At 46.7% G+C, this 238,378-nt stretch overlaps 2 protein-coding genes across 2 annotated transcripts; one reads left to right on the top strand and one right to left on the bottom strand.

Annotated features, from left to right (window-relative positions):
• Window positions 1-88,762: 88,762 nt before the first annotated feature.
• LOC147737938 (uncharacterized) lies at window positions 88,763-218,419 on the bottom strand. The gene is made up of 3 exons (XM_086925000.1): window positions 217,842-218,419; window positions 210,779-211,461; window positions 88,763-91,357 (listed from the first exon to the last, which is right to left on the bottom strand). The coding sequence occupies exons 1-3, from the start codon at window positions 218,417-218,419 to the stop codon at window positions 90,264-90,266; spliced, it is 2,355 nt and encodes a 784-aa protein (XP_086781126.1). The 3' UTR covers window positions 88,763-90,263.
• Window positions 94,092-118,024, top strand: LOC147737939 (uncharacterized). Its single transcript, XM_086957704.1, has 2 exons — window positions 94,092-95,822; window positions 117,902-118,024. Exons 1-2 carry the CDS (start codon window positions 94,092-94,094, stop codon window positions 118,022-118,024), a joined length of 1,854 nt encoding a protein of 617 aa, XP_086813830.1.
• Window positions 218,420-238,378: the final 19,959 nt, after the last annotated feature.

The following is a 238,378-nucleotide window of genomic DNA, read 5'->3' as shown; positions in this document are numbered from 1 at the left end:
ACTATGTGACAACAATTGAATTGATTTTACTCTTTTGATCTGTCCTTACGATGTAGCAACTCTTATACAATTATGTTCAAAATTAGACAGTGCAGCTATATAGAAATAGGCAATGGATGAATGTGGAAGTATGCCTGTATATTTTCAGTAGGGACCGTGCACCAACTAAGTGCTGAATATTGATCATCTCCATCGCAATTGCATTGCAAATGCTTTTTTGATACACTGTTTTTTAAATTGAGTATCTGTCTCCGTGATACATTGTTCTCTAAATTTTTGGAAACAAAAATATAACATGATATATAAATAATATAAAAAGATAACATTGGTACCAATAAAAATATATTGTAGAAAACTCATTATACTTGGTTGTTCACAATTTGTCTTTTCCTAATTCAAAGGTTCACTTTGTTATTATATTTCCTAACTGTTTTTTTCACACTTGTAGAACAAATGATGATCATAGTCCCAATTACCGTCTATGAGCCGTACTCGTCAGCACATTATACAACCTCGCATTTCATTAGCGGCAAAAAAGTTAAAATCTCATAGAAACGTAGCCCTACACCTGGTTAGGAAAAACCCAGGCAACACAAGCTTATTTAACAACTACAAGCAAACACGAAAAGCCTTCAAATCATCTATATACAGGGAAAAACATATGGCGTCTGATCAGTTCTGGCTGAAGCTGGTTCACGTAAGCAAGAACTCCAACACAAAGTTATTCTGGTCTCTAGTTAACTTGGGTCCTTTAGGTAGAAGTGGGCATGGTAGCGCAAATATAACCTCAGAAGAATGGACTCCGTTTTTATCTAAACATTTCCGCGACAACTCAAACAGGGACGGTCATTCTAGCCCCCATCAACTAATTTAGAGTTATTACCTTCTGAAGCCAAACGCATTGGTAAGACCTAGCCTAACAACTTAGCTAATCAGCGAAGCGAAGACCCCATGACGGAGACCTTGATGACATCAGAATTGTTAAGAAACAACATTGCCCGTACAATCAGGAAAGCAAGGTCAGAAGGAGCTCCTGGGCCTAACAGTCTTCCTCAAGCTCTGTTTAAATCGGACAAAGATTTGTGGTCAGACCTCTTGGCCTCCGTGTTTTCATACTGTAGGATAAACCATTACATCCCGGAGTCCTGGAAAGGCGCTATTATCCACCCAATCTATAAAAGTGGAAAGAGAAATGACCCTAAGAACTTCTGAATGATAGCTCTCCTCGACATCGAATCTAAATACTATGCCAGGATTTTACTGGAAGAGCTGTCGGCCTGGGCCGAATCAACAAAGCGCCTTCCCTTCAACCAGATTGCCTTCGTGGCAAACTCCGGAACAATGAGTAACCTACTTGCATTATCTCTTTTGATGCAGAAAGCGGGAGTCCAAGGTATCCTACTTCACTGCTGCTTTGTGGACTTCAAAGCGGCTTTTGACTGGGTGCAGAAAGACGGCTGTGGATAAAAGTTAAAGAGCTGGGGCATACATCTGGCCCTCTTACCCCCTTCAGTGCGGCGTGAGTTTTCGCGCTGTGCTGAAGGTTCTATTAAGTGGGCAGGGCCGTGACAGAGCGGTTCCGTCATTAGCACAGCCCACCCGGCACTCATGATGGAACCGCTCCGTCATGAGCACCGAAGGGTTTAACAGCCATAATTCAACTTCATTCGAAAATCTAGATAAGAATAAAGTTGGTAGATGGGGGTGCCATGTCTCAAGGGAGATTTCGCCAATAGCGGTGGTTCCACTCCTTTTTAACTTGTTTATTTCAGACCTATCTCCTTTACTTACCAATGTCCATTCTTATCCCCCCTCAAATAGACAGACCCCGCATTAGCAGTCTGTTATATACTGACGACATTGTGTTACTGAGCCAAACAAAAGTAGGACTTTAGAGGTTACTTGATCAGCGGCTCCCCTACACAACAATAAAGTCACTTGATCTGAATTTGCCAACAAAATTATTTTCTTTTGGGAAGCGGAAGCAGCAGAGAGGTGGTTGGTCCTTTAATAATAAAAACATTGTAACAGTATATCATTAAAAATATTTTGGAATTTTTTCGGACGCCAGAGGCTCCTTTGTAAAGCAGAAAGAGGCAGTATCCTATCCGCCCCCTTACAGTCAGCATGTGCCGCCTTCCATAAAGAAACAGGGCTAATGTAGCAGTGCATCAGTTTCGTGTTCCTGTTTCCTCATGTATCCCCTAATCCAACATCATGGTTAATGTGGTCTCGTGGAATGTACATGGTCTAGGTCACCCTGTGAAACGTCAAAAGGTATTTCTGAAGTAAAAATTAGCTTTCGTGCCGGAAAGGAGAGCATTCCTGGTAAAGCCCCAGGACTTGACTCCATACCAGGAGACTTGTTCAAGCACGATGTTAAAATTTGGGGACCTTATCTTAACTACTTGTGTAATTATATAGCTACGGGTGCTAGTATGCCTGATACTTGGAGGGGGGCGTAAATTATCTGTATTTTTATAAAGGGCGACAGGAGTGATCCTGCGAATTATCGCCCGATAAGTTTAATAGACATACAGCAAAAAATGTATGCAAGGCACCTTTTAAATCGGATCAATGAATGGATTGATGAAGGAGACGTCCTTACAAATACCAAGCAGGCTTCAGAGCAAGAGTTAGTACTATAGATCAACTTTTTAGGTTCTGCTGCCTATGCTGGAAATACGTACGTTTGCATAAGGGTCATTTGTATGTGGCATTTGTTGATCTTAGAGCCGCTTTCGACCTCATCCCCAGACACCTGTTGTGAAAAGCGCTTGCCAAACAGGGTTTACCCAAAAATATTTTGGAGCAGGTACAAAGACTCCACCATAACAACTTTGCGAAAGTGAGGTGGGGTCCAGATGGCGAACTCACTAAAGCGATACCAATAAAAAGGGGGGTTCGCCAAGGCTGTGTCCTTGCCCCAACCCTTTTTTCCCTGTTTGTTAATGATATGCCCACTTTCCTAAGCAAGTGCAAAAATGAATCCCCAAAATTGGGGGGTGAAATTGTGTCTTCCTTACTATTTGCGGATGATACCATCTTGATATCCCAAACGTCGAGAGGGTTACAATCACTGCTTGATACCTTTCACTCATATTGCAATACAAAGGGTCTCGAGATAAGCACCACCAAAACCAAGTACATGGCAATAAATCCACATAGTTCTTTCAAGGGAAACTTGGTTTTAGAAAATCAAAAGTTGGAACATGTTAAAACTTTTATATATTTGGGTGTATCCTTTGACTCCAAAATGCAGTGGAAATCTCATATAGAAAAAGGTAAGTTACTTTTAACACAGAATAGTCGCCCCATACGAAAAAGACATAGGGATAGCTGGAATAAAGCTGTGCTTCCGGCACTTGAAGTTTTTCGGGCCAAAGCACAATCGGCAGCCCTATACGGGGCTGAGCTGTGGGGATCCCTCTGTAGAAAATCCTTTGAGCTCAAAGAGAATGAATTTTATAGAGCACTTTTAAAATTGCCAATGTATACCCCAACAACACCAATGCTCCTTGACCTAAATATGAAGCGGACAGACCATCATGCCATACTAAGACCGTTAATGTTATGGGTCAGGTTATGGACTATACCGGAGCTGATACAATATAGAGCAGCTCTAGTTGAGTTAAAAGACCTGGATATTTTTAGCCGTATTGCATGGTACGACCATATCAGAGCATGGTTAGTGAGGGTCGGACTAGCCCATTTTTGGACACATCCGTCCGCACTAACCTCGTGTTCAAAAGGATCCTAAAAATCTCCATCTGGGCTTATATGAATGAACGGAGAACTAGTGATTTAACTAATGGCTCTCTAGCTAAATAATTTTACCTGTTTAAAACAGAGCCTTGCTTCGAGCCCTTCTTGAATGAAGTAAATCGTCCCTTAGCAAAAACATTATACCTAAAGCTTAGATATGGATCATTGATGATAAAAAGTCGTACAGCAAAGTGGAGTTCAAACAGCAATGATAAATGTGGTATGTGTAGTGAAGGTATGAAGGAGGATTACGCACACATACTATTTTTTTGTCCCGCATATTTGGCAGCCAGGAAAAAATGGATCAAACCCCTTTGTATGAATATTGATGTATAGAGTTGCAGAAAGAATTTTAATAACTGGCACACGACAAGTTATAGTTTTCTGTATGTGTAGGTACCTGCTTGCTGTATATTTTATTAGGAAAAAAGCGGGTGAAAAATTGTAAAAGGTGTAAAATTAATTGGAAATTTCTGCTGATTTTACGGACTTGATTTTATGTGCCATTTTAATTATTTATTTATTTTAAATATAGTACGCACTCCCTCCAATAGATGTTATCTATACTGCAACCCACAATGGTCTATGTAAAATAAAAATGTTTTATCTTCTATCTGTACCTTTTATGATATTTTATCGAAATAAAGGATATAAAAAAAAAAAAGAGGCAGTAAGGGCAAAAGCCAGGTCACATGAGGTTGCCTCAGCAGAACCTTTGAAACAACTACTTGGCCCGAGCCTTACCCCATTGTTAAAGGCAAAGATAACCAACTCCCTATCATATGGGCATGAGATCATGATGGGCGCAGTAAGTACCCCTCTGAACAAATTAACCACCAACATTTTTGAACAAGCATTGCGCCTGCCAAGATCCTCGTCGCCAGCCAAAATCAGACTTGAACTTGGACTATAAGACCATCATGGTATCGAGGTCGGCGCGTTTATCAAGCTTTGCAGTAGACTGTGTAATTCCCAGGAAGGCAGTTGGAGGTTAGACTTTGGGATTAAATATTGACCAGCCAATCTAGCCAAAAACATCGACATCATCTCAACCATTCCTTGCAGCTACTCGGCGTCAAGGAATACTGGGGAACAAATCCATTACAGCCGGCGTTAAAGACTGTTATTAAGAAAAGTGTCCGGCTATGGTCCTTTCATTCAGACAGGGCAAAACTGTCCAGAAGGAAACATGCCTGGGGTGGGTATTTCTGACTTCAAACCCGGGTTTGAATCATCTTATTTATCATGCACGTTCGTACTTTTTTGGAAGTTAACATTTATGGCCCTGAGATTGGGAGAATTGCCTTTTTTAGAGCATTTACTTAAATGGCGGCTCCCAAATGTCAGTACCGAATGTAGAAAATGCGGTTACCACTCTGAAGCAATGGTGCACATAGCATGCGCATGTCCCCCATTGCTCAATGACAGAAGTAACTTACTGCGTTACGCATGGAAAAATCTCGGAGCTCGTACATGTCGCCAGGCGATAATAGCCGCCATGAGCTCTGAAAATACAAAGCTGAACATTCGGTTCACCAAATTTGCCACCAGAGCGGACAAATCACTGGGCAAATAACATAACATATGTATTTGTTAAGCGCACGTTCACCACTACGGGTATCTTGGTGCTGAATAACAGATGTTTGTTGTTACCCAACTCAATGGTACTCATTTTATCGACCTCAGATGGATGAAAGGCTGAGTGGACCCGCTGGGATTTGAACCTGTGACCATGAGGTCAAACACAGGCCCCTGCAGTAGACGCATAGTCCACTGAGCCACCAGACCCGGCTTATATACGGGGCTGCAAACCTCCCTTTCTCTGGTCGTACCGTTACGCAGCCACACGATGAACTCATGAACTTTTGATCACACAGTATAGTTGACTTGACCATTGTTTTTACCTAATACTAATTGTTCTTACATACTGCTTGAAAATGTATGTCTAAGTCTCCCTCTCCAGCTTTTTAAAGTAATGCTATGATTGTCTGGTCAACCAAGACTTTTAGCATTTTAGGCAATCCGTCATGAGCCGGACATTTTAACTACACCTCACTTTTTAGCAGGATTAATACACCTTTTTAGCACTAATTATGTCTTTTTAAAAAAAAAATCCTATTATACATGAATTATGTGATTTTAAAATGGAATGTTTGAAACTTATGTCTAGGGTGGAGGTGTTCAAACTGGGGTTGTGCCCCCTTTGGGGGTTCTCTGGTGATCCCAGATGGGGCGCCAGGCTCTGGCCCAAAACAAATTATACTGATAGCAGTGCTTTATTTTAAGCTAAAATAATGAGCGACAGTGGGCCATCACTAACATGTTTTGTCATTTATATCCTAGCTGGGATGATGTGTCAAAAGGCACAGGACTCCAAATGTTCTTCAAAACCGCCACCCCCGATTCAAATAAACTCACTGTCGGTACTTGTACCCATTATAAGAACATTGGAATGTTGGGAGCTCCATCGAAGACAACCGAGTAGCTCCGGGCTTGTAATGGCTGGTATAAGTCCGGAGCTATAACTTTCCAATGTTTGTCTTCATGTTTCTCCCTTTTGAATTTAAAACATTCTACCCTCAGTGGGTGGAATGTTCTAATGGCCTTATAGTCTTTCTGCCTCAGGGTATACCGTTTGTTAAAGGCCCTGAACCTGTGTTTTGGGCCCGAGCCGCAGGCCCTCGGCAGCGGGCTATTAAGCTATAGTAAGGCCTGCCTGACTAGAACAGTATGTTGGGCAATCATGCATTTGATTGCATGTTTAAAACAGAACTTAACTGCAAAGCTTAAATAAGTCTAGACATATTTAAACATTGCCAATTGAATAGAATAATTGAGAAAAATTCTAAGAGGCGCCCTATGATTGCTGGGAGGAAGGGGGGCATGTGATAATAAAAGGTTTTAAGACCACTGGTCTAGGGTGTTCCTCATCGGAGAGTTGTGAGGGGCCTGATGTAACACTGTTGGTTAGTCAAATCTTAAAGTTAAGGGCTCAGAGACTCAAAGCCGATAGATTTCAATGTCAAACCTGTTCATCACCTCTTAATCATCCTCACTGATCGCAATATGTAAGTGACTGGATCAGGCTCCCTCCTACCATGTCCAGATGCGCTGCCAGCTGGGTATCTTCAGCACAGGTATGTAAATCAGATGAAAGTATTTGAGATGTATTTGAGATGTAAAACATGAAAGTAATAGAAAAATGCAAGCTTTACAAAGGAATGGTGAGGGCAAAGCCCTGATCAACACGGTTAGTACTATTTGTTTTTGTTTGAATATGTTTATTGCATTTTTTGACAAATCACAACATTACACATATAGAAAAAAAAATGATTAATTATGCCGTAGTACAGAAGACGTGTCAGAGGTCGCCGCAGTCATTCATGCACATGAAGGAGTTCAACCGTAAGGATCAACTTAAAAGCAGCTTAGTTAAGATAGCGTGTCTACATCATTAGCTACAGGCATATCCAAGAGAGATTATTGATCTACATAGGTGGTGATAAAGCAATTGTTGCTTCCCAATTTCACATCAGATATTTGTTCAGTTCGGAGCGGAGGCTATGCCATGGCAGTGAATCAAAATAGGTTGTGCACATCAGCAATACAACATATATCCAAAGCTTTGTTACAAAACTAACAAGTGTAAAGAACAATCTGAAAGGTGCGGAAACGAAAGACTGAGCGGTGTCCAACAGCGATTGTGTGTGTATGTGTGTTGCTCTCGGGGCAGGCGGGTGGGAAAAGGCATGTATCATGTTGTATCGACAGTGAGGATCCAGCTACAAGATCTACCAAGTGCGCAGCGGGGGGGAGGAGGGGAAGAAGGGGGGGAAGGGAGAAAAGGGGGAGCTCAGTGGGGAGAGAGGGGGGAGAAAAAGTCTAGCCAGGACCATGCGAAGAGAGGCACTAGCGTTTAAACAATGCCACCCTGCAGGCACACCTGATGGTAGGTCGTCAAGGTGCTATCCCAGTCTGTCGCTATGAGATACTTGCGGAGCCCCGCTGTCTCTTCTCTATGTAGCACTACACTTTCCGCCCTTGCCCAGTTGTCAAACGAATGATGCCAGTATATCGCCTGGGGGGGCGCGTTGTTCTTCCAGCGCTTGGTAATGAGGCACTTTGCAGTTATCAGCCCCAGGTCCCAGAACCTCTCCCGGACCTTTGTCTGTTTCGTTCTTCTGAACAAGCCCAACAAGCAAGCTTCCCATGTAAGTGGCAAGCTGCCTCCCATCGCTTTTGCCAAGGTATCCGACAATGCAAACCAGTAGGTATGCAGAGAGGGGCATGTCCAGAGTGCATGTAGGAGTTGTGCATCTACAAGTCCGCATCTGGGGCAGGCTGATGTAGTAAGTCTGAAGTATCTATTGATCTTATCAGGGGACAGATAGGCGCGGTGCACGATGTAATATTGAATAATCTTAAAGCGTGCGTTGCACAGTATGTGTAGTGTCCCCGCTAGTATCTGCGCCCATTCCCTGTCAGTCCAGTCCCGGCCTCTATCGGCTGTCCATTTGTCTCGCAGCCTCTGTGATGAGAACTGCGTGTGTGTGTGTAGCGCCTGGACGAGCCAGTGTACCACATGAGAGCCGATCCCCATCACATGCAGATACTGAATTAGCAGATGCGTGGGGGGCATTTCCATTAGCGTTCCCCATGCTTGCGTCAATATATGCAGAAGCCTCGCATGTGTCAGGAATTGCCCAGCCGGGAGGCCCGTGTCAGTCGCTAAAGTCGCAAAAGGATGCAGAGCGCCATCTTCAAACAAGTCGCCCAGGCTCTCCAAATCAACAGCCGTCCAGCTGTTCAATGCAGGCCCCGCGAGTGCCCCCCCCCCAGGGTGTACCCAGTAATGGCAGGTTAGGTGCGTATGGCTTGGTACGCCCTTGAGCTTCAGACTCCTCACATAGCACTTTCTCGCCACCGCAGGGTGTAGTTGATCAGGGTAGCGGGTCTTAGTTAGGGGATGAAATAACGTGTGTATTTGCGGGGCTGTCATAACCGCGTCGTCCGAGGCAGTATCTCCCAAATTCTTCCCACACAGCCAGTAAGTGACCCGCTGCAACTGCGCTGCTAGATAATAAAGCTTGTGATTAGGGACCGCCAACCCTCCGCTCTCCGTCGCAGCATATAGAGTCTTTAACGCAACTCTGGGGCGCCCCTTGTTCCAGATCAGGCGTCTGGTTAGAGTTTCCAGTTCGCGGAAAATGCGAGTAGGGACATATATCGGTAGATTTGCATAAACGTACAGCAACCGGGGTAGGGCAATCATCTTTGCCAGTGTAATACGACTGGGGACGTTCAACGGGAGGGAGGTCCAAAAGGACACTTGAGCTGTAAGTGACGAGATTGTTCTCGTGAGATTACCATCCAAGAGATCAGCAGGGTCACGATAAACTTGGATTCCCAGATATCTAAACACGGTTGGGTACCAAAGGAGCCGTTCACCCATCACCGTAAAGTCGCACTCCGGGGTGACTACAGCGAAAGCGTACACCCCCGATTTCACCTAATTAACACTAAGTCCCGACACGTCTCCAAAGTCTCCAAAGTCTCTCTGTCAGTGAGCGTGCACGGAAAACGGGTCAGGTCTCTAATCAGTAGATCGTCAGCGTATAATGACACTGAGTGCACCCCGTCAGCCAGGGGGATACCCCAATCCGCGCCGGAGGCACGCAACTGCGCAGCTAAGGGTTCCATCATTAGTGCAAAAATCAGGGGGAGAGGAGGCAGCCCTGTCTGGTGCCTCTGTGCACTCGGACCGGATCAGAGAAAAGTCTGCCCGTGCGTACACGCACCACAGGGTCAGAGTAAAGGAGTTCCACCATACGTAGGTAGGCAGCTCCCATCTCAAATTTTCCCAGTACTTGCATGAGGTAGGGCCATTCCACTGAATCGAACGCTTTCTCAAGGTCCAGAATTACACATCCCGATCGTGGCCATCGGGACACAGCCAAACTCTGCACACGAAACAGCCGCCTGATTTTATAAGACGTGCTGCGGGTGGGCACAAAACCGTTTTGGTCAGTGTGTACTAGTGTGGGGACCAGTGGCGCCAGTCTCTGAGCCAGTGCGGATGCTAGGATCTTGTAGTCCGTGTTAAGGAGGGCAAGTTGCCTGTAAGATCCTATATTGAACCCGTCCCTACCAGGCTTCAGAAGCGATATCACGTTCGCCTTGTTAAGAGTGGATGGAAGAGTGGCATCTTCTATCGCCGCCCTATACATCCGTATAAGTTCGGGGATGAGGATAGTGGAGTAGGCCTTGTAAAACTCCGCAGGCAAGCCATCAGGGCCTGGGGTCTTACCGTTAGAAAGGGAGAATATAACAGTCCGAATTTCCTCCGCCGCCAGCGGCATGCCCAGTTCATCGCGTTGTACATTTGTGGCTGTTGGCAGTGGCAATTCCGATAAGTACCTGGAAATGTCATCACCAGTGGCTCGCAAACGGGAGCAGTACAGATCCACATAGTGGCTTGTAAAAGCCTCATGTATGGCCCTCTGTGTGTATACCACAGTGCCTTGTGCGGTACGGATTGACATCACCAGTAACGTTTGAGTGTCCCTCCGTATCAGCCAAGTCAAGAGCTTGCCCGGCTTGTCCCCAGCGTGGTGTGTGCGCGCCGAGTGTGCGGCATAATTCAAGTTATTCAATCTGTCCAAAAGCTGCGCATGTTGTTCACGGGCTGTCACTAGTCCCGAATCGTCGCCCTTCGCTGACTCTCACTCGCCATCTAGTAGGGTAGATTCACCCTCTTCAAATCCCTGTCCACCTGGCGCCTCATGCCCGCCTGCGTGCCCAGACAACGACCACGTGTGACCACTTTAAACGCATCCCACTCGATCTGCGGTGTAGACGCATTGTCAGCATTATCCTCAAAATATTGTAGAATGTGAGACGAGAGCGATTCCCGGAATGGGGCGTCTAGTAAGACATCCGGCTGGAGTCGCCACGTGGGGATCGGTGGGTGCGGGTGTTCCCAGGTAAAGTCAAGAGTGTGAGGGTTGTGGTCTGAGTGAGTGCAACCTAGATAGCAGGAGTCCGTGATATGAGGTAGCAGGTCACTAGATAACATGAATCTGTGAAGTCTGACATGTAGTGTGTGTACACCCGAGTAGTACGAATAAACCCTCGTGTTGGGATTTAGATTGCGCCAGGTATCCCGGAGATTCCACTGTGTTGCCCAGTCGGCGAATGCTCGCGATGCTCCGATTATCGGCGCATTTGCCAATGGGGGAAATGAGTGATGAGTGAGTGATGAGTGTTGGTATTTATAAATCGCACTAATGCCAAGGCGCCTTGGCGCTGTGCAAGGGAACAGGCTAAGAGGGATGACCACGATCCTATCTAGTAAAAAGCCCCGTTTTGATTTCCCTCCTGAACTGCAAGTGGTTGGAGATCTGCCTGAGCTGTTGAGGTAAAACGTTCTAAAGCCTTGAAGCCAGATGGGTGAAACTCTTCCCTCCCCACTGTTGTCTGTTGATCTTAGACACCAAAGCCAGCCCGTGGGAGGCAGACCTTAACGGGCGGGTTGGTGTGTACCTGGAAAATAGATGTTGAAGATCGAGGGCCCCCATTCCCGTCAGTGCTTTGTGAACTAGGCACAGCGCCTTGAAGTCAATACGCCTCTGGACTGAGAGCCAGTGCAGCTTCCTGATGGCCTGTGAGGTGGAGTGGTATTTAGGCAGACCAAGTAGCAATCTGGCAGACGCGTTCTGAATAGACTGTAGTTTGGCCAGTTGTGCACACCCCTCTCCCAGGTAAAGGGCATTGCCGTAGTCTATTCTAGAAAAGACAGTGGCCGTTATGACCGTTTTCTTGAGATGGTAAGGAATAAACAGCCAGATCTTTCTCAGACCCTTAATCACAAAGAAGCATGCAGACACTACCTGGTTTACCTGTGGCTTCCAAGCCAGATCCTTATCAAAAATGAACCCAAGGTTCCTTGCTTTCACCGCTGGAACCGGACAAGCTCCAGCAGACGAAGGCCACCAGGTATGGTTCCAGAGGGATGCTTTCTGTCCAAACTCAAGAACTTCTGTCTTTTCGGTGTTCAATTTCAGAAAGTTCGATTTCATCCACTGCATAACTGACGACATACAGTAGGCGAAATCAGCTGACTTCGAGTCTGAAAGATGGGGCATAGAGACGATCAGCTGAGTGTCATCAGCGTATGACACCAATTTAAAACCCATGTTCTTTATTATTTTAGCCAAAGGGGAGACATAGATATTAAACCGGGTAGGCAATAACGCCGAACCCTGAGGAACTTCTCCAGGAAGGGTAAAATTATCTGACTGATGGCTATTCCATGAGATGGTTTGTTCCCTATCTGACAGAAAGGAGGAGAGGAGATCTAATGCTAGGCCCCTGACACCGATATCCTCCAACCGTTGGATAAGTACCTCGTGGCTTACGGTGTCAAAGGCCGCCGTAAGATCCAGTAGAATCAGCGTGACCCTGCCTCCCTCATCCATCCCCTTCCGGATTTCCTCGGCTGCCATCAACAGGGCAGTTTCAGTTGAATGATTAGCCCGGAAGCCGTGCTGAGTGCTGTCTAGAGTGTGCCATGTCTCAAGATAAGAGGATAATTCCACATTCATGGCTTTTAACACTAGCTTAGCTGGCAACGGCAGGCAGGAGATAGGGCGATAGCACTTCTCATCAGAAGGGTCTAGCTTGGGCTTCTTTAACAGGGGCCAAATGCAAGCCTTCTTCCATATTAGTGGAAAGACTCCCGAGCTCAGCACCTGATTCAAAACCGGCAGTAGTAGGGCACAGATTTCTATTGGTGCCAAATGAAGCACAAAAGGTGGACAGGGATCTATTGGAGAGCCTGACTTGGTGCTCAGCAATAAGTCAGCCAGCCTAGCAAGGAGAAATTAGCGGTCCAGCTGGACATCCAGCACACAATTGTAATCGCCCCCAAGCAAGAGGGGGACGCCTGGCCATGGCGCTAGTGCTATCGATAATCGCGTAAGAAAACGTCCCTGTTCATTGTTAGGGGCATACACAGAGGCTATGACTATCTGTTGTCCATCTAGTCTACCCTGAAGTATCACATATCTACCCTCAGTATCTAGCGTACTTTGAGTGAGAGCAAAGGGAACCCATGGGCGAATCCATATCAAAGATCCACGCGCATATGCTGAGAAGCCTGTGGCGTACAATTGTCCCCTCCACCGGCGCCGCAGTGTGTGTGCCTCTTGTTCTGTCAAGTGTGTCTCTTGTAGCAGCGCTACCTGTACCCGGTGTCGCTTGAGATAGGAGTATACCTGGTAACGGCGCGAGGGGGTGTGCATGCCACGCACGTTCCAGGTGCAAAGTTTAACAGTAGGCATTGCAACTCCGTCTATCCACCCCCCGCCCCCACCACCCACCTGTAACACCCCAACCAGCAGCACAACAGATCAAATTGCCATACCTTGCCCATTGTAACATCCGCATTGACCCACCGCCCCGCAAGCACACATTAAAGGGAAAGAAAAAGAACATCAGTCTCTTAAACTTGGGAAACATAATCATAATTCCAAAAGAACAACAGCGGAATGTGCTGTCGTCCAAACGCTCAAGCGAGCAGTAAGTTCAAGGGGGATGCACTGAGGTTGTAGTATTAAATGTACGAAGGATTCATGAAATCAGGGTGAGGGTGTAGACTCCCCATCACAGGCAGTCATTGTTAGACAGCCCATCACCAGTGAAAGTTTCCAGTGCATGGGGCAGCCAGTCCGAGCAGGCCAGGAGCCAAGTATTCGGCCGTTGTGGTAGGCGTGGCGCACATAGACACTCACCTTTGGGGGGTACGTCCACCCCCTCTATTCAATCCCGAAACTTACCAGTAGTGGGAACAACAATGGCTGAATACAAGTGTTAAGCTCGGTACTCAAGTTCGCAGCAAGCAAATCCGAACCCCGCCGTCTCAGCAGTGTAGCACCCAACAGCACATCAGCAACCTGAGGATCCTGTAGAACATCAGCTGCTAATTGGTTTAAATCCAGTGGATGTTATATGTCTCCAGGAGACACATGTGCCTTGGGATAGGAAATCCTTGATAAATGTATGGGGCTATAATTTAGCAATAGCTTCAACCCAAACGTCAAATATTAGAGGGGTTGCAATATTAACCAAGACACATCTGGGAGAGGCATCACGCTATCTCTCCGATCCCCACGGCAGATGGGCTATAGTCAAGCTCACACTTGGTATTACTATATGCAATGTGTATGGATCCAATGATGACGATCCTGCTATATTTGAACATTTAGAAGCAGAATTAGCCACCTGGCAGGGACCCTTAATTATATGAGGGGACTTTAATATTTCTCTTAATCACTCACCTAAAACCGGCTTCATGACAAAATATGTGGGCCGAAAACCCAAAGTTTATAAAGCAATTAAAAGGCTAGTCAACAGTTTTGGTTTAACAGATGTCTGGGCTCAAACTAACAAACAAGATCCAGGGTACACTTATTTTTCGCACCCACATCAGAAACACGTACGTATAGATTACATTTTTGTTACCCAGGAGTTAGCCCCTCAGTCTTCAATTGTTAAATGTCCCCAAATAATATCAGACCATAATGCCCTCATCCTTTCTACTGAATTTTGCTCCTCACAAAAACAACCTAGACACTGGTCATTCGATCGTAAACTTTTGGTTAACGCTGATTACATTATGTATATCAAGAAATGGACAGAAGAATTTTTTAATATGAATCGTTTCAGTTCTTCAAGAAATATTGTCTGGGATTGTTATAAGGCAGCACTTAGGGGAGAAACTACTAGCTATCAAAATAGGATTCGAAAAAAACAACTTAATGAACATAACTTGAAAATATCCACCCTAGCTAAAGCTGAAGCAGATCACACCAGGCTAATTTCTTTGGGGCAGGATGCCAAGCAATTAATGTATCAAGTAATCACATTGAAATCTGAGATTAACACAGCTCTTAGCCAGAAAGCGGCGCAAACATATAGGGCCCATAGAAAAGATCTATATGAGAACGGAGAGAAAGTAGGCAGACAACTGGCTCTAACCACCCGGCAAAAAAATGTTGCCAGTAATATCAGTTCAATTCAGGAGGGTGGTCAAACATTTACTAAAGCGACTGATATAATACAACTATTTCAGCAATACTATCAAAGCCTATACACTGAAGATCTAGCTACCACTCACACCCAAATAAATGTGTTTCTTAACAACTTTTTGGATAATGAAGAGAAAGTTCTCGATGAGGCTACTCGTGAAGATCTGGAAGGGAAAATCTCCATCGAAGAAGTATTAACAGCACTTACTGCACTACAAGCAGGAAAAGCAGCGGGGCCTGATAAAATTCCAATAGATCTGTATAAAATTTTATCTGAACAACTAGCCCCAATTTTGCTTGATCTTTTTCTAGGCATACAATGGAACGGAGTTTCTCCAGCATCTTGGTCTGAAGCCAGTATAGTTGTATTTCCTAAAAAAGGAAAATCACCCGTACTTCTTACTTCATATCGCCCCATATCCCTTATTAATTCGGACTCCAAATTGTTTGCTAAAGTAATGGCCAGCAGATAAAGCAGGGTTATTGAACATCTGGTCTCCCCTTGGCAGCATGGTTTTGTCCCAGGTAAAGGGACTACTGATCATACCTGCAGAGCTCTGGCCCTCTTTGATGCCACTGCTGTTAGGGGAGGGCAGATGTCAATGATCCTGTTGGACGCCGAGAAGGCCTTTGACCGGGTGTCATGGAAATTTCTCTGGGCGGTTATGGCAAGAAATAATTTTGGCCTCAAATTTTTAAAAGCTATGAATTCTATGTATATGTCCCCCAAAGCAAAATTACAAATTATGGGTTCCGAATCTGGACAGATTAATATATCAAGTGGTACCAGACAAGGCTGTCCTTTTTCACCACTGTTATTTGCGCTTTATATTAATCCGCTTATATTAAAACTCTTAGAGCATACACTTATTACCCCCATCCCGAGTCATTCATTTGAGACTAAAGTATTAGCCTATGCGGACGATATCGCAGTTATCACCGCTGATCCAGTAGTGGCCATGCGCGAAATCGAAGCAATAACTTTGGAGTTTGGCTCATATTCAGGCTACTCCCTGAATAGGGGAAAAACTATTATACTGGCTACAGCCAATACAGTGTGTAACGATCAAAGAAGGAGTCCTAAAGCCACCTATTTGGGAGTCATTTTAAGCCCTGACACCAAGCATATCGTAGCTCAGAATTATGACCCTCTCATTGCCAAGATTAAACAAGACCTAGATCGGGTCAATAATTTACACCTCACGATCATAGGAAGAGCTAACTTCCTTAAAATGAATGTCTTACCCAGATGTTTATATCTATTTCGTGCAATACCGTTAGTAGTAGAGTCAAGGATATTAAAAACACTCGACTCACTTATGTCGAAATTTTTATGGCAGAACGGAAAGATTAGGAGATCACATAAACTGCTCTCTCTTCCTATAGAAAGAGGGGGACTTGCTGTTCCAAATTGTACGCTCTACCACTGGGCTTCGATCTTAAAACTCTCAACTCTGATGTTTTGTAATAGCAATGGAACTACACATGTTGATATTGATTACATTCCTTCAATATATGAGCTGGTTCTCGGTAAAGAAGTAAAGGGGCTTTTCCTCCAGGCAATTGACACTAAGTATATGAAAAAGAAATGCAAGGTTGAAATTATGTCTAGCGCTTGGAAAGTCTTAAGAAACTTAACAGGTATACGCTATTATGGAAACATAGTACTCTTGGTGCACCATCCTATGATGTGATAGCAAGAAAATGGGAAAGGATGGGTATAATCACAATTGGCGATTTCTTGATTAACGATTTTGAAACCACTTTTAACGACCTAAAACAGAAATATCTACTCTCAAATGGCGACTACATTAAATTTGCGCAGGTAATAGCGTATTTAAGAGCAAAACGTCTCTCTATTTATTTGGGGAGAGTAGAGATAATTGAAGCCCTTCACAATACAAACAATAGAATAGGAGCATATTATAGGCTACTACTAATTAATATGTCGGATGACTTGGAAAAAACAGAAACTAGCTGGGTTACAAAATTAAATAATCCTGATGTGGATATCGATAGGATACTAGAGATGAGCCAACTTTTGGTTATGGCCAGTAATTTAGAAGCCCAAATATATAAAACAGTTTTCAATCTCTATTATACACCCGCCAAGCTGTTTCTATGGGGGAAAAGGGAGAATGACATCTGCCCAAGATGTTCGAAAGGTCCCGCCACCCTGATACACATGTTTAGTAGCTGTTCCTCACTTGTTTTAATTAAGAACATGCTTTCGAATTTTTGGGAAGAGCTTTTTGGGCATAGGGTACCACATTCAGATACACTCTTTGTTTTAGGATTCAATACTACTCTAAAATTGACTAAAACAGAGCAAAAAATACTATATATTGGGACCGCTGCCTTTAGAATCATTCTGGCAGCTCGCTGGAAGGAGCAAGAAGCTCCTAGTTTCCAGATGTGGCTATCCCGTTTCCTTGCAATCTATAGCATAGAGACGGCTATATATACTACAAAGGGAAAGAGAGCAAGGAAACATGGGGAGTCACTCTTTCTTCCGATAACTAATTGGAAATCTAAGCATAATCCTATGACTATGTAAGGCTTTTAGTTTGCTCCATTCTAGCTGCTTGCTCTGATGTTATGTGAAGTATTTCTGTTATTCCTTTTCTTTTTAATGAATCTGTAATGTTTTGCTTTATATGTATTGTATAGATTCTGTCTGGCTCTGCCTGTGTTGGGTTCGTAATAAAAAAAAATTAAAAAAAAAAAAAAAAGAACATCAGCTGCAGGTGCGGACTTGCATCGCGATTCCAGGCTGTGTAGATTAAAGCAATGTCATTGGAGCAGGTCAGCGGTCTGTGTTGTAACATCTGGAAGATCTCCTGATATCTGGGAGTCCGTCAATCCGTAAAGGTACTCATCATCGCTCACCTGTCATTCAGGGCTGGTTCTTGGGTCAGGGTCTCCTGACAACGATCCACTGATCTCCGCCACCATGCGGAGAGCCTCCTGTTGTTCAGTTTGCCGGTGTTCAGGAGTATAGGGCCGCGTCCGTCTCTGCACGCGATGAATTTGCCATTGAGGGTCTCCTGCGCCGGCGCTGTCGAATTCCTCTGTCGCGGCGCATCTTCAGGGGCATCCCACCAGGTTCGTTGTCAACGCCCTAGTCGAGCCAGGCCTCAACCGCCTCCGGGGTGTTGAAAAAGTGTGTCTTGTCCTGAGCTACGACTCGTAGGCGAGCAGGGAACAGCAAGGAATATTTGAGAGCCAGGCGACGGGGGCGTTGTTTCGCTGCCAACAATGAGTGTTGCTGACGTACCTGTGTAGTCCGGGAAGAACATAATTTTCGCATTGTCAACCCTGTCTTCGGATAACTTCCTAACTTCACGTAGAATAGTGTCGCGATCACGATAGTTCAACACACGGATTAGCATTGGCCTCGGGTTGGAGCCCTCAGGGGGAGGTCGGGTTGGCACACGATGGGCTTGCTCTACAACAAAGTGCTGCGAGAGGGTGTCCTCCGGAAGAATGGCTCTGAGCCACCGCTCCACATGTTCTGGCGCTTCTCTAGGCTCCCACCGCTCCGGCAGGTCCACTATGCGGATGTTGTTCCTTCTAGCCCGGCCTTCCGCATCCTCTGTTGATCTTCTAGGAACTCCACCCTATTAAGAAGATCTTGAACATGTTTGTCCATCTGAGTGATCTTGGGAGTCAGATCTGTCATTGCGGTCTCCAGGGTGGTTGTCCGTTCAGAGAGCTTTTTGTGGTCGGCTCGGAGGTGCGTCAGATCTATGGCCACACTGTCAATTTTATTCTCTAAAGAGGTGCGGGTCAGTTGCATCGACTCCTCCAGCCTTTCCATTACTGTCAACATCGTGTCCAGTTTGGAGGCCGTTTGGTCCTGCTCATCCTGCTTCGACATTTTACCCTTCGCCTGCGCGCCGCCGGTTACAGCTCTTGTTTTAGGCCCTGCAGACATGGGATGCTCCGCAGTGCGTAGACGAGTGTACGTGTCAGGGAGCCTTTTTACACAGTCCACGGAGGAACAGCTCAACGAGGGGGCGACGCTATTAAGCTGTAAGGAACTTGAGTCACTTGTGCCCCGTAGGAACGCTGTGGATAAGCCCACGGTGGGTGCGGGATCCGCCAGCAGATGGTTCAAATCCAAGGCGACCGCACCACATCCCAGGCGCGAGTGAGAGGCAGCCGCATCACCAGGCGTCCTGGGAAAGGATACCGTGCAGGAGGGGGGGGCGCAGTCCAAGAGGGGCGACCCTATACGCCAAGTGCACACCCGTCCGACACCGCAGACAGTTCCCGCAACCACCAGAGGGTCCCCTTCACTCTTCTCCTGCTCCTCAGGGCACACAGCGGCCTCTTCGTGTACCTCGCAGTCCCGGCTGTGCTCGGGTCCGCGAGTGCCAGTGTCGCGAAGAAGATCTCAGTGTGGATGGCAAGTTCCTCAGCAAAGTGCAGGCCCCCACAGAACTGTGTGCAACGGATGCAGCACTCAGAGCACAGCCACGTCTCAATGTCAGGGAAGGCCGTCAGCATGCACCTGGGCACAGGGGGGGGGGGGCGTGCATTGAAGTGCCCCATAAAACGCATCAGCATCAGGGTCGGGCAAGCGGCAGGGCAAGGCGGCGAGCGGGTCCCAGCGCTGTCCCCCCAGTCGTGTCGCCAACCTCAACAACAGTGCACGTGGGGATCTGGTCCTGTGTCACTTCGCTGGTCGATCAGAGGGGGGCCAAGCGCAATCCACCCCGCACCTCGCCACCTCCGGCCCAGTCCACAGACGGCTCCAGGCTCCTGCCGCAGCGCGGAAGTCAGTGATCGCCCACCGCCGAGTGGAACACCCGGCAAGGTCCCGGCCAAGGCGTCACGGTGCCTATTGAACTTTGGCGCGCCGCGCCTTCATAGGGCCCAGCAGGCAGGCTGCGTCCCCGGCCTCAGGTAGCCTCCAACATCAGCCGGAAGCGGTCTCCGACGGGGACGTCGCATCCACAATCCAGCAGCGCAGAGTGGGGCAAGCAGGCAATCTCGGCTTCCGCCGGGTAAGGGAGACGCACCGCGGGTCCCTCTGCCGCAAACCTCAGTCCAGAGCCAGCCGCGCCAATGCTCTGGGAACCCGTGGTCAGCGGTCTCCGACCTCGAGTCCCTCCGCGCAGCAGCCAGTCGGGGGTCGCTCTCACCACATCTCCGCAGACCTCTCACTGGTCCTCGAGCATGGGTTTTGGTGTTCTTGGCCACAGGGCCTAGCCGGCTGGTTGGATCCTCGGCCTCAGGTGTCTCTCCTCGCCGGCCGGAAGCGTCCGCAGGCGGGGTAGTCAGCGTCTCTCGCAGTCCCAAACTCAGGCAGTCGAGAGATGGGTACTTCCCACATACTGGCTGGCGGTTACAGGCCAAAACAGGCAATTCTGACGGAGAAATGGCCAGTGGTAGGGGAGCTTTTTACGGAGCTCTGCCCAGGCACGTCGGCCACCATTGAATGCTCAGCCACGCCCCCAACACGGTTAGTACTATTAGCAAGAGTGTGTACATTTATCTGCTAACAGCGCCCCTCCATGGAAAAGGTCAGCCATACCTTGACTCTCTCCCTGTCAAACGCAACCTATTTTACACTCTCTCTAGCAGCACTTGTTGGCGGCTGGCGAGTGAACACTGAGCACTCTCTCACAAACCCAACCTATTCTAGACTCTCAAGCAGGACCTGCAGATGCCTGGTGAGTGAACACTAAGCACTCTCTCACAACCGAACCTATTCTAGACTCTCTCAAGCAGGACCTGCAGATGGCTGGCGAGTGAACATTAAGCACTCTCTCACAAACCCAACCTATTCTAGACTCTCTCCAGCAGGACCTGCAGATGGCTGGCGAGTGAACACTAAGCACTCTCTCACAACCCAACCTATTCTAGACTCTCTCCAGCCGGACCTGCAGACGACTGCGAGTGAACACTAAGCACTCTCTCACAAACTCAACCTATTCTAGACTCTCTCCAGCCAGACCTGCAGACGGCTGGCGAGTGAACATTAAGCACTCTCTCACAAACCCAACCTATTCTAGACTCTAGCCAGCAGGACCTGCAGACGGCTGGCGAGTGAACACTAAGCACTCTCTCACAAACCCAACCTATTCTAGACTCTCTCCAGCAGGACCTGCAGACGGCTGGCGAGTGAACACTAAGCACTTGTTAGAACTGGCTATTTCTGGTTGGCTAAGGCTGACGCCAAAGCCAGGCAGAAACCACCATTCTAGTCAGGGCAAGGGAGTCACACGCCAAGATAACCCCTGCTCACCCCTTGGTAGCTTGGCACGAGCAGATGGGCTTATCCCGGAGGCAATGAGTAAAGCATTTGCGCCAGCACACAACAGCAACAACATCCTAGGCACACCACAAAAGGAACTCCACACAAGGTTATATAAAAATAACTTCTGTATTGTAAAAACACATCAGATAGAAGTCACACATGTACATTGTGCCAACTGGCACGGGCGGTATTCACAAGGGATTATTTACAGGACAGAGCCACATGGGCCACTGTCAGAATCAACACTTTTAGAAATAGCACTTCTATAACTTAGAATAAGTATTGCACAAAACAGTTATAAATCACAACCAGTAACTACTGGGAACAGGTAAGTACCACCTACGCAACCCTAAACACCTTTGGAGAAATGTCACGCAGGGAACCAGGACCTCACTAGGACCACCTGTATTTGAAAGAACAACCACCTAAGTATAAAATACATCTAGGGGTATAAGCAAAAACACATTACACATGATGCATCACAACATTCAGCGGTGTAAGGAAAGAAAACACATGATGCCTAATACATTAAGAGGTGTAGGGAAGGAAAACACATGATGCATAAAAACACCTTCAGAGGTGTAAGGACAAGGAAGACACATGATGCATAAAAACATTCAGAGGTGCCAGAACACAACTCAGTAGCGCAAAAACACATGATGCCTAAAAACATTCAGAGGTGTAAGATCAAGGTGCGTAATCATATTAAATGCATTACATTTCCTAGCACCATATCACATTGCGCAAAACTCACATTAGGCAATTACCATCACATAGATAATCACATTACGCCTAAATAAAATCACATACCAGCCCCCATCGAATAAAGGGACTAAAGAGCCCTGTGTCCAGAATGTCAGGGCGTGCTGCCAATGCAGCGCCAGTCAGGGGTGCGCCACTGGCGCAAAACCTAAACATTGCAGTTGCCCACTACTTGCTGGGCACCTGGGAACATCCCAAAACCTAAACTGTGCAGCTGCCCACTAATTGCTGGGCAGCTGGGAATCAAAAACTGCGACAGGGTCCTCACTGACCCTAGAACAGAACTGCTCCAACTGTTGGAGCCACACAGGCTCTGAAAACACTCGTATCACATTGCGCAGAACGTTGGAGCCACACAGGCTCTTAAACTGGTGGGGAGAAACACAGCGTGGGAGCCTCGGGGCTCCGACCACCTGACTGTGTCCCTCAAGAGCCTCTCAGGGCTCACAAAACAATGGCCCATCGAGCCTCGCTGGGCTCATAAATCAAAATATGGGCAGGAGCCTCTCGGGGCTCGAAGAACAGAAAATGCCCCCAGAACCCTTGTGGCTCTAAATCCATCATGTGGGCAGGGAGCTTCTCAGGCTCAACGAATATGCCCCCACGAGCCTCTCACAGACTCGTAAACGCGGTGGGGCAGCCCACTGCCATCCGGGGCCGCCCTGAATGCACCCGATGCAGTACCTGTCTCTGGCACCAGCACTAACCCCTATGGAGCCCCCGAGCCCGTGTAACTTACCGGGCTGCTCTCTTCTGGTGGGGGCTCCTCGCGGCGGCTGCACTCCTCTTGCGGCGTGGGGGCTCTCTACCTCCGGGGCTCCCTCCAGCTCATGGGAGCCCGGCAAAACTCCGGCTGCTTCGCCCGGTCCCCCATCTCGGGACCTGGACTTAGGGTGGAGCCGAAAGGCTCCGGGTCACACCTTTTCCTCTGGGGCTCCCTCCTGGTCATGGGAGCCCCACGACATTCGGCGGCTTGTTCCTGGCGGCCCCGGGGCTCTCCCCAGATCACGGGTGCCTCGGGCGGCCATCACTCCTCTCTGCCTCTTCTCCTGACCGCACTTCCGCCTGATGGCAGGCCCCGCCTTCGTCACGGCCGGGCCTGCCTGACTTCCGGTTTCGAGGGCCGTCAATGGCAGCGCGGCCCCCGGTGGGGAGGCGGGCGCAGCGCCTCCTTCAAGATCTCCAGGCCGGCGGTTGTGATTCCACGAGGCACAACATGAGGGGTGGGCACCCTCGATAATAACAATGAAAGCGCTACTAAGCGCTTGGGGGGGAAAATAAAAGCGCTCTCAGCGCTATAAATGAAATACAGCGCTCTCAAGTGCTATCGGGACCCAGGCAGCACATGAAGCGCTCCCAAGCGGAAGAAGCCTCAGGCAGACCCCCAAGAAGCGCTCCCAGCGCTAGGGCAACCAAAGTCCAGCAAAAGGTCCTTCAGGGGTCCAGGACAAGTCCATCAGGGGTCCAGGACAAGTCCATCAGGTGTCCAGGGGCTAAGCAGGGATCAGGGAGGCAAGCCTTCCCCTGAGCCCAAGCAGCAGCACGCCCCTGGCAGGATTCAAGTCCAAAAACAAGAACATTTTTAGAGTGTCACAGCACCCTTTTTATACCCAAAATCCTTTGTCTAAAGGGTGCAGGCAGTGTGAGAACCAGCTAGAACTGGTTATAGGGAATTCCTTTCACTGACCAGGCTAGGGACATCAGACGCACCCCAGAGGGTGGAGCCAGCATTGTGTGGGGAAAACCCAGCCTCATTCAGGACCCTCGAACCAGACGGTCAATCCACAAGCAGGCCCAGGCTCACTCCTCCCCTCACATCAGCATGCTAAACACTCCATTCACCACCAGGGCAGACCCTCCCAGACTCTTGGAGCCAGGCTCACCAGCCAGCCTCTGCCAATCACACGCCAGACACAAATTACACAAATATGCCAACTTCTAAAAGTGGCACTTCTACACTAGACACAATCATGCCGCATATACCATTGCGCAGCATTCAATCTCACGAGTTCGCACATACCCAACTCGACCCTGCACTCCCCACACATCAGGAACTACCATGGGCATACATATTCCCCATTCATTCCTATGGGAGGGCAGGTCACTCTCACACATACACAGAGAGCTCACGCACTTTACACTGTACCACAGTGAAAAAGTGCGCAGAGACCTAAAATCACCAACACCAAGTCACAGAAACAGGCTAGGAAAAAGCAAAAAGTTTCGGGGTAAACCTGCCAAAAGGGCCAGGTCCAACAGCACTCTCTCACAAACTCAACCTATTCTAGAATCTCTCCAGCAAGACCTGCAGACGGCAGGCGAGTGAACACTAAGCACTCTCTCACAAACCCAACCTATTCTAGACTCTCTCCAGCAGGACCTGCAGACGGCTGGCGAGTGAACACTAAGCACTCTCTCACAAACCCAACCTATTCTAGATTCTCTCCAGCAGGACCCGCAGATGGCTGGCGAGTGAACACTAAGCACTCTCTCAAAAACCCAACCTATTCTAAACTCTCTCCAGCAGGACCTGCAGACGGGTGGCGAGTGAACACTAAGCACTCTCTCACAAACCCAACCTATTCTAGACTCTCTCCAGCAGGACCCACAGACCTCTGGCGAGTGAACACTAAGCACTCTCTCACAAACCCAACCGATTCTGGACTCTCCAGCAGGACCTGCAGATGGCTGGCGAGTGAACACTAAGCACTCTCACAAACCCAACCTATTCTAGACTCTCTCCAGCAGGACCTGCAGATGGCTGGCGAGTGAACACTAAGCACTCTCTCACAAACCCAACCTATTCTAGACCCTAAAGCAGGACCTGCAGACGGTTGGCGAGTGAACACTAAGCACTCTCTCACAAACCCAATCTATTCTAGACTCTCTCCAGCAGGTCCTGCAGATGGCTGGCGAGTGAACACTAAGCACTCTCTCACAAACCCAACCTATTCTAGACTCTACAGCAGAACCTGCAGACGGCTGGCGAGTGAACACTAAGCACTCTCTCACAAACCCAACCTATTCTAAACTCTCTCCAGCAGGACCTGCAGACGGCTGGTGAGTGAACAAAAAGCACTCTCACACAAATCCAACCTATTCTAGTCGCTACAGCAGAAACCTGCAGATGGCTGGTGAGTGAACACTAAGCACTCTCTCACAAACCCAAACCTATTGTAGACTCTCTCCAGCATGACCTGCAGGCGGCTGGCGAGTGAACACTAAGCACTCTCTCATAAACCTAAACCTATTGTAGACTCTCTCCAGCATGACCTGCAGGCGGCTGGCGAGTGAACACTAAGCACTCTCACATCCCAACTTATTCTTAACTCTCTCCAGCAGGACCTGCAGATGGCTGGCGAGTGAACACTAAGCACTCTCCCACAAACCCAACCTATTATAGACTCCATCAGGACCTGCAGATGTCTGGCAAGTGAACACTAAGCACACTCTCACAAACCCAACCTATTTTAAACTCTCTCCAGCAGGACCTGCAGACGGCTGGTGAGTGAACACTAAGCGCTCTCACACAAATCCAACCTATTCTAGTCGCTAAGCAGAAACCTGCAGATGGCTGGCGAGTGAACACTGAGCACTCTCTCACAAACCCAAACCATCTAACAGGACTAAAACCCCACTAATAGACAAAAGTCTGGCGGTTTTATGTCTAAAGGTTAAATTCAGGCAAAAGTCTTTATTTCAAAAGTCCCGAAGATGATCCCCCTATAAATTGAGCTTGGGATCGAAACGCCCTTCGACTGCTTTTAGAGTGTCCCATACTTAGAATCTGTTTTATTAATGTATGGATGATTCACTCCAGGACACACTGTTTATTTGAATTTGTATGAGTGGCCTGTTAGCTCACTTTTGTTTGCCTGATATTGTTTGCACTCACTGTCTTCTTAATTTCCTTTCTCACGTACGGCACAGGACTGTGCCCTACAGTAACCTTCATGTCTTTGGTTACCTGCTTTACTTATGCATCGAGACAACTTATTTTTGAATAAACATTCCCTGCCCGGCTGGGCAAGGGAATTTCTGTACCATATAGCAGCCCATTGTGGTTTATATATTATCTTTAACTCTATCTGTTTATGCTGAGGACCACTTGTTTCCCTCAATATACTTGATACCCAAGGTCCCAGGCCATTCATTGGGTTCCCCTTGTTCCCCCAAAAAAGTACATGTTTCGTGAGGCCACAAAGGTAATACCATTTGGAGTGTCAAAGGTGAGAGTAGTGTTACATTCACTTCTTCCTACTGGGATTGTACCTTTATTTCAGACACACAAGTCGGCTTTTGTATCAATAGCAGTAATTATGTGTAGATTAGACAAATTTACATTTCTTTGGTTACTATAAATTCGTGGCGAGGATACATTGTCGGGACGGTACTCTTCCCATTCAAACTTAGTTCCTTCAGCTTGTGGATAACCATCTCAATCATTAAAACAGACTTTATTTAGTCGGAAAAGTAGTCCACCTTTCGTTGGCCATCGCAAAGTAAACAAGAGAGTATACCAAGCATTGCAAGAACCATTATGAGAAAACGGGAGTGGGATAAGTGGAGTGCCTCCTTTCTTTTGATGTCCAGGCAACATCCCACATACCCAGCAGTTTGAGGTGTTTTTCATGTTATGCGTATGATGCAGAATCTGGATGAAGCTGTTATTCAAATAAGTCTGTCTGTGTCGTTCCTCATGGTAAGGCAGAGTAAAATGAAAATGTTCAGCCGGAACTGGGGTAGTTGGCAATAAATGTTCTCTTGCCGGCACCAACAACTCTACCACCCAAGCTATAACTGCAATCGCCACAATTGTTATAACAAAAAGTACTGCACCAAGAATTCTCTTATTTCGCATTGTAGTAGATGCCATAGTTCAATGTTCAAAATGTCTTTCAAAAAGCAACTAAAAAATAAAAATATGAGTGCTGAGCTCCGAGGTAGCCGTTGGTTTCTTCTCCGAGATTCAAGACGGGTGTCTCTACACTTGGCAGAACAGATCCCCCCCCCTTGATATTCCCGGCTTCTGTTTCACAAACCTGGAGTGGTAACTCAACCAGTCTCGCACAAAACAACTGCTTTCCTTGGTCGCAAATTGTATCTTTCCTTTCCGAAAACGGTGTGGTCCGGGAAGGCTCCCTCCGATTCAGTAGACGTAACAGCTGGGCTCTTCTCCTCGTCCAAGATGTCTAGATAATCAGACTGCACAGTTGGGCTCACCAGATCCGGAGAGACACGGCGGCAGTGAGTGGAATGCACCCAACGCTTCCTGTTGGTAACTCGCACAGCCGTTCGAGTTGCAAGCAGCACTTGCTCGGGCCACGCCACCTCAGCTCCAAGCTGCTGGTTCTCTCAAAGGACCGGACCATTACATGGTCGCCAGGACGAAGATTGTGAGCCTCTCCAATGGAATTGTCGGGGAGCGCTTCTCGAACCTGTTGATGAATGGAAAGTAAATCATTTGTTAATCGTGCCAAATAATCGTTCATCATTATACAAGGCACATCATGTAACAATCGAGGCCTAGGAACTCCCCATATATTTATAGGCCTTCCAAACACCACTTCATAGGGTGTGAGGCCAGTTCGGGAATGGGACACTGATCTGATGGATAACAATGCCAGAGGCAGAGCATCCGGCCACTTCAAAGACGTGGATGCCACGATCTTTGCTTGCTTCAATTTCAGAGTAGCATTATACCTTTCCACAAGACCTGCTGACTGCGGATGGAATACAGCATGGAATTTCTGCTGAATTCCCAATCCCTTCATCACATATTCCACAATTTTCCCGACAAAAAGAGGACCATTATCACTCCACAGAAATTTGCAAACGCCGTAGCGTGGGAAGTACTCCTTGAGCAAAACCTTTGCTGTTGTCAGCGCTGTATTATCCTTCGTGGGGAAGGCCTCAATCCACTTACTGAAAGCACATACCACCACTAAGACATACTTAAGGTTATTGCAACGCTCTAGCTGGATATAATCCATTTGTAGTACCTCGAATTGTGCAGTAGGTGGAACAAAACCTCCTTTCGGAGTATGGGTCCCCTTAGCAGGATTGTGCTGTAAACATATCAAACAGGTCTGCACTACTCTCTTGGCCGTATTGGCAATCTCAGGATGCTCCCAAACTCGCGTTAGCAATCGAGTAATTGCAAGAGCTCCAACATGTGCCAATCCATGTGTCATTTGAACCATCGCTTGCAAGTAAGCTGCAGGCAATTTCCATCTTTCCATGTCTTTGCTTCTCCAACAATCCTCATCATCCAGCACTCCCTCCGCTGCCCAGATTGCGAGTTCTGCTTCAGACACTGATTTCTGAATGTCTAGTATCTCCTTTCTAGCATCATGCCATCGCTCAGCCTGTGATTTCACTACATACATTGGCGAGGCATTTCGTAACATAGCAGTTTCCCTCGCTATGCTATCTGCAAAAGCGTTTCCTTGTCCCACTTTGTCCATCACTTTCTTATGTGCACTGCATGTAATTATCGCCACTTTCTTTGGACAAAGTAACGCATTCAAGAGATCACGCACTAATTCTCCGTGCATGATATGCACTCCATGTGAAGTCAAAAACCCTTGCTCTCTCCAGATTACGCCAAAATCATGCGCTACTCCAAAGGCGTACCGGCTATCAGTGTAGATGTTCACACACAAGACAGCACTCAATTCACATGCTCTTGTTAAAGCTATCAGTTCCGCTGCCTGGGCCGATTTCTGTGGTATTCGTGCTGCTTCTACCACTGTCTTAAGTGTCGTGATCGCATATACTGCGGATGTTGTACCATCTGGAAGCCTAAAACACGATCCATCAACCCACAGTTCCCCATCCACATCTGGAAATGGCATATCCTGTAAGTCAACACGACCCTTTGTTTGTTCTTCAGTCAGGAAAACACAATCATGGTGTTCTTCCTCCTGGCCCTCAGCAACTGGATACGGCAATAAAGTAGCAGGGTTCAGGGTAGCACATCTCTTTAGTGTGATGTGCGGCGCCAACAGTGTGAGCTCATATCCTGTTAAACGTGCGCTCGTGAGATACTGAGTCTTTGTTTGGTTTAACAGAGCATCTACCGCGTGGGGAACTAACACCAGCAATTTATGTGACAAAACTATTCCCTCACTCTGCCGTCTAGCCACTGCTGTTGCTGCAACTGCTCGAAAACACCCAGGTAATCCTCGTGCTACGGGGTCAAGTATTGCAGAAAAATACGCGCAGGGCCTCTGTTTATCCCCGTGTGTCTGCACTAGGACTGACAATGCACACCCATCCTTCTCGTGTACGTACAATGTGAAAATCTTCGTATAGTCTGGTGTACCTAACACTGGTGCAGAACAAAGAGCTTGTCTCAATTGTTCGAACGCATTCTGACATTCATCTGTCCATTCAAGGGGCATTGGTGTAGTTTTTGACAATAACGCTAACAAAGGTTTTATAATGTGTGAAAATCCCATTATCCACTGTCTACAAAAAGACGTTAAACCTATGAAAGCACGCACATCTCTCTGGGTGCGGGGGACTGGTGTATCTAAAATCTCTTGAATTCGATCAGATGTTAATGCACGCCCCTCCTTAGACAAAAGATGACCGAGGTAGGTCACCTTTGGTCTACAGTATTGGAGTTTCTTCCTAGATATCTTATGATTGTTCTGGGCAAGAAAGGAGAGCAAAGCAAGAGTACTCTCCTCACACTGTGCACGCGTGTCTGCAGCAAGTAGAATGTCATCAACATATTGGATGAGAGCCACTCCAGATTGCAAATCGAAAGAATCAAGCTGTCTTTTTAAAGCTTGGCTATAGATGCTAGGACTTTCTGTATAACCTTGAGGAACTCGACAAAATCTATACGATTTAATATTTAATGTGAAGCCAAATAGATATCTGCTATCGGGATGGATGGGAATGGAAAAGAAGGCATTTTTGAGGTCAATCATGGTAAACGTGGTGGCAGTGGGCGGAATCAGAGTAAGTAAGGTGGTAATATCAGACACCACCGGGTACTGGGGCACTACAATCTTAATAATTTCCCTCAAATCAATAATAAATCGATAGACCCTGTCATCTGTATCTTTCTTTAAGATCGGAAGAATCGGGCTGTTACAGACATTATAGGGAACTTCCTCCACTACTCCTGCAATAATCAAGTTGTGTACAATGTGAGTTAAGGCAATTTCACCTTCCCTAGAGATTTTATATTGCGGCACACGCGGCAGAGACACTCCCTCCTTAACAATTATACGAATAGGAGGAATAAGCATCTGTCCCACATCCGTATCCGAAGTAGCCCATATCGTTTGTGGGAGGGATGCCAGCGCTTCAATTTCCTGCATAGTACACAATCTCTCTACATCTGGGTAATTATCATTCAAAATAACCCGCACTCCTTCAGGAGCGCAGCGTATTGTTGCTCGGAAATATTTAAGCAAATCTATTCCCATAATATTGTCTGGAGTATTCGGCGACAATAAAAATGGGCATGGACCAAAGAATCTATCAATGTAAAATGTAAGGGGTTGTGACAATGGGCTAAGAGAGGGTGTTCCATCAAACCCTATGGATGTAATCGTTTCGCCGGACAGGGGAGCCCTTGGAACCAAGTTTTTAGACAGAGCACTACGAGTAGCTCCTGTATCCACCAGGAACTGATCAGTAGAACCCAAAACGCCCGCTGATACATATGGACCTCTTTGATCTACTGGTACTTTAACCAATTCCACACCCCATCCTATGCTATCCTATGCATGCACATAGTCCTGAAACTCCACATTCTCACCCTCCGATATCTGATACTGGTTCCGTCGATCAAAAGTATTACGATCATCCTGACCACGACCCTTCGCCTCAAACCTGCCACGATCACTTGCTCCGCCCCTCACTCCTGAATAACTATTCCGTGTCCTTCCACCTCCTCGACCACTCTGATTACGTTGTTCACGGAGCACCGGACAATCTGAGGCCCAATGTCCAAACTCTTTACAGTATGCACACTGATCCTCAGCAATGTCGGTACGACCAAAAGACGCACCATACGTTCCACGCCTGCCTCTATCGTTCCCTCTCGGCTGTGTAGCACGAACCTGAGCCAACATCACCTTTGTCTTCAATTCCTTCGCTTTCTTATCAGTACTTTCTTTGGCCTCTAATTCCTGTCGCTCATAATACTGAGCCATAGTCAATAAGGACGCAGGGGTCGCCTGGTCCAGGAACTTTCAATAGTCTTTAAACGCTTTGCAATCTCTGGCAGGAGATTAGCCACATACTTGTCGACAAACAAGTGCCTACCCGTATCATCTGTTAATAATTGCCCACTGTAATCATGAAATGCTTCCTCAAAACGCGAAAAGAAGTCAGAAACCGATTCATCTGGTTTCTGTTTGCAAGAAGCTAACATAGTCCAATCAATCTTTTTAGGGGGGACAAGCGTTTTTAATTTGTTTAAGATAGCCGTCGGAAGATCTAAGATTAATTGACACGGCTTACATGCAGGCTCCCTATCTAAATCAGCTTGGCCTAAAGTTTTCCAATCCGCTCCCAAGGTCGCTTGATCATCGAACTTACGAATTGCTCTCCATATATCAGGGGGCAATATCATCCCAAAGAAAAGATCAATATCAACTAACGTCATAACGCACGAAGAAATAGCCCCTTCCACTCCTTCATAGAAAGCTGCCGGATTCTTACGGGGATCAGGCAAAGCATTTTTCAGTGCCATAACATCTGCTCTATTCCAAGGTGTATAAACCCAATTATATACGAAATAACCCTTGGCATCCCCAGACAATTTATCGTCACTTGTACCTTGCCCTTTAGGAGGAACATACAAAGGTGCAGCTTCACGCATAGGCATAACATGAATCGTAGAATTCTTATCTGCTCCAAAGATAGAACACTCTTTGGATATCTCTGTCGACCCCGGCGCAGGCACATCTGATGCTTTTCGTGCTTCCGGTAATCTTGACGCCTCATCCCGTAGCTGGACCAACCGATGGAAAAACCGATCCGCATCTGCAATAACAAATAAACCTTTACGCATATTCTCCATATTGACCAATATATCCTTAGGCTCTAGATCAGTCAAACTTTTCCTAAATCGTTCTACAACTTCATCTCCAAACTGATTCAAAAAATACAACCGTTCTCGTTCAGACCACCTACTCATTTGGTCATTAAACTCTGGCATAGTTATTTTATTCAAGTTAAATTTACGAGCAAAACTACGCAGTTCCGCAGCCTCACTGGCACTTAACCTCACGCGACTACCCCCTTGACCATCTCCGTCCGAATCCTCATCTGGGGCGGTAGGTGGAACATACGGAGGCGGGCAACGATCTAATAATGAAAAATCATCAACTTCCTTAGTAAGGACAGGGTAAAGAGGACGTCGAATAGGGAATTGACCGTTTGTTTGCAAATTACGTTCCTGTGCCTCCCTCTCTCTCTTTTCCTGCAACTCCTTCTCCTCCAGGTGTAAAGCCTTATCCCGAGCAGCCTTCCGCTGCTCTTTGTCCGCCAAGGCTATTTCACGCTTCATTCGTTCACGCACCACTTTCTCCCACATTCGTGCACAATCAAACATATCTTGTCTAGACCTACGCTGAAACAAACATTGCTCCACATACTTTACCTTTCGTAAATCAAATGACCCATGTAGTGGCCATTGCAATTCGGGATCAAATTTTGTGTACTTATGCCACAATTTACTGTATAGAATAGGGGGACGGACGAATTTCATATACATTTCTCGATTAGGAGTCCCCTCTGGGGGAGCCGGCTGAGATTCATTTAATCGATAATTGGTACCTTTTCCAAGACAGCACATTCCTTGGAGTGTGCTTAAAACAGGCATGTCAAAAATATCACGGAAACGTGATATCACAAAATGGCACTTAATATACTTCACACAAATGTGCCGTTCAAACAAAGACAATTTTTAGAGAAATATCTCTAAATGCCCGCCTATGTGAAGTGCACTGCACATATAATTCAAATCATAGAACCAAACGTTAGCTAACTCAAAACATATTCAAAAAGCCACAGTAAGCGTCCGTAGACTATCTTACCAATCACAAGCTTACCAAATTCTCAGATATCCAGATTCCAACTGCCAAGTTCTTTAATCGAATCAGCCAAACCGGCACTGTACGACAACTCAAGCGAGCAGGATCTCAGTCGAGGACCGGCGCCACCTGGAAGGTCAGATCAGAAGGAAAGGAAGAAAACACCGTGGGTGCCAAGACTCGGGTCACTGAGTGGCAGCGTACGCGTCCATGGCGAGTTTCCAATCCTTCGTCACGACCTCTCCTTCGGGCATCCGAGTCGCTGATGAGGCCCTTCGTGGTCGCCAATTTGTGGTATTGGGTTCTCCAGGCCTACATATTCCGCAAAACCCGCTACACCATAAAAAGATGTTGGCACGGAAACTGGAAAATGCAAAAGACAAGTTTATTAAGACCCCATGGGGTGGTGGTACATTCCTACAGCACCCTTCGGTAATGCAAGAAGTATCACACCGAACATCGGTGCGAGACATCTTTTATACAGTTTTACAGCAATAAAAGAGTAGGCGGAACACATTTGCTCAGTTTTAGGTACATATATGGTCATTTTTGGAACACAGCCAACTCATGGGAGGAGTTACAACATCACTGGTCAGTTTGGAGGGACATTCCTAAGTGATGACTGTCCACTAGTACAGAGGGTATAACTGCGCATGTGTGAGCTTGACCAGTACTAAAAATACTTTCATCAAAAGGGAGGGAAGAGGAATTGAGGTCCATTCAGTTCCCCTGGGTAGATCATGAAATAATCAATTGTGGGAATGGACACTGGTATCTACAATAACCATTGGTTATTCTTTGACAACCCTCATAGACGCTGATTGATTCTGATATAAACTGTGTGGTATATCTTTTCGTCCGCCCCTTGTCAAGCGTCAGGGCAAAAGTTAAAATACGCATAGGTGAGCACAGAAGCAATGTGAGACTGAAGAAAAATACCACGAAACTCTGTACACATTTTGTGGAGGCTGGACACACATGCGATGACCTGAGTTGGACAATCCTTGAGATGCTCCATGAGAAAAACCAAAATGCTGAACAGATCCTCTTCGAAAAGGAACAGCGATGGGTCAATCGCCTCAAAACCCATATATCCGGGTTGAATGACAATATTCCTTGGCACCAGTTCTCCTAATCTGTTCCCTATAACTCCTTTCTGATCACTGAAAAGAGTATCCCCTGAGAAACTTGATCCTAGAGAATCCGTATGTAACATCGACCAATACGAATCTCTCCAGTAGAAACTGTTCCTCCATTCTCTAAACACAGGTTTCATATATGTTTACATTCAATCGTATACTAATGAGTGCACTACCTACCTCCGCAGACCCACCATCTTTAAGTAGGTCATTTCTACCTGGTAACCCCTTTTCTATTTTTCCGCTATAAATAGTGACCTGAGTTGATCCTCCTTACTTTCCAGGGGCAGAGTCAGCACTAGGAGCAAATGCCATCCTACACGTGGGTAAGAATGGCGGCTAGCTCCGTTAACAAACATCTCTAGACCTTTGGTACTAGTATACACCGTGAGGCCCTAACCTTTAAAATACTTTTTGTTTATTTCATCTTTGTAGCAAAGACCTCGTTATTAGCGACTCTATTGAAACCTGATGTGGAGAATTTAACTATTTACGAAGGTATGTGAGATATTGCTACTCTAGCATTACCTTCCCCGTAGTGCTCTACCTTAGACATGTCGAAACCTGTGACCTTCCTTAATACTTAAAAACTTGCAGCTGCGCACTACCTAACTACCTTTACAATTGTCCTTAACTCCAGTGAACTGAACCTCCTAACGTTCTACTCTTCTAGACCCCCCTCCCCCTTCAGTGCCCTCAATAAGGTGCACTTTACTTGAAGAACTATTGTTCTTCGCTCCTAGCTTGAAGCCGTAAGCTGCGCAAGCGTGCTTTATGCCATTATTTCATGTAAACGTTCATTTGTATTATCTTTTGTTCCCATATCACAGGAATCTCAATATGAGATCTTCGTACAAATCCATGAAAACTACACAAGTTGTGTGAGTACTTTCCAACCCATTTTCTTTGTCCTGTTTTTTTGTTCTTGTCTGGCGAAAGCTCCGTAGACCTTCTGGCCCTAGGTGAGCTGAAACATGTCGACCTGTCTTTAAGAGTAATATGGTAATCCGGTAACTCGATTACTTAATATAACAAACATTTTTTTAACTAACGGTACTCACCTTTTTTCTTTAATAAATCTTGTTTCTGGGGAGTCACCGTTTTTTTAAACGTTTTTTCTACCCACTACCTCCTGAGATCTGCCCCCCAATCTCTGGACACTTCTACACTAACTTGAGGTTGCCTCGGGTGAGGCAGGCATATAGCACGATATTTGACAACCCAATGACTATGCCCTGACGCTTGACAAGGGGCGGACGAAAAGATATACCGCACAGTTTACATCAGAATCAATCAGCCTCTATGAGGGTTGTCAAAGAATAACCAATGGTTATTGTAGATACCAGTGTCCATTCCCACAATTGATTATTTCAGTACTAAAAATAGCCTGTTGCTGGGCAAATTCGAGTGGTCAGTGGTACAGAGAAAGGACAAAAGGGTATGCTGGCCACGAGGCAATGCATTCATATAAAATGGCCGCCAGTGTATTCAAAATGGCTTCCGACCACCATGGTCAATTTAAGGGGAAATGCGTGTAGCAAAGCTTAACGCTAACCTGGTCATCGTCAAATTACGACAGCCCCAAAAATCCCTAATTTTTTCCTTTTTTTTTTTTGCTCCATTTGAGCCATTTTCAATTCCCTGTTTTTTGTTTCTCCCCATAAAAAATACAAAAAAAATATTAAACTGTTCAGAAAAGCCAAAAAAAGTACAAAATGTTTAAAAAAAATAAAAAAATATAAAACAAAAAGAAGAAAAAAAACAGTTCTTTTTAGAACTACCTCCAATTTATAAAAAAAGGCTACATTTTTTAAAAACTGTCATTCTTTTTTCCCCATGGTACGCTCCCCGGTACGCTCCCCGGTGCGCGTACCGGGCGCTCCCCCCGCGAAAATTAAAAAATATATATATTTTTGGCCTATATGAGCCTCCTAAGCCCCCCTCAGAAAACCTAGGGGGTCAGGGGCTGTCTACCGTGCCCCCTTCTACCCATTCCCAATGTTGTTTGTCCTCCATCTTGTGTCTAAATTGTACCGAAACACAAAATGGAGGACTCCCGTAGCGCTGCCGGTGCGCGTACCGGAGCGCGCACCAGTAAGCGCTCCCTAAAAAAATGTGGGAAGTTAATTTTCATAAAAACCACTGGTGACACTTTCACCAAGTATAGAATAGGCCCTACTACATAGCAGTCCCTACCATTTACCCAAATGTGGTGGTATTCCATTGAGCCATTTAGGCTGTAGCCCTGTCTAAATATCCTGAGGTAAACTACATGACAAAAACACATATGAAACTGTTTAAATTTACAACTAATTAAAATGTTACTTACATTTTGTATTTTTATGTGCTGACATTTGATTGGTTAAGTACATGAATATATACGAAAAATGAGAGGGAAACACAGCCATTTTGACTAATACTACCTGAGGTACCTTTGGAAAGAATTTTGACAGAAAACTTCAACTACTTTGAAAAAGGTAAGTTGTTAATTTGAAAGGAGAACTATGTTATCACTTTAAGTTAATTTGGGAAAACGTTTTCTGATAGTTATATACTGTCCCTCTGTAAGAGTTAGAGATTGAGATAGACTTCTCTGTTATAATTATGGATTGAGTTAGGCTTCTCTGGTATAATTATAAATTTACTTAGGCTTCATCACATGCACTTTTTAATAGTTCTACTTCCTGCCTAAAACCATACACTGCCCAAAAATTACTTCACTGTTAAAAACTCAGAAGTACCTTTCTGAACTTAAACCCAACAGTACCCTAACTGTACTGATATAGATATTTTTTATGCAATTTACAGAAAGAACATGGAAGGAGAAAAACAATCAACTGTTATTTCTTTTGAAGTAAAGGTGGAAAATCCAGAAGAACAAAAAGATGAATTTAATTTCATGGATGACTCTTTCGACCAACAGTTACTAGAATCTTTGGAACAAATAGAATCATGTACTAATGATTATAAGTAAATTCCGGACAATATTATGTTAGAAGTTTTATTACATTTTGAAAAAGAATCAGAAGAATAAATTTATATTTAATAATTTTTAATTGTTTGAGACATTATTCATGTTAATATGTAATTCATGAAGTAGTACCAAAATGATTATATTATAGAGTCAGACTTATAGTATACTATGCAACTTTTTTGTGTTACATAGTAAGTTTACTCATAGTTACTACCTTTCCCCCACTATATTATCTCCAATGTGTATTTTACATCTCTTTTTCATCATAAGGGAGCAGGATAGATTACCCATGATCCCCTAGGACTTCTCAGGGAGTGCTTAAAGGATCTGTTTCTGCTTTCCTGACAGACTATGGTATGAATTCCATATACCACAATAACTTCTATAACAACAGTGTACATTAAATTTAAGTCTCTGCATTGGTACCTACATGTAGGTACTTAAATAAAAATTTAAAAAAACAACAAAAGAATTTTTTTTTAAAACAGCTACTTTTTAAAAAAAAATCTGTCATTCTTTTTCCCCATGGTACGCTCCCCGGTACGCTCCCCGGTGCCCGTACCGGGCGCTCCCCCCGCGAAAATTGCTTTTATAGCCCCCACATCAAACCTAGTGGGTCAGGGGGGTCGACCCTGCCCCCTTATGGTCATTTCCCCCTTTGTTTTTGCCACCTCTTGTGTCTCAATCCTACCGAGACACAAGATGGCGGCCGCTCCGGACTGTTTTGAATGTTTACAGACACCCGAGAGACAATCAGCTTTCCACGCGCGAACTTGCGTTGCACGCTGGTACGATCCCCGGTGCGCGTACTGGGGCGCGCTTACAGATATATATATTTTTTTGAACCTAAATTACTCAAAATCCTCTGGAGCACATTTCTTGAGACATAGCAAAGGCACATCAGGCTACCAGTCCCTACAATTTTGCCAAGTTTGGTGAAAATCCATTCAGCCGTTCGGGCTAAAAGTGAGTCCAACCGCCCTATGGAAATTAACATGGGGAAAACACGTTTTGGGACCCCCCTTTTATCTCGGCCCCCGCTTGACGAATTCCTTCCACATTTTCAGGGACGGAGCGGAGAGGGCCATCTTCTTTGAGAAATTCGCGAAGATTTGTCCACCGGCCCCAAAGTTATTCCCAATAGAATGTTGCGGATTTCCTATGGAAAGTAGATCCTAACTATAACTATCTACTGGCTATCGCCAGTAGGTAATATATATACACAGTCCTGAGGCGCCGAAAACAGCAAACGGACACAACCAGGTACAGACCACAAGGCAAGGAATTAAAGATGAATGGTGTGCTTTATTCCATCAATGGGGACGGCAACATGACGCGTTTCGTCCGGGAAACCCGGACTTGATCACATATATATCTATATATATATATTGATCATATATATATATATTACCTACTGGCGGTCGCCAGTAGGTATATAGAGTTAGGATTTTTTCTCTATGGAACTTTTGAAAATTCTATGTCTAATAACTTTGGCGTTTGTGGACGGAATCGGCTGAAATTTTCAGGAAAATGGCACATTTTGTTTCTGAGCAGCCCCTGAAAATTTGGGGGGGTTTCGTCAAGGGGGGGCCGAGAAAAAAGGGGGGTCCCAAAACGCATTTTTCCCATTCATTTTTCCATAGGGCGTTTGGCCTCACTTTTAGCTCGAACGGCTGAATGGATTTACACGAAACTTGGCAAAATTGTAGGGACTGTTAGCCCGATGTGCCTTTGCTGGGTCTCAATATATGTGCTCCAGTGGATTTTGAGAAATTAACGTTTAAAAAAACAGATATATCTGTGACAGCGTCCCGGATAGCGCTCCAGATCGCGTACTTTTCGCGTAACGGAGCTTTGCGAAGCGAAGCTGATTGGCTGTCTGGTGTCTGTCAACATTCTAAACAGTCCGGTGCGGCCGCCATCTTGTCTCTCGGTAGGATCGAGAGACAAGAGGAGGAGAAAAAGGAAGGGGGAATTTAATGAAAGGGGGCAAGGTAGACTCCTCTTGACCCCCTAGGAATGATGTTGGGGTTATTAAAGGGTCCCGTGGGGCAATTAAAAAAAATTTGATTTTTCGCGGTAGAAGCGCTTCTCGGTTCGCGAACCGGGTCGCAAACTGGTAGCGAAACGGGAATTCGCCATTTTGTTTTTCGATTTAATTAAATTACAAGATGGAGGAAAAGCAATGTGAGTATTGGGTATAAGGGGGTATGGGAGACGTATCCTGACCCCCTATGTTTTCTGAGGGCGGTTGAGGAGGCTCATATATGTTGATACTTGTCTTCCAGCGGTTGCGCGTGAGCGTTTTTTTTTTTTTTGCCGCTTGACTTCTATTAACGTTCGATTCGAAGGAAATCAGGAAGTGTTGACCGCCATTTTGACACTGCAAGTAAATATATTGTTAAAAATAATTGTTATAAATTAATCCGTATTGATAAACATTGTCTGCGCCATCTTGCTTTTTTTCCAATGCCACACTTTTGTCGTGCACGGCAGCCATTTTAGATGCCTTGACCACACCCACTCTCTGCACGCCGCCGATCGTGACGTCTGTTAACGTTCGATTCGAAGGAAATCAGGAAGTGTTGACCGCCATTTTGACACTGCGAGTAAATATATTGTTAAAAATAATTGTTATAAATTAATTCGTATTGATAAACATTGTCTGCGCCATCTTGCTTTTTTTCCAAAGCCACACTTTTGTCGTGCACGGCAGCCATTTTAGATGCCTTGACCAGACCCACTCTCTGCACGCCGCCGATCCTCAGCATGGCTCCCCACCCTCGCAAGCATCTCCTCACGCACTGGTCACCCCTGCTCTCTCTCTCATGCATGGGCCATAAACCTCCCCCCATCTGCGCTGCTCTTCCCTGAGTATCACACCCTGTGCCCGCCCGACACCTCCCTTTCACCCTATTCACTACCGCACCCTCTGACACTCCTCTTCCTCTGTGTCTGATTGTCCAGGCCGGTCCCAGGCTATCACCTAGTCCTGCGGATGTAGTTTATGGCCCCAACTGTAAAGAATCACCCCTGTTCAAAGGAGTTACAGTAGATCAAGGCCCCCACCTCATGAGATCCGTCACACCACACGCGTTCCTACTATCTGAGAACGATCCTGTATTGTGATTGGGGAAGGGATTCTCACTGTAAGGGTGTGTGGGACCGAGCCTGAAGCGGAAGATTCCAGGGATGCCTTTTTGTACATCAAAGTCTTCACAATTATGTGTCACATTAAAAATATATAGCACTCCAACAAAGTAGTAGGATTATAACACTTTAATAACTTATAAATATGTACAACGCAAAGAAAAAACTTTTTAAACAACTATTTACATGACATTGCTTTAACCAGGATAGACAAAGAAATGACACAGTGATGTAAAAGTTTCTGAAAGAAATGCCAAGAACGTCCCATGTGAAAGTGAATTTTATCTGGCAATTTTTTTCTTTTCCTTCTCATGAAAAGAAAGTTAATGCCAGGTTCGTTACCTGCCTCATCTGCAAAAAAAAAACTCTCGAGAGGGACCGAAATAAAATATAGCTATGGTAATCATACCATGCATCGGCACATGGAGAGGTGGCACCCTTTTAATTATTCTAAAGCACAACTTCGAGATTTGGTGGATAACCCCCGACCGGCAAAAACATCCACCAATGACTTAGCAATAAGTGAGTCAGAGGCAAGGGAAACGGTCCCAAATCTGCAAAAGAACTTTGGGCAGATGAGATTGACTTGTGTAGCATGTGGAAAATTAATTTCATGCGGAGAGATGAGTATTACTTTAATAAATAGATCATATGAAAATCATCAATATCCAAAACGTCCTAGAAAGTAATTTTTGTCATTTTTGAGGAGGGGAGATAGCCTACAGTGGTACGGGGTCGTTTTCGTTCGTACTAGGGGGGCCAGGTGACATTCCTTCGGGGTGGCTTAGGGGCATTTAAAACAACTTCCCTGATACAGGTAGCATATAAAGTAGAGGCTAAATACCAGGATCTTTATCGATTGCTTTATGCTGTACAAAAATGAAAAACACATACAACAAACCTGGACCATTCATATTTTCAATGTTTCTGCGTACTATACTTTTTAACCCTTAACTAATTGAGCTGCTTCATTTCACCTGCTTTTTAAAAAAAAAAAAAAAATCGGAAACAGTGGCCATTTATTCGAAATTTACCAATCTACGCGTTACAACTACGTTTGATTTTTCAAAAACCTTTAATAAAAATGTTGGTGCCCAAATACGGGCCTACAACCCTGTGGGCCGGCCACGGAGCAGGCTGGAACTGTAAATGGGGGGGGGGTATTTATTTGTGGAAAACATAACAGAGAGTCAGTGGTCGTTGATTTCATAGTAAAAAGTGCGACAAGTGCAACAAAATCATATCGATAATTCATTGTGAGCAAGTACCAAAAGTGTCGACAATTCGAACCTTCAATAATAAATACAGTAATCAATGGTGCATTAGAACTTAATATCAATTCATTGTTCGAACGTGTAATCAGTACCCGTCCCATGTCAATTCATTGTTCGAACGTATAATCAATACCCATCCTGGATCAATTCATTGTCCGAACATATAATCAGTCTTATGTATCCCATATCAATTCATGTGCTAAAAACTGCATACATATCTCATGATATCAAGGCTGAGCAATCGGGGCACAACAAGGAGTTGAGAGTTTCATTTGTACCGGCGCCATTTTGGGTGAGGTCAGGAAGGTCCAAGTATAGTCAAAATGTCTCCACCAACTCGTGGTTGGACCGGGACCTCTTTCGGCAGTCCAAAAGTTTTCGTTGAAGGGTAGCAGAGGGGACTGCCGACATGAACCATCAGTCAAAGTGGGGTGGGAGGCAACAATCTCTCCTACCGGGTCATACTGGTGTCCCACCGGAACTGATCAAGTTGGTAGTCTTGCTGGATTTTGGTCATTTCAAGACTGAGGCCGGCGCCGGCATGAGCGTGCCGACGTCCCGCGGCTACGTCGTGGTCGTTCCGTGGGTGATCATGGCAGTCATTTCCCATCGGGGGTGTCTGCGGGGGTCGGGGGTCCCCGTGGCTCTTATAGAATCTTCAAAGTTTAGGAGAACGTTTCTGGACGCAGGACTCATTTTCTAGTTGAACTCAGAAGCGCCGTTGCACCGCAACAGTGGACGAGACCCCTGCTGGGTGAGCGGAGCATCATTGCCTCGCAATAGTGGACGAGACCTTTTGTTGGGTGAGTGGAGCGTTGGGGGTGCAGCCGAGGGGTCCCCACCTGTGGGGGTGGGAGAGGCTCGTTCGCGCCGCCTCTCCCTCCCAGCGCACCCGATGCCGACACCTGGCATTGGTATCCGTGATGTCTGGACCAGGCGATAAGAGGGGGGGGGGTCGGAGGCAGAGGCAAGACATCCCCCCGCGTGGCCTGCAGGGCGCCGCTTCAGGACCAAACGGGGAGCTCATACCAAGCCGGGGCCAGACCAGGAGATACGAGGGGAGGGGGGGGGTCGGTGGCATGTGCAAGACATCCCCCCCAGTGTTGTCGCAGCCATTATTGAAAAAAGAAGAAGATACCGTCGGCCTCGGCTCCTCTCCTGGTGCACCTTACGCGACGACCCTTTATTTGGGTGAGTGGAGCATTGGGGGTGCAGCTGAGGGGCCCCCACCTGGGGGGGGTGGGAGAGGCTCGTTCGCGCCACCTCTCCCTCCCAGTGCACCCCACGCCGACACCTGGCGTTGATATCCGTGATGTCCAGACCAGGCGATAAGAGGGGGGGGTCGGAGGCAGAGGCAAGACATCCCCCCCCGTGGCCTGCAAGGCGGCAGAAGAAGGGAATCGGGAGACCAGTACATTTCGGGCCATCCCCCCCACGGCTGATGGCGGTTAGCCGGGCCCCGCCCTGCACGTGTCGAGGCCTCATCTTCCGGATGGGCGTAACCGTGGCCCTGTTGCACTTCGGGAGTTTCCGGAATGGGGTAGGTATCTGCTGATTTGTATCTATTTCATGTTACCGTTAATGGGCGTGGCGGGCGGTGGGACAGACATGCTTGGAGCAGTGGGGGGGTGGCGGAGCCTAGCTACCTCGTGGCTGCCGTAACGTCAGGCTTGGCTTCTTTCACCACTTCCATGTTTCTTATTTCTAGCGAAGTCAAAAACTCATCAGTGGCCTACTGATTTTGTTCGATTTCTTTCCCTTCCTTTTCAAGTGTGTTTCATGCTAAAGTTTCTGTTTAACAGGATACAGTGATTACTTCGTATTTTACATATGTCTTCTTTATTAGGGGTACTCTCCGGTTGAGCCAGATGATGTACCTCTAATAAATGGTCCAGGTGGAACTAGTTTCTCAATCAGTGGGGAGTAGATGGGCATGACAGATTACAACGGGGACAAAGGTCCGCATTACCCCCCCTTCACTACTTGCAAAGACTAGACAGAATATTTCTATTCCACGTTATTTGCAAACAGAGAATACCTCGAAAGAACTATTCCTTGAACAATAAATGTCCAGCCAATCAATCAATCAGTGGGGAGAAAAACAGGCATGACGGATTACAACAGGGGACAAAAGTCCGCATTACCTATCCTTCACTATCTGCAAAGGGAGACAGAATATTCCTATTCTTCTCTGTTTGTAGACAGGGAATATCTCAAAGAGCAATAATCGATAAAAAAATAGTAGGATTATAACACTTTAATAACTTATAAATATATACATCGCAACAAAAACAGTAAACATATTAAAACATTTTTTATTAAAACAGAAGCAACAATGACAACTAACAGTAGTGATATCCTGGGCGGGTGATGGAACTGGGATTGTTAATGGAAAAAGATCTACAGAGAAAGCTATTGGTGAATTATACTTCTCCGGAAATTTAAAACTCACAAATGTTTTATTTGTGTAATCGTTTCAGGTCAAACGGATTGTGGAAAAATGTTCAGAATTGAAGAGTCACCAAAAGGCAAACAGTACACTCATGTATGAAAATCTTACTATTAATGCTTGACTGAGGCCAAGGAGATCAGAGTGCATGAGTCTCATGCTCGATCGATTGAGCTAGCCGGATCGGGCAACAAAAAGTATAAACTAGTTATGTAAATAGTTATTTAATAAAATGTTTTACCCCGTTACTTTGCTGGTGTGTTGTATATATTTATAATATTTGCATAGGGTTTGTCGTTATTTTGGGTGGGGTGCGTGGCGGAGCCGAGCTGTCTTGCAGCCATCATGGTGTGGAGCTCAGTTCATCTCACTAGTTTCGTATTTCTCATGAGGGGTTGTTCTTAATGTTTCTATTTTAGCGAGGTCAAAAAGAGATCCCATTAGTGGCCTACTGATTTTGCTCGATTCCTTTTGTTTTTTTAAACGATTTTTCACTATCTGCAAAGACTAAACAGAGTATTGCGACTCTGTGCTTGTTTGTAAATAGAGAATGAACCAAAGAGAACCAATTCTAAAACAGTAAATGCTTGGATAACAATCAATCAAATAGAGAGAGAAGCAGGCACGACGGATTACAATGGGGGCAAAGGCCTGCGTTAACTACCCTTCACTATCTGCAAAGAGAGAGTACTCCTAAGAGAAAAGTGGGGGGGGAAAGGGGTGCATCATTCATAGCACATCAGCGTGCATAAACACGAAAATGTTTTTACCTATCACGTACTTGACATTTGACAGCTTTTGATATTTCCTATTAAAAAACCATTGAAATTCACTGAAAAAACCATAGGTTATAGACCATATATAGTTAGGAATTAGCATTTACAAAACCTTGAAAATTCACTGAAAAAACCATTGGTTATAGACCATATATAGTTAGGGATTAGCATTTACAAATCCTTAATTTACTCGCACAAAACCATAGAAATTCGAATATATAGTTAGTTGCAATAACTATATATCGCGCACCCGCAATCCACTGCTGATGATGTCACATATTACATCATTCATGACATGGTCAGTGACATCACTGATGACATCACTGATGACAACTCAAATGACATCACTGATGACAACTCAAATGACATCACTGACAACATCACTGATGACATCAATCATGTGATAATACGATCAACCTCTTCAGACTCTAATATAACCTTAGATACACTCAGAGTATACAGACACTCACAGACTGTCACTCATCCATGGAGTTACTCACACACCTAGTCAGTCATGCACTGAATCAATCACACCTCCATTTCCTCAACTATACAGTTATACACACCTTACTTATTCAAACATATTCTAACACATATTTACTCTCTTATACAATCACGCATACAAGTTTTCAATGATCCATTCTGCCACTCACACATTCACTGGCTCTTATACACAGTAATTTATATATGTGAACTCTCACATGTACTGTGTTTTACATATGTACTTACTTTGACATGTAGCACTGAGATATCCATTCACTCACCAATACACTTGTACACAGTCAACCACCCATACAGCTGTTTCCACATGCAGTTTTGAACCCCTAGATCTAGTGAATCAACTGTTCACACATGTATGCACAGAGTCACACACCCCCCAGCCACCCCCACACACACACTCACTCTCCCATACAAATACTTGGGCAACCAATCAATAACCCATATAGTTACTCATATAGATACTGATCAACACATGCAGCAGTTCATAGAACAACAGATATAATGATGCACAAATTAAGACAGTTTAGTCACTAACCCATGCACTCAGTGAGACACATTTAATCACTCTCTCATACAGTCAGTCATGCACCTACTAAATCCTTCATCCAGATACTTATACATCCACTCATTCTTCAATATGTAAGACATATTTTAACTTTACAGAAACATACAGTCACTGGATGATGTCATCAGTGATGTCATCAGTGATGTCACTGACCATGTCATCAATGATGTAATATGTGACATCATCAGCAGTGGATTGCGGGTGCGCGATATATAGTTATTGCAACTAACTATATATTCGAATTTCTATGGTTTTGTGCGAGTAAATTGAGGTTTTGTAAATGCTAATCCCTAACTATATATGGTCTATAACCAATGGTTTTTCAGTGAATATATATATATACACATATATGTAGTAAGTACATTTGCTAAGTTTATAACTTCACCACACATGCCTTTGCGTTGTAAAGGCATACGTGGTAAAGTTATATGCGGGGTAATACTGCGGACTAATGGCTCATGCGTTGTAATAAATGCGGAGTCATGGTATGCGGCCTTATAGTTTGCGGAATAACGACACATATTCGTTTTTGTAACATGAAGGACAAATGTTTCATGAGAAGAAGTGAGAGCAACTTCTTTTTGAGACAATAAAGCTCTTATTCTGTTCAACTTGTTGAACTCTGCTTTCAGGGTCGGAATGAAAGGCCAAATCGAGATATCAAGCCTCCCTACTCGCTGTGAAACAGTGACAATGTACGGAATTCCAGCCAACATCCCGCAGCAAGCTTCATTATTTGAAGGCAAATAGCTACCGTTAGCTAATAGTGTGAATGTTGGTACGATAGCTGTCACAGGAATTCCATTCATAATGCAAGCTAAATTAGGAGCCTCCACATTACACGCGTCGTGCAATGATACATTCTTGCTTACGAGTGAATGATCACGTGTGGAAGTGCACTCCTCCCCTTTTAAGTAAACCTCTTAGCCATCCTCAGACATCTGTATGAGAAGGGCAGAGACCAAACATCATGGAGAAAAGCGGTACCACGTGGTTCATATCTACCCAGGGCATAGTGTTTCATACATGAACTAAACTTAAACAGAGGAAATGGCAATGTTATTAAACCTTGGATGAGCCACACAGCTGAATTAGAATCAGCTACAGAAAATGGTAATGGTTCTAATTTTTTTATATGAAATAGAGAATATGACGCATCCTTCATGGACATGAACTGTTGTTTTTCAGTTAAATTAAACGGTAAAAACACTGACGAAATATTAATGTAGTCCCAAGGCACTTTCCCAGATTTTAAAGTTTGTAAGGTCCATGCAAACTGCGTGATGGACCGCAATTGATTTTGACCATGGAACAAAACAGAAACATAATCTTGCACAATATGCACAACAGATGAAACAATATTATCCAAGGTGTAAATCCTGGAAGAGAGTGTGTTAATGCTATTATCAATAACCGCAAGCACTTTTTCCAAATTAGCTTGGTCGATTGCTCTTAAACAGGAAGCAGCCTCAACCTGCGAGTTTCCAAACTTCATAGTAAACAGCACATATATATCTTTTAGTTCTTCCACTCACAGGCCCCTAACAAAATTAGTTAAATCAACATTGTCGGTCAACAAAGATAAATGATGTTTAACAGATGAAAGGGTAGAATGTTTCAGCCAATTTTGACATAATTTCCCCACTGACTAGGTGGGAAGTTTCAAAACGGGGATCAGTTCTTTTCTGTGTAAGGCCAGGGCAAAATCCATAAAGCTATGTTGACAAGAATCAGAACTTGTTGGCCACAACAGCCAACCCTCAGGATCCAGTGACAAAATTTTAAAGGAGGAGTTAGAAATTAAAGATTGTAATTCATCAAGGGACCTATTGGTATGATTGTTCCAATTAGGGTAAGCATGCAGATTAGGAATTGCAGGGGTTTTCATGTGTTTTGTAGTGGCCAAACCAAGACAAGTTGTTTGTGAGATCATACTATTTAAAAACAACATGTGGCCCGGAATAAGACATGCTTGGCGTAAAGCTTCAGTGCCCTGCACCTGCCAGGGTCTAGAATCCCAAACAGATTTAGGATCTATGGTATCTTTCCATAGCTCGTAGCCACGCACTGCTAACTGATCCAAAAAGGATTTGGAATACAACAATTTTGTGTGACTAAGTCTCACTTTCGAATTTGATTTGTAATTTGATTTAAAATAAAATGAGCTCGGGTTAGACCGATCAAAGTCAGTAAAATATGTGAATTTATTCAAAAGGGTATTTGAGCTGCCTTCTGTGGGAGTAGGACAATGTTCCCTTTGGGTGTAATTAACCATATTTCTAAATGTATTAGCCCTATGCAGAAAGTGATGGCCATAGTGTTGGTAACAGAACAAGGCTGCGTAGTTTGTGGAGTCTAAATATAAATCCTCAGCATCAAAGGCAGCATAATATTTCAAATCAGAAAAGAGAGCTTCAATGGCTTGGGCATCCCAATCATCAGAACGTATGTTTTGTTTCACAACATCCCCCATTGAAACACGAAGTACATTAGGAACATTAACCACCTCTGTGGGTCCATGAATTTGAAAGTTTACAGCATCTCATACAATCCCATCTAGCACAGGCTAGGCTGTGATGTTGACAAAAGTCTGGTCTCTTTTCATGATGTGTGATGAGGAGTGTGGGGCCAAAGTCCTATCAATTAATATGATTTTTGATCGTTCAGTTATATAGTGTCCATTTACCAGACAAAAAATTACCATCCAAATCCAATCCAATCGACATGAAGAAAAAAATTTATTTAGGCTATTTGTTAAGCGCTCAATTACCCGTAGGTATCTCGGCGCTGAGTGAAACGAATTAGCTCATGAGGCGATTATTGCTTAAACAGCCAGGTTTTTATCTGTCTGCGAAAGGAGAGCAGAGAAGTGGATGTTTTGATGTAGGAGGGTAGACTATTCCAAAGTTTTGTGGTAGTTACTATGAAGGATCTGTCACCCCAGGAAACTCTTTTTGTCCTTGGGACTTGGAGTAGTCCAGCAGTTGATGATCGTAGGGATCTGGTAGGTTCGTAAGGACGAAAGGAGTTTTTCAGATACGTTGGTCCTTGATCGTGAATTGCCTTGTAAGCAATACAGAGAGCCTTAAATTTGGCTCTTTTCTGCACTGGCAACCAGTGGAGCTCCCGGAGAGTTCCGGAGATAGAGGCGTACTTGGGAAGTCCAGTAATCAATCTGGCCGCGGCATTCTGCACAAGTTGCAGTTTCTTTAAGACACCCTCTTGGGCATTGACTAGCAGGCCATTGCAGTAGTCAATGCGAGCCATGATAAGTGCGCTGATTAGAGTTTTTCTTGTATTCATTGGAAGATAAGGTAGAAGTTTCTTTATCATTCTTAGAGTATAGAATGAGGAAGATACTACCGTGTTGACGTGAGGCATGAAGGTGAGTTTAGTGTCCAGTATAACTCCAAGATTCCTGGCCTTGGTTACTGGGGAGGGGGGAGGTCCCAAGGCATCAGGCCACCATGTGGGAGACCAGGCAGGGGAAAGATTTCCGAACAACATCACCTCCGTTTTATCGGAATTCAGTTTTAAGCAGTTTTGTGTCATCCAGTTACTTATAGCCAGCATTCCTAGATTGAAATTGGAGGCTACTTCATCTCCGTTTTTATTTATGGCTAGGACAATCTGAGTATCGTCGGCATAGGATGTAACCGCCAGGTGATGGACTTTTATTGTCCTCGCCAAGTCCGACACATAGATGTTGAATAATGTCGGACTTAGCGAGGATCCCTGGGGTACACCACAAGGAAGAGTGAAAGAAGGTGAACTGAAATTACCGAAGGTAACAGATTGAACTCGATTGGTAAGAAATGAGGCGATGAGGTCCTTCGCCGAGCCCGTGATGCCGGCCGATTCGACACGGCCGATCAAGGTGGAGTGATCGACCGTGTCGAAGGCCGCAGACAGGTCCAGTAAAATAAGCACCGCCGAACCTCCACCATCCAAAGACCTTCTAATTTCCTCCGTGGCCCTGATAAGTGCAGTTTCCGTCCCATGTCCTTTTCGAAAGCCAAATTGTGTCTCATCCAAACAGTTGTTGTGCTCTATGAAGTCGGAGATTTGTCTGTTCATGATTTTTTCTATAATCTTGGCGGGGAGCGGGAGGCAAGCGATAGGACGGTAGTTGGCAACTAACGTAGGGTCAAGTGAGCTTTTTTTAATAAGAGGCTTGACGATGGCTCTTTTCCAGATGGAGGGGAAGGTCGTGGACAGGAACATGGCGTTGAATATCTCAGTGAGTGTAGGACAAAGGAGTTCAGGAAAGTTTTTAAGGATAGAGGGGGGGCAAGGGTCTTCTGGGGAACCGGAGTTCGTAGTATGTAAAAGTTGGGACACAAGATCAGAGGAGATCTGGGAGAACTCCTGAAAGGAGTTAGAAGGGATTGATCGCGGGGGAATGGAAGAATTCGATGCAGGAGGAAGACGGTCGTTAGAGACAGAGTTCGAATGTCCAGTATCATTGGCATGAGCTTCGAATTGGGAGAAGATGTCAGTGACCTTTTTTTGGAAGTGATTAGCCAAGGAGTTACATAGTTCTTGGGTATACGTGACTGGGGTAGATGTAGTTTGACCTGAGAGATGGGTCACTACCTGGAAAAGTTGTTTGGTCGAATCTTGAGCAAGATTAATTTGATTGGTGTAGAAATTACTTTTCTCAGTAATAATAGATTGTTTGTATTTCAGCAGTATGGATTTATAGAGGGCTTTTTGCTCAGGGTCGTAATCACGTCTCCATTTGCGTTCTTGACGCCTACACTGTTGTCTTTCTAGCCTTAGAGTATCATTGAACCAAGGTGAGGACTTAGTTGTTCTGTTGGAGGAGTGTCTCTTAAGTGGCACTGTATGATCGACAGTGTTTCGAATCCAGGTAGTATAGTTATTGGCACCTAATTCAGGGTCATCCGTCGTGGGAGGTCGTGAGGACGCGAGTGATAACTGAGAAGCCGGAATGTCAATGCTTTTCCAGGCTCTGAATTTATTCACTGAAGGTTTAGTAAGGGCTCTGGGAGGAATAGGATGAAGTAAAAAGTTAAAGAGAATGGCAGAATGGTCCGTCCAGGTGAAGGGAAGGAGATCCTTTATCACTAGGGATGTCTCGCTGGAGAATAGGCCATCCAGGAGATGTCCCGCGGTGTGGGAGGAGCCGGTGACCAGTTGGGAGAGACCTATATTGGATAGTTCAGATAAAAGAGCAAAAGTATCGGGGTTGTCCAGAAGCTCTAGATGAAAGTTAAAATCGCCCAGGATGGTGTGGTGACTTTCACCTGCCAGTGGTTCTAAGAGCAGGGGTAAACTGGCAAGGAAAGGACTGCAAGGTCCTGGTGGGCGGTAAATGAGTATACCTTTGAAAGGAGGTGCGTTTGGGACAGAGATCGAGAAGGACAAAGCTTCACAGCTAGAAATGGGAATGGTTTCTGTTCGTACTGTTAGGTTTGAACGGTAAATGATAGCTAGTCCGCCTCCCCTTTTGGGAGGAGGTCTATCCAGTCTAACGATAGAGTATCCTTCAGGAGTGGCCGTGACGAAGTCAGGTCCGCAGGAGAGATCGCCCCATGTTTCAGTAATGAAAAGGAGGTCGACATTGTGGGTCTCGATGAAATTGGAAATTTCAATTTTATGTTTTGGGAGGGAGCGCACATTTAGCAAAGCGGCTAAATAAGGTTTAGGCAAAACTTTTTTGGTGGTAGATATCGTAGGTAACAGTTGGTAATTATTAGTGACAAACGAGCAGTTTGGACAGGTGTACGGAAGGTGGAGAGGTTGATTTGCTAGATTAATACGCTGGCACTGATGGGAGATGAAGTTTAGCGCACGAAGGCGTAAGGGATTGTATCTAATGGGGATTCCAGGATTGTGAATGGTAGAACGGACAGGGGAAGGGGCCCTAGGCCCGGTCCAGGCACGGACGGGCGCAGACGGGCTTGCCTTAGGCGCGCCTTCGGCGCGCAAACGGCGCTCCCGCTGCGCTCGTCCGCTGCGCTTCCGGTGACAACACATAATGAAGCTGAAATAAGGGGCGTGGCCTGCAAAGTGGGCGTGGCCGAGGATCTCGCCGGAATGGCGTCTCAATAGTCGTTGCAGCCGGCGCTAGGAGCGCTCTGGGCTGTTTAAGGATGGAGTTGAGAACCAACCAGATGTAAGTCCAAGGTGGAACCAAAAAAAATTCTTTTAAAACAAGTAACAAAAATAGAAAACCTCAATGGTACACTCGATGGTATAGAGTCAGAGTCAAAGGAAAAAACATGACTGGTCACCTGGACTTGTCTACACACCAGGCAAAGACACATCCGTGGGATATGTACACTCAGTATCTTCATGTGGATCGCCAGCTAGTGGATTTAATAATGGATTAGTGACTGTGGACATCTCTATAGCAAGGTCAGGCCTATTGGTGTCAGCCAAGGCCAAAACAGAATTTCTCCGCATTGCTGGACAAGAGACAGCAGAAGTCATACTAAGAAGAATCGGCCACTCGTTGTAGTTTGAAATTGTCAATGGAGTCGTACCTGTTTCCCTGGAACGGGTGCATGATAAGAGCGGCTGAACTCCTTCTTGTTCTCCACCTTCTCACGGAGCCAGCTAACTACCGAAATCTGTAGATCAGCTTCAGCTCCAGATGTGGAGGGCAAGTGATCCTTTGCAAGAATGTCTCGAGTCTCTTGTAGGTTCTCTAACACAGCAAAATGATTATCTACGTCAAAAGGTACGGCTGTCGCCGCCATGTCTAGACCATCAAGGTCCGGGACAAACATTTTTATGCCAAAGAGCATTTCGTATGGGGTCTGCCCACCCAGAGATCTTCTAGGAAGATTATTTGGTGCACCTAGTACCTATAACCCTAGCTGTCAAAGATTGCTTTAAGTCACGGTTCATTCGCTCCACAACAGAATTGCCCTCAGGCCAGTATGGAGAGAAAAATTTCACCTGTACCCCCAAAGACCCCATGGCTTCCTTGTATGCCTTAGAGGTGAACGCTGGACCCTGATCAGAATGGAAGGTGCCACATGCAAAAATTCCCACAAAGACATGCAAATCCCTGATGACAGTTCGAGCATCAGCACTCCTTTGTGGCCAAACCCATAGAAAACGTGTGCACGAATCCACTGCAACTAACATATACGTATACTCAGTATCAGAAGAAAAAGGTCAGCAGTGATCTAAATGAGCACAACCAAGTGATCTATTAGATATGTACAGCTGAGTTTGTGGCGGCCGTGCAGCAGTTGAAGGTTTAATCTGCTGACATACATAACAAGAAAGGACATATTCACAAGTTTATTTATACAATCCACGCCACCAGTAACACTGCTGTAAGATAGAGACATACGCTGAAACGCCGGCATCAGCCGAGGCTATGCCTTCATGAGCGGCTGTTATCAAGGGTAGCCTGCGGTCCGCGTCGGGAATCAGCCTGTCACAAACGTTGTTAATTCTCACATAGGGAACTTTATCAGGACTTAAATGATAAGAGTATTTAGAAGGGAAACCCTGAGGGTAATTATCACCGATCTCTGTAGCAGCTAAAGCTGCCAAGATGTCATCATCAATGTTACTGTTGGACCTTGTAACTGCTGCTAATACATATGTTGCTACTGCGGTCTTTGCTGCTTCATCAGCAAGACTGTTACCAACAGCGTGTGCTCCTACACGCTGATGACCAAGAATATGAATTACATTTACAAGAGGCAGACGTTCTTTAAGTTCTGCGACTCGAACCCATAGGATCTTGTGCTTAATTGTGCCACCTTTGGAATCACAATAGTCATTCTGAGTCCAAAAGAATATATTTTTATTGAAGGACTGAACACAGTAATAAGAGTCACTCACAATTAAAGTAGTCACACGAGGGTCAGCAAACTCCAATGCAAGCACTAGAGCACAGTTTGAGAAAGGTGTGTCAGGGCAAGCTTTGTTTTTTATAGTCTATTATGGAAAAATTCCAATCACACAATGATTCATTTTTTTGTTTTAATAAAGGTGTTACTATATTCGTGATAGTACGTTAGAGCGCAGCAGAGAGAGGCACAAGCCACAAGCGACGAGCAGTCACAAGGAGAGGGAGGCGAGAAACTCCGGCGAGAAGATCCGGTGAGAAGCCCCGGCGGTCTACGGTGGGTTTGAGAGCCGTAGAGACTTGGAGCCCCAGAGCTGGAACCAGAGCCATAGATGAGAAGCGGTGAGAAGCTCTGAGCACCGCGAGGGGGGGAGCACTGATCCTGACGGCTCTGAGCCCCGTGGGGAGAGCAGTGATCCTGGCGGCTCTGAGCTCTGAACGCCGTGAAAGGAAGGGATTGGGTGCAGCTGTCACTGCGTGTGCTCCGCAAGAACCGTGAGTGATGTGAGCTCTTTGAGTGCCTCAGTTGTCTTGTCCCGATTCCGTCCCTGCTTCGCCCTACCTTCGCCCTTCGCCCTACCTCACGGCAAGACTTCACCACGGCATTGTGCTGCATCAAACCAACATCTTCGCTGTATTGACCGGTAGGAGGCCCAGCTGGGTATTGCGACTAACCCAGGAGCAGGCAGTTGTAGCGGCTGGAGAACAACGGTGCCGGCGGTGAGCGGCCAGAGAGAGGGGAAGAAGCAGCGGCTGCGGTGAGGCCCGGGACGGTAGCCCCATCAGTCCTGACACCCCTGACAGCCGCGAACTGGGAGCCGAATTGTAAAGAAAGGCGCTGGTGAAAAAAAATTGATATTATCTTGAAAACCAGGCACTGTGGTTGCTGGGGGACGCCGGTGGAAGCTCAGCTGACACTGGGCTGCGACCCGACCGCTCGCATACACCTCGAGCTTCACTTCCAAGGTGAGTGAGTTGAGGTGGGAGTAAAGGCCACATCAGCACTTGCGGTGGGTGAGAGGGTTGTCTATTTAGCCATCCAGCGTCTGCAAGTAGCAAACTAAACAGGCAAAAGCCGCACTAGCCATAAATGCTGCGAATGTTAATCCCTCAAAATTACCAAAAGGATACCAAAGCAGGAGAAACAGTGAAGTGAAGTGAAGTGAAAAAATACTTATATAGCGCGCTACCACTCCAGGGAGTATCTTGGCGCTTAGATTTCTGAAAAGACAGAAGAGGTGTTATAAGGTGGATGAGAGATACACCTGGCTACGTAGCATATCCTAAAAAACAGGGACTATAGAGTAATACTATCAGCAGCAGAAGCCGGTAATTTTAATTTTTAAGCAGCAGGAGCTGTGAATACTAGCAGAGACAATAGAGTCTCCGGTTGATTAACCGGCAGGAGCCAACAAACCTCTTACAGGCATTTAGAGCTAAATTGTGTGTTTGACTGTACTACAGTGTGAATTAGCAGTCAGCGGTAGTATCAGTAAGCCCTAAGACCTAGAGCGGGCGGCTCTGTGACAAATTGACTGCCACGGAGGATTGAGCGAACAGGCACATATTTAACCAGGCAATTTATCTCTTATGCATAGGCTAATCATCGGCTGGTAGAGGTGGAAGTGCTAGCAGGCTGAACATACAGTCAGTGGAAATCAGGGGATAAGTGTTGCGTGGAATAGGACGTTTTCCACCCCTCCCTGATTAAAGTAGGGTTATAACCCCGCTCAGAACTGTATATCCGCACCTCAAGGAAGAAAAAAATCATTCCAAAAGCAAACGTCTAAATTGAAGGTGAAATGAGGTCTGGGAGATTCAGAAAACAACTGATACAAAAAGCGGGCAAGCAAGGTGGAAAGAAAGCAAAGGAGTGCGATGGCTCACCGGAAAAAATTCAAGAAAAAATAAGCCCCTTAATTCCCTTACAATATTCAATATTCGGAAAACCGGCTACCAACAGAAAATACATGTTTTTAAAAGATCCCACGACAGCCATTTTCTCAGAAACAGGCCAACTGGAGGGTCTTCCGAACCCATTAACACCTCATAAAAATCCCTTAAGATCCGAGAATAACAACTTGAAGAGCAAAGAAACTCAGAATAATCGTCACTTAGTCATTCAAGCTCAAGTTCACGCTACTGACTTCTCTGACTACTCACATTCAACACCAAAATCAGCATTACATTTAATACCATTCAAACAAATGTCAGAAGAGATACATTTGGAAATTTCTGATACCCTCAAATCTGCAAAGACTAAACAAAACAATTCATGGTTACACTCAATTTAATTAACAAACAATACGGATCTCCTGCAGGCTCTGGAAGTTGAAAATACAAATGTCCTAGAGAAAAGAAAGAGTAAAGAATCAATAGAAAAAAGGTTAGAGCCCACGCATCCAATTATTGAAATATCAAGTACACTGACAAATTACATTACAAAAAAAGATGATCAAGAACAGTCGGTTCGGCTGCATCAAAATACTAACACAACAATTCTTACACAGAATAACAGCCTAACAGCAGATAAAGTTGTGGAACAAGGAAAAAATGAAGATAATAGTGGAGATACGCCCGCATCGGAAACAAAAGGAGGGACTAAGCAATCAGCATACTCATCACTACTTAAAGTGTTGGAAACCACAATAATAGTCCTTAATATGCAGTCTGATAAGTTAGATACACAGATCAACCTCATGAATATAATAGCCTCATATATCGTAGGAATTAACACGAAACTGGAAACCCTAGCTGATCTAACAATGAAAGACCGAGAAATAAAAACAGTACTAAGCAAAGATTGTGTACGTGGACCAATAATTGATAAGCTAAGCAACGTTCCAGCTATTTTAACTAGTATTCTAAATGATAGGAAAAAGATTAATGATGTGGGGGGAACAACAAATTGTCTAACAAAAATCTCAGAATCAAACCCACAAAGTTCTATCACCGGTGATACAAATGCACCGACCACGGCAGAAACTCTAATGATTTGTACTAATATCGAAAGTCCTAATTGTATTAAGGGTAACACCTGGGTGCTTACCGGAGGTTGCTGCGTTGCTCCTTGCCCTCTGCCCTTGGGACCGAGTGCTGCAGCTGCCTCTGGCCGCACCCGCTCCGCGGGTGGCGCTTCGCGGCTTCAGCGAGGAAGCGCAGCTTGTGAGGCGCTAGAAAGCGGGAGGAGCAGGAAAACACCAACGGCGCCTGCAGCAGGGACTCGGAAGTCCAGGAGTCCCTGCGTTCCACAGGTGCGCATGGACGCGCCCACTGCCGGACACGCCCCCGCCTGGCCAGAGTGAAAAGGCGTGAGTTACCATCGCTGCTTGGGACACCTGGGTGCTTACCGGAGGTTGCTGCGTTGGTCCTTGCCCTTTGCCCTTGGGACCGAGTGCTGCCGCTGTCTCTCGCCGCACCCGCTCCGCGGGTGAAGCTTCGCGGCTTCAGCGAGGAAGCGCTGCTTGTGAGGCGCTAGAAAGCGGGAGGAGCAGGAAAACACCAACGGCGCCTGCAGCAGGGACTCGGAAGTCCAGGAGTCCCTGCGTTCCACAGGTGCGCACGGACGCGCCCACTGCCGGACACGCCCCCGCCTGGCCAGAGTGAAAAGGCGTGAGTTACCATCGCTGCTTGGGACACCTGGGTGCTTACCGGAGGTTGCTGCGTTGCTCCTTGCCCTCTGCCCTTGGGACCGAGTGCTGCCGCTGTCTCTCGCCGCACCTTGTGAGGCGCTAGAAAGCGGGAGGAGCAGGAAAACACCAACGGCGCCTGCAGCAGGGACTCGGAAGTCCAGGAGTCCCTGCGTTCCACAGGTGCGCACGGACGCGCCCACTGCCAGACACGCCCCTCGCCTGCAACGTCCCTACTTCACGTTCTGCACGACGCTCAGCGGGACGCGAGCGGGACGCCGAGCGAAGCCCGAGCAAAGGGCGGGCAGTCTGTGGCAGTCAGGGGCTGACAGAGGCTGGGCTGGGCAACGTCTCTTTCATCCAGCCCTGGGCCCTGGTGGGTTGCGTGTGATTCTTTAAGTTGTGCCTCTCACCTTGTCAACCCGTTCTGGTAGATTACTCAGGAGTGAGGGTGAAAGGGGAGCTGCTGGTGGGAGCCCAGTGATTGGAACTATGGACCGTTTTATAACCAGAGTGGCGGCAGTTATAGAAAAGGAGATCGCCATGTCCGAACGCCGTCTCTCCGAGGTCTATCTCCCTTCCAGACGCTCATCACTGGGGGCTGTAGCCCAGGCCTTGACACCGGCTTGTGAGCTGGTCCAATCTGCCCCCCATGTTGTCCCGGGCTGCCCTATAGACCCCCCCCAGATGTTAGAAATAGGGCAAAATATAGACAGGTTGGAACATTTGGCTGCGCTTCTTCCTAGTGGCGTTGTGGAAGAGGGTGGCTCAAGTACATCACTTCCGCCTGCACCACCTACGCCCCCAAATAAAGGTACAACTCAGTCATCATTGCCAACACCACCCGTCCCCATCACAGTAAACCTAGATGGGGCGCCATCTGTACATGACTCAAGTAGGCAGAATAAAAGGGCCAAAAGCAAAAAGGCAGCCAACCCTATTAAGGGCAGACTGGTGAGACAGGCCGCGCTCTACAAACGACCAAGAAAGTCTTTTGGGCAGGGCGGGAAAGACGCAAAGGGGCCGGTCCCAGAGGATAAGGCTGGGGTGGAGGGGGATTCTGTGGACTCACACATGGGTTTAAATAACTGCCCGTCCCCTAGTAATAGTGCTGATAATGTCCCCACATTTACTGACCCCAAGACTATTGACAGCATTTTGGAGAGGGTAAATAGTCTCTTGATGCCCTTGCTGACTCAGGTTAAGGGCCTTGGGCTAGAATAGATAAACTAGAGCAATCTACCCTCGACGTTTTTTTCTCACTTAAAACTACAATTAAACAGTTAAAAAGAGTGAGCCAGGACATGGGACCAAAGGGGAGTGTGCCCCCAGTAGCTTCCTTGCCATCACAGGCAGACTCTAATCCTCCAAACAGGACAAATAAGGCTGAAACTAGCAGAGTGCAAGCTCCAGTACCTAAAATTCCTCCCCCACCCAAAGTAGGGCCCCAACCTAAGGGAACGACAACACCCACAGAGGTTGCCAAAATTACATCCAAGCCAATCCCACAAATGCAGCCCCTGGCAAGCAGAGGTAAAGTTAAAGTTAGCCAAGCACCTGGTACACAAGACAAAGCCAAGGGAACAGCGACAGAAACGGTCGCCAAAACCGCCCTCAACCTATAACCCCAGTTGTTACCACAGTGGCTCCCCGTAATTTCCCACGGCGGATCCCCCCCTGTCAACCTCCCACCAGATTGCCACCCTTTTGTTGCCGTATTAGTAAATGTCCCCCCACTGAAGGAAGACCAGTTGGAGAACCACCAGTCTCTTAAGAACAAGTGTATCCACTGGCTAAAGTCAAATAAGCCAATTCCGACTGGTGTGGATGGGCTTATTTCAAGTGTCCGCAGAGTAGGGTGGGTAGGGCAAGGGAAAAAAACACAGGAGGGGGATTGTGTAATAATAAACTTCCAAGATCCCAGAGTAGTGAGCTCCATCTGTGGCCCTATAAAAAGCATGGATTCAGTAGGGATTAAAGTAATAATAATAATAATAATAGGGGCATTTATAGAGCGCTGAGTTACGCGCACCGGCGTGTCCCCGGTGCGCGTAACCTTAACCTTAACCTTTTTTTACCCCAGGCAAATTGCTATGCCGCCTTGGGAGGGTCCTAGTACACTTGGCCTAGGCCAAAACTGGGACCCACGCTGGGTTGGGGGTCTTGGGTTCAACGGGCTGAACCCACCGTGGGGACCAGGGAGTTGCTGACTGGAGGGGGGCGATACGAGGGAAATTGCCGTTACAGATATGGCAACCGTCAATAGAATAGGCTCAATGATAGCACCATCACCCCGATTAGCTTCACCCTCAACTGAAAGCGACAGTGGGTTGGTAGTCTCTCTGCCCATTCCTCTAGATTGTAACTTGCATGTTCCTCCTGTGAGGTGTGCGGACAGTAGTGTTCTCGCGATCAGCGACACATCAGCTGTGACGGACCGAGTCTTTAAGGTTTTCAGCTGGAATGTCGCAGGGATCGCAAGAAAGTTGTCCCTCCCAGACTGGAATGCCTTGGTTGATGAGCACGCCATATGCATCTTCCAGGAGACCTGGAGTTTGGAGTCGGTACATAGGGTGGGATTCTCCTCCTACTGTGTGCCTGCGCTAATCTCGGAATCAGGGAGAGGACGCCCCTCGGGTAGCCTGCTCATATGGGTAGCAGCTTCCCTTGACTGCAGAATAGAGGAGTCACAGACAGGCTGTCCGGATATCCAAAACATTATTTTAAGAGACCCCAGGGGACGAACAATACTGAATGTCTATAATGTGTACGCCAGAGCCACTAAGGGTGGGAGGAAGTCCTCTGTATTATCTCTTCTAGAGACCCTTTTGAGCACAACTCCACACAAGTCGTGTATCCTGGTCGCGGGTGACATGAACTGTACGTTCGAACCCTTGGGCTCGGATGTTGCCCTAGACTAGGATGAGGAGGATGCTAGGTTAGGGATCCCAGCCCTGGAGATTCCACCCATTAGGAGATGGTCAGAGGTGGCGTTACAGTTATACTCCCTGAGTCTCAAATTAAACCTAAGGGCAGTGAATGGGAGGACAAATTCAGATAGGGGGGGGCTCATACATATAATAGACCAGGACACACTTCTAGAATCGACTATATCTTACTAGATATATGTCTCTGGAGCCAAGTGAGGGATATGGTTGTGGTCCCGACGATTGAAAGTGATCACAACCCACTTTCCCTGACCATGGCCCAGTGGTGGTGTTTTCCAAAAAAGGGTCCCATTAACCCCACAGTAGCTCCTCCTGATGAGTCTGTAGTCTCTCTCTGTGGAAGGCGCGGCGCCTAAAATGGGCTAAATTGGTCCTCTCAGAGGAAAGGGTTGGAGAAATCTCAACCCTTCTGAATCAAGCAGTGTCAAATCTGGGGTCTCTCCCGGAAGGGGTGGGTAGGGCTAGCGGGGTCTTTGTTTCTTTAGTAGAGGCTCTGACAAATGTGTTTACCATCCCCTCTAGTAAGCCAGGAAACAAAAGAGGTGTAAAGCAAGGTAATGGTTGGTACACACAAATATGTAGGGTACACAAATCAAGACTTGTAGAGGCAGTGAAACACAAATCCCACAGTGATATACTGGAAGCAAGGAAGGCTTACAATAGATCCCTTAAAATTGCTAGGATGGAGTGGGAAGAGAAATTTTGGGAGGACCTACTCCTTGCTAGCAAAAGTAAAGATTCAAGGGGCTTTTGGAACCTTGTAGGCTCCCGGAACAGGCCCGACGAAGCTTTGAGACCCTGTAATATTCCCCCACAAAGCTGGGTAAAACACTTTGGGGCTCTATACCTCCCGGCGGATGGGGAACTAAATGTCAGGGTGATCCCCCACTAGTATCTGAACCCCATGGCTATAATCTCTTTACACCTTTAGAGATCGAAAAGGTAATTGGATGGGTAGCCCCCTGGAAGGCAGCAGGTCCAGATGGCCTACCGGGGGATCTCATGCGGGCACATCCAGTGGCGTGGGGAAGGGTTATTGCAGCTCTCCTTAATGACATTATGAAGGAAGGGCCAGTGCCCGATTCCTGGAAGGGGGCGGTGGTGGTCCCGATTTATAAAAAAGGATGCAGAGAAATCCCGGGGAACTACCGCCCCATAAGCCTCATCGACTCCACCCAAAAGATAGCAGGTAAAGCTATACTTGGTAGGATTCTCCATTGGGTGGAGGAAAATAAAATATTATCAGACTTCCAGGCAGGTTTTCGGGCAGGAATGGGGACGATAGAGCAGGTGTTCAGGCTAGCACTCCTTGGTTGGAAGGTGGTGGAGCTAGGCAAGGGCAGTCTATATCTGGCTTTTATAGACCTGAGGACTGCCTTTGACCTAGTTCCCCGGGAGGAGTTATGGAGGGTGCTTTACGAGCTGGGATTGCCTCCTTACATCTTGTCCCTCCTTATTAGCCTTCACGCCCACACCTTTGCTCAGGTTCGCTGGGGAAGAAATGGAGAGTTAACAGAGAAAATCCCAGTGTCTAGGGGTGTGAGACAGGGATGCGTCCTAGCGCCCACCCTCTTTTCACTATATGTGAATGGGGTGGTGGTATATCTCCAGCAAGAACCAGCCGACGCCCCCTGTCTCGGAGGAGTGCGGATCCCTACCCTGCTTTTTGCGGACGACACGCTCTTGATTTCTAAGACTCCGCAAGGCCTCCAGAAGTTGCTAACCCGTTTCCAGAACTTCTGTGTTTCAAGGGGCTTAGTAATCAACGTGGATAAAACTAAGTTTTTAATCCTAAACCCTCCAAGGAAACTGGGCCGCCCTCCTATTCTCAATTCTGTTGCCTTGGAGAAAGTATCCGAATTTGATTACCTTGGAATTCGGATCACGGATAGCATGAACTGGTCACCCCACATTGCCAAGATGTCCTGAACCATAAGAGAGTAGGAGGTGCCCTTCTGAGGGAATTCCGGGCATCACAGAGGAGGTCGCTTGCCCCAGCATCTGACATCTACAAGGCTAAGGGAGTAACATCAGCCTTGTATGGGGCAGAACTGTGGGGGCATTGCTGTCTGGACTCCCTGGCAACAGCAGAGAGCAAGCTCTTGAAATCCTTAATCGCCATCCCTCCGAGCACTCCAACAGTACCTGTGCTGTTGGACACAGGGTGTAAGAATATTAAAGACCAAGCCCCGCTTCGCCCACTCCTCTTATGGACACGTATCTGGAGGGGTGAAGAGCTAAAATCGTATGCTGAAGGGTTGGCTGAGATAATGAGCCTGGGCGGCTGGGCAAAGATTAAGTGGTTGAGAGACACCAAAAAACTTTTGGAGGAACTTGGACTGGGGAACTGTTGGTTATCAAGATCGGCTCCACCAAAAGAGGTTCTGAAAAGACTATACTGGAATTGGGTTGCGGATCAGTTAGTTATAAACTCTGGACATTGTAAATCTACAGTTGCCTTTTTAACAGTAAAAGATGCAGTAGTTTGGGGGCGTGGCCAAGCAGCATGGCCGACAGGACGTGAGCTCTGCCAGCTCCCGTCCTGCGGACCCGAAAATCCTGTTGATAATCCTGCCCAGGCTCCGGTGTGCCATCCTGAGCGACCGGACATATTACGGAAGGTGTGGGGACCATTCTGGCCGAATCTCGGCTGGCGGGAATAGCGGAGTGGCCGAGGAGCAGCCCCGGTGGTTGGAGAGCGGCCGCCTCACCTACGCGAGCCCGTGGTCTGGGCCTGATCGGCCGGGAGTGGCCATATCCTAAAGTGCTTCGGTGGGCCGGCGGGGGACTTGAGGAGATTGTCCCGGGCCTAGACGCTGACCCGGGGGACGGAGCCATGAGCGGAGGAGCAGCGGACGGCGCCGGCCCGAGAGACGTCCCTAGAGAAAGCTCGGCCCAGGTGCAGAAGACCGCGAGCACCGGCTGGCGGACAAGGGGGTCGGGACCCGTGGGGACGCCCCGGCGTGCGCTTGCCCGACTGTGCGGCTGCCGGCCTGGGCGAGGGTCTACCACCCCGGAGCGGGGGACCGACTGGAGAGCTGAGGACCGGAGCGTGCCCCTCCCCCACCGGGCCGCCATCTTGGGGTCGGTCGTTGGGCCGTGGACACCGGAGTGACCGGCGGCGCCTGCAGGCCCGGGTCCCAGAAGTAGCAGCTGCGTGGCCGTGAGGTGAGAGCGGGCTGGGGGCTCAGAGGAGCGCAGATAGGCGGAGTGACCGGCGCAGTCACGAACGCAGAGCCCCTGACTGATCACACGAGGCCGGCACAGTTCTCCCGGGCCTACCTGCATCCTGGAGCACAGGGGGGAGGGGCGCAAGATCCCCCCACTGATTACCGGCGGGGGCCCTGGGCCGCTGAGGACTCTACTGGTCGAGGGGCGCAGATTGGACCCCTGATTGCGGAGCCGAGGTGGGGCGCCTGGGGGACCCCCCCCTTCCTAACTGATAGCGAGGAGATCAGGGCACACAAACTACTCAGCCCATACTAGCCGGGTGCGGAGAGTGGAGTGGCCTCCTCCCTGTGGAGCCCGGCTGGACGAGGGGACACAGCGCCGCACCCACTGGGGGCCACAGGGACCCTTGACGAGACCACGCCACCCAGCTGGCGAGGTGTGGTTACTGGATTTCTCCTTGCTGGGGCACGACGCTTCCCGACAGTGCCTGCAGTCTCTGGGCCTTGCCTGTAACAGGAGTGTTGGGGGAGTGTGGAAGCCTGACTGACCGTGCAAGGCTGGGTGCTTGAGCGCGACTCCACACAGAACTCTTCACAGACTGGGTGGAGGCGAGATTGGGCTTGCTGCTGCTTTAAAGCCATCCCTGCGTTGGGATCAACCCGAAGATGCGTAAGGACAGGGCGTCCCGATCGTCACAGGCCAACACGATCACCCAGTATACCACGCAGAGACTACAGCCCCAAAGGATTACACGCCAATCAGGCCAGGATGAGAATCCAGGGGGCTCCGGTGAGCCCACCCGTGCGGAACTCCTAAAGGCTATCCAGGGCTCCCACACAGCGCTGGAGAGGCAAATAGAAACAGTCTCCATCGACGTCAATCTCCTGCGGACGGACCTCCGCAAGGTGGCGGACAAAGTCACAGAGGCGGAGGCCAATATCGAGCAGCTACAGGGGGAGGTAGCCTCTCTCCGGAAGACGGTCACACACCTTACAGCGACGACTGGAGCCTTAGAACGGAGGGCCGAGGACGCGGAAGGGAGGGCGCGTCGCAGCAACATTAGAGTCCTAGGGGTACCGGAGAGGATGGAGGCGGGAGATCCTGAACGTTTCCTGGAAACATGGATTAGAGCGAAGCTGTGCCCGCATGGTCTCTCGGAAGTGTTTGTCATCGAGAGGGCTCACCGGGCCCTGGTTCCCCCGCCGCAGCCGGGGGCCCGCCGCGAGCTCTGATCGCCAAGATATTGAATTATCGGGATCGGGACTGCATCCTGCGAGCGGCGAGGGAAAAACCGGACCTAACCATTGAAAATAGCCGGATTTCAATATACCCAGACTATACCCACCAGGTTCAGGAGATGAGGAAATCCTTTTTGGGGGTTAAACAGAAGCTCCGGGCGATGCAGTTGCAATACATGCTGCTGTATCCCGCCAAACTCAAGGTGCTGGCACAGGGCAAGGCACACTTCTTTGAATCCCCGGAGGAGGTATGGGAATGGTTGGAGGTTAGGGGAGACGGGGTTCCACCGGGAGCCCGTGGTGGATCCAAGGAGACATGGGGGAGCCGAACCCAGCGACAGCGGAGGCCCCGAGGCGGACGGAGACGACGCTCTACGTCGGAACACGCTGAGGAACCTAGAATCACGGTTGGGGCTGATGGAGGAATGCTCCTGGAACCCCTGCTACAGGGGGCCGGGGCGGAGTCTCAAAACCCGCTGGAACCTACGGAAATCCTGGTCCCAGACACGATACCAGCTGCGGTGCCGGACATGACACCATCGGACCTGGTGATTCAGGAGACTGGGGGAGCTGGGGCCCTGGAGGTGAATGGCCCGCCCTGAGGTGATCTAGGAGCCGTATATACTTTGTCTTTGGATGGCTGCTGTGGCTCCCGGGGTGGAGAGGAGTATGGGTGGACACTGGTTTGACATTGTTCCAGGAGCCACCAGACATTGCATTTAGGGGGGGAGAGGGGGGCCGGTGGATTTGCAGTGTGGGAATTGATTAATGTTCGGGAGACGGGGGTACAACTGTTGGAATTGGTCCTGTATGGTCGACTACAGTTGGTCCGGAGCCGGGAGAATTCAATACATGCATTGGGTCATGCGGGGAGCTGGGGGGGGGGGTGTATGCAGTTAATAGTTGTGTGAGTGTGTGATGGGTTGTGAGGGGTGTGTGGGGAGGCTGTGCACGTCCTGGCACCAGCGGCGGAAGGGCGGGTTGACAGGTTGGGTTGTTGTCGTTATCCTGCTCGTGGGTGGGGGAGGGGGGGGGATGTTCTGCTGATGTTGCAATTTTGGGGGGGTGGGAGGAGGGGGGGAAACTGTTTAAAAATGTTGGTATAGGCATCATGTGTATCACTGTTCAGGCCCATAGGAGGCGGTATTTTGGCAGCAGACTGCATGGCCCGGCTGGGCACTTACAGGAAACATGGGGTACAAATTTTTAACGTGGAATGTGCGTGGGTTGGGCACTTGTACCAAACGATATAGGGTCCTATCCTTCATTCGGCGGCATGGCATATCGATTGCATGTTTGCAAGAAACGCATCTGAATGAGGAGGGGGCGCAAAAGCTTGCTAAAAAATGGCGGGGTCAGGTCTTTCACTCTTCCTTTTCGACGTATGCGCGTGGGGTCTTGATCTGGGTAGCGCCCGGAGTCCCCCTCGCGGTACAGTATGCGGAGGCGGACACTGAGGGTAGGTACCTGCTGCTGAGGGTGCTGTTGAATGGCAGGGACCTTACGCTACTTAATACATATGCGCCTAACGTAGATGACGCAACCTTCTACCCACGAATGCAAGACGTCTTAGTGTCGGACGTGGACAGCCCTCTCCTGTGGTTCGGAGACTTCAACTGCGTCTTGGACCCGGTCCTGGATAGGCATCCTCCCCGAGCGGGGACGAAGCCTCGCATGACGGCGAGACTGCGCGAGGTCCTGGCAAACTTGGGAGCGGTAGATGTGTGGCGCCAGAGTCACCGGTCACAGAAATTGTATACTTGTTACACCCCTACACACGGCACCCATAGCAGGCTAGATAGGGTCCTCGCCGCAAATATGGATGCGTCGTACTCCCTACAGGTCACCCACCTGGCCCGCTTCCTGTCTGACCACTCCCCGGTGTTGTGCGCTACGCAGGACGTCGACCAGCCTTGCCACCCTCGTACATGGCGGATGCCCGCGGACCTCCTACAGGACCCGTTGGGCAGAGATCATGTGCAGACTGCACTCACTACTTACGTAGACCTGAATTGGGAGGGAGACGACGTGCCCCTGTCGACGAAATGGGAGGCTCTGAAGGCAGTGGTACGGGGTGAATGCATGGCTCTCACCTACGGAGTCCGCCGACAGCTGACCCGCGAACTGCGAGAGGCCGAAGACTCCCTGCGGACTCGGCAGGCCTCACCAAACCCTGGGGACCCGGAACTAGCCCTGGAGCGGGAAGCCCAGGCGCAAGTGCATGATATACTTACGCGCCTCGACAGATACACGCTGGGTCAATTTAGACAGCGCCTCCACAGGGAGGGGGACAAATCCGGCCGGTTATTGGCCTGGATTTTGAAGAAGGAAGCGACCCCGGTTCAAATAGCGGCCCTGAGGGGCCCTGATGGCGTCATGGTCCATTCGGAGTCAGGTATATTGCGGGTCCTCAAAACACACCTGCAGCAGGTGTATACGGCAGATCCGCTGGTCACGGAGGCATCCTATCAGTCTTACATCCGAGGAGTGACTCTACCGACCCTTCCGAGAGAGGCCGCGGAGGAATTAGATGGGGCCTTGACACTCCACGAGGTGCGGGTGGCGATGGCAGGCTTACCGACGGCGAAATCCCCGGGGGGAGACGGGTTTCCCTCCGAGTTTTACCACGCATTCGGGGATGTCCTTGGCCCCCTCCTCCTCCAAGTCTTCCATACGGCGCTGGAGGAGGGCGCTCTTCCACCCACAATGTACCAGGATGAGATCTGCATGCTTCTAAAGCCGGGAGGTGATGGATATGACCCCGCGGCGTACCGCCCTATCACAATGATTAACACGGATGTCAAGATCCTGACCAAACTCTTAGCCACTCGGTTGGCGCCGTACATGGTCCAATTGGTCCACCAGGACCAGTGTGGGTTCATCCCCGGACGCAACACCGCGATGAATCTACGGCGATTAACCCATATTATGCATGAGGTGCGCGGTAGGGAGGACCCCCAGGTCCTAGTTTCGATAGACTTGGCCAAGGCATTTGACACGGTTAGCTGGGGGTACCTATCGGAGGTGCTTCAACGGGTGGGACTGGGGCCCGTGTTTCGCAAGTGGATCCAGATACTGTATCGGGCGCCTCGAGCCAGAGTCAAACTTGGGGCCGCACGCTCGGAGGACTGGGCGTTGGGGAGAGGCACCCGCCAGGGATGCCCCCTCTCGCCACTCCTGTTCGCCCTGGCAATTGAGCCATTGGTGGTGGAGGTCCGTACCACGATGGCCCAATGGGGAATCAAGGTGGGGAGTAATGTCCATACCGTGTCCTTGTATGCGGACAATGCTCTATTTTATTTAACATCTCCGCAGGAAGCGCTACCGGTTTTGCTTCAGATACTGGACCGTTTTGGCGCGGCATCGGGCCTGCGTATCAATGCAGGGAAGTCCCTGGTCTTCCCCCTACCGGGATGTGATGTGGACGCGCGCGGGGACTTGCCGCGCCTGGGGCTGCGATGGGAACTGGAGGCCTTCCGCTATCTGGGGATACAGGTGGCGTCGTCGGACGAACAATTGCTGGCCCGCAATGCGGACAGGGTGGTGCAGTCCCTACAACAGTCGGTGGCATTCTGGAACACGTTGCCTCTCTCCCTGATGGGACGACTGGCAGTGGCGAAAATGGTGATGCTGCCGCGAGTGCTATATGTGTTGCAGAATTCACTGTGCCCACTTCCCCCGCGGATGTTCCGCACTCTCAATACACTCCTTACGTCCTTACTCTGGGCGGGCAGGCGTAGTAGGGTTGCTTTACACACGGTTGTCCGGAGCTGGGAGGAGGGGGGGTTGGAGGCGCCGAGGTTCGACCTCTACTACTATGCGGCTCAGCTGTTGCCAGCGGCCCGGTGGTTTGCGGATGCGGAAACCTGGGAACTACGGCTCCTCGCGGGGAGCGCGGATGAAAGAACAGTACAGATGGCCCTGATGCGAGGCAGGGGAGCGGACGCGACACTGCCATATATAGTGCGCCACACCGCAGCCATTTGGCAACGTGTGGTGGAAAAAATCCTACGGAGGGCCCCCTTCCACAGGGAATTGCCGATATGGATTATGGCCCCAGTGGTGGACATGGAGGTACACATGCCATTCCATGAATGGAGAGCGGGTGGGTGTGAGCTGTTGGCGGATCTCTACCCGGTCGACACGTTTCTATCTATCGAACGGGCGACGGAGACGTTCGGTCTCGGTGAGGGCCAATTTCTACAGTACACAGGCCTCCATGCGCTGGCTCGAGACACTTGGCCGCAGTTCCCGGATGCGCCCTCTGTGTCCCATACCCTCAATGTCATCCTTTCCTGTGGTAGGGGCAGGAAGCTGATAACCCTATTGTACTCGGCCACGCGGCTGGACTCCAACCCGCCGGTGCCCCCGGCGTGGGCGGCTTGGGAGGCTGACCTGGGAACTGTGCTGGACCCGGCACAGCGCAAGCGCATCGGTACCCTCACCCGGAAGGTGTCGTGCAATGCACGGTTCAAACTGACACACTTTAACTTTTTACACCGAACTTATGTGACTCCGGTTACCTTGAAGCGTATTGCCCCGGACAAGCGCGATGACTGCCCTAGGTGTGGCGCGTCAGGTGCATCATTCCTTCATCTGGCGTGGGAGTGTCCGCTGGTTCACACCTTCTGGCAATCAGTGGTGGCACACATTCATAAGGTTACTGACCTCCGGATGGAGCTGACCCCCCTTCACTGCTTGTTAGCCTTAGTCCCCAAGCCCAGGAAGTGTAATTTGTCCTACAAGATGTTGCAACTGCTTTTAGTACTGGCAAGGAGGAGGGTGGCCATCACATGGATGGGACAGAGGGCCCCAGAGATGTCACAGTGGCTTAGAGATGTGGGGGAATGGACCCTGGCGGAGGAAACCTTTATGCAAACAGTGCGTAGGGATGAGAAGCTGCAGGACGACCTGCTTGCGTGGAGAATGATGCGAGAGGTGGGAGAGGCAGCCGAGGACTCGGATGGAACAAGTGCGGAGTTGTTCACCCCCGGGGACACAGGGTCTGAAGATGAAGGTGGTGGGGAGGGTGAGGATGGGCAGTGAGTCAGGGGAGTGCCTGACCGCACACGCACATGTAGGATACACCTGAGAGGAATTGTGTCTTGGTATCTGCAAGTGTCATGCCTAATATACGTAATGATCGCTGCTTTTTCTGCCAATAGGAGTGCCATAATGAGGTGAACGACCTGTGTACACATGTTTTAGTCACGAATGCTGAAGTTTTGGGGGGGAGGGCTCTATTGGGGAGTTGGGGGGTAATCTGTATAAAAGAAAAAAGAAAAGCGGATTAGAATATCCTGCCGCGCAGTTACATGGCTAGGTTCAAGACCTGGCTTCCTTGTTACCACCTATCGCCGCCCGGCCTTCGGGTTGTGGGCTGAAGGGCCGTGTACAGAGTAGTATGTTATTGGCCATAATGTTGTTGATTTTTTGTAACTGTTGGCGCAACTGTTATATACTATCATTGTCTGCGACGAAAATAAAGTTTTTAAAATAAAAAAAAAAGATGCAGTAGTTTACGAGCCTTACCTGGACCTAATTACCCTTCCAGTTGATCGAGCACTGTATTTTAAATTCAGAGTGGGCTCCCTTCCAGTTGGGCCCCTGGTGTCAAAGTGGAAATCAGGTGCTCACACGTCCCCTTTTTGTGCATGTTGTTCCACTAGGATAGAGTCCATTACGCATATCCTGTTCGAATGTCCGGACTATGCTAAACCCAGGAGTTTTTGGCTTAAACCCCTTGGTCGCAATATGGGCACGCGTAGCTATCTAGTAGCCCTGCGCATTCTAATGACGGACACTTCCCCCCCCATTGTTTGTGGTGTAGCCAAATTTTTAAAGCAATTTTGGTTGATCCGATGCAAGAGATTGTCAATAGCGGTTTAATTCATTTTTAGCTAATTTATTCTGGCATTATATGTCCTTTTATCTTTCTTAAATGTGCATTTAATATTGCTTTTTAAAAAAATGCTTTTTCTAGTTTTGTAAATTGCTGTATTTTGTGTACGCTTACAAGATATCTTGCATATCGAATAAAAGCTTCAACCTTAATTAAGGGTAATTCTGGGAAGGATATACCAAAGATGAGCAGAGATGGGCTCGGGATCATAGAAAAAAACGCATCCCATGTAAACGGTGAGCAGCTTTTACAAGAAGGCCAAGGCAAGATAGAGAAATGCTGACAAACCAAGAGACAGAGAAAAAGATCAAGGAAATCCAGAAAGAATAATCCCAACGTAATACAAGAAATGAGTACCAGTTGGAAATGGTTCCCTATCTTTGAAACCAAAAAAGTCAACATAGATCCAGAAAGGCAAGGTATACAAATAGATCAAAGAGCTATAGTAGAGGAAGAGTGTCAACAAGGAGATCTTACCTAATTGACGTCATTAAGTCATAGTATACAAACAGATGAATCATGTAATATGATGCAGATAAACCAACATCAAATCCTATGTGCACCGAAATGAACCCTCGCAAAGCGATTAACCACTAGCAGGAATAATCTGGCGCAAACAACGGGCACCTCAGAGATGGAGCAAAGATATCCCCCACATGAGATGGAAAAGAAGGAAAATTATACAACTAGAATCAATAATCCAGCAGGGGAATTCTCAGGAAAGAAACAAAGAGAGACAGTAGAACAGACTCAAGAGAAGCGACCTTTGGGTTGTAGGAGTAATGCCGTGGAAAGAAAAGGCACCACAGAGCCGGAGCGAAGAAATTTCCCAAAAGAAGAGGTGTTGAAGGAAAAATTGATAATTAAAATCAATACACAAATAGTTGATAGATTTGGAAGTAATCAAAGGGAAGTATCAGGACTTACCCCAATGAATCAATCAACTGATGATCAGAATAACCAAGGGCAAAAAAGGGCATTACTGAGAAGGAGCACACAATACTTTCGGTAGAAGATGTACCTAAGGAAAACATTATATTTAAAATCACCAAGCGGGCAGGTGACAGACATGGAACCAGTCAAAGAGAGGTACTTCAACGCGCTGAACCAAGAGTCAAACATCTGAAAAATAATCGAGAAAATAGTTGTAATAAACAGATCATACTGACCCCTCACTATATTTCTCTGGGGCAACAAGACCTCCTCAATAGAGGGAATTTATTAAAACTAATAGCTAAAATTCCTACCTTAAAGCATTTGACTACCTCTGATTTGCTGTCAATTGAATTTCTCAAGAAAGAAGAGAATAGTAGTACGGAAAAAACATTATCAACCTGGAAAAATGAAGACATTGTAGCACTAATACTGAATGCCAAACTGTTTGAAAGTTGGGGTATCACAATGACAAGACCAATAAAGAGACGATATCCCTCACCCCTACTAACTGAGCCAAAGATTTTAAAAAAAGAACTACAGAACTTACCTGCGTATTCAGTACTCCATAACATAAGAGGAAAAACAAACCCCGCCAAAGATGCCACAGAGAATCCTACTATACAACAAGATGGTAATAAATGGAATTGGATGGCCACAGCCTTAAATGTTCGGAATATGGAATGACTTGCCACATAGGGCAAAAGCACCATCAACAGTGCCATAAAGTTTCTATCGTGGAATATTGCCGGTGCCAAAAAGGAATTAGAGGAAGATACAGCCCCAGCATATTGGGAGCACTATGACATCATCACTCTGCAAGAAACATGGATGATGGAGTGTAAGGATGTAGCTAACTATACACTCCACCAAGTAAAGGCAACTAGAACACACAATTATGGTAGGCCGAAGGGTGGCTTAGCAACTTATATATCAACCGCGCTAAATATTAATACAGAACAATTACTGAGTACGGCATCTGATCAACAAGTAATTAAAATGGTACAGGGGCATAAATATCAAACAACAGTAATTTTAATAAATCTTTACATTCATCCAAATGCAAGGAAAAAAAGGCACAGTCCGAAAAAATAATGTCACTAGTCGCCTCTATAAGGTTTGATAATCCAGAATGGGATATAATAAAAACTGGCGATTTTAATTCATATTTAATCCATACACCAGATGATTATGATCAGCTGATAGCAGACAACGAGCAATGGTCAGTTCCTCCACAAGCATCCGCATTAATAAAGAGACAGGACTTAAAGGGGCAACAGCTGGTCCAGACACTAGAACATTTAGGCCTTTGAGTCCTAAATGGCAGAACAAAAGAGGACACTCCTCCGCGGTGGACCTATCAGGGTGTTCACGGGCAGTCAATTCTAGATTATACAATTACAAATCTTCCTTTACTTGCGCGGGTGACGAAATATAAGATCAAATATTTCACCCGAAGTGATCATGCATATCAGGCATTTGAATTGGAAATAGGTCATCAAAAACACCGTGCGGCGCCCGTTGAGTTGGGTCAGTTGACCACAACAAACCTCAAAAGAATTTGATGGCCAGCAGAAACCTTACCTGAACTATCAGCATTAGCAAAAGAAATAGTTGAAGCCAAGAATACAACAGGCAAAAACACAGTAGAGCGCTGGTCTATTTTTGCGAAAACACTATTGCATCAGGCACCAAAAATTAACTACGCACAGACTAGCAGGCTCAAGCCCGAAACAAACATGTCTAGGAAAGCCTACTTGTTAAGAAAAGAACTGAGAAAGATGGTGAGGAAAAACAATACACAGAAAATCCCAAAGCATACATGGCGGGATATAAAGATCGCCAAGAGGCAGTATAAAATACAAATCTGGAAGGATCATAAAGTACAACAGGAAATCCTCTGGACGAAATTACACAAACAAGCAAACAATAGGCTATTTTGGGAACTAGTCAATAATTTGACAAGAACAAAAAAAAGTGATCAACAACGCCTCGGTATCAGAGAATGCATGGGCAGTCCATTTAAGTAAAATATTTGAAGATCATATAACATCCACGAATAAGTCAATTACTGTGAGCAGCAAGACTTTAATTGCAGTACTTACAGGGAAGAATCATCCAGGATTGTTAGATTGTGGCATCACCATAGCCCAGGAATGTCAATGCCATGCATTAAAAGATATTGCCAGAATATTAAAAAAGGGTCGCAATGATGGAGCCCCAGGCCGAAATGGCATCCCTCAGGCCATATTCAGGACGGATCCCGACTACTGGGCAAAATCACTACTAGGTCTTTATAATGAAATCACCTTAACAAATGCCCTTCTGACAAGCTGGAAGGGGTCAATCATTAATCTGATCTACAAGGGAGGTGACAGGGCAGATCCAGCAAATTATTGGTTAATTGCACTTATGGACGTAGAAGCGAAATATTTTGCCACACTAATCCTGGAGGACCTGGTGGAATGGTCTAACACAAATGGCCTGATTCCTTTAAACCAAACTGGATTTCGTAAAGGTTGTGGCACCAAAACAAATATTTTAGCCCTTGCCACAATATCCGATAAATGCAAACGCCAGCGAAGACCACTACAAGTGTGTTTTATAGACTTTAAATCTGCATTTGATCGAGTGAATCGCTGGCTATTATGGACCAAACTACATAACCTGGGGCTTCCGGAAACAATATTACGTCCCATTATACAACTCTACACGCATACTTGGGTCCGTGTAAAAATGGCGAATGGTATTAAATTATCCCAAAAAATACCACCTGAGTTTGGATTAGAACAAGGGTGTGTATTAGCCCCCCATTTATTCAACCTTTTTATGGCCGACCTCTCACCTCGATTGGAGCACGCAAATGCACACCCGCCGCGTCTGGGAACATTGCCTATAACGATCTCTCTTATGCAGATGACATTGTTTTGTTTAGCCTGACCCGAATAGGCCTACAAAGAGCACTTAATGAACTACTGATGTTTGCCAATAGCAACACACTGGAGATTAACGAGACCAAAACAAAAACTATGTCGTTCACGACATCAGTATCATTTTAAAATAGGAGAACAGCGCCTTGGAGTAGTAAATACCTATAAGTACCTGGGGGTATACATCGACAAAAGTTTGAATTTTCAATCTCAGAAACAATATCTTGAAAAAAAAGGAAATGGAAATATCTATGCCTTCTGCGCTATCGCTAAGAAGTTATATGGTCCCTCATTCCCTCCACTAATCTCTGTGATTGCCGCAAAGTTATAACCGTCAATCACCTATGGAAGCATAGTGTTAAATGGAAAAGATGGTAAAATCTTAGACTCGTTACAAATAAAGGCCTATAAAAAAGTCTTCAGATTACCCTAGTCAGCAGCCCCGGCACAGGTCCGACTTGAATTTGGCCTCATCAAGCAGGAAATTGGGAGAAAATACGCAGCAATCAAAACATGGTATAAATTATGGCAGAATCGATCTAATCTGCTAAATGATGCCTTGTGGCAAACCCAGGAGGATCCAAACTCAAGCTACGGTAAATTTTTGAAAAAGGCATTAGATGACACCGAGACGAGGGATCTTTGGATGAAGAACCCTTCATTCAAAATCTTCCGTAGCGTAATAAACAAGGCGGCAAAACTGCAATCATTATTGGCAGACAAAGGTACCCTAGCAAAAAGATCTCACAGCTGGATGGTTCTGCAATCCTATACATCTCTTCGACCGGCGCAATACCTCGGAGCAACATACTCGCCCCACTTAAAACTCAAGGTAATGGCAACAAGATTTGGGGTATTACCAAGCCTGGCTGAACAACCGTCGTGTAAATATAGGGGCGTCAAATCTTGTGGTTTATGTGGTGAAGCCTGGCAAGAAATTATCCATCTAATATGCGTCTGTCCCACCCTAAAAATGCAATGTATGGCATTACTGAAAAAAGCTTTTAATGACAGAGAAATTCGAAAGTGTAGAGGGGCAATTATTAGAGGATTCGGCATGACAGACCCTCAGCTGACTTGTAAAATAATGAAATTCTTACTGTATTATGAGACAAACTATGTGGCACTTCCTAAACAATAATGGTTAGAATGTTATGGTCATTTTACAAGAAATGTAAAAAAAAAAAAGAAAAAGTTAAAAAAAAAAGGGGGGGAAGTTTGATGTGTTACAACTTGAAATCAATAACAATACGATGTTGTAGAATTATGTACAAACTTTAAATTGGCATCATGAGAATGACACCGCTTTTGCTCTTTTGGAATTATATAATTAACATGCTTGTTCTTGTTTTTAAATATTTTTTAATAATTTTATAGGGACATTATATTTGTTTTATGACATTGTTATGGTTTTAAATAACTCAAACAATAAAGACTTATCCAGTAATATTCGTGATAGTACGTAGGAGAACAGCCAACACGTGTTTCACCCCTTACATGGCCATCCGGCCTGGGACTTCCTCAGGGCGTTACGAATCAGGTTGAAGAAGTATATCTGGTCATTCTTTTCTGTGGATAAATAGGGATTCCCTGATTTTGGTGTAATGCCGGTACGAGTCGTTGGCATTTTTCCATAATAGTCTATAAAAAACAAAGCTTGCCCTGACACACCTTTCTCAAACGTTGCTATTATAAGGGGATAGGGGTTTCCCCATGCCGAGGGAAAGCTCGACAAAAAAGAGGGACCATTGCTCAATAAACAGGCGGTGAGGGATTGGGACCTGTTACCCCTCATGCTCACTAACCCAAGCACTAGAGCACGTAGTTCTGCAAACTGGGCGGTACAGTCAGTCACCTAATGTCTGCGTGTGCACGACATCGGACTTGAATTCTCCATTCACCATGGTACCAGCCGTGATTGTGCAGACCACTGAATAAGAATGCTTAGATCCTATCACCGGTTGCGCCGAACCATCAGTGTAAATGATACATTGGTAATCCTCAAGAGTGCGAATGGACAGAGGAGCAGGATGAACAAACTCATACTGTAAGAACTCCTGAGTTCGTAATGAGGGGTCAAAGATAAATGTGACATCCGGAGATGTCAACGAAGTTGCCCATTTTATTCAATTAGGATATATAACTTTAGAATTTGGTACACTGGCTTTCATCACTGCTTCAAACGGAGGATAAGGTGTAACAACCAACATGTGTTTTCCTTGTGACAGCGCTCTCTCTTTTTGAATTGCCATCTGTACAGTTGTCAAGACTTTCTCGACAGAAGAAAATCGCTTTTCAGCCGAAGTGTACAAGTGTGACTTATAAGCGATAGGCAATGTGTCTCCTTCATTAAACGTCAAGTACGTGAAACCCATGGCACCAGGCACAATTCTTATTACCAGGTTAGTGTGGTTATCATGAGTCAATAAGTACTTAGATTCAAGAAGATCAGACTGAAAAGATTGCAGAATAGCTGAATGTTCAGGCAGCCAGCATGACTTGGTAAAAGTTGGTTGTATCAAAGCATACAGAGGTTTGATATACTGGGCATAATCAGGAATATAAGTACGCCCGAAATTCAAATATCCCAGCAAGGATTGTAGTTTTTTCAGAGTTGTAGGAGACCGTAAACATGCGCATTTCTCCAGGAAGTGAGGTGCAAGACCTCTACCTTCATTGTTTTTCTCATAGCCCAGGAACAACACTGTGCACTCCGCAATGTGTGACTTTGCAAAGTTAAATTTATAACCGAAGTCCGTAAACATAACTATGATGCGGTCAATGCAACACAGATGCGGCCATAATTTGTCGTCCATGAGATATATATCATCAATGTACGAGTACGCATCAGGATCAATGCCATCTAGCAAAGAGTCGACACCTGCGGCAAAGACGCCTGGGCTGTTTTTATAGCCCATGGCCAACCTTTTAAATTGTTTATGTTTGCCGCCAGAAGTGAACGCTGTCCATTGACTACTAACAGAGGACAGGTTATGACTAAAAAAGCCATTGGAAATGTCTAGTGTGGTCTTAAAACTTTTTCGCACCAGACTGTCAACGAGAGCTGAACTGTGGGTGTTCTGTACCGCACATGTACGACAATGTGAATTTAAATGTCGATAATCCAAAACCAGGCAGTACGACTCATCAGGTTTGGTAACAGTGAAACAAGGATTATTCATGGGTGACACACATGTCTCAATCACACCTTGATATTCTAATTGTTCAAGGATTTCCGCAACGGGAGATTTAGCCTCTCGCCGCATGGGATATTGGGGTTGTGGCTGTGGCATAGACCGCAATGAAATCTCGTGTCTGGGAGAAAGTTTATGCAACTTGACTTGAGTACGGTACAACGCAGGTGCAAGCACCAGAGCCCACTCTTCTGCAAAGTTCTGTGGACAGCTCCTTGGGCACGGTGTGCAGAAAAGTAGGGAGGATCAGCATCTCCCCTCTCGGAGCGGCCAAAACGAAAAGCGGGGGCCAGTCTGCCTCAGCTAACAGAATGTCATATGTAAAGGTCAGATAGTCCCAAAAAATCCCTTTTATTATACGTTGGATGTCACCTTCAATTAAAAAAACTACATCATATAGTCTGTCAGGGGTAGCCACCATAGTGTCAGTAGTTTCCACTGTGATAAAAGTGTCAGTTGCTGTCGCCTTCAGATATGGACGCAGTGCTTGCCGCTCTATTGTAACCTCCGCTGCGCTGTCGAGCAGCGTTAATGCCCATGTCAGGTTCCAAAGCTGTGTTCTCACCATCCATGTCATACCTTACGGTTCACGCATTTCATTTCATTTTCATAACTTTATTTCGATTTCACAAAGAAATCATAAAAGTATACATCAATATAAAATACCAACTACAATAAAACCATGGAACATATTTACATAATTCTGATTTTCATAAACATTCAATAACGGTTTCTAATCACAAGAGCTGATCTAATAAAACTCAGAACAGCATTACAGATGTTTGCAGTTGACAAAGATAATAGATATTCATATCCTTCTTTATAATAGCACGATCCGAAGGATAATAGTAATGGTCTAATAAAAGTATTTTTCTTGGGACCTTATACAAAGTGCAAAAAAGAATAAGATGCAGGGTGTTTTGCGAAACCTAATTATTACAGGGGCAACAAGGTAGCTTCTCACTCCACCCCCCCTGCTTTGGAAAGGCAAAAAGGAAGTGTAGAGTACTAAGGCGAAACCTTGTAAAATAGAAACGCCATTGCGTATTCATAATATATGATCAATAAAAGGGTCGCCCTAGTTTGCCCCGGACACGTAATACATATTCACTGTTCCTTAAGGTGCCCAAACTAGAACTATAGGCGTTTTGATGGTTAACTTAGCATCCTTATTGATCATGCCAGGGTTTGTAAACATGTTTCCTAACCCAATTTTTTAAAGGGTATCTCTGACATATCGAAGCCAAGGAATTTCCCTATAGTACTCAAGTTTAAGGCAATCTTGTAGGATATCTTTTGTCAACTTCAGTTCCTCAGACTGCCAAACTTTAGACCATAATACTAATGGCGCTACATTTATAATGTCACTTGCAAACTCAATACCAACCTCCCCATGACAATAAATATTTGATGTGCTTGATGGGACAGATAGGAGACGTTTTATAAATGTATTCTCCATAATCTGCAGCTTTTCACAATTTTGTGACCCCCAGACACCAGCACCATAGGTCATAGCAGAGACACATTTAGCTTTATACAAAGTTATTATTTCAGCTATACGTCGTTGTCCTAATTTACTGGCAAAGCGAAAAAGAGCTTCAATTGATTGTGTAACCTTTTGAACCCGGGCTACTATCAGAGGTTCCCAGTTCAATTTTTTATTAAAAAGGTTTCCCAAGTAATTGAAGTTGTCAACTTTCTCTAGATTTGAATCCCTCACCATGTACTTGCGGATTTTAACACTTTTCGGACCGCAAGTCATGGCAAAAGATTTAGTAAAATTGACCCCAAGATCTAAGTTTCCCATAAACATATCAAAAGCATTCAGGCAAATCTGCATGCTATTGGGAGTAAGGGTCATTAGGACAGTGTCATCTGCATATGACAACATTGGAATTCTTTTGCCATTAATCTGAGGGAAATCAGCACCAGTTTCTAACAAAAAACTTTCTAGTCCGTTCGTGTAAACCAGAAATAAAAAAGGGGGCTAAAATACATCCCTGGCGGACACCTTCAGTAGATAATATAGGTCTAGTTTTCTCTCCCCCAGGGCCATATCTAATTCTCACCGTTGTGGCAGCGTGAAGCCTGCGGAGCAGAGTAACCAAAGACTCCTCAAACCCTATAGACTCCATCATCCGCCACAATTTTCCCCTACATACCGTGTCGAAAGCACTGGACAAGTCCATGAATGCCAAATGAATAGAGCTATTTTTGGCACCCATGTACTTGCCCATAATCAGTGCTAAATTTAAACACTGCTCAGTGGTTCCTTTCCCTCTTCTAAAACCATATTGGGATTCTAAAATAACCCCCGCTGACTCTGCCCATGTTTCAAGGCGAACCAATATCACCCTACCCATTAACTTACATGACGCGTCTATTAATGATACTGGCCTATAGCAGCGTGGGTCAGACTTATCACCCTTCTTAAAAATAGGTACCACAACTGCCTCTTTCCAAGAGGTCGGAATGGACCCCCGAATTATTGCCTTAAAAACATTCAAAAGTAATGGGGACCAGACCTCCAAATTCTGTTTAAAAAGATCCAAGGGTACTGCATCAGGGCCAGGGGCCTCTAAAGCAGCCCCCTTGGTCAAAGCTAACTTTACCTCTGAAAGCGTTAATGAATCACTAAGTGATTTTGCTGATTCTATATTAAAATTATAATCACCCTCACCTGTGGTAGCAGTCAACAATGTCTCATTTGGGTTAAAGATTTTACTATAGTGAGCTACCCAGGAGTCTTCAGGTATATGCACTCGAATGGTATTATCTTCCCCTGATTTTAAAAAAGGCCTATTTATTATCTCCCAAAAGAGCCTATTATCCCTTAGATCAACCGCTTTTTCCAAATCTTCCCATGCTTTGATCCGTAGATCATTTTTTCTCTTACTCAGTGCCTCCCTATATCTTTTCCTAGCTGATCTAACCAATTCTCTATCACGTGGGTCTCGGCGTAATGCCTTTGTTAAATGTGTTTGAGCAGAGGAACATTCCACATCAAACCATTTAGGCCCACGATCTTGTTTCGTCCCCCCTGTCTTTACAAGGTGTGAAGCAACATTTCCCATGAACAATTCAAAATTCTCAATTATGTGGTCTGGATCCGATATAGGTGTCAGACAAATTTCTATCTTATCCTGATTTTCCTTAAAGACATCCGCTTCCAGTTGCCTCACATGTACTTTGTCCCACCTTAAAGTAACACCCTGGTTTTGACTATATACTATAGGTTGTTCCACAAACTGGTTCTTCTCGAGAGCCAGGTTAAAACTCAAAGTTAGGGGGTTATGGTCACTAGCTGGGTTTGCCTCAATTCTAAAATCGTTCAAAAAATGAGAGTAACCCTTAGATACCATGGCAAAATCAATTACACTCATTCTGCCCCCTGTACCTTGAAAAGTGGGTATATTCAATGCACCAGGAAAGCTAGACGTATCCAAGATACATAAATCATTATTCATGAAAATACTATTTAGAGCCTCCCCTTGTTTTGAATGAGTAAAATGAGCCATAGGTTGGTCAGTTAAATCCATCAGACCACACACCCTAGATCCGCTGAACTTACATAACTCACAGTTAAAATCACCTAACCATATAATTAGAAGAGGGAAGACCCTGTTTGTCACCTTAACAATCTCTTCCTGTAGGTTATCAATAACTACGGTTACATGGGGATCAAATATATTGTAGTACCAATTTACAAGGAGAAGGGTTACCGGAAATAAGTCCTTGATCATAAGTAATTGGTACCAAGGTGATTCCACCACTCGGGTCACATGTCTTAAGTTATGCTTTACAGAGATAGCTGTCATAAGCCCACCCTTAGCTCTCCCTGCTTGAGATGGTATTGCACAAACATTAAACATTTGAAACCCATCCAAACTCTGATCCACAGTACTCCATGTCTCCTGGAAGCAGGCAATATCAAAAGATTCAATATAGTTTAGCCAGACAGGATCCTCTAATCTTCGCCCAAGGCCGGCTATATTCCAAGAAATTAAACTGAAACAACTAGCCTCCACCCGATTACCTTCATTACCCTGTAGTGATTTCTCTATAGGATGAGCTAGGTCACACCCATCTACCCTATTTTCTCTACCATTTGTTACCACATCAACACCGAGAGTATTTATATCTCTAAATGTACAAGGGTTGTTTCCACACCACTGATCTAAGTCAGGATTAAGATTTAGTTTATACATGGATCCCGTATTCCCTTGAGTAGCATTATCTCCATCTCTGCCATAAACTACAGGATCATTATGTTGTTCACAGCAGTTTTGGAGTATATCACTAACCCAAGGGTCCTCTACATCATTTATGTTATTATTAGTTATTGTCTTCACCTCATCCCACAGGGTAGAATCATGGTGGGACACTGGCGCAGGCATAACACCCTCAACCAAAGAAGAAAGTGTAAACATTTTGTCCCAAGCTGGGATTTTTTGTTGGGAGGTTAGTTTCAGTCAGTCATTTAAATCCATAGGGGTTAATGGATCAAACATATTTGATAGAGGAATATTCCAAAAATCCTTAGGATTTGTAGGGAAGTGGTTATTTGAATTAGAGTACATATTAGGGTGATTTTGCGGAGGGAATAAATTAGCATTTCTGTTAAAATGGGTGGGAATAAACTGGTTCATAAGTTGTTTCCGATGATAGGGAAAATCCAAACCATGTCCCATGCGAGGTTTAATCGAGGAGAACATCATGTTTTCAGGGTAAAAGTATGTCAAATTTCGGGTTGACACTCCTCCATTACTATTACCCGGGAACCAGTCACTAATATAAGTGACCAACCTATGATCCCGAAAGTTGACAATAATCAAATCACCCTCTATATCTTTAGGGCGTATGCCCACCAAAAAACACATTCTAACTGAGACAATGTCTCCATTCAAGTGTAAAGGTAATGGTCTATTCAAACGTAACCAGTGAATGACTTTATTTTTTAAGCTATTATTTGATTCCACATTTCCCTCTGGGACAACAGGAACGCCTGTTAAAATAACAACAAAATTATATGAGTCCGGGGGCAAATCTACTGTATTTTTATAATTAGATTTACCTCTATTAGAGGAATTTATTTGAGTAGAGGGTAATCTATTGGTGTGAACGGGCTCAAAACCACTGGACGAGACTTTTCTTTACTTGTGGCTTTCATAACTGTTGAAGCTGATGTGCCTGCTAGTGTGATAGAGTTCTTATTCGCAGGCGCGTTATTCGGTTTCACAGTAGAAGTGTGTTGCCTACATTGATTGCTTTCAGATTGTTTATTTATAGTTTTATTTTCAATTGGAATAGCTGGAGTATTTGGATTTGAGTTCTCTGATAGAGTAAGCTCTGGTAAAAGACGATCCAATTTTGTATCCAGCCTTTTAAGCCTTTCAACTAGAGGGAGAATAAGAGCCTTTAAAAGACTTTCAACAGCCTCAAGAAGCCCATCATTAAGAGTAGATTTGTGATCCATAGCAAGTTTCTCTGTTATTACTTCTTTCCCCACTATTAACTCTTTCCCGACTACATCTGCTGGAATTTCTTTGGGGACAGCTACCCGTGGCGGCTTCCACGGGTTGCCCGACCCACTTTTATTTTTCCCTCCCTTCCTCCTTCTCTTCCTAACTGGAGAGCGTACTGCTCCTCTGCTCTCTTGTCTTATTTGATTTTCACGCGGTCTACTTGGTTTAGTAGTAGATTGAGGATCAAGCAGCGTGACTATCTCAGTTTGGATCTTTAGGGGTGGAGGTAAGATGTTACTAATAGAAAGGGGAACAGCATCCAAAGGTGAGGGGGTATTAAGATCTATAAGGTTATTTGATGCGGCCGTGGGCAAGTTACTTTTGCCCTCCACAGCTGCATCCAAGTCTTCCAATAATGGTGGGTATTCTTGGAAAATTAACGGAATGTTATCAGTGTTAAACAATTCCGCATCAGCCTCAGCATACGTGCTATCAAGTACTGAAGTGCTTACAACAACCTTCTCGTGATTAAGAGGGGCCTGTCTCTTAAGGAACTCAATTGAGAGGCGACGCTCGGCCCTCCTTTCAGCTAGAGCTAACTCTCTATCAATATCTGTAGTAGCTCTAGTAAAACATTTATCAAGGGGGCCTAGGATGGATACACTCACACAATTAGGTAGAGAATTGGGAATCGGGCTAGACATTCTTTGATAATAATACAGTAATAAATAATGTCTAAAACGAAAAAGAAAAAGGGTTGCTAAACAGGAGGTGGGCAAGTTAAGTCAGCCTATAAACAATTAAAATAAGAAATAAAACACACTATTTCATGAATTACTATCAGAGGAACTCAGGGGTAGATAGGAGTACAAGCCTAATAATAATAAATAAACTAAAACAAAGCTTATCAGAGGGGGGGCCCTGCCCAAAACAAAGCTTATCAGAGGGGGGGCCCTGCCCAGCCTCCTCCGGCCCCGGACGGCCACAGACGGTCCCGCCCTTGTCCCGGGCATCTCCCGGGACGCTCCCGCACCGCGGGGTTTACACTTAACTTAAATACAGGGCTGAAGAGGGGAGGCGGGACTAGGCTAGCAGGGAGAGCGGCCAGGTGACGGGAGGCGGGGGAACCGGGGCTTCTGGGAAACGAAGTCCGGACCCCAAGCGCTCGCAGCCCAGCTAGCAGTCAGTTCGCCCACAAGCACAGTCCAGGTGTCCCTTGAAGAGGAGCAGCGCAGCGGGACCCGCAGAGCGGGTACCGCAAGTCGTGAAGAAAAAGGAACAGCTACAAGGAGCCAGCAGCAGCAACCAATACAACGGTGAGGTGTCCCAGAGAACGCAGCTTCCAAACACCTTTTCAAATGTGGAGGCGGGACTGGGCTAGCAGGGAGAGCGGCCAAGTGATGGGAGGCGGGGGGAACCGGGGCTTCTGGGAAACGAAGTCCGGACCCCAAGCGGTCGCAGCCCAGCTAGCAGTCAGTTCGCCCACAAGCACAGTCCAGGTGTCCCTTGAAGAGGAGCAGCGCAGCGGGACCCGCAGAGCGGGTACCGCAAGTCGTGAAGAAAAAGGAACAGCTACAAGGAGCCAGCAGCAGCAACCAATACAACGGTGAGGTGTCCCAGAGAACGCAGCTTCCAAACACCTTTTCAAATGTGGAGGCGGGACTGGGCTAGCAGGGAGAGCGGCCAAGTGATGGGAGGCGGGGGGAACCGGGGCTTCTGGGAAACGAAGTCCGGACCCCAAGCGCTCGCAGCCCAGCTAGCAGTCAGTTCGCCCACAAGCACAGTCCAGGTGTCCCTTGAAGAGGAGCAGCGCAGCGGGACCCGCAGAGCGGGTACCGCAAGTCGTGAAGAAAAAGGAACAGCTACAAGGAGCCAGCAGCAGCAACCAATACAACGGTGAGGTGTCCCAGAGAACGCAGCTTCCAAACACCTTTTCAAATGTGGAGGCGGGACTGGGCTAGCAGGGAGAGCGGCCAAGTGATGGGAGGCGGGGGGAACCGGGGCTTCTGGGAAACGAAGTCCGGACCCCAAGCGCTCGCAGCCCAGCTAGCAGTCAGTTCGCCCACAAGCACAGTCCAGGTGTCCCTTGAAGAGGAGCAGCGCAGCGGGTACCGCAAGTCGTGAAGAAAAAGGAACAGCTACAAGGAGCCAGCAGCAGCAACCAATACAACGGTGAGGTGTCCCAGAGAAAGCAGCTTCCAAACACCTTTTCAAATGTGGAGGCGGGACTAGGCTAGCAGGGAGAGCGGCCAGGTGACGGGAGGCGGGGGGAACCGGGGCTTCTGGGAAACGAAGTCCGGACCCCAAGCGCTCGCAGCCCAGCTAGCAGTCAGTTCGCCCACAAGCACAGTCTAGGTGTCCCTTGAAGAGGAGCAGAGCAGCGGGACCCGCAGAGCGGGTACTGCAAGTCGTGAAGAAAAAGGAACAGCTACAAGGAGCCAGCAGCAGCAACCAATACAACGGTGAGGTGTCCCAGAGAAAGCAGCTTCCAAACACCTTTTCAAATGTGGAGGCAGGACTAGGCTAGCAGGGAGAGCGGCCAGGTGATGGGAGGCGGGGGGAACCGGGGCTTCTGGGAAACGAAGTCCGGACCCCAAGCGCTCGCAGCCCAGCTAGCAGTCAGTTCGCCCACAAGCACAGTCCAGGTGTCCCTTGAAGAGGAGCAGCGCAGCGGGATCCGCGGAGCGGGTACCGCAAGTCGTGAAGAAAAAGGAACAGCTACAAGGAGCCAGCAGCAGCAACCAATACAACGGTTAACACAGCAACTTTCTTTTTCTGAAAATGAGGGCGTTAACGTGGCAAGTCGTCCTGCTTGCCTTTACCATCAGATGGGCGGGGCTGCTCATGTCCTCCGCTACTAGCTTGCGTGCCCAATATTTCCTGTGAAGAACGAGGAGAATGTTGCTCAGGAACCTGAAATCTATCAGGAGACCTAATTCTTGCTTGGTCGCGCAAATCATAAGTGCGCTCAGTAGACACTGGTATCGGCGACGCCGTACGCGACCCCTGTTTTTATTGCTGCTTCCCCTGTTTTTTATTCTTCCAATTCTGTTTGGGAAAATTTGGACGGTCGTCTTTAGTAGACTTTGCCATCTGAGTCTGCGGTTGAGTTGCCGTTTTAGCAAAAGGCTTAACACCCAAACTATTGCGGCCAATGGTCTTATAAACCTCCGCAATATTTCTCGGTAACGCTCGGGGTTTGTCGACGTCTGGGACAAGGTGCAAAGCATTCGACACCTGAAAGTTACCCGCATCTCCCTTTACATTACAAAAGATGAGATCAGCAACTACGTCAAACACTCCAACAAGCCTCATTCTGTTGTATATGAATTTGGGACCCTAGTGTAATTTTCCCGATTCATGCCCATATATAGGTATAAATCACTCTCTCCTTATATAGGCATAGAAATCATAACCATATTTAGACTTAGCCTATGCAGTACAAATACGGCATGGCTACTTCCACGAATTCCGAAAATCCACAACGATTTCTCGGAAAAACCCACCTTCAGCAGTCAGGGACTTCCCCTTGCTTGAATATTGATTTATCCGAGAACTCATGGAGTTTTCAAAGAACTGAGTCTTTGATGACATTATTATGACCAACCTTATGTCAAACTAGGCACCTTCAAGGTATAAATATGCCCACACTTGCCCAGGCAAACACACAGTGGTTTGGAGCAGTTCGACTATCTACCTACATGACACAGCTCGCCGAAGCAAGTGCCGAAAGAAGCCAACCCTCCAGCAGACGCACTGAGAGCGACACTGTCTTTTCTCTTGCTGAGAAATCCAGCTCCAGTGTTTCCAAGCTACCCCTGCGGGTTGTTAGGAATCAAGTCCTGAGAGAGAGATACCAGATCTCCTTCATTCTAAAACTAAGGTACGGAGCTGATTAGACCCTTAGAGAAACCTTGAATAGATTCTTGGCAAAAGAATACTGAAACTAAGCTACACCTCACTTACTTCTTCCCTTGTAGTAGACCTAGGTTATGTACACCGGGGTAGGCGTATTTAGAAGCACCAGTTGAGTACTTTTAGTCCTTATTTATTAATGTATGTATTCTATGTATTTTATGGCTTAGAAACCATGTCATGCTTTTACAGTATTATTTTATAATACTCTTTGTACTGTACGCATTGTATTTTGCAACCAGTATTACGATTGTAGCAGTTAATTTCTCCTGCATGAGGCAGAAGACTGTTCAATAAATACTTTTTATTGAAAATGCACGTCTCTCTATTTCTCTGCACCTCTGATGAAACGGAGCATGCACGATTGACTGAGTGAAATAACTATCTATTGTTTCCGCGACTCTAGAGATACATTTCTTATTCTTGGGAAGCAAAGTTCTCATGTTTATGCGTTTGTCAGAAACTAATCCCTTCTTGTTTATTCGAGAACGTTTCTAGTGACCTCTGAGCAAGCTGGCACTCACAATTAAGTCTAATATATTCGATAGAGACCTAGTCGACCTCAGTAATACGTCTAATCTATAGTATATGATATTCCAATGCGCAGAGCCTAGTGGGAATATAGGAACTACACTACAATTCCCAACTCGACAGCCGCCTCCGGACTGTGGTCATCCTGAACACGCTTGATCACAGAGGGCAAGACAGTCATAGACAGCGTGCCGAAACACTTCACATATACTGCTTCAAATACTTTACCCCAATTCTCACAATCTGTTACCTCTAGCAATAAGTCTTTCTGCAAACTAATTGTGAGAATCCTGTGTTTTTCCACAGGAGTGGTATTAGGAAACACTGCTTCCAATAAGGCATATCGTACTTAGTTTGGGGGTGCTTGCCCATTACCGAATTAACCAAATTAACAATGACGGAACTAATCGACATCCCGGCCGGTCCAACTTGTTGCGCTGGAAGAAACATAATGAACTAAAGCCCTATGTACCCCAACAAAAGAGGTATAAAGTTGACACAAGTCGTCAATCGGGCATTGGGATAACGTGGATATGGTGTGAACCCGGCTAAAACTGGCCAAGTGGCCCCAGGAATTGACAAGGGACCTAACCGTACCGGAGTTACGGTGTGGGGGAGGGTGCCATTAAACCAAACACGATGCTGCCATGCCGAAATTGGAATCTCTTGTGTCCTATATGGAGTATAGTTCACAGGAATCGCAGTGTGAATGTATGTATGGAACGTATCCTCATCCGCATTTTTTGCAGGAAATATAACCCAAGAGTAGAAAAGCTCAAAGGGCTGAGCTATGTCAATATCACCCATAAGGACATAGAGAAGAAAAACAATTTATAAATTGCAACACAAAAAGGGTAGTAATTCAAAACGTGAACCTTTTTATAAATCTCAAGCTTGAAATACCCTATAACACATTCATATAGGTAGGTTAATCCGTCATGCCTGTTAACCGGAAACAGTGGTAAGGGTATTGTGGACATATAAAGCACTAATCAAGATGTTGAGCGCCATGTTGCGGGGAATCTGCTCATGCACAGAACTATGCGCAGGAAACCAGGACCTCAGTGTATTGTGGTGTACCTAAAACTCACCTCAGTGCCCAGAACCCCTATCCAACTAGCATCAGTGTCTCATTCGTTCTCCGTACTAAAGCGAAGCTACCAACGATTAGACAACCCAGAACAAGTGACTTTGGGACCTCTCAGGAATAATGGGAATCAAGAACACTATTTCATTTTTATTCTCATAAATGTCCACAATGTGAGTAATCAGAGACAAGGTATAGTTTAAAATGTTTATTTCAACTACGTGCTCTAAGATGCAGTATCGTTGGTAACATCAGTAAAAAGATGCATAAAATCAATACAATCAGCATTGTTACAATTCCATAAAATACAAAGGGAGAAATCATATTATAATGATAAAGGAACCAGGTCTATAGCGCCTTGTGTACCCCCCTCCCCTTGCTAGTTGCTAGGTATTATAATATTAGAAGATCTCTAGGTTAAAACCGGGAATCCCATACCTCCAAAGTCAGCTGAAGTGAATCAAATCATCAGCACAGCTCTTTGTCGATGGAAAGGTTTTTTCCAAGTGCTAGTCTCATGCATGCAGTGCAATATTAAAAGCACCTGAGTTTCAGAAATGAGCACCTGTGTTCGTGTTGTGTCTAGAGCATGGATCAATCAACCTGCATCAACAGCATACATTGTTATTTTAACCTTGAACACTTTGTGCAGACTTGAGGTCGCAGTGTGAGTCTCGAGATATGAAAACCAGACCGTTCTCATGTGAAGGAAAAGCAAGCAGTTTGTCTTTATAAAAACAGAAACCTGTAGTGTCATGTGCAAAAGCAGCAAGATGGCGTTTGAGCAACTAACTCACTTATGCTAATATAGCAATGTGTGCAGGCAGAACCGTATCCTCACTACACTTTTACAGGTAGCATGAACAGGAACTCTTGGATGTTTTTCTTTGTAATTCTTCATCGCCAAATAAAAACCACCAGTGTTTCTTTTCTTTTATTCCACATTGTGCTAGTCTCCCAGTGTATTTCGTGTTATATCACGTTGTTTTTTTCTATGTGTACCAAAGTGAACAATCACTGGGAACAGACACTTTTATTATTATACAAATCTTTGTTATTTTTCTTTTCTTCTAGTCGAGTCTTCATTCATCTGGTGTTTGAATATCCCACATAATTATATATTTTTTCCTGTAATTCCTTCATCTCACAATAACTGCACTGTTCTGCTACTGTCTATATCCTCAGATGAGTCAATATTATTGTTAATGTTTGTAAGTTCTTTTTGAATTCACTGCATCTCTAGGATTATTTCTAAGTGAGTTAAATGAAGGTGTGTGTTTGCTGAGGCAGAAATTGACAAAAGCTCGTCACACTTTTAGTGCAATTATAAGGTTTAGCCCAGGTGTGTTTGCAATTGATCACTTCTGAAATTCATTGCAATGCCCATTTTTACTCTGTGTATGTTAGTTGATGTATCCGTAGGTTTAATAACTGACTGAAGATATTCACACATTCACTGCACATGAAAGGATTTTTCTCTGTGTGCATTAACTGATGAATCCTTAATGCAAAAGATTTCCTAAAGATACTTCTACACTTCTACACTCACTACAGTTGTACGGTATTTACAGAGTGTGTGTAAGCTGATGTCTATATAGGCTTGATAATTGACTACATTTCTTCACACATTCATTGCACTTGAAGGCTTTTCTTCTGCGTTTGTTCGCTGATGCCTGTTTAGGATTGACAATGGACTACAGCTTTTCAAGCATTCATGGCACTTAAAAGATTTGTTTCCCCTTTGTGAGCTCGCAGATGATTTCTTAATGCTGAAGAGTAAGTAAAACTACTGCCACATTCATTGCAATGGTAAGGTTTTTCCCCAGTGTGTATTCGCTGATGTCTCCGGAGGGCTGTTAACCGACTAAAGCTCTTTACACATTCATTGCAATGGTAGGGTTTTTCCCCTGTGTGTGTTCTCTGATGTGTGTGTAGGTTTGATAGTTCCCTAAAGCTACTTCCACATTCACCGCAATTGTATGGTTTTTCCTCAGTGTGTATTCGCTGATGTCTCCGGAGGGCTGTTAACTGACTGAAGCTCTTTACACATTCACTGCACTGGTATGGTTTTTCCCCTGTGTGTGTTCGCTGATGTGTTTGGAGATGTGCTAACCGACTGAAGCTCTGCACACATTCATTGCAATGGTATGGTTTTTCCCCTGTGTGTATTCTCTGATGTCTGAGGAGGTCTGTATTTTGACTGAAGCTCTTCACACATTCACTGCAATGGTAAGGTTTTTCCCCTGTGTGTATTCGCTGGTGTCTCCGGAGGTCTGTTAACTGACTGAAGCTCTTTACACATTCACTGCACTGGTATGGTTTTTCCCCTGTGTGTATTCTCTGATGTCTGCGGAGACATGTAATTTGACTGAAGCTCTTCACACATTCACTGCAATGGTATGCTTTTTCCCCTGTGTGTGTTCGCTGATGTGTTTGGAGTTCTGCTAACGTACTGAAACTCTTCATACATTCACTGCAATGGTATGGTTTTTCCCCTGTGTGTGTTCTCTGATGTGTTTGGAGTTCTTGTAACCGACTGAAGCTCTTCACACATTCACTGCAAAGGTATGGTTTTTCCCCTGTGTGGATTTGCTGATGTCTGTGGAGGTTTGCAATTTGACTGAAGCTCTCTACACATTCATTGCAATGGTATGTTTTTTCCCCTGTGTGTGTTCGCTGATGTGTTTGGAGATGTGCTAACCGACTGAAGCTCTGCACACATTCATTGCAATGGTATGGTTTTTCCCCTGTGTGTATTCTCTGATTTCTGTGGAGGTTTGCAATTTGACTGAAGCTCTCTACACATTCAGTGCAATGGTACGTTTTTTTCCCTGTTTGTATTCGCTGATGCTCTTTTAGGGTTTCTAATTGGCTAAAGTTCTTGGAATATTCAATGCAATTGCACGTTTTGTCTCCTGACCATGTTTCCTGAAGGGTCAGCATAGTTAATAAACCGCTTGCGTTATTTTCACATTCCCTGTATGTGTGTGATATTTTGGACACTTGATTTCCGATTTAACAACAAAATACAAGACTCACTAAATACCTGCCGCATTAATAATATAAGTAAGGCTTCCTTGTGGGTGATTGCATTTTTAGATTGTATAATGGCTTCGCATGCTTCGGGTAAAGCTTAATCTTCATTCCGGTAGGTGCAAATTGGGACAATAATCTGTGCTTTAGGCAGCAGAACCACTCGTTCCTTTTCCCTTCAGTTTTTTGGCTCCACTTCGTTGTGCTTTTCCCTGGTACCTGTGGTTTGACTAGAAAGAGTTTGCAATACACCTAGAGCACTGAATGATGGTCTGTTGCCAGTTTAGATAGCGAAGCACTGTTCTAGCCATATCATGATGATGAAGCGACTTGTAATGTGTACAGCTACTCCAAAGAGTGTCCAGGGGCCAAGCACAGGTCTTAAAAGAAGGTTAATCAGGTTGTTTCAAACATGGACAAAAAGCCAAGTTTTCAACTTTTTTTAAACATTATCATGTTGCTAACAGCTCAAAGCTGAAGAGGGAGTTTGTTCCAAGCTATGGATTCCAAATAGACACGAGACCTTCCTCCAACTCTCATACCGGCCTCATGATCAAAGCTGGTGTTAGACGCTTTTTTATACAGCAGGTGGTTTTTCAGTTTTGCTACCTTAATTTTGTTGAGGTCATTTCTTCGTCTTGGGGTATCGAGGTGCAGATCTCAGACTCTTACACTCACTGAATTGCCTTTGACTGCGTCTTCCTGGATCTTTCCTCTGCCTCGGATTGCACTGAAGTTTTTGGAGCATTTTATTTTTGATAATTTTTGCAGGTTTGATGGGTTATCTTGATTATTCATAATCAATCCGTGTATTTAAGGCTTATTTTCTGTTGGATGTAAAGAAATGCAATATTACTAAATGCAAATGTAATAGAATGTGAATACACAATATTTAACCAGCTGTAGAAGACATCTCTTCTCTACCATATTTGAAATTTAGTAAGGAACATTTTACCATACATAGATATTTCATTAAACTGCGTTTGAACATGTCACATCTTATTTACTTCTGAAAAGGCAGTGATTTACCATTATTCACTGAGTAACTTACTAAAGAAAGGGCAGTCACAGAGCACTCGTGCTACAGGTACAGTTTTAGGTAGATATACATGGACAAGATTTCATTTAAACAGAACAGATTGTGGAAAAAGAGAGGAATCAGGAAGCACTGCCGTTAATTCAGTTTCAGAAAGTAGCTTCCAAAGGTAGCTCTTCAGAAAGTGTATAACAAAGGTAACTCTTCAGGAAGTATTTAACCAAGGTAACTGAAATAATGTAATAATCTTCATGGAGTCAAGGTGTAGTTCCAAGTTAGTATTTATTGTAGTTGAAGTTACAGGTGGTATAGGTGAACCAAGATGGTAGTTAAATGGTCAAGAAAGTAGGTAAGTTAGCCCCACCAGGAGCTGTCCTCCTGGACACTCAGCCTTCCATCACCAAGTGAAGGCCCATCTCATAGCCAGCATTCTATGACATACATAGCATTCTAAATACAGACAAGCTGGAAAGCATGAGAAGACAGATGACAGATAAGGAGATTAAGAAACACTTTACAACATATCCCCTTTCTTTACATTAGAGAAGAGAAACAAAGAAGGAATCAGAAAAGAATGAAGCATAAGAAATGTAAATAAAGGTATACAAATAACAGGAAGAAGTGATAACGTAGAAAAATAGAACTAATAAGAATCAAGAACAGATATGTCTAGAAATGGAATGATATAGAAAAAGGTAATGAATTAAACCACAAGACACAAGACACACAAGTCCCCTTTCCTTACACTAGAGAAGAAAAAAAAACATTAATAAGAAGATGAACAACGAACACAAAGTCCACGGGATCGTCAACCACACCAATTGGCCGGACTGGCGTAATTGTGAAACCAAGTATAGAAAGATAGAACAAGAATGAATAAATATAATTCAAGTAAAGGTGAAAGAATAACACCTGACGAGAACATAAACAGCAGAAAAGTTATAAGTAAGAATAAATGAATAGAGCAATAAAAGAAAAGCAATAAAGCTCAAGTATCACAAATATAATAATACCAAAGTTCCATGTGACGTACGTCTACGCACAGGAAACAATCAGAAGTAGTAAAACTATTTTGCGCAAAAAAAAGATAATAAAAATAATAGGGCTCGAGCAAAACTATCAAAAACAGTACTCGTCCCCTGGGTACTCGTCCCCTTACCTGCACTTAATTTTCGGAAAGCGCACCGCCGTTTGGCGGGTCCGGGTCCCGGGGTTGGACTCTTGTGGGCGCCATCTTGGCATGGGTGAGTGGAATTTTAGGCGGGCGCCATCTTGGAGCGTCCCGACGCTCGAGCTCTTTATTGCGACGCCTACTTAAAGTCGTCCTCTCCCGCGCAGCGGGACCGCGCAGTGGGACGCCGTCGCTTAGCCGGAGTCGTGCCAGAGTCCTGCCCGTCTGCGCTCGTCCGCGTCGAGGAAGCGTGAGCGGGGCCGGGACTCTGGCACTTAGTCATCATACCACCATGCAGAATACTTTGACGCTCAGGTACAATCGCGCCGCTCTTCTTTCAATTAGAGAGAGGCTCTCGGTGTGTGGTCATGATCCTGTGCACCCGCTGTCGGGCCCTTATGACTGTGCCTGTGGCAGTTTGTCACTTGATACCCCCTCTGGGGTGCGCTCTGTGGAAAGGAATGCCCCAAGTACACGTACTAATATTTCTGAGCGTGTACTTAGCATATGGAGTCTGAACGTGAGATCGCTGGTCAAGCACCATCAGTCCTTACGTGATATGATCGAAAAGGACTCTCCTGACCTCATCTTCATCACTGAGACTTGGCTTCAGGATGCGGACACTGCAATAATCAATCTGGCATTCCCTTCCAACTACACAGTGTTCACTCTTAACTGCACTTCTAGAGGGGGCGGCATAGCTATGCTGATAAAATCTTGCTTCCCGGCTGAATGGAAAGCTCTTGACTTACCAGCGTGTGAGAGCGCTTCTTTTAAAGTAGCCAGTCATCAGTTTACTCTTAGCGGTATGCTTATTTACCGCCCGCCAGGGAACGACACTGTCTTCAAGGCCGCTCTTGCTGACGTGGTCAGCTCTTTAGCTCCAAGATGTGCTAATTTTAACATCGTAGGCGACCTCAATATCCATCTTGATCAGAGGTCATCAGCACCTATTAATACCTTCCTAGCGGACCTTGAAGCCATGCAATTGAACCAACTAGTTACCTCCCCTACCCACATAGGAGATCATATCCTTGACCCCTTCTTTACTACACTGGAGCGGGCTAAGGCTTCTGACCCGATGGTGGTAGGCTGGACTGATCATCTGTTGGTTAAAGTTTCATGCCCTATAGATGACCCACAATTTAAACCTGTGGACAGACTGATCCATAAAAGAAATTGGCATAAGCTCAAACTTGAGGAGTTTTTTAAGATCTTGGAGGCGCAGCCCCTGGGCAATCTGCTGAATGTGGAACAAGGATATGAGCAGTTTCGTAACTGGGTCCTAGCCGCCCTTGACTCTCTTATACCGATGCGCTGGTCGAAATGCCATGCTAAAGTTCCCAGCCCATGGTATAATGATACTCTTGCCGAGCTTAAGAGAACGTGCCGGCGAGCTGAGAGGGCGTGGAGGAAATCCTTTGATCCCACCTTGAAATCTTTGTATTTTGCCCAGCTTAAGATCTATCACAGGACAATCTGTCAAACCCGGACCGCACACTATGCTTTCGAGTTTCAGAATAGCCCCAAGCCATCTAAATTAATCTTTAAGGTTCTCAAAGACCTTATGGGGAAACGGGCCACCTCGGTGGAAATCTGCACGGACTCTCACTGTGAAAGTCTGGCATCCTTTTTCGTGGAGAAAGTGCAGGCAATCTATCGAGGATTTACGTCATCTGTGCCCGGTGCTGAGCAAACTGGTGTGATGGCTACGGTTCATGAAACCCTGTCCTCCTTGCCAGTAATGTCTGACGAGGTTTTCGATACTCTGAGCCTCAAAATTAAATCCGGCTCTCCATTAGATCCGCTGAAGCCAGAGTTATTCAAACTTCTTCCTCCCCTATGTCGTGAGCCTATATTTGATCTGATCAATTTATCGCTCACATCGGGTGTGGTCCCCTCTTCCTGGAAGCAGGCAGTGGTCAGCCCAATTTTAAAGAAGCCTAACCTTGACCCCCTATTACCAGAAAACTACCGTCCCATCTCCCTTCTGCCCTGGACCGCTAAGGTTACTGAGGCACACGTGAACTCCATCTTGTCCGCCCACCTTTCTCGTAATAACATTCTAGACGAGACCCAGAATGGTTTTCGTGCACAACACAGCACCGAAACTGCACTGCTCTTTATGACCGAGCACTTGCGAACTGTGCTAGATGCTGGGCAAACAGCGGCGCTCCTTCTGTTAGATCTGAGCGCCGCGTTTGACACAGTGTCTCACGACATTCTGATCCGGCGGTTGGAGGAAGTGGGAATTGAGGGGTCTGCTCTCCAATGGTTTCGCTCTTTTCTCTCGGACCGTTTTTTTAAAGTGGCTATTCCACCTGGTCAGTCCTCTTTCCATCCTCTGGGGCTGGGGGTTCCGCAGGGCTCTGCGTTGAGCCCTACTCTGTTCAACCTATATGTGAAACCGCTTGCTGGAGTCGTCAGACAATGTGGCCTAACCATGACATCGTATGCCGACGACACGCAGCTGGCGGTGATACTCAGCGGTGATCCTGAGGTGAACGCTCCCAGATTCCATGCAGGACTCATAGCCGTGGCAAATTGGATGCGAACTAACTGTCTGCAGTTAAATGCCAAAAAAACCGAGGTCCTGATTTTAGGAAAACAGGCGGAGCTCTGGGGAGACCAGTGGTGGCCTCCAGAATTGGGGGTGACTCCTATCCCAGCTGCCGAAGTTAAGAACTTGGGAGTCTGCTTGGCATTGTAGTTAAAGTAGAATTGAAGCAGTACCTGCGCTGAAATAAATGATAAAAAATGTACTCCATGCACATTCCGATGTGAAGAAATAGTAATTCCGAATACCATGAGAGACATGCAGATAGGATTGTACCACCACATAATTTAAGCAGGCCGAAACAGAGGAACAGAACTTGAAGGAAACACGTCTGGAAGAGGTGCAGGTTATGACGTGCTGAATAAAAAACACTTTGAAGTATTATGAAGATGGCAGCACGTTTCCTCACGTCGTGCCGGGTGGTTAAAGGCACAGTAATGTACTCCATAGCTAAAGCGCAGTGACATTGACGCTAAAGGCACGTCATCGACTCTTGTGAGGCTGCAGGCAAAATGAACGCGCTGAATGCACGCGCTGGTGCCACATTTAAATGAACTGATGGCGGTTGAACTGCCGAGGTGAACAGGCAAGTTAACAATAAATCTTTTACCGTTCGTAATCCAAATGCTTGACCTACCAATTCATTTTCCATGTCACGCTGCATATAGGAAAAACATATCAAGAACAAAGTGAAAAGCTCTTCAAATGCCTTCACTTCGCCCAGCTGCCCCATAAATCTGTAATCACCAGACAAGCAGGGTCGGAAAGGGCACAGCAACAACAGATTGTGACAGATGAAACCCATAACTCGGGCGGGTTCAGTAATGAAACCTTTCCTTTTAGAAAGTTAACACTTTAAGTTGCAGGAATCCATGGAAATAAAACACACTGAAGGCTTATGAATGAGCAAGTCAAGTACAGTCAGGCAGTCTCTTTTGAATCAGTCAGGCAGACTCCTTTGAATCAGGAGAATGAATTTTAAAATAGGAGCAGAGGCTTTAAAATCAGATGCAGCAGTAAATAATTTAAAACTTCGAAATAAGTAGAGAGCTCACCAAGCTTAAGTTGATGTTGGCAAGCCAAGGTGAGGCTGACCGTTGACAGTTGGTCACTGGTGGGGCATGGGCAGCCAACAATGTATAGTTGCAGGTAAGTGCTTGGGTTCTTAGTTGCAGAGTTAGAGTTCTTAGATGTAGTTGAAGACTTTGAATGTAGAAATCCTTTAAAATAGCATCCACGCAGGGTTTGAAGTCCAAATCGTCGCCAATGAAATAATGTAATAATCTTCATGGAGTCAAGGTGTAGTTCCAAGTTAGTATTTATTGTAGTTGAAGTTACAGATGGTATAGGTGAACCAAGATGGTAGTTAAATGGTCAAGTAAGTAGGTAAGTTAGCCCCACCAGGAGCTGTCCTCCTGGACACTCAGCCTTCCATCACCAAGTGAAGGCCCATCTCATAGCCAGCATTCTATGACATACATAGCATTCTAAATACAGACAAGCTGGAAAGCATGAGAAGACAGATGACAGATAAGGAGATTAAGAAACACTTTACAACATAAACTCTTCTGGAAGTGTATAACAAAGGTAACTCTTTAGGAAGCGTATAACAAAGTTAACTCTTTAGGAAGTATACATGACAAAGGTAATTCTTTAGGAAGTATATATGACAAAGGTAACTCCAGACACCTTCTTCCACGATGCTTTCATGTTCACACTGGATCAGCTCAAATGCCAACTCCCGCCTTTACCTTGCTGCTCATTAAGGGCCTTACTACGAGTGCGACGGCCCTCATGATCGCCGCACTCACGGTGGCGGTCCAACTGCCACCATCCTGGTGGTCTGACCGTCGTATTATGAGTGTGGTGGTGGGACCCCCACGAGGCCGCCAGCCCGCGAGGATCAAGGATCCCGCTGTGGAGGCGGCCTGCAAATACCCCGAATATGTTGGCAGTGCCGGTGCCGACATCGCCGATCATATTACGGTCTGCATATCCACCGCCCTTTTCATGGCGGGGACCCCGCCATGAAAAGGATAAAGGACATGCAGGTAAGGGGGCCCTAACAGGGCCCGGCCGATTCTGCTCCTGGGGTTGCATTCGGGGGCACATGTTGCGCCACCCCATGGAATTGCGCCCTTGTTCCTGCACAGTGTGGCATGCATGACATCGTGCAGGAACGTGCTGCAGGCACTCTTAAGGTGGTGGTATGCTGTTTAGGTTCTCTAATGAGCCTAATACAGCCGCCGCGAGACCGCTGCTGCACCGCCGACCCACCCTGGATTTAGGTCATAATCCGGCGGCGGCCTCTCAATGGGCTTGGCAGTCTGCCTGGTACCTCCGCTGTGGTAGTCCCATTGGAAGACCGCCACACTCGTAATAAGCCCCTAAGTCCCCTTCAACACATTTTACAGCCCTCCGAGCTCAAGCATTTCTGGATCCTTCTAACCTGGAAGACTGGAGCATTATCCCGAGTTGAGGTGGATTTTCTATCAGCGGAATATATATCCATCTCCCTTGAACTATTGACTGATTCTGAACTGAAAGACAACCTAAAAAGTGAGTCTTTGGTTCTTCCTAAAGTAGGTAAAGTTAGGATCCTGTTGTATTTCAATCAGCAGCTCCTTCCAGGGATTTCTATAAAACAGAATGAGGGGTTAATTCCAATCGCCCGTCTTTATATTGTGCACACAGATATGGCAAACAAACATTAAATCATGTCATTTATTATTCAACGATATCAGTCATTTATTCCTTATAGAGAATCCATCACAACCAAATTTTAACTGAAATATCCCCCAATCCAACAGATGTGTGCATATTAATAATTGCTTTTGTTTTTCAACATTTACAAGATATTTGACTTATTGTTGTCTGTCTGAAGGCCAGGATGCTACTTTGTGACTCAACAGGGCTTTGGTAGAGCAGGAGGAGGTGTCTGATGTCCACAGGTGAAGTCTCATTTCTCCCATCCCATATTTCTTTTATCCAGGTTTACCTCATTCCATGTCCTTCAGCTCCTTAATCCCTTCGATCTGTGCACTCACTCTACAGGGTTCATTGTTAGCTGTGGCAGGGGGCACTCTTGAAGCATGCACACAGCAGATAATGGCCTGATAGTGAAGAGGCCACGGTTGGCAGTACGGAGCTCACACGCTTCATTTCAGAAGCTCACCTGGGAGGTACTAACTGAGGAGGTGCACAGGAAGGGGCCTATTAGCTATAAACAGAGAGAGTGCACAGGTGGGTGCTTGTGAGGTATAAACAGATGAGGTGCACATTTAGGTACCTATGAGGTACAAACAGACCAGGTGCACATATAGGTACCTATGAGGTACAAACAGAGCAGGCGCACAGGTAGGTGCTAATGAGGTATAAACAGAGGAAGTGAAGAGGCAGGTGCTTCAGTGCCTCTGGGACTATATCTGCTGCTAGGCCCTCTTCCTATAATGCTGGCTCCTGCTCCTTTTACAACACTTGCTGCAGACATGGGGCCTGATTTAGAGTTTATCGGACAGGTTATTTTCTCAAACATAACAGATTCCATCCGCTTTATTACAAATGCCACAGGATATAATGCACTTTTAATAGGGTGGACGGGACACCTGCCACATTTATGACAGAATAAACCATCCGCCTAAATATAAATCGGTCGCATGGCAGACATTGTGTCCAGTGTCTTTTCAGTGTTGGAAAGCATCCATTTTATCAATAATAATAATAATAATAATAATAATACCGAATTTTATAAAGCGCGTACAGTTACCTCAGTAGAGGTGTCCGGGCGCTAAGTGTGCAGTGCAAGCAGACGCATGATGAGGCAGAGGGAGAGGACGCTCATTACTCAAAGAGCCACGTTTTCAGTAGCTTCCTGAACGTGGCTTCAGATGGTGCCAACTGTATAGCCAGTGGTAGAGTGTTCCACAGCTTCGTCAAGCTGGCTGAGAAGGTCCTGCCCCCCATCCGGGCATGCCTAACTCGAGGGACACAGAGTTGGAGCAAGGAGTTGGAGCGGAGATGTCTCGACTGAACACATCTGGGGAGACGAGCCTTAAGGTAGTAGGGACAGGTTCCATGTAAGGCTCTAAATGCCGGGGTTAGGGCCTTATATTTAACTCTGCTAACTACCAGAAGCCAGTGTAGTCTATATAAATGCAGAGAGACGCGTTGCTTGAATGGAATACGCTTTACCAGTCTCGCAGCCGCATTTTGAATGGTTTGTAGCCGTTGGATCAGATATTTCGGAAGGCCCAAGTATAAACCGTTAGCGTAATCCAGCCTTGAGGTGACCATAGCACGGATTACCGTTTTACGGCATCCCTCTGGCAAAAGCCGGAAAATTTCCGTAAGTTTCTCAATTTACTTAAACATCCACCGACCACCTGTTGAATATGGGGCAGAAAGGATAAGCTAACATCCCACTGTACTCCCAGGTTTTTAGCCTTAGTACTGGGGGTAGGCGCCGTGCCCATCTCTGTAGGCCACCAGAGTTCCACAGAGGGCTGAGGGCCTTTCCCAAAGAAAAGCGCCTCGGTTTTTCCGGCGTTCAACTTCAACTTGTTAGTGTTCATCCACCTAGCCACGTCGCGAAGACAACCCTTGAAGTTAGCAAATGCTGCCTCTGACGCCTCCGCGTAGGGGAAAACTAACTGGGTGTCATCGGCATATGAAATAGCCGTGACACCCCAGTTAGAAATTAAAGTAAAAAGTGGGGCTAAGTAAATGTTAAAAAGCAGCGGGCTGAGTGCCGAGCCTTGTGGTACTCCACAGTCCAGGCGCCTAGCTTTGGACACAAAGGTCCCCAATGCTACCTTCTGGTAGCATTGGGTAGACAAATAAGAATGAAGCCATCCGAGCGCCTGGTCTTGTAGTCCTACCTCCGCCAATCGGTGCAGAAACCTTCCGTGGTCAACCGTGTCAAAGGCGGACGATAGATCCAGGAGCACCAGCATAGCAGATGCCCCTGAATCCAACGACCACCTAACTGACTCGGCCACCTCAATCAGGGCAGTCTCAGTACTGAAACCTGCCCTGAAGCCCGATTGGGTTTCATGCAGAATTTTATTGTCCTCCACAAACCTATTTAGTTGTCATTGGATCAGTTTCTCCAACATTTTGCCAGGAGCCGCCAAGTGTGAGATTGGTTGCAGATTACTAAGATCTTCCGGATTTCCATTCGCTTTCTTTTTCAGAGGAAGCAGTGTGGCATGTTTCCAGCAGTCCATAAACACTCCCGAGGAAATCGATGTATTCCACACATGCTGGAGAACGGGCACAATTGACTCTGCCATCAGACTCCAGAGCTTAGGTGGACAGGGGTCATCAGGAAACCCGGATTTACATCTTTTTATTTCTTGCAGGGTCTCAGGTAGCGAGATCGTCTGGAATTGACTTAGGAACACCAGAGGACAGCTAGCCTCGGCCATATCGTCTTTTTCCATGGATCTTGGCAGGGAGAAGGAATTGTAAACTTTCTTAATTTTGTTATCAAAAAATTCTGAGATGCTATCACAGAGTGCTACCGAGGGGACAACCTCTGTCTCGATACATCTAGGTTTAAAAAAGGACTGTACTATTTTAAAAACTTCTTTGCTTGATGCAATGATAATGATGGTGCAATGGCACAGTATTATCTCACCACTGCTGTGGCTTGCAGTCATAAGGCCATTATGAATGGTCTAAGTTGTGTGCCAAAATGCCTGTGAATAGTTAATCAAGAATGTTTAGGAGGGAGATGGGTCTGTATGATGTGCAGGACTAGGGGGGTTTCCAGGGCCTGTGAATAACCGTTATTACTGTTTCTCTCTTGTGTCAGTGAGCGTATCTGTGTCCCCAGAAGAGTTGTTTTCACGCTTATCTTATTTATGCACAAAGAGTTGGAGTTTTTAGGACTAAGCAGCTCTTTCAACAATGTTAGAAAACAAAACTAGTCAGATGACATCTGCCAGTTGTACATGTTTTGCATGTGTAGAATCACACACTAGTAAATGCAGCACAGGCAAGCTTCGCCTTGTCAGTTTGTGAATGACTGCTAACTTGTGAGCAAGTGAGCATTCACAGACCCCAGTCTAACTCTTTCTGACACTGGAAACAGTTAGAGTTTCACTTCAACAAAATGCGGGAGTAACTCTCCTTCCAGGGTAGGAAGAGAAATGGATCACCCTCTAAACGTGGTGGCGAGTAGTGCTATACGGTTCATTGCACCAATTATCAGGGCAAAACTGGGGAAATGGTACAATACACTGGGAAAATGGCATGTGAAGACAATGTGACATGACATTCCTACACGTGCTTTTACACTTTTTTTGGGCTGTTTGTGTCCAGTTTTTGTGTCATACATTCCAACAAATGCCTTTACCACGTATGCCTTTACCACTTAACACCTTTACCACGCAAGTCTTTACCATGCATATGCCTTGACCATGAATAATGAAAGATTTACAAAAATGGCCCTGTCGGTAAAGGGTGGGTGCCCTTGAGCCCACCCAGGGCACCCACATGATCGTTTTTGGGGGCCAGGGGGGCTCCCAAAGCCCCTGTGATGCCAGTGGGAGCCAGCATTGTTCCTACCCGTAGGGAGCAGCTTAAAATCCTGCACTCTACGGGCAGGAGCAATGTTTTCATGTGTTTCTCTGCCCGCTTCATAAGCAGTGCATTGTGGGAAGTGCAAGTTAAAGTTAGCCCAGCTAACTATAACTGCTCAGTTTCTATGGTTTTGTGTGTGTAAAATGTGAACCTAAGGAAAAGGCCCCTGTAGCCTTTGTTTTTTTCTGTGTATTTCTAAGGTTTTTGTATGCTATTTCCTACCTATATCGTCCCTGCAACCTTTGCTTTTTTCAGTGAAAATATCTATCTAGCTATCTCTCTCTCTATCTCTCTCTTCGAGTCTCTATGGTTCGCAAGTAAACTTCCCCAAGGAACAAGGCTCTTTATGCCTTAATATCTTGGCGGGATAGTGTACTTTGTTTGCAGCACATACAGGAGATCGCCGTTTCTCATAAAGTTTTCTAAACGTTATGACATGGCCTAGAGTATACAGGCACCTATAATGCACCGGCAGCCTCTTGTAATTAGCTGTGTTCAAATTCAGTCCTGTTAGTTCAGTTCCCCCGACATCGCCATCGCCATCCCGGACGGGTACAAGATCATCAGGAGGGACCGCATCAACCAGACCGGAGGAGGCATCTCCATCGTCCACAAGAACACCATCCGCATCTCGACCGATTCCAACGAGACCTTTGCCACAGCGGAGCACCTCCACTTCCAGATACACACCGACCCAAAGACGACCCTCAGAGGCACCCTCGTCTACAGACCCCCGGGACCACGCACCCAATTCAGCGAAGACATCACGGACTTCATCAGCCCGCACGCCCTCCCCTCCGCCGACTACATCCTCCTCGGGGACCTCAACTTCCACCTGGAGAACAACAAGGACCGCAACACCGCCGCCCTGCTGGAAAACCTCGCCAACCTCGGACTCAAGCAACTGGTCAACACACCCACCCACTATGCCGGCCACACGCTAGATCCCGTCTTCTCTTCCAGCAAGCACATCACCTTCAGCCATGCCACCGACTCCACTGGACCGACCACAGCTGCGTCCACTTCAGCTTCAGAAGAACCACGACCCACCACCACCCGCAACAGGTTCCTCACAGGAGCTGGAGCAAGATCACCACCGACCAGCTCACCACCTCCCTTAGCCAGAGCCCACCCGCCAGCACAACGGACCCCAACGAAGCAGCCCGCAACTTCACACAGTGGCTGACCGCCTGCGCCGACGACCTCGCACCACTGAAGAACCCTCCCAGCAGACCCAGAAGCAAGAAGGCCTCCTGGTTCACCGGCAAACTCAAGTACTCCAAGAAGAACTGCCGCACCCTCGAGAAAGCCTGGCTCCTCGACCAGACCACAGACAACATGACCGCCCTCAAACAAGCCACCCGCAAGCACCACCAGCTCATCCGCACCACCAAGAAGAAATCACTGAAGGAACGACTGGACAACAACGCCCACGACAGCAAGGAACTCTTCAGCATCGTCAAGGAGTTCTCCAACCCCTGCACCGGCAACAACGACATCACTCCTTCACAAGATCTCTGCGACTCTCTCGCCTCGTTCTTCCACCGCAAGATCGCCGACATCCACAACAGCTACGGCGCACCATCCACGCACCCAACCCCCACCGCCACCCTCCGCACCTGGACCACGGTGACCACCGAAGACACAGCCCGCACGATGAACACCATCCACTCCGCATCTCCGACCGACCCCTGCCCCCACCACGTCTTCAACAAGGCCGACTCCACCATCGCACCCGACTCCGGAACATCATCAACACCTCCTTCATCACCGCCACCTTCCCGGAGAGCTGGAAGCATGCCGAGCTCAGCACCCTACTGAAGAAACCAACAGCGGACCCCACCAACATCAAAAACCTCCGCCCCATCTCGCTCCTCCCTTTTCCTGTGAAAGTCATCGAGAAGATCGTCAACAGACAGCTGGCCGCCTTCCTCGAGACGAACGGATCCCTCGACCCCTCGCAATCCGGTTTCAGAGCCAACCACAGCACCGAGACCGCCCTGATCGCAGCCATCCGACGACAGCCTAGCCCTGCTCAACAACGGGGAAACAGCGGCACTCATCCTCCTGGACCTCTCTGCAGCGTTCGACACGGTCTGCCACCGCACCCTAATTCAACGCCTCAGCAACATCGGCATCCAAGAGAAGGCACTGGAGTGGATCATCTCATACCTCGCCGGAAGAACACAGAGAGTTCGCCTCCCCCCCATTTCGATCCAAGGCCACCGAAGTCATCTGCGGCGTACCACAAGGATCATCACTCAGCCCCAACCTCTTCAACGTCTACATGAGACCTCTTGCAGCCATCGCATGCCAACACAACCTCAACATCATCTCCTACGCTGACGACACCCAGCTGATCCTCTCCCTCACCAGGGACCCCGACACCGCCAGAACCAGCCTACACGAAGGGATGAAAGACATCGCCGAGTGGATGAAGAACAGCCGCCTGAAACTGAACTCGGACAAGACGGAAGTCCTCATCCTGGGACCATCGCCCTCTGCCTGGGACGACTCCTGGTGGCCTCCCGCCCTGGGCACCGCTCCCAAATCAACAGACCAAGCATGCAACCTGGGCTTCATCCTGGACTCTTCCCTCTCGATGACCAGACAAGTCAATGCCGTCTCCTCATCGTGCTTCAACACCCTACGCATGCTCCGCAAGATCTTCAGATGGATCCCGACCGAAACCAGGAAGACGGTTACCCAGGCACTCATGACCAGCTGACTGGACTATGGAAACACCCTCTATGCTGGAACCACAGCCAAGCTACAGAGGAGACTCCAATGCATCCAGAACACCTCCGCCCGACTCATCCTGAACATCCCCCGATACAGCCACATCTCCGGCCACCTGAGGGGCCTGCACTGGCTCCCCATCAACAAGAGAATCACGTTCAGGCTCCTCACCCACGCACACAAGTCTCTCCATGACCTGGGCCCCAAGTACCTCAACGACCGACTGACCTTCTACACGCCCACCCGCCAGCTACGATCTACCAGCCTCGCCCTCGCCGCCGTACCATGCATCCGAAGAGCCACCGCCGGAGGCAGATCGTTCTCCAACCTGGCGGCCAAGACATGGAACTCCCTCCCCATCCACCTTCCACTGACCCAGGACCATCTCGCCTTCAGGAGACAACCCAAGACCTGGCTGTTCGAGCAGTAGCGGACCCCCTCCCCCAAGCCCCTTGAGACCCTCCCGGGTGAGTAGCGCGCTATACAAGTGTTATGATTGATTGCTTAGGCACTGCCATGCCCCCTCGATGGAACTTCCCGCCACTGATGTGCTGATAATCATTTCCAACTCTAAAGCAGATGTATTTCACGAGTAGATCAATATCCAAAGAGTCTTCACTCTTTCATACAGCATCCAGCAAGGCTAGATGACGGCAGTAGCCAGTGTGTCAGGGGCCCAAGTGAACGGAAAGGAAAGGAAAGAAATGCCGACTTTGGTCCCTGTTTGAACTGTGAAATACAGCAATAATTAGAGTTCAGTGGGCCCTAGTGCCACTGCACCTGCTGCACCAATGGAAGCTACGCCTCTAGTTTACGTGTTGTGTTTAAAAGTTGGAGTGCAGGATAAACAATCTGTGTTTGAGATAAAAATAATGATTTCAAAGTACAGTTTTTACACTGAAAATGGTATCCTACTAATTGATTGTGAATACATAGAAAATTTACTGTAATCTACATTGATAAAGACAGAAAGAGTGCTCCCACAAAGAAATACACATACAAAGAGATGCACAGATCCACAAACACACACACCACACATGAACACACAGACACCTAACAACCCATAAACACATAAATACAAATAGAAAAAAACACGCACCCACAAACAGGTATTCAAATAGATGCACACAAACATGCACACATAAACAAACACACAGGCTCAAAGACACTCACACACGTAAACCAGCACACACCTCATTGACACTGAAGTAAATAGGTAATAACGAGACACTGGCAGGCAGGAGCGTGGCTTGGGCAGTAAGATTGCAGGGGGTGAGCTGTAGATTTTCCATGAATGACGCTGATGACTTTTCTTATCTTAACAAGAATTTATACAGCGCACGTTCACCCGAGGGTTTCTTGGCGCTAACCAACATATTCAGAAAAACCACCTGACGAGGGGCCCTAGAACGATTAGGCTAAGGTCTGGACAAATAACCAGGTCTTGAGTTTCTGCCTAAACTGTAAGAGAGTGGTACAGGAACGGATCTCTTGGGTGAGAGAGTTCTACAGTTTAGTGGCAAGTGTGGCAAACCTACGGCCTCCTTTCCGTTGGAGTTTGTAGTGAGGGACAGTCAGGAGGATTTGTGAGGCAGAGCGCAGGCTATGTGTAGGAATATATCTAGGGAGGAGTGCCTGAATAAACTTGGGGCTACGTCCATGGAGGGACTTAAAAGTTATACAGGCAGTTTTAAAAAGTACGCGCTGTGTGATCGGTAACCAGTGCAGTTGATTCAGCAGGGATCTTGCTGATTGCCACCGTGGAATGCGGTATATAAGCCTAGCTGCCTGGTTCTGGGCCATCTGAAGGAGTTTACCCAAGGCGATAGGAAGGCCCAGGTAGATGGCGTTGGCGTAGTCCAAATGTGATATATAATGTTAAAGCACATTATACGACAAGTAGGGTGCATGAGAGGGGCTAGCGGGGCAATCGAAAGGAGACACATGCGGAGTGAGAGAAAACACGTTATTTTGTAATACAACCACATTGTTGAAGACTTCCAAAACAGAAAGGGAAAAGTGTTGCGTGTGTCTGTGTTGGTGTATAGATAAAATCTCCTGTTGAAATGCGACAGACATCTCACCATACCCGACTGAAAGCACCTGTGCCCAACTATTTAGTGAGATGTAATGCCCCAAATACCACCCCTGGAAGCTGCGCCCCTGCTGGCGTGGCAGAGAATGACACCGGTTCTAGGGTCTCTACGGCAGCACACAGGATGGGAGCCTAACTTGTCCTAGTGCTCTGGGGGGTGCCGTTCCCACTAAATCTTCAGCCCGATCTTGCTTGGCCAGGGATTAGGGATAGCAACGCCATAACTTACGACACACAGTGGGTCGGTAACAGGCAGGAAGCTCTGATACTTGCTACTGTTTAGCCCACTGGGCAGATGAGATGACCATGTCCCAAGAGGGGCTACTGCCCGCTAGATTAGTATTCAAGGATCACAGACTTGATCACATCCGTCCACAACAGCCCCTCGACAGAGATCACTGAACGACCAGAAGGGAAAGACAACCTGAGGCCACAATGTGATTACTGCTCTTTTTTTTTGGAGAGATGTCCAGGGAAAGATGGCAGTAGGAGCATGGCTGCTGCTTCGCCGCAGCCATGTATAGTACATCCACAGATACCGTGGTTTCACATGCAGGCCTGCTCAATCAACTGCAGATCCCTGCCAAAACATGCAGACGAGATTTGGCTCAATCTCGAAGCTAACTCTTGGGATGCCATGTTTTTAACCGAATCCTGGTTGAAATAAAGTTCCAACCCTGATGTAGGTCTGGCCATCTCGGATGGTTATAGTATGGTAACAGCTAATCGTGCCGGTAACTGGCGGGGGTGGGCTTGTAGTAATTCTTGGAAAGGATTGGGACATCTCGTAAAAAATAATTGATTTGGCAGGATCTTTAGAGGCAATCTCCTTTAGTATTAGATTCTCTCCTGCTTCCTCTTATGCGGGCCTGTTCTTCTACAGACCCCCAGACTCCCTGCCCTCTCATTGGATGGAGTTGTTTGATACAATTGCAGAATTAACTTAAAATACTCAAATTTCCTTGTTCTTGGGGCCTTCAATGTCCATATGTAATGTAATGTAATGTATGTAATGTATAGGCATTTATATAGCGCACTACTTACCCGTAGGGTCCCAAGGCGCTTCGACCGCTGCGAAACCCTTCCTGGCTTCCCTGAGAGATGGTCCCTTAATGGTTATCTCCAGGGTGAGACCAGGCATCCCCGGCGGTGGGAGTCAAATTGCCATAACACAGGGGATACTAACAACAATAGGAGGGAACAACTAACATTTAAACCAATATATGAGTCCAGAGGTCGACATGATACGCTCAATAGAGGCAACTTATTGTGCCTTTTTTCATCAGTTCCGTCTCTGGAAAAAGTGACAACTAAAGATATTGATTCTGTTGGATTCTTAGAAAATCCAGATGGCCAATTAACAACAACAATAATAACACTTGCCTCCCCAGCCATAGATGAGCAAATTATAAGGCAAGAAGACACCTTCCGTAAATGGGGAATATTGGTTAATAGAATCATGCCAAAAGAATATCCCACACCGCTTTTGAAAGCCTTAAATCTGAATGGTCCAGAAAAAGGCAAAAAGGGCCTCCCCACCTATTCGGTTCTTAGAAATCCAAATCAACGTATAGATAAAGGAGTGCTAGACCAAACAAAAAAACACTACCGATAAAACGGAAATTGGGATAAATGATTTATGGATTAAGAGTGCCCTACATGGAAATAATACCTATTGACAAGCAAAACATGAAAAAACAGTTAAAAATACAAATAAATTCACTACGGAAATAACAATTTGTTCATGGAGCGTAAATGGTATAACTAACATTAGTGAATTAACTGAGCTACTTAAGCACTATCAAATAATTTTGCTACAAGAGACCTGGGCAATAACCCCGATTATAATACATGGTTATAAAGGATACTACATATCTGCTATCAAGGAAAGCACTTATGGACGCCCCTCAGGCGGGCTAGCAATTTTTATTTCAATTGATCTCAACGCGGAACGTGCTGAAATATTTACAAACAGTACGAAGCTTCAGTCTATATTAGCGAGGTAGTGGATGTACGGACAAAAAAGATCATTGAAGCTGGTTAATATATATATCCATCCTACACTCATCTCCAGGAAAACCATGTGCGCTGCACTGTCCACGTACCTGCTTGAGCAAAGGATTGAGGACCCCTTTATGGATTTTATTATTTCAGGAGATTTCAATCTCAATCTTTTAATGCCATTTACAAGGGACGAAGTAAAGCAATCGCAAGACCACCAATGGTCAATCCCGGTTCAGGTAACAGACCCTTTGAAGAAACAAGGTCTCCAACAATTGGGTATAAAGTTTATAAAAGATATGGAAGCCTTGGGGTTACGAACACTCAATGGAAGATTTTCAACAGACTCACCGCCAGCATGGTCCTATTACACCCACGGTACTAAATCCCGCATAGATTATACTATGGTATCACTAAATATCTTTGGCAACTGTACATCATACCATTTAAAGCAAGTCTTGGAGAGTGATCATAGTCAGCAAATCATTACCACAACATTCAAAAATAAAAATCACCAAATCTATCTAACAACTGTAGGTCAAATTGGAACCGTTAATTATAAAAAGTTAATTTGGGAAACAGAATCTCAAAACAACCAACTAACAAGCGATTTGGCACTAAAACGGCTACGGGAATGCAGCGAAGAGGCACCATTTGCATCAGGAATCGAACAATGGGCCAGTTTCACTGCCAGATTGCCTACCAGTAAAGGTAATCCCAATATCTTTAGAGAAGGCCAAATGACTCAGGTAATAAAAAGGGTAACCAATATTAATCTTACACACGCAGTGCAGAAAATGAAATGAACCAGAAATAGATTAAGGAAAGAGCTGTCTAAATTCCCAAATAAAGAAGAAACTAGAACTGCCCTGAAAGTGGCAAACAACATTTAAAGAAGATAATATGGAATGAAAAAACTGAAGCCAATAACGCTCTCTGGACTCATATATTTTATGCTAGTAACCTACGAAATTCGAGGGAGTTCTGGAAGATGGTTAATATCCTAAATAGGCCGGATAAAGTGATAGTCTCGGGGCGTGGCTTGGACGCCGATCGGGATGGCGGCGTGAGCTCGCAGCTCCGCGCGGAATCCCGCTACTTCTCCTGTTTTCGGGACCCTAGGCGACCCGAAGACGACGTTCCTGCCCTCTGAAGTGTAAGGGGACAGCTGGGCGCAATCGGGGAGTCGCTGGGGGACTGCTGGCCCCGAGAAGATTGAGAGAAGAAGCGGCCGAGGTGTTGCTGAGGGTGAGAACAAAATGGCGGCGAGGAGGTCGGACGGCTCCGAACTTCAGCCCTGAACCAAGTTGTCGCCGAGTGGCAAGAGATCCTGCACTGGGCAGCCCGAGGCACTAGGATTGGCGGTGCTGTGTCCTGAGACCAGGGGACGCTGACCTGATTCACCCAGGAGCTCGGGGACCCTCGTTGGCCACCGCCCTGAGACTTATCCTTCCCCCCTCAGGCCGGAGGGGGGTGACGGAACGGAGCTCGTCCACCTGGCCATTGTCCCTGAGAGCGTCGGCGGGGACATTGAGCTGCCTGGTGCCCGGAGACCGGCACAAAATCACGGGCGTGCCCGCAAGAAGGGCGACAGGACTTGTGACGCAGCACCCTGGCATGGCGGCGATCGGAGGGCCGATGCCCGGGAGTCGCGAGGGGGACTCAGTGACATCAACTCGGCTGAGTGAGAGTCCCTCCCCGGAGCTTGATCAGGAACAGCGGCTGAACCGGCGTTTGGATGCCATCCTTGATGCGATCACCTCCACTAAGGAAGCATTGCACAATGACATTGCCCAAGTGGCCACGGGCCTGGGGCTGCTTCGCGCGGATCACGCGAAGCTGGCGGACAGGGTCAAGGACCATGACCAGCTGTTGCTGGACCTGAAGCCATCGGTGGTGACCGCGGAGCACAGGATCACGGACATTTTGGCCCGACTGGACTCACTGGAACGGAGGGCGGAGGATGCCGAAGGCCGCAATAGACGGAACAACGTGCGGGTCGTAGGCCTGCCGGAACGGATTGAGGGGGAGGATGCAGTGGCCTACATGGAGAACTGGTTCCGCACTGTGGTGGCACCGGAGGGGCTTACTCCTTTTTTCACTCTGGAGCGAGCTCACCGGGTGCCTGCTCGCCCGCCGGGGCTTGGCCGCCCCCCCCGACCGATGGTGGTGCGGCTCCTCCACTACAAGGACCGGGATCTTCTCATCCAGCGGGCCAGGATGTCGGGCCCGTATGGGGTGGAGAACAGTAAGGTAACGATCTTCCCGGATTACACTCAAGCGGTCCAGAAAAACAGGGCATCGTTCCTTGCTGTGAAGAAGGAGCTCAGGGAGGAAGGCATCCAGTACTCCTTGCTCTACCCAGCCAAGCTGCGGATCATCATGGACGGTACTACGCACTTCTTCCAGACTCCGGACGAAGTTTGGCATTGGCTCGAGTCATATAGAGCGGGGACGGACAGATCACACCAAAGTAGGCGAGACCAGCCCAAGCAGCCCCGGGTGAGGCAGTCACAACGCATCAGATCCCGCAACAGGCGCTAGCGGGAGAAACGGGAGGCTCAAATGGCGGCGGAGAAGAGGGATGCGCTCGCAGCAACGGCGGCCATTACAGGGTCGCAACAGAACAGTGAACGGGCTGAAACGGACTCGGGAGGGGAAGGCAGCAGAACAGGAGAGGAACTTTCAGAGGCGGAAAGTTCGAAGGGGCCGATAGTGACCCCACAGACATCGGATGGTATTTTCTGCGGCTGAGGTAGAACTGGGACTTGATCGGGACTTCATGGTAGGGTGATATCCTGTTGATGGAGGGCGGGTTGCCGGGAGGGGGAGCTGTGTGCTTTGGAGGGGATGAAGGTGCGGGGTGCGGGCTCCGCTAGCTGGGGTCGGCGGCGACTCACCCCCCTTGGGCCCTTAAGGTCGACTGTGGTGGAGACCACAGGGTAAGAGTGTGAGAAGTTGGTTCAAGGTTTGGATGGGGGCGGCCATTGGGTTTGTGTGCTCTGTCCTGGGGAGTGGGGTTTGGGAAGAGTTTCAGTTTTGGGAATGTTCGGGGGGGGCAACTGCAATGGGGGGGCCATGGAGTTTTGTTCTTTGATTCGGACTGTACGAAGTTGGCATGGGGACGTTACCTAACTTGAAATGCCTAACGTGGAATGTCCGGGGGCTGCGGACCATGGTGAAACGTCACAAAGTACATGCATATCTGGTACGCAGGGGGGTTCAGATTGCTATGCTCCAGGAGACTCATCTCACTAAAAAAGAGTGCGCTGCCTTACAGAAAAGATGGCGGGGCCAGGTGTTTGGCACCACTTACTCAGCGTATGCCAGGGGGGTGTTGATCTGGGTGAGGGCGGGGATACCCTTTCAGGTGCTGAACCAAGTAGTAGATCCGGATGGCAGGTTTGTGGCGGTGGAGGGGAGGTTGTATGGACGGGATGTGGTTTTCTGCTGTGTCTATGCACCGAACACTGACCAAGGCCAATACTTTGATAATCTCTCGGGGTCCTTGGCCTCGTTCCTGGCGGGTCCGATAGTGTTAGGGGGGGACTTCAACTCGATTACGGATGTTGCTCTGGATAGGTCCCATCCCCCCCTGGTAGACTCTCCGGTGCGCAGGCTGGCCGCGCACAGGAAGGACTGGCAGGAATGATGGGGGTTGCTGGATGTCTGGCGGGAGCGGCACAGGGGAGCCAGGGATTATTCCTTTTATTCCGCTCTCCATGATCTACATGTCAGGATCGATTCAGTGCTTTGCGGGGGATCCCTGGCCCCATTGATTACCCATGCGGAGTACCTGGCTAGGACTATATCCGATCATAACCCCCTATTGGTGCATATTCAGTGGCAGAGAGAGCGCTCAGTGATACCAACATGGCGGCTTCGGCCGGAGACGCTAGAGGACTCTGTGTTCAGCGATGCGGTTCAGCAAGGCATTGACAGTTATTTCGGAGTGAACGAGGGCACGGCTGCGAGTAGGTCTATTGAATGGGATGCAATGAAAGTGGTGGTGAGAGGGGTGTGTCTGGGTAGGTTTTCGAATGCTCGTACGACTGTGCTGAATGACCTAATAAAAGCAGAGGAAACTTTGAGGGACTTGGAGCGCCGCAGGCCGGCTAGGCCAGATCTACAGGCCCAGTTGCTGGAGGCGAAGGAAGTGGTTGCCACCGAGACGGAACGTTTGAGGTGCTATGACTATAGTCAATACATCATCAGGGCACACGCAGAAAGGGACAAGGTGGGTACCCTCTTGGCCAGATTAGCTAACCCGGAACTTAGGGGCTGCCCGATTCTCGGCATTAATAATGCGCAGGGAGAGATGGTGTACTCCCAGGCAGCGGTGTTGGAACGATTTAGGGGGTATTACGAGGAACTATACCGGAGTCAGCTGGGAGTGGGGGTTCAGGACATCGCGGAATACCTGGGGGAGAGGCAGCTCCCGGTCCTGGACGAGGACGACGTGAGGGAGCTGGGTAGCCCGATCACGCTCACGGAAATACGGGTGGCCATCAAACATATGGCCCGCAACAAGACGCCCGGGATGGACGGACTGCCAATTGAGTTCTATCAACAATATGTGGACAGCTTGGCGCCCAGGCTGCTGGTGGTGTACACGGAAGCCTTCGAGACGGGGGCACTGCCGGGGTCCATGCGGGAGGCCTTGATTGTACCGCTCCTCAAGCCTGGCCGGGATGCCGCGGATGTGAGGTCTTATCGCCCGCTGTCCATGCTGACGATGGATTATAAGATCCTGAGCCGAATCCTGGCCACCAGGCTGGCCCCGCACATGACGGGTCTGGTACACGGGGATCAGGCCGGGTTTATACCCACGAGGAGCACGGCGCTGAATATCCGCCGCCTGGTGGGAATAATGGACGCCATCTTGGACGGGGAGGGAGTACCGGCGGTTCTGTCCGTGGACATCGAGAAGGCCTTTGATAGCTTGGAATGGCCTTTCCTGGATGGAGTGCTAGAGAGGTTTGGCATGGGCGAGGGGTTTCGGAGGTGGACGAGGGTCTTATATACCTCGGCGACAGCGAGAGTACGATTGGGCGGCCTGGTGTCTGCGGCGTACCCAGTGGGCAGGGGAACACGACAGGGATGTTCTCTTTCCCCCTATTGTTTGCCCTGGCGATGGAACCCTTGGCGGTCCATGCGAGGTCAGGTGACCGATACGCGGGGATAGTTAGTGACGGGCAGTGGCATTATATATCGCTATACGCGGATGACTTGCTTCTGTACCTAGCTGACACCTCGGGGGCATTGGTTGGAGCGATGGACCTGCTGTCTGAGTTCGGCCGGCTGTCTGGCCTTAAGGTCAATTGGGCGAAGACTTGTGTGTTCCCGCTGCGAGCGGGTTCGCCAGCCCCTAGCAGCGATTTGGGTGTAGTATGGGAACCCTCTTGCATCACCTATTTGGGTGTCCGCATTTACCACGCGGCTGCGGACCTGTTGGAGGGCAACATCGGCCGCTGTGTCCGGGCGCTGCGGGGAAGCTTGTCTTTCTGGTCGACCCTCCCGCTGTCAGTCCTGGGCAGGATAGCACTGTTGAAAATGGTGGCGCTCCCCCGCTTCCTCTATTATTTTCGAACGCTGCCTGTCTGGATTCCCCAGGGGGTGTTTAGAGAACTGCGGTCAATGATAATTGGCTTTCTTTGGGGGCACGGCCGCCGTAGAGTAGCCCTGAGCACGCTACTTCGCCCCAAGCCAGAAGGGGGCATGGCTGTGCCCGACCTCGAGCTGTATTATCTTGCAGCGCAGTTACAGGTCCTTACACAGAACGTAGCCAGGGTGTTCCGGGGCCCGGAGGAGGACCGGGATCGGGGAATGCAACGCCACGTGCTGTCCTACATCATCATGCAGCAGCGGCTCGAGTTACGGGCCCTCACTATGGAAGAGCGGACGCTCCGGCTGTGCTGGCAACGGAGCCTTCGAAGAGCGAGGGCATCGCGGCCTTATGCCCCGGAGATCCCGATCGGGATGTTGACGGCATTGCCGCACGGAGGAGATTGGTCCCCGTTGCTGGATTGGGAGGAGGCGGGACTGCAGGTGGTGGGCGACTTGTACATAGATGGGGCTTTGGCGCCGTTCGAAGTGCTCCGGGACCAGTTCGGGCTGCCTGCTGGGGGCTTTCTCCTACACGCGGCAGTGGTGGCTGCCATACAAAAACACTGGAAGGAGGGGCTCCTGGAACCCACGACGACTATGGCGTGCCAATATGTGGTGATGGCGGCTGGTACGTTTAAAGCTGTGACGTGCCTCCATAATAGGATGCTGAACGAGGGGTTGGAACCACTCCAAGGGCTCAAGGCTAAATGGGAGGTGAGCATCGGCCGGCCCATACCGGATACGGCATGGGGTCAAATCCTGCGACGCACGTGGAAGGGCACTAGAAACGCGTGTTTTCAGCAGGTGCATTTCTATGTGCTCCATAGGGCCTATTTAACTCCTGAGAAATTACAGCGGTACTTTCAGGTGCCGGATGCCTGTTGCCCGCGGTGTTCGTCCCAGGGAGCGGACATGGACCACTTGTTTTGGGGTTGCCCACAACTGGGGACCTATTGGGCGGAGGTAGGGGAACTTCTGAATGAAGTGACTGACAGGGAGGTGGAATTCGACATGGCGGCGTGCCTATTGCTCTGGTTCCCGCATACTAAGCACACCAGGGTGACAAGCAAATTCATAGACCTGGGACTGATACTGGCACAGAGGGAAATCTCGTGGCATTGGAAGTCCAGGGGGGGACCCTCGCTGCGTAGGTGGAAGAATGAGCTGCTGCGGTGGTCTGACTGCGAGAGTGTGCTCCGGATGAAGCAAGCTGTAAAGTTGGGGAATGAGAAGGCATTGGATGCGGCGCGTGCATGGGAGTTAGTGGTACAGGCTATGCGTGATTCTTTGGTAGAGGATGAGGATGGCGAGACTTAAGCCGCTGGACACCGCGGGGCGAACACAGAAGCATAGCATCACGCACTGTAGTGGACCAATCCAATTTGACGGGACGAGGCACACACCTTAGCAGTTGCCAGGGGGGGGGTTTTGGGGGGGTTGGTTGTTGGGTGTTTGGGGAGGGCCGGAAGCCATTAGAGGGTCGCTTGTTAGGGCCTTGGATCTACTGGGACGGTGGTTACTATGTGGAGGGTAGAATGGCTGGGTAGAGCGGCCTGGTGTGACGACCCATGGCGCCTAGGGCAGGTCCCGACAAGGGCGACATCACTGACTATCACTGGGATGGCTGACGGGAATGTTGTTGTGGGTGGGGGGGTAAAAGCAGATACGCAAAACAATCTTTCAACCAGGGTCCCTATGGGACGTGCACTGTGATATGTTCCTCTTGAGCGATATAACATGCCGCCCGGCCTCCGGGATGCGGGCTGAATGGCTGTGTACGACTGGGAATTCTTATTGGACGGGGGGATCTCACAAGTGTACTGGCTGATTAATTGTATCCTGTGGTTTACAAACTCTGCAATAAAAATATATTTAAAAAAAAAAAAAAAAAAAAAAAAAAATAAAGTGATAGTCTCATCAGTGTTGACTGAAACTAAATGGGTAAATTTTTTAAGCCATCATTTAAATCCACATCCAGCAGTACAGGGAATTGAAGACCATAACACATGGAAGGAAACTGCAATAACAAATCAAGAACCAGTCATGGAGATAACACAGGAGCAGATTGTTAAACTAATAAAGAAGCAGAAAGATGGAGCACCAGGACCAAATGGGATACCCTTTTCTGTATACAAAGATGAACTGGAAACATGGGCCGAAGTACTTGTAAAGGTCTTTAAAGAAATAGTTAGTAAAGGGGAGATACCTGAAAGCTGGAGAGGCTCCTTAATATCCCCAATTCTTTAAAAAGGAGACTGGGCGCTTCCTGAAAACTATCGTTTAATAACGCTACAAGACACTGATGCAAAACTTTTTGCAGCCTATCTGCTAACAATCTTATCTGACTTTTGAAAAAGAATAACATCCTTCCGCCAAACCAAACTGGCTTCATTAAAGGGCTTGGCACATCCTCTAATATCCTGGCACTATCTATTTTAATGGAAAAGGCAATCTTAAAGGGCGAATCACTGTTTCTATGTTTTGTTGATTTTAAATCAGCTTTTAACTGTGTCAACAGAGATCTTTTATGGAAAAAGTTACAAGCACAAGGGATTCCTCAGCCTTTAATACACCTGATCAGTCTCCTGTGTACAAAACCCTGGGCCAAAGTTCGTATCGGGAACGGCTGATCATTAACTGAGGAAATACCAACGCTTGGTGGTGTGAAGCAAGGCTGCGTATTGGCACCTTTATTATTTAATCTGTTTTTAACTGATCTAACGGAAGCATTGAACAAGATAAATGCCCATCCACCGAAACTTGCAGATAAGCACATATCAAATTTCCTATATGCAGATGATGTTATTCTTCTAAGCAGAACAAAGGTAGGCTTACAAAGGTTAATTACACGTATACAGGAGTACACAATAAAAAATAAAATGGTAATAAATTAATCAAAATCTAAAGTTATGGTTGTCTCAAAAAATCCAAGAAGGAAATACAATATGAAATGGTTCTTAGGTAAGGAAAAACTGGAGGAAACTAAAACCTATAGATACATAGGACTGGTTTTTGATGACAATGGTAGCTTTAAACCCCAGAAATTGGACATCGCCCGGAAGGCGAACTCCCTAACAGGTGCATTTGGTATGATAAAAAAATCCACCAGCAATTTAACCAACCAGCCGCTACTCAAAGTCAAATCTGCAAAATTGTTACCTTCCCTAACCTATGGCAGTGATGCATTGAACGGAAAGGACGCAATAACAATAAACAAAGAAATCTCGAAAACTTTTCGATCCCTTTTCAGTTTACCTAAAAATGCCTCACAGTACCAAAGTAGACTAGAATTTGGCTTGAACAACCAACTACATTCTCGGATGGGTAACACAATTAAAGTATGGTATAGGGTAAAAAATGACAAGGACAATTTAATCTCAAAGCTTTTATGGAAAGAAGTAGAGGGCAATAGTAAATTATCTGTCTGGAAGTATCTCGAGAAGGCTTTGGATGAATTTGGGCTTAAGGAGATTTGGTTGACCACTATTTCTCATGAATCTTTAAAAAAAATTGTAAATAAGACAACTGATATTTTATCTGTAATAAGTGACAAAGAGTCCCTGGTCAAAAGGAAACATGCTTGGTCTATAATAAACAGTTACAAAAAAAAAAGAGTCCGCAACAATATTTGAACACAACTTGGACTTGGAAATATAAAAATATATTCATGAAAGCCCGGTTCGGAATCCTGCCCGGAGAATCTCATGCACTGCCATGGAAAAAGCTTGAAAATAATGTATCAAGTCGGCTGAGTAACACAGGAGAAGAAAATATCATACATCTATTGTGCCTCTGCCCAGAACTAAAAAATGAAAGATTAACACTTTTAGAAAGGCACTTCAATGAAAGATCAATAAGGACATGTAGACAAGCACTAATCCAATGTCTTTGCTTGGAAGATATACATATTAACTCTGTCCTCTCAAAATTCTTAACAAGTGCATGGAAAAAACTGGAATTTTTAAAACATTAACTATTATACTGTTTATATTTCTGAATTTTTAAATTATGAAATTATCGCTTATTTTTTTTTAAATTATCGCCCTTTTACTGTATTATTGTAACTGAAATTTTATATTGTGCATTCTCTTTTGGTAAAGATTTTAAATAATAAATCAATAAACATATCACTCACTCACTAAATGTCCATATGGATAAGGATAACTGTTCACTGGCCCTCCAACTGGCTGACACTCTCAATGGGCTAAATCTAGCACAAATGGTGATTGCACCTACCCACGCAGCCGGCCACACGTAGGATCTGATTTTCTCCAACGAGCATACCATGAAAGTGCTAGATCCTTTACCGATGACCTGGACGGATCATTATTTAGTTCCCTTTACCCTCACTAGTTTAGTCTGCACTAATCAGTCCAGTCTGGAGGCTGAAGAGTGAAGACATTGGAGGAAGGTTACACCCAAAAGTATGGGTCCAGAATTACAGGAAACGCTCCCATTACTTATAGGACATCCCAATCAAGATGTGTCTGCCTTTGATGATTGGATTATCTCAGCCCTTGATAAAGTAGCCCCCATCAAAAGCTCGAAACCGGCTAGGAAAAAAACATCAGCTCCATGGTTTTCGCTAGAACTCCGCCATGAAAAAAGCCGATGTAAGCGACTTGAGCGTCTATGGCGAAAAAGTATGACCTAGAGGCTAAGAACACATATAGAATAGCACTGAAAAGATTCCACAGGCTAAAACACAATACTCTGAAGGAATTTTTCGCAGATCAAATAAAAGCCTCAGACAACTCCTCAAGAGAAGTTTATAAGATTGTGCAGGGATTTCTGAAGCCACAAGCCTTAAAGAGCACGATTACCCCTTCAGCTAATCTATGTGAAGAGTTAGCTAGTTTCTTCGAGGACAAAATTCAGACTATCTACTCTTCTTTCCCCAAGATAGTTCCAGCAAGTCTCTTAGTCAAGACACTGCCTACGATCAAGCATGTGAAGAGCTAGTCGGAATTTCAGCCCTTTAGCCCAGAAGCCTCTATGCTGGAACTTTATAAACTTAAGTCCGGCTCACCGGCTGATACCTGCCCACCTAAGTTTTATAAACTCCTTACTTTCAGGCTGAACCCACTCCTTAATTTTATCTGGAATTCATCTCTGAAAGAAGGCATCTATCCTCCAAGATGGAAAACAGCTTTTGTGCAACCAATCCTGAAGAAAGAAGATGCAGACCCAGCAGACCTAAAGAATTTTAGACCTATTTCACTTCTCTCTGCCCCGGCTAAGATACTTGAGAAGGACGTTCAAAAACAACTGGCCAAATCCTTAGAGTCTCACAATCTTCTGCATGACTCTCAGTCGGGATTTAGGACTGAGACGGACTTGCTTGAAGTGGCAGAAACTATAAAGGAAACAGTGGACCAGGGTAGCTGTGCGATGTTGGTGCTGCTGGACTTGTCTGCAGCATTCGATACTGTGGCACACCAGATCCTCCTGTAAAGATTTGCGCTCCTGGGAGTGTCGGAGACTACCTTGAGTTGGTTCTGCTCCTTCTTGGAGGGACGGTCCCAAAAAGTGTTCCTACGACCACACGTGTCCTCTTCCAGCCCCTCAGTTTGTTGAATCCTGCATGGCTCAGCCTAGAGCCCTACTCTCTTTAATGTATCTCTGGCCCCTTCAGCTCCAATCATTGAACAACTAGGGGTGAAGGTCATATAAAATGCTGAAGACACTCAGCTTGTGTTCTCCTTCAGGGAACACTCAAAGGCTGTATTTATAAATTTTAGGCGGTGTATGCTGATAGCGGCATGAAGTTAAATGCAGATAAAACAGAGGTTATTATTTTTAATCAAGCCTCTCCTCCCAAGCCTGACCTTTGGTGGCCTTCAGAGCTAAATCCTCCACCTTCTCCGGATACATCAGCTAGGAACCTTGGGTTTAGGGTTGATTCCAATCTAACTGGCAAATCTCAGATCTGCCAGGGCTCTTCCACATGCTTTTGGAAGTTGAAAGCCTTGAGAAGATTTTTACATCTTCTGCCGATGGAATGTAGAAAGTCAGTGGTCCATGCATTAGTCATCTCACAGCTGGACTATGCAAATAGTCTGTTCTTGGGTATGCCAGATAACCTAATCAGGAAACTGCAGACTATACAAAATGTAAATGTAAATGTAAATGTAAATGTATAGGCATTTATATAGCGCACTACTTACCCGTAGGGTCCCAAGGCGCTTCGACCGCTGCGAAACCCTTCCTGGCTTCCCTGAGAGATGGTCCCTTAATGGGTATCTCCAGGGTGAGACCAGGCATCCCCGGCGGTCTGGTGGGGCCGTTAGTGAAGATGAGGCAAGCTAATGCCCAGAGTTGCCGAGTGTGATCGCTGATCAGAGTGGGCACCGAGGCGAGAGAATTATCGAGTCCGCTGACCCTGGTCCAGAAACCTGCCGCGCCGGGAATCGAACCCTGGTCCCGGGCCGTCCTCTGCTCTCGGGTCTGCCGCCTCTAACCAGTGAGCCACACTACTTCAAAATGCGGCAGCAAGGCTAATTATGAAAGTGCCATTCCGCCACCATATCTCACCAGATCTCCGAAGACTACATTGGCCGCCTGTCAAAAGAAGAATTGAGTTTAAGGCATTGGCTGTGGCTTACAGAGCAATCAGAGGCTCTGGTCCACAATACCTTACGCAAAGACTTCGGAAACAGTATCAAACGAGGGTCCTACGGTCAAACCACCAGGAGTTACTGGTGAATCCGCGTTTTAGGAAACTTGGACTGGTGGACGAGCTTTCTCTGTAAGAACAGCCTTGCTATGGGATTCTATGCCAGAACATCTTCGGAAGGCCAAGTCGGAACGATTGTTCAGGAAAGCATTGAAAACATTTCTTAAGCCCACCCAATCACCTGGCCATGCCGCTGCTGCTGCTGTTCGCTCTGGGACACCTCCGTCGGAGGTAGCCGTGCGCTTTATAAACTGCATTAATATTAATAATAATAATAACAGAGCTTTAACTATACACAGGGACAGAGCACAGAAGTCACCTTAACCAGCCATAGTTCATCCTGAAACCCTCGTGGTCCGTATTCAATGGGCCGGAAGCGCAATGGGGGTGACAAGACGGAAACGAGGAACAGCAATAAAGATACGAGAGAGAGGGAAAGCCAGGAAGAAGAAGTGTGAGGGAAGGAAGAGAAAGGGCACCTGGAGAAGGAGAGATCCTTACTTTCCCCTCCCGGCACGTAAGCAAGTGGCCTGGGCACTGATCTCATCCAGGTTAGACTACTGCAATGCGCTCCACCTGCCTATCAACAAGACTGTAAGAGCCAAACTGCAGCTGGTCCAAAATGTGTCGGCAAGATTGATTTGTGGTATTCCTAAATCTCAATCAGTTTTGGCAGAGATTCTGAAGCTCAATTGGCTACCTGTGGCAAACCTATTACCTTCAAACTTTATGCATTGTTCACAAGGCACTGCATAACATGGGGCATGGAGATATTAAAGACATGTTTCAATGATATATTCCCTCCAGACAGCTTCAACCCTCAAGTCAAAATCTTGTAATTGTTCCTAAATACCAAAAGGCAAGTTGGGGAGTCCAGTGCCTTTTCTGTGGCCGTATTCAAGCTATGGAATTCTCTTCTCCATTCCATCTCCAGTCTTCAGGCTCACACCCTATGTCGTAAGGCCTTAAAACCTTACTTATTATTCTGTCATGGATGCTTTCGGGGCTTGAGAGCATGGAATTTCTATTTCCATCTTTTTTTCCTTGTTTAGGACTAACTGCTATCAGCGCCTTGAAGCCTTTGGGCATTTGTTTGTGCTCTATAAATCCTTTTTAGTTCATACAACGTTAGAGAGACATCAAGCCATTGCGAAAGCCTTGCAAAAAAAGATATTGCAGAACAGACCGGTCTGACCCTTTTTACTTACGCTGATGATTCTCAGATCATCTTTTCACTTTCACACTCTGACCCCTACTCTACATCCTGTCTTCAGCTGGGTCTCAGGCGGATCGCAGCATGGATGAACCAGAACTATGTGAAACTAAATGGGGAAAAAACAGAGGTCCTTATCCTTGGTAAGGAGAAAAAACTATGGGGTCCGCTTCACTGGCCCGCTGAGATGGGTGCACCTCCGCGGCCTTCCAGCCATGTCCGGAACTTTGCTGTTCACATCGATGACTCCCTGTCCATGCATATCAGGCAGTCAAGGTCACAGCTGGTTGCTTCACCATCTTAAAATGGCTTGGGAATATCCTTTGGATGCTACCCAATGCCACCCAGAAAACTGTGGTCCATTCCCTCACGGCTGGACTATGGGAATGTCCTCTTTCTGGGCACGAATAAGGCTGTAACCCGAAGACTGCAGCTGGAACAAAACTCTGCAGCTAGACGTCTTTGCAGAGTCCCTAGTTCCACTTTCATTTCTGGCCATCTCCGTGATCTGCAATGGCTCAGAGTGGAAAACCGCATAAAATCCGAAGCTCTCAGCTACAAGTTTACGATCAAATGGGGTTCCGTTCCACAACACTTGCAGTCTCTTGCTCATCCTTACATCCCTACACGCCACCTTCGTTCTGCCACTCTTGTAAATTTTACAGTCCCGAGGTTCAATCTTGCTAGGATGGGTGGCCGGTCCTTTCTTATCTTGGCCCTTTGCTCTGGAACACCCTCCCGGTCATTATTCGCAAAGGAACCATCTATACCACAGGGGTGTGGAATTGTTTAAAAATGTACTTGTCCAGTGGACAAAATTGTGCAGAAAACTACTTGTCCTGCAAAGAAATCTGCTTGTCTTACCTATTCCCTAAATCAATTAAACTGAGCGCCAAAAGTGTAAGTATGGTCTTAGAGAGTGCATTTTAGACATCCGAGTGCTTGAAGCAGTGAAGCTGCCTCTTGTGAGAACAATGTAAACAAATAGAAAGCAAACAGGAATCAGAAATTACGTTTTACCCGGTGCACAAATCAGCTGGAACCAAACCGGTATCTACAAAATATCTGACATCCAAGCAGGAGTCAGAGGTGGGTATGAATGTGATCTGTGGCAATGTCTATATATGAGTGCCCTGCGCAGTGAATCACAATTTTCCTAGCTCTCCTGGTAAGGGCAGAAGACAACTTCCTTTTTTAGGGGATGGTTCTGCAGATTTCATCCCACATGGATCAAAGAATCATTTACCAAAATGTGTGAGCTTTTCACTTGTACAAATCGGACACTATGACGTTATGTTATGAAAACTACTGCCGACAATTTGGGGCGGAGGTACATTTATGCCTGAGCTGTAGAAATCATCTCAACATTCCCAAAGTAAACACAGACCGTTCTAGAGGTATTATTGAGGTGTGCATGAGAGTCAGCTGCGTTACTGGTTGGCTGGTCAGTAAATTCTTCAACAAGCCCAAATCCGAATTTATGTTAAAGAGGATTATTAGATTATCATGCTCTCTTGAAAGAGATCACAGACTGACAATCTAAGAGGACTTAAGTAGAGGCCAGGGGCTAACTGCCCTGCACCTGCTAGTTATATGGAACTGGCACACAGAAAGCTCATGTTCTGAATTGCCTATCTAAAATAACTTGTCAGTGGATGATATTGAGACCAAGGACATACCATTGCTTCTCTTATGGATAATGTTAGTTTCAGCACCCTAATGCACACGCTGCAGAAATGTGTGCCAGTGAAAGTAAGCTGGTATGTGTACATTGATACTTTGACAGTGATTGAAACTTTAACCCTTTCCATGCGGCCGCAATTCCCCTGGTGTGCTGTAAACAGCACAAACATGGGCGGGCTGTGACGAACCCCAGCCGTCATCAGCACACGAGCACCGTAGTGCATGACGGCTGGGGTTCGTCATCAGCATGGAAGGGGTTAATGTTCCCTTTGGATGGTGGCATGCTTCTGCAGCAGACTTGGGACAGAAATGTAACCATGAGAAAAGCTGTGGTGGTAGGCGTTATGGACAACTCAGAGCTGCTTTCAGTAGGCCAGGAACAGAAGTGGTTAGCACTTGCTGAAACAGCAATTTAGTAGTTTTCCAGTCATGACAGTCTGTCCTTAAATAATGATTGTATGACAGAGTATTGTTGACAAACGTATTGTGTCCTAAAGATATTTCACAAAAATATTGCTCCATTGGGTCCACAATATTCAGATCGCTCTCTGTGGGGGCAGAGCGTGTAAGGTTGCTTACATTTTGCTTCCATGAGACAAGTCTTGAAATTCCCATTTCAGGGAAATGCCAGTTACATTGGTCCATTGATAAAGTGGGCTCTGGCTTGATCTACTAGTAAAGATCATGTATGCAGTGTTATCGGGTCCCAAACGTGTTGTTAATCTGGAAAGGTCCGCTATCAAGATCTGGAACCCCAAAGACTTGCATTTTTAAATAATTTACACTGTGGGATAGGCAGACACCCAGGAAGAAACAAGAATAAGGTAACTGGCAGAACAAATCTTGCAAAAAAGAACTCAGGGGCCAGAGGACAAAAGCTAGAAGAGTTAACGTGTTTGGCCCCATATTTTCAAGTTGAGGCTTGAGAGTACTCTAGCAAAATTGTGGGGGCATTTTGAAAGTGTCTTGGGTGCATACACAGAGGATTTTGACCAGAAACAAACTTATGAATAGTTTTTACTTTGTGCTATCCAGATGTGCTCAACCATCATTTTGTCCCAGAAAGCCAACTCACAAGTCTGCAGATAGACCGAAAGGAAGGAGAGGTTTTGGGATAGGGTCAAAAATCAATGGCAACTTAAAGAAAGGGTGACATAGGTGGGTGTTAAAAACACAACATAAAAAGTCAGAGGGAGCTGGGAAAAGTGGAGATTTGAGGACATTTGCAAAAGAAGAAAGAGGAATGAAAAAATAGGATGAAAATAATGAACTTACAGTAGACGTGACAGTCACCTTGGTCAAGAGGTTAATGTGGAGGTGGCTGAAACAATATTCAGCCTCGGAAAATTGATAATGTCCCCAGTATTTGATTATTACTTCACAAATCCGTAGGTGTCTCCCTCAGGACGGCAGCCAGAGAACAAGTCATTAGAGACCACTGAGGCAAGTGTTGCACCTGTGCACTGTACACAAGGAGCGTCCTCCAAGTGTTACAAGTTCTAGGCATGCCCTGACACCAGAACATGGGAAATTCCTGCCATCACATGTATGACAGAGGTGACAACACTTCAACATTCACATCAACATTACATGGGCTCTTGAGATGGAAAAGGTGTTACAATGGGAGTCAGTGATGACCAAGAGTTTACATGGAGAACCAGTGATGTATCGGGGTGTGCAGGGTGAGTTACAGAGGGAAAATGTGATGTCCTGAGGTAGGAGTGATGTAACTGGATGAGCAGGAGGAATAGCATAGGAAGGCAATGACCCCCCTAGTCGGGAGTTACATTGGAACCACTGATGGCCCATTAGTTCACAGCTAAAAATGGGAGAGGTGTTAAAGAAGGAACCACTTATGGCTTCAGGTGAGAGCCAATATTGTGGCTGTTCTCGGACTGCAGAAGGCGATCCGTAAGTGACCGGCGGGAGCACGTCCAGTCCTCGACTTGAGTAAAGAAACGAATAATAATAATAATAATAATGAATATTCTAGAGATTTTCCGAGAATATAGCACCGATCCTGTGACCAAGTAGCTTGATATTTACGCACCATTGAAATCGTGCAGTGATAACTTGCTACAAATTCTAGGAGCCTGTTTGCTATAGCGGACTTCTGTTCTCTACAAGGGTCATCGGCTCATATCTATAAATTCGTCCTGATGATTGTCTTTTAATTAATCTTGACAAGACCGAAACATCGACCTTCACGTCCACTCCTGCTATCATTGACATTCTGCGTTCAGTGCCTTACTGCGAATATAGCAGTAGCTATTGTATTATATGTAATAGCTGGGACGTATTCTTTCGTACTGTTGGACCAATTAATATTTTCATTGTGCATTTGAATCTCTTATGTTTTATTCCTTAAACTGATGAAATAACCCTTATAACTGTTTCTAAACAACAACAATTTTGATACATAATTATTTTGTGTTGCTTCTTTCTTCTTTTCACTGCCTGGCTAGTGTGGTAGCCTTTCATTGTGACTCTTGCGTCGTCCGAAACAATTGGACTGTCTAATATAACACAGCTACTGATGATAACAGTTAGGATTTAAAAACTCTTTTGATTAGAAATCCTGCATGCTGCGTATAATAGTGTGAAACAAATCCCTTGCTGGCAATTTTTTGTGATATGGAGTGTTAGAAGGGCTGCCTGGCCCTGGATAAGTGCTGCCTGCTAAGCGCTGTGATCTAGAAGCGCTGTATGAGGAGCTGGGCTGAGGAGAAGCGCTGTCTGGTTGCTAGCGCTGCGCAGCTGGAAGAGGCTGCTTATGTGTTCCTAAGTGCTACCGTGCCAGATCCTGCCGCCTCTCAGCCTTGTAAATAGGGCAGGAGCCTACCCCACCTCCGCTCGGGGAGCAATGTCTGCGTCTGTCTGGTTAGGCCTCAGGGCACATTGTCGGTGCCTGCCTCCCACCCTACTGCCCAGGAAGCCTGGAGCCAGGAGCAGAAGCGTGGAGACATTGCCAAGAGCCCGGTGAGTGTGGGTCTCAAACAGACTGTGTTGGGGGGTGTATCGGGGCATACTGTCGGTGCCCAACCCCCGGTGCCAGCATTCCGTGGTGAGCTGCCGCCCCCAGGAACAGTATTGTTCTCCAGGTGCCCCACTTGGCAGTGGGCACCTGCAACGAAGGGCCAGACGATACAGGAGGAGACTGCTAGTTACCCCTGTGTGGGACCCCTAGAGTACCCTGTGACAGAAGAGGCCCAGAGTGTTGAGTGGCCACTGTTGGAAGGGGACATTGAATCTGGAGTCCACTTCCCCTTTGGAACTGCCCCCATTACCACTGTTTAGATCCCTGAGGTAGCCTGTAGCCCATGTGTTGCCCCTAAAGAATGTGGGCCTAGATAATGGTGACAGCTACATACTAATGGGCCTATGCCCAGGTGCTGGGGTTGAGGTCCCTCATTAAAGGTGTTTAGGCCTGATATTGAAGTTGTGCCTATGCAAATGCCATGCCCCAGGTTGAATACATTTAGGCGAATGTTGGTGCCCAATGAAACGGTTCTGCCCATGGCCCCTTTATAATGACAGGTGGTCTATTGTCAAAGGTTTGCACCTAATGTTTTATCTGATGGTATCCTTACTTGCCCCAGGGTTCTCCAGAGTTATTGATGAAAGTTGCTGGTGTTTACCCTGTTGCGTGGCTATGCCTTCATACCTGATGTGTACTTACTGTCTAATGCTTTATTTTACGCCTACAGCTTACTTCTAGGTGAGGTCAAGGATGAAGGCCTGAGTTTGCCCTGCAATATTGATCCTATGTTTTATGCATTTCCTGACATTCTTTCTATTTCAGCTGGACACTAATGGACTTCCGGAACCCTTTTTCTTACTTCTCCCATTTTTCCTTGTAAATAATCCCCCTGGTATACTTTGCTCTGGCGCCAGTTGGCTCCCCATTGTGATTACTGCTGTTATTGTATTTTACCTTTGCAGGTTGGAGATAATACAAAACGTATTCTTTTTCCAACCAGAAGCGGTGTCGTGTCTCTTTTGTGGTGTGCCTGGTGTGTCATCTGTGGGTACTGCATGCATGCTTCACACATGTCCTCTGAAGTTTGGCCTGCCCGCTCTGCTCCATGCTACCCCCTGTAGAATTGGTAACCCCTTTTCTGACACTGTGTGTGTCAGCACAAAGATTAGGTGTAGGATGCTAACGTCTGTGTTCGTGGGATGTGCATGCACCGCTACGTGGCCCACGTCGTCAGTTTGGTTGCTAGGAAGCGTACACTGCGCTCCTGTCAGTTCGCTGACCCTGACCACGCAAGGATTTACTTTGCACTCAGACAGCGGATCTAACAGAGCAGAGAAATCACTGCAAGTCCTAACAATAGCAAGCCCCTTTCACCTCTGCTACCATGCATCACAAGCAAGTACTTCCCAACTAAGCACACGGTCATTGAGAGTGCCTGCCCAAGTACCCTGTTTATTCTCTGCCATAAGCATATGCAGACCCGGATGCACGGTGCAACAATTACCTGGGGGCTCCTACGAAGCTCAGCATGTAGAGGGGGCCCAGGTGCTGAAGCATGGCTGAAGCGGGGCTGTCTGCTGATCACGGAGGAGAGCGCTGCAAGGTGCTGCCGTGAGATGGTCATGCTGCTAAATCTTTTTCTTTTTAATTACTTAAAAACAAATCAATGGATTTGCACCAAATTACAAAATGAGATCTTTCTGGTCCAAGCTCTAGCTTGGTGTTATTCTGTTCAGCGTGTATATATTTATATATATATATATATATATATATATATATATATATATATATATATATATATATATATATATATATTACCTACTGCCGGTCGCCAGTAGGTATATATAGTTAGGATTTTTTTGAATAGAGATTTCTGAAAATTCTATGTTGAATAACTTAGGCGTTGGTGGACGGAATTGGCTGAAATTTTCAGAAAAATGGCACATTTTGTTTCTGAGCGTCCTCTGAAAGTTTGAGGGGTTTCGTCAAGCGGGGGCCGAGAAAAAAGGGGGGCCCAAAACGTGTTTTTAACATTGAGTTTTCCAAAGGGCAGTTGGACTCACTTTCAGCTCGAACGGCTGAATGGATTTCTATGAAACTTGGCAAAATTGTAGAGACTGTTTGCCCGATGTGCCTTTGCTAGGTCTCAAGATATGTGCTCCAGTGGATTTTGAGAAATTAACTTTCAAAAAAATATATATATCTGTGACAGCGTTCCGGTTAGCGCCCCGGTTCGCGTACCAGACGCGTAACGGAACTTCGCGAGGAGAAGCGGATTGGCTCTCCGGTGACTCTCAACATTCTAAACAGTCCGGAGCGGCCGCCATCTTGTCTCTTGGTAGGATCGAGAGACAAGAGGTGGAAATAAATGAAGGGGGAAATGAATGAAAGGGGCAAGGTAGATCCCTCCTGACCCCCCTAGGATTGATGTGGGGGCTATTAAAGGGCCCCGCGGGGCAAAAAAATAAAATTATTTTTATTTCGATTTTTCGCGGAGGAAGCGCTACCCGGTACGGGAACCGGGTAGCTCACCGGTAGCGTAATGGGAGTCCGCCATCTTGTGTTTCGGACGAATTTAGTCACAAGATGGAGGATAAACAATGTTGGGAATGGGTATAAGGGGGCATGGGAGACATATCCTGACCCCCTAGGTTTTCTGAGGGTGGCTGAGGAGGCCCATATATGTAAAAAAAACAACTGTTTTTTTTTCAAATTTTCGCACGGTTAGCGCCCAGTCCGCGCACCGGGTAGCTTTCCGGAAAGCGTAACAAGGGGAAAACCAAGGGAAATAGTAAAATAATATTTTAGAGTGCTTTGAGGTAGGGTAGCTCTGAATACAGCTGTTGTGTTGTGTGGGTGATGTAAATGTGTGGAAAAGCACTTCATGCTTTAAAGCAATTGTATTTTTGAACTGATTGTTCTTTCCTCTTAGTCCTCCTCTTTGGTTTTATTTCCCCACACTCTTCTTCAGCATGATACTTGATAAATTTGTTCCCTCAAAAAATTTATATACATAAAAAAATTATATTAAATACATATAAAATATATTTTTCCTTAAAAAGAAGAATACATTTTACAGCTTTAGATATTTGCTATTAAAAAACCATTGAAATTCACTGAAAAAGCCATAGGTTATAGACCATATATAGTTAGGAATTAGCATTTACAAAACCTTGAAAATTCACTGAAAAAACCATAGGTTATAGACCATATATAGTTAGGAATTAGCATTTACAAAACCTTATTTTACTCACATAAAACCATTGAAATTCGCATATATAGTTAGTTGCACTAACTATATATTGCGCACCCGCAATCCACTGCTGATCATGTCACATATTACATCATTCATGACATGGTCAGTGACATCACTGATGACATCACTGATGACATCTCAAATGACATCACTGATGACATCACTGATGACAACATCCAGTGACTGTATGTTTCTGTAAAGTTAAAATATGTCTTACATATTGAAGAATGAGTGGATGTATAAGTGTCTGGATGAAGGATTTAGTAGGTGCATGACTGACTGTATGAGTGAGTGATTAAATGTGTCTCACTGAGTGCATGGGTTAGTGACTAAACTGTCTTAATTTGTGCATCATTATGTCTGTTGTTCTGTGAACTGCTGCATGTGTTGATCAGTAGCTATATGAGAAACTATATGGGTTATTGATTGGTTGTCTCAAAAATTTGTAAGGGAGACTGAGTGTGTGTGTGGGTGGCTGGGAGGTGTATGACTCTGTGCATAGATGTGTGAGCAGTTGATTCACTAGATTTATGGGTTCAAAAGTGCATGTGGAAACAGCTGTATGGGCGGTTGACTGTGTGCATGAGTGTATTGGTGAGTGAATGGATATCTCAGTGCTACATGTCAAAGTAAGTACATATGTAAAACACAGTACATGTGAGAGTTGACATATATAAATAACTGCGCATAAGAGCCAGTGAATGTGTGAGTGGCTGTATGGATCATTGTGAACTTGTATCAGGGATTGTATAAGAGAGTAAATATGTGTTAGTATATGTTTGAATAAGTAAGGTATGTATAACTGTATAGTTGAGGAAATGGAGGTGTGATTGATTCTTTGCATGACTGACTAGGTGTGTGAGTAACTCCATGGATGAGTGACAGTCTGTGAGTGTCTGTTTACACTGAGTGTATCTAAGGTTATATTAGAGTCTGAAGAGGTTCATCGTATTATCACATGAATGATGTCATCAGTGATGTGATCAGTAATGTCAAATGAGATGTCATCAGTGATGTCATCAGTGATATCATTTGAGATGTCATCAGTGATGTCATTTGAGATGTCATCAGTGATGTCATCAGTGATGTCATTTGAGATGTTATCAGTGATGTCACTGACCATGTCATGAATGATGTAATATGTGACGTGATCAGCAGTGGATTGTGGGTGTGCGATATATAGTTAGTGCAACTAACTATATATGCGAATTTCAATGGTTTTGTGTGAGTAAAATAAGGTTTTGTAAATGCTAATTCCTAACTATATATGGTCTATAACCTATGGTTTTTTCAGTGAATTTTCAAGGTTTTGTAAATGCTAATTCCTAACTATATATGGTCTATAACCTATGGTTTTTTCAGTGAATTTCAATGGGTTTTTAATAGCAAATATCAAAAGCTGTAAAATGTATTCTTCTTTTTAAGGAAAAATATATTTTATATATAATATAATTTTTTTATGTATATACATTTTTTGAGGGAACAAATTTATCAAGTATCATGCTGAAGAAGGTTTTGTAAATGCTAATTGCTAACTATATATGGTCTATAACCTATGGTTCTTTCAGTGAATATATATATATGGATTTAACCGGTGATGTTTCATGGTCTATTGGTATCAATATCTGGATTTAACCAGTGATGTTTTTCGTCTTTTTGGTATTTACCACTAGATATACTGGCACTGACTGTGGTAGTATGTTTTCTATATCTATTAAGTCACATGACTCACCATGTCACTGTGAAGGGGTGGTCACTGTTTGTAATTTGCATTTAAAAAGCATTCAGTTTGATGTACTTGTTGCAGCGTGAACAAGGGCATATCTTGCCAGAAACGCGTAGCTGCTTTCTGTTGTACAAATAAATAACAACTCTGCTGATGTGATGTGGTCCGTCTCCTTCCTGTTTGCTGGTGTGCTGCGTGTGTGCGAGAAACACCGAGAGATCCAGAGGAGTCACGTGGTTTATATATATATATATATATATATATATATATATCTTCTTCACTTTAGGAAGTCCTTGAAAACCTTACTCTTTAAAGACGCATTCCCATCTCAATAGTCGGTCACTAGATCAGACACCTCTATATCCTTATCTCATCTTTGTTGCTGTACTTGGTCAGTAGCGCTTTGAGACCTGTCGGTGAGTTGGCGCGATACAAAACCCAGTTACAAATTACAAATTACAAATATATATATATATATATATATATATATATATATATATATATATATATATATATATATATATATAAAAACAAATGTATGTCTGTTTATCTGTCTGTCTGTTTGTCCTGTATGCATTACTACACCATTCATCCGATCGCCATGAAACTTTGGGAAGTTGTTGAGTACACTCCTGTGAAGGTTTCTGGCATAATTTTTTTTTAAAATATCGGCCCCCTAGGGCCCTCATAATCTTTCAAATACTGAATTTTTCCATTTACGTAATACCAGGCAAAGCGACAGCGTATAAGTCCATAGATACTGTGATGAATCAAGACGAAGTTGTCAATTACCCAACGGAATTCTTGAATTCCCTGGATTTGCCAGGTATGCCACCGCACATTTTAACATTGAAAATTGGCGTGCCTATCATTCTTCTCCGAAATATCAATCCACCACGACTTTGCAATGGTACAAGATTTTAGGTGAAAAAGATGATGAACAATGTCATCGAAGCTACAATTTTGAATGGGAAATTCAAGGGGGAAGATGCACTGTTGCCGCGTATTCCAATGATCCCAACAGATATGCCTTTTGAATTCAAACGTTTGCAGTTTCCGGTGCGACTCGCTTTTGCAATGACCATCAACAAAGCACAAGGACAATCGCTACAAATGTGTGGACTAGATTTGGAGAATCCATGCTTCTCACATGGACAACTGTATGTGGCCAGCTCACGCGTCGGAAAACCTTCTGATTTATTTGTGTACTCATCAGACGGAAAAACAAAAAATATTGTGTATCCACAAGCACTCGAATAAATAAATAGAATTAAAACAACACTTTCAAATGTTTTCCATATTAAAATGAATAAGTTTCAATAAAAATGACACAATGTAAATTGAATGTTATCATAACGACTTTCCTTGAATATCCTTTCCTCTGAGATCGTAGCAACGCGCGACGGGTAAGCTAGTATATACATATATATATATATATATATATGTAGATTACCTACTGGCGGTCGCCAGTAGGTAGTTATAGTTAGGACCTAGCTACCATAAGAAATCCGCAACATTCTATTGGGAATAACTTTGACGCCGGTTGAGGAGTTTGCGTGTAATCTTCCAGCTCCGCTCCGCTCCTTCCCTTAAAGTTTTGGGGGGATTCGTGAAGTGGGGGCTGAGAAAAAAGGGGGGTCCCAAAGCGTGTTTTCTCCATGCAATTTTCCATAGGACACTCTGACACGGCTACAGCTCGAACTGCTGAATGGAATTATGCCAAACTTTGCAAAATTGTAGGGACTGGTACGTAGATGTTCCTTTGGTATATTTGGTGAAATTTGCTCCAGTGGTGTTTACGAAAATTAACTTCTAAAACACATATATATCTATAGGCGCGCTCCGAGCGCTCACTGGTATGCGTACGGGGGAGCGCACCCGGCGCACTACAGGAGTGCGCGAGCGGAGAGCTGATTGGCTGTCGGATGTCTGTCAATATTCCAAACAGTCCGGAGAGTCCGCCATCTTGTGTCTCGGTAGAATCGAGACACAAGAGGTGAAAATAAAAAGGGGGAAATGTGTAAATGGTACACACCCCCTGACCCCCTAGGTTTTTTGTGGTTGGTCTAGAAGGACCCTGAAGGGCAAAAAAACTTTTTTTATTGCAATTTTCGTGGGGTAAGCACTGGGTGCGTTCCCATGTACGCTCTCCGGTACGCGCACCCTGAGCGCACCACAGGGTAAAACAGTGAAAGAAAATAGTTGTAAATAAGAATTTGGATTGCTTAGAGGTAGGGTAGTTCGAAAAAGAGCTGTAGTGTTATGTGGGTGATTTAAGTACCTACAAGTAGGTACTGATGCAGAGTCTAAAATTCAAGAGAAAAACTCTGTTCTCCTCATCTGAGAAATGTACATGGTCTCCTCTGTAGATATTTTGCATGTTGTAATGCAAGTTATTGTGGGATATTGAACTCATACCATACTCTCTCAGGAAAGCAGAAACAGATCCTTTTGGGACCTCCTGAGAAGGTCTAGGCGGTGAGGGGCACTCTACCCTGCTCTCTTTTCAAGTTTTGAAGTATTACATTTCACTCTCTTCTGAAACTACACAAAATGGCGGCGATAGGGTGCATCAGAGACAGAGAGTGAGAGAAAGGAGGCAGGAGATGAAGAAGAGATGTCAAATATACATTGGTAAAAATACAGTGGGAGAAGGGCAGTAAATATGAGTAAACTTACTATGTAACATAAACATTTGCACTCATAAATTAGAAATAAAAATGAATAATATGTCAACTAATTTTTAATTTGTAATTAATAATTTATTGTTCAGTTTTTTCATAATTTAATAGAACTTGTAGCATGTCCTCATCTGGCATTTCATCTTTATTGATATAATTCATATAATTAATCTCCTTCATTTCTCTCTCCTGCTCTTCTTCTCTGTCACTGAATGTATCCATGTCATTATCCTTTTAGTAAATTGCTCTCCCTCTATTTTTTTAGCTCTCTCTGTCCTTCACCATTCCTTTGTTTCCCTTCTGTGTCCTTCACTCCTACTTTATCTCTTGCTACCCTTTTATGACTTTTAATCTCCTACTTTGTCTCTTGTATTGTGAAATATATATTATAAATATTATAACTTACTTTTTTTTTCTCTTTCACAGATATTAAATTTACTGGAAATATGTAATTAAGTTTACATTACTTATAAGGTAAGTTTGATGTACAACATTTACTTTCTCAACACTCTTTTCCTTAACCTCACTACTCTTCTCTCATTCTCTAACACCTCTGTTCCCTTTTTGCGCTTCCCTCACTTTTTCTGAATCCCCACGTTCCCTCCCCTTTTCCTCACTCACCTTCTTTCAGACCTTCTCTTTTACTTTCCTTCCTCTCTCTTCCCTTCCTTCATTCCTTCACTTTTTTCCCTTCCCTTACTGTCCTTACTCTACTTCACTAACTCCTTTTCTTACTCCCTCTGTCCTCTTACTTCTACACTCCCCTTCCCTCATTCTCTCTCTGTTAGCCTTATTCTCTTCGTACCCGTAGTCTCTCACTCCTGTTCTGTCACGCTCACACCCTATAACTCAGCCATACTCCCTCACTCATCTTGTTTCAGACCTTCTCCTTTACTTTCCTTCCTCTCTCTACCCTTCTTTCACTACTTCACTCTTTTCCCTTCCCTTACTTTCCTTACTCCAGTTCACTAACTCCTTCTCTTACTCCCTCTGTCCTCTAACTTACTCCCTTACTTTTCTTTTTCCCTTTGTTCACTCCCCTTCTCCTCACTCACCTCCCACACTCCCCTTCTTTCAGTCCCCCTAGTTCACTTCCCTTCCCTCTCGTCCCTTTCTTTGCTCGCTCACTCATTTTCCTTTGCTCTCTGACTGCACTCCACTTGACTCACTCCTTTTGAATTTATAAAGAATACAGCTCTTTTTGGAGAATTGGAGGTAGTTCTAAAAAGAACTGTTTTTTTCTTCTTTTTTAGGTTTTTTTTCTGAACAAAAACATAAACAGGGAATGACAAACTGCTCAACAAGAGCAAAAAAAAGGGGAAGAATTAGGGCTGGGGACGGCAGCGGTGATTTTCCCTTGTGCGTACACAGGGCCGGTCCTAGGCCTTCTGAGGCCCTGGGCGAAAGGGAAGATGTGAGGCCCCTCTAAGTGACATCACAGAAAGTGACTTCGCCAAGTTTGGGGTGATTAATGATTGTGTAACTGAATTTGACCTTCAACTCGAGCACCTGCTTTACTTTATCTATTAGAGCGTCCTGTTGAAGCTGACTTTTGTAACTATTTTAGAATGGCTCTGGCAGCTTGCCGGCGGCAATGTAAAAGAGTTACAAATGTCAGCTTGAACTTTTGACCCAATCCGTTCCGCTCGTAGATTTTGCGGGAAATTCGCGAATCTCGCGGATTGCGAATTTACCAAAAATCCGCAAAATCCGCGAGTGGAACGGATTTTCCGCTCATGCTTAGTACACATGATCCTGGACGCAGTCCTCAGAGTACAAGGAGGAAAGGCGAACCATACATAGTTTGGACTCTCACCTACCATAAAAGAGCAGAGATGGGGCATCTGGCATGAAGGCAAAGATGTGGCTGGTTTGTGTATTGCTAGCCATGTGCACATGCAGCACAGCGGTGCTCTAAAGTGCTGCTCCAAGCTCTTCCTTCTTTCTTGCCTGCTCTAACCTCCAGCTGACAACAAGCAGGAAACGCTCCCGGTGTCCATGATTGTACGTCGCAAAATGCTGAGGCCCACCCCTGATGCAGCAACCTTATATCCGCTGCTGTTCTATAAATGTTCTTGTTGTGACCTGACCAAAGGTTATGTATTATGCAGTTACCTTTGTAACTGAGATAAAGGTACAGTACAAATCTGCAGTATTTTTATTTAGTCAAAACTGGGTCTGTTTTTGTTTTTTAGGAAGTGAAGTGATGGGTGATAAAGGGAACCACGAGGAACTGAATGCAGATAAAGCGTGACATTCTCATGAATACCGCTAAGTCAACAGATTTGTTGTTGCCTAAAACAATAATAGCCGCCATCCGCCCACCCCCCTACGGCCCTCTGCCGCACCCAACGACTCCCGCTGGCAGGTCTGTGTTCCCTCAGCTGCATCATTTGAATCGGTGTCTGAAACATTTTAAGTACAATATTTATATACGATTGATTTGAAGCAGCTCTCGTACCTTAACGTACTATACTGAACTCAACAACGACTCAACGGGGCCCGACCGACTCCTGCCTGCAGCCCTGCACACGCGTCCCGATCCGAGTAGTGACTGACTGCTCACGTATGCGTCACACTGAGCAGGGGCTGGCCATAAAATCATGTCCAGGGCCGTCATTGGTAGGGCTTTCGCGCTCTACCAGATTGTCGGCCCTGGGACCCACTGTCACCCGCATCGGCAAGGCCGGCGTCACGTCACGTCACCACCACTAAGGCAGCACCACCACCACCACCACCAAGCTAGGTGGTGGTGTGCGTGCGTCACGGTGGGTGCGCACAGATAGTGTTTAGTGCTCCTTCCCTGCCTTAGTTACTGCCTGCGGCCCGGCCCCTGCGCGAGAGCGACAATACTGCTGTGCGCACTGCGCAGCGCTTTTCCCATGATTATTTTATTCACGCAACTACGGGGCACCCCTGAGCGCGAGGCCCTGGGCAGCTGCCCATACCGCCCAGGGCTAGGACCGGCCCTGTGCGTACAATGTTTATTATACTTTGTTCTCGGTAGCAAAGCAGTTCATCACACTGCTTACACTAGATAGTGATATCATTGAAAACAGGCTGAATATTGTGAATCAGCTGCTCAGGTCTTCCTCTCACGGATGATGTTGTTGCTCCTCCAGTGGATGTTGAGGCGCCATCTCTTGGGGGATTACGTGCCAGGTCCCTGACACTCTCCCGGGCATAGTTCTGTGGGTGCCTCAGTTGGACATGCCGAATCATTGTGGAGTTGCCAAAACTGTACTTTCTTCTAGGGTCACCCCGTGAAAGAACTGTTTTGCAAATTTTACACTCCACCTTTGAAGCATTAACCTTTTTTTCACCTGGTCGTATGGTAAAAAATTTCCATATAAAGTGCTCCTTCAGCTTGGGCTGAGGAGGCTCCTCCTCAATGAAGTCATCTGAGTCCTCACTGCTGCTGGGTGGTCTGGCAGCCATTCTTTTCACTAAATAGAAGAACAGAAAGGAACAAGTCTTGCTGTCTCTAAAGTGAAAGAAGAAGTGAAGGAAATGGGTGGGGTTTTCATTAGTTGTAAAAAAAACTGTTAACAACCAATGAAAAGAGTTATTTTAAGGTCACATGACTTGACGCGCTTACGCTGCGCGCACCGGAGCGCTTCCGGGGTCGCTTACGCAGCATGAACGTAGGCGCTTCCGGGGGCGCTTACGCGGCACGTACGTAGGCGCTTCCGGGGGCGCTTACGCGGCGCGTCTAAATGACGTTTTATTAGCATTACGGAAATACGTTTAAAGTTATAATACGGGTATTTACATTCAAAAATACTACTTTTATAAGTATGCTACTGAATGTCTTGCATTATTTTTTAGTTAAATACAAACTTTTTTTCCGCACGTGGTAATAGCGCTCTCGCTGCGCTCTTGGGTGAGCTTACCGGTGCGCGCACCCTGAGCGCCTCAAGACAATATGATTAAAAAAGAAAAAAAACCTACATGACAAATACATTGAAAAAATTATTATTTTGAAAAAAAAATCATAAAAATTAATAGTTATAAAAAACAGGTAGTTAAGCGGCGATGTGAGCAGACGTGCTCTGGTGGGGCTCCCGCTGCCGCCGGCCTACATTTGCTATCAAAGCGGATCAAGGGACATCTAACCTCCCCTTTGAGTGCCCTAGCGGTGTGGGCACATTGCTGCTGAGTGTCCAGAAGCTGGTTTGTGAGAGCGGTGCATCAGGGGCTATCCCCGGAGCGGACAGACCACACATCGTGAGCGGCGCCCGCCATCTTGAGATCCTGCGGCGGCGGCCCGATCCCCATTGACTGTCGGGTGAGCGGCGAGGCAGGCACGGAGTGGCTGATTGCAAGAAGCCCTGGGTGCTGACCGATGCTGGCGGTCCACTGAGACTCCTTCCTGGGACCCGGCTGACATACGAGCGCTGGGGAGTGCGAAGACCCGCTCCGGAGGTCTAGAGCGGAGGCCCGCCGGATCTCCCCTGCTGGAACCCGAGCATATCGGCGGCGTCGTGGCCTGGCGATCTGGTGCCCCGTAGGCGGCTGGAGCTGAGAGCGGGCAGTGCGGACCCCGGAGGAGGTGAGCGCGCTGCCGGGGATGGTGCTCCCCCCCCCCGCGGGGGCCTGTCAGGGGCGGCCCCTGCTTCTACTGTGCCTGAAGTGGCTGAGTCTGTTCCCGAGGCCTAGTGCGTGGAGACCCGCCATTTTTATAGGCCTGAGCCCTGGGGAGACGGATTGGTGGCTCGGCCCTGCTGGGGAGTGAGGTGATATACACCCCACCGAGGAGGCGGTGAGGGAGTACAGTGGCTTGGCCGGGGTTCCTCGGCGGCGGGCACGGCCTGTCAGGAGGTGAGCAGTGATGATGTGGTGAGGTCCTACAGAGTGAGACGACCGCCATTTTGTAGAGGAGAAGCGGCTGGGGCGTACGGCGTTCCGGTGGAGTGGTCTGCGGCGGGTGAACCTCGTTCACAGAGTGGCAGAAAGGCCGGTTGGGGGCCCCACCTCGGGACCTGCTGAGATCGGACCCTGGGCGGTTGGCGCCACGCCGCGGAGGGGTGCTCGGTGGCTGGCCCGGGAGAGGCGACCGGAGGTGACCTTCAGGTGACGCTGCACGGAGGGACCTGGCTGCATACCGGAGGTGAGCTGCACGGATTTCGTGGGGGGGAGGGGACCCACCGTTGCCCGGCTGCGGCCTGGGGCCTGTGCTCCGGGCTTGGGATCCTCGGGCAGGCTGGGTATCACTGTTCCCTGTGTTGCGTTCTGGCTGGTGTGGTATCCCTGGTGGGCCTAATCCCCTCCCTTTCAGTACTTGCCCGTGGACTGCGACTGTGTGGAGGCGTGGGTGTGATCGCCCCGACCTGCTGGAGGACCGACTCATCTTTTGAGCGGGGACGTACTTTTCCCTCTGTCCTGCCTGGCCTGCGGAGATGATGACGCGCTCTAAAAAAAAGGCGCCAAGACCGACCCGGCGGCGGCCCCCAAGGACAACACTGTGGTGGCCATGTGGAGCAAGGCGGGGGTGCCCGCGGCTGGGAGGGCCGGTCCCGGGCCGCTTCGGAATCCCCGCCAGTTACGCAGGCATTTATGGCCACCTTCATGACCGAGCTCAAGGTGGAGATAGGGTCCCTGCGGTCTGAGGTACACACATGCATCACTGAGCTTCAAAAGGAGGTGACGGAGCTCGAAGACCGAGTCGATGGCCTAGAGAAAACCATGGACACGCGCACGGAGGACCAGGAACACCTATGGCAGCGCCTGTTGGCCCTTTAGGAGCAAAATATTGACCTCCAGATTAAGCCGGAGGACCTGGAGAACAGGAGCCGGCGCAACAACCTCTGTATCCGAGGAGTTCCGCTCGGAGAGGAAGGGGAGGACGTGATGGACTATGTAGCGCAGCTCCTCCATGTGGTCCGGGGTGATGAGGATGTGTCGCCCTCCACTCTAGACCGGGCGCACCGAGTGGCGGCCCCGGTTGGGAGACCGGGCCTCTTGCCGGACATCCTAACCAGAGTGCACTTTTTTGTGGAGAAAGAGGAGATATGGAAGCGGGCACGTGACCAGCCTGACCTACGATACAAAGGCCACAAGATTCAAATCTTCCAGGACTTGGCGCCTAACACATTGAAGAGACGACGAGCATTCCGCCCTGTGACGGAAAAATTGCGGGGCATGAACATTGCCTATCAATTGAGACACCCATTTGCGCTCATTTTCCAATGGGAGGGAAAACACAGAGCTCTGAGATCATACTCCGAAGCGGCACAACTTCTCCACATGTCGACGTCCACCCGACGAGTCCGACCCGACCTCCTAACCGAAAGAGAACACCAGCTGGCCCAGATTGGACCACAGTTCAGAGATGGCGGCGCAACCCTCCTGCTGCGGAGGCCACATAATGTCAGGCAAAACAGGACATTATAGCCCACATTCGGTCCCTTGAAGGAGATAAGGCTGAGTCAGACGGGGGGGTCTCTCACGCCCTGACAACGGAGTGGCCCACACTGTATCCCTTCTGGTGTGCTGCCCTAGCGTCTCCTGTCACTGACCTGTGGATTGGGCTGCGGGGAGTTTATTCGTTGTGCACACCCATTTCACGATGATTGAGACCCGGGGCGGTGGGAGCCCGATGCCCAAATGTACTCTGTGATCACCACGACCCCCCCGGCCTCCCCCCTAGGGAGTGACATCCCGGAGAGGGTCCAAACCTGCGGGTGTAGGATGCCCTGTAATGGGGTCAGAGAACTACGGCCGCGATTGTTGTGTTCGAATGGCCAGCCTCTTCGGCTGAAAGTTCTTTGTCTCCTGTTTCTCTTTCCTCTCCTATTCCCCTCTGTACTTTTTTCTGTCTTCTTCCTCTTCTGTGTGGGACCTGGGGGATACTGGTGGTTGGTGGGGGGGATGGGGAGTGGACTTGTGACTGGGATGTGAATGGTGTGTGTGGGTTAGAGGCGAAGGGGGGTGACAGTGATTCCTGATGGTCCCAGATACAGCTGGGAGCGTACATGGCCCCCTGAAGATCCTGTCCCTCAACGTTAAGGGCCTTAACTCGCCTAATAAGCGCAAGCAGGTGTGGCACTATCTTACCCCCCAGAACCCGGATATTATTCTCCTACAGGAGACTCATCTTCTCCAAGCAGACACTGAGCGAATGCAACACGCAAAGTACCTTCTGCAATTTTGGGCGGCTTCTGACACAAAGACAGCGGGGACGCATCAGGTGAAGTGCAGACAGGCCTTTCAGGAGTGGCGATGGGCGCTTTCTCAGGGTGGTAGTGGAGGTTGGACGGAGACACCTCACCCTGTGTAACATCTATGCTCCTAATCAGGCGCAGGACCGATACCTTAGGGAACTTTTGGGAGAGCACGTGCCGCAGAAAGGTTCATCGCTTATTGTGGGAGGAGACCTGAACTTGGTCTGGGACTCAAGGCTAGATAGGAGCGAGGGCTCATTTAGTGGAGCTAGAGCGATGTCCTCAGAACTGGGTAAGCGTTTTACAGACCTGGGGCTCTTTCTTTCGTGGCGCTACTTCTCCCCGGATAAAAGGGAATACTCATACTATTCCATGCTCATCGATCCTATTCTAGCATCGACTTCTTGTTCATATCCCCTGATCTCTCCCGTGATGTATTGGGGATGGAGATGTCAGATATCTTGATCTCTGATCACGCTCACGTCGAATTGCTCCTATAAGACCCGGCGGCTGGCCCCCCTAAAGAGAGAAAGTGGCATCTCCCGCCGAATATCCTGCGGGGTGCGGCAGATGTTGAGGACATCCGAGAGACCATCATTTCCTACTTCGAGTGCAACAACGTCCCGGAAACGCCCTTTCCGGTGGTATGGGACGCCTTCAATACAACGATACGAGGCCACATCACGTCCCTCTCGATAGCAAGGGCGCGTGAGGTGCGAGCACTTGAGGACAAATTGACGGAGGATTTGCTGGAGGCAGAGGTGCGAGATCAGAGTGTCTCTACCCAGAAGTCAAGGAGGCATCTGGCCAACCTTAGGGGTCAGCTCAGGCTACTGCGTGCCAATAGGGCTGAGTCTTCCCTAGTGACATTGGAGCAAAAGTTCTACGAGGGTGGTGATAAAGTGGGGAGAATGTTGGCGAGGCGGTTGAGGGCCAGAGCTGCTAAGGCCCACATAGCCAACGTGCAGCTACCGAATGGGACTGGGGTTGCGGCGGCTAGAGCTAAATGCGAAGCCTTCAAGGATTACTACGAATCCCTCTACACTGAGGAGAGGCCCCCCCTCTGAGCTTATAGAGGAAGTGATGGGAAGCTATAGCGGCGCGACGCTCCATCCCCACTTTGCTCAACTCCTGGAAGAGGCGATCACGCAGGGGAAGATAACATCAGCGGTGCGGGAGATGCACTTGGGGAAGACGCCTGGGCCTGACGGCCTCCCACTATCCTTCTATCGAGTTTTTCAGGTACAGCTGGGCCCTCACCTGCTCCGGTTGTTTAACTCCTTCACAGAGGAACGAGGTCCATCCCTAGACATGGGGAGGCTGAGATTGCTCTAATACTGAAGACTGGGAAGGACCCGGCCATGTGTTCGTCTTACCGCCCGATTGCCTTATTAAAGACTGACTTTAAAATCTAGGCGAAGATACTGGTGAAGCGTCTGGACCCCCACATGCCGGGCCAGGTTGACCCCGACCAAGAGGGTTTTATCCGGGGACGTCAGGGGGCCGACAACGTACGAAAAGTGGCGCATCGTGTGGGCACGGCTCACCATTGGCAGATCCCGGCCTGCCTCCTCTCCTTGGATGACGAGAAGGCATTTGACCGCATGGACTGGTCCTTCCTCAGAGCAGTCCTCCATAAGATAGTGGTACAAAAGAGAAGGGTCCCCGCAAATGAGGTGTATTGTACACTACAAACACAGAGAATTATTATGAAATTAAATGAAACTACACAAATTGTAGCGGTGTTGTGATTTATTCAACAAAACCGCGTAGTTGCCAAAATTGCAAATTGAACAATCACACAAAATAAGTGCCCCAAGAAAGGGAAAGGAAGGGAAGGGGTAGTGCTCGAGGAAGTGTCAGGTCAAAAGGAAAATGAACACAGTTCCAGGAGAAATAAATTACAGTATTGCGAACAACATTACAAAATTCATAATAGAAAAGCCTAAATTCAAGGCACCGATTAGAAATAGTAAATGATTAGCATTCTACGGTCACATACAGTATTCTGTAATATTGGGGCCATGTGCCGGAAATCCAAGAAAGGAAAACAACCGTCGACGTTTCGACCCCTATCTATAGGCTGCTTTGAGTCCTTTCACGGGGTCTTCATCAGGACATCTACAAGGGGTAATGGGGGCAATTCTGTATAAAATAAATGATACAAAAATTTTTACTTTAGTGGGAAGGAAAATCATCGTGTCTATCAACATTACATGAGTTAAAACGGTAAATTACCATGGAGTACGGCCTGGGGAGGCTCTGTACATGGAGGAAGAATATGCCACGCAGGTAGTCGTGGTCAATCTTAAAACATAAAGAGAGGAGGCATCAATCAAACAGTTACAAGGAAATGTCAAGGAATTAATAAAGGAAAGCGTCTGTTCACAGAGAACTAACTTACAGTTGCTCGTGGTCAGTCGAAACTAGTAGTCAATGAGCGGTGAAGCTGTAGTCATCAGACGTCAATAAAATAGACGATTCAGGCGAGGGCTGTGGGTGAAAATTAAAAGGGGGTAATACCCATTCCAAAGATTCGGGCATAAGTACTATCGTTAACCCGTCATTGCAAGCCTATAGTGAAGTGACAGGATTGCTCATACATGTGGGCTATGGTGAGCCCTTATGAAACCAATCACCCATCGAAAATGGTCTGCAGTACGCTATAATGCGATGAGACGCTAAGTTGAGCTAAGCTCTAAACGTGAGGGGTACTGATTTTACCTTTTAATTAATGTGGAGTCCACATCGGAATAGTTGAATAAAATCCGGAGATGGCGAACCCGTCAAAAGGCCTGGTCTGTTGAAGCACAACAATTCAAGGGTTACGCCTTCGTTGATTCTGCCACTCTGTTAGGACAGAAACAGAGATGTCAAGGATGGCGAACCGCGTGGGATCTCCCGATATACGCGAAATCAGATGGTAAGTACTTACAATTAATCGGGCAGCCACAGCCGTCTCAACCTGTTCATGGAGAGGAACTCCGCTGAAACCGCTACGCGGATTTGGAGGCGGAGTTACAAGACGTTAACAACTATGTTAGAAAGAGAAGAGTTACTAACGGCTAGTTTGGTGCGCCAGTATGGTCCAAAAAAAAAAATGAACTAAACAGCGATTTGGACTGTATGACTGATACATTACTGAGCCCTATTTAAAGATGCATATGGTAAAGATTTAAACATTTAAACCCCGGGATGGGGACCTGATGTTTAAATACGCCATAAGGAAAAGTGGGAAATTACTCTAGGCTAACGTTGTGTGTGCTGGATCTAGGTAATTAATACATGGACACTCATATTTGTAAACCATCTAATGGGGGCATTAGTGCAACTCTCACACAGGAGGTTGTAAACTAATGCACAAAAATACAAATGCATGCTCTGGGAAAGAAAGGAAAACACATGAATGAAATTTACAACATGGATATCAGTTGGTCTAAAGTTCCCACGCAACTCTCATTGCAAGAGGTTGTAAGCGGGAGACCCACTATTTTATTGACGTCTGATGACTACAGCTTCACCGCTCATTGACTACTAGTTTCGACTGACCACAAGCAACTGTAAGTTAGTTCTCTGTGAACAGACGCTTTCCTTTATTAATTCCTTGACATTTCCTTGTAACTGTTTGATTGATGCCTCCTCTCTTTATGTTTTAAGATTGACCACGACTACCTGCGTGGCATATTCTTCCTCCATGTACAGAGCCTCCCCAGGCCGTACTCCATGGTAATTTACCGTTTTAACTCATGTAATGTTGATAGACACGATGATTTTCCTTCCCACTAAAGTAAAAAAATTTGTATCATTTATTTTATACAGAATTGCCCCCATTACCCCTTGTAGATGTCCTGATGAAGACCCCGTGAAAGGACTCAAAGCAGCCTGTAGATAGGGGTCGAAACGTCGACGGTTGTTTTCCTTTCTTGGATTTCCGGCACATGGCCCCAATATTACAGAATACTGTATGTGACCGTAGAATGCTAATCATTTACTATTTCTAATCGGTGCCTTGAATTTAGGCTTTTCTATTATGAATTTTGTAATGTTGTTCGCAATACTGTAATTTATTTCTCCTGGAACTGTGTTCATTTTCCTTTTGACCTGACACTTCCTCGAGCACTACCCCTTCCCTTCCGTTCCCTTTCTTGGGGCACTTATTTTGTGTGATTGTTCAATTTGCAATTTTGGCAACTACGCGGTTTTGTTGAATAAATCCCAACACCGCTACAATTTGTGTAGTTTCATTTAATTTCATAATAATTCTCTGTGTTTGTAGTGTACAATACACCTCATTTGCGGGGACCCTTCTCTTTTGTACCACACACTGCCCAGGTCCCCGTGACTATATGGGTCCAACCCCCTTCACGTAACGTAACGCTCCATAAGATAGGACTTGGTCCAAAGATGGTCGCTAGAATCATGGCACCCTACATTGCACCACAAGCCAGGATTAGAGTGAATGGACAACTCACGGAACCATTCGCCATAGGCAGGGGGACCAGGCAAATGTGTCCGCTCTCGCCTCTATTATTTGCCTTGGCGATCGAACCATTGGCTGATATGATTCGCCGGACCCCTGACATCCATGGTATTCCGTTTGGAGCTCTTGACCACAGGGTGGCGCTTTTTGCAGATGACCTCATCCTGACGCTCACGAGACCTCGAGAGTCCCTCCCGGCCCTGCATTCCACGCTTGGCTTATTTGAACGCATCTCTGGCTTGAAAATCAATCAAGATAAGTCCTGGGCGCTTAACCTCACCATCCCTGCGACAGACATTCCTCACCTTGAGCGGATAGCGCCCAACCACTGGACAGCACAACACATCCGATACCTTGGCCTGCAGTTGACTCCCTCCCTAGAGGGCTGGACGCATGTTAACTGGAGAGATTTGCAGACGAGCAGTGATGGAGGACCTGCGGAATTGGAAGGCACTTGTGCCATCCTGGCTGGGCAGAATAAACGCCATAAAGATGTCCATCCTACCCAAAATCCTTTACTTGTTCCAGTGCTTACCTACCCCCATCCCACTGCACTATATCAGAGCCTTGCAAAGGGACTTAGCCAATTTTGTGTGGGGAGGCAAGCGACCCCGCTTCTCGCAGGCACTCCTCTTAGCACCACGAGACCGAGGAGGACTGGGATGTCCCAACCTAGTGGAGTACTATTGGGCTGCTCATCTCCGATGCATAGTCGAATGGGGCACCACAGAAAGTGAAAAGGGGTGGCTACTCATGGATAGAGCTGTAACTGGACACACCATATGGGACCTGGCGTGGAATCATAGGGCGGGGCGCTCCCCGAGCGCCTACATAGTTGTGCCAACAAAACCGGTACTTGACATTTAGGATCGTGTGGCAGTGTGTCGGGGCCTCACCACCTTCCCCTCCCCACATACTCCAATTGAAGGGAATCCGTGGTTCCCCCCGGCCCTTCGTACCAGAGCTTTTCGTAGATGGTCCCAAGGCAACCGCAGGGTACTTACGGACCTCTTTGACGGGGGAGCCTTCAAATCCTTTGCACACTGTAGGGAGGAGTTCCGATTACCGCCTGAAGCTGAAATGCAGTATATCCAACTAAAACACTGGGTAATGGGCGATGAGACCTATCGGGCGGCCACTCGCGCTTTCACCCCATTCGAGAAATTGGCCTGCTACTTCACTGACTCAAAAGGCTTGGTCTCAAAGATCTAATATATCCTGCAGCATCCCCAAACGCCGCCTTCCCATAGCTATCATTCTCGGTGGCAGTCCCTTTCGGGTACCGACATCACGCCCATACAATGGCTGCGGTTGTGGCGCGACATACCCAAAATCTACTGTAGCATCCCGCAGCAAGAAATCGGCTACAAAATGATGACTCATTGGTACTATACTCCGCAGCGCCTACACAGGATGTTCCCGGCTTCCTCTCCTGTGTGTTGGAGGTGTCGGTCCGCGACTGGGGACTTCTTACACATCTGGTGGACCTGCCCATCGCTAACCATCTTCTGAAAGGAGGTCCTGAGCCATATCAAGGGGGTCCTGGGGTTTCCTCTGCCTGATGCAGCTAGATCTATCCTCCTTGGGATCAAACCATCTGGGTTTCTGGCGCTCACCCGTGCTGATTGGATGATAGCGCTTCAAATGCTGGGGGCAGCCAGACAGCTCATTGCCCTATACTGGAAAAAAACAGAAGCACCACCGGTGGCAACATGGTTTGTGCGCCTCTGGCATGTATTGACTATAGAGCTCCTCATGGCTAGATTGCAGGCCCGCGATACGGGCTTTGGCAAAGTGTGGCAGCCCCTGGTGAAATATTTGTGTAAAGTAGAGCACGCGCGCCATGTACCTCCTAGGTTGCGAACCCTGCGTCTGGTTGAGGATACTTTGCTTCCTACATAACCCGTTAAGAGAATGTGCTGTGAGTGTGCTGGAGTTGGTGGAACCGCCCTGCATTGCCGCGAGCCGACCTTACCCCCTTAGGCCCTGCTGTCTCTCTTCTTTGCTCACTCTTTGATCTCTCCCCTCTTACTTTACCCCTCTCCTTGTTCTTAAACTGCTGATTCCTCTATCGGCATTGTACTACTATTTGGGCCAGTTTGGTCCTACGATTTCACAAAAATGTTGTTCTTAGGTTGTACCTGGCCCCTGGGGCTGAGCGTTTAGAAACAGTGACTGTTCAGAGTGCAGTTAACACAGACAGCGAAGAACGGCGTGATTGGCCCTTATGGGGTGTAGACACTCCAGTATGATTGAAGATTCCCTTACTATGCGTTCCTGCTGAAATTATGTACACTCCTTATGACGCGGCCGGCCTGAGCAGGGTTGTAGGCTTATCGCTGTGTTTATGTCACTGACAAGATAACCCCACCTGCGGGGCCTCAATAAAAAGACTTGAACATAAAAAACAGGTAATAAAAAAAAATCAGTTTAAAAATCATAGGTTACAAACTTGATATACAAAGGAATTAACTTTTAAAAAAACCTTTGAAATTCACTGAAAAAACCATAGGTTTCACAATCGTTATAGTTAGGAATTAGCATTTAAAAAACCTTTGAAATTCACTGAAAAAACCATAGGTTTCACACCAGTTCTAGTTAGCTAAACATTTTACTCATACAAAACCATTGAAATTCCCACGTTATAGTTAGTTGGACTCGCTATAACTCACGCGCCCGCAATCCACTGCTGATGATGTCACATATTACATCATTGATGACATGGTCAGTGACATCACTGATGACATCACTGATGACATCTCAAATGACATCACTGATGGCTTCTCAATTGACATCACTGATCTCATCACTGATGACATCATTCATGTGATAATACGATGCACCTCCTCACACTCTAATATAAGCTTTGATACACCCAGTGTTAAATACAGACTACCATTCTTGAAACCATTGACACACCAATACCAGTTACTACATACACACTCACTGATTCCTAGATCTACACACACATCCACTCATTCACCCATACAATCACTCATACATACAGTTACTCATCAATACAACACTATCATATGCACTTATACACCTATACAGAGACTCACACACTGCCACTCATCCATGGAGTTACTCACACACCTAGTCAGTCATGCAAACAATCAATCACACTCCCATTTCCTCATCTATACAGTTATACACAAAACACCTTACTTATTCAAACATATAGTAACACATACTCTCTTATACAATCACTGATACAAGTACACATTGATCCATACAGCCACTCGCACAATCACTGGCTCTTATGTATAGTTATTTATATATGCCAACTCTCATATGCACTGTGTTTTACATATGTACTTACTTGGACAAGTAGCACTGAAATATCCATTCACTCACCAACACACCCATGCACACAGTCAACTGCCCATACAGCTGTTTCCACATGCACTTTTAAACCCATACACCTATTGAATCAACTGCTCACACATCTATGCACAGAGTCACACACCTCCCAGCCACCCACACGTACACTCAGTCTCCCATTCAAATACTTGGTAAACCAATAAATAACCTATATAGCCACTTATATAGCAACTGATCAACACATGCAACAGCTTACACAACAACAGACATACTTATGCACACATTCAGACAGTTTAGTCACTAACCCATACATTCAGTAAGACACATTTAATCACTCACTCATACAATCAGTCACGTACCTACTAAATCCTTCATCCAGACACTTATACATCCACTCATTCTTTAATATGTAAAACATATTTAAACTTTTCAGAAACACACAGTCACTGGATGATGTCATCAGTGATGTCATCAGTGATGTCACTGACCTTGGTAATCAAAAAAGTGTACAGAGTTCCCCACTGGGAGTTGGTTAGGTGAAGGGAATGATTCTCTCTCTCGAAGGTGTGTGGGTAGGGATTAAGGTAATCCCTTGACGGAATCAAGGACGCCTCACACAATTCAAAGGTTGGACGACTAATGCCATCCCACCCGATGATTGTTTTGTGTCATCATTGGCCTCCTGCTCCAACGCCAGGCTGGCGGTGCAATGCCTGTCGGGTAGCACTGGGTGCTACTCTTTAGTGGAGATCTTTTATTCCTCAGCCATTTGATGCCTGTGTGTGAGGGGCCAAAAGGGGAAGTGTAGTTGTGAGCGTGAGTGAAAAGTTAAAAAAGGTCAGTAGAGTCCATTAAGAACCTTTAATGATATGGCTCACTGCCTCGTTAAAAAGTGGTGAAGGGAGGGGTACCGAGGCACAGAGAGTAAGGTGATTTTGCCTCGTTCAACCCTCGCCTATGGTGCGGTCGACATGTTTCATGCCACTCGGGCAATTCTTCAGGACCTAAATGCTTATCAACATGTAAAGGTTTTTATACAACCTGCAGGGTATCGCCGGATGGGATCCTGCGTGGTTTCCCGCCCTAGGTGTTGGGAAAGAAGCAAAGAAGGCTCAGTCAATGTTGTGCCTTACACCAGGACAGTTTATGCAAGTGTAGTCAACATGTATAAGCGGTAAGGTACAATAACCCCACCAGAAGATGAAGTGTTGGTGATAGAGAGAGAAAGTTTACTTACAAAGAAAGCGGGGAAAAGGGTTTGCATTTAAGTGCCAAATGTCATCAGTAGTGAGGTTACATATAGGCGATGTACATAAAGGCTATACACTCCATGCTTAGTCACTCTAATGTGGTTTACAGCCAGGGGGTAGTGTATTCGTAAATTTAGGAGTTTAAAAGTTTAAAAATCAGAACCAGAAGCACTTCAAACGGTGGCAGACGGAAACAACAGGGCCAATTATTCTCAAGAGGTTCTTACCCTGAGTCCCTGGTAGACGGACCCCACTAGCTGTCCTTGTGGGGCCTGAGCTGAAAGGTAGTTACCTGAATAGAAAAAATGTTCCGGTTATGATAGTGGTTCACGGAGCAAGACGGATCTGAGTTGGTCCCCGGTAGTTAATCCAGGGGAAAAAGCCAACTGATGGCGTCCAGAACTATCGTCTCCGCAAACCACATCTTACCTTGTATGCTCGAGGCACTGAGCTTGTGAGCACCTACCCCTACCACAGCGGCGAGATCGCAGGACAGCCGGTGGATCGGTGTGTGGCTGAGCTACAGAAGTAGCAGAATGCCGCGGGCGCCGTGAGTGGGCGTGTGTGCAGAGCGTTGCTAGGTAACGCAGGCAAGCGTGGTGTGGAAAGAAAGGGCCACCACAGTCCGAATCAGTGTTCCAAGCAAGGCGCCATCTTGGAGTGGAGTAATCCCAATTTGGGAGAATGCTAGAAGTGCCATTCTATTGGTATAACCGGATAGTACTATGTATTGGGTAGGGACAACCCAAGACTGGATTATCTGGCTAGCATATTCCAAGGCACAGAATCATTTAGACCGTGTTCATCTGTTTGGAGACGATGCACCCATCGCTGTTCCATTCTGAATATGCCTGTTGGTTGATGGATGGGTGGCATTCAAGGATGGTCCATTGTATGTTTTCCGCCAGGTGGTTATGTTGTTTACAATGTTCATACAGCCTGGTGTGTGTCTTTTTACAGCGAATGTTGCTATTGTGTTCCATGATGCGTAGTTTCACGGTGCGCATCGTCATGCCGATGTAGATCATCTTACATGGGCATCTCAGCAAGTAGATGCATCTTGCGCTGTTGCAGTTTGTATGCTTGTTTAGGTGCCAGGTAAAACCATTAGGGAGTTCTATGGCTTTATCTTGGATGGTCTGAGGGCAAACAACACAGGAGCCACAACGGTAATGTCCCGTCACTGGTGGTAGGTCCCAAAGTGTATTAACTGGGCGGGTGCTCGTTTTCTTCGGGCGGGTATGGATCAAAGTGTCCTTGAGGTTTGATGTCCTCTTAAATGCAAAACGCGGCCTGGGTATTTCAAGGCCTGCCATATTGAGGATTCCCCAATGTGAGTTCACGGTCTTTTTAATGAAATTGGAGTTTCTTGTATAAGATGTTACACAAGTGATTGTCTCGTCTTGCTCCTTAGTATGGACTTCCAGCAGTGAGTCTCTGTTATTGTTAGGAGCCCTTTTGGATGATGACTTGAGAAGTCGAGTCGGGTACCCCCTATCTTGAAGCTTGTGTTGGAGGATATTTGCTTCTAGTTTGTAGTCAGTTGTTGATGTACAATTTCTGCGGAGCCGCAGAAATCGCCCAAATGGAAGATTGTCCTTCAGGGCTCTGGTATGGTGGCTGTTGTACAAGAGCAAGCTGTTCCTGTCTATCCCTTTCTTAAACAGCGTTGTTGTGATTGTTGTGAGTTCCAGTTTGATCGTCAGGTCAAGGAAGGATACAGACACCTCAGAGATCGTGCCTGTAAATTTCAAAAAAGGGTCTTGCAGGTTAATCCATGCACAAAATGCTTCGCAGCTGGTCCGATCACCTTTCCAAAACACTAGGATATCGTCGATATATCGACGCCAGAGTGTGAGATGTTCTCGGAACGGGTTCTGCTCGGGTGGGTAGATGTGATTTTTTTCAAAGGTTGCCATATAGATGCAGGCCAGGCTCGGTGCAAACGTCGAACCCATCGAGGTACCGCGAATCTGGTGATAGATTTGCGACTCATACCTGAAGAAGTTTTCAGTGAGGGCTAAATGGGCTAGCTCCATGATGAAGGCTATCCGAGTGGAGGAGGCCCATTCTTCCTGCCGCAGAACGAAGTCCACGGCCTTCAGGGTAGCTTGTTGCGGGATGTTGGTGTACAAGGTACACAGACAAAATATCGATTTTTAAATATCGATATACAAAAATATCGAAGTTTAAATATCGATGGGACAAAATATTGAAGGTAAGTAATATGGACAGTCTTAATATCGATATTGGTATGATATCAGTAATATCGTAGTTGTAAATATCGATGTCAATAATATCGAAATTAATGACTTTGATGTTACTAATATCAATTTTTAAATAAATTTAGTGTATATTATATTGTATTTTTTATGTTTTATTATTTATTTTTAATGTAATTTAATTAAATATTGTCTTTTACTACTGTAGCGGGTTGTGGGTTTATAGGGGAATAGGGTGGGAAGTAATTTAATTATGTTAAATTAATTAATAATTAGTAGGAATTATTAATTAATTAATTGAGAATTAATTTTTAATTATTTTTAATTAATTGATTAATTGATAAATATGTTCTGTAGCGGGTTATGGGTTTATAGGGGAATAGGGTGGGAAGTAATTTAATAATAATTAATTAATTGATATATGTTTGTACATATTTTAATTAATAACTAATTGGTAATTAATTTCTATTAATTAGTTAATTAATTAATATATTTTTTACATATTTATAATTATTAATTAGTTGGTAATTAATTAATATTAATTATTTAATTACATTCATTATAGTAATTTTTTATATATAATTTATTGTTATTCTTAATTAATTAATTGGGAAAAATAATATTAATTATTAAATTAAATTAATTACAGCAAATGTGCTAATATATTTACTTTATTGTTATTGCTAATTAATAATTAATTGGTAATTAAATAATATTAATTAATTTTGGGTAAAGGTGTATTTTTAGGGTTCAGGGTCAGTTTTCAGTTCATGGGTAAAGGGGTATTTTTAGGGTTCAGGGTCAGTTTTCAGTTTTTGGGTAAAGGGGTATTTTTAGGGTTCTGGGTCAGTTTTCAGTTTTTGGGTAAAGGGGTATTTTTAGGGTTCTGGGTCAGTTTTCAGTTCATGGGTAAAGGGGTATTTTTAGGGTCCAGGGTCAGTTTTCAGTTTTTGGGTAAAAGGGTATTTTTAGGGTTTAGGGTCAGTTTTCAGTTTTTGGGTAAAGGGGTATTTTTAGGGTTCAGGGTCAGTTTTCAGTTTTTGGGTAAAGGGGTATTTTTAGGGTTCAGGGTCAGTTTTCAGTTTTTGGGTAAAGGGGTATTTTTAGGGTTCTGGGTCAGTTTTGGGTTTTTGGGGTACAGGGATATTTTTAGGGTTCAGGGTCAGTTTTGGGTTTTTGGGGTACAGGCGTACAGGGTAAAAACAAAAAAATATTACATTAAATCAAATAAATTAGATGAAAAAAATTAAAATTACTTTAAATTTTTAAGTGTTTTATTTATTTTAAATGTATATGTATTAGTTTTAATTTTGTTTTAATATTTTTATTTAATAGTTGTAAAATTATATGTATTTAAAATTATTTTTACATTATTATTAATACATTTAAAAAAACGATATTTTTGATTCCGATATTTTTGTACTACGATATTATTTTTTCGATATTTTTGTACTTACCTTAATGAAGATAGGATTCCGATATTTTTGCTGTCGATATTTTTGCTCCAATATTTTTGCATGTCGATATTCTGTCTGTCGATATTATGTCAGACATTCGGTGTACAACGCTTCTACGTCTAGGGTGAGCAGGAGATCAACATCTTCTCTACTGTCCACTTCATTAATAAGCCGGAGGACATCTCTGGTGTCCTGTAGGTATGAAGGAATCTGCTTCACCACAGGTTGGAGGAAGGCATCGCAGAATTGAGATAGTGGCTCCAAAAGTGATCCAATACCGGAGACAATGGGTCTCCCTGGGACCGGGGTAGTACCTTTATGGATCTTGGGGAGGGTGTAGAAGTAAGGCATGATGGGTTCCGTGGTTGTCAGGAAATCAGCCTCTTTCTTACTGATCCATTCATTGGTCTCTGCTTCGATTATGAGGCTCGTGATGGTCGTCGTAAGCCGTTTAGTAGGATCCTCGGTGAGAGGTCTATAGTGAGTGGTATTCGACAGTTGCCGTCTACATTCACGATCATAGTCCTCATAGTCTTGATTGACTGTAGCTCCCCCTTTGTCTGCCTGTTTGATGACGATAGATTCATCCTTTCCCAGGTTGATAGATGCTTGTCTTTCTGCAGAGGTCAAGTTGTGAAACTGCTTGACGTATGGTTTATTCTGCAGGCTTGTCAGGACAGCTCGTTCGAAAGTAAGGACTTCAGGGGGGACCATCCCGTCAGTAGGGGTAAAAGTGGAGGGTTTCCTCAGTCCACTATCTTGGGTGGTTGGCTCAGGTTTGTTATTAAAGAAAGCACGGAGCCGTACTTTCCTAAATAGTTGCTTAACCTCTATCATTTCTTGGAAGCTATCTGGAGTTGGTGTTGGAACGAATCCGAGGCCTTTTTCCAATACACTTATCTCTGTTGGTGAGAGGACTTTCTTAGAGAGATTGACAATCAGGCTTTTCTCCCCCTGGAGGTTGTGCTCCTGGTCTCCATTGCTGTTGGTGCTGTTCGCTGATCTTGCCCCTGGACTCCTTTTTGCCCGCTTCGCTTTCGCCCTCTTCCTCTGCCCCAACCTCTGCCTTGAAAAGGTGGCGGATTAAGAGGGTAAAACTGTGGAGGGCCTTGTTGGAAGAATGGGTAATGCCAAGGTGGTGTCATATGGGGCGGGCCATGGAAGGCTGGGCCTTGTTGATAGCCGTGATGCCAGTTGGTACGCGGTGTGGCTTGAGGGTTTCTTGCAGGATAGCCACCACTAGAGTCGCTGCTTGTTGAGCCACGTCTGCTGTTGTTATCCGAGTTCTCGTCAGAAGAGTAACTGCTCCGTTTCCCTTTAAAACCATCCTTGAGGTAGGGGTAAACCTTCTCTTTCTCAAACTTGGTGATGTCTTTTTGAAGTTTGGTGGTTTTTTGATTTAAGAGAAACTCGTGATGGTCGGCCATCTCTTGGTTGATTTCGGCTAGCTTCGTAGTAAAGGCCGCTTTGTTATTCTTGTAGATGGCACTCTTCATTGTTGCTTCTAAGGCTTCCACTAAAGAGTAGCACCGGATCTATGTTGATACAACGCATGTTATTACAACGCATGCTTTTACAACGCATTTTTTACAACGCAAAAACTTTTACAACGCATGTATTTACAACGAATGTTTTTACAACGCAGGTACCTTTACAACGCATACCATTACAACGTAAGTATTGGTAAATATATATTAACTTTATAATCGTAAATTAATTCAAAAAATATAATTTAATGTAATTTAATTTAAATTTAATTTTAATTTATTTTTACCCTGTACCCCTGTACCCCCAAAACCCAAAACTGACCCTGAACCCCAAAAATACCCCTTTACCCAAAAACTAAAAACTGACCCTGAACCCCAAAAATACCCCTTTACCCAAAAACTAAAAACTGACCCTAAACCCCAAAAATACCCCTTTACCCAAAAACTAAAAACTGACCCTGTAGGAAGGGGGAGTCTCTAGTTGGCGCGGTGCAACACTAGCGACAAGCAGGGACTCTCTCTTCCTCGTCAGGGTCGAGGGTTACCTTCAAGACAACCTCTGCTTACCCTCTAGGTAGTGTGGCTTAAGCAGTCTTAGGCTAATCTCTGGGGCACATAGGGTTAAACATTTGCAATATTACACCATCACAACCAACCCACCACACAATGACACCAAACTGTATTTGTAAAAATATATATTCTTTATATAAATTTCAAGCAGGCTTGTAAATACAGTCTTGGTTCAATGTAAAACGGTTCCAGTATACTTTCAATTAAGTTGCCACAGTTCTTCCTTTAGCAATAATCAGTTCTTGGTGTTAGCGTTTCACTAACAGTTCTTATTCAGCGTGAATCCCCCGCATGGGGATTCAGGGCTCCTCACAGTACTTTCCTCGGCCTCGGTGATCTACCGGGCTTCCTCCAGCGGTCCGCTGGTCTCTCTGCGCTGCGGGGCGCGGTTGATGATGGGAGAGAGAGCGGGGGCCATGGGAGCGCTCCGCACGCAGCTCCGAGGGCTGGGCGAGGCAGCGGGAAGGAAACAGTACCTTGCGGGAGAATTGGTGGGGCGCAGGTCGATGCGGCAGTCCGCGTCGCGTTGTCTTCCGTCCGGTGCTTGGAGCGAGCGGCGGCTCGGCTCTGGCTCGTGGGTTGACGTTGCTGTGCGGGCCGGGTTGCACGGGGCCAGAGCCTCGGGGTTTCCTGATCAGGAGGGCACACTCAGGGGACAGCGCTCCTCGGCGCAGGCCTCTATCAATCCAGGCGACGTTCAGGCACCCCACGCAACAGCTGTTTCTCGGACAGTGGCGGCGCGTTCAGGGGCACAAGACACGAAGGGGGGCCAGCAGGCACCGGGCGCCACCTCTCTTCACGTTGCAAGCTGCAGCTCGGGGTCAGTCACTGTGCTCGGATCAGCTGGGCTGATCTTTACGATGCTTCTGGGCCAGGCAGGCGGCAGTCACTTTGTTTAGAGGGAGGGCAGCTCCCAGAGCGTTGCTGAAGAGCGCGATGGTCACAGCGTGCTCCGCTTTTCCTGGAGAGGCTTGCAGAGGGGAGACAGCGTCTCGCAGTGGTTCCTCTGTCAGGGGGTAGCGCCCACTGTTCCTGGGGCGCTGGTCAGGAGGCAAGTTCACAGGCAAGCCCTTGGAGATCTCTCAGCAAAGTTTGGCACAAAGTTTTACAAAGCAAAAGTCTTCTTGTAGTCTTTTCTTTCCCTCTCCTTCTGCAGCAAGGCACCAGACACAGGCCAGAGACAGCACTCCTCCTTGTCCTTCCAGGTTCTTCTCTTCGGGCAGAGTTTCTTCTGTAGCACAAACAGGATCTAAGTTACAAGGAGCAGGGCTCCTACTTTTATACCCAGTTTCTTTTGTCCTTACAGGCCAGGGGGGCCTTTGCATAGCCACTTTCAGTCTCTGAGTACTTTGTTGGGTGCAATCCGGCTTCTGCTTTCAGTGTGAGGGGCAGGCACATCAGACGCTCCACAGGAGGTGGAGCCAGCATTGTGTGGACAGGGGCAGCCAGAAGTACCTTGTTGATGGGGCTTCGCCCTTCCTGGGCCAGGTGTCGGCTGAGTCATCAGTCGCTCCCCAGGAGGGTGGAGCCAGCATTGTGGTGGCAGAGCACAGCTAGATTCAGAGATGGTTAGGCAAGAAAATGCTAACTTTCTAAAAGTAGCATTTGCAAACACAGGATATTAAAATAAACTTTACTAAAAGAAATATTTTATTATTCTGAGTTCAGGCATACTAAACATGACTCTCTACCATGCTCCCTGAGCCTGCTGGGATTATAGAGTGTAATAATTCCAGCAGCCCATTCTGGCCTAAGGGAAGCAGGTAGCCTTACAATAGTGAAATACGAATTTAGTTGTAGTTCACTACTAGGACATGCCGCGCACATCAGGGCTTGTCCTACCTTACACTTACAATGCACCCTGTCTCAGGCCTACCATAGGGGTGACTAATATGAAGTCAAGGGAAGGTTCAGGGGCTGGCAAGTGGGTGCACTTGCCCAGCCAGCATGACAGTACGAGACTGCACGCGGGTTCTGCAATGGCAGACCCTAGACACATCTTAAGGCTGCTTCTGTGGGTGGCGCAACCAGCGCTGCAGGCCCACTAGCAGTATTGGCATTCACAAGCCCTGGCACTCCTAGTGCACTTTACTAGGGACTAACAGTAAAGCCATTGAACCAATCATGGACATCAATCACATGTACAATTTACAGTAGGGAGATCTTGCACTGCGGCACGGGTCGGCCGTGGCGCAGAGCCCTGAGTATCGGAAAACCAGCAAAACATCGGAGGCACACCAGCAAAAAGTGGAAGGGAAACTCACGCCAAGGTGCCAGGTCTAACAGACCCTGAACCCCAAAAATACCCCTTTACCCAAAAACTAAAAACTGACCCTGAACCCCAAAAATACCCCTTTAGCCAAAAACTAAAAACTGACCCTGAACCCCAAAAATACCCCTTTGCCCAAAAACTAAAAACTGACCCTGAACCCTTAAAATACCCCTTTACCCCAAAACTAAAAACTGACCCTGAACCCTAAAAATACCCCTTTACCCAAAAACTAAAAACTGACCCTGAACCCCAAAAATACCCCTTTACCCAAAAACCCAAAACTGACCCTGAACCCTAAAAATACCCCTTTACCCCAAACATATAACATTTTAAATATAATTATATACTTACCAATACTTACGTTGTAATGGTATGCGTTGTAAAGGTACCTGCGTTGTAAAAACATTCGTTGTAAATACATGCGTTGTAAAAGTTTTTGCGATGTAAAAGTTGCGTTGTAATGGTATGTCGTTGTAAAAGTTGTGTTGTAAGTGATGTTTCCCGTAGCACCCAGTGCTACCCGACAGGCATTGCACCGCCAGCCTGGCGTTGGAGCAGGAGGCCAATGATGACACAAAACAATCACCGGGTGGGATGGCAATAGTCGTCCAACCTTTGAATTGTGTGAGGCGTCCTTGATTCTGTCAAGGGATTACCTTAATCCCTACCCACACACCTTCGAGAGAGAGAATCATTCCCTTAACCTAACCAACTCCCAGTGGGGAACTCTGTACACTTTTTTGATTACCCAGTTTTAGGACACGTACAGTGGACCCCGATAAACATTGTCCTCCTACTTGTCCCCCTTGTTGTTATATGTCACTGACCTTGTCATGAATGATGTAATATGTGACACTATCAGCAGTGGACTGCGGGCGCGCGAGTTATAGTGAGTCCAACTAACTATAACGTGGGAATTTCAATGGTTTTGTATGAGTAAAATGTTTAGCTAACTATAACTGGTGTGAAACCTATGTTTTTTTCAGTGAATATATATATATATAAATATACATACATACATGGCGTGCATTTTCTCACACACGGGGGTCCGGCGACACATAGAAGGGCTCTAACCTGCAGTGACTTGGGTACGTTAGGTATTTACACCTACACCACGCAGTATACGGAATACACATGGCGAATGAAATGTTGAAGGAGCGCGAAGCATTGGTTCTTAGAATCTTTAACTCAAAGCCAGTTGTGAGAGGAGACGGCGACACCAATGTAAGTGATGCCGATGGCACAACCAGCACTTTGAAACAACGAGGATTTACACTGGAAAAAATGAGGAAAAAGGAAATCGGTCAATGGTGGGAAGCCACATTGCTTCAAAATTACCTGGATTTAAACAGGATAACGAGAGGCCTGAGAAACTTTATAATCCCCACATTGGCAAATCCTAGACCTGAACTACTGAAGGATTGGACAGAAAATACTAATCCAATCAAGAGTGCATGGATAGAGCATACGGAACTAACAACTAAAATCAAGGTTATACTGGATGAATTTGAGAAAGAAATAGATCAGGAAGTCGTTAAGAAAATACTTAAGCCAATTGAAGACACCTCAAGACCCATGAAAAGGACGTAACAGAGCACAAACAACGCAAGTTCCTTCGGGATGAACTGGATTAGGCAGCAGGAAGGATTCTGACTTTTGCCAAAAAAAGTGATAAAGCCCACCAACAAATTGCTTAAGATAGAACACGGGGAGCAACGGAGCAGAGAGTATCAGAATAAGGCATGGAAGAGAGCTCTGAACCCGGATCGTTGGAAGACCTGAGAAACAAGATGGCACCAAAGATTTCATTTGCGATGCTACAAAAAGAAAACTAACACTCATTTCAGGCAAAACAAAGAGGCAGAAGAAGGGGCACAAAAGTGAAAGCCAGAGAAGAAGGCATTGTAGGCAAACAAACAAACAGTGGAATGGGAATACTGGGCCAGCAAGGAAAGAACAAGTTATGGCAGTACAATCGAAGGAAGTAACAGTAATAAACCTCTATAAAACACAATTCTCACATGAGGACATTGAGACTCTTCAACTTGGACTATCCTTTTGTCCTACATGACAAGTAAATTATGCACAATTAAGGATAGATTTACTTAAGTTTGTTACGAAGTTGAAATTGTACAAAATGCATGCATTACGTCCAAACAGGGAAACAATTGATGTGACAACAACAACCCCATCTCCCCAGACTGCCCTTACAATAAGAGACCTTGAGATATTACAAACACTACACAATTTAGAAGGAATGGAAGAGACCACAATAATATCTAGTAATTCCAATGACTCTCTAGATCCCACTAATATTGACTATATTAACAACATCCTTGGTATCGATACAGGGGGAACTGAGGCAACAAATTTTAGAATGCCATCTAGATCAATACCCCAACTACCCCAAGACAATATTGACAAATTCTCAGACACAGATGCAGAGAACATTTTGAAACTAAGTAGAGAATACTTGAAACAGAGTAACTTGAAGAAGAGACAATGGACCACATTAACTGAGTTACAGAAACATCAGACAGTAGTAATTAAACCCTCCGACAAGGGGGGCAACATAGTGATAATGTGTAGAGAGAACTATGTAAAAGAGGGACTCAGACAGGTGAGGAATAGCACCTGTTACGTTGGAACTGACAGAGAATATTTACAAAATGTAATTTCACACTATAAAGAAAGACTACTAGAGTGGCATGAACACCAGCTACTCAGTTGGGATGAGCTACAGTTCCTATAAAATGAAACAGCTACCAACCCCACGCTCTACTTGTTACCAAAGGTACTTAAGGATGCACTAAACCCACCAGGGTGTCCCATTGTTTCCTCAAAAAATAGTATTTTTGAAAATACCTCAATCTATGTAGATCATTTTCTGGCGCCATATGTACAGAATTTGGATTACTACATTAGAGATACGCAAGACTTCATCCAAGAATCCAATAATCTGTGTTGGGACAAGGAATGTTGGCTAGAGTGCTTAGACGTGGAAAGTCTGTACACTAGTATTAGGCATCAAGATGGAATGAATGCCTGTAAATACTTTCTCAGAATGAGAGATGCTAAGGTTCTACAACACACACAGATGATCATGTAAATGATCAAAACTTGTCTAAAGGAGAACATTTTCCTCTTTGAAAATACATTCCATAAGCAAATACAAGGAACAGCCATGGGACATGCTTCGCCCCCAGCTATTCCAATCTTTTGTTGGGCAGGTGGAAAGAGCACGTCCTATGGAATCAAGATCAGAATAGATTCATTGATCAAATAAGTGTGTGGCTCAGGTATATTGATGACGTCTTCCTCGTTTGGGAGGGGAGCGAGGAAGACCTTAAAATCTTTTTATCTGTCATCAATAACAACATCAATCTGAGATTCACCATGAGTTACAGCCAGGAAACAGTGGATTTCCTTGATATCAAAGTTTCACTCAAAAATGGCACACTCCAGGACTGATCTCTACAGGAAGAACACTGCTGGCAACTCGATCCTCCTTTAGGATCTATCATCCAATAAGCTACTGCTGGAGTATCCCCTATAGCAAGTTTTGTCAGAGCCAAAAGAAACAATAGCACCAATTAAGGCTATAGGAGAAGCAAACAGGACAGATCGCCTTAGTGCCAGAAAGTATCAAAAGAAAAGCCTTATAAAAGCTAGCATAAGGGCTTATGAAAAATTGAGAAATGAACTTTTACAAGGTAAACCACACATATCAAGGGAACCTGACAATAAACCGATACGATTTATCACCAAGTTTACATGTCAGACAAACAACTTATGCAAGATCGTAAAGAGTAGATGGGCAATACTAACACATGATACCACCTTGAGAACGGAGATAGGCAAACACACCCAACATCACTTTTAAGAGAAATGTTTCCATAAAAGACATGTTAGTACACAGTCATCTCACAAGTAACAGACAAACTTGGATGCAACAGAGTCTAGGTTTCAGAAAATGTGGTCACTGCAAGGCGTGCAAATTCAGCACTAGAGTCCATGAGATTACCCTAGACAGGATTAGGAAGAAATACTGTGTCACTAAACCAATAACTATAACTTATGCCTCTGCAATGCACTGCTTATGACCTCACATATTGCATCACTCATGACATGGTCAGTGACATCGCTAATGACAACATCCACAGAACCACTCACACACCCACTCCTATCCCATAGAACCTCTCAGACACCCAATCCCAACCCCACATAACCCCTCACATACCCATTCACAGACCCATACCAGTATTCACATAACCAATGACTCATCCAAAGAGCGACTCACAAATCTGCTCACGCACACAGCCACTTACATACCCACTAAGTCACCCATACAACCACTCATGCACTCACTCACCAATACAACCACTCACATATACATACAGACAGATACTTCCACACCCACTCCTACCCCATAGAACCTCTCAGACACCCAATCCCAACCCCACATAACCCCTCACATACCCATTCACGAACCCATACCAGTACTCACACAACCAATGACTCATCCAAAGAGCCACTCACAAATCCACTCACTCAGATAGATGCAGCACATTCCTGCCCTTTCCCGATCACGCAGTGCAGCTAGGCGGCTTGCTGAGCTGTGCTGTGTGCCCCTAAGTGTAGCAGAAGGACCTGTAGTATGGACAGCTTTTTGCCAGTGAAGAGTAAAGAGCGGTGCAGCGTGCCCAGAGTTTCTCTTTTTCAAACGCCCCTCGGACTGTAGTAAAAAGTCATTCTGTTTGCAGACCACAGATGGGCTCTGAGCACCCTCCACAGAATAGTCAAAGGCAGAGGAGTCTGCACAGACTTCCTCTTTTATTTTAAACCCCCCTCACAGTGTAATAAAAAGCAGTGCAGTGTGTGCACATTAGCTTTCCTGTCAACAGCCCTCATAGAGCAGGGAAAAGCAATGCAATGTACAGATTTTCTTCGTTCAGAGATTATTAGTAAGCTGAGCACGAATTTCTCACAAAGTAGCAAAAAGCAGTGCCGTTTTCACAGACATCTTCTTCAAAAGTGCAATAAAAAGCAGAGCAATGTGCACCGAATTCTCACAGTGCAGGGGGCACAGACTACTGGAAAGGGGCGACCACTCGGTCCCCCCGAACGTATGGCAGAGTGCCTCGATCCCCCCGGGAAGCCATTTTGGGCGGGAGGCGCGTCTCGGCTGGTATGCCCGAAGCGGCGTAGCCGGGGCGCGCTTTTTCCCGCCCTAGAGTGGGCTGGCCTAGACACTGACGCGGCCGGCCACGCCCTCGGGGCAGGCAGGGGCGGGTTTACGCCCGCCCTGAAGATGGATAAAAAGGGACGCAAGACCAGAAGACATCCTCTTGTTCCTGTGCTCTGAAGCTGCACCTCCTCGCTGCACGTGAGCTCGAGACGGAACGAAGAGCCAATTTTGAGCGTTTTTAATCGTTCTTGTTTGTTTTGCAGTTACTTTGTTGGAGAATGCCGAAGAAGGTGGGAAAGCGCATGACTACCGACCAGATGCTGCGTGTTCTCATGAAGGAGATGTCCGAGCTAAAGAAGCGGGTGGACAAGAATGAGGAAGGGGGTCCAAAACGTCCTTTGGCGGGAGCAGCCCCGGGAGGGAAAAACAAGAGGCCCAGGAGGGGGGCAGCGGGTGAAGACATCCCGGGTCCCAGTGCCCCGCTCGAGGCTCCAACTCCCGTGCCGGAGGAGGGGAATCCGATTCCCGTTGTGGTCACCCCCGTGTCCGAGGATGATATGCCGCCCGAGCTGGCAGCACAATTGGCAGCGTGGTTGGGTAAAGGTAACGAGGGCGCCACGGCTGTCGAGGCGCAGGCGCTGATAAAGCAATTGCGTGAGAAACGGGAAGCAGCCAAGGTGCCCGTGCCGGCTGCAGTGGGGAACAAGACACCGGGACGATTGCGACCACAGAGGCAGCGTCAGGTGCAGGTAAGCGGCCATTGCCGATCGCGAGGGATGAGTCAACACCCTCTCGGAGAGAAAAGTTGGGGCAACATGTTCCTTTGGCAATTAAGGAAAAGATTTGGGCGGGGGAATATGTGAACATTTTTTCATTGCTTGTTGATCATTATGAGGTAGAGCATGTAAAGAGTCAGAAGGATCTCATGCATCCGAGTGTTTGGCGCGCAAAAATGGCCGCCTTTAAAGTGAATGAGAATATCGGCAATTGGGGCAATGCTTGGGGAATCTTTACATCAATCTTGGGGGAACGTAGACCTGAGTTGCTTTCCGAGTTCCCAATCTATCAATCACGAATCATGGGGTACTCGACATCGCACCAGGGTAATCATTGGTTCTGTTACGATAATCTGTTCAGAAAGGAAAAGGAGCATAATAAAAGTTTAACCTGGGATTGTTATGATGCCTTGACTTGGGATAAAATGAAGGAGTCAGGAATGTTGAAAATGCTGTTGGTGGGAAGTAATGTTGGCGAATCCTCCCGGCAATATGCGGGGACGCCCTTTCGATCAGGCACGGGTGCCGACGATCAGTCGAAACTTACCGGCAATACCGGAAAAAGGGGTTTCTGCTTTAATTACAACAGAGGTAAATGTACTAGACCCCAGGGATCGTGTAAATTCAAACATGAATGTAGTGGTTGTGGGTCGTCCCATCCTGAGGCCTCGTGCAGAGCCAGAACGGGTGATAACGGGGGGAGAGGAGGTGCCAAACAGGTCTAATATAGTCCGAGGGGCGCCTTTACCCACTCCGATTGATACCCTGGCGATGATTCCTTGGCTCAGTGACTACCCGGATCGTACTTCTGCTGGGGTGCTGCGGAACGGTTTTTCGTATGGTTTCCGCATCCCGGTAGGGGACTTTCAGGGTGTGGATAAGTATAAAAATCAACTTTCCGTCCTGCAGCATACGACCGTAGTACAGGATAAGATCCGGAAAGAGGTGACTCGAGGTCGGGTCGCCGGTCCGTTTAGTGTACCCCCGGTTCAGAATTTTGTTTGTTCTCCCTTAGGGGTAGTCCCCAAGAAAGACCCCGGTGAGTTCCGACTGATTCATAATTTATCAGCTCCACGAGGTCTTTCCGTAAATGAGGCAATCGATCCAGAAGTGTGTTCGGTGCGGTACGCATCCTTCGATGAGGCCGTAGCCATTTTGAATCGCCTGGGGCCCGGGGCGCTGATGGCGAAGTCAGATATCGAGTCAGCGTTCCGATTGCTCCCGGTACACCCAGACGACCAGCGTCTCCTAGGATTCATGTTTCAGGGTTGTTATTACATGGATAGGTGTATGCCAATGGGGTGCTCTATATCCTGTGCTTATTTCGAGAAATTCAGTAGTTTTCTACAATGGGTCTTCACAAAGAAAACGGGTTTCCAAGATGTAATGCACTACCTTGATGATTTTCTGTTTCTTGGGGCAGCCGGGGGTCTTGAATGTGGCCGGGCCTTGGCCGAATTTTGTGTGTTGATGAAACAGTTTGGTGTGCCATTGGCGCCGGGTAAAACAGTGGGTCCTACGACTTGCCTCGAGTTTCTGGGGATCGAGTTGGACTCCATTGAGGGGTGTTTCCGTTTGCCAGCTGAGAAAGTGTTGAAGTTCAGGGCTGCGCTGCAAATGTGTATAAATGCATCAAAAGTTACGCTGCAACAATTACAGCAGGTGGTGGGACAGTTGAATTTTGCCTTGAGGGTGATACCAATGGCCCGCCCCTTTTCCCGTTCAATTGCCCAAGCGATGGTCGGCCTTAAAGAGGGCCATCATCGCACAAGACTATCGGCCGAGATCCGCCAGGACATGCGTATTTGGTTAGCATTTTTGGCGGATTTCAATGGTAGAATCGTCTGGAATGAACCAGCCGTGTCTTCTGAAGAGCTGGGGCTATGGACAGATTCGGCAGGAAGCATAGGTTTTGGCGCCATCTTCGGCACGAAATGGTCGGCACAAAGATGGCCGACATGGTGGCATGAGAATGGTCTGACGAGTAATATTGCTTTCCTGGAACTGTTTCCCATCTTGGTGGCCTTGAGAACATGGCCCGATGGGTTCAAAGATCACTCTGTCATATTTTGGTCTGACAATATGACCGTGGTCGAGTGCATCAATAGTCAGGCAGCACGTTGTAAACTGATTTTAAGACTGCTTAAGGAAATTGTTTTACTGTGTATGCAATTGAACGTGCTATTCAGAGCAAAACACGTTCCAGGGGTGATGAATCAGGCGGCTGACGCACTGTCTCGTTTTCAAATGCAGGCTTTTTCGGGTTTCCTCCCCTCAGCGGACCCAGAGCCGGCACCCTTTCCCGAAGCTCTCTGGTCTCTCGGTGCCCCGAACTTCGTCACCTCGTGGGAGAGAGTCTAGCACCAAGGACGAGGAAGGCATACGAAGGGGCGTTTCGGGCCTATTTAGCCTTTTTGGGGAGTGATAGAGAGCGACTTTGGGGTCACGAGGAATGGGTAGTGAATTTCCTGATGTCCTTACGTAGGGCTGGGAAATCGGTGGCTACGGCCCAGAGGCATCGTGCTGCCATTTCCTTTGTTGCCAGAGCACACGCTATTCAGGACCCAACAGCGTCTTTCGTTGTACAGAAAGCGCTGCGTGGGTGGCAACGCCTTGAGGGTCGCAGAGTAGATGAGAGGCGCCCGATAGGTTTGGATAGATTGTCCCAGTTGTTGGCCACACTCCCGGCCACATGTTCATCTCAGTTTGAGGCGGTGCTGTTCCGAGCCGCTTTTACGCTAGTATTTCACGGAGCAATGCGGGTAAGCGAACTAGTTGCAAGGAACAAACTGGATGTGGCGGGGGGTTTGTGCCAGGAACACGTTCAGATCAGGGGAGAAACAATGACTGTCTCCTTTGTAAAGTCCAAGACTGACCAAGATGGGATGGGTGACTGCGTCATCATACGCAGGATTCCTGGGTCCTCCATATGTCCGGTAAAGTGTTTAGAGGATTACCTAGCACGAAGGGTGGCATCATGGGGGGGGACTTTGTTAAGACACGCTGACGCCACCCCACTGACGAAATTTCAGTTTCAGCGGGTGCTTCCGATGTCAATTGCCGCTGCGGGCTTGAACCCGGGCGAATTTGGGACCCATTCCTTTCGGATAGGGGCTGCTACGGAAGCTACAGCCAGGGGTCTTAATGTTGAGCAAGTAAAACAAGTGGGGCGTTGGTCCTCCAATTGTTATAAAAGGTACGTGCGGTTGCACATGTTGTGAAGCTGTAATGATGTACTCACGCTTCTTGTTTTTGTTTGGTTTTCAGTTACGCAAGCCTACGAGGCGGGGCGGACTATGCAGTCGACCCTACACCGGGCCAGCGGTCAGACATCACCGGCTGTGAAAAAGGAGGTGTGGGTCGTGGGCCACTCATACGTGAGGCGTGCCGCAGACGTATTCAAAGCAGGTGACATGATTCACGTAGCTGGGGAATACGGGTACAGGATGTCCTTCTACGGAAGGGGCGGTCTCTGTATTGACCAGTTTCAAACATTTTTCGAGGGTTTGTTAGGGCGGACAAGGTCACCGCCGTCTATAGTTATAGTGCATGTTGGGGGCAATGATTTGGTCACCATCGGTAGACGACTACTCCTGGAGGCAATGCTTTCCACTGTAAGTTGGTTGGCGAGGAGAGTTCCGGGGTGCACGATTGCATGGTCCCATTTGATTCCACGAAAGGTGTGGCGGGGGGCTATCTCTATTCCTGCTTTGAACCATTCTGTTAGAAAGCTTAACAATAAAGTGAGTAGGTTGTTCCGTTCCAGGACATTGCATTCTATTTCTCATAGCTGTATTAATGATGACAGTATGTATTTGGGGGATGGTGTGCATTTGTCTTGGGTGGGGAATGAGTTACTCTTAGGAGACTTCTTAGCATGGTTAAAATCGTTGAAACATGACCTTTAGGTAGGAGTTTTGTGGGGGGTCCGGATAGCCGGTCAACTATCCGGCCTGTGGCGGTAAGGTCATGATCGGTGAGCATTAATTGGAAGATCCCTATGAGTGGGCGTCACCCAACACGGATGGGAGCGCTCGGGGGAGGTGGCCTTTGGCCCCTCAACGGGGAGGCGGTCCCTTCTAAGGATGGGTCGCCGAAAGAAAAGGAAAGGCGGTCAAGGCCCCTTCCTGGGTAGGAGGGGTTACAGCCCCCTCCTGGGGAATTTCCCGGGGCCAGTGACATCTGCGACGGCAGATGCGGTAAGTTGTGTGGGGTTGGGGGGAGGTCTACGATACCTTCTAGATACCTCACACGAGTCTTCGAACGACCTTTAACTGGCGTCGAGTTGATAAGTGCCCCCGTCAAGTCAAGGGAAATTGGTAGTAGTTGCACTTGAGTACGCCTCAGTGCTGTCGCCCCTCCCAAGTGGGGGGGGTATGTCTGGTTAGGGATCTTGACACCGGTTACGACCTTGCCGTTGGCCCTTAAACGTTAGGATGTACAATTTCAATATTTCAAGTAAATGTTTTTGTAGGATGTTAGTTCGGCTAGGAGAACCTCTGTATTAGAGAATCTGTTAAGGTTAGCCAAACATCGCAATGTGGTATGAAATTGTACATTAATGTTTAAATGTTTTAATTTTTTGTTTTAATAAATACGGCCGGGAGGGTCACTCCCTCCCACTTCCAAAAACTTCAAGAACTGTTTCCGGTTTCCCTCCTTTGGGGATTGTGTTGAGAGGGGGTGGCGGGTATCTCAGCCATATGGAAAGGGGCGACCACTCGGTCCCCCCGAACGTATGGCAGAGTGCCTCGATCCCCCCGGGAAGCCATTTTGGGCGGGAGGCGCGTCTCGGCTGGTATGCCCGAAGCGGCGTAGCCGGGGCGCGCTTTTTCCCGCCCTAGAGTGGGCTGGCCTAGACACTGACGCGGCCGGCCACGCCCTCGGGGCAGGCAGGGGCGGGTTTACGCCCGCCCTGAAGATGGATAAAAAGGGACGCAAGACCAGAAGACATCCTCTTGTTCCTGTGCTCTGAAGCTGCACCTCCTCGCTGCACGTGAGCTCGAGACGGAACGAAGAGCCAATTTTGACCCACCCACCAGCCCCTGAGGACAGCCAGTTGTTTTAATAAAGTTGATCAATTATTCTATTTCGTTTACAGGTGGTTTAGTGTTATATTGATATTGAGTGTGTAATAAAGATTGGTCTAATTTTACAAGTTTGTGATTAAAGAACTTCGGATTTAAGGTCCATTTATAAACAGGTTTTTTCGGTCATAGTGGCCAATGTAGTTTCGTTTGGTTAGCATTTGTCGTATTTATTTTGGTCGGGCGGTAAGGTCATGATCGGTGAGCATTAATTGGAAGATCCCTATGAGTGGGCGTCACCCAACACGGATGGGAGCGCTCGGGGGAGGTGGCCTTTGGCCCCTCAACGGGGAGGCGGTCCCTTCTAAGGATGGGTCGCCGAAAGAAAAGGAAAGGCGGTCAAGGCCCCTTCCTGGGTAGGAGGGGTTACAGCCCCCTCCTGGGGAATTTCCCGGGGCCAGTGACATCTGCGACGGCAGATGCGGTAAGTTGTGTGGGGTTGGGGGGAGGTCTACGATACCTTCTAGATACCTCACACGAGTCTTCGAACGACCTTTAACTGGCGTCGAGTTGATAAGTGCCCCCGTCAAGTCAAGGGAAATTGGTAGTAGTTGCACTTGAGTACGCCTCAGTGCTGTCGCCCCTCCCAAGTGGGGGGGGTATGTCTGGTTAGGGATCTTGACACCGGTTACGACCTTGCCGTTGGCCCTTAAACGTTAGGATGTACAATTTCAATATTTCAAGTAAATGTTTTTGTAGGATGTTAGTTCGGCTAGGAGAACCTCTGTATTAGAGAATCTGTTAAGGTTAGCCAAACATCGCAATGTGGTATGAAATTGTACATTAATGTTTAAATGTTTTAATTTTTTGTTTTAATAAATACGGCCGGGAGGGTCACTCCCTCCCACTTCCAAAAACTTCAAGAACTGTTTCCGGTTTCCCTCCTTTGGGGATTGTGTTGAGAGGGGGTGGCGGGTATCTCAGCCATATCAAAGTGCAGTACAATGCATGGCAGCATGCACAGATCGCTCATAGTGCAGTACAATGCATCCTCAAAACTTGTAAATATATATTGGAATTGAAATTCTTTCTACAAGTTACAAAGCCTTGAAAAATCCCAAAGGGGGCGAAACACGCGTCGGCTGTGGACCAAAAAGTTTGAAAAATAAAGGCTTGAATTTTCGACAGCGTCGTGTGTTATGAAATTGACTGTTTGACCAAGGATATGGACTGCTGATGAAACGCTAGATAAGCGAAGGGATCAAAGAGACTGTTTCAGAGGAGCACTGGTGTTTCTTCTGATAGTGCTGTAAGATGCAGTACAATGTGCACAGTTTCCTCATAGTGCTGTAAGATGCAGTGATGTGTGCGCAGATTTCTTATAGTAGTATAATGCAGTGTGCACAGGTTTCTCACAGTGTAGTAAGATGCAGAGCACATAGAATCCTCACAGTTCAGTAAGAAACAATGCAGTGTGCATAGATAATTCATAGTGCAGTAAGATGCAGTGCAGCATGTACAGACTGGTCAGAGTGCAGTATATACAGTGCAGCGTACAGAGAATTCTTACAGTGTTGTATGATGCAGGGCTGAGTGGACAGATTTCTCACATTGCAGTAAGATGCAGTGTAGAGTGCAAATATTCTTCACAGTGTTGTAAAGATGCAGTGCAGTAGCACATATTCCTCATGCAGTAAAATGCAGTGCAGCATGCAGTGATTTCCATTGTGCAGTGAGATGCTGTGCAATGATTACTCATAGTGCCGTCAGTTGCACTGCAGTGTGTACAGATTCCTCACAGTGCAGTAAGATGCAGTGCACAGACATCTCATAGTGCAGTGAGATGCATTGCAGCTTGCACATATTATTGATAGTGCCGTAGGATGCAGTGTAGTGCACAGATCCCCTCTTTAACACATATGATGCCAACAAACAACCCCCAGGGCGGAAGAAAAGCTCCCCAGGGCCCACAGATAGAAGAGCCCAGCTCAGCCACCAGGGGCCCCTGGATAGAAAAGCCCAGCTCAACCCCTGGGGCCCCCTGGACACAAGAGCCCAGCTCAACCCCAGGGCCCCCCGGAAAGAAGAGCCCAGCTCAGCCCCAGGGGCCCCTGGATAGAAGAGCCCAGCTCAGCCCAAGGTGCCCCAGATAGAAGAGCCCAGCTTAGCCCCAGGGGCCCCCGGATAGAAGGGCCCAGCTCAGGCCCAGGGGCCCCCTTGATAGAAGAGCCCAGCTCAACACCAGGGGCCCCCCGATAGAAGGGCCCAGCTCAGCCCCAGGCCCCCGGAGAGAAGAGCCCAGCTCAGCCCCAGGGGCCCCCAGATAGAAGAGCCCAGCTTAGCCCGGCTCCTGAAGAGATTCCTTCCAGGATTATTCAGTCTATTTCTACAAACACAGCAGAAGGTGCTGACAATCTCCTACCTGAACCGAGACCTGTTCAGACATGTCCAGCCTCTCTCCTCCTCATGGGGGCGGGGGGCATGGGCAGATATGGGGTCTGTGAGGGTCTGCAGATGAAGGTAACTGGACACCAGACAGGGCTCCTTCCTCCTCCACTGCAGGCTGAACACACACAAAGAGAGGCCGTAATTTATGTAATCACCACTGCTGATGCTGTCTCTGCCGCTGCTGACCCGGAAGAGGAAACCCTTCTCCCTTTCACCCGATGTGCAGCTCAGTGTTTCATCAGCAGGCGAGGAGCGCCCTCTGGTGGCCACTGACCGAACCACCGCCTCCAGTCTTTAAGAGTGAATTGGAAATGACAGCCTGAATTTCATTAAATACATGAAAATGTAAGAAAACTGCTAGAATTAAACTAGTCAAAGTTTTCTTTATATTTGATAGGGCTGTGTATATTCAAACAACTTTCCAACGATTTACCCAAATTAAGTTTTGTATTTCTCTGCATTTTTTTACCCACTCTCTCCCCCCAAAGTTTCACTTATAAAACAAAATAAAGTAGATTGCAGTCTCAATACATTCATGAGACAGAACAATCGGGTTTGACGCTCACAGATTTCTCCCTCAGTGGATGGTCCCATGGCAATGAGTGAACGGTGCCGGGTCTGAGGATGAGAGGGTATTCCAGCACTAACAAATGTCAGAGTTCTGCATACAGGCTCTCATTAGAGTTACCACCTGCCTTTTGGTCATGTTTTAAGATTTTGCAAAGGCCCGGATATTATTCTTCAATAAGAATTTGTATAAAATTGTTTGTATTCATTTTTAACATGGCTTTGCTGTCTTTATTTACTTTAACTCTCAGTCAGGATTCATTAAGGCAGCTCTAGAACACATTTTAAAGTGATTTCTGCTTATATTTGATATTTTAAGTTTGCACTGATTAGAGGAAAAATGCCAGGTTTAAGTAATCTTCCTACTTTTGTACAGGCGGGACATGAAAATACAGGCAATGCCACGCCTATAAAAGACCGGCCAGGTGGTAACCCTCTCTCCTAACATAAGACACTCTTCATCCTCGCACTCTCAATGTGCGGGTGCAGGAGGGCTTCGTAGCACCGTCAGGCAAGTTGCATTTGTTCCCTCAGCAGTTACATTAGAACCAAAAATGCACACACATCAAATCCTTCAAGTCTCACTCATCATGAGTGACACTCACACATTTAGAGGTCGTGCTGAAGTCTCACTCACACCTAGCTGAATCTTATAACTGGGAGGCGGGAGGGGGTCCTAGTACTCCATATGTGACTTTGCTCGCACTTCCACTATGTGCAGAGTAGCCGCTTACAACTAAAGAGGGAGACACTATTCACTTCATAGAGTTCAGCAAACCCACTGTCCTACATTTTAATATCACTACATTTTCAATATTTCCCCTTGCGGCTGCACATATTATACTTTTGGTGTAATGTTAATTTGGATGTGTGTATTAATGATTTGGATGTTGCCTGTGTACTCATCATTCCTATCATTTCACTAATGTCTCTTCCTCTGACATTATCAAAGTCAAATGTTATGTTACATCACTTCCTGTGAGGTCATCAATAGGATAGTTTGTTTTGGCTCCTAAGAATCTCAAAGCCTTGAGCTCTGTGAAGCCCATATATGTGCGCTCATCTGGAGTAAGGGGGAGGAGCATGCTCTTCGCTCAGAGATGAAATCGCCTGGAAGCGGTGCAGGCGTTACACTGACACGTCCCTGCCAAGCTTTGCTATCAGCATGCACACCACAAGAGTGCTGATCTCTGCAAAAAGAAATGAAATGTTTGTTTTAGTTTAATTGCACTTCATGTCCATGTTGTTCAACTTTACAATGGTCACAAAGTGGTTCCTGGCTTGAGTCCCTGTGAGTACCTTTAGTCTCTTAACTTTCACACTGTGCAGTTTCTGCAATGACATTGGCCTTGGAAGAGCAGACTGTTTTTTTCTGAGAGGGAAGGCACACTTATGTTTCCTAGTGAAGTGGTTAAAGGCACTGTCTATATTTCTGCTGATTCCTGGATTTGACTGAAGAGAGTTACAAATTCTGTGCCTGGGTGGGTTCCCTAAGAGAAGCCCTTCAAAATGTACATTGATGCTCTCAGTGCCTTGGCTAAGATCTGGAGGACAGGACCTCTGCTCCACTGGGCTGAGTCTGGCACACAAGATATTGACTTTGAACCTCCTTCAGTTCACACTGACACATACAGGGGATTCAAAGGGCGTCTGATGAAATTTCTTCATCCCACAAAGAACACAACATCAACCGAGGCGGCATCAAAGAATCTAGCACCGAAGTCATTGGGGGTAGAGGTTACTCCTGCTGCAGACAGTCTTCACCACACCCAGGGGTTCAGGGGAAACAACACGCATGTGGCAACAGAGACCATTATGAAAGGACTGAGTTCATGTTCAGCTTTTCTGCACAATACAAAGCCCCTGAAAGAGAAGAGAAAAAGGACTCTATAAGAAAACGGGCTCTTCATTCAAAGTGCATCACTCCTTTTGCTTGCTTGTTTCTTTTTTCACTTTTAGCCATTGAGTTTCACAGTTGTTTATTACATATGATTTGGGGAGACTGATGCTTCTAGGATGGAAATATAGGGTGGGGACGTTAGGGAGATGGATTTTAGTTTAGATTCTTCAGGGTTTCATTTTGTTCCCGTTACCAGGCACATGCCCCCACAAGTTGTACAGGATCATATGACTAACAAATTGTTGTCAGGCTGTGAGATGGGATATAGTATAATGTCGTGGACTGATAATAGTTTGACCATGCGCTGAAGAAAGCGACCATGCGCTTTTATGCCTACACACTGGTTGGACGATAAAAACTGCTTCTTCTATTCCGATTATGTACCATAAGGGGAATATTGAAATTGATAAAAAGCAGAGACGAATCTTCTGGAATTCAGGGACATTAGACTATATAAATGGAAAGATTCTACAAAACAACATTTTAACCACAATACACTCGGAAGACCAAATAATTAACTTCGAATGTATAATGACAATCCTTAAAAGACTTCTTCTTAACGGAGAGAAACCACGCAAAAACAAAGTCTACAAGAGCGCTAATGAAAATATACATAGGAGGAAATTAAATAAACTTATACGAGGACAATTCTTAGATTACTCACCTGTTATACAGCAAGAGATAAATAAGTTAAAAAATCAGCTTAGAAGGGAGAAGATGAGCAAAAAAAGAATGCAACAAGACAAAAACTGGGTGGACATTCAAGAGGCAGCGAAACAATACAACCAAAGAAAATATTGGTCTCTGATAGCCAAAATAACTGGAACAAAAAAGAAGTTATATGCTATACCAGTACCACCCCAGGAATGGGAAGTCTATTTAACTGACCTATATAAAGCGAACCCAACTAAGACTGGCAATAATGCCTCTGAAATTAGTCTGGAGAGCATCCTAACACCAACAGAAAAAATTACAGCACACTCTATTGAAAATCATATAAGAAATGCCAGGAACACTTCAGCGTCAGGTCCTGACCTGATACCGATTAAAGTTCTGCAGTCAAATCCTAAGGAATGGAGTTTGATGTTAACATCACTTTTTAATCTTATTTTCTGTTCCAGGAGAATACCTAAATCATGGCAAGGAAGTACAATAATCCCTATTTATAAAAAAGGGAATCGAAATGTTGCTAGTAATTACCGCCAAATTGCACTAATGGACGCCACTGGTAAAATATTCGCAGCTGAGGTACTGAGCAGATTAAAAGACTGGTGCTTCTCGAATGGAATAATACCTAAGTTTCAAGCTGGCTTTCGCCCCCATCATTCAGTAACAGATAATATCTCAATACTTCAGACTATTCTCGATAAATACATTGGGAGGAAATCACAACCAGTGTATGCTGCCTTCATAGATTATTCCACTGCGTTTGATCGCGTAGATAGACCAACGCTATGGAAAAAACTGAGAAGACTGGGGATTTCTGAAAATCTATTGCAAATTATAATCACATTACATACGAACACCTGGTCCCAGGTACAAATGGGAAGTGAAAAAGGTCTGACGAAACCAATTAATACTTCAAATGGTCTTAAACAAGGATGTCTTCTTGCACCAATTCTTTTTTCACTATATCTGAGCGATCTACCATCTCACTTACAAAAATGCTCGAGCCTGCCACCAAAGATTGCTCTTCAGAGCATACACGCGCTACTTTACGCAGACGATATAGTTATGTTAGACCTCACCCCTTTTGGTCTCCAAAATTTACTGGATTCTTTAAATGTTTACTCGAAGGAACATTTTCTAATCCCTAATCTAACTAAAACAAAAGTAGTGGCGTTTTCTGGTCGGAAGAAAAGCGCTAAATATCACTGGAACCTTGATGGGACAAGAGTAGAGGAAGTAGATGAATATACTTACCTCGGCAGGATTTTTACCAAGAACTTACAAAATCTCAACCATATAAACAATCTAAAGAAAAAATCTGAAATCCATGATGGGGCACTCTCTAGAATGTATACTGCCACAGGAAGTAGGCATTTTTCCTCATTACTCAAGGTATATAAAGTAAAAATACCCTCGGTCTTGTCCTATGCAACTGAACACCTACCTATAAAACAATGGTCTTTCATGGATATGACCGAAGGAAAGATCTTGAAAAGATTATTAAAGGTTTCCACATCAACATCTGTACAGGCCCTCAGACTGGAATTCGCTCTGACAAGTTCATACGCAACAGCAATAGCAAATGTTATTCGATGGGCGTACAACATTCTGCACGCAAAGAAAGGAACATTGAGATTCCTGTTGAAGATTGAGATATTTAAAACAGATTCGCAACAACTCAACTTCACAAAAAACATGTTTGAAGCGTTTAAGACAGCGAATCTAACTGAAGATATTTTGATAGCATGGACAAAACCCCAGTTAAAACTGTTTCTGAAATGCTTTACTCCAAGACTAAGTTATGATTTAGACCTTATGCATTGTAGTAAGTTATCTACATATAAAACTTACATAGAGTCTTTGGAATATAAGCAATTACGTCCATACCTGGGGCTTTGCCTTACACATGGAGCAAGAAGGTCCATAACTATGTTGCGCTTAGGCATTCTCCCAGTCTCCACTGTTACATCTAAATGGTCACCAGGAGACTCCCCCATCTGTAAACTCTGTTTTGGTGGTGATCAAGATATTGTGCATATTTTATTTGTTTGTCCACACGAAAGTGTAGTTAAAGCACGTGCTAGATATCTTACGCCAATATATCAGAAATGCAATATTACTACAGTAAACAGTTTACTAGCATTATGTAAACAACCAACTGACGAATGGGTTTGTTATAATTTTTATAAATTTTTAAAATCCTTTTTAAAATTATATTGATTATGCTTATGTTCTGTAATTGTTTTTAAATTTGTGGTCCTCAGTTGAGTACCAAAGCAAATAAAAACTTTTTGACTTTGACTTTGATAATAGTTTGAATACTAAAATTAAGAGGGGGCAGTTATCACACCCCTGATATCCTGTTACTTCAAGAGACTCATTTACTAGGTACAAAGGTTATATTCCTTGGTAGTACACAGACACCTGTGTCCATCATGCAATATTTACTCAGTGGTCCACATGGGGTCACCATTCTCCATTTGTCTCCATAGGTCCTTCCCATTTTGAGTACAGACAGTTCATGTAGATGACATAGGTAGCCGACTGATGAGGATTATGAATCCGAAATCGGTCCCAGGATACTTTTTTCCGGTCCAGGGAAGACATGGCTTGGCAGTTCGGGCTGGACTGTTCCAATGAGGCACAGGGTCAGACTGATTTGCATATGGCCAAGTCTGAACTGGGGTGCTGGAGTGAGCTAAAGAATGGTGATGGATTAAACCAAGATCAGTTGACTGGGGGTGAGTGTTTGATTTACTCAAACGCTTCGTCCATCATCCCCTTTGGTATCGCATAGTTTTGTAATAAGTAAAACTGTTAGCGCTCTAGTTGTTCTTTAGAACACTCTGGGAGGCTGCAGTAGAACACTGTATATCAGCTGACATTTGCTGCTCCTGCTGGAAGTACACAATTTACTGAGAATGTCAGACTTTATTCTCACATGGCTGAGAAAGACAGTGTGGATTCACAGGAAACATGCTCTCATTTTAGCTTCTGGAGCACCTCCCATACCCCTCTGAGAAAATCATGAGAAAACTGATTTCTCTTAAACATGATTTATGAAATCTCATAAGCGAGTCAGCATTTTTCACAGGGTAAAATCAGCCAAGAACAGACCACAATACCCAAAATAAGTATGGTACCATCAACAGATGATTTGTATTGCAACAGTTAGCATCCTTTAATTTCAAAGGGTATGTCCAAGAGTCCTGTAGCGGCTGCCACGGCATGTTGTCCATGTTGTGGCCAGCCTGTAAAGGGGGAGTTCCTTTCGGGTGTGCATACTCGGCCCCATAACATATTTTTTAGGTTGAGCATCAGCGCATGCGCTGTTTGCAAGACCTGCTGTAATCATTACAAGGAGTGTTATCCCACCTGGCTGCCTGCCATTGGTTTACTCCTCCATCACTCTTCTTTGTTGGCTTCTGATTGGTTGGCACTCCTGTAACATCTCTTCCGGTTTTCTCTCAGGAGCACCGGCCAACTACAGTTTGGTTACGCTGTAGTTGTATATATGCTCCTTTGTGTACTACTTCTTTTATTTCAACGCGTGCATAACTTTTCTCCACTCGGGCGCCACACTTCATGTTTCGCAGGGCACTCTTCTCTACTTATTTTTTTTATTGTTATGGTTCAGAAATTGCCTCTGTGCAAGGCCATCATTCCCGTTGCTAATCTCATCAAATGGTAACTTGATGGTTCAGCAATAAATAACAGTGTTATATAAGCCAAACAAGGCAAGTTATCATGAGAAAATAGTTATTTTGGGTGCAGCCTGACAACATGAGAATTGATTTTAGCGATAATAAAGCATTTTTGAAAATGTGTTGTTTTGTACTAGTCTTAGTCACCGCCTCTTCAGAGGTCATAGAGGCTGGTGGTGCCGGTGTAGGATGGGAGAGGTGAGCAGGAGCTTGCTGCCGGTGCTGCTAGCTCAAGAAGCACTGGCGGCACTGAAGCATTCACCCCACAGAGCTGTACGAAGCAGACCGAGACAAAGGCAGCGCAAAACCAGCATTCCGTCATTTTCAGCTCCCCCTCTACCCCCTTTCTTGCATGTGTGCAGAACACCAAAATCCAACGCCCCTTGCACTTCAGGTACAGAGACACACACGCAATGTACCGTGCAAACACTAGTAATCTGTACACGTGCTTTCTTGAACACAGTTGCCTATTTAGTGCCACACACAACCATGCATTCATTCATACCCAGGCCTCTCTCATACAAATCATCACGTGTGTCCTTTTCACTCCCATCACCATAGCAGCTAAAGTTGTGGCCACAAAACAACACAAGAGAAACAGTGGAGGTGGTTTCACATGATCGAGCCACATGCCTGGGGGGTGGAGGGGAAGAGGATAGGAGAGGGAGAGGGGTTTGTTCACTTATTAATTGTTTAGATAGATATGTGTGTAGATGAGAACAGACAACCAAGAAGCTGATCTCCGATATAAAGACTTTGAATGTAAAGTTGCGGGAGTTGTTTGGAATTTGGTGCGTGGTTGCCCTTGCGGTGACAGCTATAAGGGCCGAGAAGCGGGGATTAGGACTGAATAGATGCAACCGAGCTTGTTGACACCCGCTGCTTAAGTTAAGATGAGACGCTCTTGTTGAAATGTACTGCTACTAATTGACAAGATGAAAATGAATAAAATCTGTTTACAAAAAAAAAAAAGAGAGAAACAGCAGAGGTGGTTGCGACTGCAATCGCATCCTGAATAACAACTGGCTTCTCATCACCACAGTAGTGGCAGTGGTGCTTCTTATGTGCTCCTCCATCCCTCATTTCTCTACACAAATCCCATCAACACCCATGGTGACTAACCGTCCCTACTTTTCATGGACTCTCCATAAGAATGCCTGTATACGAAGCCATTTGTCTGTAATTTTCATTATTTTTGGTGACAGCCAATGAAGCGGTGTGTTTCACCCTCTAATGGTCGCCCCAGTCTTTTTGTGGAGAGCTATTCTGATTGGCTTGAAAGCCATCAGCCAATCCTAGTCCTCGCTGCTCCACTGAGGGACTTATATGGGCCAATGAGTACAGCTTTGGTTACCCAGCCTTGGGTTGCTTTAGCTCCTGCAAATCACGCTTTCAGTGTTATTCTAAATTGTTTACAGTGTCCTGCACTTTTGAAACTGCAACTCCGTTTGAAACCGGCCTCCAAGTCAGCCATGCGCTTCATTACCCCCTTCAATCAACTTCTCCAAGGTAAGTGGAATAATTATGCTTCTCATGTTTTGAAGTTTTACATTTGCGTTTAGTTTCAGTAGAATGAAATGTATCTATGGTCACAGTGTTTTCACTCTTTCTCTCTGTCTCCACATGTGTAGTCGTTCCTTCGCTCTTTCCATCTTTCTCTTTCCCTATATCTCTCTGCTGGTTCCCATTCCCAGTGCACTAGGTCTCGCATTTACGAGAGTTTGTGTTATTGGCATTGCACATGATAATCCCTTTTATTTACATTTTGTTTATTAAAACATAAATAAAAGGCGACGTCATTTACAATGCTTATAGCTTGAACTCTTGCAGATGCGAAACCTATTGCATTGAAAATGCTTGTGTAGTTAATTTATTATGCCCCTGAGTCTGGTAAAGGCTGCCAAAACATATTGTTCAAGTTGAAACCAACCAATCAGGATTGACTACTGCCTCTTAATTTGGTCAATCAGAGCACATCTTGACACCAACTGCCTGAATATAGAAATATTTTTGACACTTCATTTCTCAAAAACTACTGATCGGATTTACACCAATTAACAAAATAGCTAAATCTACAGGCCATGATCTAGCTTCATGACAAATTTAGTGTAATGCTGTTCAGCAGTTTTTGCTACAGCACTGTTTAAAGAAGTCTATTGAAAATTCAAGGGGGGACCCCTGTTTTTCTCGGCCCGCCTGATGGATCACCTCAAAACTTTCCAGGAAGGAGCTGCTTTTTATAATGCCCCCGGGTGGGCCAGATCCTGGGGGATAATTAGCTTCAGAATTAGGAGAGAGGGGGTGCACGTGGCCCCACTTCCCCAGACTAGTTATGGCCAAGGAGACCACCATTCCCCAGCCATCCAAACATAAGGGGAGGGGGCACGTGGCCCCTCTACCAGGCTGATTCCAGCCCTGGAGACCACAATACCACCGGGGTCTAGCTTTCCAAACAAGGGAGAGGGGGCAGATGCCCCCATCCTGGGCCAATTTCAGACCGGGGAACCCCATTGCCTGGGGCCCAGCCGTAATTGTAATGAGGGAAGCCATGCAGCCCACCTCCCCGATTTTGGATCTAAAGGGGGGCATCCCCAGGCACGAAGCAAAAATCATGAGGGAGGGGGACACAAAGCCCCCTCCTTAAGGTCAATTTCAGCCACAGGGACCCCATCCTGGGGGCAGGCTGTAAAAGCAAATGAGAATGGGGCAACATGCACCCCTCCCAGGGCTATTAATAAGCCTGGAGACCCCATACTCCATTGCCAGCTTGGCTATGCCCTGTGGTTCCCACACTCAGAGAAAAGCAGTTTCCCTGCCCGCACTGGTCCAGACACGGAAAATTTGTGCTTGCTCTCGCTTCGTGAGAGCAGCATTTTTAGCTTCTCCCTGCGAACGGGAGCAATGCTGGTACATGCAGGAGGCGTGGAGCATCTGGAACAGTTCCCTAAGGTAACTATAACTCGCAAACTGGCCATACACTGCTAATTACCCCACATATTACATCACTCATGATAACTTCGATGCCATCATTGATGATATAATTTGCAGTAAAATTATTGAGAAGAAAACTGCATGGTGGGCGCACAATTTATAGTCACCCGAGGGCATGTGTTATAATTTCTATAACTCTAAACATTACTGCTGAATTTCTATGGTTTTATGTACAAATCGTGAACCGAACTATACCGTCCCTGTAACCTTTGTTTTTTAGCTAATTTCTCAGGTTTTTTAAATTCTATTTCCTAACTAGAACATCCCTGTAAATTATTTTTTTCCAGTGAATAAATATATATAATATTTATAGTTAAGCACCTATAGAACTATGGAATTACTAGCCCCTAGACAATCTCATAAAATTCTCTTGTTCAGGTAACTTGGCAAAGGTGTAAGAAGATCATACTCAGTAATCACAGTGAAGTAGCTCCATAGATAGCCTTTGCTGGGACTTTATCACTGTAAGAATAAACAGGGGCTCAGAAAAATAGCCTCTCATACTTCGAGAAAAAGTATAAAACAATGAGTTAGTCCGAGACCGAGGAGGAGCAACATTCTGGATTATGACCTTTGCAGGTGCTTTTCAACAAAAAAACAAAAAATCAAATAACCATTACTTTATAACTGATGACCCTTCACCCTTACTTGGTCCTCATAGGTTTATGAGAAGCTCTTGGTACTGAGCTCCTCCATTCCACAATAATTCCTATCATATTTTGCCGTCATGCATTGATTCTGTCCTAAACCAGTTAGAATTTGGTTGAATGAATCTCTAAAAATAAGAAACTCAAAACATATATTTATACAATTAATCTAACCGGGACTCATTTACACAGCCAGCTGTGACCAAGATCAAGCTCAATGATAAACACCTGTGTTATATACAATTCATCTAACCATGAATCACTTACACAGCCAGCGGTGAGCCAAGATCCAGCTCGATGATAAACACCTCTGTTGTACACAATCCATCTAACCGTGAATCAGTTTCATAATCAGCGCTGGGTGAGTCAAGAACCAGCTCGATGATAAACACCTCTGTTATATACATTTCAACGGTTAGCGCTCTAGTGGACAGCCCTCCCAGGTATAAAATCACTGCATTTCCTGCCCGCGCGCAGCAGGCGTGCCACTGGCCCAGCGAAGTCACACCTAAGGCAAGCCCGTCTGCGACCGTCCGCGCCTGGATGCTGCCTGCTGCCAGGGGATGCTGCCCGTTTTTCCACAGGGACCTCAGGCTCCCAGGCTGGTGTACCCTAAGGAGAGGTTGGTGCACGGGAAAAAAAAATAACCTGCAAGTAGTAGATGCAAGAAGTAGATGCTGTCACCTTAGAGAAGTGCCCCGATTGTGGATGGACATAGGGGGAAGTCATGCACACTCCCCTTAGTCCACAATTATGTTCCATCCCCAGTCCTACTGGAAGGGTGCAGGACACTGGAAGTGAGAGACAGACCGGGATGGGCCTAGCATTACCATTTAAGGGCTTGTATCTGAATGCGCGATCTATCCCAAAACATCTGGTGGAAATTTGGGACCTATTAGACGAGACCTGGCCAGACATCTGCCTTTTCACGGAAACCTGGCTGAATAATGAAGCAACGCCAGCTTTGGCAATGGCTTTTCCAGAAGATTATGCTGTGTTCCGGCTGGAGGGATCAGGAAAACGGGGTGGAGGTTTGGCCATTCCCACTCGTCCTCCTTATCATATAGACTCTTGATACACTATCTTCCCCTAATATCGAGCTATTGATCTTCAGAGTGCATCCCCGCCAAGAGATTGAGTGGGGGGAGCTCCTGCATATCACCCCCCTGGATGTATCAGGAAGGAGTTTTGTTCAGCACTGCTAGAACGGCTGGCCCCTTATACGTTACAGGCCAACAGGTTTCTATTGGTAGGGGACTTCAATCATCCTCTGGAGGTTCTCTCCAATGCAGAATCTGTCTGTCTGGTGGCAGTGATGGAAACTCTTGAACTGACCCCTAGAGTCACTAGCCCTACACATGTGGCTGGACATGTGTTGGACATGATTTTCACCAGCATCCCTGAGTTAGTTGCCGAACCCCCCCTAAAGTTAGGCTGGACTGATCACCTGGCACTACATTTTTCTTGGGCGTTGAAAAAACTGCCCGGGCCCCCACACACTCACACGGATTTGCGTAGATCCCGGAAAAAGGTAACTTCCGCTGCGTTTAGTTGGGTCCATATCCCTCCCATACTTGAGAACTGTGACAATTGTGAGTCTACCTTAGAAAGGTTTGAGGCCTCTATAACGGATGGCCTCCACTCTATTGCACCTTTAAAGAGGGGAAATATTCAGGCAAGGGCAGCTCCTGCCCCCTGGTATTGAGATAGTCTTAAGACAGTAAAGGCTTCATGCAGGATGTTAGAAAGAAAATGGAGGAAATCCAACTTGAAGCATGAGGAATCAAACAGCTGTAACATACCTAGGCGATCCTACCTAGGCTCCCGCATTATGGAAGCTAGGAATTCCTCTCTGGAGCTCTTTTCTATTCTAAAGAAATTCAGAAACCAGAGGTCTAACAACCCACTCCCGCCACCCACCCAAGAATTATGTGAGGATCTAAGGAGCTACTTTACTAGCAAAATGAACGTGATCTATCGCGCCTTTGGGCCTAAAGAAGTAGCTCTTGAAAAGGTCCCTGTGCCTGAAAACCACTGTCCTTCGAGCCTAGAATCTTTTTCCAACATCTCTGGGGAACAAGTAAGCCTGTTATTAACGCAGGTGAAATACGGTTCCCCGCTAGACCCGGTGCCGCCTGCTGTTATGTCTGAACTAACCCCAGTCTTATCTTATGTGCTGGCTCAAGTTTGTAACATCTCAATAGGCACAGCGATGGTGCCACAAAAAGGGAAATGTGCTCGTATTAAACCTTTGCTTAAAAAGGCATTAGCGGACCTTATGGATTTACAGAATTTTAGACCGATTTCCCTGCTTCCCTGTTAAAAAATTATAGAGACAGTAGTCAACTGGCACCTTTCCTGCTACTTGGAACAGAATAATTTACTGGACATATCCGAGTCGGGCTTCCGTGCTTCTTATAGCATGGAGGCCACTTTGTTGGAGGTTACTGACACTTTAAGAATGTCTCTGGACAAGGATATGCCTGTGATGTTAGTGCTGATTGATCTGTCGCCGGCCTTTGCCACCATCTCTCATCGCATCCTGTTGGACAGGCTTCGAGAGATTGGTGTCAGAGGCATGGCCCTTAAATGGATACAGAACTATCTGTTTGATAGAACACAGAGTGTCCAGTTGGACTCTTTTGTGTCAAAAACCACTTTGGTAGATAAAGGAGTCCCACAAGGCTCAATATTGAGCCCTACCTTGTTCAATATATATGTGGCCCCCTTACCTGCCACCATTAGGAATTGTGGTTTTGAAACTATATCCTCTGCAGAAGACACACAGGTGATAATCCCCTTTGAGGCTAACCCTTCAGTAACCAAACTTATATTTATAAACTGCACGATCAGCATCGCAAGCTGGATGAAGAAGAATTTCCTCCAACTCAACTCCTCGAGTTGGCTCCCCATTAGAAAACGAGCCATCTTTAAGCTGTTGTTTATGGTTTTCAAGGCCCTCCAGGGTATGGGCCCATCATATCTGACAAAAAAATTGATTGTTATCAACCCGTACGACAGCTTCGATCCAGCAACCGCAACCTGCTCTGTACTCGGAGAATAAGGAAGACCAAAATGAGTGGGCTAGCCTTTCCTTATCTGGCACCCAGTTATTGGAACTCTATCCCCGAAGAGCTCCGTGCCTGTTCCAGTTTCTTTCAATTTAAGAAACTGCTTAAAACCTGGCTTTTCTAATCTGGTTCCCACTGTCAATAGGTTGTTATCTTCTCAAGCGCCGAAAGATCCCCCTGGGATGATTCGCTGCACCCAATAAATGACCAAAATATAAAAAATAAACAAAATAAATGATAAACACCTCTGTTGTATACAATCTATCTAACTCATGCACAGAACTATGCTCAGGAAACCAGGCCCTCAGTGTATTGTGGTGTACCAAAAACCCACTTCAGTGCCCAGAAGCCCTTTCTGACTAGCAACAGTGCCTCATTCATTCTTGGTATGACAGCGAAGCTACCAATGATTAGACAAACCAGAACAAGCGACTTTGGGACCTCTCAGGAATAGTGGGAATTAAGAACACTCTTTTCTTTTTATTCTCATAAATGTCCACAAAGTGAGTAATCAGAAACACGGTATAGTTTAAAATGCTTATTTCAACTACGTGCTCTAAGATGCAGTATCTTTACCGACATACGTAAAAAGATGCATAAAATCAATACAATCAGCATTGTTACAATTCCATAAAATACAAAGGGAGAAATCCTATTATAATGATAGTGGAACCAGGTCTATAGCGCCTTGTGTACCACCGTCCCTTGGCTAGGAGCTATGTATTATAATAATAGAAGATCTCTAGGTTAAAACGGGGACCGCATACCTCCAAAGTCAGGTGAAGTGAATCACATCCCAGATCAGCACAGCTCTTTGTCGATTGAAGGGTTTATTCCAAGTGCTAATCTCATGCATGCAGTGCAATATTAAAAGCACCTGAGTTTCAGAAAGGAGCAGCTGTCTTCGTGTTGTGTCTAGAGCGTGGGCCGATCAACCTGCATCAACAGCACACATTGTTATTTTAACCTTGAACACTTTGTGCAGACTTGAGGTTGCAGTGTGAGTCTAGAGATATGAAAAACAGACCGTTCTCATGTGAAGGAAAATCAAGAGACATGTAGTGTCATGTGCAAAAGCAGCAAAATGGCGTTTGAGCAACTAACTCACTTATGCTAACATAGTAATGTGTGCAGGCAGAACCGTATCCTGAATACACCCTCCCTTGATCGGACCAATGCACGAAAAGAAACATAAGAAGAATGCAGAGTTCAAATTCATCCGAGACAGAAATAAGTTCATTCTTGTCAAAAAAGGGGTCACAAGGAAATGAAAGGGGCAAAAAGAAAAGAATGTCTATTAAAAAAGAAAAAAAAATGCAAGTGATAGAAAAAAAATAACACCACGGGGAGAAGCAAAAAACTTGAGTGATGCATCGCATGCTGGATCGTGGCCAATCGAATCCATCAGCGTGTATGCACAGTATGTCGCAACAGCCTCCAAAAGGGAAGCCATTGTTATTGTCAGCAAAGAGTCCACCATTCAGTTTAGTAACGGAAATGAACATACATGTTCTTCAATTGCAGGAGCCTCTAGCACAATCAGAGGACAACTTGCGTATTCTTCAAGATAACCTCGTTGCAGGAAGTCATGCGCAGCCGCATATATGTCCCAATTTGGCAAAACTCAGTGTTCTGCTGTACAGACCATAATCCCGATTCCAGAACAGGCAAACTCATGAGCCACTAAGGGACTCAATAGATGGTCGAAATCTGGAGCAGGAGACACCGTATTTGAGAGACAGAGTTTTAAGGCCCATTCGCATTGGCAATCCAGGCAATGGAACATGGGGAAGCCGCCAAAGATGCTGGAAAAAATAGAATGAAAAAATGCCAGTATCACACCAAATATAGTTTGAAATGAGGTCACAAGGCCGGAGCTAATTTATTTTATTTATTTATTTTATTTATTTATTTGATTTATATATCGCGTGATAACCCAGGGGTCTCGAAGCGCTTTGTCAGGATCCACACAGCCGAGTACAGAAAGCAGCTGGTCATAAATTAAAGGCCACCCCACGCTTGCTGAAAGAGCACTGTTTTTAATTTCTTTCGGAAGGACTACAAGTTGGTTTCCTTCCGCAGTTCCATTGGCAACTTGTTCCAAAATGCTGGGAGAGTATAGGAAAAGGCGCAACCACCTTTTGTAGCCAGTCTACAGCGTGGTTGAGTGAGGAGGGTAGCTTCTGCAGATCGTAGCGCCCTGCCCGGCCTGTAGGGAGTCAGGCGGGATTTCATATAGCTTGGCGCCCTAGCATAAAGGGGTTTGTGCACAATGCACAGCCCTTTAAACATTACCCTCTGCTTAACTGGCAACCAATGCAGTTCTTGCATGAGGGAGGATTTTTTTTATTTTGAAAATTTTATATAGCGCGAACAAGATCTTTGCAGATATCAGAGGGCTTTACAAAACAAAGGGTAAGAAAAACAAGAGAGTGTTTAACAGACTATTTGAGCACAGAATAGCTGTAGGTAATAAATGGGTAGCAAAATAGGGTAGGTACATCAAGGAGCATAGTCGATCAGACAAAACAAATAGTACAAGTAGGTGCAGAGTCTCAAATAAATCCAAGGTAAATGTTCAGGTGAATTTAGCCATGAGGATAGCTTTTACTTCCTTCTTGAAAAATGCAGTGGAGGAGATAAGTCTGGTTTCTGGAGGGAGTGCATTCCAGATCCTGGGTGCCATTCCTGAAAAGGAGCGTTTATAAGTATTTTCCTTCCAGAATCTTCGAGGTTTCAGAAGAAGATTTTTTGTGCTTCTGGTGGCTCTTGAGCCACCTAAGATTGTCAGCTTCTGAGTGAGGTAGCTGGGCGAGTTGTGATGTACAGCCATGTGCGCAACAGCTAGTGGAGAACCACTGGTATGCCAAACGCACAGCAATATTTAAACGCATTACACACGAAATCACTAGAATTCAAAAATGCTAATAAGCTGTCTGCCTCCACTATTTAGTACCGTTAATAAAAGTGAGTTTGCGAGTTTAGCGTTTTATTAATGGTACTAAATAGTTTTTTTGATCCAGTGATAAGTCTCGCAGCAGCGTTCAAAGAGGCTCTTAGGGGTGCGGTTATTGATAGGGGGAGTCCGCAGAGGGCGACGCTTCCGTTGTCTATCCGAGGAATGACTAGGGCTTGTACTGCAGTTTGGAAGTCCTTAGCTGGGAGGAAGGGTTTAAGATTCCTCGAAGTATTGATTTGGAAATTAGCTCCCTTAGTTGCCTTGCTGATATGATGTTGCATATTGAGATTGGCATCAAGGGTTATGCCTAAGGATATCGCGTAGTCCACAATGGTAGGTTGGACATTGAGTGCAGTTAGGTGCTTAAGCCATGTTTGAGTGGTGGAGATTTTCGCAGGAGGTGAGATCAGAAGGAACTCAGTTTTCAGAGCATTGAGTTTGAGGTGATTTTCGGCAAGCCATGATTGGGTGTTTCTGAGCGTTGAGTTCAGAAGTTTGATGTCTTTGGGGGATTGTAATTTGAGATAGAGTTGGGTGTCGTCAGCGTACATGTGAAAGTGTACATTAGATGCTTGTAACAAAGTGGTGAGTGGCTCCATGACTAGGTTGAACAATGTTGGGGATAGGGAAGATCCTTGTGGGACGCCTAATGTTACAGGCACAGGTGGGGACATCAAGTTGTTGCTCTTGAATTTCTGAGACCGGCTATGCAGAAAGGAAGTAAACTACTTGAGTACAGTCCCTGATACACCCATTCTGATATTTAACAGCTCGAGTAAGTTCTCGTGTTTGACAGTGTCAAATGCTGAAGAGAGATCAAGTAGGATGAGGAGGCAGGTATTGTTCTGATCTAGGTTTTGGAGGGCGTCATCAATTATGTGTGTCATAGCTGTTTCCGTACTGTGTAGCCTGTAGCAAGTATGCTGGTGTCATCGGCATTTCATTGCAATCATCGGTGTCATCAGCATTTTTTTTTTAAGCTTCAATGCAGCTCTCGATGATTCCAGAACTTCGGAAAGCAGAGAGCACCGGGATCGTTGTGTGCATCGCCGGGCACAGTCTGCGGGTCTGCTCCCAAAGGTCCCGGGAACATCAATGGGGCCTTGGGAAGTCAGAGTCACGAGGCGAGGACCAAGATCGGTAATGCGGGCAGCGGGCAGATCCACGAAGCAAAGACCAGGATCGCCAATGCGGGCAGCGGCAGCTGGGGGCCAGGACGAAGGTGAAAATGCCGTCGTCAGGAGCAAGAGCCTTTGTCAAGGCAGTGCGATGACACACCCAGGGGTTCGGGTTAGCTGCCCAGCCTGCCTCGATAAGAGTTGCCGCGAGCGGCCCAGGACCGTTCCTTGAGGCTCTGCCCAGTCCGCCCCTAGCGCTCCACTTCGGACGCTTCACCTGGGCATCGACGCCAGCACTCCAAGTGCAGACCCAGTGCAGACCTGGTCTTCAGCAGTCCGGTGAAGGTGGGGATGATTCCAGATGATTCGGACTCCACCGATGGCCAGCACAGCTTCCCAGGAGACCGCAGGACTTTCAGCAGGCTCCAACCATCCACCTCGGACTCCACCTATGGCCAGCAGCAGTCCGGTGAAGGTGGGGATGACTCCAGATGACTCGAACTCCTCAGATGGCCAGCACAGCTTCCCAGGTGACCGCAGGACTTTCAGCAGGCTCCAACCATCCGCCAGTCAGGTAAGAAGAAACAGTAAAGATTGCTGGTTACAATCCAGTTACTTATGTGTGTTGAGTTCCTCGAAACAGTGGGTGCAAACAGGGATATTTCCAAAAGTGGGAATCCAAGCACTAAATAATTGCAGCACCAATAAATTATGTTCCGCCCCCTGTGGGCAGTTCTCTTTCAACATTTAATTTTCTGTCATAGCGGTGTTGTTTTACAACAAATACTGTGTGCTTTCCACAACTCCGGCGTAGTTTGTGGAGTCTAAATATAAATCCTCAGCATCAAAGGCAGCATAATATTTCAAATCGGAAAAGAGAGCTTCAATGGCTTGAACATCTCAATCATCAGAACGTATGTTGTGTTTCACAACATCTCCCATTGAAACACGAAGTACATTAGGAACATTAACCACCTCTGTGGTTAATGAATTTGAAATTTTACAGCATCTCATTCAATAACATCTAGCACGGGCTACACTGTGATGTTGACAAAAGTTTGGTCTCTTTTCATGATGTGTGATGAGGAGTGTGGGGCCAAAGTTCCATAAATTAATCAGATTTTTTTTTTCAAAACCATTTTTATTAGAGGTTCAATCAAGTGCAGGCACAGCCCTCCACAATCAGGAGGAGACTGTCAACAGTGAGTATGAAAAGGGACATTTATGGCATAGCATCGAACCCCTCGTGTACAGCAATTTTTAAAAACAAAGAACACACATCCACCCACCAACCCCCCAGAACTCCCCCCAATCCCCAACTACTGCCCACCCCTTATCCCACCCTAACCCTGTGCACGTGATCATTAAGCAACCAGAATAGAAGATGTACATAGGTGGGGCCGGCCAACGGCCTAAGGTGCAGGGTCCACATCTTGAGGCAATGCATCGTCCATGTCCATAGGAGGGTCAAGGGGGAGGCCCCTATAGTCCGCCCACCGTTTCCATATTTTGAAATGCTTGCGGGGGCACCCCGAGCCTCAAAAACAGGCTGCTCCAGTCCCATGATGAAGTCCAGGCCCGCCTTCCAGGCACTAAGGGGAGGGGCTCGCTCGCTTTTCCAGGCCTGCGCCAGGTCCCTCTTTGCCACCACCAGTCCCAACAGCAGTAGGTGGCGCTTGTAGATGTTGCCCCCAATATTTTCTAACACATGCAGAAGGCCCAACCGGGGCGTACGGGGCAGATCCCATCCCAGCACCTCAGACAGGCAATCCCAAACCCCGGCCCAAAACCGAGTCAACCGCTCACAAGACCATACAGTATGAAGGAGGGTGCCCCTCTCTGAACCACACCGCAGACACTCCGGGTTGGCAATCAGACCCGCCCGCCACAGTCGCTCCCTCGTAAAATAAGCTCGGTGCAGATATTTGAATTGAAGAAAGCGGAGGCGGACTGCAATGGCAGTCCCCCGGGGGGATTCTAGGGCTTCGCGCCAATCGTCTTCGTCCAAGGGGCCGACATCGGCTTCCCATAGGGCCTTCAGTGTCGAGAGCGAGGGGGAGCAGTGCGTGACCAGGGATCGGTAGATCTGGGAGACTTTTTTGTCACCCAAGTCACCCATAAACAGCTTTGCTTCTATGGGACTGAAGTCTGGGAGCTGCTCCAGCCCTACCAGGCTAGGAGTAAGGGCGTGGCGGAATTGGAGGTAGCAAAAGAACTGGGACCTGGGCATGTTGAATTCAGTGCTGAGCTCCTGAAAGGATTTAAGAGTGGTGCCGGAGAGGACATGCCCCAGGGACGAAACCCCGATTGCGTCCCAGCCGTCAAAGCCCTGCAGCGACGCCAGCGCCGGCAGCAGGCCGTTACGCCACAGCGGAGTCTCCGCCGTCAGTTTGCCCCACCACCCCATGCGGTGTAGGGCCCTCCGCCAAACGGCAAACACTAACTGGGTAACGCGGGGGAGCAATCGTCTCCTCCTGGCCGAGTATAGCAGAGTGTGGAGGGAGGCGTCGCCCATCAGAATGTGCTCCAGGGCATAGGCCGGGTCACTACGGTCCCCATACCACCACTCATTGAGCACCAGGAGATGGGAGGCCTGATAGTAGGACAGCATATCCGCGGTAGCCAAGCCACCGCAGTAGGTAGAGAGGAAGCACATACGGAGCGCCACTCTAGAGGCACCTCCAGCCCACAAGAACCTGCCTAACACTGAGTCAACACTGCGAAACCACTGCTGGTCAATCGGGTAGGGATGATTCTGCAGCTGGTAAAGAAGACGAGGCAAGGCCACCATTTTGAAAATGGCCGACCGGCCGTAGATGTTAAGGGGCATACGTGTCCACGTTTTGATGTCCAGCTGGACCCGGTCCCAGACCGGCTGAATGTTCCGGCCCCATGCCTCCGTAGGCGAGGCAGAGAGAAAAACTCCCAAGTATTTCACTCCCTCCACTGCCATCCGAAGGGATGCTGCCCATGGAAGGGCCACCGCGCCATCACCCAGCACCCAGAGAGTCGATTTGCGCGGGTTAAGATAGAGTCCCGACGCCTGGCCGAAGCCCTGCATCAGCTCCAGAACCCGGGGGCCTGTAATTCGAAGGTCGGTCATAAAGAATAGCACGTCGTCCGCATATAAAGCAATGCGGTCCGTGTGGTCCGAGCTCCAGACGAAGCCCCGATAGAGCGCATCAGCGCGGACCCTAGCAGCGAGCGGCTCCATGGCCAGCGCAAATAGGTAGGGAGAGAGTGGACACCCCTGACGTGTGCCCCGGGTAACCGGGAATCGTGCCGAGGCCGCCCCCGAGATCCGCACCGAGGCAGTAACCTCCGTGTAGAGCAAGCAGACGTAGGAGATGAAAATCGGGCCAAGGTTCAACAGCGGTAGAAGAGTGAATAGGAAGGTCCAACTGACTGAGTCAAAGGCGCTGTCTATGTCGGCCAGCAACAACGCCGCCTGGTCCTCTGAAGCACCGATAGCATCAATCGCCGCCTGCGCCCGCCGAATGTTGTGCCGCGTCGCCCGGCGCGGCATAAAGCCAGCCTGATCAGGATGTACGAGGGCAGTGATGTGGGGAAGCAGGCGGTTCGCGAGTGCTTTGGCCAAGAGCTTGGCCTAAAAATTAATAAGGGAGATAGGTCGGTAGGAGTCGTGGCGGTCCGGGGGTCGCCCCGGCTTCTGGAATACAACGATCTCGGCATGCCGCCAGTCCGGCGGGAGGCGGCCCTGCCCACGCGCTGTCTCCAATGCACGTAGGTAATGTGGCCCAAGCTGCAGATGGAATTTTCGATAGAACTCACTGGGGAAGCCGCTTGGTCCAGGTGCTTTGCCCACATTCAATTGACCCAGCGCGTCTCCAAGTTCCTCTGCCGTCAGGGGGAGGTCGAGAGCGTCCCGCACCTCATCAGACACCGCAGCTGGGGGGACCGAGGCAAGATAGTCGGCGATGGCAGCGGGAGCGAGAGTCTCCCGGGAGGCGTACTGACCCCTATAGTAATGCGCAAAGCTTGCGGCCAGAGTAGCCGGGTCTGTGATAGCCACACCCGCAGCGTCCACAAGGCCTGGGAGCGTAAGGGGCTGCAGGGTTTGTTGACATAGCCGATGAAGCATCGTGCACGATTTGTCGCCCCACTGATATACCCGGCTACGGGTGGCCAGCCACGCTTGTCGAGCCTCATTCAATAAGACTGAAGAGTGCGTTTGCTGCGCCTGCAGGAGTTGTCGCAGGGAGATGTCATCCGCCGCAGTTCTGTGGCGCGCCTCTAGTTCTTCCACCCGTTCCGCCGCCGCGGCTATGCCCTCTAACCGTGCCCGGCGAGCCGACGCGCACCAAGCCAGATCGACACCCCGCAGTGTGGGTTTCATGGCTTCCCAAACTGTCACCGCGTCCACCCCCACATCTAGATTATCTTGCCAGTACTGGGCAATAGCGCCACGAATATGCTGGGAGTAGTCGGGTCGCTGCAGATGCCACGTGGACATCTGCCATCGGAAGGGCTGGCGCGGTCTATGTAGGTCTATCTGGACCGCCACCGGGGAATGGTTGGAGAGCCCGCGAGGCCGTATCGCCGCCCCTTTCACTCTGGCAAGGTAGGCCCGTGGGACGAAGACATAGACTAGGCGCGAAAGGGAGCCATGAACCGCTGAGACGTAAGTGTACTCGCGGCGCTCCGCATGTAAATGCCGCCATACATCAGCCCAACCCAGTACATCCAACATAGCGCCCAACCGCGTAGGAGTGGGGACAGGCGCCACCCCGAGCCTCCGCTGCCGGTCCACAGCCACATTCACAACATCATTCCAATCGCCGCCAATCACCGCCAAAGAATCAGGGAGTTCAGCCCATAAAGCGAATAACCGTTCAGCCAAAGCCCATTGCAGAGGGGGGGGGGAGCATACACACACCCAAACACCACCGGCTCCACACCAACTCTCCCCTGGATGAACACAAAGCGCCCCTGAGGGTCAAGCCATTGGCGCTCGTGTGTGTACGCCAGGCGCCTATGAACAAGAATAGCCACCCCCCTGGAACCCCTGGCAAACCCGGCATGGAACACCTGGTGGAAACCAAAGCGCTGGAGACTGAGGGCCTTCGTACCTAACATGTGTGTTTCTTGGAGCATGAGCACATCTGCAAGATCCCTTTTGGCCCAGCGTAGTACCGCCCCCCATTTTATCTTATCCAAGAGACCCCGGACATTCCAGCTAAGAATATGCATAGCGGCGCCGGTAGGCGCCAAGCGAGGGACGCCAGCCATCATCTCGATACATCAAACCCCACTCACCCCGGCCCCCGGCCCTGGCCCCAACCCCCACAGTAGCATAGGTCAGAAAGATCACGTGCACCCCAACGAACAGTACCCCAATTCCGTCACCCCCCACACTGCCAACCCCCCCAACACACCACCAAACCATCCCAGACCCCCCACCCCCACCCCAATACCTCAAGAAACAATGAAGTACCTGTCGCGGCATACGGTAGTTTAGGCACAAAACAGAGCACCAAAAGTTAGGCACGCCAATGGATCCCACGTAACCCTCAAGTACTAACCAAGCACACACCCCAAAACACGAACCTCCCCAACCCCAACAGCAGGAGGCAGCCCACCAAACATGCCCACCCCCCCCCATCAATAAGCATCAGCAATAACATCGCAAATACAGTGCATTGGTCCACAGGAGTCCCGCTGAGGCCCGTAAAGGCCAAGTAATACTGCACCAGATCCGGTCTGGACCGTTGAACAGCAATCCGTGTCAGCAGGTGGCCCCAAACGAGAAGTAGAAATCAAGGGACAGCCGTTGGGAGTCACGACCCCCCGCCAGAATGATCCGTCTCCGGCTGCGTGTCGCCCAAAAGAGGGTCCCGAGACAGGGATCTCCGCCTCGATCGGGACTTGCGGTGCCGCTTCCCTTTGGCCCGCTGTTCGCCCCGCTCCTGAGAAGAACTGCGGGAAGAGCCGGAGTGGAGCCCCGGCTGAACATGTGGGCGAAGCCGGACCGCCTCGTCAGTCCAAGCAAAGACGGCCTCCGGGGTATCAAAGAAGTGTGTCCTTGAGTTGTAGATGACCCGAAGGCGGGCCGGGTACAGCAGGGAGTACTGGAGTTTCAGGCCCCGGAGCCTGGCCTTGGCCGCCAGAAAGGAGTGTCGCTGCTGTTGAACGAACTTTGTATAGTCAGGGAAAATCATGATTTTGCAATTATCGAACAGCAGGGTGTCCTTGAGCCTCGCCTCCCGGAGGATGACATCTTTGTCGTGGTAGTTCAGGATCCGGGCTATGATCGGGCGAGGCCGCTCTCCAGCCGGAGGCTTCTGCGTCAGGGCCCGGTGGGCTCGTTCCACCACAAAACCGTTTGATAGGACGTCCGGGGGCAGCCAACTCTCCAGCCACCGGGAAAGGAAGACGTCCATAGGCCCCTTCTCGCATCCCTCCGGAAAGCCCACAAAGCGGAGGTTATTTCGCCGTGCCCGCCCTTCGGCGTCCTCCACCCGGAGCGCTAGGCCCCGCTGCGTCTGTTCCAGATCGGCGACCCTCTTCTTCAGGGCATCAACATCGCCTTCCACCGTCTTGACCCGGGTTTCTGTCTCTGTGATGCGGGCCACCGCATTGCGGAGGTCTTGGCGCAGCAACATCACGTCGGCGCCCACCGCGCCGATCTTCGCGTCCAACATGTCCCGGGATTGCGTGATGGCCGTGAGCAACGCTGCATTGTCCGGGCCGGCCGTCTGACTCCCCCCGGCCGCTCCAGCACCATTCCCCGGGCCGGTAAATTTGTCGATGGGTCCCGTTGTGGCCGCTTTGAGGCCGCCTCTGCCCCTCGTCATGGCCGCCGATGGGGCGGACCGATGGAAAGAATCTGCTACGGGTCACCTCGCAGAAGCAGGCAGCCGGAGGGACGGATACAGGTGCAGGCCGTCCCACGTCGTCGGGAGAGAATGCAGACCCTGGAGCGAGGGGGGGCTCCTCCTTCCACCGAGGAGCCGGGGCCACCAGGCCAGGGCCCAACGCCGGATCCTCCGTCTCCGGGCACGCCTCAGCCCCGCTAGAGACAGGACGGGGCGATCAGGATATGCTGCAGGTCCCCACCATCGACGTGCCGGGACCCCTCTCCGCCGGGCACGGTCACGAGCCCCTGACTCCGGCTCCAGTGACTCCGCCCCGACAGCGCGGGCCAAGATGACTGAGACCCAGCCGGCCTCGTGGCGCCACCAGCGGGCGGATGAAAAATCGAGGCCCCGGCTCGCCACGCGGCAAATAGGCCCAGAATGGACGGCCCTCGATGGTCGCGCCAGCGGGCACCCGGAGCTCGAAGAAGCACACCACCGGGATCCTCTGGACTCCAGTAAACTCCTGCACTAGCAGAGATGGGGGAAGAAGAGGTAGGGCCAGGATAAGTTAGCGGATAAAGAACGGGCTGGCAGGAGCTCTACAGAGCCGCGTCCGCCATCTTCGCCCTCGAAGCCACGCCCAAATTAATTAGATTTTTGATCATTCAGTTATATAGTGTCCATTTACCAGACGGAAAAATACCATCACAAATCCAATCGACATGAACAAAAAAAAGGAGATGAGAACCAACCACATGTAAGTCCAAGGTGGAACCAAAAAATGTCTTTTAAACCAAGTAACAAAAATAGAAAACCTCAATGGTACACTTGATGTTATAGAGTTAGATTCAAAGGAAAAAAGTGACTGGTCAGCTAGACTTGTTTACACACCAGGCAATGACAAATCTGTGGGATATGTATACTCAGTATTATTATTTATTATTAGGGGCATTTGTAAAGCGCCTGGTGTACGCCTACAGGCGTGTCCCCGCGCTATAAAAGTATCTTCATGTGGATCGCCAGCTGGCGAATTTAATAATGGATTAGTGACTGTGAACATCTCTATAGCAAGGTCAGGGATGTTAGTGTCAGCAGAGCCCAAAACTGAATTTCTCAGCAGTGCTGGACAAGAGGCAGCAGGAGTCATACTAAGAAGAATCTGCCACTCGTTGTAGTTTGACATTGTCAATGGAGTCGTACCTGTTTCCCTTGCGACCAGGAAGTGGTGGTAAAATGAATGTTCTTGTGACCTGCATGCCAAGCACTGGAATGGGGTAAATAACAAGGACCACCTGCTGGACAACTGGATATGTTATGCAGGGAAAATAGACAATGTAATAACAGAAAACAAGTAGATAATAAAGCAGGGAGAAAAATCATGTAGGAAGCACAGAAACCAATTAAAAAGTGCAAAATTGAATTTATTTATACATGTACATATTTAAGGTAAAAACATTTGAAATTCCAAAAAATACAAAAAGATGACAACAAATTAAAAAATCAGTAAATCTAATACAGAGAAATTATCTTTATAACACAATCACGCAAAAATTGGTAAAAGGGTGGCAGAAATAATCATCGACGCGCGTTTCGGCGTTTAAACAAGAACGCCTTCCTCAGGAGCCACATTAAAATCTGTAAAACATATATAAAGTAAGTTAAAAACACATTGAGGGAGTATTGTCACTCCTATCGTCAATATATCAATGTTTATACAAGGAACTAAACCCAAAACTGTGCTTTCTAAACATTTCTTCCCTACTTATGCAGTTAATGAATCTAACTGCACAATGTACAACCTAGATAATTTATATTTGAGCAGTGTCATATAAATTGGGCAGAACAGGACATAATTTATGGGCCTTCATTAGATTTCAATCACATAAGGGACTACCTTTATTCATTATCCAATGATAAACCACTATGGGTATTTTTATTTTACTAAAGACCTACCTGACCAAAAGGAACATGGGTGAAAATGTTCACTGTCTTCTTATGGAGAAGAGTCACGGATAAGACAAGGATATATTTCTTGCTTGTCAAGTAGGTTCAGTCACTTTCTACTTCAATCAAGTCTTAATCTGTGGTGATCAAAATATTATATGTTCACAATCTATTAAGGGAGTCTGTACATATCCTATTTATTCAGTGCCTGGATGCTGGATCGCTAGGTATTGCTTACCTAAATTGATTGATGTATATCAAGTAATTGCTGATTTAGACACATGTTTCCTCAGTTAATTTATGCCAGCGAGTCGTAGCGATTTTGGCGCTGGAAAAGGAGATAGATGAAAGCATTTGGTTGTCTTTTATATGAAAGGTAAAAGGGCCACAATCTAATCTCAATTCTATTGGCTTCTAAACTCTGTACATCTTACCAATTGTTGAATCAGTATATGTGGTTGCACCCTGGATAAATGGCCAATTCCTCTGGTGATGCTTTTTGTACTGTTAATAAAAGAAGACCGACCAGGATTCGTCAATATACAGAGGGGAGGTCGCCTTTATGTGATTGAAATCTAATGAAGGCCCCTAAATTATGTCCTGTTCTGCCCAATTTATATGACACTGCTCAAATATAAATTATCTAGGTTGTACATTGAACACATTGTACACTGCATAAGTAGGGAAGAAATGTTTGGAAAGCACAGTTTTGGGTTTAGTTCCTTGTATAAACATTGATATATTGACGATAGGAGTGACAATACTCCCTCAATGTGTTTTTAACTTACTTTATATATGTTTTACAGATTTTAATGTGGCTCCTGAGGAAGGCGTTCTTGTTTAAACGCCGAAACGCGCGTCGATGATTATTTCTGCCACCCTTTTACCAATTTTTGCGTGATTGTGTTATAAAGATAATTTCTCTGTATTAGATTTACTGATTTTTTAATTTGTTGTCATCTTTTTGTATTTTTTGGAATTTCAAATGTTTTTACCTTAAATATGTACATGTATAAATAAATTCAATTTTGCACTTTTTAATTGGTTTCTGTGCTTCCTACATGATTTTTCTCCCTGGCTTTATTATCTACTTGTTTTCTGTTATTACATTGAAGCACTGGAATGGGTGCATGAAACGAGGGGCTGAACTCCTTCTCACAGACCAGGTCACAAACTTGGGGTAGCCAGCTAACTACCGGAATTTACCGGAATCTGTAGAGCAGCTTCAGCTCCATATGTGGAGGGCAAGTGTTCCTTTGAAAGACTGTCTCGAGTCTCTTATAGGTTCTGTAACACAGCAGAATGATTATCTACGTCAAAGAATGCGGCTGTCGCCGCCATGTCTAGACCATCAAGGTCCGGGACAAACATTTTTATGCCAAAAAGCCTTTTGTGCGGGTCTGCCCACCCAGAGATCTTCTAGGAAGATTATTTAGTGCACGTAGTACCTAAAACCCTAGCTGTCAAAGATTGCTTTAAGTCACGGTTCATTCGCTCCACAACAGAATTGCTCTCAGGTCGGTATGGAGACAAAAATTTCACATGCACCCCCAAAGACCCCATGGCTTCCTTGTACACCTTAGAGGTGAACGCTGGACCTGATCAGAATGGAAGGTGCCACATGCAAAAATTCCCACAAAGACATGCAAATCTCGGATGACAGTTCAAGCATCAGCACTCCTTTGTGGCCAAATGCAGAGAAAACGTCCACTGCAACTAAGATATACTTATACGCAGTATCAGCAGAAATAGGTCAGCAGTGATTAAATAAACACAACCAAGTGGTCTATTAGATATGTACTGCGTGGACCCTCCTTCAGTCCGGTTGCTCCTCCACGCTCCTGTCTGCTATCACGCTGGTATCGTTTTGATCTCCTACCCTGCATCTGTAAAGCCCTCTGAACGCCTAGCGCTGCACGCATCTATTTATTTATTTAACTACAGCGCTGCTCTGCCGATCCATTAATTTACTCGCGCTGCACTGTTGAACAATTATTTATTAATTTTGTAGCGCGTCCTCGCCGAGTCTGTTACCGTGATTGCCGCTACACTGATATTGATTTGTGCGCTTTAGGCTCTATTATTACTCGCTTTGCATTTTCTGCCCCTGGCTGTGCTCGCCTTTGACCCTCCATTTTGTGTGGTTGTTGTTGTTTGTCCCCTGGTCAGCCCCTCCTCCCGCCACTGCCTCCCAGCTGCTGCCCCTCCCACCCACGATTAACTCCTGTACTCGCTCCTGAGCTCGCTGTGACCGCCTGGACCCTCCTTCAGTCCGGTTGCTCCTCCACGCTCCTGTCTGCTATCACGCTGGTATAGTTTTGATCTCCTACCCTGCATCTGTAAAGCCCTCTGAACGCCTAGCGCTGCACGCATCTATTTATTTATTTAACTACAGCGCTGCTCTGCCGATCCATTAATTTACTCGCGCTGCACTGTTGAACAATTATTTATTAATTTTGTAGCGCGTCCTCGCCGAGTCTGTTACAGTGATTGCCGCTACACTGATATTGATTTGTGCGCTTTAGGCTCTATTATTACTCGCTTTGCATTTTCTGCCCCTGGCTGTGCTCGCCTTTGACCCTCCATTTTGTGTGGTTGTTGTTGTTTGTCCCCTGGTCAGCCCCTCCTCCCGCCACAGCCTCCCAGCTGCTGCCCCTCCCACGCTCCGCCCCCCTCACCTTCCATTTATGGCCAAATGCCCCCACGCGCAGCGTCCACGCGCTACGGCCACGCCGAAGGTGCGCCAAAGGTAAGCCCGTCTACGCCCGTCCGCGCCTGGACCGTGCCCAGCGCCAGACCCCCTGGCCCCCGTCCCGCCCAGCCCTCCCGCATTACCTACGACGCCGCCACCCTCCTAGCCCTTAACCCTGGTCGAGCCCCCAACTGCGTCCAAGCTGCTCCTGGACACACCCATGGACCTTTCTCCTGCTACTCCTGCAAATTCAGCGGCACCGACAACATCTCCGCTACGACCACACCACAGATTCCCGACCCCAACCACCTACAATGCATCCTTCTCAACACCCGATCGGTCCACAGACACGCCATTGACCTATGGAATCTACTAGACACCATCTCTCCAGACATCGCCTTCCTAACGGAAACATGGATGAACGCTTCCTCCGCCCCAGACATCACCATTGCCATCCCTGAAGACTATAAGATCACTCGCAAAGACCGTACCGGCCACACAGGAGGAGGAATCGCTATCGTCCATAAGAAATCAATCCGCATCTCAACCAGCTCTGACACCAACCTCGCCAACTCCGAACACCTTCACTTCCAGATCCACATCGACCCCAAGACCACACTCCGAGGCACCCTCCTCTACAGACCACCAGGACCCCGCGCAAAATTCAGTGAGGACATCACGGACTTCATCACTCCACACGCGCTCCCCTCCAAAGACTACATCCTTCTGGGAGACCTCAACTTTCACCTTGAAAAGATCAACGACCGCAACACCACCACCCTCTTGGACAACCTCGCCAACCTCGGACTTAAACAACTGGTCACTTCCCCCACCCACATCGCAGGTCACACACTCGACCCCATCTTCACCTCCAGCAATCATGTCTCCTTCAGCCACACTACGGATCTCCTCTGGACTGACCACAGCTGCGTTCACTTCACCTACAACAAGCCGAAACCCACCAACCACCCCCAACCAACTCTGCAAAGAAACTGGAACAAAATCACCACCGACCAGATCTCCTCATCGCTCCTTCTAAACACCCCAGCCCACTCTTCTAACCCAGACCAAGCCGCCGCCAACTTCACCCTATGGTTATCCAACACCGCCGACACCTTAGCACCACTGAAAAAACGTCAAAGCAAACCTGGCAACAAGAAGGCCTCATGGTTCAACGATGATCTTAAGAAGTCCAAGAAACTCTGCCGCTCCCTTGAAAAGGCCTGGAAAAAAGACCCAACCACTAGCACCAAGGACGCCTTCAAAAACGCCACCCGCACTCACCACCAACTAATCCGAAAGGCCAAGAAAACAGCATTCAAGGATCGACTTGACAACAACGCCCACAACAGCAAGGAACTTTTCAACATCGTCAAGGAATTTTCCAATCCCTCGGCCAACTCCAACGACATCACACCCTCTCAAGCCCTCTGCGACTCCCTAGCCTCATTCTTCCACAACAAGATTGCAGACATCCACAACAGCTTCGACAACCAACCCGGAGACCAACCCACCCAACCATATGCTGAACATTCTCCCCCCGTGAACACCCTTAACGACTGGAACCCAATCTCCACTGAGGACACCATCCGCCTGATGAACTCCATCCACTCAGGATCACCCACAGACCCATGTCCTCACCACATCTTCAGCAAAGCAGACTCCGTCATAGCACCGCACCTCCGAGACGTCATCAACTGCTCCTTATACTCCGCCACCTTCCCGGAAAACTGGAAACACGCTGAACTGACCGCCCTTCTGAAAAAACCCACAGCGGACCCCACCGAACTCCAAAATTACCGCCCCATTTCGCTCCTTCCATTCCCGGCCAAAGTAATCGAGAAAGCTGTCAACAACCAGCTCGCCGCTTTTCTCGAAGCCAACAAATCCCTCGACTCCTCACAATCTGGCTTCCGAGCAAAACACAGCACTGAGACCGCCCTCATCGCAGCAACAGACGACATTCGAACTCTACTGGACAATGGAGACACAGTCGCCCTCATCCTCCTCGACCTCTCTGCAGCATTCGACACAGTCTGCCACAGCACCCTTTTACAACGCCTCAAAAACATCGGAATACAAGGAAAAGCACTTGAATGGATCACATCGTTCCTCACCGGAAGAACCCAGAGAGTCCGCCTTCCACCATTCAAGTCCGAGGCCTCTGAAGTCATCTGTGGCGTACCACAAGGATCCTCACTCAGCCCCACCATCTTCAACGTATACATGAGCCCCCTCGCGGCCATCGCCCGCCAACACAACCTCAACATCATCTCTTACGCAGATGACACTCAACTGATCCTTTCTCTCACCAATGACCCCAGCACCGCCAAAACTAACCTACACGAAGGAATGAAAGAAGTTGCCGAATGGATGAAACACAGCCGTCTGAAACTGAACTCAGATAAAACAGAAGTCCTCATCTTAGGTACATCCCCCTCTGCATGGGACGACTCTTGGTGGCCGGAAGCCCTTGGAAAAGCACCCATCCCGACAGACCACGCACGGAACCTAGGCGTCATCCTGGATTCTTCACTCTCAATGAACAGACAAGTCAACGCCGTCTCTTCATCCTGCTTCAACATTCTTCGCATGCTCAAAAAAACATTTCGCTGGATCCCCACCGAAACCAGGAAAACAGTCACCCATGCTCTGGTCACAAGCCGACTGGACTACGGAAACACCCTCTATGCAGGTATTACCGCTAAACTCCAGAAGAAACTCCAACGAATCCAAAACGCCTCAGCCAGGATCATATTAGACATCCCGCGCAACGAACACATCTCTGGTCACCTGAAAGACCTCCACTGGCTACCCGTCAATAAGAGAATCACTTTCCGACTGCTAACCCACGCTCACAAATCACTCTACGACATCGGACCAGAATGCCTCAACTCACGACTGTCCTTCTACACCCCCTCCCGCCAACTACGTTCTTCCAGCCAAGCCCTCGCCACTGTACCTCACATCAACAAGACCACCATGGGAGGCAGATCCTTCTCATACCTGGCTGCTAAAACTTGGAACTCACTCCCCACTTACCTTCGCCTTACCCAGAACCACCTAGCATTCAGAAAGCAACTTAAAACGTGGATATTTGACAAGTAATCCTCCTCCCCTTCCTAAGCGCCTTGAGACCCTCTGGGTATGTAGTGCGCTATATAAATTACTTGACTTGACTTGACTTGACTGCGGAGTTTGTGGCGGCCGTGCACCAGTTGAAGGTTTAATCTGCTGACATACATAACAAGAAAGGACATATTCACAAGTTTATTTATACAATCCACGCCACCACTAACGCTGCTGTAAGATAGAGACATACGCTGAAACGTCGGCATGAGCCGAGGCTATGACTTCGCGAGCGACGGTTATCAAGGGTAACCTGCGGTCCGCGTCAGGAATCAGCCTGTCACGTTGTTAATTCTCACATAGGGAACCTTATCAGGACTTAAATGATAAGGGTATTTAGAAGGGAAACCCTTAGGGTAATTATCACCGATCTCTGTAGCAGCTATAGCTGCCAAGATGTCTTCATCATTCTTACTGTTGGATCTTGTAACTGCTGCTACTACATATGTTGCTACTGCGGTCTTTGCTGCTTCATCAGCAAGACTGTTGCCAACAGCGTGTACTCCTACACGCTGGTGACCAAGAGTATGAATAACATTTACGAGAGGCAGACGTTCTTTAATAGGGATTCCCTGATTTTGGTGTAATGCCGGTACGAGTAGTCTCGTGCGATTGGAATTTTTCCATAATAGACTATAAAAAACAAAGCTTGCCCTGACGCACCTTTCTCAAACTTTGCTATAATAGGAGGTTAGGGGTTTCCCCATGCCGAGGGCAAGCTTGACAAAAAAGAGGGACCATTGCTCAATAAACGGCTAGTAAGGGATTGGGACCTTTTACCCCTCATTCTCACTAACCCAGCACTAGAGCACGTAGCTCTGCCAACTGGGCGGTACAGTCACCTAATGTCTACGTGTGCATGACATCGGACTTGAATTCTCCATTCACCATGGTACCAGCCATGATTGCGCAGGCCACTGAATAAGAATGCTTAGATCCTATCGCCGGTTGCATAATCGGGAATATAAATACGCCCGAAATTCAAAAATCCCAGCAAGAATTGTAGTTTTTTCAGAGTTGTAGGAGACCATAAACATGCGCATTTCTCCAGGAAGTGAGGTGCAAGTCCTCTACCTTCATTGTTGAGCCCAGGAACAACACTGTGAACTCCGCAATGTCTGACTTTGCAAAGATAAATTTATAACCGAAGTCCGCAAACATAACTATGATGCGCTCAATGCGACACAGATACAGCCATAATTTGTCATCCATTAGATAAATATCATCAATGTACGAGTACGCATCAGGATCAATTCCATCTAAGAAAGAGACGACACGTGTGGCAAAGACACCTGGGCTGTTTTTATAGCCCATGGCCAATCTTTTAAAATGTTTTTGCTTGCCGCCACAAGTGAACGCAGTCCATTGACTACTAACGGAGGACAGCTTATGACTAAAAAAAGCCATTTGAAATGTCTCGTTTGATCTTAAATCTATTTCGCATCAGACTGTTAACGAGAGCTGAACTGTGGGTGTTCTGTACCGCACATGTACGACAATGTGAATTTAAATATTGATAATCCAAAACCAGAAAACACAAGAATATGTCTACACCCAATTAATTTTCAAAAACTTATTTCAGATCATAGGAGAAACACAAACTTATTGAGTTTGACCCGGTATTTTTATTTATACCTGTCTATTTCGAAGAAAAAAATTCATTCTTCTTTTGAAAGTTTCGCAAAAAAGGAAAAAACTGTACATTCAATACATTTAAATTCCAAAACAAGTATCATACATTCCACAAAAAATTCACTATACAAACACAAAAAATTGAAATTTTCAGAAAAGTGAATCTGAATTCATAAAGAATGAAGAGACAAAGTCAAAAGGAAGGAGCACGTCCTAAAATAAGGATGACTTTTACAACCAGCCAGAGCTAGTTCAAACGCTTAGTGATATTGATTGCTCCCTCAGATGTGCCGACGCGTTTCTAGTCCGAGGAAACCAGTACCTAGACTGTCATCAGCGCTTTGTCACTTTTCTGTGTAAAATGCAGAAAAACAATAAAGTTTTAATTATCTAGCGTGAAGCCTCTATTCTTCCTGGTATTGCACTAAACAATCTAAAATATGTACCTGTGTGTCTCTGATGTCCTGGCCTCTCACGGTATCGTCAGGCTTAGGGAAAACTTTTTTATGAATCTTTGTATTCAAGGAAGTGGCTCAAGCTGTGAAACAGGACATTTTATGTTGACTGCCTGTGATAGAAGGAAAAAGTCTGAGTTTCACCACTCATTTATGTACACGAAGCGGGGAGGAGGAAGAAGATACAATCTTACTCATTCCTACCTCTTTTCCAGGCTCAGAGTCTTAATAGCGGCAAGTGGTTCGCCTGTTCTTCTGTTTTCAAAAGCAGGTTCTGATAAAAGAAATTGTAACAATATTGGACCCATAATCTTGTGTACCCAACACCAGCGTCGTTTGTTGCCACCAGTTTGCTATATAACGTACCTTTGCCGATGCGTAGGTACTGGATTGAATTACTATATCCTGATTACCATCAATCACCAAGCCCGGCAGGGGAACACGCTCCCTGTGTCAAGAGAAAAGATCGATGCATTTGTATCCGACCTGAGCAACACATCTAAGTCCAAACGGACGGCTTCCTACATGAGGTGGGCTGTACACACTTGATTCTTTTCTTTAAAGGTGTAACCGGGATAGCTTGTCTTTATCGCACGGCTCCTAAAATTATAACAAGACTTATTTACCGCGTGTAGCTTTAAAATTCACACGCGTTGTGCCGCTTACAGAGTCGGCATTTTTAAAGAATATTTATTAAAACTTGTTCCGCTGCAAGAAACATATTAAACCTAAGCCCTATGTACCCCAACAAAAAAGATATAAAGTTGACACAAGTCGTCAATCGGAGCATTGAGATAACGTGGATATGGTGTGAACCCACCTAAGACTGGTCAAGTGGCCCCAGGAATTGACAAGGGACCTAACCGAACCGGAATTACGGTATGGGGGAGGGTGCCATTAAACCAAACACAATGCTGTCATGCCGAAATTGGAATCTCTTATGTCCTATATGGAGTATAGTTCACAGGAATCGCAGTGTGAGTGTATGTATGAAACGTATCCTCATCCGCATTTATTGCAGGAAACGTGACCAAAGAGTAGAAAAGCTCAAAGGGGAATGCCGAATCAGCAATCACCACAAAGATAACAGACATACCATCGTCTGGTACTCCAAACTGCGCCAGATGACGCCGGAGCACTGCCCAACTATGGTGAGCTATGTCAATATCACTCATGAGGACATAGAGAAGAAAAACAATTTATATAAATTGCAGTACAACAAAAAAGAGTAGTAATTCAAAATGTGAACCGTTTTATTAATCTCATGCTTGAATTAATCTATAACACATTCGTATAGGTAGGTTAATCCGTCACGCCTGTTAACCGGAAAAGGTGTTGAGGGTATTGTGAACAGATACAAGCACTAATCAAGACTTTGGGCGCCATGTTGTGGGAATTCTGCTCATGCACAGAACTATGCGCAGGAAACCAGGACCTCAGTGTATTGTGGTGTACCAAAAATCCACCTCAGTGCCCAGAACCCCTATCCGACTAACAACAGTGTCTCATTCATTCTCCGTACTACAGCGAAGCTACCAATTAAAAAGCGACTTTGGGACCTCTCAGGAATAGTGGGAATCAAGAACACTCTTTTGTTTTTATTCTCATAAATGTCCACAACATGAGCAATCAGAGACACGGTATAGTTTAAAATGTTTATTTCAACTACGTGCTCTAAGATGCAGTATCTTTGCTAACATAAGTAAAAAGATGCATAAAATCAATACTATCAACATTGTTACAATTCCATGAAATACAAAGGGAGAAATCATATTATAATGATAGTGGAACCAGGTCTATAGCGCCTTGTGTACCACCCTCCCCTTGCTAGGAGCTAGGTATTATAATAATACAAGATCTCTAGGTTAAAACCGGGAACCCCATACCTCCAAAGTCAGGTGAAGTGAATCACATCCCAGATCAGCACAGCTCTTTCTCGATTGAAAGGTTTTTTCCAAGTGCTAGTCTCATGCATGCTGTGCAATATTAAAAGCACCTGAGTTTCAGAAATGAGCAGCTGTGTTTGTGTTGTGTCTAGAGCGTGGGCTGATCAACCTGCATCAACAGCATACATTGTTATTTTAACCTTGAACACTTTGTGCAAACTAGAGGTTGCAGTGTGAGTCTAGAGATATGAAAAACAGATCAGTCTCATGTGAAGGAAAAGCAAGCAGTTTGTCTTTATAAAAACAGAGACATGTAGTGTTGTGTGCAAAAGCAGCAAAATGGCGTTTTCGCAACTAACTCACTTATGCTAATATAGCAATGTGTGCAGGCAGAATCATATTCATCCCTACACTTTTACAGGTAGCATGAACAGGAACACTTGGATGTTTTTCTTTGTAAATCTTCATCGCCAAATAAAAACCACCAGTGTTTCTTTTCTTTTATTCCACATTGAGCTAGTCTCCCAGTGGATTTCCTGTTATATAGCGTTGTTTTTTTTATGTGCACCGAAGTGAACAATCACTGGGAACAGACACTTTCAATATTCTACAAATCTTTGCTTTTCTTCATTTCTTCTAGTCGAGTCTTCATTCATCTGGTATTTGAATAACCCACATAATTATATACTTGTTCCTGTAATTCCTTCATCTCACAATAACAGCACTGTTCTGCTCCTGTCTATGTCCTCAGATGAGTCAATATTATTGTTAATGTTCTTAAGTTCTTTTTGAATTCACTGCATCTCTAGGATTATTTCTAAGTGAGTTAAATGAAGGTGTGTGTTCGCTGAGGCTCTGTAGGATCAGAAATTGACAAAAGCTCGTCACACTTTTAGTGCAATTGACAAAATCACTTCTGACATTCATTGCAATGCTCTTTTTTACTCTGTGTATGTTAGTTGATGTATCCGTAGGTGTAATAACTGACAGAAGATATTCACTCATTCACTGCACCTGAAAGGATTTTTCTCTGTGTGCATTCACTGATGAATCCTTAATGCGGAAGATTTCCTAAAGGTACTTCTACACTCACTACAGTTGTACGGTATTTACAGAGTGAGTGCAAGCTGATGTCTACATAGGCTTGATAATTGACTACATTTCTTCACACATTCATTGCACTTGAAGGCTTTTCTTCTGCGTGTGTTAGCTGATGCCTGCTTAGGAGTGATAATGGACTTCAGCTTTTCAAGCATTCATGGCATTTAAAAGATTTGTTTGTCCTTTGTGAGCTCGCTGATGATTTCTTAATGCTGAAGAGTAAGTAAAACTACTGCCACATTCACTGCAATGGTAAGGTTTTTCCCCTGTGTGTATTCGCTGATGTCTCCGGAGGTCTGTTGACCAACTAAAGCTCTTTACACATTCCTTGCAATGGTATGGTTTTTCCTCAGTGTGTATTCGCTGATGTCTCCGGAGGTCTGTTAACCGACTAAAGCTCTTTATACATTCACTGCACTGGTATGGTTTTTCCCCAGTGTGTGTTCTCTGATGTGTGTGGAGGTGTGATAGTACCCTAAAACTACTTCCACATTCATTGCAATTGTATGTTTTTTCCCCTGTGTGTATTCGCTGATGTCTGCGGAGGTCTGTTAACTGACTGAAGCTCTTTACACATTCACTGCACTGGTATGGTTTTTCCCCTGTGTGTGTTCGCTGATGTGTTCTGAGTTCTTGTAACCGACTGAAGCTCTTTACACATTCACTGCACTGGTATGTTTTTTCCCCAGTGTGTATTCGCTGATGTCTCTGGAGGCCTGTTAACTGACTGAAGTTCTTTACACATTCACTGCACTGGTATGGTTTTTCCCCTGTGTGTGTTCGCTGATGTGTGTGGAGGTTTGATAATTGATTGAAGCTCTTTACACATTCCTTGCAATGGTATGTTTTTTCCCCTGTGTGGGTTCGCTGATGTTTTTGGAGTTCTTGTAACCGACAGAAGCTCTTTACACATTCACTGCAATGGTATGGTTTTTCCCCTGTGTGTATTCTCTGATGTCTGTGGAGGTTTGAAATTTGACTGAAGCTCTTTACACATTCATTGCAATGGTATGGTTTTTCCCCTGTGTGTGTTCGCTGATGTGTTTGGAGGTCTGTTAACCGACTGAAGCTCTTTATACATTCATTGCAATGGTATGGTTTTTCCCCTGTTTGTATTCACTGATGCTCTTTTATGGTTTCTAATTGGCTAAAGTTCTTGACATATTCAGTGGAATTGCACGATTTTTCTCCTGACCTTGTTTCCTGAAGGGTCAGCATAGTTAATAAACCACTTGCGTTATTTTCACATTCCCTGTATGTGTGTGATATTGTGGACGCTTGATTTCCGATTTAACAATAAAATACAAGACTCACTAAATACCTGCCACATTCGTAATATCAGTAAGGCTTCCTTGTGGGTGATTGCATCTTTAGAATGGATAATGGCTTCGCATGCTTGCGGGTAAAGCTTAATCTTCGTTCCGGTAGGTGCAAATTGGGACAATACTCTGTACTTCAGAGAGCAGATCTCCGCTTTCCTTTAGCCTTCAGTTGTTCGGCTCCACTTCGTTGTGCTTTTCCCTGGTGCCTGTGGTTTGGCTAGAAAGAGTTTGCAATACACCTAGAGCACTGAATGCTGGTCTGTTGCCAGTTTCAATAGCAAAGCACTACTCTAGCCACATCATGATGGTGAAGCGACTTGTAATGTGTACAGCTACTCCAAAGAGTGTCCCGGGGCAAAGCACAGGTCACAAAAAGAAAGTAAATCAGTTTGTTTCAAACATGGACAAAAAGCCAAGTTTTCAACCTTTTTTAAACATGATCATGTTGCTAACAGCTCAAAGCTGAAGAGGGAGTTTGTTCCAAGCTATGGATCCCAAATAGACACGAGACCTTCCTCCAACTCTCATACCGGCCTCATGGTCAAAGCTGGTCAGCAGGTGGTTTGTCAGTTTTGTTGTCTTAGTTTTGTTGAGGTTATTTCTTCGTCTTGGGGTGTCGAGGTGCAGAGCTCAGACTCGGACACTCACTGAATTGCCTTTGACTGCTTCTTCCTGGATCTGTCCTCTGCCTCTGATTGCACTGATGTTTTTGGAGCTCCTTATTTTTGACAATTCGTGCTGGTTTGATGCGTTATTTTCATTATTCATAATCAATCCATGCATTTAAGACTTATTTTCTGTTGGATGTAAAGAAATGCAATATTACTAAATATAAATGTAAATAATGTGAATACACAATATTTAACCAGCTGTAGAAGACATCTCTTCTCTACCATATTTGAAATTTAGTAAGGAACATTTTACCATACATGGATATTTCATTAAAACTGTGGTTGAACATGTCACATTGTACTTACTTCTGAAAAGGTGGTGATTTACCATTATTCACAGAGTAACTTACTAAAGAAAGGGCAGCTACAGAGCACTCATGTGCTACAGGTAGAGTTTTAGGTAGATGTACATGGACAATATTTCATTTAAACAGAACAGATTGTGGAAAAAGAGAGGAATCAGGAAGCGCTGCCGTTAATTCAGTTTCAGAAAGAAGCTACCAAAGGTAGCTCTTCAGTAAGTGTATAACAAAGGTAACTCTTCAGGAAGTATTTAACCAAGGTAACTCTTCAGGAAGTGTGTGACAAAGGTAACTCTTTAGGAAGTGTATAACAAAGGTAACTCTTCAGGAAGTATACATGACAAAGGTAGCTCTTTAGGAAGTATATATGACAAAGGTAACTCCAGACACCTTTTTCCAACAAACAAATTCAAAAGCTTTATTCGACAACTTGTCATAAAAGCATTAAACACCCTATCATTACATCAATAAATACTAAGCTTAAAATTCATTCAATTATTAAAACTCACATTAAACTAGTTATGCTGTCACTTCATGATTAAGAATAAAAACATTAGTACTAAAAAGAAGAACTTTACATCAATTGTTCATGATTAATTAATATGGGGCACAAAAATCACATCACATTGTCTACATCTCCGCCAACTAAAGTGCGAGTGCGTATGGTCCACGCCCATCCTAAGAATTTTGCTACTGCAATCGCTAAATGAGGAGTACAGTCTGTTTCCAATATTCTAAGCGCCTCAAGGCACCTGCGTGTCCCTAAATTCTGGCACGCTGGTTTTAACCATCTTTTTCTTGGGCGGACATAAAGAGGGCAAACAAACAAAAAGTGCGAAACATCCTCAACTATGTCTTTGCAATGGTTGCATTTATTGTCCTTATTCGGCAACCACTTTTGTGTAAAAGCATTAAAGGGCAGAGTTCCAATTCTAAGTTGGAAGTACAGTTTTCTGTCCATGGGTCTTGTAATGAGGTCCCAGTATGTTTCGCGTGATGGAGCAGATTTAATCTCCAAAAAACGGCAGGTTAACTTGGTGATTGGTTTGGAACAAAAGACAGATTGCCAAATCATATCCCAATACAATTTTTTTAAAGTCTCCTTAGATGGAAAAGCAGTTGTATCAGTGTTGGCCCAAAGGTGATCAAGGTGGAGTTTTGCCAACATGCTCCGAATTTCTTTGAGCCATACGATTGTATGAAATCGGTCCGACTTGATGATGTCCATAAGTGCAGCAGCATAGTGGCCTAGCTCCGGTGTTGACAATCCGTCTCCAAAATAGTAGTGGGCGCAGCCGAGCCAGGTCCTCAATCTTTTTCCTTCCCAGATCGAACAATAGGGGAACAATTGGTGTACTCTGCGGGACACCAACCAGGCGCCGCAGGAACTTGCTCTCGGCTAAAGACAACTCCCTCAGGTTGGCAAAACCCCACAATTCTGAGCCATATAGGCAAGCACTTCATACTATAAATCTCTAGAGCTGGAGATACAGGTTTAGTTAATGAAGTTTTATATTTGAGTGCTACAGCACCTGCTAGTTGGTGAAACTTTAAGGCTGCGGTGTCTATATGGGTCTTCCATTTCATGTTGCCCTGCAGGGAAATGCCTAAGTATGTGAAAGCGTCGACCTGTTCTAAAGCAGTCCCATTATAGGTGATTTTGCCCTTAAAAGCTTTAACTGAGTTCATGCACATAAACTTAGTCTTGGAAGTGTTTAACTCTAAGCCCCGAATCTGGCAGAAATCCCCAAATGCATTAATCGCCTTCTGGAGGCCACTAGGGGTTCGCGAAACCAACAACGTATCGTCAGCAAACATAAGTACTGGCACACGAACCCCGTCTAGTATTGGAGCATCAGTAGGGGATTTCCTTAGGTAGTCCACTAAGCCATTAATATATATTGAAAACAAGGTGGGGGCCAGGAAGCATCCCTGTCTAACCCCACGCTCTACGGGGAATGGATCAGTTACTTCGCCCTGGGCCCCCCATCTGATCCTGGCATAGTTATTTTCATGCATACGAACTAACAATGTCAGTAATTCGGGGCTGATACCAGCTTCTGCAAGTACACTCCATAATTTTTGCCGTGGACCTAAGTCAAATGCTGACTTCAGGTCAACAAATACAGCATACAACGGGCCATCACTCAAGGTCACGTTTTTCCAGTATAAAGCTAGAAAATAAAAGACCTGATTGATGGAGCTTGTTAGTGGGCGGAAACCAGCCTGAAAAGGAGACAAAATATCTTTCTCGGTAATCCATGCTTGTAATTTGTTTTGTACTAGACGACCCATCAGCTTCTGAGCAGAATCAATAAGACTGATGGGTCTGTAATTGCTGGGTAGTGCCTTATCACCTTTTTTAAAGACTGGAATAATTTCCGCTCTCTTCCAAAAATTTGGTATTGGAGCACCCTGGGCAAGCGAATTGGCTAGCCAAACAAAATATTGGCACCATGTATCCCGGTCGCTTAGAAATACATCAGCCGGAATTCCGTCCATACCTGGCGCTCTCCCCCTGGTCACCCCATCTAATGCTATATTCACATCACCTAGGATAAACAATTCCCCTTTTGAGAAGACCATGGGGGGTGGTGCATAATGGCAAAGATCTAATTTATATGCATACTGCGGCTTAAAAAAGTCTACCCATAATTTCTTTGCGACATTATTTTGGGGGCGCTCTGCTATCCCCCCTCTGTCCCATTTAACGATTGCCCAAAATTCTTTTTGGTTCTTGGCAGCACATGCAAGTTTTAAGTCAAGCCAGTGATTTTCGTCCCATTCCCTTTTCGCTTTAATTTGGGCCTTTCTATATGCATCCCTTGCCTTCCTCACCCCTTCAATGTTTCTATTCCTGAGTTCACAAGTAAGTTTCAGTCGTGCACTTCTGCAAGATTGGTCATACCACCCCTGCCTGGGAGGTGATTTTACTGCCTTCCTTTGGCCTGCTGGTTTTAAAAAGAACCCTTGCAGTTTGGCAAAGAACTCGGCATGAGCTTCTTCCATGAATTTAATGAAATTAGGTTTGGAACAATGTTGTTTTATGGTGGCAACCTCAGTGACTACTACTTTCTTTAGGTCCTCCAATATCTCTGGCCTTTCGACCAATCTGCCCAACCTTACGTGCCGCTGATCAGTAGTAGAAACTATATCCAGGGTCACTGCGCCCCTCTCCATGCTTGGAGCTCGCTGTCCTTTTTTAAGTAGTAAATCCATGCATAGTGGATTATGATCACTTTCCAATCTAGGTTTAATGCTCATGTCTAGGAGCCTATGCCAATCCCTCACATCCACCAGAATATAATCTCTGCGGCTCTTAGCCCTTCCATTATCAAATGTACAGCACCCCTGTCGGTCCGACGGGGTACGCCAATTTGCTGCTCTAAGTCCCCTTGACAAACACCTGCTCTTAACTTGGATTGCTACATCCGTCCATCTCCTAACCAACTGTAGTTCCAGTTGTGGGACTCCCCACTTACTATCCTCTTCTGAGGACAACGCACAATCCTCCTGTCCCAGAGGTTCGAAGGTAGTGTTCATGTCACCTCCCACCATAATGGATAGATGCGGTGGGAGATGCTCAAGATCATTGTCAAGTAATGTTATCACCTCCGAGGTGTTCCCCCCTGCAACTCCCCTGGCATAAATATTGAAAAGGGCAGTCCCTTGGCCATTTGCCCAGGTGATCGTAATTGATAGTATATCACTGGATTTGAGAGATCTTTCCTGAATTTTGCAATGCAGTGATTGTCGTACCCAAATTATCAATCCTCCTGATGGCTGCCCTTTGGGGTTTTTTTTTGCCGGGACATAAAAGTTTAGGAATCCAAGCCGGTGAACTGGGTTCAATGCCCAATATTCCTGGAACAAAATTATATCGTAGTGTTCAATAAACTCACACCACTCTGGGGAGGCCTGTTTATTTACTATTCCAGCAAGGTTCCATGAAAGGAGGGTTAAACTTCCATTATCTAAGTCTGGATTAGCTAGATCCTGAATTGACATTAAATCACAGCTAGCGGGCTCCAACCCTGTATTTAATGATGAACTATATGTCCTACTGCCACTAGATTTACTAATGTAGGACTTGGACATCCCACCGGGATCCCCAGCCACTATGTTCGGAATCCTCTTTGCCAAGGCATCCTGTTCAATCCCTCGCTCATTTACATAGTGTTCTACCCTGCTGCCGGACAAGGCTACATTATCTGGCCTTCTCTCGTCGCTACTTGAACTTTTGCTACCAATAGTTATTTTTGGGAATTCGGCAACTTCAGCCCCATGAAGTCAGTCGCATTCATTTAGATTTGATAGCGCCGAGAACCTATTTTCAAGAGTCACGCCCGCTACTATTCGAACAGCTCCTGTTACCCTTGTTGGCCACAGTATTCCATTTAGTTCTTAGTATGGTTGGATTCAAGATGTTACCTCGTCTAGTGTAGAAGAAGTCCAAGGTTAATGGAATAATCTCAGCTGTTCTACGTTGGGGGGGGGTATATGTTAGCCAAGATGTTCGGGAGAACGTCCGAACCTGAAAGGTGCAACACCACACAATCTCCCCTAAATTTTTTGTGGTTGCTCCCTATCCATTCAACTCTCCTTGCCTTAACTATCTCATCTGCCAACTGTTGCTAGCCCCCCGGTGAGAATGCCATATTTTGAGCCAGCCAATGCAGTGCCTTACTCATCAGGGAAGGTGTGGTTTCTATTTTCCCCTGCTTCAAATGAGGAACGTTAGCCAAAACCAAGACCAGGGGGGAGGCCTCAACAATTAGCTCTACAGGGCCTTTCTCTGGGCAAGATGCAATGTACTTATCCCTTGATCTCAAGGAATCCTCTTCAGCTAAATGTTGTCCCCCTTCCCCCTGGTGATTTATTGTAGTTGGGAGGGAAGTTACATTCTCTCTGCCCCCTGGTAAGTGAACTGTTGGGGCCATTTTGGGCTCTATTCTGGATACTACTTGGTTTGGAATGTCTCCCACCTCTTCTAGAGTCTACTTTAATAGCCCCCCTAATCTATGCACCTCCTCTGTTAGTTGCTCAATTTTCGCCAGCAATGGTTTTGTAATGACCTTTATCTTGGTATCCAACATGTTTGCTATTCTCTTCAGATAGTCTTCGTCCAAAAGTGATTTTCCCCCGTTTGGCCCCCGCCCATCTACTATATCGCTTTTAGGGGGTGGGCTGTTTTTTTTTTTTTTACTTGAACGCAGCCCACCACACTTGGGTTGACCCTTATCCCCCTTGTCACCCCCTCTGGATGCTCTTGGTGCAGGTACAGGTACCGGGGGCTCATCCTCAATTACTACTAGCTCTTCTTCGGGTATAATCTCCGTGTCAGACTCAGCTATTGCCACTATAAATTGTGTTAGTGTGTTGTTATCGGGCTGGTCCTGTAACGGGGGATCATTACTGATATCTGGCTCAAATGTATTTACAGGCATGTCTTGCATGGTAGGGGTGGGGGATAAACTCAGGCCCAAGGAGGACCTTCTGTCATTATTAATTTTAGCAACCACCTGGACCAGATAGTTGTCCATGGTATTTGATACTACGGGGGTCTTTGTCTTCGACATAGTGCCTAAACACAGAGAATAGCCCTCAACCTGATGTTCGCAATAGGTGGCAAGAAAATAGAAACTTGTATCAAAAAAGCTTGTTACGATTTTAACTCCCACACTCTACTTAGAATACAGCAGCAAAGTATTTAACAAAGACGACTCACAATGATATTTCAAGCAGAGTTCTGTGCCCAGTCCAGTCACGTCCAGTCTCGGACAGTCTTAGGCAGTCCGCCCTTTGTCCGGGCTTCGTCTGAGAACCCGGGCTTTCAAGCGCCTCTTGGCGCAGGGTGATGACGCACACAGCGTGCGTCGAAGCAGGGCCCCCTGGGTAACCGAGTCCGCTCAGCGGCCGCTGGTAGTCCAAGGTGCGGCGGCGGCGGCAACTCGGCGTGTGGCCCGATGTCCGGCAAAGATTCAATAGGGCTTACAGCACCAGCAGGTATTTTGTGTCAGCACAATATGGTCGGGAAAACCCGGGCTTTCAAGCGCCTCCTGGCGCAGGGTGATACGCGCACAGCGTGCATCGAAGCAGGGCCCCTTGGGTAACCGAGTCCGCTCAGCGGCCGCTGGTAGTCCAAGGTGCGGCGGCGGCGGCAACTCGGCGTGTGGCCCCGATGTCCAGGAAAGATTCGATAGGGCTTTCAGCACCAGCAGGTATTTTGTGTCAGCACAATATGGTCGGGAGAACCCGGGCTTTCAAGCGCCTCCTGGCGCAGGGTGATGACGCGCACAGCGTGCGTCGAAGCAGGGCCCCCTGGGTAACCGAGTCCGCTCAACGGCCGCTGGTAGTCCAAGGTGCGGCGGCGGCGGCAAGATTCGATAGGGCTTTCAGCACCAGCAGGTATTTTGTGTCAGACACCTTTTTCCACAATGCTTTCCTGTTCACACTGGATCAGCTCAAATGTCAACTCCCGCCTTTACCTAGCAGCTTATTAAGAGTCTTTCTATAAGTGCGACGGTCCTCATGATCGCGGTACTCGCGGTCCAACTGCCACCATCAAGGCGAACTGACCGCCATATTATGAGCGTGGTGGTGGGACCGCCCCCCCACCAGGATCAAGGATCCCGCTGTAGAGGCGGTCTGCAAACACCCCAAATATGTTGGCAGTGCTGATTCCGACATCGCCGATCATATTACGGTCTGCATATCCACCGTCCTTTTCCCTGGCGGGGACCCCGCCATGAAAAGGATAAAGGACATGCAGGTAAGGGGGCCCTCACAGGGCCCCGGCCGATTCTGCTCCTGGGGTTGCATGCGGGGGGCACGTGTTGTGCCACCCCATGGAATTGCACCCTTGTTCCTGCACAGTGTGGCATGCATGACATGGCGCAGGAACGTGCTGCAGGCACTCTTAAGGTGGTGGTATGCTGTTTAGGTTCTCTAATGAGCCTAATACAGCCGCTGCGAGACCGCTGCTGCACCGCCCACCCACCCTGGATTAGGTCATAATCCTGCGGTGGGCTCTCAATGGGCGTGGCAGTCTGCCTGGTACCGCCGCTGTGGTAGTCCCATTGGAAGACCGCCACACTCGTAGTAAGGCCCTAAGTCACCTTCAACACATTTTACAGCCCTCCGGGCTCAAGCATTTCTGGATCCTTTTAACCTGCAAGACTGGAGCATTATCCTGAGTTGAGGTGGATTTTCCATCAGTGTAATATATATCCATCTCCCTTGAACTATTGACTGATTCTGCCCTGAAAGACAACTTAAAAAGTGAGTCTTTGGTTCTTCCTAAAGTAGGTAAAGTTATGATCCTGTTGTATTTCAATCAGCAGTTCCGTCCAGGGTTTTCCAGGGTAGGTGCTTCAGTGCCTCTGGGACTATATCTGCTTCTAGGCTCTCTTCCTATAATGCTGGCTCTTGCTCCTTCTACAGCACTTGCTGCAGACAAGGGGCCTGATTTAGAGTTTATCGGACAGGTATTTTGTCAAACATAACAACAGATCCCGTCTGTTTTATTACAAATGCCAGAGGATATAATGCACTTTTAATAGGGAGGACGGGACACCTGCCACATTTATGACGGAATAAACCATCCGCCTAAACATAAATCGGGCCCATGGCGGACAGTGTGTCCAGTGTCTTCTCAGTGTTGGAAAGCATCCATTTTATTATAATCTCGACCTCGGCAAGGTATGACCCTTGTTCTCATTGTAAGGTGGCTGCCCCCAGGCACTATTTCACTCACCAAGTCACATCATCACAGAGCACTAGAATACAACAGTAGCATCCTCCATGTTACAACGCATATATCACAACTGTAAATGACACCCATGTCACTGCGCCGTTTTTTAGCACTTTTTTCACCAGTAAGTATCTCTTTTTTAAAATCACAACCACACCAACCTAGAATCGGCGAGTACAAGTAATGAAATGGCATTCTTTTAAAGAACCTTTTAAAGAACTTATAAGTGTGCCCTGTCAAGTACTAAGCTTTCTTGAATCTTTTTTCTCTCTGTGGGCCAAGGCCTAAAAATTGTTTTTATTTCTCCCCCCCTTTTTTACAGGCTATACTTACTGCAGGCACTAACTTTAAAAACTGTCCTGATGATGATCCCATTGTATTATGAGCCCTTAGGGATCGAAACGTCGACGCAAAATGCAGTGTAGCATATCACTTAATATGTTTATTTGAAATTGTTGACACTGCAGGGTGAATTTGTTGTGACTGTATTTACTTTAACCACAAGTCACCTTTTGGCTCAAAAATTCTTGCTTGCCTGAAAAACTTTTTCTTTGCTCTATCTCCTTCTTCCTGGTTTATCTCCTCTGAACCTTTCGGGATAGGTACAGGACTGTACCCTATCTTGCAACTATTCGTGGCCCCTCCATGGGCCAACCCATTTCTATGTTATTCCATGAATAAATTTACGTCCGGCTGGACGTTTTCCAAAAATATAGTACTGACTGTAGTCTATATTATTATCTGTATGTGATATTTTGAATCCTTAGGACCCCTGTTCTCCAATAACAAGTTAAAGTAACCCACGGTCCGAAGGTCCCCTACTGGGTTCCCTTGTGTCCAAAACGATCCATTTTATTAATGGCACAGTATTATCTCACCACTGCTGTAGCTTGCAGTCTTAAGGCCATTATGAATGGTCTAAGCTGTGTGCCAGAATGCCTGTGAATAGTTTAGCATGAGCGGTTAGGAGGGAGATGGGTCTGTATGATGAGCAGGACTAGGGGTTTTCCCAGGGCCTGTGAATAAGTGTTATTACTGTTTCTCTCTTGGTGTCAGTGGGCTTGTCTGTGTCCCCAGAATAGTTGTTTACAGCTTATCTTATTTATGCTCAAAGAGTTGGAGTTTTTAGGACTAAGCAGCTCTTTCAACAATGTTTGAAAACTAAACTAGTCCGATGGTTTCTGCCAGGTGTACATGTTTTGAATGTGTAGAATCACACACTAGTAAATGCAGCGCACTGATGCTTCGCCATGTCAGTTTGTGAATGACCACTAACTTGTGAATAAGTGAGAATTCACAGACCCCAATCTGACTCTGACACTGGAAACAGTTAGAGTTTCAGTTCAACAAAATGCGGGAGTAACTCTCCTTCCAGGGTAGGAAGAGAAATGGATCACCCTCTAAACGTGGTGGCGAGTAGTGCTATGCGGTTCATAGCACCATTTATCCAGGCAAAACTGGGGAAATGGTACAATGCACTGGGAAAATGGCATGTGATGACAATGTCACATGACATTCCCACTACATGTTCTTTTGCACTTTTTTGGGGCTGTCTTTGTCCAGTTTATCAAGGCCCAGGGTTTAGTTTCAAGTCAAGAGACTGTGCAGGATTAGACTAATTATAATGTCATACATTCCAACAAATGCCTTTACCACATACCACCTTTACCACGCAAGTCTTTACCATCCATATGCCTTGACCACGTAACACCTTTACCACGCAAGTCTTTACCATGCATATTCCTTGACCACGTAACACCTTTACCACACAAGTCTTTACCATGCATATGCCTTGGACATCGCCACCCCGCTCCCACCTCCCAGCTGCTCCTCCCTCGCTCCGCCCCCTCCCCTCTCCACTTATGACAGCTGCACTTACGCGCAGGTAAGCCTGTCTACGCCCGTCCGCGCCTGTACCGCGCCCAGAGCCATACCCTCTGGCCCCCGCAAAAACCACTCCACCCGCCTAACGTACGACGCCGCGTCCCTCATTGTACTCAACACCGGACGACTCCCCGACTGCCACCAAGCCGCCCCAGGACGCACCCACGGACCCTTCACCTGCCTAATCTGCAAGTTCTGCTGCATCTGATCCCACACTGCATCCACAAACGCCAAGCAGAACACCAACAACAATCACCTGAAGTGCATCCTGCTCAACACCCGCTCGGTCCACAGACACGCCATTGAACTATGGAACCTACTCGACACCACAACTCCGGACGTCGCCTTTCTCACGGAAACATGGATGAACGCCTCATCAGCGCCCGACATCGCCATAGCCATCCCGGACGGATACAAGATCATCCGAAAAGACGGCATCAACAAAACAGGAGGAGATATTGCCATCGTTCACAAGAACACCATCCGCATCACGACCAGCACCGACGACACCTTCTTAGCCACTGAACACCTCCACTTCCAGATACAAACCAACCCCAAGACCACACTCAGAGGCACCCTCATCTACAGACCCCCAGGACCCCGCACACAATTCAGCGAAGACATCGCTGACTTCATCAGCCCGCACCCCCTCCCCTCCGAGGACTATATTCTCCTAGGAGACCTCAACTTCCATCTGGAGAATAACAACGACAGCAACACCACCACCCTGCTGGACAACCTCACCAATCTTGGACTCAAACAATTGGTGAACACCCGTCCCACTACACCGGACACACACTCGACCCAATCTTCACCTCCAGCACGCACATCTCCTTCAATCACGCCACGGGACTCCACTGGACCGACCACAGCTGTGTCCACTTTAGATTCAGAAAGACCACAACCCACCACCACCCGCAACAAGTTCCCCGAAGATACTGGAACAAAATTACCACCGACCACCTCACCACATCTCTAAACCAAAACCCTCCTGCCATATCAACAGACCCAAACCAAGCAGCCATCAATCTCACACAATGGATCACCCACTGCGCTGACGAACTAGCACCCTTGAAAAACCCTCCCAACAACCCAGGAAGCAAAAAAGCCTCTTGGTTCAACGACAACCTCAAGAACTCCAAAAAGAACTGCCGCACCCTCGAGAAAGCATGGCGAAGAAACCCAACCACAAACAACATGACCGCCCTCAAGAACGCCACCCGCAAACACCACCAGCTGATCCGCACCACCAAAAAATTAGCATTCAAGGAGCGACTAGACAACAACGCCCACAACAGCAAAGAACTCTTCAGCATTGTCAAAGAGCTCATCAACCCCAACGCCGGCAACAACGACATCACTCCCTCTCAAGACCTCTGCGATTCTCTTGCCTCATTCTTCCACAGCAAGATCGCTGACATACATAACAGCTTCGGCGACCTGACCACTCCCCCAACCACAGAACTGAAGCCCCCCACCACCACCCTCCGCGCTTGGACCCCGATCAGCACCGAAGACACCATCCGCACGATGAACTCCATCCACTCAGGATCGCCAACAGACCCATGCTCCCATCACATCTTCAACAAGGCCGACTCCATCATCGCCCCCCAACTCCGTGACATCATCAACTGCTCCTTCAACACTGCCACCTTGCCGGAAAGCTGGAAACATGCCGAACTTAGTGCCCTCCTGAAGAAACCTACAGCGGACCCCACCGGGCTTTAGAACTACCGTCCCATCTCGCTCCTCCCATTCCCGCCAAAGTCATAGAGAAGACCGTCAACAGTCAGCTCGTCGCCTTCCTTGAATCTAACAATGCCCTAGACCCCTCACAATCCGGTTTCCGAGCCAACCACAGTACCGTGACCGCCCACATTACAGCCACAGATGACATCCGGACACTGCTCGACAACGGGGAAACAGTGGCCCTAATCCTCCTGGACCTCTCCGCAGCGTTCGACACAGTCTGCCACCGCACCCTTGTGCAACGCCTCAGGAACGTCGGAATACAAGATAAGGCCTTGGATTGGATCATCTCATTCCTAGCCGGAAGAACCCAGAGAGTCCGCTTCCCCCTTTCAGATCAGACACCACCAAAGTCATATGCGGTGTACCACAAGGATCTTCACTCAGCCCCACCCACTTCAACGTCTACATGAGTCCCCTAGCATCCATCGCACGCCAACACAATCTCAACATCATCTCCTATGCAGACGACACCCAGCTGATCCTCTCTCTCATCAACGACCCAACCACCGCCAAAACCAACCTACACGAAGGGATGAAAGACGTAGCCGAGTGGATGAAGAACAGCCGCCTAAAACTGAACTCAGGCAAGACGGAAGTGCTCATCGTAGGATCATCCCCCTCTGCCTGGGACGACTCTTGGTGGCCCTCGGCCCTAGGCAGCACACCCAAACCAACGGACCATGCTCGCAACTTGGGATTCACCCTAGACTCCTCCCTCTCGATGACCAGACAAGTCAACGCCGTCTCATCATCATGTTTCAACATCCTACGCATGCTCCGAAAGATCTTCCGTTGGATCCCCACCGAAACAAGGAAGTCGGTCACCCAAGCACTTGTCACAAGCCGTCTGGACTACGGAAACACCCTCTACGCCGGAACCACAGCCAAATTACAGAATAGACTTCAACGCATTCAGAACGCTTCCGCTAGACTCCTCCTAGACATACCTCGCCACAACCACATATCTGGTCACCTGAGAGAACTGCACTGGCTCCCCGTCAACAAGAGAATCACGATCCGTCTCCTTACCCACGCACACAAGGCCCTCTACAACCTAGGACCCAGATACCTCAACACCCGTCTGACCTTTTACACCCCCACCCGCCAACTACGATCGTCCAACCAGGCCCTCGCAGCGATTCCATGCATCCGAAGAGCCACCATGGGAGGAAGATCCTTCTCCTACTTGGCGGCCAAGACCTGGAAATCCCTCCCCACCCACCTCCGTCTTACACAGAACCACCTCCCCTTCAGAAAGCAACTCAAAACCTGGCTGTTCGATCAGTAGCGAACTCCTCTCCTCTTACAAAAATGGCCCTGCCAGTAAAGGGTGGGTGCCCTTGAGCCCACCCAGGGCACCCACATCAGTATTGTTGGGGGCCAGAGGGGGTCCCTAAGCCTCCGTGATGCTAGCGGGAGCCAGCATTGTTCCTACCCTACGGGCAGGAGCAATGTTTTCATGTGTTTCTCTGCCCGCTTTATAAGCAGTGCATTGTGGGTGGCGTAAGTTATAGTTAGCCCATGTAACTATAACTGCTGATTTGATATGGTTTTGTGTGTGTAAAATCTGATCCTAGGTAAATGTCCCTGTACCCTTTTTTTCTGTGAATTTCTAAAGTTTTTGATGCTATTTCCTACCTATAACGTCCCTGTAACCTTTGCTTTTTTCAGTGAAAATATCTCTCTTTCTTTCTTTCTCTCGCTCTCTCTCTCTATATATATCTATATATATATATATATATTCGCCTATTACACATTTTGTGATATCCTACTCTAATTCCTCTTTTCTCTCATATTTTCACACAGAAATTTTGGCAGTTTTCAGCGTTAAAGTAAATAGATTCTCTGTATTTCTGGATGTCATATTTCCCATAGGAACCAAAGAGGCTTCTTGTACTGAGGGCATGTGGGTACATGGTGGCTGACCTCCGGACTGCCCTGGGGCTTGTCTTTATGGCTGCTCCCCCTTCGGGTCACTATGGTTCGCAAGTAACCTTCCCCAAGGAACAGGGCTCTTAACACCTTAATATGGTGAACTTGCACCACATATAGGAAATCACCATATCTAGTGAAGTTTTCCAAAAGTTATGACAAGACCTAGAATACAGGCACCTGTAATGCACCGGCAGCCTCCTGTACTTAGCTGTGTTCACATTCAGTCCTGTTAAGCACTGCCATGCTCCCCGATGGAACTTCCTGCCACTGAGGGCTGATAATCATTTTCAACTCTAAAGCAGGTGTATTTCACCAGTAGAACAATATCCAACGAGTCTTTACTCCTTCATACAGCATCCCTCTCACAAATAAATATTTCTCCTCCAGCAAGGCTAGGTGACAGCAGGAGCCAGTGTGTCAGGGGCTCTAGTCCAAGAAAGAAACTCCCTCTTTGGTCCCTGTTTAAACTGTGAAATACAGCAATAATAAGAGTCCAGTGTGCCCTGGTGCCACTGCACCTGCTGCACTAATGGAAGCTACGCCTCCAGTTTACGCGCTGTGTTTGAAAGTAGGAGTGGAGGATAGGAAATTTGTGTTGAGATAAAAATAATTATTTAGAAGTACTGTTTTTACACTGAAAATCTTATCCTAATAATTGATTGTGAATACATAGAAAATTGTGTGTGCTAATGTAATTTAATGTGTGTTTTAATGTATAGGGCAGGCATAGGGATAACCTAATTAAAAGAGGATTTTCTTCTAAGAAAGAGGTTAAGTACACTGGTAAAGACATAAAAGAGTGTCCCCACAAAGAAATACACATAGAAAGAGATGCACAGACCCACAAACACACACACCAAACATGAACACACAGACACCTAACTACCCACAATGGTGCACACAAACACATAAATACAAATAGAAAAAAACTAACAGCCACAAACAGATATTCAAACAGACGCACACAAACATGCACACACAAGCAAACACACAGGCTAAAAGACACTCACACACATACACCAGCACACACCTCATTGACACTGAAGTAAATAGGTAATAATGAGACACTGGCAGAGATACACCCCTCCTGAGGCGCAGCCGGGAGATAGATCGCTGACATCTTGCTTTTTAACATTGTGTAATTAACCTGTTTTTAAACATTTGTCTCGCTCTCTGAGCACTTATACCAAGACCTTCAATTTACTTCCCGCGTAGCGGATTTATCGCTACTGCGGCTTTCCTCTTGTGTGCTGACGACATCGACGGGGAACCCCAAGGCCACGCCCACTACGGTCGGCCACGCCCCCCCACCTACGCCTATTAAAAGCGCTGACTGCTAGCGCGATGTTCAAAAGATACACCCCTCCTGAGGCGCAGCCGGGAGATAGATCGCTGACATCTTGCTTTTTAACATTGTGTAATTAACCTGTTTTTAAACATTTGTGTCTAGTGCAGGAATGTATGCCCATTTTCCTAACCTACAATATTCCAAATTAGACCTATGTAGGTTGGACCAAAGCCGTTGTGACCATCCTACCAAAACTAATTTATCTCTAAGTGTCCTTCTTGTGGCTTTTTTCCACCAATCGTCCCATTGCCTATCACACTCAACCCTCTGGATAATTGTCTTCACACAATACCACATAGAAATAGATCTCTCAAATGCATCCTACTTAATGTTAGGTCTATGCCTAAACATAAATACGAGATAGAAGCTTTACTTATCGATCACAGTGCTGATCTCATGTTTCTCACGGAAACCTGGGCATCTCAGGCCTCCGGCCCTGACTGGAACACTGCCGCGCCCGCAGGCTACTCTGTTGAATGCATGAATCAAACAGGATCGATAGGTGGAGGAATTGCGATAATCTACAGATCACACCTTAAAATTATTGCCTGCTTTCAACCAGACTTAGAGGCAGAAGCCATGACCTTTAAAATCAAAGAAAATAATCATCTGATCTTTGAGGGACTGTTAGTGTATCGTCCCCCCCGGCCCCAGAGATCCTTTCACTAAAGCTCTACACACTTTTTTAGAAACCACGTTTGATGCAGTCACCTATACGATCCTAGATGATTTCAACTATCACCTAGAGTTAATTAATGACTCTGACACAGCTACTCTTCTTGACAATCTTCTCAGCTTCGATATGAAACAATTGATTGACAAACCCACCCACTCAGCAGGGCATACCCTCGATGGGATATTTTCTAACAGCTATTCCATTAAAATCGTATCTATAATTCCCATACCCTGGACGGATCACAATGCCATCTTTTTTAACTTACAAATTAAAAATCCTTTAACTCAACGTAGAAGTTACCAACTGTGGCGGCGGCAAAGCAGACGTCGAGTTGCTGGTTGGTACCTGTGTTCACAGGGTGGCCACTCCTAGGCCACAAGGGAGATTCTCTTCAGTCTTCTGTGCAGCAGAATGTCGAAGTCCAGTCTTCTTCTTGTTTAAAGTTGATTTCGGGATGATCTGCTGTGCAATGGCACTGCTCCCCCTCTTATTCCCAAACTGGGGGTGGATCACCTACTAGGTCACTCCTCTGGGAGGAACCAGGAAGGGGGGCGGTTACACCCCCTTTCCTTTGTCCAGCTCCGCGCCAGGACTGGGGCTGGAAGGCCCCAGAACCGGTTTGGACTGGCCTATGCACGGGGACACCTTGTGTGCCCCGGGCATGTCTGATTCTATTCAGCCCTGTCCTACCCAATACACAAAATCCTGTCTGGGGTGGTGCTCGCACCTCCCAAGGCAGGAAACCCTTTGTCCAGGCCACCATCTGCCGAGTTTCGGTCAGCAGCAGGAGGCCAGACTTGTGTCTGTGGTGGCAGCGTCCATTTTGTGAAGCTGAGGCTCTGTTTAACTTTAACCGGGGTTAAGGCTACGCACATGTCGTGTCCCTCTAGAAGGGTGGAATGCTATCCCCGTCGCCAGAATTGGCGAGGGGATAGTATTCCAATTCGTATGACACCTTACTCGACATGTTTTGATAAAGCCAAATCAAAGATAGCATTTAACCGCGAGGATTATAATGCACTTAAGAGTATATGGTATGGCAATATCCCGGAACAGCTTAGGGAGTTGTTCCCGACAGCTGCAGACAGGCTCAGCTCATGCTAGAGTACCATCTCACATATTTCCAAGCACTCTGCCTCCAGGATTGATGAGGCCTTCCATAGGAGTGGCTGATAGGAACATATGTGTCCAGTTTAGGGTTAGGCACAGACATACTGTACCTAAGTAAGAGGTGGTTACACCGACTTACCCCAGCTGAGTGATCAGCCAGTTGTGTCAAATATGGAGGCCAGGCCAGGGGTGGCACAATGCGTGCTGCAGCCCCTGGTAGGCCTTGGATACACCTATGCCCTGGGCACCTAGGGTGCACTATTACAGGGGCTCATAAGGTGAACCAGTTCCAATTCGTAATGCACCTAGAGTGCATTGGCAGTAATTTAGAGAGAGAACAGCAGGCTGTGGGTCTGATTAGCAGGCCCACAGCCACATTAAGTCAGAAACCAGTGAAGCAAAAAGCAAAAATTTGGGGTGACCATAGGATAGCAGACCCTACTCTCCTACATAACCCCCCCCCCCCAAACGCAGGGACATTAGACTAACCTTGACCAGTTGTGTCTTCATGTTCTAAGTGGAAGTACCTGGAGAGACCATCTGCGTTGCCATGGTCAGTCCCTGGGCGGTGCTCCACTGTAAAGTCCATCCCCTGTAGGGAAATGGACCACCTGAGTAGTTTGGGGTTTTCACCCTTCATCTGATTAAGCCATAGGAGGGGCTTATGGTCGGTCTGAATCTTGAAGTGAGTGCCAAATAAGTATGGTCTCAACTTCTTCAGGGCCCACACCACAGCAAAGGCCTCCCTCTCTATAGCTGACCAACGTTTCTCTCTGGGGGTCAGCCTTCTGCTAATGAAAGCAATGGGCTGGTCCTGGCCATCTACATTAAGCTGTGAAAGCACTGCTCCCACTCCCAACTCAGAAGCATCTGTTTGGACAATGAACTCTCTTGAGTAGTCAGGACTCTTCAGGATAGGTGCAGAGCACATGGCCTTCTTCAGGTCATCAAATGCCTTTTGACAGATTTCTGTCCACTGAACCTTTTTGGGCATCTTCTTGGATGTCAGATCATTAAGAGGAGTCACAATGGACCCATAGTTCTTAACAAACTTCATGTAGTACCCAGTCAGGCCCAAGAAAGCTCTGACCTGAGTCTGGGTAGTTGGAGGGGACCAGTCCTTGATGGCCTGGATCTTACTCTCCAGTGGTTGAACTTGGCCTCCACCTACAAGGTGGCCCAGGTATACAACCTTGCTCTGCCCTATCTGGCACTTTGTTGCCTTGATAGTGAGGCCTGCCTTCTGCAGAGCCTCAAGCACTTCCTTCAGGTGGACCAGGTGATCCCAGGTGGAGCTAAAGACAGCAATATCGTCCAGATAAGCTGCACAAAAGTCATCCAACCCAGTGAGGACTTGATTCACCAACCTTTGGAAGGTGGCAGGTGCATTTTTCAAACCAAAGAGCATCACCACAAACTGATAATGCCCACTAGGGGTAGAAAATGCTGTCTTGGCTTTAGACTCCTCAGCTAATCTGATTTGCCAGTAGCCAGCTGTCAAGTCAAATGTGCTCAAATATTTGGCAGAAGCCAACTTGTCAATGAGCTCATCTGCCCTTGGAATAGGGTGTGCATCTGTCCTGGTGACAGCATTGAGTCCTCTGTAATCCACACAGAACCTCATCTCTCTCTTGCCATCTTTGGTGTGAGGTTTGGGGACCAGAACCACTGGGCTAGCCCAGGGGCTCTCTGAAGGCTCAATGACACCTAATTCCAGCATCTTTTGCACCTCAGTCTTTATACAGTCCCTGACGTGGTCAGGTTGCCTGTAAATTTTGCTCTTTACAGGAAGACTGTCACCAGTGTCCACCACATGGGTACACCAGTTAGTCTGACTGGGTGTCAATGAGAACATATGCCTGTATGCCTGTAGAACTTGTCTGCAGTCATGTTGCTGATGTTCAGTGAGGCTGCCACCTAAGGCCACACCATCAACTGAGCCATCCTCAGGGTTCTGAGTGAGCAGGTCTGGGAGAGGGTCACTCTCTTCCTCCTGTCCCTCATCTGTAGCCATGAGCAAGCCCATGTCTGCCCTGCTGACATATGCCTTCAATCTGTTCACATGGAGCACCCTGTGGGGGCTCCTGGGAGTTCCTAGGTCCACCAAGTAGGTAACCTCTCCCTTCTTTTCCAGAATTGTATGGGGTCCAGACCATTTGTCTTGGAGTGCTGCTGGGGCCACTGGCTCCAACACCCATACCTTCTGTCCAGGCTGAAATTCAACAAGGACAGCCTTTTGGTCATGCCAAGCTTTTTGTAATTCTTGGCTAGCCTCAAGGTTTTTGGATGCCTTTTCCATGTACTCTGCCATCCTGGAGCGGAGACCAAGTACATAGTCCACTATGTCTTGCTTAGGCTTTTTGAGAGGTAACTCCCATCCTTCCTTCACTAGACACAGGGGTCCTCTTACAGGGTGCCCAAATAACAATTCAAAGGGGCTGAAGCCAACCCCCTTTTGTGGGACCTCTCTGTAAGCGAACAAAAGGCAGGGCAGAAGGATGTCCCATCTTCGCCTGAGCTTTTCAGGTAATCCTTTAATCATGCCCTTTAGGGTCTTGTTAAATCTCTCAACAAGCCCATTGCATTGTGGGTGATAAGGAGTGGTGAACTTGTAGTTTACACCACATTCCTTCCACATAGCTGTCAAATATCCAGACATGAAGTTGGCACCTCTATCTGATATTACCTCCTTAGGAAACCCTACTCTGGAGAAAACTCCAAGTAAGGCCCTGGCCACAACAGGAGCTGTTGTGGTCCTAAGGGGAATTGCCTCTGGGTACCTGGTGGCATGATCCACTACCACCAGTATGAATCTGTGCCCAGATGCTGTAGGGGGATCCATTGGACCAACAATATCAATCCCCACTCTCTCAAAGGGAACCCCCACCACAGGTAGTGGTATCAGGGGGGCCTTTGTTGTTCCACCTGCTTTACCACTGGCTTGGCAGGTTTCACAGGAGCGACAAAACTCCTTGGTGTCTTCAGACATGTGAGGCCAGTGAAAGTGAGGGACAAGCCTGTCCCAAGTCTTGTTCTGGCCTAGGTGTCCTGCTAAAGGAATATCATGGGCCAAGGTGAGTAGGAAGCCCCTAAATTGCAGAGGTATAACCAACCTCCTGGTAGCACCAGGCTTGGGGTCTCTAGCCTCTGAATAAAGGAGTCCATCGTCCCAATATACTTTATGGGCACCTTGAGCATTCCCAGCAGCCTCAGCAGCAGCCTGCTGTCTGAGGGGTTCAAGAGAAGGACAGGTTAACTGAGCCTGCCCCAAGTCTGCCCTAGAAGGTCCCCCTGTCCCCAGAAACTCAACCTGGTCAGGTTCAAGTTCTTTAGGGACAGTTCCTTCAGGGGTCTCCAGATCAGTTTCCTGTGAAGCCTGATCCTCACTTGTAGGCAGTTGGGAAGGCGCAGCCTTAACCCTCCTGTTCTTCTTCTTGGGAGGTACTTGGTCCATTGTTCCAGGATCCAAGACCTGAGGTTCAGAGAGGCACTTTTTGGCCTGTGACCTGGTCACAGCAAGGACATGTGATGATATCCCTAACATCTCTGCATGAGTCCTGTACTCAACTTCTGACCATAGAGAGTTCTCCAGGTCATTGCCCAACACACATTCTACTGGGAGATCAGCACTAACCACAACTTTCTTTAGGCCAGTTACCCCTCCCCAGGAAAAGTTAACAAGTGCCACACTATGGGTAGTAGTGACATTGCTGGCATTGGTCACCAGGTAATCATCGCCTGGCATGTATTGTCCAGGGTCCACAAAGTTAGGTGTCACCATAGTGACACTGGCACATGTGTCCCTGTAAGCTTGAGCCACTTTGTTGTTAATCAAAGGTGTCTGTCTGTATTTGCCCAGGTTACTGGGACTTATGTCAGGGGTCAAATCTATGTCCCCTTCACAAACCAGAACAGCCTGTGTAAGAGTTCTGACTAGGTCAGAATCTCCTTCAGTTCCCAAAGTGATTCCCACTAATCCCTTGGCTTGAGGACCAGCACTGCTAACTGTACTAGTGGGTGCAGGTGCCTTAGGGGCTGCAGTGCTGGGGGCTCCACCCTTTTTACACTCACTTGTCCAGTGAGAGGTGTTCTTACAAGTTTTACACCAGGGTTTCTTCTGACCTTCTTTCTTCTTCTTCTTGGAAGTTTGGGACCCACCCTCTGTCTCAGTTTGGGGCCCTGTTGAAGACTTCTGGTCTTTAGCTTTCTGCTCCCCACCCTTCTGGTCTGTTTTCTTCTGGTCACCACCCTGGTTCTGGTTCTGGTTCTTTTGCTTAACTCTGGTTCTTACCCATTTATCTGCCCTTTTTCCCAATTCCTGGGGAGAGGTCAAATCTGAGTCAACCAAATGTTGATGCAACTGCTGGTTCTGACAATTATTTAAAATTTGTTCTCTCATCAGCAAATTATACAATCCTTCATAGTCTGTAACCTTGCTTCCCAGCAACCATCCCTCCAGAGCCTTAGTGGCACACTCAACAAATTCAGACCAGTCCTGAGTCTGTGTCTTCTGGGTATCTCTGAACATTAACCTGTACTGTTCAGTGGTTAAGCCTAACCCATCAATCAGAGCACTCTTCAGGACCAGGTAGTTTCTAGAATCCCCATCACTAACTGTGAGGAGTCTGTCTCGGCCTCTACCTTCAAAGGAGAGCCACAAGATTGCTGCCCACTGCTCCTGAGGGATCTGCTGTACTCTGCAGGCTCTCTCCATTGCAGTAATCCATTTATGGATATCATCCCCAGCTTTGTAGGGGGGCACAATCGTACTCAGGTTTCTATTATCAAAAGACCTGTCTTTATCCTTGTGGATATTGCTGCCACCAGTGGGTTCTATTACCCCACTCTCTCTAGGCTGTCTTGCTCTAGCAAGTTTCTCCTTAGCCAGGGCAACCTCTAACTCTTGCCTCTGGATCCTAAGCTCAGCCTCTCTCATCTTGGCCTCATGTTCCCTTCTCTGAGGGCTAGTCATCTCCTTTCTGGAGTGACCATGAGAGCCTCGAGAGACATGGGAGGTATTGGATTCACCTGAGTGATGCCTCCTCCTCCTATGGCCCTGGTTAAGTCCACCTGGGGGTCTGAATGGGTTGTTACCTGATTCATTCCCAAGTTGACTTAAGTTAGCCTGGTTCAGTCTACTGACCAGCACCTGACTATCTCTGTCATCATCTGACTCACTGCTTTCCACCTCCTCCTCCTCTTCTTCTTCCTCTACATCTACCTGAGGAGCTCCAGTGGTGGAGGCTTCCTCATCTACCAGGATGATAGGGGCAGGGGTGTCTACAGTGTCATCCTCTGAAGGATGGCCTCCTTCAGCATCCCCTGTGGGGTTTGCTTTAGAGGTCTTTAGAGCCTCAGACTGATCCAAGAGCTCTCTTAGGTGGTCTGTAGTAGGGGAAGGCCCTGTCTTCAGACCCCTTAAGACACAAAGCTGTCTTAATTCCTTAAAGGGAAAAATAGCAAATTGGGATGGTGCCCTTGGAGGGTCACTCTCAACAGGAGTAAGTCCACTGGACCCCTCTGTTCCCGACATTGCTCTAGTGTGGGTGGATGTGTTGCAATCTACCTACACTGGTGTTTACCTACTAAACCTATCTAGTAGTTGTAGCTAGGGTGTGCTACTCCCTTTGCTCTACAACAACTAAGTTCAGTAGAACTTAAGTATACTAGTCTTGTTTTATATGTACCTAGCAGGTACCTGTATGATCTTTCAAATGATAATCTCAAAGATTGTAATGGTAAAACAACAGCAAGCTCAGATCCCAATCCGCTGCTCACCAATGTGAGAAGTTGGCCTGGTATATAATGCTCACTAATTCTAGTGATCACTTTGTACCATGCCAAGCAACCCTTATGATGATGGTTGTAATTCAACCTTGTAGACCAGTTATCCTAGTGGTAACGTGGACAAAGCAGTCTTAGGCTAAACTCTGAAAGGCATGTGAAGCCAGCTGTTATACCATACACAACCCCCTTGAATACCAAATGAAAGGGACACCACACAGATATATATTGAAAATATATATTGATTTATTAACTATAAAATCCCCTGGACTCTTCATGAGCACAGAAGCACAAGCGTTAAATCACAAGACAGTTTAAAATACACAAAAGTTGCACAATATGGATGAGCCCTAGGGGCCACCTAAACCATATACTAAGAAAGTGGTATAAGAGATACCAGGAGGAAAGTGAAGAGGCCTAGGGCCTTGGGAATCGCTGGAGCTATTCGAGACTGGCAATGACTAAGTCGGGAAAGGCCCACGGGACTCGGGTGCAGTGTTCAAAGTGCACGCACTTCTCAATACAAAGTCTATGGTGCGTAAAAAGCACAAAGTTAGAAAGTTAGGAACCTTCCGAGTGACCTACGGAGCTGAAACTTAAAACACAGGCCCTTGGGATGTGTACCAGTGCAGGAGCACCGGCGGAGCTGAGTTACCTCACCCACAGGAAGCGGGTGCACAGGGTCGAAGTTGTGTCGGGTTTCGTCACGCTGGTCGATGGTGCTTGGAGCTGAAGATGCTGCAGGCGGCTCGATGAGAAGAGTTCCGGTGGATCCAAGGGTGGATCTGAAGATGTGAAGACCTGAAAGCAGAGGGGACAGTGTTCAAAGTCACTAGCCAGTGACTACCGTGGAACCAGATTGGAACCAGGCGATGTCGGGTGCAAACAGGCGTTGTTGGGTAGCTTCTTTCTGCAGCCACGTGGATACCCGGGGTCGAGGACGTCCAGAAGTCGGTCACAAGCTGTCCCACGTAGGCTTCTCGCTGTTGGCGGTGTCGGCGACCTGATCGGAGCAAACAGGCCTTGGCAAATGCAAGCCACGCAGAAGTTGAAAGATGCTGTTCACTCGGACCAGCAAGGTCAGAGCGGGTGCTCCTTTTCACAGGAGCTTGGGTAGGTCTGGAGCAACCAGACCTGCTGTGTAAATCTTCGGGTTCGTCGCCAAGATGGCCGCTGACCACGTGGCTAGTGGCCGGGATGGCGCGTCGAGTGGCACAATGCAAAAGGGCCCCACGCAGATCGTGGAGATGCTGGAGGGCTGATCTTCGGTGCAAGGGCTGCTCGGTGGTGGGGGTTCTCAGTCCCCAAAGCACAACGTCGAGGATGCCTCAGACGCTGCGCAGTCAGCTTTTCGAGTGTCTTTCAAGAGGTCCGGTCCCACGTCACTCGGTGCCTCCACGGGTCCCTTCTTCGCAGGGACTGTGGATCGGGCTCTGAGAGGTCTGGGAGTCTGGTTCTTGTCAGGCTCTGGGCTCGGTCTCCGGCGGGAGGCGGCGGCAAAGCAGACGTCGAGTTGCTGGTTGGTACCTGTGTTCACAGGGTGGCCACTCCTAGGCCACAAGGGAGATTCTCTTCAGTCTTCTGTGCAGCAGAATGTCGAAGTCCAGTCTTCTTCTTGTTTAAAGTTGATTTCGGGATGATCTGCTGTGCAATGGCACTGCTCCCCCTCTTATTCCCAAACTGGGGGTGGATCACCTACTAGGTCCCTCCTCTGGGAGGAACCAGGAAGGGGGGCGGTTACACCCCCTTTCCTTTGTCCAGCTCCGCGCCAGGACTGGGGCTGGAAGGCCCCAGAACCGGTTTGGACTGGCCTATGCACGGGGACACCTTGTGTGCCCCGGGCATGTCTGATTCTATTCAGCCCTGTCCTACCCAATACACAAAATCCTGTCTGGGGTGGTGCTCGCACCTCCCAAGGCAGGAAACCCTTTGTCCAGGCCACCATCTGCCGAGTTTCGGTCAGCAGCAGGAGGCCAGACTTGTGTCTGTGGTGGCAGCGTCCATTTTGTGAAGCTGAGGCTCTGTTTAACTTTAACCGGGGTTAAGGCTACGCACATGTCGTGTCCCTCTAGAAGGGTGGAATGCTATCCCCGTCGCCAGAATTGGCGAGGGGATAGTATTCCAATTCGTATGACACCTTACTCGACATGTTTTGATAAAGCCAAACCAAAGATAGCATTTAACCGCGAGGATTATAATGCACTTAAGAGTATATGGTATGGCAATATCCCGGAACAGCTTAGGGAGTTGTTCCCGACAGCTGCAGACAGGCTCAGCTCATGCTAGAGCACCATCTCACATATTTCCAAGCACTCTGCCTCCAGGATTGATGAGGCCTTCCATAGGAGTTGCTGATAGGAACATATGTGTCCAGTTTAGGGTTAGGCACAGACATACTGTACCTAAGTAAGAGGTGGTTACACCGACTTACCCCAGCTGAGTGATCAGCCAGTTGTGTCAAATATGGAGGCCAGGCCAGGGGTGGCACAATGCGTGCTGCAGCCCCTGGTAGGCCTTGGATACACCTATGCCCTGGGCACCTAGGGTGCACTATTACAGGGGCTCATAAGGTGAACCAGTTCCAATTCGTAATGCACCTAGAGTGCATTGGCAGTAATTTAGAGAGAGAACAGCAGGCTGTGGGTCTGATTAGCAGGCCCACAGCCACATTAAGTCAGAAACCAGTGAAGCAAAAAGCAAAAATTTGGGGTGACCATAGGATAGCAGACCCTACTCTCCTACACCAACCTCCTGAAAAATCCCGTCCCTGGAAAAAACTTGATCCCAACCTACTTGCTGAGACACTGGATAGAAATCCCCCCGACTTCGAAGGTGGCAACAGCGATGATTGGGCTTCCAACTTCACTAAATGGATCACCGAGGCAGCTAATCAGCTGGCCCCAATCCAATTAAAGAAACCCACAAAACGGCTCGTTACCGCTCAATGGTATACAGCTGATGTAAAAACAGTCAAAACTAAGTGCAGGCGTGCAGAGCGGTCCTGGCGCACTGACTATAGCCATGAGAAAAAACTGGAATACCTTAAAACTCTACAGGAGTATAAAATCACTATAGTTCAAGCTAAATCCGCTTACTTTACAGAGAAAATTCAAAACTCTGCAAATTCCTCTAGAGAACTCTTCAAAACTGTGTCCCACTTAACGAAAACTCCTCGAGACACAGTATTCAGTCCTGATCAGTGTTTTGTAGATGCAATGGCCACCTTCTTTCAAAAGAAAGTGCAGACAGTATATGATGATCTTAGGACCATGGTATCCGTCATACCCTCTAATGAA

This window comes from Lissotriton vulgaris, chromosome 1_1, assembly GCF_964263255.1.
Source record: "Lissotriton vulgaris chromosome 1_1, aLisVul1.2, whole genome shotgun sequence".
NCBI classification, from domain to species: Eukaryota; Metazoa; Chordata; class Amphibia; order Caudata; family Salamandridae; genus Lissotriton; species Lissotriton vulgaris.
The sequence above is the reverse complement of the archived record's forward strand: the minus strand, read 5'-3'. Positions and strand labels throughout refer to the sequence as shown.

What these genes read in the sequence shown, in the direction of transcription:
- LOC147737939 (XM_086957704.1), top strand. Translation starts at nt 94,092, where the DNA reads ATGCAGAATACTTTGACGCTCAGGTACAATCGCGCCGCTCTTCTTTCA. An exon ending in CTAAGGTTACTGAGGCACAC is followed by an intron (nt 95,823 to 117,901) that starts GTGAACTCCATC and finishes CTGTGTCAACAG; the next exon opens with AGATCTTTTATGGAAAAAGT.
- LOC147737938 (XM_086925000.1), bottom strand. Translation starts at nt 218,419, where the DNA reads ATGTCGAAGACAAAGACCCCCGTAGTATCAAATACCATGGACAACTAT. An exon ending in AGATTAGGGGGGCTATTAAA is followed by an intron (nt 211,462 to 217,841) that starts GTAGACTCTAGA and finishes ATACCATTGCAG; the next exon opens with TGAATGTGTAAAGAGCTTCT. An exon ending in CCATTGCAGTGAATGTGGCA is followed by an intron (nt 91,358 to 210,778) that starts GTAGTTTTACTT and finishes CTGAATGTGTAG; the next exon opens with AGAGCTTCAGTCAAATTGCA.